Source organism: Xyrauchen texanus, chromosome 36, assembly GCF_025860055.1.
Source record: "Xyrauchen texanus isolate HMW12.3.18 chromosome 36, RBS_HiC_50CHRs, whole genome shotgun sequence".
Lineage (NCBI taxonomy): Eukaryota > Metazoa > Chordata > Actinopteri > Cypriniformes > Catostomidae > Xyrauchen > Xyrauchen texanus.
This window is the reverse complement of record NC_068311.1, coordinates 21,949,514-22,237,871: the sequence shown is the minus strand read 5'-3', so window position 1 is coordinate 22,237,871 and position 288,358 is coordinate 21,949,514. Positions and strand designations below refer to the sequence as shown.

The window sequence follows — 288,358 nt, the reverse complement described above, 5'->3', positions numbered from 1 at the left end:
GTTTTGTTTATATATAGGCTTTAATCTCATCAGAATTAATTAAACAAGTATTGTGGTAAGTGATCATGCAATGTAATGTATAACCTATTTTTAACTTTGCTGAGTGTAGTCTCTCTCAGCTGCTTCTGATCATATGGGACCACCCAGCAGTAAATCATTAAAGGGATAGTTTACCCTAAAATTAAAATTCGGTCATTATTTACTCACCCTGATGCTATCCCAGATGTGTATTACTTTCTTTCTTCTGCAGAACACAAACAAAGATATTTAGAAAAACATCTCTGCTCTGTAGGTCCATACAATAGAAGCTCTAAAAAGCACATAAATCAGCATAAATTCATCCATGTGACTCCAATGGTTTAATCCATGTCTTCAGAAGAGACATTATAGTTGTGTGTTGAGAAACAGATCAATATTTAAGTCTTTTTTATTATAAATCTCCACTTTCACTTTCAGTCTTCTTCATGAGGTCTTCTTTTGTTTTTAGTGATTTGCATTATTCATGCATATTGCCACCTACTGTGCAGGGAGGAGATTTTATAATAAAAAAGGACTTAAATTTATCTGTTTCTCACCCACAACTATCACATTGCTTCAGAAGGCATGGATTTAACCACTGTTGTGTGGAATACTTTTACACTGCCTTTATGTACTTTTTTTGCTTCAAAGGTCTGGTCACCATTCACATGCATTGAATATTACTACAGAGCTGAGATATTCTTCTAAAAATCTTTGTTTGTGTTCAGCAGAAGAAAGAAGTCATAAACATCTGGGATGGTATGATGGTGTGTAAATGATGAAATAATTTTCCATTTGGGGTGAATAATTCCTTTAAACAAAACAAAAGGGGAAACTGGAGTTATTTGCTGCATGAGCATGATATGTGAGACCCTGAGTCTACAGTTAGGTGAATGTATCAGTGCTGAGACTATATTTCCTGAGGGCACCTTTCTGTGTGTTCCGAGTTGTAAAATTAGGATGAAATCTATTTTAGAAATTATACCTCAGTAAATTTAGCACTCGAGTCGAGCCTCTTCCTCGAGCCCCTCCTTTGCAGACAGCAAGCCACATATGTTTACCCTCTATCACTCAGATTATATGGGCCGACGATCTCGTGAATTGTGATATGGCAAAAATTTTAAACTTAGGTAAATATTTTTGAGACAGCAAAATGCTTTTTTAAAAACGGGTTAAAGGCCTCCTCGAGTAAAAGGCACTTTTTATTTTATTTTCTCCCCTCATGTGGTTTTTGGGTAGTTTTGACATAATTTGATTTTGTTTCTTTAAAAGAAATGGTATCCTTTATCTGATTGGTACAACACTTGGTGACTTTTCCTCCATTTGCTATCTAAACACACACATGAAAAATCTGGACCTGATTCTATAAGTCTAAGTGGTCATTTATATAAAAAAAAACACTTGTGGTGTTTCGGGTCAAAATAGACCCATCATTGGGAATGAATGGGGGGAACTAAAATACAGCGATTTGTTTTTTTTATTTGTCAAATAAAAATACAAATATCAGACACAATGCAGAACGCAACCACACATAAATTAAGGGGTGAGACTATAAAACATCCACAATGCAGAAAACACCAGCATGCACCACATACACCCACCTAATCCAGCCTGATCTCACAGTGAAATCGAAAAGAGTAGACCGACTTTTCTTCCATCAAAATAGGCATACATTGACCGAAGTTTCGAAACACTGCCGCCAATGGCCAAAGAGGTAAGTGTTGTAGGGCATATGGGCACGCGTGAGCTCCAATTATGTCCAGGAGAGGTCGTCAAAAGCTAGAAGTGAAGCAAGATGTTTTCAGGTTTACAGGACATACATAATACAATGAAGAGAAAAGCATATGTTAATAGATTGTATCCCCCAACCCAAACCCAAACCTTACCTTAACCATTAATGGAGTAAAATAAATTTTAGAGGGAAAAGTGAAACCTCCAAATCATGCTCGTCATCAGTGTTGGGTGTAACGCATTACAAATTTTGACTGTAATCTGATTACATTTTGTGGTAACGTGGTAATGTAACGCATTACTTTAAAACATAAGTAATATAATTACAGTTTTCAGACATGAATAATATTACATTACTTGGATTACACATTTATTGCTAAAGCAATATAATTAATTAAGTAGAATGCATTTTAAAATGTATTACGTTCCTATGTTGGTAGTTTTATGTGTGTTACTGTGGCAGATAATGAGCATGCGCTCAAACAAACCACCATGGCATATAGGACACGTATCAAGGCGATGAGTGAGTGGCGTTATTATGGATGCAGTGGAATGTAGTTTTTATTCAAATTGAAAAATTTAGTGAAGCGTTTCAAGTTTTCATGCGCTCACAAACAATCTCAGCGAGCCCTGGCTGAGGCACGCAAGGCTGGCCTGCCAACAATTCCTCCTCAAATCTCCACACGCCTCCTACGTGTGTCCTTTTGCAGCTGCAGTAAGAGGAGGGGAGGGGATCGGTTTTGGGTGTATATGGAAAACAGCACTCGTTCCTGTCTAACAGAGGTATATATCACTCACAAAGTTGGAACATTTGCAGAACGGGGTCTTGAAAAAGACGTTGCTAAGCAAACAGGTCTTTTATGTTCATTATGTACTGTACACAATAAAACACAAACACAATGCTATAGTGATACAGATGCGCAAGTGATAAATAATACTCAATTAGTGTGAGCACAAGTAGGGAGGTAGAAATAATTCACTCTCTGTAAAGTTGTGTAAACACACACATGCTGCAGATGTACACACACAAACAGACATACTGTACATGCACACATACACGTGTGATGCAACACACAAGCAAACCTGTATATGCACAACGAAAAGAATTAAAATGCACAATGGTTTTACTATCAAAGCTGTCTGCAAATGGGTTTTAAGAAATGTTTTCAGATCATTAGTATATTTTCTGTCTTTCACACCAACAAAACAAATGTAAACAAGCTTACTGTACATACATGCCACACACAGCTAAGAAGATTGTAGACAGCGGACACACACACGCACACACACACCAGAAGACACTGCTAAAGCATATTTGAGATAAGAAAGTTATCTCAAATAGCCAAGTTGCTGTTTTTGTCGTGTTGCTCAATATTAAAGTACTTAAAGAGTTATTAGTGTCACATTTGTTTTTATCACAGATTTGATTGGTTTTAGAAAGTAACGTCAATGGAAAGTAATTAGAAATCTGATTACTTTCCATGTCAAGTAATTTGTAAAATAATATAATTACAATATACGTAATATTAAGTAATTACTAATCAGTAGTGGATTACTTTTTTGAAAGTAACACCCAATACTGCTCATTATTGATTATTCAGACATGGTTACTGTCTGGCTTTGAATCCTTGTCTCCCAGGCAGGTGATGCAACACGTTGCCAATCACGCCAATCAATGGCAATCAGAATGCTGCATGTCAGTACGTCGGCATACAGTCGCTGATCCTATAGGTATCGAAACAAGGACAGGACATTTGGCCCTCACAACTGTAGACTTTATTGAGTGTATTCTAAACATACCACACAGGTCAAAGTCTGAGTCTGACCTCTGTGTGACAAGGTTTATGCTGTAATTTTGATGTTTGAAGTTTGAAATAAATGACAGGTAATAAAATAGTTACTTTTCTTTGTAATATAATTAGATTTGATTATGGCAGCATTACCATGTTTGACAGCATATTGGAGCATCATTGCAAAATCTGACGCTTTAACAAGTGGTTTAGAAAAACATGCTACAGTTTGGGAAATAATATATTTTTTAATAATGCCTAAATATATATCCAATGCATAACATGTGATAATATCTAGTAAATGTGTTTCTAGATAGGCTTATAGAAATCAGCCAATGCATAGAGCCAATGGCATAGATGTGGGAAGCATATACATGTTCCCATCATGGTATAAATATGTATGTGTGTGTGGGGTGGGGTACTTTCTTGTTTTTTTTATTGGGGAATCCTTGGATCTATGCCCTGCATAGAGCACTGAAGCCATCTAATGAATATAGTTGTTATTTCATGTAATTGTATTTTTTTTCCAGCAGATGTCCCCACAGACCCCCAATGTATGACAAATTGTGATGTTTTGACACTTTCAATTTAGTGATATGAAGGTATTTATTGAAGTGAAGATAACATAAATGTGCTCTTTTTATATGAAATGTAATGGTGTATTTTAGTAATTTAGAGCTAAATCATTTGTAAATATTGCAAATGAATGTAATGAGAATCCCTGACACTATCTTTTTTTTTTTTTTTTTTTTGAGAAAAAATACTTGCCATTTTCAAGGTGATTAAATAAAATGTTTTTTTTTATATATCTATCACCAGATAGGGGCTAAAGGCCTTAAGTAGGGGCAATATATTTGTTATGAAAAATATTCAAAGTTAGCTCACAATGACTGATCCAATCACAATGGAGATTTTTTGTTTATAGAATGATGTTATGAAATGGCAGATGAAATTAACAGAAAATGTATAACCTCCTTTTTGGAAGTGATCATTTTGAATAAACATTTTCTTAATTAGTTACTCAAAAAAGCATCTTGCAGTCTCAAATGTATTTGTGTAAGTGGACAAATTTGACCATATAACTGTTGTATCTATATATACAAGATATCTCTTTAATCCCCTTGGGGCCCAAGTGTGGGGTAAAAGGGTACCTTGTCACCTTTAAAAAAATGTTTGAATCAAAACAGCCTTCAGTTGTTCTTTTAACACAAATTATGCTGCTCTATCAATATTTAAAGACATTTATTTTTTTTCAATCTTGATACACCTTGTAACCTTTAAGATGTGTCCCGTTGTGCCCGTGTGAGAAATGATGCATTCAGCTATAAAATGAAATATGGCCAATTCTAGCTGTAATACTGAGATGGTTAAAAGGTAACAAGATACATTGTCTTGTCCGTCTAGCGTCGGTAGATATCAGTGTATGATCTAAGTTTAATAAGTGCATACAGAGTGGCATTTGCTTCGTCGTCTTTCTGGGAGTTTTACTTGAAATGAGAATTAATTCAGCTACATTTCTGAATAAATGTTTGTCAGATCTGATTGAGGTTTTTCTAAGGACCTGTTATTGAATTTTCGCCCATTAGCCAAAAAGAGTTCATTTTCGATTGAACTGCTTTCCTCCACATGGGTTCACTGTTCAACCGTGTTGAAAAACAGGTTAGTTATGGAATTCAAAATGTGCCATCTGTCCCGCCTTCTCAAGTCAGATAATGCAAAATATAGGCTACATCACACCTTATCTTTAACACACCTGATTGAGGACTAGCAGTTCCATTTCTAACTATTCGTTGGGCTAGTTTGTGTTTGTGATCATAACAGTCTGATACAGGGTTAAGATCAGACAACAGCATGGTAAGCAGTCAGGTATGGGCCACAGGACGCGAAATGCTACCCGTATCACGCAAAACAAAACATACCGAATGTTCCAATTATTCGTTTGACGGTTCACCGCTGCCGGGACGGCCTGCCTCGAATGTAAGTGGACCGAATCTACTGATATCGACGCAGAACCCGTCAGACGTGAAAGCAGAAGTTAGAGATGTGAAGAACATCTGCGTCACGGAGTCACCAATCCAAACTGGTGGGCACTAAAATATCTTCTGAACGGTGTTTATGTCTATTATTGATTATAGACATATAATATTGCTTTATAAAAAAGGATACTTATGTTTGTAGAAGCTGAATGGTTAATAGACGTGCTTATTTTCAAAATAAAGCACAGTTGTGACTTCTTTTTTTGTGAAAATTCTGTTTCTGTTTTCTGTCAGGGTGAAAGGGTCCTGCACAACAGCCGTAACTAGTGTCGTATGACAGTGTTTCCCAAAGTTTTTTCTGCCGCGGCACACTTTTTACGACTAAAAAAGTTTACTACACACCACTATCCCACATAGGCTTAACCATCGTCAATATTGTTCCTTTTCAAGAACTTGTCCATGTTTTCTATTCGTCTTATTAGTGTGTTTACTTGTAATGTTTAAAATTCGGCTATGCAAATATTTCTCAAAAATTGGACCTTCTCATCATCCGTCATTTAGACGACAGGGTTGTAAAAATTCCTTCATAATCTATTAGGCCTATTACGTCATTTTAATTGTCATATTTTAATGATAATAAGACATTTAATATCTTTTATTTGTGTTCACGTTTTCATTTTTAATCATGAACTTACAGCACGAGCAAATAGCAGATTATAGGCTACATTTATTTATTTATGAATAAAACAGATGAACAATAGAGACATGAAGCAGATCAAATTTTTTCAATATTTTGCAGTGACACGGGGACCACTAAAACACGACAATTGAACAACGCAATATTACAAAAAACAAATACGATTAAAATATGAACAAAACACGTAAAATTTTAACTGAACAGAACTCAATCGGCAACTCAAATCTTCCTCCTGGTCCGCGTTGACTTACACTCGCCTGTACGCAAACACATCAAGGGAGACTGATGCTGTGCAATTGTCTTTAGATTTTGCGTCTTTGTCTCGGACAGACAGACTTCTCGTGACTGTTTTAATTTGGTTCTGGATGCTGAACTCAGAGTCAAGCGCCGCATCGCCCTCCACGAGACATGAGTTTCAGAAAGCACCCCAGAGGGCCGATTTTACGAGTTTGCCGTAAAAAAGCGGGAGGTGTGCACAATAAACATTGAAAACATGTATTTGGAAGAGAGAAACAAGCTTGCGGTTGCTTTGATAGCAGAAAGGGTCTCTCATATTCGTCAAGGATAAGGTAATATTTAATTAAAATATATATTTTTTTGACATTTAATGTCTCCACAAATGTGGACAGTTTTGAAATATTTCTTGTTGCTTTAGTAGGCCTACTCTCAAAGACATTAATGGTGAAGCAAAAACGTGTGTGTGAAAAACACTGGTGAAAAGTCACAACGCGTGTAAATATCACTCACCTTTGCACATGAATTGTTGCTCTTCACTACCACAAATGTGACCGATTATGGTTTAAAAACGGCGAATTTCTCCGAAAGGTGAGGAGTTTGGGTCCCTGAAATAATTATAATAATTTTTTTCATGCGTTTATTTATTAATTTTGTGGAATTTGACCATTTTCCACAGCACTCCTGACAATCTTTCTGCACTGAGGCACAGTGGTTGGGAAACACTGTTGTATGAAACAAATTTTAACATTTACAAATTTTAATTTCACAACAAAATTCAACTAAATTGAATTGAACAAAATGTAAATATTTTTTTATTTGATAGAATTAGTTCAAGTTTTATTCTTGAAATGCGTTAATCTTTTTAAATGCGTACACATTTTTTGAGTGTACATTTACAAAGTAATTAGTGACTGTAATCGAATAATTTTTTTGTCAAACTAGTGCAACACATTACATTTTAAATTCTTGTAAGCAGATTAGAGTTACTGACTTTAACTAAAACTGATTGTGTTTTCCCTCAAGAGTTTCTCGCTGTAAGCTCGTGAAAGTCATAATTTCCTGTCAACATTTGTTGTTTTATTGAGGCATCATTTAGACACATGGAGGAAAACAGATTAACATACTTTAATCTTTTAACATGTCACAAGTCCTGCAAAACATCACTGGTGTGATGATGCCAGTAGTTCTCTCACTGGCATCAAATGTGCTGGGAGGTTAATTCCATAACAGGATCTCAAACCTCGCAACAGATGTGTTCTACATACTCTTGTCTTTCTGGGTTTATTCTTCCAAGGTAGCTTGGCAAGACTGGTCTTCGTAAGAATGCAAGTCCATTCATTGCATTCTTAGCAATGAGAAACACCCATTATTTGGAATTTGTAGAGTGGAAAGTGTTTTAGAAAGTAACTTTAAAGAAAGTAATTAGTAATGTGATTACTTTTCCCACGAAGGAATCAATAAAGTAATCAGATTACATTTTAAGATAATTGGATAGTAATTTGTAGTGGAATACTTTTTTGAGTAACTTACTCAAAACTGGCCATGACAACATTAACAACATACCACGGCTTCTCATAATTTATTGCTTAAATAATAGTAATACCAATAACAATGCAATTTCAACTAGTTCCACAGAATAATTGCATAAGTACATGTAGTTCCCTTTTCAAAAAGCTACACTTCTGAGGCTGCGCTGAAAAGCGCTTTGGGAACAGCTTTAGGTGTGACCTCTGTGAAAATGTGTGCAACACGTCAATGAACATTTGCCGGAATTTATAGCCTCTGCCGGTGTAATCATTGGATGCACCTGCGGCAGGGCTATAAATATATGCATCACAGGCGCGTTGTCAGATTTTTTTGTCTTCAGATCACTCTGTGTTTGTGTGCTTCACGAGCCTGTCAACTTTCTTTCCTCTGTTAGGAGTTAGAATTTGTTAGGCAGTGTGCAGAAAACCTTTTCTCTTCTTTAAAAAAAAAAAAAAAGAGAGAGAGTGACTGAAAGTCAGAACAAACGATATGTGTTCCCTTGTACATGCTCTATGGCTGAGAGGGACACGCATCAGTTTTGCTTAGTTTGTTAGGGGGAAGAGCATGCTGCTCTCGCGTTGGGGCAGGGCGGGTGCGTGCATTGCGATCAAATGGTCAAAATGCTTTGCACTCGCCTTGCTTCCTAGAGTCGGCACCCACACTTCATTCGTGGGGCTCTTGTATGGATCTTGTATGGAGAGACGTGTCCGTCCCTTTCGTTCGCTCTCTCTCCAGACCCAGCTGGTCCTTCCTGTGATCTTGAGTGATCTTCAGTTCATGAGGGGGACCTTGAATCTCTTGAGTCTGTGGACCACGAGTTACCCACCTCCGAGCATTCTTTGTATGATAGTAAATCATCAGAGGAATTACTCGATGTGATTACTCATGTGGTGGCCAGGCTTCAATTAGTCTGGCCACGCAAAAAAGAGACCCCCAAACACTCCAAGTTGGAGGACAGATTTCTGTCTGGTGGCCAAGGGGAGGGAACGCCTCATCAGTCCCTTCCTTTCTTTGATGACCTCCATTCCTCGTTCATGGAGGAAACCTTATACTTCCCGTGTCCACGTGCCCTCGACGTCGATATATTAACTATCGTGGGTGCTGAGACACGGGGGTATTTGATGATGCCGCCGGTTGAAGAGACACTTAAGGGTTATCTCTCGCCGGGCTTGGCATCATCCCTAAAAAGTCCTTCTCTCCCAACTAAGCCATGCAGGACTACCTCAACGCTAATGGGGAAGGCTTCTCAAGCAGCAGGTCAGGCTGGTGCTGCTCTGAACACTATGACAGTGTTACAGGCATACCAGGCTGATCTGCTGAAGGGCCTGAGGGCGGATACCACGCTCGACGATTAAGCTTTCTCTGAGCTTCGTCGAGCCATGGATCTAGCTCTCCGTGCAACCAAGCAGACAGCCCGTGCCATTTGCCGGTCTATGTCTGCTTTAGTTAGCACAGAGAGACACCTGTGGCTTAACCTTTCGGGCATCAGAGATAAGGACAAAGTTTTCCTCCTTGATGCCCCGGTTTTGCCTTCTAGCCTGTTTGGAGACGCTATGAATACAGTTATCTCCAGGTTCCAGGAGGCAAAAAGCCATGAGGAAGCATTTGGGCAGTTTTTTCCTCGCCGCACTCAGGGGCCACCCAGACCCACCCGGTCCTGCTAGAAGTGAGGCTCAGAAACAAAGCGTGGCGAGTGCTCTCCCTCGTAAAGACTGGGGACAGGCTCGTCGCCCTCAGCAGCCCCCAAAGCAAGACCTAAGAGGAGTAATTTCTAAGAGGAAGAAACCCTGATGGTCTTGGGCCCAGCCTTGTGGGGGTAGCCCCCCTCGGGATGGGGCGCATGTATCATCCACTTCGGCCCTCCCGGTACCTCCACGAAACCTCTCCATTCCCGCCGCCTCTGGTGTTTCGGGAGTTAGAGGCTTCCAACGAAAAGTTGTGTGTACCGTTGCTTCCTGCCTTAGTAAAGGACGCGGAACACTTGACATCCCCTCAACAGGAAGTGTCAAAATTAATACCCATCTCAGAGAACCTGGCAGCGTGGAAACTTCTGCCAGGTATTTCTATGTGGGTCCTAAGAAAAGTTGAAAAAGGCTACAGAATTAAATTTGATCCTTTTGGGCCTTCTGCACATGAGACTGTTTCAGCTGTCGCTAAAAGCCAGGAGAATTCATCCAAGGGCCAGTCCCCTAAGGCAAATAGGGGTTGTACAGGGCAGAAGTGGACAATTCTTTGCCATGGGGGCCGCAACAGGGGGGCGGCCTCCACCAAGCAGACTATGTCGCATTGGGTGAGGGACACTACTGCCCTGGCCTACAAGGCGTGCGGTTAAGCTTCGCCAGTAGGTATCAGGGCTCACTCTACCAGAGGGCTAGCCTCCTCTAAAGCCTTGGCTAGAGGTCTCCCTCTGCAGCATGTTTGTGATGCGGTAGGTTGGTCCTCTCCGCACACATTCATCAGTTTTATAATTTGGATGTTCCTGCTACTCCGGGCTCTTATGTCCTTGAGTCGACATCTCAAGCTCATGTCTGAGACCTCTCATGCTCTTGTGAGCACACTACACAACCGTAGGGGGTCCAGACAGCCACAGCGTGTCGGCGTGGGTATTCTTGTTCCCAAAGCGCATTTCAGCGCAGTATCAGAAGTGTAGTTTTTTGAAAAGGGACTTAAGTGTAAGCCTAGTTCCCTGAAAAAAGCGAAACGAGATGCTGCGCTTCATTGCCGCACTGGGATGCCCCAGGACTGCTTTTCAGACAAAATACCTGACGACGCACCTGTGATGCATCTATTTATAGCTCTGCAGCAGGTGCATCCAATGATTACACCGGCAGAGGCTATAAATTCCGGTCAATGTTAATTTACGTGTTGCACACATATTCACAGCTGGTCACACCTAAAGCTGTTCCCAAAGTGCTTTTCAGTGCAGCATCACGTTCTGCTTTTTTCAGGAAACAAGGGTTACACTTAAGTAACCCGAGATGTTCATTATTATTACACAGGGATCGAATGACTGTCAATTTGATGTTTACCCTATTGCAAGGTGTTTTTGTAAAGTACAGGACAAGTTTGTCACCTAACATTATTTTATAGAATGAATATTTTTGGTCCTGGGTGCTGATCAGTAGAGATTTTCAGCAGTGCTACAATACCAAATGTAAGGCATTTTTCCACTGTTACCACTTTTACTAGTTCCTAGAACTAATTTAGGTTGTGTTATTTTTACACCACTTGATCTAGTTCCACATGGAACTAAAACCTGAACCAAACCAGGGCACTTTTAGTACCTGCTCCAGAGGTATTGATTTCCTTTACTTATTTATGGAGAGAAAAAAATCAGCATGAGTTTAAGACGTCAACTAAAAATGAGAATGTGTACAAATAATATCTGATCGTCAAGTTACACTTTAATGACTACGACGTTAAACAATGTAATTTAAAAAAATAACGAAAATGAAACAAGACTACAAGAAAATACAGCATCAAAATAAAACCATTGACATTTCTTGCTTATTGTGTTTATAGTTCGCTAGTTTATATTTAATAGTTACAAGTGACATTGTTTATTGGAAGCATAAGTATAATAATGAAAATAAATTTTAAAAAATGCAGGTGACTACAAATTTAGGTAGTGGAAAAGTAGTCTGCTCTTCTATATTCAAAGACATCATTTTCAAATTGACCCACTTTTTTTTGAAAAGTTCAGTTTTTGCTGTCAAAAACGCCGTCTCAGTTTGGGCGGAAGGCCAAAACTGAGAGAAAAAGATGTGTTTGAATACAAAAAGGAATTAGTGTGGCCATGGCCTAATTCTCCAGAAAAACCTAAACACTAGCATTATCAAAATATTTATCTGTTTGTTTGAGGATCCAGACTAGCCTGACTGAGCACCATTGTCTCAACCATTAGAGTTTGGGGTGGGAATTTCAGTTAGTTTGTCCAATGGCAGATAGAGGTAGTCTTCAGGATACCTGTTGCAAAAAAAATCTTTATTTTTGCAAATTCCATTTAGTGCTGCTAGAGACGCAGAAATTAACCACTTCACCTTTCAATATAAAAGTAAGTAATAAGACCTACTTTCTCGTACAGTATAGAAAGGATACATAGAGCATATATATGATATAACTATTTTATGAGACAATATGATAGAAAATTATTTTAAATACATTTTTGCCTGAAACTCAATCAGTGTTTGTGTGCTATTTAATCACAGTTGATTACTATTGCAGTGCAATATTGAAAACATTAAAAACAAAGTTTTATTCACATTTTGAAATTTTAAAGGGTATGTTATAAAGGGCATATATAGCCTTCAGGTGATTCACTAACAGGCCTATGTTCCCTTAGGTCAAAAGAAACAGAAGTCCATATCTGAAAGGAAATACCTTGGTGTCAGAGTGAAAATGCCTGTGCGGGATATGCTAAAAAATATACGAATAGCCAAGGGTATCGATCCCAAAGATCTGGAGGTAGGAATTTTAATTGTGTACACTTTCACAGCTGTACAGATGCATACTTTCATTGTCTGACATCATTGTCCGGCTGTCTTTTTCTTTAGGGAAAATCCAAGGCTTCCATAGGTAAGGGTGAGCACTGTAAAAATGGTAGTAATCTTTTGAAGTTCATTCTGTTTTTAATTAGCAATGTCTTATTGGTTCACAGGGGACAAAAAAAGGGTTAACACTGGTACTAACTTGAAAAAATGCCCGGTGAGTGGTATATTCAGACTATTGCATAACTAGCTTGCTTGAAATTGTTTCAAATGCAAATAGATAGGTTGTGACATATTTTCATGTCTTTTATAGAAGAAACGACAAACAAAGAGTCTGGAGGACCTTGCAATTATAGTCAAAGTGCTGGAAGAGGATCTTAAGACCTGTCAATCTTTCAGATCTCCAAATAAAAGTCTTTCAGCTTCATACTGTTCAGAATATAGAGAAAAGTGTTGGGGTGAAGATGCAACACAACACAGTTGCATGGCCATATACGGTCAGGAGAAGGAGTTCCCTCTGTCTCCAGGTTATTTGGTACCATCAGAGAACTCCCCTGTCCATTCTGTTTGCAGCTTCTACCCCTCCCCAGCTTATCACCAGGGTACTGATATCTTCTTGGGGAATCAGGACAAATATAGCAGTTTTGAGTCAGATGACTACAAGTGTGAAGATCAATATGGAATGACTTACTCTCCCTCCAAATCATCTGAATACCAGGTGCCCTCTCCACAAGAATCATTCCATTTCAGTCCCAACTCAGAAGCCTGGGAGGTTTCCCCAAATGAGATGAACCATCAACCATGGCGCAGTTCTCAACAAGACGAGTGGAGCAGTATGGCCTTCTTCTGCGCACAAATGCAAAGAGAAGAAAATCTGCTTAAGGAAATATCTGATCAAGAGCTTCTTGCCGTAGACAACAATGGAAGAATGTGAGTTGTCACACATTGTTTTACTTTTCCAGAACTATTTCAAGTGATCAAGCCATTGCAGATGGTTTCTTCATGCAGATAATGATGGGTAATCCTTCAAAAGATGGCCCTAATTTATAGAAATGAACAAAATGCACACAGTTTCTGTAACACAATCTTGAAAGTACAAAGAATTGCAAGGGTGTGCGTTTGCATTGCCATCTTTATTATTTGAAACTTTTTATGAAATACAGAAAGAACTAAATAGGGCCTGTCATCACCGTTGTCACACTGAATAAGCAGCTCCATTATTTTTTCTCTCTCAACTTTATGACAACCCACATTATTAAGTCTTCAACCACAGAACCAAAGAGAATAGATTAATGTCTCATAATGCAACCCAGTTGAAATTTGAGGCATTTCAGCACCAACAATCGTTGACGACACAGTGGATCTACCATTTAGACTGTGGCAAGTTCTCTCACCAGTAGAAATGACTGAAACAATGGTTATTGATATGCCTATAACCTCAAACCTGACGACATCCTGAAAGAATACACCAGTTCAGATGACAGTGTTGTCACACACATTAAAAGATGAAGAGTTTACCTTTCTGTGCAATGCACCAATAGTACTCCACCCATTGAACACAGCTGTTTACAATGCGTGATACCACGGCATTTAAAAAAGATCATGCCATGACCAATCAGTATGTTTACATGCACAATGAAAGTTACATTTCAGTTGGACTAAATCAATAATTCACCTTTTTAAAATGTCATGTATACGCTTTAGTCTGACTGAATTCATACCAGGACTAACAGACCAAGATAATGCCATAATGTACACACCTATGGCCTTGGCATTGTGCGAATGCTCCGAAAGAGAGAAGTGAAAAATGACGCTGATGTCCTATAGACATCATATTGAAGGTATACTTCCAAATATTCTATTACGCATTGTGTCATGTATTGTTCGACAGACAGATTAAGGCTGTAGCTTGACTTCACAAAAGCCCTGTGTAGCTCGATTAAAATGGCACATATAAACGTACACTCACTGAGTACTTGATTAGGAACACCTGTAACCCTTGTTATTCATGCTCATGCGATTATCTAATCAGCCAATAGAGTGGCAGCAGTGCAATCCCAATAATCACACAGATACAGGTCAGGAGCTTCAGTTAATGCTCACATCAACCATCAGAATGGGGAATTTTTTTTTGATCTCAGTGATTTAGACCGTGGCATGATAGTTGGTGCCAGACTGGCTGGTATGAGTATTTCTGTAACTGCTGATCTCCTGGGATTTTCACACACAACAGTCTCTAGTGTTTACTTAGAATGGTGCCAAAAACAAAAAACATCCAGTGAGCAGCAGTTCTGCAGACAGAAACGCCTTGTTGATGAGAGGTCAACAGAGAATTGCCAGACTGGTTCGAGCTGACAGAAAGGCTACTGTAACTCAGATAACCACTCTGAACAATCGTATGGAGCAGAATAGCATCTCAGTCAGAATGCACAACATGTCGAACCTTGAAGCGGATGGGCTACAACAGCAGAAGACTATGTCGGGCACTTTATTAGGACCATAGTGTTCCTAATAAAGTGTTAAGTGAGGACTATGTTTCGCAGGAATCCCAATGTTGTTATTTACCCTAAGCTTTCTCTCTCCACAGCCTTCTTCACAGAATGGTTGAGGATGGAAAGAGAGCTCTTGTATATGTTATTGCCAGAAGGATGGCAGCTTTGAAAAAACTGGATATGACAGATTCAGAAGGAAAGGTGACGAACACACCCACGCATTCACATGTATATTCTCATTCAACAAACATGCATATATGTTGCATGTGGCATTTTGTTTTCTAGACTCCGCTTCATCTTGCTGCACAGAGAAATCAAAACTTCATGGTGGCTGACTTGCTGTCACTTGGTGCAGATGTCAATGAGAAGGACCGATATGGGAAAACATGTCTCCATCTCAGTGCACAGAATGGATATATTAGAGTCTTGGAGGTAAAATTGTTATGTGGTGCTGTATTTTTAGCACACAGGAACTTCTTTTCTTCCTTAAAATAACATAAAGGATAGTTCTTACAAAAATATATATAGTCATCATTTACTTACTCTCATTTTGTTCCAAACCTTTCTTCTGTGAAACACAAAAATAGATGTAAGGCTGAATTGCTGACATTCACTTATATTGGATGGAAAAAAGATGCAATGAAAGTGAATGGTGACTGAGGCTAACATTCTGCCTAACAACTCCTTTTGTGTTCCATAGAGGAAAGAAAGTCATATTGGTTTGGAATGACACAAGGGTGACAAAATTATGTCAGAATGTTTTATTAATATTTTGGGGTGTGATTCAGGGCCTCCTTTTACAGTCTGCAAATTGACTCATAAGTCTCTTTTGACAGGTTCTGAAAGGTTTCATGAGAAATGGGATATTTATTAATTTGGAGGAAAGAGATGCTAACGGTATGTTCATTTTCTTGTCTTTAAGCTAATAATGTAAATGCACTCTGCATTATATAACCATCTATTGCTTTGTTCATTTCCACAGAAGTCAGTTTGATTGTTTTCATATAATAGTCATAGATGAAATTGGCAAGGGCAAAATGGCACTTTATGAGTCATTTCCACTGTAAGGCTGTGGCTGCACATCTGCTGTAGACATTCTAGAAGAATCTCACATTATCAGTCATTAACTTGTCTTGTTTTAGACCGTAACCAGTTTTAGACTGTAACCCTCATGGAAAAGAGACTTCTTATTTTTACTATTTTAAATCTAAATGTGCATTATAAAAGATTTCCCTCTCTTTAAAAAGTAAAAGGATGACTTGGGCTGTCAAGCTTAAAAAAACAACAACTTAAATGTATCATTAAAGTGTTCCTTATGACCTGTGAGATATAATCCAAGTCTTCTGGAGAAATGTTATAGCTTTGTGCAAGGAACAGATCAATATTTATGTTGTTATTCACTAAAAATCTTCATATCTGCCCTAACTTTCCATGGTGCTTTCATGATAGAAGTAGTGGTGTCTGATACGTTAACAAATCATTTTTTTAAGGGACTGAAGCGGTTGTCATAATGAACCAACTGCTCAAAGTTTTTTCAAGATCAACATATCTTTATTTTTTATGTTACAAACATTCTAACAATCACTAAATAAAAGTTTTAAGCTGTTACCATCTGTTAGCACTGTTTTGATGCAGCGAGGTGGTCTTGTATTTTGACATCAAACAAAGAATGCAAAAACTAATCAGTCTACTCGAGGTTTCTCCCATTCCGTCCATCACTCATTCTAACCACTTCCAGTGCTGGGAAAGTAGAAGGGTTAGGTTTTTAGAAACTTCTATGCCTGAGGAACTTGGAATCCCATGCTGCATTGCAATGTAAACAATATGGTGGTGAGCATAGCTGGCAATCATGTTTGCGATCTTAGCTATTGTAAGTGTTTGGTAAGATTATTTTTAATCACAACGCACACAGAACTCACGCTGGAGGATCTGTCAGTGCAGGAGAAACTGACGTGCAAAATGGTTAATGATTTGTTTACACATCTGACGGATCCCGTTCTTGATTTAACTCATTGTCTCGGTCGCATATTTTAACAGCCCACTAGATGAACGATTATCAGTGAATAACAACTTAAATTTCAGTCTGTTCCTTACATGGCTTGAATGGCTTCAGACGATTTGGAATATAGCACACCAGATCGTCAATTCACCATTTACGTTTCACGGAAGAAAGAGTCAGAATACAGGTTTAGAACGACAAGAGGGTGAGTAAATAATGACAGAATTAAAATTTTGGGTGAACAATACTTTTAATGTAATATTTGTACCATATTGTTTGTATTTTCTATGCAGGTCTCAGTGCGCTGCAGTGTGCAGCAGTAGCGCTTAACCACACGGTGCGAGAACTGGAGATATGCAAGTCTGCAGGCCAGGTCCGGCTGCATACGCTTCGCAAGGAACAGATGATGGAAACACTGGAGTGCCTTCTTCAAATGGAGAGCCATTTACACGCTTTGGTGAGATTGATAGATTAACATGCCACTGCGGTGTGTCTGACCTAACATGAATCACTTTAATAAGAGTCACTATTATCTCTTTTTTTCCAATGTACGATCAGGGGCACCTCAATGCAAATAAAAGAGGTGTGGATTCCAAGCCATGTGAACAAGCGGCCTCCTTTCAGTCAGATTAAATTGAGGTATGAGGTGCGAGGTGTGTGTTTTTGTCTTAAATCTTAGATGATGACTGATGTGCCATAAGGTATAGAGAGTGTTTGAAGTAGTGTTAAAACTGATGCTCAGCCATAGCTCTCCAACTGGTTTTTATTGAATTGTTTGTCCTGTTTTTCAGGCTATCAACAACATGACTTACAAGTGGTTTGATTACCTAAGATGCTGCAAGTCTAGCAAGTCATTTGTCTGCCAAGAAAAGCAGAGTTGTTTTAACTGACGGTAAATGTTTTTGAGTTAATACAAGCTTTAACCTACCATTGAAAGCAAGATTTTACTAATCAGTTTTTATCTAAAAATATGAGAGATATTTTATGGCATGGTAAAGCTATGTATTATGCAACCTTAGGTTTTGTTCAGTGTTCAGGGGTAAAGCATGGTGTATCACTGCACAAAAACACTATGGTTGCCTATTAGCTGGTTTCTGTGAAACTTCCACTGTTTGCTACGTTTGAGTAGCAGATCCTTTTGAAATGGAATAAAGAATGTGGTATGACCTCCAAGAGCAAATAGTTTTGATATTGAGGACACTGGTATGGTTATGTATACCTAGATGTTTCTTTGTAAATGGATAGTTCACCCAAAAATTTACATTTTGTCATCATTTACTCACCATCATGTAATTCCAAACTCACAAAAGGAGACATTTTAATGAATATCCTGGTCAAACTTTTTGTAGTACAATTGCTGTTCATAGTTATTAAAAAAAATAATAATAATAATAATAAAAAGCTTAAGGGTAACTAAACCCTAAACCAACTTTTTTTAGTTAATGATCTGTAAGCATGGGGCTTTATTAGTACTGGTCATTGATTCAATAATTTAGACATTTGTGTATAAAGTGTTTTAATTCTACAATATATGGTGTAAAAATGTCTGAGTGCTGCCCTCTTCAGGTTGAACGGTGGCTACTGCAGTTGAATTTTCCTAATGGCTGTTTGCGGTAGTTCGTGACGTAAGCGGTGAGAGCTGACGTAAGCAGGTTCCAGCTCACCACGACCTTGGTACGAGCTAGACACTGGCCCCATTCTCCCTTGCGCGGCTGCTTCGCTAGCATCGTCGGATGCCGATCGCGATGCGGGAGTTAAAACCGCAGTTTGAGCCAGCGGCTCGAATTGATATGGCTCCGGCCCTGTGCCCACAGACAATTCACCCTCCTCCACTTCAGGTGAAGGTGGGGGAGAAAAGTCCTCGACTTCAAAAGACCGCTCCGTGGCAAAGCTACTTGCGTCACTCCAGTCACTCTCCATTTTAGAGTCTGACAGCAGCTGTCAATTAATCCGTCACTACGGGTCTCAGGTGCACGCCCCCATTCAGCCCCGCCCTCGGTTCATCCCCTCTATCCCCGCTGGGGTCTGCCCACTTCCAGCATTTTTCAAATATTGCTAGTGGGTGGAGTCAGACTCTGAGCAGGGGTTTAGTTACCCTTTAAAAGGACCAAAATTGTCAGAAAAAGTAATCATACAACTCATGCGTCATATTCCAAGTCTTCAGAAGACATATGACACATAAAGGGAAAACAACCCTTTTTTTCATAGATGCATTCAGGATTTTTTGTTTATGTTGTGCTTGTCACATTACAGTATATTACAGTCGCCTTGGTCTTACAATGACACCTAGAGGCCTGTATGCTGCATCATTCAAATGCAAATGTTTTCAGTAACCGATACATTTGTAAACAATAACAACTCACAGTTAGCTAGGATTCGTTTAATCCATGAGTGAAAGTTTTCAATAACAGGGCAGTTACTGAGATTAAGCGAGTAGTATTCGGCTGGTCGTGATCCTAACATGGCTGCCCCCATGAGGCGCCCTTGCACCATGTAGAATAAACAGCTTTTATAAGGTCACTGATATGACTGGAGTCTTCATCTAATGTGAGTGGTTGTGATATTATACATGTGTTTCAGAATAACTATTCATTTATTTTAGAGTAAAACCTTTTTAATGAGGAAAAAAGTACTGAGTTCACTTTTCATTTTACTGTGAAAATCTTGACGTCTGTTGCATGCTCTGTTGCATGCTGTTGAGCGCTAAGGGAAGCTTGTTCACACATGTGCATGCAAGAACTTCTGTTGTTTAGCACTAAAACCAATGCAAGTTCTCTGATGAACACACAACAGACATTTTTTACTGAACAATGACCAAAACTTCATAAGGCTTCAGTAGCCTTGGAATATTATGCACAAGTTGCATGGACTACTTTTAATGATACTTTTGGGTACTTTTTTAAGCTTTAAAGTGAGGCACTGTCAATGGCGGCTCATCAGACAAGGCAAGGGAAGCTGAGCCTCCTCAAAAATGTATTCAGAATTAACATAACAATAAAAGGGATCCAATTTTCAGTTGTTTTAATCAGTTTGCTTACTAGTTTGCCTACTAAACATACTAACTCATAAACATGCTTTTGATGAAAAAAATTAAAAACTTACGTTTCCATAAAAATGCGTCCAAAAATGACAAAATTGAGGCTAAATGAAATTTTGATAATAATAAATAAATAATTATAATAAAATAATAATAATAATAACAAATTAGTCAAATAATAATATATAACATGCAATTCTGGTTCTGTTTACGTCTCTCTCCAAAAAGTCTTATTTTATTCCACTAGATGGCAGCAAGTACTAGAATAAATAATTTTTCCTCCATCACTTTCCAAGAATATCTCGGCCTCTGAGTGGACTAGAAGCTCAGTCTGGATGTCATTAGAAAGCTTTTTAAAAAATGTTTTATAATCAGTAGTCGATAACATATATTTCTGATTATTTGTTTATCATGCTTTTCATGCTGGACTGAATGTTTTGTTCTGGACATCAAAGATATAACATTGGATTATTCACACAAGCAAGCTCACAGACAAGTAAATTAATGGCTCTTTGGAGCTTACAGCAGTAGTGATCTGCGCATAAAAGAGACATTTGTGTCTGATGTCTTACAGAAATCATATTTCACTTTGTGATTCTTTTAAAAATCGTTCAAAATGTGGTATTAGGGCAGCAAAATAAGTTGCATGCATGAGAATGAGAGCTTTTATTTAATATATGATGTTTTAATATATAATATATGAAAGACTTTTATATTCATATTCATATTTCTACCAAGTGACGCTGATTTTCAACGTGAATGTTTTCAGGCCTTATTTTGCAGAATTAGTGGTCATCTATGAAAAGTTACTCCATATGCCTGACTTTTGGCACCCCTTTTTGGACCCGCAGGAAGGTCTGCAGAGTTTGAGAGGTTTTTAATGCATCATCAAGCCTGCTTGTAGTTGCTTGTATAGAAAATTTGAAATTTGCCAAAATATTAATCAAATAAATATTAAACGACAGGATTCGACTTAATGAATAACTGTATTAGGCGAGTAGATGTTACTTAGGAATGGGGCCCTCCATTAATTTATAAATGTTTGCATTAATCGTTAGATCAATGTATGGGAGAATAACTACCAGCAGGAACATAAAGGCTAATAAAACCTGATATATAAATCCACTGCAAATTTTTTATTGGTTTGATCTTTCAATACTGATCTACATATTTGCCTCCACTGAACATTCCCTCACGGGCTGCCTCTGGGCACTGTCAGTGCCATTGTATTGAGGAGAGAGACCAGGATATTCATTAAATGTTCTCCTTTTGTGGTCCACATAAAAAAGAATGTCATACAGGTTTAGAAAGCATGCATGAGGGTGAGTAAATTATGACAAATTTCATTTTTGAGTGAACTATTCCTTTTAATAGTATTAGCATTTACAACAATACATATACAGTAAATGTGTACTAGTGGTATCCTCCTTTTTTTTTTAAGTTACAAGTTGTGTTGAAATGTTGCACTTTTGTTTACTCGTTTTTATTACATAAAAAAGAAGCATTTATTCATAATGTTTGTAGTGCTTGGGAAGAAGAACTTAAAAAAACCTTCTAATGACCTTTTACGATTACTGTTAACATGTAGTAGCATGTGTATTTCTTAATGTTGCTTGTATTTTGTAATAATGATGAGCCATGAGTCATGACTTTGACCCTGATTTAATCTCCTCTTAATAGTGCCTTCCTTTCAGACACAATGAAACATATTTGTTTTGTGCATTGGGGATATAAGCTGCTTTACAGAATTATTTTTGTAATAGTTAACAATAATATTCTTTAGAATGTCCCAAATATGATTTTTTTGTGATTTTTCTCATTTCTGTTCCCTATTTTTACATAATTAAGGCAACGGGCATGTAACAAAGTTAATGTTACACGGGCATAGAGAGGGTAAACATATATCATGCACAGTAAATGGGAATAGGTGTATGTATAGGACACATTTAGACCTTAATTTACATTTTATTCTAAGACAGCTTGAGCACACTGATTATTTGTTGTGTATTTTTCTAAAATGGTGTGTATATGCTGTATACCTGTGCATGTTAAGAGGATCAGATTTAACCTATAGATTTATTTTTCTACAATGAATAAAGTTAATTCATTTGTGGTCATCTTCCTGAATTTCTTTAAACAAGAAATATAGATGTGTACTAATATTTGTTAATACAGTATATGAGCACAAGCACACTGACTGTGATTTTTAAAACAAGGTGTTTGCAAACTATGGTTTGGTTATGGCTATGGTGGTTATCTTTCATCATGGTATATAAAACAGATTTTTTTACCATTGGCATCGGGTGCTATTTTTCCATTACTCTGGGAAAGTGTAGTTTTCATAAAAGTTCAATTATGCGGTTTAGGACTCCATCAGTCATTTTACACAGTTCTGTGCCAGAGGCATTGTAAGGGGCAGATTGTACAGATGAGATAACGGCATAATTATCTTGTTCCTCTGTTGTGCTAAACCCTGTTCGAGAGAGATACTGTAAAAAATACATTTAGCTATTGTTGTGGACATATCCATTTCCTGTTACATATACATCAACATGGCTGTGGGACAAATAATAAAGCTTTTCTGTTCAACTCATGCTGTCTGTATTATTTTGCATGTTACTTTATAATAGTGATTTCATATATTTGAATGGCAAATCACTACTACTGATGACACTGACGGTAGATAAGAATCAGTTCTAATGTAACGCAGCCTGCTATTGAAAGAAGTATGGTGTGTATAGGGTGTGTCTACCCCCTTGCATACACACGAAAAGGCACTCTGAAGTGAAGCCATCTCTCTGTCAAGCTGAGTAACTAATTTAGCTCTAAGCTTGAACAGCTTGAAGGTAAACAGACTGAAATTGGGATTGGACAGCAGTCCTGCTCAACGACTGATGTCACGCAGACTTAGGTCGGGGCTTCCCATGACAAACAATTCACTCTTCCAAGACACTGGCCTCTCCGCCACCGTCCCGAGCGGTCTCCAGGCAGTGGTTTCATTCTGATGTGTTCACCGACATTAAGCTCTGGCAGGTCTTTGGCTCTCGCGTTGTAATGGAATTTTGCCATGCGCCGTTTCCGCCTCAGTTTCTCCGAAACTCCGTGTTCATTGCATAGGAAAAACAATTACTGCTGAGTGAAATGTGTGCAGCACCTTTGCCTCAAGGGCCACAAGTTAACGTCTCTAAGCTTCTCACGCACATCCTTGTTTACTCTGCATTCCCCAGCAGTGTGTCTTTAAAGCCTTGCAGTCACATCACACTGCCTATTTAAAGGCTGAATGAATGAGTGTTCATGAGTGGAAATGGAGAAAGCAGGTGTGATCTGACTGTTGCACATACTGTATGACAAGACATTCCAGAAAGAAAGAAAAAAAAAATCACACGATTGCTTGTGTAATCAAATATTAACAAATTATAGGGAGTCCATGTTCTTCCACTATTTGTGGGAAACAAGCTATTAACAAATGTGAACAAATTTATTCTTGTTTAGCTAATTTTGTAAATGTTAAAAGTTGCACAAATGCGAGACTGGGGCTGTGAAAACTGGTAACCTGCAATTGTTACCTTAAAGGAATATTCCGGGTTCAATACAAGTTAAGCTCAATCAACAGCATTTGTGGCATAATGTTGATTGCAACAAAAATAGGCTACATTTTTACCTGTCCCACCTTTTCTTTAAAAAAATAAAACATCTGGGTTACCCTGAGGCATTTATAATGGAAGTGAATGGGGCCAATCCTTAAACGTTAAAATACTCACTTTTTCAAAAGTATTTACCTGTTTCAGTGATGTCACTTTTTCCCGCAGCCGCCATATTTGTGACCATCAGCGGGAGAACGTATTTGGTAGTCAATGGAAAAACACCCGTAAAGTGATATCAAGAAAAACGTTAAAAAATATATATATATCTTTTGATCCATGCCAAGTCACCGGAAAGGTGTATTCAGGTCTCAAGTCAGTTCAGATACTGCCAATTTTTACTTTCGCGGACATTATAGTATATTATTTCCATGACTGACCTCCGCACGCCAGCGAGTATTATTGAGTGACGGGAGAAGTTACAAATGTCTTTGTGTTGTTTTCTGCTCTGATTTGGTCAAAATATTACAAAACGTCTGTGATGATCCGGTCCATATGAATGCAAGAGCTGCTTTTAACCCATGAATACACATTAAGCAACCGAAGCATAGTGAAAAACTAACTTTAGAAGGCTATACACACATAGGACTGTATTGACATTTATTGAGCTTTTTTATTTAGTACGTGTTACAATTATGATGTGCCTGTATACAGTTATGAAAAACATTCTCCTATAGCCTATGTGCATTTCAAGTTTAACTGTATCCGAATCGATGATGTTATAAATATAATTGACATGCACAGATAACTGACATGTCTGAATAAATGAGCAAAGACCTACAAGTGTATTATGCTAACAAACATGGCGGCGCGGTCAAACAGTGAGGTCACATATGAAACAGGTCAATAAATGACGATGTAATGTCAACCTTAAAACAACACAAGAATTATGATTTTAACAACGTTGCAGCTCAAATAACACAGGAGATTTAACAGAAGAATTCATACAAGTGCTTTTATAAAATTATAAGCTTCAAATTTCTGCCTTTAAACCCTCCAAAATTGGGCCCATTCACATCCATTGTAAATGCCTCAATTTAACCTCGATTTTTGCTTCTTTTTTTAGCAAGTGTAATGATTGAGTCAAAATTCAATTTTGTGGTAATCGATATTATTCCATAAATATTGTCGATTGAGCTTAATTTATATCAAACCCCCCAAATATTCTTTTAACTTTTTTTTACCTGATCTAACCCTTAAAACATACCATTTGTTCTGTGTAACCTAATGTATTTCATGTTGAGCCAGTGATGTTAAATAATATTTTTGGCTTGAATATAACCAGATAAATTACCGCACAAAGTGCATTTTTTTACATCAGTTTTTTTTTTTTTTCAGTGTGTAGTTGTCAAATAGGGAATTTGGACAAGCACTATCTCTAGCTATAAGGTTTTGAGTCAAAAGTCCAATTACATAATGTCAGGTGGGGACAAGTTGTCAAGATTTAATAATGTTATACATGTATAAACAATGTTTTTATATTTTTGTATTTGACCTTTTATATTTTTTATTTTTGTTGAAAATTATTATATAGACTTTTTAATGGCAGGTTACATTGTGACAACTCCAAAAAGTGTAACAAAATGCCCTGCTGTTGAGGCATGTTATCACAAAAGGTAAATTTGTGTTCAGTGAACAACAACAGGGCTAAAGGCCCTGTGGGGTAAAAGGCGCATTTGATTTGATTTTCTCCCAGTATACTTTCCTAACCATCTGTTTGTCACTATACAAAACAAATTTTTCCGGATCTATGAGATCTTTGCATGCAAGTCTAAAGTTTGATTATGAGGTTTTTAAAATGTGGCAAATTTATGTAGCTAATGAGAATCACTGAAATTTTCCAATTTATTCTGAGACAAAATACTTATTTGTCATTTTCAGTTTTGTTCAAGGTAATTAAATCAAAAGTTTGTAATATCTGTCTAATAAGTGAAAGAATAGTATTTTGGGTAAAAAAGAAAGAAAGAAAGAAAGAAAGAAAAAAGTTCCCCCTTGCAGGGTTTAAAGGCCCCCATAAAACACATTGTTTTTCTTATGTGGGGCGAATAGATTTGTTATAAAAAAAATATTCAAAGTGGGCTCACATTGATTGATCCAATCACAATGGAGATTCATTTGTATATAGAATACTTGAAATATTAAGAAATGCCAAATGTGATTGAAATTAACAGAGAATTGTTAACACTTTTCTGAAGTTTTTTCAATAACCATTATCTTTATCATTAAAAAATGTCTCAGAAGTATTTGCCTAAATTGATACATTTTGCATATAACTAAATTGTCCCTATATTTACACATTATATGTCACTATAGCCCCCCTGAGGGCCTTTCACCTCGAGTGTGTGGGGTAAAACATAATAATTTTTTTTTTTTTAAATAAAATAAATTTGAATCAAAACAACCGTCCATTATTTTTTCACACAGATTATGTTGCTCCATCAATATTTAATAAAACGTTGTTGTTTTTATTCAATCTTGATACACTTTGTGACCCGTTTTACCCTATTTTTTCATTTGCAATTATGGTTAAAAAAAAAAAAAAAAAAAAAAAGAAAGAAAAGGTCCATAAAATTTAATGGCAAAAAAAATTATTAGAATTTGCTGCATTAAAAAGTGCGACAACTAGCCCCAGTCTCCACTGTGTTTAATCATCAATTGTATCTTAATAAAATGTAAACCATAAATAAACGTACACTGTAAATTCTTGAATGAAATAAACTGCCAAAGTTACATCAGGTTTCTCTCTTAAAAAAGGGAAGATTATTGCCTCCCGTGATCGTCTTATCTGTTCCTCTGCTGCCACCGTGAGGACACATCACTCATTACAGTTATGCACAGGTATAGTGCTAATATATGTTTATGATTGTGAAACCATAATTATAACGGCCAATAAAGACTTGTTTAAAAACAAGCATTTCTGATTATTGTTTATTTTCTGCTTTAAATTCTTCAAAAACAATAGATCAAAATGGTTAGGTCACAGTAGTGCATTAGAAGAGTAATTTAAAACATAATGAAAAGGAAAGCCAACTAACAGATGCATGTTGAATTTACCAGGTCGCAGGCAAATATAATTTCACGAAGCATCTTATAAAAAAACTTTTAATTTAAAATAGATGCTAAAATGTAATACATATGTGTGTGCGTGTGTGTGTGTTTTCAACAGCTGTGATGATTTATCAGGACAATTTCCGATAACTTGCATTTTATATTGATATTTTTTTATAGTCTACTGGAATTTCATAATGAACAATGAAAATATTTATTTTTAAATGGCTTTGAATAAAATCCAATATTTGTTTTAATTTTGAAGTAATATCATGAATGAAATATCACAATATTTGTAAAATATTTAAGAATCATTTATTGACATATTAATCAACCAAAAATAAGAATTACTCCACAATATAATTTGTATTTATTAATCAAGTGTTGGTAGATTATGAAATTAGAACCTGCAGAAATATATGCATTTTGATTTGCTACGTTGTTCTGTTTTCAGAAGTATACACTTCACAGTATACTACTGTCGTAATGTGCACCTGTTTAAATATGTTGAAATCACTCAAATTATTTAGAATTTTAAAGTCCTTCAGCAAATGACAGTGATTGTTTTCCGCAGACCTGCATAAAAAAAACAATCTACATCCCATACTGATAACATACAATAATTCTAAATGGGAAAAAAACACATATTTTTAAAGCACTATGCTGATGACAGTAAAACAAATGGCCCAAAGGCAAAATAAAAACGTTTACATACTGTCATAATGCACAAAAGCATTCATTTCATATTTTGGGTCATGCAGTAAATTGTAACCCAACATGCTTTTCAATGTATTAGACATGCATTCCATACCTGAGGCAAATTAAAGTGTTATTAATATGCTATAAACCGTAGTTTATAATATATTTTAATGCAATTTAAATATCATTGCAAAGCACTATGTCTTCTGTATTCTAAATATAATTACATGAGCTATTTCACAAATAAAGAATTGTAAGAAAATTCCTGAAAATTATATTAAAAGGGAGAGACAAATACATTATGGCATTTTACAAAGCAGTGCTTTGTATCATCATAAGAATTAGTAGTAAGAATTCTGACCACGTCGTTACATTGTTACAGTTTCTCATTAAGTTATGTTACTGACTTCAATCTTCAGTAGCATAATATTTTATGATAAAGATTGAAACAATCCTGTACAGGGTATCTCTCATATTGTTTTCACTAAAACAAGCCAGTATGGTTGAAGTAATATACCATGTGAAATTCAGTAAAATCTTGATGGACAGCTTTCCATATACAATACTGAAATTTTAAATACCAAGCTATCATCACAGTGCTTTAAGAAAGACATCTTGTTCCCAGTTTCATAAAATCATGCAGCTTTCGCTTTAGAATGAACAAAACCATTTTAATACATGAGCTCTTTTTGTGAGGTTCACTAATTATTTGGAGCATTAAAAATACGCTGTCAGAGCCTGTATAAGTTGCAGTTACTGCTGCAATGCTGGTAAGAGACAGTTTAGGCACTGGAATCATCTTTTAAGCGCTGACTTCGAGCCTTGTAGACTTCAATCAGGAGATCTTTCACATACTGAATCTCTCTCTCTACAGATTCTGCTTTGTCCCGAAGTTCTCTGTTCTGCCCTTCCAAACCATGAAGCTCCTCCTCCAAAGAGTCCTGCTCCACCCTCTTACGCTGACGATACCTGTTGTGTTTTCAACCATAGTGGAACAAAATAACATTGTTCAGCCTTTCCTGCTTATACAGTATGAACCCAAATGTAAACATGCTTTCTGTTTGTAATGAAAAGATAACTCACTGACAAACTGTGCTCATTGAACAGCAATGACAAAATGAGAAAAATGGCTACAATACCTGTGCGCAGCAGACTTGTTTTGGTCTCTTTTCTTCTGCTTGCGTTCTCCGTGGTTTCTCTCAAAGGAACCTACTTTAATATCAGGTTTAAACACACATGAACTTTCTCTTGACCTCTGTATTGCTTTCTGAACAGGCAACTCAAAAGAGGACCCGACACTGTCTCCAGACAGACATTCAAAGCTTTGATCTCCAAGGCATTCATGGTGCAAGTAGTCATTATTCTGAATATCAACAGCCCCAGTTCTGATTGGCTGATCCATTTCATTCATAAAGCCATGATATGGCTCAAGATTGGCAGTAATCTGATGAAAGTAACACTCTGCTAGTTCAGATTGTTTAAATGGCGGACCGCTTTCATTGTCAGTGAACTGCAAACCTTCATGGCTAAGCATCTTCATTCCATGGGTCTGGCCCTCTCTCCTGTGGTGGGTGTCTGGTGACCCACCAACATCATAACTTCTCATCATTTCTGCTCGGTAAAACAAATCTTCTGTGAAACTTTTTTCTTCTTCCTTCAACAATATGGCACATTCTCGAACCTTCTTTGCGCTTGCATGGTTCTTTCCAAAGGATTTATCAACAGAGCACTGGTCAAAAGCCAACTCTGCATAACCTGAATGAGTCCCTTTGAAAGTCCACGTTTCTTTCTCAAAGACCTCAACATCTTTACATCCATTCGCCATTATTCTTTGGCTATTGCAGTGCGTCCGGATGTAGCTATAAGGACCAGGTCTAGACATTTTCGGTCTACCTATTGAGCCGCCACAGAAGCCTCGCAGGTCGAGCTCTCCAGTTGCCAGGGTAACCAGCCTGGGATTTGTTTCAGATTGGTTTCCATTGTACGAAGGACAGGGCAATTGATAATATGACTGTGTGGCCATAGTTTGTAGGCTTTTGTCACATTTTTGCCATTTTTCCAATTTCATGGGTGTCGATTCATATAGGTAATAATCCTCCAGCTGTGCCAGTTCTTCTTTGAGAAGAGTGGTCATTACCTCCAAGTCGGAGGGCATCTGGACGTCATGCTCCAGGGGTGAGAGTGGGATAGAGGCACCGGGAGAAGATTCCGTGGAAGTTGAGTGTGGGTAAGCGTCAAAAGTTTTTGTCATCCAATCTGTTGAAAAAAAAAGAGATTAAATAAAGGCTTTAAATCAACACAGAGATGCACAATTTTTTACACTGCAAGCCTGTCCACAAGGTATGGGCAAATCGTACACTGATCGATAAAATTAAATAATACACACAGGTAACAATTAAAAAACGAATGAGATGTAACAATGTGGATTACCAAAATATTTGCTTTACTTACTGTACGCCATTAACACACACGCTGCAGTGCGTTCCGACCAACAATCGGACAAAATAAAAGTGTCGTACTGCTTACCAATTTAGTCCAACGTCTGTGCAGACTCCTCCCTTCGCCTATGATTGGCCTTCGTTAGCCAGTAGGAAAGAGGGAGCTTTTAATCCGGCTGTGCAAATGAGGAGAGTCTTCCTGTGAATAATCTATACTGCCATGGTTTTCTCTATTTTGGCTGAAATGGTGAATTGCGCACAATGCACGAGAATCGAAGAAACGCCTCACACCGGAAAGAGATGAGAAAAACTGAAACCTGTATGAAAACATAAAAACAATGTTAAATGCATGTGTTAATTCAATACATTACCTTACAAAGTGTCAATAAAAATGTGCATATCAATATAAAACCACTACGTGGATTTCCCATAACATTATTAAAGTTGTCAACATGGTCAGCTGCCTACTGAAAAAGAAGCATACAGATTCATAGACAATATTTAAAATTATTAAATAAAATAGTTCTTCAAAACATCTTCTTGAATATAAGTAAATATGCTTAACATATGCTTAAAAAATGTATACCTAAAAGTCTAATGAATGTGCCCTTTTGCTGTAGTTCATTTAATATTAATATGTAATATGATGCCTCTAGTCAAGTTCAGTGCCAAATGTGAAAGTGAGGCAAAAAGCATGAATTCAGTTTAAATTCAAAATGCAGGTGTATACTGTAGACAATTTAATACAAAGTTAATAAAAACAAGTTTCTTTACTTATTATATGTTCACTCAGAACAATTTTATAAGGGTCAAAGTGCCTAGATGTAATGCCAGACACTTTACAATTTAAACAGAGCTTCAAAACGCACTGACTTTACATTTTTAAAGCTCTTCAATCTAGTAACATCCTGCAAATCCAGATAAGATGATACATAAAAGAAACTCAGTTAATAAGTTAATTTCTCCATTTTAAAATTCCACTTCATAATAACGCTATAGGAACTGACATGATCGATTCAGGCTCGTCCCAAAATGTTACTTTTACTTTTCTACTGGATCTAAGAAATACTTGAACACGAAAAGTTACGGCTCATTTAAAAGTCTGAACGAAAGTTGGCACACTTACTCCATAGTGCTGAGTTGATGGCTGGTCTGAGGAGCTGTTGTAAGGGCTGTAAACCGCAGTGGAGGAGCTCACGTTTTCAATTTAGCAGAGCATTGTCTCACTCTTCTTCATTTGATGTCGACGCTGATCGGTTACGCGATAAATCGTTCAAAAGTTTTGGAGAACAGAGGAATATCACGTCAAGGCAAACATCAGCCTTTTAACATCTGCGTGTATTCATCCGCCGCCTCGCCCATCAGCACAGGTCCTAACAGCACAAGTTCAGTCAGAACTTCACCTCGAAACACGTCACTAAATGGAGGGAGCACTGTGATTTTACGCCTTATTTAATTAATTACATTTGGCTGCATATAAGCGATATATAGTTATTATTGTTTTGCCATTTAGAAATTAAGTACATTCTGTTGTTTAAATCCTGCTTGGACCGATTGTCCATAACGGTGTAGCCCAGAACACGAGACTCTCTGAAAGAACTATTTAACCGCATGAGACGAGGAGGAACACTATATTACACTATGGAGATGTAACTTTTATTGCAGCCCTGTTGCATCAGACCTGCTGGAATCTTGCCCGAGTTGAAACTTTGTTGCCGCATTTGTCCTGATCCGTTTATGCTTTGGACATGTATAATGAGGTTCCATCTTTAAGGCTGGCTACGACCATTGTTTTAAAAGAAAATATTAAAATCTGCCACATACTCTATAAAAATACCAATTTGCTTGTTTTTGAAGAGGAAATCCTTTTCACGCTGACACAGTTTGCGAAAAGTGTAAGAAACATAATAATAATAAAAAATACAATGTAATAGTGGAGACCGGGGCTTGTAGTCACACTTTTTAGTCCAGTGAATATTTTATTTGAAAGTGAAATTTCTGTATATATCTAAAAGTCAATTTCTGTATGCACATGTCTTAAAGCCTCCGCTCTACTTTTCAAAATGTCAATGATTGCAGATCATTGACATTTTGTGGCATGTTGTCACACTATATGGGGTACATTGTCAAATTAGCCACTTGCCATTTAACTGCATATTATTGGCATTTCAGCAAAATAATTATGAAACACAAAACAATTCATGACACAGTAAAAGTGCAAAGGTAACGTATAAAATATTTATAAAATGTAAAACCATTATTTTAGCCAACAAATGTTGTATGTAATTATAGGATTTAAAGGGACAGTTCACCCAAAAATGTAAATTCTTTCATTATGTCCTCACCCTCATGCAATCCCAGATGAGTATGACTTTTCAGGAATGACTTTTTTGAACACAAATATTTTTAAAATAATTTATCTCATTGCTGGAGGACATCACAATGTAAGTGAATGGGTACCAACATTTTGAAGCTCCCATAAAGGCAGCATTAAAGTAATCTATAAGACTCCTGTTGTTTTCTGAAGCCATGTGATAGGTGTGGATGACAAACAGGTAAATATTTAATCCCTTTTTTACTATAAATTCTCAGGTGGCAATATGCATGAAGAATGTGAATTGCCAAAAGCAAAAGAAGAAGAATGTGAAAGTGGAGATTTATAGTAAAAAAGGACATAAACCGTTTTCTGTTCCTTACCCATATTGCTTTTGAAGATATGGATTTAATCACTTGAGTCTTATCGATTACTTTTATGCTGCCTTTATATGCTTTTTGGACCTTCAGATTTCTGGTCATCATTCACTTGCATTGAAAGAACCCACAGAGATGAGATATTCTTCTAAAACTCTTTGTGTTCTGTTGAAGAAAGTAAGTAATACACATCTGGGATGGCATGAGGGTGAGTAAATGATGAAAGAGTTTTAATTTTTGGGTGATCTATCCCTTTAAAACACATGTGAGAGCTTGCCGCACAAGAGTGTGTTGCCAATGCCCGACCTGACATAAAAATACCCTCGTTCTGAGAACATACAGGCCAGTGAAAAACTACCTTTATAATACACTTGACCCTTGCCTGAATGTATACTGATGTGGTTTTATTGTGTTTGCTTGTTTAACTTGCATATAACTAATGATATTGACATTTTTGTTTGGAGGATAGAACTGAGCAAAAAAAGTTTATTATAACAGGGTCTTAAGAACTTGTGACAACAAGCCCCAGACTACCCTATTTTTATATTTACGATATATAGCCTACTGTAGATGTGTTTTTTTTTTTTTTCTAACATCAATTTAATTCAGAGGAACGTTAAATGGATAGTGAGGAATGCTGTAGGATTCATTACTTTTTGAAGCATTACTTTTTGACTGTTAGGTCACATTTCTTACATTTATGACTCAATTTATTACCTTAAAACTGTGACATGTGTCTGATTGAACCAATGTGTTTTTCTCTTCCTGTTTCCAGGGTCTTCGGATTCTTGATCCTCAACAACATCTGTGTTTATTGCACTGGAGTATCAATAAGTATGCTTCATTGTAAAACATATAATTGTCCTATTATAATCCCATATAAAAGAGTACATTGTGTTTCAACTCATTTGGGCCTTTCTAGATAAATCTATAACTGTGTCTCAAATACTCATGCTCAAGATGCATGTATATTGTAAAATGCATAGACTTTATAAGACATCCTTGCATTTACAGAGCAAGAACGAGGTCATTCTTTGAATTCTGAGTGCCCTCTATCTATCAAATGCACACCGGTACAAATTAGTGCCTTTCAGAGTTGTCAGAAGAAAACAATTTTATGTTTTATCTTTTACCGACTTTCCCTGTTTTTTTTTCTTTTTTCATTTCATTCTTTGTGATTTGTCATCATTACAACATTTGCAGTAAGAATCACTGTTTTGTGATATCCATCCTTTCTTCGCTGCCATGAAGAGTGTGGTACATTGATAAAGGTTACACCATTATTTCATCACCAGCTTGCAAAGAATCCTGCACCCATTAATGTTTTATTTTCTATCTAGGGTAACATTAGAAATGCGCACGTGGGTTGTAAGGAATTCTGTTGCTAAGGTGCCAGTCTTACAACTGTAATTAGTGGCCAATTATGATAATTTTTCTCGTTTTAAAATAGTGTTTAAATGAGAGAATACATCAAGGCTGAGTAATCAGTTTGTGATATTTTGAGAACTGAAAGCTAAACTACAGTATAAAATAGCTTTGGGAGGGTGGTCCATTTTTCAAAGGAATTATTTTGAAGGGTCCTATAAAAAAATCTGGTGTTTATAAACCGAAACACTTCACTCATCAATGTAATTCCTACAGACACACCCAAAACAATGATATTCTGCATACAGTGTGTAAATTATTTTTATTTGATCAGATAATTGATTTAGTGTGGACAGAATATTATAGTTTTGCTCTGTACAAACACAATATAATATATAAAATACCAAGCCATAAGAACAATAATGCCGTCCATGGACTGTTACCACCAGAGAGTTCACATAATGTACATGTTTCCATGTTTTGACCTTTAAATTGGTGTACTTGTTTATTTACAACTGGAAGAAGCCATTTTACAAATACTGTTTGAAAACTTTGGTTCCTCCTACTTTGCCTATTATGGCTGTGTAGAAAGAGTAAAAAATATGGACTTTGGAGGCAAATATCCCAATACACAGGACACAGTGTGTGGACACTTAAGTGTGCTAATGTGAGAATGCATTTCAAATTTCAATTAGCTTTAACCTGATGTTTTGACCTAGTGTTTTTACAGTCAGAAATTATAAGTCAAATATGCCACATTAAGAGGGGGAACTGATGCTCAGATATTTAAAATGTGGGAGCAAATTTTTATCATAGGCGTTTTAAGTTTTGCATTGCTTTAATTTTTTAACATAAATAAATGGAATGCTGTGTTTTTATATAGTTAGAAAAGAAATTAAGTAAAAAAAAAACACTTTACAAAAAGGTTCCATTTGTTAACATTTATCTAACAGCATTAGTTAACATCAACTAAAAATTAGCCATACATATTAAGCATTAACTAATCTTAGTTAATGTTAATTTCAACATATAGTAATACATTTTTAAAATCAAAAGTTGTATATGTTAACATTAGTTAATGCACTATAAACTAACATGGACGAACAATGAACAATTGTATTTTTACTAACCAAGATTAATAAATGTAAAAATAGATTGTTAATTGTTTGTTCATGATGCCTAATGCATTAACTAATGTTAATGAGTGGAAACTTATTGCCCCAGACTGTCACGGAATGGGGTTTTAAAGGAAGAACCCAATCACACATGGCAACAATTAGCTTTTATTTAAAATAAAAACAAACATAACAGAAACTCTTACGATGGAGAAAACTATAAAAACAAAACTAACTGAAATAAAAATATGAAGGACAGAACTGACAGGGAAGATAACCAATCAACGAATGAAGTAAATACATTCCAGCACAGAACAACAAACACGAGAAGCTAATAAAGGGAGAGAAATCAAACAGGTAAAACAGGGAACAGGTGAAACCAATAAACTAATAATGAGGAGACAAGGAGGCAGGGCATAACGCAAGTCTGAAAGACACGTGGCAATACGGAAACTAAACAAAGCCACGTGTTCTCACAGACACAACTCCTGAATGACACGTGCGCATATCAACAGAGACAATGGCAACATTCGCTCATTCTAAACGACAGACAAGATGGGACATTTGGGCGCGGCTCGGCCACAGATAGACATTCAACCAAGACCGAAGCAGTCAAACCCCAGCACAACATGACAACGGATCGCAACCTGGACGCGCAACCCAAAGTGCACCTGAGGTCACAAGACCAGGATCTGGACCGAGGCCAGAGTCCGGTGGCCAAGGTGGAAGTTATAAGGTCAGGTCTGGACGAAGTGCCCAGGGAAGATGCTTCAGGAGTGGGTCAGTTGGCCAAGGGAGAAGTCTTTGAAGAGGGTCAGAGTCCGGCAGCCAGGGATGAGGCCTCAATAGGTATGGCAGGACAGAAACACAGAGCAGGGCAGGCAAGGTAATGACTGCTGGGGAGAGTTGAGGAGCGGACAAAGGGAACTGGACGAGCTTGTCAGCAACAGCGGGGAACAGAACAGACTCGTCTTCAGCCTCAGGGAACTGGACAGGTTTGTCGACGGTCACAGTGCACTAGACAAGTTCGTCGATGGTCACAGGGAATTGGACAGGCTCAATGACCATAGTGAACTGGACAGGCTCTTCGATGACTGCAGGGAACCGGACAGGCTGTGCGGCAACCATCGTGGTTGGGAAAGCTTGCTGCGACTGGGGAACAGCCTCTGTGGCCAGCAAAGCTGGCAGCGAATGAGTAACGGCTTCCATGGCCGGGTATGCTGGCAGCAACTGGGAACAGTGACTGTGCAATGGCCTCAGTGTGTCCAGGAATAATGGCAGTGACAGGGAATGGCCTCCATGGCTAGGAAGGCTGGCAGTAATTGGAGAATGGCCTCTGTGGCCAGGAACATTGGCAGCGACAGGGAAACGGACTCTGTGGTCCAGGAATGCTGGCAGTGACTGGAGAACGGCCTCAGTGTGTCACGGAATGCTGGCAGGGTAAGGAGCATTGGACACTGTGTAGGGATTCAGCAAATCAGAACACAGCTGTAGTGAGAATCATTCCTGACATGTCAACATGGCGACCAGCTCCATGTACAATAAAACAGTTTTTATAAGGTTACGGAAATGTCTGGAGTCTTCATCTCAAGAGTATACAGAATTTTAAACAGAATTTACAAAAGTACTATTTATTACATTAGAGGTAAAAATTGCTGAGGTCACTTTTAGAATTAATCTATTAGACGTGATGAGTTTTGAGAAGTGTGGTCTAACACAAGTATGTTGGGAAAAATTATGAATATTCATGTGTGCTTCACCCACCCTGGTGACATTTTTAAAAAACAATTTAAGCTGATTGGCTTGTCTTAGATGGTTTAAGCTGTTCTCCCAGTCTGACCAGCTAAAAAGTGCCCAAAAACCTCTTCAAAATCTGTTAAAATACTTTCCCCATTATGTCCTTTACATGCAGAGACAGCCATAAGTAAGCCATTCATAGATACATTTTCTTGAAAACTTTAAACACTGTGTCTCTGTGAAAATTCCTGTGTTTGTTTTGAGTGACCCATCTCAGGAGAGACAATAACATTGACTTGGAGTTGGAGGTGGGACTATCTGTTAGTTCGATCAACGGAAGAAGGGGAGCATATTCAAAAAGATGTTTTAAAAACATTTATTTTTTCAATTCTGTTTAGTGGCTCTAGTGGTACAAAATTCCATACTTCAACTTTAAGGGTGGTGAAACCAAAACAAGAAACTGAAAATCTCTTGGAGGGCAAGTTCACCCAAAAATGAAAATGTTCTCATTATTAATCATTTTCATGCCATTCCAGATGTGTATGACGTCTTTCTACTAAACACAAACAAATATTTTTAGAAGAATATCTCATCTCTGTAGGTCCATAAATTACAAGTCCACAGGTTCCAAAATGCTGAAGCTCAAAAAACACATAAAGGCAGCATAAAAGTAATCCATGCAACTCCAGTGGTTTAATTAATGTCTTCCGAAGTGATATGATGATATGATATGTCATGATCTGATGGGTGAGAAACAGATCAATATTAAAGTCCTTTTATTTAATACAAAAAAACCCCTCCTAAATTCTCTTCTCTCTAAAGAGTTCTTCTTTTGTTTTTGGCAATTCACATTCGTCTTGCATATCGCAATCTAAGTAAAAAAGGACTTAATTATTGATCTTTTTCTCACCCAAACCTATCACATCACTTCAGAAGATATGGACTTAACCAATGGAGTCGTATGGATTACTTTTATGCTGCATTTATGTGTTTTTTAACATCAAAGTTTTTAACCCTGTAAGGACCTACAGAGATGAAATATACATTTCTGCATATCATGCCGCCATTTTGCAGCACTCTTTAGCCAGTCGTGGCACATTCGGCATAATGCGGCAGCCCGTTTCAACTTATCGGCACCCATTGCAGCCGGCCAACCAGAAAAAATTGTCCCTATGGCCAGTCCGCCCCTGGCTAGAAGCCCCTCCTCCCTTCGCAGTTGGCGGACGTTCCTCTGCACTCAGGCAGGCAGGCTCCTCCGTCTCCCGGTGGATGGTTGTGGCTGCTCCATTGGTGTGGATGGTAGTGGCGAGGACTCTACTATGGCACCTCCTTCTACTCCTCCTTCCTGGATTTCAGCACCAGTCTAACAAAGTTTAATGGAAAGGAGGAGGTGAGAACTGGCTTGAAAATATAAAAAATATTTTAATAAAACAAAAAGACAAAGCCTGCAGGGCAGCTGCCTGTAACTCTCTCTCTCTTACTGCTGCCTCCGGTCACCTTTATTCCTCTCAAGGGCTTGATTAGCCCGATTAGGGGCAGGGTAGGGTTGCACCAGCTGTGCATTTGTTCTCCCGTACATTGGGATGAAAAGTTCACACTAAGGGCTTAGTAACTAGTTAGTTTGTACCTAAGTCAGTGCTTAATTTGGTTGCACCACCTGTTCTTTAGGCAAGACTTAACTAGTAGGTTGTAAGCTCTCCGTAAAGTAAAGCATAGTTGCATAATATGATGTTTACTTGTATTTATCCAATAAACAGCCTTGACATTTGTACACAGAACTGTTAAAAAGCTGTGAACTTCAATTTGATCTGGCTGATGTTCAAAACTTGCTTTCTCAAGTAACTGTCAGCTGTAATAAATTGTATCCCCATTAAAATATGATATGTAAAAAATTTGATTTGATAAATAGTATATTTCCCCTATGTAGATAAGAATATTATAAGAACTGTATCTAAAATAATAAGAGTGATAAATAAATATTAATACAAAAGGCTGTAAAAATAGAAATGTATTAATTTTAATATCCTATACATATTTTGAATGTGTTGAAACTTACACTGGGTGACACCCTGAAAACTGCAAAGATCGGTTTCATGCTGAAGTACATGTTTTTTTTTCTCTTTCTCTCTCTCTCTCTCGTAAATGTCAACATCATAATATATGTCGAAAGGATTGATGTCTGTCACGCAAAACATGATCTCAGTGATATCATAAAATATCAGTCTGCTTTTTTATTCCATTCGTCCTGGTCGGAGGCCTCCGTAAATATTTACTTTTATACGTTGGGTTACGTCCTACCTAAGGTTAATGGTGCAACGCTCAAATATTTAGTAGTGCGTAAATTGTGACGTATTGCCAATTACGCAACAACTAGGCTAAGTTTGAACTAAGCACAGCTGGGGCAACCGGCTCCTGGTGTGCAGCATCACGACCCGGGCCCGCCCTCCTCCCTCCCATACACCACTAGAACAACTCACTTACAAGGCTTTTAATACTTAGCATGCTATGCGGGATTACAAAAGGAAATAACCGTAACATACTGTATCACAAAACTTCATGACTTCTTGCCTGATATAAACATCTAAAGCTCAGGTAAGTAGCTACTCCACAAAATAATTGGGAATATCACGCTTGTGCTCTGGGTCAAATATCTAGTGTATTCTGGGAGAAATTTATGGAATAAAATCACTGTCAAAAAACACTTTTTAAAACGATCGTGCCTAACTGTGAAACATTGTAAGTAACTTTTAGTTTTTGTGAGTGTCAGATTCCAAAACGTATGATCAATGTAGTTTGCAGGTACAACATTTGCATTGTTTGTGAGAGTACGGATCAAATAATTACGAACTGGTTAGTCTGCAGACACGAAATATATGTTTACAAATGTTCATATGAGCAAGAACTGTTCCATATGAGTACAGATCACCACATTTATGGTTTATTCTACAGACATGACATCTATTTTTACAGCTGCGCAGTTACGAGCACTAATTCTTGCTTACAAGTACGAATCAAAAAGTGCAAAACAGCTGTCAAAATGATGTCATTGCTGTCACAGCCATAACTAAAAATCGGAAATTAAATCGATCTGTCAAAGTGCGCATGCACGCCCCTGAATCTCACATAGTGGGGGATGGGCAGCCATTTGAACCTCATCGCGGCAAAATGGCAGACAAGAAAGTGTGCTCTCACACACCCACTCAGGTACGTTTTTTATTGTTATTATTATTATGCAATGTTTAATCGATCTTTAATCATGTTAATTTGTGTTAATAAAGGGCACTGTCGCATTACTTGGCAGATTAATGGAAACTTTTGTCAGAGATTCTGTTACAGAGTACATTACAATTGGTGTAGTTGATAAAAAATTAATCAATGTATAATTACACTTCTTCACATCAAGGAAAATTGTAGCATGTTCAAGAAGGGCTGGTATTATACTGATTCTGGTCACGATTAAGATTATATTGTCAAGCACTTTGCTACATAGCTTCACAGCTCTCTTATTTTGATATAGTAGTGTACTATACATTATAATGTAATACACTTTATTGTAGCCGCTTTCATGCCAAACGCCTGCTCACCAAATCACTGCACAGCAGCAGCACTTATGGTGGAACATTATTTTTGTTTCAACATTTTATGTCAGGGGTTATGACTTGGTAAACGATGTATTTGGTAAGTTTACTTTTACAATGTTTTGGTTTAAAAAAATTTTTTTTTGCTGAAAGTGTTTGTCTTTGACCATTAGTGCTGTCACTCCATCTCCACTCCTTACAACGACTATTAAAAGGGATAGTTCCCCCAAAATACAAATTCTCTCATAATTTACTCACCCCCATTCCATCACAGATGTGTATGACTTTCATTGTTCAGCTGAACACAAATTAATATTTTTTAGAAGTTTTTGGGTCTTTTGGTAAACAGAATAGAAGTAAACGACAACCAACACTTTCAAGGTCCAAAAGTCACATTTTGGCAGTATAATAGTAATCTTTGTGGCTCCAGTCACTTGTGTGAAATCACAAATGATTGGTGTCATCACATCAGATTTAACGCATCTATTCCATAATGTAGCTTCCTTCAGCAAAAAAGTCCTTCTCCTTTTCCACTCTCACATCAAAATCCACCAGGGGAATATAGACACCACCAATAATTTGCATTTTGATCAGAAGGGATGGCTTATAGATAAAAACAGTTTAATTATTGGATTTGTTTCTTACAAACACAGCATTTCACTTCAGAAGACACTCATTAAGCGAGTGGATTGATATAGATTACTATTATCCTGCCTAAATGTGACTTTTGGACCTTGAAAGTTTACTTCCATTCTGTTTACCAAAAGAGCCAAAAACTTTAAGAAAATATTAATTTGTGTTCAGCTGAACAATGAAAGTCATACACATCTGTGATGGAATGGGGGTGAGTAAATTATGAGAGAATTTGCATTTTTGGGGGAACTATCCCTTTTAATAGTCGTTGTAAGGAGTGGAGATGGAGTGACAACACTAATGGTCAAAGACAAACACTTTCAGCAAAACATTGAAAATATTTTTTTAAAACTAAAACATTGTAAAAGTAAACTTACCAAATACATCGTTTAACCCCTGACATAAATGTTGAAACAAAAATAATGTTCCACCATAAGTGCTGCTGCTGTGCAGTGATTTGGTGAGCAGGCGTTTGGCATGAAAGCGGCTACAATAAAGTGTATTACATTATAATGTATAGTACACTACTATATCAAAATATGAGAGCTGTGACGCTATGTAGCAAAGTGCTTGACAATATAATCTTAATCGTGACCAGAATCAGTATAATACCAGCCCTTCTTGAACATGCTACAATTTTCCTTGATGTGAAGAAGTGTAATTATACATTGATTAATTTTTTATCAACTACACCAATTGTAATGTACTCTGTAACAGAATCTCTGACAAAAGTTTCCATTAATCTGCCAAGTAATGCGACAGTGCCCTTTATTAACACAAATTAACATGATTAAAGATCGATTAAACATTGCATAATAATAATAACAATAAAAAACGTACCTGAGTGGGTGTGTGAGAGCACACTTTCTTGTCTGCCATTTTGCCGCGATGAGGTTCAAATGGCTGCCCATCCCCCACTATGTGAGATTCAGGGTCGCGCATGCGCACTTTAACATATCGTTTTAATTTCCAATCTTTATTTATGGCTGTGACAGCAATGACATCATTTTAACAGCTTATTGCACTTTTTGATTCTTACTTGTAAGCAAGAATTAGTGCTCGTAACTGCGCAGCTGTAAAAATAGATGTCATGTCTGTAGAATAAACCATAAATGTGGTGATCTGTACTCATATGGAACAGTTCTTGCTCATATGAACATTTGTAAACATATATTTCGTGTCTGCAGACTAACCAGTTCGTAATTATTTGATCCGTACTCTCACAAACAATGCAAATGTTGTACCTGCAAACTACATTGATCATACGTTTTGGAATCTGACACTCACAAAAACTAAAAGTTACTTACAATGTTTCACAGTTAGGCACGATCGTTTTAAAAAATGCACAAGTGTTTTTTGACAGTCATTTTATTCCATAGAAATTGTGAGGTGCTTTTTTCCTCCGCCTTTTTGAGCTATATCATCACGAGTAGCCTAATACTTTGACGTACTGCAGTGAGTTAACATATGCATTAAAATATATCTACTTAAAGCTACAGATTCAAATTTTTAATGAAGAACTTGACCTGTTAGTATTTTGTAAAAATATAGATATTTTAGGACATCTGAAATGGGTTAATGTGAGGACAGTGTTGGATTATGATGACATACGACTGTTTCAGTCTCATCTCATCCTATCAATTTGGGTAATGGAGTTGAAGCATAATGTTTGTGACAGAAAATATTTGCACAATGATCTAAAATAATAATAATAAACCGTATAAAAACCACAAGAGCTTGTGTGGCCTTACTGAACTCCAGTGGTGATTTCTCAAGCCAGCAAAGCATTCTCTGCTAGCCTAACATGACAAATAAATACATATTTTTCATCCTTTCATTCTCAATCACCTTTTTGATCACTTCACACTCTTTAATTGATCTACAAACAAATAGAGAAAAATAAAAAAATGATACAGTCAATCAATTTATTTCTGTGACAGCTGTTTCACAAATCACATGCCCGAAGCAACATGTGAGTTTGAGCTCCACCCCCTCAGGCCTTCAGAATGTCCACAGAATTCCTCAACTGGGCAAATGAATGAGCAGGTAAAGTCAGATTGTCAGATTCATCAGCCAATCAGACTGACTTATTTGTTCTTGATGGGTGTGATCTTTAGGATATGTCCCAGTCTTTCTTTTTTCTTTTTCTTGAAGAAAATATCAAAACAAAAAGTACAATACAAATACAATACAAAATTTCAAATGCTAGGGGGAAGTATAGGCAAGGCAAGGCAAGGCAAGTTTATTTATATAGCACATTTCATACACAATGGTAATTCAAAGTGCTTTACATAAAAGAGATTAAAATAAGAATTAAAAAAAAAATACGAATAATTGAAACAGTTTAGAATATAAAATAAAATACAGTACAAACAGTCGGACACACAGTGGCACAGTGCTCATTCAGTAAATGCACAGCTAAACAGATGTGTTTTGAGTCTGGATTTGAATGTGACTACTGTAGGAGCACATCTGATCTCTTCTGGAAGCTGGTTCCAGCTTTGGCTGGCATAATAGCTAAAAGCAGACTCTCCTTGCTTAGAGTGAACCCTTGGTATTTCTAGCTGATGTGATCCTAATGATCTGAGTGATCTGTTGGGTTTATATTCAGTGAGCATATCTGCAATATATTGAGGTCCTAGCCCATTGAGTGATTTATATACCAGTAATAATACTTTAAAATCAATCCTAAATGTAACTGGGAGCCAGTGTAAAGACCTGAGGACTGGTGTGATATGTTCATATTTTCTGGTTCTGCTCAGAATCCTGGCAGCAGCGTTCTGTATGAGCTGCAACTGTCTTATGGTCTTTTTGGGAAGGCCAGTGAGGAGTCCATTACAATAATCCACCCTGCTGGTGATGAAAGCATGCACAAGTTTCTCTAGGTCTTGACTGGAAACAAAGCATCTAATTCTTGCAATATTTTTCAGATGATAGTATGCTGATTTAGTTATTGCTTTGACATGACTACTGAAACTAAGGTCTGACTCTAGAGACACACCAAGATTCCTGACTTGATTTTTAGTTGTTTGACCCCTAGCGTCAAGGTATGCATTCATCTTGAGAACTTCATCTTTCTTTCCAAACGCAATGACTTCAGTTTTGTCTTTGTTTAACTGAAGAAAGTTTTGGCACATCCAACTGTTTACTTCATCAATGCATTGGCACAGGGAGTCAATAGGGCTGTAATCGTTAGGTGATAGGGCTAAGTACGTCTGTGTGTCGTCTGCATAGTTGTGGTAACCAGTTTGGTTCTTTCTCATTATTTGGCTCATTGGGAGCATATACAGGTTGAACAGGAGTGGCGCAAGAATTGAGCCTTGAGGGACTCCGCATGTCATGGACGTCCACTCTAAGTATGACCTGAACCATTTTAGGACCATCCCAGAAAGCCCCACCCAGTTTTCCAGCCTGTCAAGAAGTATGTTGTGATCGACAGTGTCTAATGCAGCACTGAGGTCGAGTAGTACCAGTACTGATAATTTGCCTGTATCAGTATTTAAGCGAATATCGTTTATTATCTTTATGAGCGCTGTCTCTGTGCTGTGATGCGATCGGAAACCAGATTGAAAATTGTCAAAGTATCCATTCGAGTTCAAGAATTTGTTCAGCTGATTGAAGACAACTTTTTCAATGATCTTGCCTATGAAAGGAAGATTTGAGATCGGTCTATAGTTGCTTAATATGGTCTTATCCAGATTGCTCTTTTTCAAGAGGGGCTTGACAACTGCAGTTTTCAGAGAGTTTGAAAACTCCCAGAGAGAAGTGAGGAGTTTATCACTTCTAGGAGATCTTCTTCTAAACAGTTGAACACACTTCTGAAAAAAGATGTGGGAAGTGCATCAAGGGCGCAGGTTGATGTTTTAAGGTGCTGTACTGTTTCTTCCAAAATGTTGCCATCAATTTCAGGTTGTGGTTTGATTTGTCTGACCCCAGCACATCTCAAGGATGTGCTAATCATCTTTCTGATATTATTGATTTTTTCAGAGAAAACATTTCAGAGAAAAAAATATTTTTCAGAGAAGAAAGAAGCAAACTCACTGCACTTGCTGTCTGAGAGCATTTCACTGGGAATCTGGCTTGGGGGGTTTGGCAGGGCGGAGGGCGGGGCCGGGTCGTGATCCTACACACCCGGTCCCGTATTAGGCTAATTATGCCTCTGTGAGGATTAAAGGCTGACCTCAGGGGATCATGTGGGAGAGAGAGATTGTTTACAGACATGTCCGTCATGTGTGTGTGTTTATGTTGTCTTTTAAGTTTATCATTAAAACTATTATTTATATTGAAAAGCCGGTTCTCGCCTCCTCCTTTCCATTGAATACCTTTACACTAGTGCCGAAGCCTGGGAAGGAGGAGGGATATGTCACTACCGTCCACCCCAACGGAGCAGCTGCGGCCATCTGCCGGGGGACGAGGAGCCCAGCCGCCTGACCGAGGACGATGGCCGCCGAGGTTCTCGCCTCCTCCTTTCCATTGAATACCTTTACAGGGGGTTTGTCAGTCTCTCTACAGTCGCAAAAAGAGTGCGTGTTTTGTTTAAGTTGCTGTTTATAATATTGAAGAAGAAAGTCTGTCTAGCTTTGCCTAGATCCATATTAAGAGCATGGATGCTGTCTTTGTAGATGTTATAATGGACTACAAGTTTTGTCTTCCGCCACATGCGCTCTGCATTTCTGCATTGTCTTTTCATATTTTGCACTGCTGTTGAGTTTCTCCAAGGTGCTATTTGTCTGCCACTCTTCTTCCTGACTTTCACAGGAGCAATATCATCAATTACACTTTTAACTTTTGAGTTAAAAGAATCAAGGAGAAAATCAACAGAGTCAGCAGATATACTTGGTGTTAAAGATATAGCCTTCATAAATAGTACACTAGTGTTCTCATTTAAGCATCTCTTCTTGACAGACATAGATCTAGCTTCAATGGCAGGAGAGATCAATATATCAAAGAAAATACAGAAATGATCAGACAGTGGTACAAAAAGTAGCTTTTTGTTTCTTCGAGGGCAATATTGACTCAATATAATGCTATAAAATATGTTTATTTTACCTGAAAATGTACATTTATGAATGTGAAATTTAGCCATTAAAATTAAAAAATGTATAGAATTATACATTTAGAACATACTAGAATTATCGCAGGTTTTTTATCTTTGGAGTTTACAATAATGTCTAAAAGAAAATTTTTCAACTGTAATGTAATATTTTCATCAATATTTCCTACAATAAATTCAAGTAAATTTTGCCCAAAAAAAAAACAAAAAACAGTGTGATGTGGCAGTGCCAAAATAAATGAACAGCTGTCTTCTGCTTGCAAAAGCTACAATTTACATCTATATCTTGTTTAAACTTGGTTAAATAATGTTTACCAGGGTATATTCTGTGAAGGAGTTTAAAAGATACTTCTTTAACCTTGTTTGTTAAAAGATAGCATTTGGGCGGAAGCCAGACTTTTTTCCAGTCAACATCACTCACAAACTGACTCCAATATGCAATTACATTAGGTCTTGAAACAACATCCTTCTGGAAAAGGGCTCTTATTGATCTATTATTACAACAACAGGAGAAACATATTTTACCTTCAAGGGAGTGATTTGGTGAGAGGGGTGGGAGATGCTTGTAATCCAATCTTTTTAGCTGTTTAAACAACATACAGGTCCTTCTCAAAAAATTAGCATATTGTGATAAAGTTCATTATTTTCCATAATGTAATGATAAAAATTAAACTTTCATATATTTTAGATTCATGGCACACCAACTGAAATATTTCAGGTCTTTTATTGTTTTAATACTGATGATTTTGGCATACAGCTCATGAAAACCCAAAATTCCTATCTCAAAAAATTAGCATATCATGAAAAGGGTCTCTAAACGAGCTATTATCCTAATCATCTGAATCAACTAATTAACTCTAAACACCTGCAAAAGATTCCTGAGGCTTTTAAAAACTCCCAGCCTTTTTCATTACTCAAAACCGCAATCATGGGTAAGACTGCCGACCTGACTGCTGTCCAGAAGGCCATCATTGACACCCTCAAGCAAGAGGGTAAGACACAGAAAGAAATTTCTGAACAAATAGGCTGTTCCCAGAGTGCTGTATCAAGGCACCTCAGTGGGAAGTCTGTGGGAAGGAAAAAGTGTGGCAAAAAACGCTGCACAACGAGAAGAGGTGACCGGACCATGAGGAAGATTGTGGAGAAGGACCGATTCCAGACCTTGGGGGACCTGCGGAAAATATCCAGAGTCACCGTGCACAGGCGTGTGCAGGAAATGGGCTACAGGTGCCGCATTCACCAGGTCAAGCCACTTTTGAACCAGTGGCTACAGAGAAGCAGCACTGGACTGTTGCTCAGTGGTCCAAAGTACTTTTTTCGGATGAAAGCAAATTTTGCATGTCATTCGGAAATCAAGGTGCCAGAGTCTGGAGGAAGACTGGGGAGAAGGAAATGCCAAAATGCCTGAAGTCCAGTGTCAAGTACCCACAGTCAGTGATGGTCTGGGGTGCCTTGTCAGCTGCTGGTGTTGGTCCACTGTGTTTTATCAAGGGCAGGGTCAATGCAGTTAGCTATCAGGAGATTTTGGAGCACTTCATGCTTCCATCTGCTGAAAAGCTTTATGGAGATGAAGATTTCATTTTTCAGCACGACCTGGCACCTGCTCACAGTGCCAAAACCACTGGTAAATGGTTTACTGACCATGGTATTACTGTGCTCAATTGGCCTGCCAACTCTCCTGACCTGAACCCCATAGAGAATCTGTGGGATATTGTGAAGAGAAAGTTGAGAGACGCAAGACCCAACACTCTGGATGAGCTTAAGGCCGCTATCGAAGCATCCTGGGCCTCCATAACACCTCAGCAGTGCCACAGGCTGATTGCCTCCATGCCACGCCGCATTGAAGCAGTCATTTCTGCAAAAGGATTCCCGACCAAGTATTGAGTGCATAACTGAACATAATTATTTGAAGGTTGATTTTTTTTTTTGTATTAAAAACACTTCTTTTATTGGTCGGATGAAATATGCTAATTTTTTGAGATAGGAATTTTGGGTTTTCATGAGCTGTATGCCAAAATCATCAGTAATAAAACAATAAAAGACCTGAAATATTTCAGTTGGTGTGCAATGAATCTAAAATATATGAAAGTTTAATTTTTATCATTACATTATGGAAAATAATGACCTTTATCACAATATGCTAATTTTTTGAGAAGGACCTGTATATATTTTAGAAGAAATTGCACCAAAGACAGGTGTGAATTCCCCTTGGAGCTGACTTTCCTTATAAGTAAAAAGAAGGCCATCTGAGTTAAATAATTAGTCCACAAAACAATATTATTTCTAAACCAATTTTCAAAGAAAGTAGTATTTTGTTTAAATAGAATGTCCTTATTATTCCAGATAAAGTATTGGTGAGGTGAAAATTTGTGTTTGTAAATTAAATCCATGCTAGAAAAGCTCGATGATGAAATGCAGAAAGTTTCACAGGTTAATATCAAAATTGCAAACAAGGAAGAAATGTATGCCATCCAGACTAGATAAATTGAGGGGAAAAATATTCCAAATAGATACTGGATACTTAACAATTTGTCTAATCCAGTTGATTTTAAATGTATTGTTTAATGTAGCGAAGTTCAGGAAATTGAGACCACCATTTTCATATGAGTTCATTAAGGTAATTTTTCTTATATAAAGTATCCTATTTTTCCAAACAAAATCAAAGAGCATCTTATCAATCTCCTTCAGTATTTTATCATCGACATGAAGAGCCATAGCCTTATACTGTAAATTAACCGGGATATACCTTCTGCTTTGCAAAACTCTCCCTCTTAATGACAAGTCTCTTATAAGCCATTGATTAAACTTCAGAGTTTTTTGGATAACAGGATTCAAATTTAATGAACTTCTATATGTTGATTCTTATTTATTGTAATCCCTTGGTATGTTTTGACTGGAATGTTACAATAAGATGCCACTGAACATTCTTTGACCGCCATAAGTTCACATTTCTTTACATTCAAATAAACACCAGATGTGTTAGAAAACTCTTCTATTACTTTATTTGCCATGGGTATTAGGTTATCATTTTGGAGAAAGAGGTGTGGTGTCATCTACTAATTGTGTTATAACTAGTTCTCTATCAATACTAGAATAGAATTTAAAAACACGAGATCTGCATGACTTTGTGATTGCTTAATTTATTAAACAGGAAAGGAGGTTTCTAAGTGTAAATTAGGCTGCTTGAGCATTCAGTGTCGGATCAAGTTTTGAAAAGTAGTGCTGCATTCCATTCAACTCAGAAAGTCAGATTTTACAACTTCCTACTAGGAAAAGTCTAATGGAATTCATCTTGAAGTCAGAATTACAACGTGTAGGCTCGTGCAGAAAATCTCAACTCCTATTTTGCCGAGATGCAGGTGCATGATGTCACACAAACGTCAACACTCGTTCACTTTATTATGTAATATCGATGAATGAGTTTGTTTCCACATTACATGATATTAAAGCTTGTTTAATAAACGCCTGCTGCAGAAACAGGTGTATACAACATTATAATCTCTTTTGATAATCGTACACCTGAAACACAAATGCTAGCACTGCAGCATTGATTATCAATTGGGTTGCTAGGAAACATTTCTAATGAGTCAAATCCCTGCTAAGATAACAGTATATAGCTATAGCGTAGCAGTTTTGTTTTCTTAAACGTCATCTTCCGAATATCGGGGTTATTGAATGCATTTATGGTCGGAGATATCTAGTAGGAATATCCCACATTCAACTTGAACGGAACGCAGCATAGGCCTAACCGTGTACCCTGAAGAAACTAAATTTATTGCAAGCAATATTTATATCTCAAATATTATTAGATAGATTTTCCAGATATTATAGACCTCCTTGGTAGATTCAAATGAAAAATTATAATTTTTGAATATCTGTTGAGGAGACGTTAATTTCACAAAAGTCATGCTGCAGTTAAAATTAGGCTTGATTGAGCATTACGTGCCGTTTCAAGTTCTGCCTTTCGTGCGTGGACATGTTTTTAAAATGTAAATTGTTTTTACTAGTTAGCTGCGACATAATGTATGATGCCCAAAGGCATTGGGTGTCTTATTCATTGTGAAACTGTGTTTTCTTAATGGCATGAATCACACTGAAGTACTAGACTTTTAATGCACGGCCTGCAACTGTTGAACACATAGCAAGTGAAAAATGAAAATAGGATTGAATTTCACATTGCCTGGTTATCGTTTTTTCCCCATTAAAATATGATGGTGTTGACAAAAAGATACAGCTGTGAAACATATTCTTAACAAATTACACATTTTAGTGATCATCTTTAATTCATATCAAAGTGGATATGTTGATATTACACAGGAATTAAAACAGTCCTGAGAAAGGTGTAAGAATAGATTTACTGATGCTTTATATTTATGATTTATATTTGTTTATAAAGAAAAAATGAGGTACTGTACAAATAATTTTATGAACAATTTACTATTGAAAAGAGGAGAATATTCTCTCCATTTTGCCTAAACCAATATGACATGCAAAATGAAAAAAAAGGTAAATCAGGATTTAGGCATGTTCTCAGCTACATAACAAAGGTAATGTAGGAGTGTGTTTGACAATTCAGTTTTCAACAGTTTGACAGGCTGAGAGATTCATATGAAGAACTGTTCTTCAGTGCCTTACTGAACTTGTGTTTCAGCATGCATTATTTGCCAAACCTTAAAGAATCTATTGAGGATGACTAAATACCACACCCATTCAATTTGCTATTAAGCTTGAATAAATGGCCTGTATTTGTATGGCCTCAAATTAATCCTAGAAAATGGATGTTCAACAAAAATGATTTACATTTAATATATTATCATATCACAAACCACAGAGAGTGCTCAAACAGTAATATAATATAACTTTGTTTAAGAGTTAACTCTTGTGCAAGCTTCAGACAAATATGATGATTCAGGGATAAAGCCCATGTTTCTGATGGTAAATAGACATATTCCCAGAGTCTTACGAAATAATAGATCAACGTATAGTATATTAGGATTACATAAATTACCTGAATTAATCGGTGTAAAGTTTATTGTGGTTTGGTCTGTTTAACCTTACAGGTCATTGAACTTTGATATAAATGTGACATCAGAGGAAGACTCCGGGAATATGTCTGTGAACAAATTTGGTTACTCTTTTCATATTTATTAATGTAATACAATTGACTGATGTATTTCAGTAACTTGTAATAGCATCCCTCCAAACCCGATGTTTCTCTTTCTTCCGTGGTACAAAAACATTTTTTTCCTACTAAAATCATAGTTAGCTTTAGGGTTTGGGTAAGGGTTATACTTTTTGGTTAGTATTAGCTTTGGAATAGGGGTTAAACTTAAGAAAAATCATTGTTGGGGGCCTGGGTAGCTCAGCGAGTAATGGTGCTGACTACCACACCTGGAGTCGTGAGTTCGAATCCAGGGTATGCTGAGTGACTCCAGCCAGGTCTCCTAAGCAACCAAATTGGCCTGATTGCTAGGGAGGGTGGAGTCACATCTCCTCGTGGTCGCTATAATGTGGTTCTCGGTGGGGCGCATGGTGAGTTGTGTGTGGATGCTACAGAGAATAGCGTGAAGCCTCCATACGTGCTATGTCTCCACGATAAAGCGCTCAACAAGCCACGTGATAAGATGTGCGTGTTGACGGTCTCAGACGCGGAGGCAACTGAGATTCATCCTCTGCCATCCAGATTGAGGTGAGTCACTACGCCACCACTTGGACTTAAAGCGCATTGGTAATTGGGCATTCCAAATAGGGAAAAGGGGAGAAAAGAAAATAGTTGTTAGTTGGTTTGCTTTTTCCTCTCCCTATGGGAGTAAAAGTTGTGTGTTTTTGCATGAGCCATTGAGCCAACTAGATTTTTTACGATTTTGCTACCTCACACTTTCAAATCTCTCCTACACATCTCTCTAGTTTTTGTCTTTACATATTTTATATTAAAGAAAAATACAGGCTGCTTAATTAACAGATGAATAACCCGAAATTTGCATTATATATCTTGAATTCTACCTTGTATCTGATGGTCAATTTCAAAATCCTTAATAATGGAGGCATGTCAGGAGGTGAAGTGGTCTCACAGTATGATACAAGGAGCGGTTGTTTGTCAGATCCTTCTGATGCTGTAATGAGGAGTTCACCACTGAGAACGGCGCGCACTGGCCTGATGACCCAGGAAGTGAGGAAATTGCTCTTTTATTGATAATTTGGGTACTGCAGCCTCCACTGGGGGACGGAGTGGTCTTGCTACCAACTCTGGAGCAAACGTCTGGCTTCCTGGGTGTGCCGTCTCAGGAGCGTTTAGGGGTCTTACGGGCTCTAGAAGAGGTCCTGGAGACAGGGGTTCGCTCCGCCGTCCAGGGCGTCTTCCGGGAATAAAGGTACCGGGAGGGTTGCGTGGCTGGGAGCGGCGCCCGGAGCCGATGTACCAATTGTCATGCTGCGAGGGTTGGGGGGAGGACAGAGGGTTCCAGGAATGAGGCAAACTGCCTGTGAAGCCAGCCGCCATCATCCCGAGCGCAGACAGAAGCAAACGAGCATGCCGGGGTGGTTCGTGGGGCTGTGCCTGGCAAAACAGAGCTCGCTGCCATCTCCAAATCCGCTCCATCGCCAGCCGGGTTGTCCTCAATCCCGTGGGAAGAAGGAGCGATGCGGGGGACAGCTGGAGAGGCGTTTGTTTTGAGGAACGAAAGCTGTGACCACAACGTTGCCATGGTCATGTCCTCGCAGTAAGAACATGAGCCATTCACACCATTCGGTGTGATCGCTACCCAGGCATACGAGGCAGCGTCTATGACCTTCGGATCTGGAGAGATACTGGCCGCATCCAGGAACTACACAGCGGCGGAAGGGCATCAACGCTCGCTTGTGTATGTTGCTCTTTTACCAGAAAAAAAACTATTTTAGAGGAAAATAAACTCTTTTCAGAGAAATTAACTCTTTTAGGAGAGAAGCACTGTCGAAGGGCCCAGGGGCAGGGACTGCACAGCGTGCAGAGAGGAGAAAGCTGCTGGAATGCGCCATCAGATCTGACAGAAAGCTCTCTTGTAGAGGTGTGTGAAGCAGTCGTGACACACAGCTCGCTGATCACTCAACCGTTCGAGTCCGAAGAAAAAATCTGTCTGACAGACGCTCGCCCGCTCCCCTTTATACCCGTATGTGGGCGGGGCATGCAAATTCTGTCTGCCAATTTGACATTGGGCTTTTTTCAAGCTCAGAGATACGCAAGGCTCTCAGAAGAGACCCCTTGTGTCACTACAATTGACACGTCGAGTGAGTGACAGAAGGGGAACCATTTACATCCCGTTTATATTCTGTTGAAGGGACACACCTCACCAAGTTCAGAAATGTCAAGGTACAGTGTTTTAAATCTCTGAAACAAAAGCATGCTGAGCACCAGCCAAGATTTGTCCAAAAACACCTATGAGAATCCACACCCTTTGTGATCTGAAACACACTAGGTGTTCTTGGAACTATTTCAACTATCCTATTAAATGCCATATTTATCAAGACATACATTATGTGTCCCAATATCTTTCAAGGCATGGTTTTTAAACTCTTGGCATTGTCTGTAGAAGAAAACGTCTAGGTTACGTATATAACCTCCGTTCCCCGATGGAGGTTACATAGGGGTCTCTCTTGAGCGCCGATATCCACCTCTGATCTATGAAAAAAGGCCAATGAGAAGTTGGCAGCCGGTATTTGCATGTCCCGCCCCCGGACATACGGGTATTTAAGCGGTGCAAATACGGGAGTTCATTCAGGATTTTTCTGAGGAGCCAGAAATGGTCCGGCCACAACAGTGGCTCGGCTCAGCGACGTGGTGGGGAAGACACAACGTCTCGTTCCATCCATCGGGGAATGGAGGTTACATACGTAACCTAGACGTTCCCCTTCTGTCGCTCTCTTCACGTTGTGTCAGAGAAGCGACACTAGGGGTCCACTTATAAAAGTGCCATGCGCCGAGCCGTGTACGTGAACTGCTGATACAGGAGCGAGCAGGTATTCTTACGTGCAGTACGACCAACTTTATCAGACTGCACGTACCCTTCCCCAATGCCCCATTCAAGCCATCAGAATCCTTTTCGTTACCCTGGAGGGGGGAACAAGGTGATGGCTGCCAACCTGGGAATGGGCCAGCCTGGCTGGGCCTCTTTTCTATCTATGTTTCTCGCATAGAGCAACTACGGCCAGGGCCCTTACATGCATTGAGGGAAGGGGGTCTTAGCCCTTCTTTCAGGGGGAGAAGACCCTGCGGAGGCCACACTTACCCGGCAGGGGAGGCAAAGAGTGGCAAATACATCACATGGCCTGTTAGGACCTATGTGGAAAAGTTGGTGCGTTGGTAGATCCAGCCTCGTAGAGGGGGGAAGCATACAGCATGGCGACCGAGGCAGCTGTAACTGCCTAAGGGAGACACGGGGGTCCGCTCGTGAGGGGACAGTACCGCAGAATCACACACAGGGGGACTCCGAGCAGGAGGCCTTACCTGTGGAGCACCTATTCCAGTACAGGGTAGATTTTGGGTACCCGTAGTGGCTTGGGTCGGCGAGTTCCTCCGCTGAACTGCGGACCCAAAAGGGCTAGGAAGGAGTCAACCAGCGACCCGAAGATGGGGTCTCCTGGGAACGGAGGCGAACTATTTTACCTCGGCTGAGGGAAAGGGCGCTAGGCGCAAGCGATTCACCCGGCCAGAACGTCAGCGTGTTACCGAGTTCTACGGGCTCGGACCTGAGAAAACACGGGACGATACTGACTCAACACGGAGATTGTAAAACCTCGAGAAAGTGTTAGGTGTTGCCCACCCTGCTGCTCTGCAGATGTCTGCTAGGGAGGTGCCCCTGGCCAGTGCCCATGAGGATGCAACACCCCTAGTGGAGTGAGCTCGGACCCACAAGGGGGGGGCACGGCCTGGGTGTGATAAGCCAATGAAATGGCGTCGACAACCCAGTGGGCAAGCCTCTGTTTGGAGACAGCGTTCCCTTTCCGCTGTCCCCCGAAGCAGACAAAGAGCTGCTCAGAGCGTCTAGTGCTCTGCGTGCGGTCCAGATAGATACGCAAAGCATGTACTGGACACAGCAATGAAAGGGTTGGGTCTGCCTCCTCCCAGGGCAGCGGTTGCAGGTTCACTACCTGATCTCTGAAGGGTGTGGTAGGAACCTTGGGCACATAGCCTGGTCGCGGTCTTAGGATCACGTATGTGTCTGCCGGACCGAACTCCAGGCAAGTGTCGCTAACAGAGAATGCTTGCAGGTCCCCGACCCTCTTGATGGAGGCGAGCGCGATCAGCAGGGCGGTCTTGAGAGAGAGGGCCCTGAGTCCAGCTGAATCTAGCGGCTCGAAGGGGGGTCTCTGGAGGCCCGTGAGGACGATCGAGAGATCCCAGGAGGGGAATAGGTTAGGCCGGGAGGGAGTTAGCCTCCGGGCACCTTTGAGGAACCTGACAATTAAGTTGTGATTACCAAGAGACTTGCCGTCTATCGTGTCGTGGTGAGCCGCGATGGCGGCGGCATACACCTTGAGGATGGAGGGGGACAGCCTCCTCTCCAGCCTCTCCTGTAGAAACACGAGCACTGACCTAACTGCGCACTTCTGTGGGTCTTCGGCTCGGGAAGAACACCAGTTCGCGAACAGACGCCACTTTAGGGCGTAAAGATGCCTGGTCGAGGGGGCTCTGGCTTGGTTGAAGTATCTATGACGGTCGGTGGTAGGCCGGCTAGATCTTCCGCATCCCGTCCAGGGGCCAGACGTGGAGGTTCCAGAGGTCTGGGTGCGGGTGCCAGAGCGTGCCCCATCCCTGAGAAAGAAGGTCCTTCCTCAGGGGAATTCACCAGGGAGGGGCTGTCGTGAGGAGTGTGAGGTCTGAGAACCAAGTCCGGGTGGGCCAGTAGGGGGCCACCAGAATGACTTGCTCTTCGTCCTCCCTGACCTTGCATAGCACCTGTGCAAGGAGGCTCACTGGGGGAAATATGTACTTGTGCAGCCCCGTGGGCCAGCTGTGTGCCAAAGCATCTGCCCTGAGGGGAGCCTCTGTCCGGGCATACCAGAGCGGGCAGTGGGAGGTTTCTTGGGAGGCAAACAGGTCTACCTGGGCCTTGCCGAACCGGTCCCAGATCAGCTGGACCGACTGGGGGTGGAGCCTCAACTCTCCGCCGGGCAAGCTTTGTCTTGACAGTGCGACCGCTATCACATTGAGGTTGCCGGGGATGTGAGTGGCACGCAGTGACTTGAGTCTCTGCTGACTCCAAAGGAGGAGACGACGGGCAAGCTGTGACATGTGGAGGGAGCGTACTCCGTCTTGGCGATTTATGTAGGCAACCACTGTGGTGCTGTCTGTCCTGACTAGGATGTGTTTGTCTCAAATTAATGGGAGAAACTTCCTCAGGGCAAAGAAAACAGCCAGCAGCTCTAGGCAGTTGATGTGCCAGCGCAGCGGGGCCCGGTTTCAACCGCCTGCGGCCGCGTGTCCGTTGCACATGGTGCCCCAACCCAATTTGGAGGCGTCGGTTGTGATCAGAACGCGTCGGGACACCTGCTGCAAGGGTACCCCTGCCTGTAGAAAGCAGAGGTCTGTCCAGGGTTTGAGGGTTTGGCGGCAGGTGGTGATGACTTTCACACTGTGCGTGCTGTGACGCCATACTCGTCTCGGTACTCGAGTCTGGAGCCAGTGCTGAAGTGGTCTCATATGCATCAACCCCAGCGGTGCGGCCACCGCGGAGGATGCCATATGCCCCAGGAGCTGTTGGAATCGTTTTAGAGGGACCATGGTACCTGGCTTGAGGGAAGCGAGGCATTTCAGCACCGACTGAGCACGCTTGTTGGAGAGATGTGCTGTCATAGACTCTAACTCCAAACCGAGAAAAGAGATGCTCTGGACTGGGTTGAGCTTGCTCTTTTCCCAGTTGACCTGAAGCCCCAAACGGCTGAGGTTGCCCGAGCACCTGGTCTCTGTGCGCATAGTAACTCTCGCGATGGGGCCAGGATGAGCCAGTCATCGAGGTAATTGAGTATGCGTATGCCGGCTTCTCGGAGCGGGGCAAGAGCTGCCTCTGCGACTTTCGTGAAGACGCGAGGGGACAGAGACAGGCCGAAGGGGAGGACTTTGTACTGATACTCCTGGCTGTCGAACGCGAACCGTAGAAAGGGTCGATGTCGAGGGCGAATCGAGACGTGGAAGTACGCATCCTTTAGGTCTACCGCTGCGAACCAATCTAGATGCCGGACGCCAGATATAATTTGTTTCTGGGTGAGCATTTTGAACGGGAGTTTGGACTAGGTCCGATTGAAAACTCACAAGTCCAAGATCGGTCGTAAGCCGCCGCCTTTCTTGGGTACAACGAAGTAAGGGCTGTAGGGCATTTCGGTTGGAGGGACAGGCTCTATCGCATCCTTGATTAGAAGGGAGGCTATTTCTTCGCGCAGAGACTGGGCATGTTCGCCGTGTACTGCGGAAAAATGAATGCCCACGAAGGGGGGCGAGCCTGGCAAACTGAATTGCGTAACCGAGTCGAATGGTCCGGTGCAGCCAGCTTGACGGGCTGGGCAGTGAAAGCCACGCCTCTAAACTCCGTGCTAGGGGCACCAAGGGGACGAGTATTTTGGACGTACCCGGCGGGGCTTCGCAGCGGTGCAGAACAGGTAATGCGGCGTCGGGAGGCAGTGAAGCAGCCCGAGGCTCCGGTGCTGAGAATAGACTCAAAGCACTTACCTTGCTCCACGCACCCGGCAGGGGGCGGGTTCGTGACTGAGGAGGAGGTCTGATGTTGGCATCCTGTGGACTCGTCTGAACCGGCCGGCCGGGGAACAGTCGTGGGGCTGAAGGCGGAGACGCCGCATCCAGGAAGCCGGGACTGTTGAGGCCTGAAAGCAGAGTGCCGTGAGAACGGCATTTGCGGGCCATGTGACCCAGAGACAAAGGAAATAGCTCTTTTATTGAGAATTTGGGTACCGCAGCCCCTGTTGAAAAAACACAAAATTCTCCTCCCGGCCCTCCACCGGGGGACGGACCGGTCTTACCACCTCCGGAGCTAACGTCTTGGCGGGCTGTCTCAGGAGCACCTGGGAGCCTTCCGGGTCCTCGAGGGGGTCTGTGAGACAGGGGGCGTGCACTTCCTGCGGTTGGCTCGACGCTTGGGCTGAGAGCTGGGCCCGGGTTGAGGCGGAGCTGAAGGTTTCCTGGCTGCGGGAGGACGCCCTCGGCGAGCAGATGGGGCATGAGCCGTAGTGGCAGGTTTGCGGCGAGGCATGATGTGAGAGATGGCCTCCGTCTGTTTCTTCACCATGGAGAACTGCTGGGCAAAGTCCTCGACGGTGTCGCCAAAGAGGCCAAACTGGGAGACAGGAGTGTTGAGGAAGCGAGTCTTGTCTGCTTCACGCAACGACCATGTTCAGCCATTGTTGACGCTCCTGGACCACAAGCGTGGCCATCGCCTGCCCGAGCGCCTGCGCTGTGACCTTCGTCGCTCTCAGGGCGAGGTCGGTTGCTGAGCGCAATTCCTGCGCGTGTCGGGATCAGGACCACCCCCGTGCATGTTTCTTAGTGCCTTGGCTTGATGGACCTGCAGGAGAGCCATGGCATGCAGGGCGGACGCGGCGCATCCGGTGGCGCTGTAGGCCTTTGCGGTCAGCAAGGATGTTGCTCTACAGGTCCGGGAAGGGAGTACAGGGTGGCCCCACCAGGTGGTAGGGCTTCCGGGGCATAAGTGGAGCGCAACTGCCCTATCCACCTGTTGAATCGTCGTGTACCCGTGGCGCGCTCCGCCGTTGAGGGTGGCGAGGGCGGATGAGCAGGTGGCGGTGTGACGAGTGGAGAGGGGTGCTCTCCACGAAGACGTCAGCTCATCATGCACTTCTGGGAAGAACGGGACTGGGGTGGGACGAGGCTGTGAGTGGCGTCCAGACCCCAGGAACCAGTCGTCCAGCCGTGATGGCTGTGGGGAGGATGGAGGGTTCCAGTCCAAGCCCACGCTAGTGGCTGCTCGGGAAAGCATGTCGGTCATCTGTGCGTCGGCCTCAGCCTGGGCGTGCAGGCCCAAAAGCAGCAGCCCAGGGGAGTCCTCAGCATCAGATACCGCACCCTCCGATGCCGCGGCGAGCTCATCTGCTTCGGTGTCAGGAGGATAGGCGGACTGGCTGTAAGGCGAGTCGCTGTCGCCTCGAGCACGGACGGGAGTCAACGAGCGTGCCGAGGTGCGGGTGGTCCAAGGGGACGTACACGGCGGAGCTGCACCCGCTGCCATCCCCAAATCGCCTCCATCACCAACCGCATCGTCCTCAATCCCGTGGGAAGAAGGAGCAATGCGGGGGGGCGGCTGGAGTGGCTTGCTTACGATTGTAAGCGAGCCGCGACCGCAACGTTGTCATGGTCATGTTCTCGCAGTGAGAACATGAACCATCCACAAACGCAGCCTCGGTGTGATCGCTACCCAGACACACTAGACAACGCCTGTGGCCGTCTGAAGCGGAGAGCACTGTACCGCATCCAGGAACAACACGGGGGCGGAAAGGCATCTTTATAAAGACGCATCCTTAAAAGGACGTTCAGCGCCACTGTGTTTTGCTCTTTTAGAGGAAATTACTCTTTTAAATCAAATCACTCTTTTATGAAAAAAGGACTTGTGAGAGTTCTTTTTAATCTGCAACTGTCGAAGCGCCCAGGGGCAGGAATGCACAGCCGTGCAAACAGGAGAAAGCCGCTGTTGTGCACCGTAGAATCCAACAGCATGCAGCAGAGGAATGACAGGAACTCGGTGTGTAACACGCAGCAACTGCAGACACGACCATCGGCTCCAAAGAAATTTTCTGAATGATCTCCCGTATTTGCGCCGCTTAAATACCTGTATGTCCGGGGGCGGGACATGCAAATACCGGCTGCCAACTTCTCATTTGCCTTTTTTCATAGATCAGAGGTGGATATCGGCGCTCAAGAGAGACCCCTAGTGTCGCTTCTCTGACACAACGTGGAGAGAGCGACAGAAGGGGAACTAAACAAATCAATTGTACATGTAACGGCAAATTTCATGCACGTTTTTTTACTGCAGTGCAAGTCATGTAAAGCCACACCTTACAGTAATTAATTGTGACTGAGAGCAGCTCTATGATAATTATTTATGTAATTGGATGCAAAACTTATACAGTAATATTCGCATAATCCACAATCTACATATCAATTTATGTTAAAATCAGTTAGTCTTGACTTGATACAAAACATCTAATTCTCACAATATTTTTTAGATGATAGTAGGCTGATTTAGTAATTGATTTGATGTGACTACTGAAACTAAGATCTGACTCCAAAATCACACCAAGATTCTTTACTTGTTTTTTTGTTTTATGACCACTGGAGTCAAGGTATTTTCACCTTGGGAATTTCGCCTTTGTTGCCAAATACAATGTCATCTATCTTGTCATTGTTTAACTGAAGGAAGTTTCAGCACATCCAACTGTTTTTTTTTTATTATCCCCTTTTCTCCCAATTTGGAATGCCCAATTCCCACTACTTATGAGGTCCTCGTGGTGGCGCGGATACTCACCTCAATCCAGGTGGTGGAGGACAAGTTTCCGTTGCCTCTGAGACCACCAATCCACGCATCTTATCATGTGGCTTGTTGTGCATGACACCGCGTAGACCCCGCATTTTAAGGCTCATGCTACTCCCCGCAATCCACATGCAACTTACCACATGCCCCATTGAGAGCGAGAACCACTAATCAGGACCACAAGGAGGTTACCCCATGTGACTCTACCTTCCCTAGCCTAGCCAATTTGGTTGCTTAGGAGACCTGGCTAGAGTCATTCAGCACTCCCTTGATTCGAACTTGCAACTCCAGGGGTGGTAGTCAGCGTCAATACTCTGTGAGCTACCCAGGCCACATCCAACTGTTAATTTCATCAATACACAGGGTCCATGAGGCTAGAGGGCTATAATATAATATAATCTGGGTGTCGACTACATAGCTATGGTACACAATTTGGTTCTTTTTCATAATTTGGCCTAATGGGAGCATATACAGATTGAACAGGAGCGGTGCAAGAATTGAGCCATGTGGGACTCCTCACGTCATGGATGTCTACTCAGATTCATTGTTCCCTATGAATGTAACCCCTCCCATCTACATTCACATTTACATTTATTCATTTGGCAGACACTTTTATCCAAAGCGACTTACAAAAGAGGAAAACATAAGCGAATCATCTTAAGGAGACAGTGGTACGAAAAGTGCCATACTACAAAGTTTCACTATCATCAGAATAGTATACAAAACAGATTTAAGTGCAACAAGAAATGTAAATCTTTTTTTTTTTTTTTTTAGTGACCGGTTAAGTGCTTTTGGAAAAGATGTGTTTTTAGCCATTTTTTGAAGATAGAGTGTGAGTTAGCTTCCCCGATTGAGTTGGGAAGGTCATTCCACCACCGTGGGAAGATGAAACTGAAAGTCCGGGAAAGTGTTTTGGTGCCTCTTTGTTTGGTATGACAAGGCTACATTCCTTAGCCGACCGCAGGCTTCTGGTGTGAACGTAGCTCTGCATAAATGTTTTTAGGTATGCTGGAGCAGACCCAGTGACTGTTTTGTGTGCCAGCATCAGGGCCTTGAATTTAGTACGTGCATGAACCGGCAGCCAGTGGAGAGAGACAAAGAGTGGTGTAACATGTGCTCTCTTAGGTTCATTAAAGACCAGACGTGCTGCTGCATTCTGGATCATTTGGAGAGGTCTGATAGCACATGCAGGAAGGCGTGCAATGAGAGCGTTACAGTAGTCCAGTCTAGTTATGACAAGTGACTGAACAAGCAGTTGTGTGGCATGTACAGAGAGAAAGGGTCTTATCTTCCTGATATTCCTGATAAATCTACATGATCTTGCAGTCTTTGAGATGTAGTCTGTGAAATTTATCTCATCATCAATGGTTACCCCTAGATTTCTGACCGTTTTGGAAGGCGGAACTGTAGTTGGACCCAGCTGCACGGTGATGTTATGTTCAACAGCAGAGTTGGCTGGAAAGACAAGGAGTTCGGTCTTGGCTGGGATGAGTTGCAGGTGGTGTTCCTTCATCCAGGCTGAGATGTCTGCCAGACAGGCAGCGATTCGAGTGGTCACTGTGGTGTCGTTGGGCTGGAAAGACAAGTAGAGTTGCGTGTCATTAGCGTAGCAGTGGTAAGAGAAACCATGTGACTGAATGATGGGTCAAAGTGATGTTGTGTATATGGAGAAGAGAAGTGGCCCAAGCACTGATCCCTGAGGTACCCCAGTAAGTAACTGATGTGGCTTGGATACCTCCCCTCTCCAGGCTACCTCAAAGGACCTTTCTGAGAGATAGGAGTTGAACCAGCCAAGCACAGTTCCAGTGATGCCCAGTTTAGAGAGGGTGGAGAGTAGGATCTGATGGTTGACTGTGTCAAAGGCAGCAGGAAGGTCCAGCAGAATCTAAACGGATGATCTGGATTCAGCTTTCGCCTGTCTCAGCGACTCAGTGACAGACAGCAGGGCAGTCTCAGTGGAGTGTCCACTTTTGAAGCCTGACTGATTGTCATCCAGCAGCTTGTTCTGTGAGAGATAGGCAGAGATCTGATTGAAAACTGCCCTTTCAAGTGTTTTTGCCATGAATGGGATGAGAGAGACTGGTCTGTAGTGTTCTATCTGTGTGGGGTTAAGTGCAGGTTTTTTCAGCAGTGGGGTTACTCGAGCCTGCTTAAATGTAGTGGGAAAAGTGCCTGCAAGAAGGGATGTGTTAATTATGTGTGTAAGTGTGTAGGATGGACGGAGAGATGGCCTGGAAAAGGTGTGATGGAATGGGGTCAAGGGAACAGGTTGTGGGGTGGTTGAAGAGGAGGAGTTTAGAGACCTCAGTGTCAGTTAAAGGAGAGAACATAGAGAAAGAAGAGTTGCATACAGGAGGTGGGTGTTTGACAGGGTGTGGTGCAGTGAATGTATTGCTGATGGCTGTAACCTTATTAGTAAAAAATGTGGCGAAGGTATCTGCTGTCAGTGATGTGTCAGGTGGTGGAGAGGGAAGGCAGATAAATGTGTTGAATGTTCTAAACAAGCTACGAGTGTCTGTGGTGCTGTTGATCTTGGTCTGGTAATATGAAGTTTTTGAAGCTTTAACGTTATCTGAAAAAGTTTCAAGCAGAAGCTGATATTTACCTAGATCGGCTGGATCTTTAGATTTCCGCCATCTCCTCTCAGCTGCCCTGAGATCAGTCCGATGTTCACGAAGGATGTCAGACAGCCAGAGGCTGGGTGGTGTAGTACGTGCTGGTACGTGACTATCTAGATAAGATATGAACCAGCTGAGAACCGTATGAGAGAGCCCTACCAAGTTTTTCAGTCTGTCTAGGTCAACAGTGTCAAATTCAGCTAGATAGCCACATGGTATTCAGCTAGTAATACCATGTGGCAGGGCGGAGGGCGGGGCCGGGTCGTGATCCTACACACCTGGTCCCGTATTAGGCTAATTATGCTTCCGTGAGAGTTAAAGGTCGACTGCAGGGGATCGTGCGGGAGAGAGAGATCGTTACGGAGGCATAATTAGCCTAATACGGGACCGGGTTTATAGGATCACGACCCGGCCCTGCCCTCTGCCCTGCCACATACCAACACTGATATTTTTCCTGAATCATTATTTAGCCGAATATCATTAAGTATATTTATGAGCGCCGTTTCTGTGCTGTGATGCGTTTGGAAACCAGACTGGAAATTGTCCAAGTAGCCGTTCGAGTTTAAGAATTTTTTCAGCTGATTGAAAACAACCTTTTCAATTATCTTGCCTATGAAAGGAAGATTTGAGATTGGTCTGTTGTTTTTTAGTATAGAGTTTTTTTAGAGTATATCTTTTTTTTAGAAGGGGCTTGACAACTGCAGTTTTCAGGGAACTGTGCCTGAAAGGAGTGAGGTATTGACTATTTCCAAAAGATCTTTTTCTAAACAGTTAAACACATTTTTGAAAAATTAAGTTGGGAGTGTGTCAAAACAGCAGGTTGATGTTTTATAATGCTGTACTATTTCTTCCAGGATTTTTGTGGTGGGTGCTGTCTGACCACAGCGCAGCATGAGGACAAGCTGATTGCCATTCTAATATCATTGATCTTCTTCATGAAAAAAGATTTCTACAGTAGCAAAAAGAGTGTGTGTGTTTGTTTTTTTTAAATTGCTGTTTATAATATTTGAGAAGAAAGTCTGCCTAGCTGTGCCTATTTCCATATTGAAAGCATGAATGCTGTCTTTATAGATGTTATATATGGGATCTTTTTTCCAGTATTTTCTTTTCATGTTTTGTACTGCTGTTGTGTTTCTCCATGGTGCTTTACGCCTTCCAATAACCTTCCTGACCTTTACAGAAGCAATGCCATCAATAGCATTTTTAACTTTTGAGTCAAAGTTAACGAGAACATCAACACAGTATGCAGATACACTTGGTGTCATAGATACAGCCTTCATTAATTGCACACTAGTATTCTCATTTATGTACCTTTTTTGAAAGAGACAGATCTAACTTCAGCGCAGGAGAAATCAATATTTCAAAGAAAATACAGAAATGGTGCTGCGTGGATGAAATGTTTAGACCCTTACTAATGAGCAGATCCAGAGTGTGTCCACGATTGTGTGTGGGTCCATCTACATGCTGAGTCAGATCAAAAGTTTAAAACTGTTTTGAGTTTGTTTGCAGTGTTGTGTTCAGGATTATTTATACGAATGTTGAAATCCCCAGCAATAACAGTCAAACGCAGAGGAAGTTGCTGATAGCATTTCTGTATCAAAAAAGCCTGGAGAGTATTTTGGAGGGCTATAAATAATTATAAATAGAATGCGTGAAGCATCTTTTAGTACAATACTTAATTATTCAAAGGTCAAGTAATCACCAAGTGACGCTTGCTTGCGTTTATGGATATCACAGCTAATCCTCCACTTTTCCTGAAAGCTCTACACGCACTCATAAAAGTAAAGTTTGGAGCGGCTGATTCATTGAGGACTGTTACAATGCAGCTTTTTTTGTTATCTAACCAAATTTCATTTAGAAACATCAAATCCAGGTTGTTTGTGGTGATGAGGTCATTGACTAAAAATTATTTGTTCTTAAGTGAGCAGATGTTTAAATGTGCAAACTTCACATATCTGTTTTTGGCTTGGATTGACGCATAATAAGCAACAGTTTAGATAGGTTTGCCATACATCTTGAGAATACCTTAGTCTTTCTATCACTTAGTCGAGCAGATATAGAAAAAGCTACAGGCACATGGGGTTAACTCTTTTCTCTGTGGACATTTTTTAATGTGACTGCTACCATAGCAGGGACCCGATACATATCACTGAGAGCTGTTATTAGTTGTTTGTTGTTTGACAGCAGAAGGACGATTTGTGCCCTTGTGTTGTGGCAGTGGCCAAAGAGCTCTCTCAGAGGGTGGGGTGGGGCAAGCTGTGCCTGCAGGCTTTGGTGATAGTAAATTTAATTTTAAATTTAAGTAAAAAGAAATAGTAATGAGGTCACATGATGCCATGCAAGAAGCAGACGTGTGAGCTACAGCTCTGTGCACTTTGCTAACTTTTTTTTATTATTTTCATATCATAATCCGGTGAAATTCGATACACCCAGTGACACATTTGCTCTTTGAACTAAACATGGCAAAGAAATCAAAATCTGCAGGCTCTGGAGACATTAAAAGACACTTACAGTACGTGTTCAAGATGATAGCTCTGACAGGCCTGTGGACCCGGGACTCGATTTGGATGGCGTGGCCGGAGAAATTCAGGGTAAACTGTCCAACATGTTTGTGATGCTGACGAAGGTTGTTGCAGCCTTGGAGGATCTCTCTGTAATACATCGATTGATTATGGCGATGGAAACTAAATTCTCTGAGTTGGTTACAGGAGTGGAAGATGTTGAGAAACGAGTCGATTATCTGGAGTCATCGGAGAGGGAATTATCTGTTAATCCACCCATGACCAAAATGGACGTGGAAGGCATTTTGGAAAAAGATTTGGAAAATAGAAATTGCTGGAATAACATCCAAATTGTTGGAATTCCTGAGCATGAGGAGTGCAGAGATATGGTGAAATTCCTAGACGTGCTTTTCCCAAATCTGCTTGACATAACATGCAATAAGCTGTATATTGAGCGAGCTCACAGATCTGCTGAGGGAGATCAATTCTGGCCAAATTTTTTAGATCATCTGATAAAGATGTCACGTTGCGCCAGGTGAGGAGCAAAGGAAAGCTTTCTTGGAAGAATCACAATATTTTCTTGTTCCCAGACTTAGCGAATTCAACAAGAGAGAAACGAGATTGGTTCAAGGAATGTAAGAAACTCTTACATCAATGGAAGATCACTTTTGCACTGATGTGTCTGGCCAGACTTAGAACAGGCACTGTCGTTCATAAAAACAATGGGTGAGAAACCTTTGGGTGTTTCCCATGTGAGTGGATCGACTTGCTGAACATACACTCGATTGTCGGATGAAGATGGCCACCATTTTTGTTTCTTTTTGTGTTGGTTCCGCCTGGCGGCTGGAGTTTGTTTTGTGGAATGACACTCCAAGGGACTTTTGCCTTGACGGAGGATCGCTTTTACACTGAAGTTTTCGGCTAGATTGAGAATGGATATTATGGGTGACCTCAAAATATCTCCATGCCTACACGAAGGATTTCTTTTATAAAGTTGACAGACTGAGTAAGTCATGGTGTATATTTTTATCTGGCCTCCAAGTGAATTTGACTCTTGACTATCGTAGAAACCAGGATGCATGTTTTGTTTCTTTTTGTGCTGGTTCCACCTAGCGGCTGGAGTTTGTTTTGTGGAATAAAACTGCTTTTGGTCAGTTGGGGAGGAATCTATTAATTCCTCATGCCTCCTGTTGGCTGGAGTTTGTTTTGTGGAGTATTTTTGCAGGATATTGGAATTATTACGTCATCTGCAGCACTGGCTCAATGAACATTAATTTGTCTGTCCGAGGAAACTGAATGGCTTTATATCAGCTGGAATTTGTTTTGTGGAGGAACACACCTTCGTGGCAGTTCTGTGAATGAATCTACACATTCTTTGTGTTTATTCTGCCTATTGGCTGGGGTTTGTTTTACAAAGTATTTTCAGTTATGTAATTTTGCCTCACACAATTTGTGCAAAAGCACTGGACTTGTGCAATCCGATGGCAAATTTGTCGCCATACATGGACCTTTTGAGTTTAGAGGGATCGACTGCGGTTGGTGCTGTCGTGCGCGGGGTTGATGTGAACGTTTTTCTTTTTTTCTGTTTGTTTTGTTCGGGGGGAAGTTCAGATGGTTTGATTGTTACATTCGTTGCTAAAATCGGTCTTTATATTTTTTTTTGGACACACAATAATTTTTCTATTATTTCAAAATGTCAAATGTTAATATGAGTAGGTTATCTCTCTCCACGTGGAATGTGAATGGTTGGGGCTCCCCCATATAAAGAAGGAAGGTTATTTATTTTCTTAAACGTAAGAAATATGATATAGTGTTTCTTCAAGAAACATATCTTTCCCTGCAGGAAGCTGAACAATTTGGGAAGATATGGGTTGGACATGTTTTTTTAGTGCAGGCTCAAGTAAGAGTAGGGGGGTCATTATGCTTATAAATAAACATCTACAATTCAAATTTCTCAAACAGATTAAAGATAAATTAGGAAGAGTCTTTATTGTTTTAGCTGAAATTCAGGGGCAAAGGCTGATTTTGGCAAATATTTACTCACTTAACACTGATGATCAGGTCTTTTTTATTGATCTTGAAGGGATGTTGCAAACTGCTGGCACCCCGCATGATATAATATTGGGAGGAATCATCTTTTGATGGATTCAATCCTTCACATAGTGAATCTAAAGTGTGTAAGCCCCCTAGAGCAACATTGGCAGTTCACAGGATGTGAATCTTTGGTCTTACAGATATTTGGAGACTTTTGAACTCCTCTGGTAGGGACTATACATTTTTTTCATTAGTCCATAAGATTTATTCTAGAACAGATAAAGTTCCTAATTTCATCTGTTGTTGATTGCTCAATTGGAAACATTTTAGTCTCTGGTGAGTTTAAAGGTGTTGCCACATACAGAGAAAAATAAATCATATAGTTGGCGCCTTAATGTATCCCTTTTGCAAAATACTGATTTCCAACAAATATTAAAGACTGAAATCAATGTTTATATGGAGACCAACTGGTCCTCAGTATCTCCTGTGGGTGTGGCTTGGGAGGCACTTAAGGCAGTTCTTAGGGGTCAGACCATACAGTATGCCTCATTCATCAAAAAATACAAAGCACATGAACTCGTGAATCTGGAAGGAAATATTAAAATTGCAGAGGCAGAGCTGAAGAGCCAAATATCATCTGATGGCCTCAGAGAATTGACCTGAATGAAATACAGATATAATACTATTTTGTCATGGAAAGTGGAGTTTTGGCTATTCAGGGTAAGACAGTCATATTTTGAGTCGGGGACAAAGAAGGAAAACTTTTGGCTAGATATATAAAGCAGAGAGAATCGTTTTCTACCATTCCCTCAGTGAAATCTGCTGGTGGTGAAATCTTTACCTTGGCCTTAATCTTATAAAATGAGAATCTTTATCTTTTCCTAATTTCAGATTATTTTACTCTGGATAGGGGCACCCGGCAGGGTTGCCCTCTTTCCCCATTATTGTTCTGTCTTACCCTGGAACCATTAGCAGCCATGATAAGAAAGGAGGATGATTTTCCAGAGGTAATTGCGGGAGGTGTAGCGCATAAGCTTTACACAGATGACATTTTATTATTTGTCTCTGACCCTGCTAGAGGCTACAAAGTCAGTTGGTCTAAATCCGAAGCTTTGGCTCTGACAGCATATTGTCCAGTAACGACCTTCCAGCCGGGTGCCTTCCAGTGGCCCAAACAGGGCATTAAGTATTTGGGAATTTTATTCCCAGCAAATTTGTCTGATTTAGTTAGAGTTAATTTTGATCCCTTAATAAAAAGGTTTTTGACTGATGTGGGCAGATGGGCTTCATTACATTTATCTATGATTGGGAAGGTTGATGTTATGAAAATTTAACTGTGCTAAAATCTCTCCCTATAGACGTCCCTCTCTCTAATTTCAAGCAATTAGATTGTTAGGAATGCAGACGAGGGCAGACGAGGAGTGGGGATCTAACTGCGGGTTCTTTATTATTAATTAGAGTGAACATAAAACAAACAGGAACAAATTAAACATCCACAGTGGGAGACTGAAACTAAAACAGGAAAACATCGAAGGTACACAGAACTGGATGAACACAACAGGATGAAAAACGGCAAGACAGGCAACGGAGCAAACATCAGAACATCTGAAACATCAAAACAGTTGAAACAACGAACGACAAGGGAATGGAGAAACAGCAGGGTTTAAATACACAGACACATGATGAAAACAAACGACAATCAGGTGCGAACAATGACAAAATGATGAGGACCGGGAAACATGGGAAGTGTAGTTTGTGACGGTGACACGAAACACAGGGCAGACAACAGGGAATCGTGACATAGATAGCATAGCAAAGTCCTTCATTTGGAATGGTAAACGTCCCAGACTACATTTCAACAAATTACATAGACCCATTGACAAAGGTGGTCTAGGCCTACCCAAGATTTTGTTTTATTATTATGCGATCGGTCTCAGGCGTTTGGCTCATTGGTCGCTTCCACCTGATAGAGCCCCTCCTGGTTTCGTATTGAACAAGAAGTCCTTGCTCCTATTTCACCATTGCAAATCATTTCTATCAAACTAACCGGAGAAGCTAAGTTGAACCCTGTTATTTTAAGTGTCCAGAGTGTTTAATTCAGACATTTATCTGAATGCTGCCTCAAGCATATGGCTTAACCCAAAATTATGTATTGATAAGTCCCCCTTCTCCTGGTCAGAGGGGATTGTGAGGAGTTAATTACACTCGGTGACCTATATGAGAGTGGAGTGTTGAGATCCTTTGGTAATTTTGCTCAACATTTTGGAATTCCCAGATCTCAGTTTTTTAGGTATTTACAGTTGAACCACCTGCTCTGCATTTTATTATTATTTTATTCTCCGTATATTTTTGTACTTACGTAAGACCACTGGGATGTTCATTTGGGGTCAGGTGGGGTTCTTGATTGGGCAGGGGTAGTAGAGGGAGTTAATGTTGATTTATTGTATATATGTTTTGTTTGGTTTGGTTGCTTTGAAAAATCTATAAAAATTTTAATTACTAAAAATAAATCAAATGTGCATTACCTTAATGGGCCTTTAGCCCTATTATACCCCACAACTTTTAATGTAAAAAAAAGAAAGTATTTGTATAAGTAAAATTAACATTAACCAAGATAAATAATTGCTCTGAAACTATTGTTCATTGTCAGTTCATTTTAGCTATTGCTTTGACTAATGCTTATTTAGCTATGAAGCTTTATTGTAAAGTGTTACCGAATAGGCTATTTAGTCTTGTAGTTCTTCACTTTTCTTTATATTTGAACCACACTGCTTCTCATTCATTGCCCACTTAATGTACATCCTAACAACTTGACCTCTCAAGTTCTAATTTGAATGGTCATTTTTAATGGTCCCTATTGTTTTACAATGGAAAAGATATACAAGTCTCAGATAAAGCATGCACTGTAAAACAAATCTTGTTGTTTAATCTTAAAATGGTAATTGTTCGTGCTGCCTTAACATTTTAAAGGGGAAAGTTGTTTATACAGAACACTTATATTCATATAATTTGTTATTATTTCAGTGGCTTGAGTCTCATGAGTCACTTTCCACTGCCTTTTTACATGTCATACAAGGAAGTAATGTGTAAACGTTAACCAATTTATCCATGTCCTTACACCAGTTGCTCAACTTTTCTTCCCTTTGTGGGTGGGACAGGGTGGAGGCACTTAATATAAAACTGCACTCTTCTGTCACCAGATCAGTTGGCAAGTTATCTGTGTGAGTGAGTGCCAGACTTAACCGCTCAGGATGCGAGTGCTTTGGGAGATGTTTATGCTGCTGGTGTTGCAAAGTGGTTTGACCAGTGGAACGACTGACCCGTAAGAATCATTATCATTATTCTCTTCAAAAATAGCAGATAACTGTAGATGATTAACTATATTTGATATATTTAACTTATATAAAAATGTAAGTTATATCAAATTATTCCATAAAAAATATGTTGATTACATTATTTAAATATGCTTGTTTATTGCGCAAAGAACCAATGGATTAATTAAAAACTAATCAAGATATTTGTTTATTTATGTATAGATTGTTTTAGTTATTTACTGTATATATTTAGTTATTTATACATTAGTTGTTAGTGCTTAAATTATGTGTTGCTTTTAACACATGAGCCAATCCCCCTTCCTCAATACAGCACACACAAGAAATTGATCACTGAGCACCCAAAACAATCCTGGGATGAAACAGCATTATACAGGAATATATCCAGATGTTTACTTAGTGCTTTGTCTTTTTCAGCATATACCTGGTGACAGTCACTTCCCAGGCTGTGGGCGGCAGTACGGAGACTCTGTGTGCACAGATCCATGACCCCAAAGTGCCACTTACTTTAGTGGTAACTTTGATTTCCAACAATGGGAACGTGACCATTTTACAACAGCAGTCCATAACAAATGATTTCTACAAGTGTATCCCATTTAAGGTCAGTATCCTAAATAAAGCTCAATAGACTCTTAAGTAAAATGTAATTTGATTCTACTTAGAAATATTTGGGTAACTGATAATACTGTGTGATGTAAGTATATATGTGATGTAATATATGGTCATTCTCCGACCAATACGCCATGTCAGCTGCACTCCACGGAACTCAATAAATATAAATACAATTATTTGCTAAATTAATAATACATTTATTTAGATAATTATTAAAACAATTTTACTATCAGTTCCCAAATGTGTCTTTTCACTATTTAATTGTTCAGTGCTCTTCCGAGACACCTCAACATTTATGAAGTACTACACATTTCCACACCTATAGTCCACTTATACACTAATGGGTTAGCTTGAGTTGATTTGCTTTTGATCTTCAAGGTTCCTGTAGTGACTACAGATTCTGTTGCAAAAGTTGAAGTTGCAATCCGAGGGGAAACAACATCCATACTTAAAACAACTCTGATCCTCATCAAACCTCCAACACAACTAATTATCATCCAAACCGACAAGCCTATCTACAAGCCAGGACAAACAAGTAATGCTTTGTTTTTCCAAGTTACTGTTCGAGAGCTTCATTTGTCAATATGCATTCATACAGTATTTACACAATCTGAGCCTGAGCTTAAGCATTTATTAATATTACCATACATACTCTTAAGTGATACACTCAACTAACCGTATGCTAATATTCTCTCTCGCATTTTGTTTTTCACAGTTAAATTTCGCATTGTGTCTTTGGATTCCAGTTTCTTGCCTCACAATCAAGTGGTAAATGAATGTATTTTTTAAATTAAGAAATGAAAAAACTAAACAAATATACATTATATATTGTTAAAAAAAAATTCATTCTCTGTATATTTTATTTGGCTACTAACAATTTCTAACATTGTTTGTACATTCATCTCAAATATATTTCAGAACTTTTTTCCTGAATGTCATGAAAATTCCAATCACAATGTCATTTTCACCTCATTTCAAATTCGCTGTTGTTTAATAGAATACCATAGGGGAAATGATGGGGTTGAAAATGACATTTTTTTTTTAAAGTTACATTTTTTTCCAAACATATTTTATCTCAAGCAAGCTAACACATTTCGACTTGGTTAAAAAGTACACTAACATTTGAAAAAAAATATTAGAGGCAAAATTGTTTGGTGTGGTGAAAATGTTTAGTTAAATGTCATAGTTTAATATTGAAAGTCTGGGACAAGGCTAACATTAAAACCTATACATAATAGGCATTGAAAAGTACCAAAAATCATCCTGTTACTTCCATAACCTCCATTCCCTAAAAGAGGGAATGAGAAGTTGTGTCGATGTAGTGACTCTAGGGGTCAACCTTGGGAGCCAGAGACACCTTCACGCCCCTCCTTTATACCTGTATGTTCAGGGGAGTGGCATGCAAATACCACTGGCCAATTCCCATTGGCCTTTTATATTTATTGGTCTTGGGATCCCAAGAGTGACCCCCTTGTGTCTATACATCGACTCAATGTCGAGTGAGTGACAGATAGGGAACAATGATTAAGGCATGATAAAAAGTTTAAAATTGAGTTTTTATAAGACCTTTGTGTACCAAAAAGAAAAAATCAACCCCTGGGACATGAATGTTCCCTGAGATGATTGAACCCCCTTGTAAAAAAAAAAAAACATGAACTGAAACGATGTACAGATTGAATGCATTTTTCAAGTAAGTCACTTTTGTAAGTAATGGTGAACTGTGATTGGAATTAGTTTTAAAATCGGAGTATTTTTTTATCCAGAGCATTCAAATAAACAGCCTTTGCAGTTAAACAAATTCATGTTACAAGCACTGAGAATATTTATTGTAAATAGAGTGCAAACAAAATACACCATTGTTCTTTTGGCTTAACTGAAAGAGTTTTCTTCTCTTTTTCTCTTGCAGTTCCAAACAGTAGAGCTTCAGGTACAGTATAAAATAATTCAAGCAGCTATGAGCTCTTTGTTTAGTGGTTTAGTTAATATACTGTGTATTTGTTATTGAAGTTGATTCCACTGTAGTTTTTTTTTTTTCATTATTATGTGCCACTGCTGTTAATAGGACCCTAACTTCAATCGCATTGGTCAGTGGTTGAACCAGTCCACAAACAGTGGAATTCTGGACCTCTCCCACCCCATGACCCCAGGAGCCACTCAGGGTTACTACACCATCACTGCTTGGGATGAGAAGAACCAACAAACATCACAGAGCTTTGAAATGAAAGAATATGGTCAGGACTAACAATCAATTTTGAACTTTGCATTTTTAATCATTTGTCAGTCCAATACAAATCAGCTTACAAGGTGTACGATTTTTCCAGATTTGTTTTGAATATTCGAATCAAGATTTTCTAGGTTTTATTTTTCATATCTCTTTTAGTTCTGCCAAAGTATGAAGTAAACATCCATCTTCCACCCGTTATAACTGTCCTGGATAAAGAGGTCACTCTGAAAATTTGTGCAAAGTAAGCATTTTTACAATTAGTGTACAGGGGTTTGCAGATAAACGAGGCAAGAAACTGTCTCAGTGATATAATCAGCCTGATAAATGACCTGCTTTTTCATTGTCTTTAGATACACTTATGGGAAGCCTGTGTTGGGATCTGTGGAAGCTGTAGTATGTGCACAAAACTATGATTTTTACTGGTATCAGCCTGAAACTCTTGAGAAAGGTGTGCCTGAAATGAATGGCATATGCAGGAAATATTCCATGACGGTTTGTTACTTCCTACACTCACTATTTATTATAATTTATTTTCATGTTTGTCTAAATGTATTTGTATATAAAGGCACAATTAAAATAAATACAGACACTTTCTGTTAATTTGACATTGACGTTGTTTTTCAAATACGATCGAAAAGGCTACATATATGTAATTTCATATTAGTTTATTTTATTGTAATAGTTTTATTAATAGAAGAGTATACGCATTTGCGTGATGATTAAGCTTACTGTAAGTGTCCCACTAAACATGCATTCATCATCTGGGTGGGTGGGTGTGTACTCGCTTGTTATGATTGTTGAGCAATTCCATTGTAAACAACATTTCTGATTCTGTACTTTAGTCAAACTTGCTAATGTGTTAAAATAAATGTGTTCTCTTGTTTAGACTGACAAGACTGGCTGTGGGTCTCAGGTGTTAAATGTGACAGAATTTGGCTTGACTTCAAGTGGATCTTTTCAAGTGAATGCCAAAGTGGAGGAGTATGGAACAGGTAGGATTATGAAATAAACCAGCTGATGTCCACAATGATAGTTTTAAAATAAACAACAGAACATGGTATTTTGGTCCTTCAGGGGTAATTCTGGATGAAACTGCCAGGGCTACATTCACCAATGAAGTTGTCAGAGTTTCCATTGTAGACACACCAGAGACATACAGGCCTGGCATTGACTTTAATGGAAAGGTACAGTAACTTCAAACTGAGGCCATCATTTTGTTGAGTGAACTGAGCAAAAGTTACACAGTGAATTTACAACCACCTTTATAAACAGTTCATTATGTTGATGTACAGCTGTTTTATCAAAGGGGTAGTTCACCTCAAAATGAAAATTCAGTCATCATTTACTCACCCTCATGCCATCCCAGATGTGTATACTTACTTTCTTCTGCTTAACACAAAAAAGATTTTTAGAAGAATATTTCAGCTCTGTTGGTCAATACAATGCAAGTCCACAGGATCCAAAACTTTGAAGCTCAAACAGCACATAAAAGCATTGTGTCAGTAATCCATATGACATCAGTGGTTAAATCCATGTCTTCAGAAGTGATATGATAGGTGTGGGGGAGAATCAGATGTGTTTGGCGATTCACATTCTTCGTTCATATCGCCACCTACTGGGCAGGGAGGATAATTTATAGTAAATTAAATTTGTTTCTCATCCACACCTATCATATCACTTCTGAAGATATGGATTTAACCACTGGAGTCATATGGATTACTTTTATGCTGCCTTTATGTGCTTCTTGAGCTTCAGAGATTTGTACCCTGTTGACATGCATTGTCTGGAACCAGAGAGCTGAAATATTCTTCTAAAAATCTTCATTAGTGTACAGCAGAAGAAAGTCATACGCATCTTGATGGCATGAGGGTGAGTAAATGATTAGAGAATGTTCATTTTTCGGAAAACTATTTCATTAATGACTTTTAGAATGGGACTGTAAGTTAATAAATAAAATATTTTAAAGGACATTGTTTACAAAGTGCTTTACAGATTACACATGTACATAACATTCATATACATATATATAGAAGAAGATAAAGAAAATGGACAACGTATGAATAATATAAAAGAGTATACAGAAATTAAACAATAAGTAAATAAAATGCCAAAAATATAATACATAGAAATAAAAAGAATAAAATGCAAAACTAAGCAAAACAAGTTTAGAAGATTAGATTAGAAGAAAAGGAAAAGCATAGGCATATTCTGTACAGAAAGTGTTTCATATTTGTTTGTTAGCTGATCCTTGTTGCCTTTCTTCAAATTTGCCTTTTTAAATAGGTTCTGGTCACTGATCATCAGTCCAGCCCAATGGCAAATCAGCAAGTGTATGTCTATGCAAATTATGGTTCTAAAAGTGTGAATGTGACAGTGACAACAGACAGCAATGGAATTGCCCAGTTCTCCTTCAGCAGTTCAGATTGGTCAGAATCAGTCTTTTTACAGGTTGGCAGTGTTTTTTCTTAGATCTTAGATATTGTTTATGTAAAGAATTCAGTGTGCTATGAAATCTGTAAGAAAATTGCTCAGCAATGTACACCTAAAACAAAGTTATACATATATGTAATTTTTTTTTAAGGCAGTGCATAAGGAGGGTGGAGGCCAGTCTGTCATATCTTATCAAGTGGGCTATCTCTTGCTAAGTCCAGTTACCTCCAAAAGCAACAATTTCCTGACATTGGCGAAGGCTCCGGGCAAGTTCAGCTGTGAGACTGATGCGCCTGTGCTGGCTAGATACATCATTCAAGGCAATGCACTAAAACCGGGTCAGACAACCTTGGATTTCTTCTACATGGTATGTTTAATATTCATAGTTTAATATTTATCTTTATCTTAATACAGCAGTTACCGTAATTGTTTTGGTTGTATTTTAATGCAGTGGTTCTCAACTAGTTTTGCTTCAGGACCCTTATTTTACATCAGACATCAAGTGGTGACCTAACACAGTACCAAAATTGTTTATCGTACTGAAATGATCAAAAAATGTCCTTTAAACCAAACATTGAAATGTACTCATATTATCAGGAACTCAACTGCATAGGCCCAACAATACAGTAAATGATTAACATGACATAGGCTGAGTTGGAAAATGTACAGTTTTATCAATGCATAAACAGTGTGATTTACCAGCCAAACATATGGGACAAACACTGGGCCAAATATAGTATACGTATAAGCAATATTACTGGGTGACAGATAAGTTTGCACCAAAATACTGTAGAGATTGAATGGATCCACAGACTTTGACCTTAACAACAAATGATGAGAAATATTTCCAATTAGTAATGATAAATGATGATTGAAAACGAAAACAAATGACTATATATGAAAATATACATAGTAATGCATTGAAGCTGTAGAGCTTTGAACTGTAGCCATTTATAAATAGTAGTAATTTAGAAATTTTTCACCCTGTGGTTTCAAGGTCTTATCCAAGGGCAGCTTAGCTCAACACGGTCGTCTATCTGTGATATTGAAGAACGGAACAGGTACAAAACTAATTTAAATCAAAGCACTCACAATTTGTTCTCTTCTGTTAAACAATGTACAAGTGTATTTTTGTGGTCTCTGTACATTTGTTCTCACAAATGTTCTTTCTCTCTTTCATTACAGAAAACAGTGGAAACCTGACACTCTCTTTAAAACAGACGGCAGCCCTGTCTCCGATCGCTCAGGTGGTGGTGTACACAGTTCTTCCCAGCGGAGAAGCTATAGCAGACAGTATGGACTTCCCCATTGAGCAATGTCTGCCAAACAAGGTCAGAAAATCCCACATGAAATCCCATTTCTCATTTTTAAATTGAGTGTGCCCTTCAATAAATGATCAAGTTTATGCAGTTGTTTTTCATTATTATAATGTTTGTTCTTTTTCAGGTGTACTTAAATTTCTCATCTCCCACGGCACTACCTGGAGAGAAGACATCTCTTAAACTGAAAGCTCAGCCTGGTTCCCTGTGCTCTGTGCGGGCTATTGATCAGAGTGTGCTGCTGTTGAAACCAGAGGCCGAGCTTAATGCAGATTTTGTAGGTTACAGGATACTGAACTGACAGATAACTAATAGATAATCTCAGAGAAGATTTTGAGAGGTGCAAAAATGTTGCTGAAAACATTTCATTTTGTACCGGGAGAATTTGGAGCAGCTAAAAGGAATAATTCACCCACAAATTAAAATTCTGTCAAAATGTAGCTCACCCTGATGTTGTTCCAAACCAGTATGATTTTCTCTCTTCTGTGGAACAATAAAGGAAGCATTTAAGAATGCTCACGCTGCTTTCTACCATACTATGAAAGTGGATGGGGACTAGGGGCTTTCAAGCTCCAAAAAGCACAAAAAACTACATGAAAGCACCAATTAAAAGAAGTCTGTATGAATTGCAGATAGGTGTGTAAAAATGCATCTGATCGTGATGCATCGATCTGACCAAGAAATTTAAATTCCTGAATTTATGAATCGATCATCATTACTATAATAATACCTAATGCGATACAAATACTGTCTCAGATTACACAAGATTTATTGCGACAGCGGAGCACGCTAGATTGAAGGGGGAAAAGCGCTCTTTAAAGGAATATTCCGGGTTCAATACAAGTTAAGCTAAATCAACAGCAATTGTAGCTGTCCTCAGTATTGATTACCACAAAAAATTACAGTGAGGAACACACAATGGCAGTGAATGGGGGCCAATTTGTAAACGTTAAAATACTCACTCTTTCAAAAGTAAAGCCACAAGACATAAACAATATGTGTGTTAACATGATTTTAGAGTGATAAAATCACTTACTAACCTTTTCTGTGTAAAGTCATAGCCAATTTTACTTCGTTCCCATGACGATATAATGTCAACAAACTCTTAAACCCAAAAATGACTGTAAAAATGACATTTTTTCATTGTGTCATTCCACCCGACACAAGACCTCATATTTCTTATTGCAGTATTTTTCCACAACTTTTTAAGCAAATTTGCAGCTCATGTTTTAACAAAAGTATGAATGTTAGTGCTTTTATAAAATTATAATCTTCACTTTTCTGCCTTTTAACTTTCCAAAAATTGGCCATTTTCACTTCTATTATACACTCACCTAAAGGATTATTAGGAACACATACTAATACTGTGTTTGACCCCCTTTCGCCTTCAGAACTGCCTTAATTCTACATGGCATTGATTCAACAAGGTGCTGAAAGCATTCTTTAGAAATGTTGGCCCATATTGGTAGGATAGCATCTTGCAGTTGATGGAGATTTGTGGGATGCACATCCAGGGCACGAAGCTCCCGTTCCACCACATCCCAAAGATGCTCTATTGGGTTGAGATCTGGTGACTGTGGGGGCCATTTTAGTACAGTGAACTCATTGTCATGTTCAAGAAACCAATTTGAAAGGATTCGAGCTTTGTGACATGATGCATTATCCTGCTGGAAGTAGCCATCAGAGGATGGGTACATGGTGGCCATAAAGGGATGGACATGGTCAGAAACAATGCTCAGGTAGGCCGTGGCATTTAAACGATGCCCAATTGTCACTAAGGGGCCTAAAGTGTGCCAAGAAAATATCACCCACACCATTACACCAACACCACCACCCTGCACAGTGGTAACAAGGCATGATGGATCCATGTTCTCATTCTGTTTACTCCAAATTCTGACTCTACCATCTGAATGTCTCAACAGAAATCGAGACTCATCAGACCAGGCAACATTTTTCCAGTCTTCAACTGTCCAATTTTGGTTAGCTCTTGCAAATTGTAGCCTCTTTTTCCTATTTGTAGTGGAGATGAGTGGTACCCGGTGGGGTCTTCTGCTGTTGTAGCCCATCCGCCTCAAGGTTGTGCGTGTTGTGGCTTCACAAATGCTTTGCTGCATACCTCGGTTGTAACGATTGGTTATTTCAGTCAAAGTTGCTCTTCTATCAGCTTGAATCAGTCGGCCCATTCTCCTCTGACCTCTAGCATCAACAAGGCATTTTCGCTCACAGGACTGCCGCGATACTGGATGTTTTTCCTTTTCACACCATTCTTTGTAAACCCTAGAAATGGTTGTGCGTGAAAATCCCAGTAACTGAGCAGATTGTGAAATACTCAGACCGCCCGTCTGGCACCAACAACCATGCCACGCTCAAAATTGCTTAAATCACCTTTCTTTCCTATTCTGACATTCAGTTTGGAGTTCAGGAGATTGTCTTGACCAGGACCACACCCCTAAATGCATTGAAGCAACTGCCATGTGATTGGTTGATTAGATAATTGCATTAATGAGAAATTGAACAGGTGTTCCTAATAATCCTTTAGGTGAGTGTAAGTGCCTCACTGTAACTTCGATATCTGCTTTTTTAAAGAAAAGGAGGTACAAGTCAAAATGATTTTTTTGTGGTAATCAACATTATGCCACAAATGCTGTCGATTGAGCTTAACTTGTATTGAACTCTGAATATTCCTTTAAATAAAGATTAAACATTCTCGTGAGCATGCTTGACAAGGGGAGTCGCCTCCCAATTTGCAGCCTTTCCCATTGAAAATGTATAGGCAGCTTGCAGGTACAACATACTGTGTAAATACGCCTTAAACGCTACTAATTGTGCAATAAATTTTAACGTTACATGATATGCAGACCTGTGACCCTTGTTCCACGTTTTACAAACACTCAAACTTCCTTGATCCTAAATGCACCTTTGACTCCAGTGCTCAAGTCTGGTGCATGTCTGTGCTGAACATTCAGTAAAAACTTGTTCTGAAAAAATGTTCTGCATATTTTTGGAAATAATAATAAATAGTTCTAAAAATAATAAAAAAAAATCTTGATCTAGATTTCTCGATGCATATAATCGTTAGGTAAAGAATCGTAATTACGTTGTTATTCACTGAAAATCTTGCTTGAAAGTTGTGGTCACAAATCACTTGAATTGTTTCGACATTCTGCTATTAATAACTCCTTTTGTGTTCCATTGAAGAAAGAAAGTTATACGGGTTTCAAAAGATATAAGGGTGAGTAAAGGATGAGAGAATTTTTGGGTGAACTATCCCTTTAATAATGTTTTGAGTGACTATTAGGAGACTGTAGTGTCAATCCTCGGGATAAATATATTCACATGTGTGTGTGTCATTAATCTCCAGGTCTTCAACAAGTTACCAGTCCAAACGTTGTCAGGTTACCCATTTGAAATTGAAGATATGGAGCGCGACACCTGCCCACCCTTCTTCCCTCAGGATGAACCGCCTTTTGAAAGACGCAAGCGCTCCCGTCCCTTCTACCCTTACTACACCAGCAGAATTGATGTCTACAGCATCTTTAAAGTAAGATATCATATTTCCACCCCACACAAGACCTCATATTTCTTATTGCACTATTTTTCCAGTGTAGGTTCGTGTGAGCCTCATTATGTACTAAGACAGTTATAAGACACATTTAAAGGGACAGTTTACGCAAAAGATGAAAATTCTGTCATCATATACTCACCTACACGTTGTTCCTTTCTCTGTTCTGTGGAACACAAAATATGATGTTAGGCAGAATGTTAGCCTCAGTCACCATTCACTTTCATTGTAGAATGTTAATCTCAGTCAAACATTCCCTTTAACATGATGTTTGCTTTTTCCTAGAGAGTTGGAATCAAAATTGCTACCAACTCTGATGTGAAAGAACCTGCTATTTGTGATGCCTTTATGATGATGGCGATGAGAGGTAAGTAACTTGATATTTTTTTCAGGATTTGGACATTTCCCGTTTATCTTTGTTTTATTTACAACCTATCAACTGCAGGAGGTGCAATGGAAAAAGGGGATCTCGTGGCCGCTGCTGCACCAGATTCAAACATGCTTAATAGTGGACATATGGAAAATCCTGTTGAGACCATTCGTACATACTTTCCAGAAACTTGGATATGGGATCTTGTCCCTGTGGGGTGTGTATTAATTAAAATAATATGGCATTTGCGTATATATACAGTCCTTTGTAATTATACAGAATGCTTATATACTTTTTTCTCATTCACCAGGAGCTCAGGATCTGTGGATATTGCAGAGACTGTCCCAGACACCATCACTAAATGGGCAGCAGGGGCTTTCTGTACATCACCTATTGGGTTCGGAGTTGCCCCAAGCATTAATCTCACTGCCTTCCAGCCCTTCTTTGTAAGCCTGACCCTTCCTTATTCTGTTATCCGTGGGGAAGTGTTCACTCTCAAAGCCTCTGTATTCAACTACCTCTCTAAATGCATTATGGTGAGCACCTTTAGGTTTCTATATACCCATGATGTGTATTTTGTCCCCTGTGATTATTTATTGTTTGCAAACATTTGTAGTGAAATTCTACTGTAGTTGTTGTTTCCTTTAGGCCGCCACTTTAAAGTTTCTTTATCTTTTAATAAAGGTGAAGGTAACCCTTGCAAACTCAAAGCAGTTCTCTGCCCAGCCTTGTGAAGGTTGCAAGTACACTCAGTGTGTATGCGCTGGGGAGAGCAAAACATTTCAATGGATTATTACACCCTCTGCCCTGGGTAAGCCAAATACTTTAAATATATTGACTTCTATTCAAGGGAAACAAATGGAAATTGCATTTTTTATCTGAATTCCAGTTTGATTCATGTATTATAGAAAATAATAATGTTTGAGCTAGGAAAAGTTCACTCATAAATGAAAATTCAAATCAATCTCATGCATTTTCTTACTTCCGTGGAGCAAAAAAGGAGAAATGTTGAAAAATGTACTGGCTGCTCTTTTCTAAATAATCAAAGATAATTGTGATGTGGGTTCTCGACCCCACAAATAACATAAAAACGCCATTAAAGTAGTCCATACATCTTGTGCACTACATTCCAAGTCTTCTGAAGGCATATGATAGATTTACTTGATGAAAAAAATACATTTAATTTGTGTTTCTCAGAAAATCTTGCTTTCCGCTGTCCGCATCCATTCAAATCATTGCGCATGAAAAAGTGCAGTGGAGGGAAATCAAAATGAATATTAATGGTTTTCGAATAATTTTCGTATTTGGGTGAACTATACCTTTAAGATAGGAATGATTTTAGTTTTTAACAGATTTGGTGATTATTACAAGTCCAGTGTTGCTTCTGTAAATTACATTTCCCCAATGGTAGGGGATTGTGTACTGGCTTGTGAGCGAATGGTTTGTATATGTGTTATAGGAGAAGTGAACTTCACAGTTCGCGCTGAGACCATGAAGACCAAGGAACTGTGTGGCAAAGAGTTAGTGACGGTGCCAGAAAGAGGACAAATTGACACTGTGGTGCAGAAACTTCTGGTGGAGGTGAGCGCTCTTAATGGAATAGTTCACCCAAAAAATTATTTCTCACCCTTCTGTCATTCCAAACCTGTATCTTTCTTTCTTCCGTGGAACACAAGAGGAGACGATAGGCAGTATGATTAGTCTCAGTCACTATTCACTTTTATTGCATCTGTTTTAAATGAATGTAAATAGTGACTGAGGCTCATTCTGCCTTAAATTTCCTTTCTCCCCAAAAAATGTGAATCTGATGGACACTAACAATGATTGCTTTTCCCCTTTTTTCAGGCAGAGGGAACTAAAAAGTCAGTCACTCGTAATGAACTCATCTGCCTAACAGGTTAGTGGCATGATGTTTTGTCCCTTTTTATCAATAATTGAAATAATATGCAATCATTGTTCTTGAATCAATACAAGTGAAGCTGTAACAACAGTATCTGTGATATGATGTCAATAACCACACAAAAAAATTTCAACTTGTCAAGATAAGCAAAGATTATGTTTACATTGGTTAAGAATAAACTTTGAATAGACTAATAAACATACTAGATAGAAACACTAATTTCATAACCATTTGAAGCTTGCAACCTTTTCACAAGGTGCACAAGAATACCATGAAGGGTTTGTTTTCATAGTGGAAAACACCACCCTGAGGATTTATGTTGGTAATGCATAACTATCCGCCAAGAACAGTAGTTCCACTGTTTGAGGCCGATATAGACCATGTTACACCTAATAAATAAATAAAAGTGCTTAAAAAAATACATGCTACAAATGTCAGCTTTTAAATCCTCTAGAAATCCTTGAATCATAGACGTCCATTTTAGTTGTAGCTGATCAAAGACAGCTAGACGGAGCGACAGCTAAACAGAGCACAGCAGAATGCAGGGGTCTTGAGATGCATTTTCTGAAGTTTAAATCTTTATTTTACAAAAAATGTGGTGTTTATGGCGCAAAACATTGAAAACAGGTCAAACATGATGCGACCACTGTGTGACGTTCCAAAAGCGTGACGTTTTCATCAGTCTGATGCATATGTTCTGTATATAGACCAAAAATGACACAGAAGGATGCAAGAACGCATTGAACTCTACTACAAAGTGGATCCTCGTAGACTGTAGGCCAGTGGTAGACTTATATGTAATGCAATGGAAATAAAACAAACACTATATTGACTTCTAAAGCCACTTTTTGTATGGTCTAATCAATTCTATCAATAATATTGTCATGTCTTTAAATGATCTGAATTGAAACTCTATTGTATTATAGAACATTCAAAACAATTCATATATATATATATATAAATTGTTTTGAAACTATATACTGAGTAATATATTAAATATATACTGTATATTATGAGTAAACTATATTTAGTGGCCCTTCTCTACAAATATTGATATATCTGATTAACCGATATAATACCGAGATATTGAAATTCTTCAAATCTGAGATATTAAGTCATCAGACCTACATGTGCAGCAGATCAACACAAGCGACTGATGTTGTATTACTATTTCATTAGACCGTCCAGTGGAGACAATGGTCCCTCTCACTCTACCTAATGTTTTCGTGAAGGATTCTGCTAAAAGCTTTGTTACTGTACTTGGTGAGTTTTTATGTACACTTTGCTAAATAATCTATATAATCCATGTACCAATAAATATACACCCTCTCAGATTGGTCACTTATGTTTGGTCCATAGGTGATCTGATGGGTCGTGCTTTGAAAAACCTTGCTAATCTACTGGCTATGCCTTATGGCTGCGGAGAGCAGAACATGCTGCTTTTTGCCCCTAACATTTACATCCTTCAGTACCTGGAGAGCAGTGGGCAGCTCACTCCTGAGATTAAGGACAAAGCCAAAACCTTCCAGGAGAGTGGTGAGGAGTGGACAGCTATACTGAGCTGTAATGATAGTGTTGTCATGAAACAGAAAATTGTTGTCCTGTGCTTAGTGTATTTTAATGCATCTTGCAGTTTCAGCTACATTGTGGCAGGCAGAAATGAGGTCAAAACCATTTAAATAAAACATTTTGATGTAATTCCTTTTCAGCCCCACTATGCTAGTTTTTCCCAGTAATAAATGCCTTTCTGAATAAACTGAACATTCAAATTGGCAAAACTGCACTTAAAGAACTAGCATTAATCATTATTATCATTCATTCATTCATATTTTGCATAGGGAAATTTGACTCACATTTGTAAAATGTAAATATAAAAATATGTATTTTTTAAATAATCCTTAAATGTTGAATTAGACATAGGTATGCTATCCAAATGTATGAAAGTACAAGATGACATCATTTAAAGACCACTGATTTTCATGCTTACAAAATACAGCCATTTCATCTGTTGTTTCAAGATCGAGCTGCTTTGAGACCACACAAAATTGTAAACATAATCAAACTTCACAAGCTTATTTTCCTTCTTAATTTGCAGGCTACCAGAGAGAGCTGCAATACAAGCATGATGATGGATCTTACAGCGCTTTTGGGATGAGTGATGCTTCTGGAAACACATGGTGAGCCTGAAAGAGTCATAATGACAGCATTCAGTTGCATACAGCAAATGTTTTTAATGCACTTCTGGTCAGAAGGTGTTTTTAGAATAGGCTGCTAGAGAAAACCTATTTCACATGGAATTTAGACAATTCCAGGTGTAGTAAAAACAGATAACACGATGCTTGAGTAGGGTACAATTTGGTGTCCCATTAGCTTTTTGAATGCATTAGAGGTACAAATCCCATGTTTTTTGTTTTGAGAACTATTAGATATTTTACATAATCTATTGTGTAAGATAAAATTAACCTAGCATAAAAAGTAGCTACCGGTAGTTCTAAGCACATCAACTGTTTGTACTATATACCCTCACTTAAAATAGAGAAAATTGTACAACAATGCCACAATTTTGACATAATCTGTTGAATTGGTGTCCAATTAATTTTAGTGAACTATTTTAAATTTGTTAAAAAAATTTTAACCAAAAATATGCTTTTTTTATTTTTAGGTGTTTGTTTATTTAATGTTAATAGCTAAAAAATAACAAAATCACACAGATCAGAATTGTAGCTATATCATCTTATTTTCAACTCTGATAGTCAATTTAAATTTTGTTTTAATTTTCATCACACAGATCAGAGTTCTAAACTGTATTTTGTCACATTCCAAATTTTGTTAAAAGAGTTAACCAAAATATAAAATGCAAATATAACGGCTCCTATAATATATAATATGATCTTCTGAGATTTCAGAAATGTTCTGAAGGTTAAGCACCTGGTTTCACTGCTCATTTGTTGCAAAAGAATACAACTATGACTAAAATTTGAATTTGACAGTAATGATCACAAGTAATGATTCAAGTTTCTGATAGCAATATCAGTTGTTTGTGTCCTCAGGTTGACTGCATTCGTGATGAAGTCTTTCGGAAGGGCAAAGAAATATATATTTATAGATGAGAAATACATCAGCCAGGCAAAACAATGGCTCGGTCAGCAGCAGCAGGAGAACGGCTGCTTCACCTCAGTGGGGCAACTCTTTCACAATGACATGAAGGTGAGTAAACGGAAGAGAAGAGGACAGCAGGGCTCATAGCTCCCTTCCTGCACAAAGATCAGAACACTACAGTAGAATCTGGCATATTCTGACCAGCCTCCCTCAAAGTTTCATTGGATAAATGTTGATAGCTCAGATGAACTGAACATTCGGTTCACTGAACATTTTGTATTGTGTAATCAGAAGGGGGGCAGTTGTAGTCCTGAGTCATTTATTTCCCTTGGCGAGTTAAGATGTGACCAAAGCCAAAAAAAAAAAAAAAAAAAGCAAAGAAAAGAAAAAGAAGAAGAAAACAATTGATGAAAGGTGTGACTCGATTGGACTGACCAAATTTCCATTTCCATTTATTCATTTGGCAGATGCTTTTATCCAAAGTGACTTACAAAAGAGGAAAACATAAGCGAATCAGCTTAAGGAGACAGAATAGAATACAAAACAGATTAAAGTGCAACACGGGGCAGTGGTGGCTAAAGTGCAACACGGGCCAGTGAAGAGAGACAAAACGTGGTGTAACGTGCTCTATTTGGTTCATTAAAGACCAGACGTGCTGCTGCATTCTGGATCATTTGCAGAGGTCTAATTGCACATGCAGGAAGGCCTGCAATGAGAGACTTACAGTAGTCCAGTCTAGTTATGACAAGTGACTGAACAAGAACTTGTGTGCGTGTTCAGAGAGGAAGGGTCTTATCTTCCTGATATTGTAGAGTGTAAATCTACATGATCTTGCGGCCTTTGAGATGTGGTCTCTCACTTTAACCTTGATTTTTGCTTTTTTTAAAGAAAAGGAGGGACGTGTCTAAATTAATTTTTGTGGTAATCAATATTATGCCACAAATTCTGTCAATTTAACTTGTATTGAACCCAGATTATTCCTTTAAAATTAACATTGCTCAAAAAACTGTGTCGGATATTAATGTATTATACTACAAGAATGTGTGTGTTCATGTGATGCAACTGAAGTATGCCCATAATTCTCACTGGCACAAGTCCGTTTAAATTTTTGAGGACTAGAGGTAGTTCATGTCAAAATCTCTCTCCCCTCTACTGCTCCACTTTCTGTGTCTCTTGTCTTTTTTTATCTAAACGTCTCTCATCCCTGCTCTGAATCTTTCTCTCACAGGGTGGTGTCAGTGATGATGTGACTCTCACTGCATACATCACAGCAGGACTGCTGGAATTAGGCATCGAGAAATCTGTAAGCCCTCCATATGTGTCCTAATTTATAAATCGAACTGATACATTTTTTAAATAAAAAGTGTAACTCAATACATTCATTGCGGCTTAAGAAGGAAACAGACCCATTTCACTCAATCCTTTATGTAAGGATCCCATGGTGAAGAAGAGCCTTGTATGTCTAAAGGAGGCTTCTGGTAACCTGAACAACACATACTTCACTGCCCTGCTCTCCTACACATTCACTCTTGCTGGGGATGTACAGATGAGGCAGAAGCTTCTCTCCAACTTGGATAAGCGAGCCAAGAAAGAAGGTTCCGTTCAACTTTTGTTTAAATAAGACTAATAATTCTAAAATAACAACTGCAATTGCTTTTATCCACCTTTTTCCTAAATGCGGAAGTGTTACACAATTCATAACAGAATTTCGCTTTGGAGACAGCTCACTGGCATCGAATCGGCGTATGTTTTTAGTGGATAATGTAATGTTTAGTGTATTAAATTTGTAAAAATTGCCTAATAAAAAAACACGGGGCTACATAGTGCTGATATATACAGAGTCAAGGTGACCATCCTTTAACAGCCTCTCACCCGAGTGGGTAGGTGGCATGAAGCGATGACAGCCAACTACTGCCAAGTTGAGCCTGAATTAAATTTTACTCCAACTAACACTTAAAATGGTTGTTGTTCTTCAAATGGATCACTCGTTTCGTTTTGTTTTTACAATGCTTAAGTAGATCAGAATCAGAAAACTGTACTGTGACAATCAGAATTATTATGGCGGAGCCCAGTGGTTGGTCAAGAAAATTGGGGATACAAAAATTGGCCAGTTAGTTTATGCAGTTCTGTGAAAATAGTTCAACAAACCGTTCTCTGTATCTTCCATTGTTTCAGTGGTGAATTAATCAGTCAACTATTGAATGGCTCACTCATAACATAAAAGACATTCATTTGTCGCCACCTACTGGAGTAAATATGCAATCTCCAAAAATGGTCACTGAACGAAGCTGTGAATGAAATCAAACTATTTGGAAAGCCACGGATACTGTGATGCGGAATTATACAACACATTAAAGTATCCCAGTGCTGTTGGACTAACAATAATTTAAACCACCGTAACTATCTCAATATTGTTAACATGCTTTCTAAAGTATTAATGCTTTAACAAAGAAAGATGAACTCTCTAGTTGATCTGTTGTTGAACTTTATCGACTAGCCATCTTAACTAGTTATCCCTATTATCTAGATAGGAATATATAATTTCTCCCTGCTTCTAATAAACAAAATCACCAATCACTGTTCCTCAGTCTAATGGCCTTCTTCTCGCCATGGTCATTTTTAGGGGTTGGGCGGTACTGGACTATGGCAAACAGTGCACAAGCTCCAGGCTCTTTGGAGGTTGAGATGAGTGCCTACGTGTTGCTGGCGCTGCTCTCTGGACCCACGCTGCCTAAGTTTGGGCTGGGCTACTCTGCTGGTATTGTGCACTGGCTGGCCCAGCAGCAAAATGCCTATGGCGGTTTCTCCTCTACACAGGTACAGTTATGTTATTTATATCATGATTCTTTCTCTATTGTTCCTCATTTTGTACATATTAGTGTTTTGCACTGTACCGGGGCTCCCAAAAAACGTTTTTGTCAGCTGAACCCCTATTACCTGAAAATTCTCTCATCATTTACTCACCCTCATGCCATCCCAGATGTGTATAACTTTCTTTCTTCTGCAGAAGACAAGCTAAGGTTTTTAGAAGAACCAGAACTTTGAATGTCCAAAAAGCAGATAAAGGCAGCATGAATGACTCCAGTGGTTAAATCCATATCGTCAGAAATTATATGATTGCTGTGGGTGAGAAGAAGATAAAAATTTAGTCATAGAGGTAGTCATATGGATGAGTTCATGCTGCCTTTTTGTGCTTTTTTGAGTTTCAAAGTTTTGGTCACCATTCACTTGCACTGTTTGGACCTTCAGAGTTGAAATATTCTTCTAAAAATCTTTGTTTGTGTTCCGTAGAAGAAAGAAAGTTACAGATCTGAGATAGCATGAGTTTGAGTAAAAGATGAGAGAATTTTCATTTTTGGGTAAACTATCACTTTAACGTTCCCACTGATATTTTAAGTAATGCTAACCTCTCAATAAATATAATGAATTTCACAACATCTTCACATTTTGTTATTTGGGTCATTGACAAATAAGGTTGTCTGAGACGATAAAAATGAGAGTACTTTGAAAAATATAGTGTGGAATGAATGTTTAAAGTTTATAGAAATGTAATTTTTATTGGTTCCATACATTTTTGAAGAACATTTGTCACATTTTCTACAAAAAAATAGATTGTGGTGTAACCATGAAGTAAATATTTTGTTTTTCAAATATCATGAATTGTTTTCTAAAACTTCACACACATTCATTAAGGTCTAAATGGATCCTCTCTGTTCCCTGTCAAAAAGCTACTCTTTGATTCTGCGCTGATTTAGCGCTTTGGGAACAACTTTAGGTGTGACCAGCAGTGAATATGTGTGCAACACGTCAATGAAATTGAACAGAATTTATAGCCTCTGCTAGTGACATCATTGGACGCACCTGTAGCAGGGCTATAAATAGATGCGTCACAGGTGTTTTGTCAGATCTTTTGTCTTCAGATCATTCTGTTTGTGTTGTACCTCTTGACTGTCAGAACTTTCTACTTTCCTCTGTTAGGAGTTAGAATTGTTAGGCAGTGCGCAGAAACCTTTATCTTTCTCTTTTCTTTAAAAAAAACAAAAAACAAAGCAAGCGGAGTGACTGATAAACAAAGCAAGCAGAGTGTGTTCCCATGTTTACACTCTATGGCTGAAATGGACACACACCAGTTTTGTTTTGTGTGTTTGGGGGAAGAGCATGCTATTGCTTTGGGGCGGGGCGGGTGTGAGCATTGCGATCTGTTTACAGTCAAAATGTTTCACACTCGTCTCGCTTACTTCCAAGAGCCAGCGCCCACTCTTTCATCGTGGGGCTCTAGCATAGATCTGGCTGAGGAGCGAGAGACGGGTCTGTCCCTATCGCTTGCTCTCTCCCCAGATCCAGCTGATCCTTCTCGTAAGCCTGAATCGTGCTTCGGCGCCTCTTCGGTCCACAAGGGGGACGCTGAACCTCTGAACATTCCACGCACAATAATAAAGTGGCTGAGGAATTACTCGAGGTGGTTACTTGGGCTGTGGCCAGGTTACAGTTAGACTGGCCACGTGAACAAGAGACCACCAAAACGCTCCAAACTAGAAGACAGATATCTAGTGGCCAAAAAAAAAGGGAAGAGAACACTCTATCAGTCCCTTCCTTTCTTTAATGACCTCCATGATGAGCTCTCTCGCTCATGTAGGAAACGTTATACTTTCTGTGTCTTCGTGCCCTCGACGTCGACATATTCGACAATCGTTGTTGCCGAGGCACGGGGGTATTCAGTGATGCCGCCGGTAGTATCTCTCCCCTGGCTCGGCATCATCACTAAAGACATCCACTCTACCCACAAAGCCGTGCAGGACCACCTCCACACTTGTGGTGAAGGCTTATCAGGCAGCAGGTCAGGCTGGTGCTGCCCTGCACACTATGGCAGTGTTACAGGCATACCAGGCTGATCTGTTGAAGGACCTAAGTGCGGGCACCACGGTCCGGGCATCAGAGATAAGGACAAAGTTTTCCTTCTCGATGCCCCAGTATCGCTTTCTGGCTTATTTGGTGACGCTATGAATGTAGTTATCACCATTTTCCAGAAGGCAAAAAGCTACGAGGAAGCCTTTGGGCAATTCCTTTCTGGCCACCCAGCCCCGCCCCGGTCCATCTAGACGGGAGGCTCAAACTCAAAGCGTGGGGGCCGGTTCGTCACCCTCAGCAGCCCCCAAAGCAAGACCTCAGGGCAGTTATTTCTAAAAAGAAAAAACCCTGACGGTTTTGCACCCAGCCTTGTGGGGGTAGCCTCCCCTTGGGACTGGTCGCATGAAACATCCACCTGTACCCTCCCGATACCCCCACGAAACCGCTCCATTCCCGCCGCCTCTGGTGTTTCGGGAGTTAACGGTTTCCAGCAAAATGTTGGGTGTTCCGTTGCTTCCTGCTGTAGTCCAGGACACGGGACACTCGACATCCCCTCAACAGGAAGTGTCAGAATCGATACCCATCTCAGAGAACCTGGCAGCGTGGAAACTACAGCCAGGTTTTTCTTTGTGGGTTCTAAGAACAGTTGAAAAAGGCTACAGAATTCAATTCGATCGCCATCCTCCGCGTTTCAACGGCGTGGTTCCCACTACCGTGAAACCGGGACAAGCATGTCTACTGTGGAAAGAACTGCAAAATCTCTTGGTCAAAGGGGCCATAGAACATGTTCCCCTTCAAGAGAAAGAGTCAGGTTACTACAGCAGATACTTCCTGGTTCCCAAGAAGGATGGGGGGTTGCATCCGATTTAGACCTTCGAGGCTTGAATCGCTCAGAGGGCGTTCAAGATCAAGATGCTATCTGTCAAGACGGTCGTGTCTCAAATCCAACATCGCGATTGGTTGGTTGGAAAAAAATAAAAAAATTATTGGATAAGTTGTTTTGATTTAATTAGTAGATGGGTCAATGAAGTTACTCTATTTTTTTATTCAAAAACTAGAATGATGATATTTTGATAAGATCATTTGTGTTCTATTTTTCTAAGAATTATAATTTTTCATAACATTTAATTCGGCATTAGAATTGTACATTTCTCACGATCTAAAAAAACCTTGCAGTTCCATCACGAACCAATATGGGTTCGCAAGCCCCCTGTTAGGAAACAGTTTTATTTACTGTGGTTGGTATTGCTTCCTCTCTCGCTGTGAATAGGATACAGTGGTGGCCCTCCAGGCTTTAGCTATGTACAGTGCTGCCACCTACAGTCCAGAAGGAGCCAATACTGTCACTGTGACCTCCCCCTCAGGGCAGAAATACGAGTTCACCGTGAACCAGCAAAACAGACTGCTTTACCAAGAGAAACAGCTGCAGCAACCTACAGGCAAATACAAGCTGAGGACAGAAGGCAAGGGCTGTGTGTTTGTGCAGGTTAGTGTGTTCTTTGTCTCATGAACAGTTTTTAAAGTGTATAAAAGTCCCTTCATTCGTGATATCATTCTGTGTTTTGTGTCTCAGTTTGCCTTGCACTACAATATCCCTCCTCCTGCTGACACTTCAGCCTTCAGCATCAAAGCAAAAGCGTTTGGGGTTTGCAACAACACAAAGAATGCAGCTCTCATGTTAAATATCACTGTCAGGTGAGACTCTCTGATGTTGGCGAAAACAAACTAACAGCTTCATTAATGGAAATAGTCCCCATGAGCGTAATGATATTAGCATGGTTATTTATTTATTTTTCAGTTTTCTTTTCTAACTTATTCTAAATAATTGTAAACAAATTATTATGCACTCTATAAAGTATATTTATGCAAAAATATCTTAAAATGTAATTGGTGACAACGTTTCCGTATACAACCGTACTGTGAAGTATTACCAAAAAATGTAATATAAAAAAGCCTTTTCTCACCAATTAGACAATTTGTTTTTTGTCAGACTACATACTAAACATACACTGATGAGCCAAAACATTATGACCACTCACAGGTGAAGGTAATAATGTTGATCATCTCCTAACAAGGCCACATGTCAATGTCTGGGTAGATTAGATGGTGAACGAACAATCAATTCTCATAGTCAACGTGTTGAATGCAGGAGTAAAGACCTGAGTGACTTTGACAAGGGCCAAATTGTTATGGCCAGAATACTGGTTCAGAACATCTCTGAAATGGCAAGGCTTGTGGGGTGCTCCCAGTCAGCAGTGGTGAGCACCTGCCAATAGTGGTCCGAGGAGGGACAAACCACAAACTGACTACAGGGTGTTGGGCACCCAAGGCTCATCGATGCGCGAGGGCCAGGAAGGCTATCCCGTCTGGTCTGAACTGACAGAAGGTCTACAGTGGCAGGTCACAGACATTTTTAATGATTGTTATGGGAGGAATGTGTCACAACACACAGTGCATCGCACCCTGCTGCGTATGAGGCTGTAGTCGCAGGCTGTTCAGAGTGCCCCTGTCGACTGTCAAAAGTGCCTACAATGGGCACACAAGCTTCGGAACTGGACCTTGTAGCAGTGAAAGAAGAGAGCCTGGTCCGATGAGTCACATTATCTTTTACATCACGTGTACGGCCATGTACACTACTACCCTTGGGGAAGTAATGGTACCAAGATGCACTGCGGGAAGATGGCAATGTTCTGCTGGGAAACCCTGGGTCCGGCCATTCATGTGGACGTCAATTTGACACGTGACACTTACCTAAACATCATTGCAGACCAGGTACACCCCTTCATGGCAGTGGTATTCCCTGTTGGCAGTGGCCTCTTTCAGCAGGATTATGCACCCTGCCAAAATGCACACGTTGTTCGGGAATGGTTTGAGGAACATGATGAAGAGTTAGTTAATGGTGTTGCTCTGGCCTCCACAGATTGAGCCTCTGTGAGATGTGCAGGACCAACAAGTCTGATCCACGGCGGCTTCATCTTGCAACGTACAGGACTTGAATGATCTGCTGCTAATTTCTTGTGACAGAACCCACAGGACACCTTCAGGGGTCTTGTAGAGTCCATGCATCAGTGGGTCGGTGCTGTTTTGGCAGCACGCAGAGGACCAACAGCATATTAGGCATGTTAGGTCATAATGTTTTGGCTCATCAGTGTATGTGAACCTTTTGTGTGATTGTTGTTGCTGTTGTGTGACAGATACAATGGAAGACGAGATGAGACTAACATGGTGATCATTAATGTCAAGCTGCTGTCTGGATTTAAGCTGGATGAGACGTCTCTGCAGACTGTGAGTGACACTTGAAGGGCTTCTGGTCTTTCCTTTGATCTCTAGCTGTTCACGCAGCATTGATTCATTATTATTCGTTCCTCTGTCTGCACAGCTGAAGCAAGACCCAACCATCAAACGTGTGGACTTGGACAAGGCCCATATCTTCATCTATTTGGATAAAGTATGCGTAAATGTTTTATTCACGTACCTTGAGGGGTTTGAGGCTTTGTTTTTAGATGGATGCTATAGTATTGTAGGGTCCAAAAGTCAAATTAAAGGAATATTCCCAGTTCAATACAATTTAAGCTCAATCAACAGCATTTGTGGCAGTTGATTATCAAAAAATTTATTTTGACTCAACCCTCCTTTTCTTAAAAAAAAAAAAGAATAAAAAGAAGCAAAAATTAATATTACAGTAAGGTACTTTCAATGAATGAGGCAAATGTTTGGAGGGTTTAAAGGCAGAAATGTGAAGCACATAATTGTATAAAAGCAGTGACATTACTACTTCTGTTAAAACGTATGTATTATTTGTAGTGCAGTCAGTCTTTTAAAATGTGTAATTGCGATTAATAGCGTTGTAGTTAATCGCAGATTTTGGAAGTGCTGAAATTTGACACTATATACACAGTATACTTTCCTGTCCAAATGCATTTATTTCTATCTTTGGAAAGAGAACAATAAAAAATATGTAACAATATAATGTTTTATTAACATTTTCCAAACAAAGCTGTCCAAGATAGAAATGCTCGAAAATAGCACCAATTCAATTAACATTAAACACTTCCAAATTAGGAGTTTGACTAATTGAAAGAACTAGTCCCCACATAGGTTGCATTTTCATTGCAAAGGGCATTAAATATCTTAAACTCTCATCCTCCACAATATTAATCTGCCGGTAGATTGTGGATCTGCTTTGCTACAGCAATCGTGAAGCTGCGTTCAGTGTCAAGCACCGCTTTCAACTCCACATGAAAAGCATTTACAGACAAAAACATCTCATTCTGCGTCTTCGAGATAGTTAAGACTTGGTGTGCTTCTGCGGTTATTAAAATGCAACTTACTTAGGCTGAAAAATACTTGATTTCTGTCACAAGTCTCATCTGGGCTTGTTTTGTACAACAAATAGCATTAAGAGTTCCTTTCTCCCTCACTTTATATCAGTGTTATGACTCTGGGCAGACACATTGCAAAAGTTTCCACCCTTCCAACCAGTTTATGCTGGTTTATGCTTTATTAACGGTAAATGTGTTAAACTTTTTATTTTATCCCCTTTTCTCCCCAAGTTGGAATGCCCATTTCCCACTACTTACTAGGTCCTTGTGGTGGCGCGGTTACTCACCTTAATCCAGGTGGCGGAGGACGAGTCTTAGTTGCATCCACTTCTGAGAGAGTCAGCCCACGCATCTTATCATGTGGCTTGCTGTGCATTACACCGGAGACTCACAGCATGTGGAGGCTCACACTATGCTCCGCAATCCACGCACAATTTGCCACGCTCCCCATTGAGAGCAAGAACCACTAATCGTTGACTCTACCCTCCCTAGCAACCGGGGCAATTTGGTTGCTTAGGAGACCTGGCTGGGGTCACTCAGCACACCCTGGATTCGAACTCGTGACTCCTGGGTTAGTAGTCAGCGTCAATACTCGCTGAGCTACCCAGGCCCCTAATGCATTAAACTTTTTTAATTAATCGCATGTGTTAACACGTTAATTCTGGTAGCTTATCTGAGCTGTAAAGTTGTTTAAATTGTCATTTTTTTCAGTCGTTTTAGGCTTTGTTAACATTACATCATCATGGCAACAAATTAGTAAAATTGACTATAACTTTACACAGAAAAGGTTAGATTTTATCATGCAACAATCATGTTAAGAAGCATATTGTTCATATCTTGTGGTCATACTTTTGAAATAGTGAGTATTTTAACGGATTGGCCCCATTAACTTCCATTGTAAGTGCCTCACTGGAACCCAGATTTTTGTTTTTTTAATGTCAAAATTAATTTTTGTGATAACCAATAGTATGCCACAAATGCTGTTGATTGAGTTGAACTTGTATTGAACCCGAAATGTCTGTTTGTGAAAATGTTTCTAATTTTGCATGTTTGCACTTTAAAAAGAAAACAATTAATCAGCATAACATTTTCAGAATTTTCATAGTTTGGGATGCCCCCCTTTTGCTTTAATGGCAGCGTGTGATTGAGGCATGAACTACACAATTTTTTGCAAAACCTGATGATTTTTAAATAATTTTATCCCAACATGATTTAAAAATGAGCCTCTTGTATGCTTCAGTGGAAGCAGACCTTTTATACAGAGTTAACATAATCAGTGTCACAAAGATTCTTATTCGATTACTGATTTAAATCGAGCAGAATCTTAAATAAGGTATACATTTTTATCATAACTTTTCTTAGTTTTAAATATTACAAAATCCTAATATTTGGTTAATTTCCAGATTTAACATTTATTTTGAACCCCAGTTTTTCAATGTGGGATTCATCTTTTAAACCCCACTGTATCTGTGTATGTGACTGGTATCTGGTGTAATGTTATGATTTTTTCTTTAAGATTAAAAAGACGGAGACAAAGTCCTTCAACCTGCAGCTCCTGCAGGATGTACCTGTGAAAAAACTGAAACCAGCTGTGGTGAAAGTCTATGACTACTACAAGACCAGTACGTGTTTATTTATTATAAAACTAATAGTTACGACTCTAAATGCTGATTAGATGAGCAACGTACAAAGCCATTGTAAAATGACAATAAACGCACACTTGTGACCGCACATTCTACGTTTATTAGTGCCAAATAGCCATGTTGTTTGGCAACTGTGAACAGACAGTTAGGATAATGAACCATATATCTTGGTGGAAGAAATTTTAATTCTGATTATAATTAATGATAAATTGAACTGTTTATTGAACATTTGTGTCTTTTATTATATTACTTTTCTCACCGTTTGCTGCTCCGTTTTTCTGTGCCTGTAAAGTACAGCCTTGCTTGACTTATTGCTTTATTATATTCATTTAACTGAATATATTTATCACTGTGTGCTCAGAAAAGTTTGAAAGGAAATATAATAGGTGTGAATTTATCAACCCAGCAAAATGGCGTTGCATCCCCTAATAAAAATGATCAAATTAATTCAAATAAAACATTTCCAGTTTTAATGTTAAAGATATACACTTTTTGTAAAACCTAGAGACAGCATGATAAAAATGTGTCAGAATTGTGCTTTGTGAACCTATATTTAATCTTACCATAATGCATTTTAGTTTTCAACAATGTAATGCAAAATAAACTTTTGTGTTTCTCTTCCTCTTAGGTGAAAATTCTGTGAGTGAATACACCTTTCCATGTGCATAAATAGTAAGTACAGTGATTTTTAACAGTTTTTAATTACATTTGTAATATATATATTTTAAGTGAAATGTATGCATCCTGAACCTCTAACAAGCTTTATTAATCACTAATTCTTTTTTAGGTGATGACCCGAAAATGCCTGTTGCTATTTAGATGACAGATGAATGTTTGTAGAAATGCACATTAGTCACTATTAAACAATTTGACAATTTCTTCATCTGAATTTTTTTGTCCTGTAGTTCTTATTTATGTATAATGAATTATAACATTTTAAAATGACTGGATTGTATTGTATGTGTTGAACTTTTTCTATCACTCCAAATAACAGTACATTTCAAAATACTTAAAGGAAAAATAAGTTGGTTTAGATCAATCCTACCGTTCTATTGAAGATTTAAACGAGATTTCATCAGCAAACACATTGAAGTTATTTTTAAATGTTTCTTGCTGTTGTATCACTCAATATTTGTTTACAGTTTTCTCCCTTGGGCGTTTAAATCAAAATCTCACAAAACCAAACTCTGTCAAACTGGTTAGATGTTTGATACTCCCTTATTAGCAGCAAGAATTCAACTCTTCAGATTCCTGTTGACTTCAGGGATATAATGTTAGAATGCTAATTGAGAAAACACTCCAACTGCTGCCCACTGCAGTGGTGTCGGTTTCATGGCGTTCCACGAATGACCAAATCATTTTGGTAAACTATCCCCAAAAAATTACATCAGTATAAAGTATACTTCAAACAGTTTAATATGTATTTATGACATATTGCTCAAAGAATGAACTGAAACACTCTTCTTTTAATTCTAAAGGGAACTGAATGATTTTTAGATTCTCCTTGCTGCCTGTCCAAGTCCATATTTAACTTTTATCAAGCATTTCAAATGCAAGTTTCAAGATTCACTGTGTTGAAATTGCTCATAAATGGCAAATGTAAATACAATTCTGAATCTAAAAAATAAAGTGTATTAATGTTAAATGTAGGGCACAATGGGCCCGTTTGGGCCAGCTGGGATGGCATGAGTGTGAGTTAAAATTTAAATAGCTTTCTTTTTTGGGTGAACTATGCCTTTAAATTTTAACTCACACTCATGCCATCCCAGAGGGGTATGACTTTATTTTTTCTGCTGAACACAAAGAATTTTAGGTACAATGCAAGTGAATGGTGACCAAAACTTTGAAGCTCCAAAAAGCATATAAAGGCAGCCAGGGCTGGACTGGGAAGAGAAATCGGCCCTGGATTTTACACCACAACTGGCCCAAACGTTGAGTGAGCGGGGGGTTCACATGCCTTTTCTGCATATTTCGGCAATGTTTTGTGGTCCGTTCTGTATAACGCGCGGCTTATTTCAGCTTATTGCAGCCCATTCGGCCCGTTTCGCGGCCAACCCACTTGATTCTTCCGATGGCCAGGCTGCCCCTGATCGGCCCCAAAGTGTGTCAGCCAACCGGGAAAATGCCGGTATGCCAGATTACCAGTCCAGCCCTGAAGGCAGCACAAAAGCAAACCGTAAGACTCCAGTGGTTAAGTCCATAGCTGTGTCCCAAATGAAACACTATACACTATGCTCTTACAAAATATACCATGCGCTCAGCCATGTAGTGTATGAATTTTTAAAGAGTAATATCATCCCTAATGGAACACATAAAAATGTTTTACTACATTGATGCATTCACCGTTTAACAGTTGATGGAAGTGACGTTTCAAGGGCATGTGATGTGTCGCTGCTAGCTTTAGCACGTTAACAGACCTCAGTTCAACACTTGTACAATATACATTTTCACACAGCTTTGGGTGACGGTGAAGTATTCAACTCACTGAAGTTTCGCTATCTGCTACATTCTTCATTATTTACAACTATCAGACCAGCAGTACAGCCAAGTAACTCCGCCCCTTCTGCTATGTATGGCACACCATGTCCATTGAGTGCATAAAGTGTCCAACATTCCACACTCTGTTTTGACAGTTGAAAAAGTGCATCATCCGGGTACTTAATGTACACTTAATTTTGCTGCATTTCTTTTCTCATCTTTTCTCCCCAATTTGGCATGCCCAATTCCCAATGCGATCTAAGTCCTCGTGGTGGCATAGTGACTTGCTTCAATCCGGGTGGCGGAGGATGAATCTCAGTTGCCTCAGCGTCTGAGACTGTCAGTCCACGCATCTTATCCACATGGCTTGTTGAGCGCGTTACCATGGAGACTTAGTGCATGTGGAGACTCAAGTTATTCTCCGCAGCATCCACGCACAACTCACCACGTGCCCCACCGGGAGCAAGAACCACAAGGAGGCTAACCTAATGTGACTCTACCCATTCTAGCAACCGGGCCAATTGATGGCTTAGGAAGCCAGACTGGAGTCACTCAGCATGCCCTGGATTCGAACCTGCTACTCCAGGTGTGGTAGTCAGCGTCTTTACTTGCTGAGCTACAAAATACCATAGAATAGTGCAGAAGTGTGCAGTTTGGGACACACCTCATATCTTCAGAAGCTATATGATAGGTGTGGGTGAGAAACATCAATATTTTACTATAAATTCTCCTCCCTGCCCAGTACATTTACATTTACATTGGCAGACGCTTTTATCCAAAGTGACTTACAGTGCACGTATTACAGGGACAATCCCCCCAGAGCAATCTGGAGTTAAGTGCCTTGCTCAAGGACACAATGGTGGTGGCTGTGGGGCTTGAACCAACATCCTTCTGATTACCAGATTACCAGTTATGTGCTTAGACCACTAAACCACCACCACTCCTAGGTGGCAATATGCACGAATAATGCATATCACTAAAAACAAAAGAAAAAGAATGAGAAAGTCAGGATTTATTATTAAAAAAAAAAAAGGACTTAAATATTGATCTGTTTCTCATCCACACTTATCATATAGTTTCTGAAGATATGAATTTAAACACTGGTGTCATTAACGTGAACCTTAAAACACTTTTTGGGACCTTTAAAGTTCTGGCCATTTACTTGAATTGTATGGAACTACAGAACAGAAATATTCTTCTAAAAATCTCCATTTGTGTTCAGCAGAAGGAATAAAGTCATACACATCTAGGATGGCATGAGGGTGAATACATTTTTCAGATAATTTTTATTTTTGGTAGAACTGTCCCTTTAAGTACAATTTGTTTGTTTTTTCCTCTGGTTGCAAATGTCTTTTTATTGAATATTGATAGAGCAACATTATTTGTGTGAAAATAAACATTAATGGAAGGATAAAATGTATATAGTTATATTGGATATATATATATATATATATATATATATATATATATATATATATATATATATATAGGGGCAATTGTTATAAAATGCAAATAACAACACTGGTTATAAAAATGATATCAAACAGGAATATGCAGAGGTAGTTTTTTTTTTTTAACTACATGTCATCCGAACGGTTCAAACGTGAGATTACAAGCTTGAAAAGACGCAAACATTATTTTAACAAGCAGGAACTCGTAATGTTTCAACTCAATACATACACATTTCATATTCTGCGCACCACAGTCTCTTAAAAGTGACATTTTATCATTCACAATCCAACATTGTTTCTGTTCACTTCCTCCTCATTAAATATTGTCGATTAAATTTTTTTTTTAACTGATTTTGCTACGGTTACTTTATTAAACGTTTCAATCAGGGCGTTGTGAAGCCAAAATAAACTTGATCTACAAACTTTCTTTCATTGTACTTAATGGTCTGTAGCAGTAGCTATTTAATTTAGCATGCTGCTCCGTTGTCTGGTGTCATTACAACAACACAGAAGTTATGATGCAAGATGTCTGCTGCTGTTGCAGTCGTAATTACAACAGTGAGGGTTACTTGCCCTTTTACATCTTCAGTCCGAGTTTGGTTATGACCTCTGCTCTGATCTATGCACTCACACCTGTTTGTGTGTGTCAATAGACTGCTTAGGTTTTATTTCGAAATTTGGAGACAAGGGCGTAGATATGTTTTGATCATTGAGGGCCCCCCCTCTCCCCAATCCCCCTGGAATCTACACCCCTGTGTGGACACAAAGACACATTTGAAATAAGGAAAACTCTGACTGTATCTATGTCCAATGTTTTTCAACAGTTTTCACCAATTTTTGTGAATGTACCCCAGAAACAACATACAGTTTGGTTTTGGAAAAAAGCATATCATGCTGGTCTTTTAACAATGTCATAGCTGCTCAGTAACATAACTAACCATAAATAAAAAAAAATTATTTTTCCAACCTAACACGAGACAAGGCAGACTGGCAACTATAACATGACTCCCTGTAAAACATTAATAGTTGAAGAGCTACTAAAACATTTGAATATCTCTTTAAATTATGCACTAAAGCCGTTTCATCTCAATATGACAGATCTGAATAATTCAGGTCACCGTTTTTTTTTAAATTACAGTACATGTCTGTTTAGAATTTTCACAATAATCTCTTTAACTGATTAAAAACCCACAATATATAACATGGAATAAGACTGATTCCAGCCATATTTTCCACTAGTGTAACACTTAAAATATGGGTCAATATGAAGGCACTGTATGACTTGATTATGTCATGATTATGACGTTTCCTTTATATCCTGTTTCTGGCAATAATTCAAGCTCTTGTAGGCTGGCAGTGACTGGAGTTGGCTGCCTCCCTTGGGAGTCGAATCATAAGATCAAGTTATCAGGACTTGGCAAATAGATGGTGTTGTGAACGTGTGCATGCGTGTGTGTGGTTTTGTATCTCATAGAATTTGCTGGCAACACTTAGATATACACAGTGGGATACAATTAAGAAGGAAGTCTGTGATGTCAATAAACAACAAATAGATAATGACTCCTGAGCTGTTAGGTGAGCTTTGGTGAATTAAGTCTGTTTCAGTTATACCAGAAGTTTTTCTAGAACTAGTGGTTCTCAACTGGTTGGTCGGGACCTCAAAATGTGTCACAGGTCAGTTCTGATAGTGTGAAAGACATAAAAGTGCTTCATATATATATATATACATATATAGTACTGTGCAAAAGTTTTATGCACATAAGAATTTTAAGATGATTATTGATATCTTCAGCTTTAGTGTGTCAATATACATTTATACTCTCAAACATCCCTTTTGCAAAAAGAATAGAAGAACAGGGAGCACTGCTACAGATGGCATGACTCCCACAGAGCCCCCACTGGGATTATATAAAGAGACAGAAGCAACTGAGACAGCCAAATCAGATGATTGAATGATGAATTCTTTGAATTCTCAAAGAAGCTTGGAACATCTTATCTGCCAACAACCAAGGAAAACTGTGTCCAGGTGTACCTAGGAGAATTGGTGCTGTTTTGAAGGCAAAGGAGGTCACTCCAAATATTGATTTAGCTTTTTTTTTATATACACAGGACTTTGATATCCCCACTATGCAACATTTTTCACAAGTTCTAAAAACATTTGCACAGTACTGTGTATGTATATATATATATATATACATATATAAACACACTGATCGGCCACAACATTAAAACCACCCACCTAATATTGTGTAGGTCCCCCTCGTGCTACCAAAACAGCACCAACCCGCATCTCAGAATAGCATTTTGAGATGATATTCTTCTCACCACAATTGTACAGAGTGATTATCTGAGTTACCGTAGACTTTGTCAGTTTGAACCAGTCTGGCCATTCTCCGTTGACCTCTCATCAACAAGGCATTTCCGTCTGCAGAACTGCTGCTCACTGGATGTTTTTTGCTTTTGGCACCAATCAGAGTAAATTATAGAGTTGTGCATGAAAATCTCAGGAGATCAGCAGTTACAGAAATACTCAAACCAGCCCATCTGGCACCAACAATCATCCATGTGTTTCTCTAATCAGCCAATAGTGTGGCAGCAGTGCATAAAATCTGCAGATACGGGTCAGGAGCTTCAGTTTATGTTCACATCAACCATCAGAATGGGGAAAAATGTGATCTAGGTGATTTGGAAACTGGCATGATAGTTGGTGTCAGACGGGCTGGTTTGAGTATTTCTGTAACTGCTGATCTCCTGAGATTTTCACACGCAACAGTCTCTAGAGTTTACTTAGAATGGTGCCAAAAACAAAAAACATCCAATGAGCGCGGCAGTTCTGCGGACGGAAATGACTTGTTGATGAGAGGTCAACAGAGAATGGCCAGACTGGTTCAAACTGACAAATTCTACAGTAACTCTGATAACCACTCTGTACAATTGCGGTGAGAAGAATTTTGGCGGCACGAGGGGGACCTACACAATATTAGGCAGGTGGTTTTAATGTTGTGGCTGATCGGTGTGTGTGTGTGTATATATATATACACACTACTGTATGTATTGTTAACATCCATGTGTCCATTCAAACTCTACATTATCCACAATGTGCATGTTGTGCAAATTTAATGGAAAGTTTTATCTATTTGTGTAAGTATAAGTGTCATTTGCAAATAAGGTTGTCTGAGGTAATAAAAATTAGAAATCTTTTGAATATCTAAATCTAAAACTTGTGTGAAGTTCATAGAAACACAATATTAGTGCCCATGTTGGTTAGTTGGTTTCCCAAATGTTTAAAAAAAAAAAGAAAATTATTAATTAAAAAAATATCATGTAGTGTAACCATCAAGTAAAGAGAATTAAAATACTTTCCTAGCACCATAGATGAGATGAACTTAATCAATTATTTAAAAAAAAAAAATTCAAATATATTTTTCAAGGTAAAAATATAAATTGTTTTATAAATATCAGGAAACAATAAGAACAAGTTTTCTCAGGGACCTGAACAAAATGTTTCTTTTCATAAAAATGCCAAAATATTATTATTTAATGATATGACAAAATAATACTAAAAATAAAATATAGATGCAAGCAGTAATTGCAGGGCCAAACACTCCAATGTATGTCATGTACTGAATTATTTTATTTTTTTTAAATCATAAAATATTATTCTTCAGTACTCATACCAATATATATATTTTTTTCAAGAATTTCAGCTTTTAAATGGGAATTTTCTTTTTTTTTTTTTTTTTTTACCATTTCTGGACAGTTACACCACATGGCATTTTTTCCATTAAGCCCCAGAAAAAACATCAAAATGAACTCAGTAATTGAAAACATGTTCATCAAGGAGGAGGTGTATTCAAGTAATTGTTTTGTAAGAATTGTATTTTTAATGTATTTTTGAATAATTTAATAGATATGGACAAAAAATTAGCATCATGTCATCGACCCATAAACAATTTTGGAAATGTGTTGGGTCGCCACTTTATGTCCAATGTAAAATCTGGGTCCTGATGCAAAACCAGTTGAGAACCACTGGTCTAAAGCTCTTAAAATGGTCTTATATTAATATAATACTCTTATAAATGTAATTTAAAAACATCACCTCTTGCCATTTTATATCAGTCAATACCATCAAATAAGTTGAACAAAATACTATTCAGAATGGCTTGATGTCATTTGGCATTTTCCCTATTATGAGTTAAAAGAGAAATCGTCAGGACAAACATTAAAAAAAAAGTCTAATACACATATTTCTGTCCACACAAGATAAACTGCAACTGAAAAAGATCTCTGATGGCAAAAAAGGCATTTTCATAGATGGCAAGTGAGCCACCACCTGCAGGTTTGGTTCACAAGGTCTTTTTATCTTCTAGAGCTCCCTTTGTCAATCCAGGCATAGAAGGCCTCTGGAGGATGTGTGTCTGTGCAGCTGAGTGAATATACAACATCTTCAGGAAACAGAAAAAGAAGAAAAAGGAAGTAACAAAATAGAGTCTTTCATCAGGAATAACAGGTCTGGGTCATTTGAAGTCTCCCTGCCAGACAGTTTTCCTTTTGACGTCTAGGTCAGTGAGCAGCTATATTATTAATATTTTTTGTATCTCAGTTCATAAATTGCGTGTAGCCCTCCGCTCCTGTCACAATCACATCCATCCATATTCTCATGGCCTCTGCAGAGGGCGCAACCATGTAGTAAAGTCTGTCGTGGGTCTTCACACAGAATGTCAGGGAGGGGTTGGGACTCTAGATTAGAAAAGAAAGAATCAGATCAGCAGCGATTCCCCTGTAGAGTATTGGAGTCGGGCATTAAGGATATTACTGAAGGAATTCAGTTCACCCAAAAATGAAAATTCAGTCATGATTTACTCACCCTCATGCCATTCCAAACCTATATGATTTTAACCTGTTGCAATGGGCCTTAAGATTTTCACTGAAAAATGGCTGAATTTTTTGTTATTTCTCACCAAAACCAACTTGGAATATGACGTTCGAGCAGCATGGACTAATTTTATGTTACTTTTTTGAGCTTTAAAGTTAGTCACCATCAACTACCATTGTGTTGCATATATGAAAAAATATTTACCCTTTTGTGTTCAGCATAAGACAGAGAGTCATACAGGTTGGGAACAACATGAGTGTGTAAATTACAGTATGACAGAATTTTCATTTTTGGGTGAACTATCCCTTTAAAAGCTCTGGCTTCAATACAGTCAACAGCACTTAATTAAAAACATTTTTTTTTAATGTATCATTTATTTGAAAAAAGACAAATACACATGGTTTAAAAAATAAAGCCACATTATACATGCTACCATGATTTGTTATAAAACCACTTACTAAACTTAAGTTATATCTAACAATATTACAACTTTGTTGTCATGACATTGAATGCTGATAAACTCTGTAATGCCGGTAAATCTCTGATTTTATCTTACTAAAATCTGATTAAAACGTATAATGTTTAAGTCGAGTTAGTTTTGTAACAGTGTGTAATTTAGTGTTTATGTTCTGGCTCCATTCACTTCTATTGTAACTTCCTCACTGTAACCACATTTTGTATTTGTTGTGGAAAATCAACATTATGCCACAAATGCTGTCGATTGATCTTATTAAACCTGGAACATTCTTTTAAGGGCTTTGAAAGCCTGTTTACACACTGCTCAGATGATTACCTGACCGTGTTTGTGTTTCAACTGATTAATCGAAAGTCAATAATCTAAGTCAATTTAATTGTTAAAGGGATAGTTCTCCCAAAAATGAAAATGTTCTCACCATTAATCACCCTCATGCTAACCCAGATGTGTATGACTTTCTTAATTCTGCTGAACACAAACAAAGATTTTTAGATGAATATCTTAGCTCAGTAGGTCCACACAATGCAAGTGAATGGTGACCAGACCTTTGAAGCTCCAAAAATCACATAAAGGCAGCATAAAAGTAATCCATAAGACTGAAGAGGTTAAATCCATGTCTTCAGAAGGGATATGATAAGTGTGGGTGAGAAACAGATCAATATTTCCACTTTCACATCCTGAAAAAAGGATTGAAATATTGATCTGTTTCTCACCCAAAGTGATTGCATCACTTCAGAAGACATATAACAAACCACTGGAGTCATATGGATTACTATAGGTCCTTTCCCTACAGTCCTGGTGCTTTTCCTTTAATAACTTTCTAGATGTGAACTCCCGAGGCGACTTTTCCTGTTGCATTCACATTCACATTGTAGAAACTTCATCTAGTATCGACCATTTTTCTTCTGACATTGTTGGAACCCACGACTCAATAGCAACAACATCAAAATCAACAAAACCGATGGAAGACGCCGGGATCGGAGTTACACTGTAGTTAGGGATGTTTTACTCAAGCTTTGGCTGCATCTGAAAATGTAGGCAGCTGCCTAATCAGTTAATGGTTTAAACGAAAGCATTTATGGTTGAATGAAACTTAAAAGTAAACTTGTCTATGAACAGATTAAAAAGGGCTTATTTCATCCTCCCTTCTTTTACGCAGTGTGTGTCTTTAGGTTACAGTTTAAACTGGGCGCGAGAGCTTACTAAAGCCATCATTATTTCTGTAATTAAATTCTGTAATAGTTAATAAATTTCCTTGCCTCAACAAGGTTACAAACAACTTCCGTGTTTATTAATATGCCCACATTATTTTCATTATTAGAAGACAAAGTTTCAGCACCTTTGGACCGGACAGCTCCCGTAACAAAGCACTTACGTTCTACTTTATAACTAGCGATCTACGTGCTAGTTTGGGAAAAGTTAAAATGAACGTAAACAATCATAATCCAAGTCGAAATACTGCGACTTTAATCTCATAATGCTATGACTTTATTCTCGTAATTTTATTCTCGAAATATTACAAATTGAATCTCGTACTTTTAATTTTATTCTCAAAATAACTTTAATCTCATAATTTTTACTTTATTCTCAAATAAATTTGACTTTAATCTCATAATGACTTTATTCCCAAACTTTTGACTATTTTCTAAATATTATGACTTTATTCTCAAACTCTTAGAATTAAAATGTTTTCCCCCATGACACTAAAACACTGTCGTAGTACTGAAATACTCACTTATTGACTTAAACAATACGTCTTGATGCAAGTTACCACATTGTAAAAGGCACACACTACTTCCCTCATGTAAACAAGATTTCCTGACAGTTTAATGTATAATATAGTTCAGTTACCCACTCTAGATAAACATCTGATTATTTATATCCGTCATCCCTGGAAAAATCTGATGCATTAATCCAAATGTCACTTTATCTTCTGTATAGTCAAACAGTATAAACAGTGCAGATGTGATGAAAAATCAAAGTGTGTCTATCAATGAAATCACACACACACACACACACACACACACACACACACACACACACACACACACACACACACACACACAGTAGTGTTTCCATGTTTTATGGGGTTTCCATGTTTTATGGGGACTTTCCATAGACATAATGGTTTTTATACTGTACAAACTTTATATTCTATCCCCTAAACCTAACCCTACCCCTAAACCTAACCCTCACAGAAAACTTTCTGCATTTTTACATTTTCAAAAAACATAATGTAGTATGATTTATAAGCTGTTTTCCTCATGGGGACCGACAAAATGTCCCCACAAGGTCAAACATTTCGGGTTTTACTATACTTATGGGGACATTTGGTCCCCACAAAGTGATAAATACACACTCACACACACTGTATGTGAAAAGTACTGGTCCCGGGAAAAAAGTATCTAAAATGGGCTTTAGTACCTGAAGTGGGAAAGGGCTTTATTATGGTGCCTTTATGTGATTTTTGGAGTTTCAAAGTTCTGTCCACAATTTACTTGCATTTTATGGACCTACAGAGCTGAAATATTCTTCTAAAATCTTTGTTTGTGTTCAGCAGAAGAATGAAAGTCATACACATCGGGGTTGGCATGAGGGTGAGTAAATGATGAGAGAATTTTCATTTTTGGGTGAACTCTATTTTTAATGATAATAGATCACTAATGTTAATACACTGTTGCATATGCAGAGCAGTTGCTAAGAAAAGCTTGTTCAAATGTGATAATTAGCTATCCTCATTAAAACACTCATTATTTAAAACAAACAATTACAAACAATATGACATTCAGGCTAAAACATGCACTGAGAAAACAAATGCATTCAAATGCAAAGGGGATTCTGACACTCTCAAATGTTGAACTTTGTTATATCCAGATTATCCACACAACTTTCTGTTAATGTTGGTTATCATTTAGCATTGTATGAAAAGAAACTGACAGCCAATAAAATACCTGGAAAAACGTATTTGATGACGCCATTAGGTTATATAGACATTAAGTATTCTCAACGTACACTCCCAAGCATACACACCCACAAACACAAAGGTGGGAGTAATTAAGAAAAACATTGTAGGGAAATGGATGTAGGTTGCAAATGTCTTTATACATTCATCACTGGCAATTGTGCAAAAGAAAACCAATAAAGAAACGAAACAATATCCCCTTTTATAATTGGCCTCAGCAAAAGTGCAAATAGTACAGTTATTCAAGTAAAGGGTAAGGTACCAGTATAAACCCAGACAGGGTAATTAGGATCAGGGGGACCTTGTATAATCTTTAAGGGGTTCATTTTGCGATAATGACCGTACATTATTCCACTTATTACACAGCTATTTACTTACCAAATAAATAAGGAAATGGACATGAAATATTAATTTGAGTTGAAACTATTTAATTCTGAAATTAAATGATTATTTGATCATGGTAGTGGACAAATCTACAGTTAGTAAAAGGTCATTATACAAAACATATATTACCTCAGAATGGAACAGTTGACCAATCACAATTGAGTTTTACACAAAGCCGTGTAATAACAAAATACGAACTTGGGTTAGCTAATTATTCTCAAGGGAATACAAGAGTAAGTGTGTGACCACTGCAGGTATTAGACCAATTTCCTTTGATCAAACCAAAGAGGACAAAGCGCATGCAGGATGGAGAAGTGATACATACGTTTGTCAAATTCAGATTGAAAAATCCTTTCTGTGAACACAGTCGGCAAAGCAAACGAGTGGGGGAGAATTGACAGCAGAGTAACAATATAAGATAAGAGAGACAAAAGAAGAAAGAAGCAAACACAAAAAGATCAAATGAAATGGTACAGCAGGAGAACAGAACAGAAGAACAGTGTGAAATGTGAGTTGTGCTTGGCTTTCTGTATACGTGGGCCTTTCAGCTGACAGAGGGTCATACCTTTGTGGCACTGCGTAGATGATCATAGTAAACCTCTTCGATGGCCTGGAAGTAGATGACGCCTTTCAGTTTGCTCTCGTGTTTATCTGGAACGGGAATAGAGACAGTCAAGCTGACACAGAGTTTAAAAACAAATAAGCACTGACTCCCCTCGAGAATAATAATCTTGTTAGCACCGATTTGACCTTGTTACTGCGGTGCAAACCCTTCGTTTGCGGTCTGTGTTGGAATAAAGAGTGGGAGCTCATGCTTTGCCGAGCTCTACGGCTGGGTGCTGAGCACGATTTCCTTAGCATTGCAGCAGATTTCATCACCATCAGATAGCATGCGGACGGGCTTTTGGTTATTTGTATGCCCCTGGCTAACCCGAGGCTATCGGAAATCATGGCAGCCACTGTGAGCTTAAGAATTACTAATTATCCGTATCCCCCCCACTGCTGGATTCACCCACAATCCACCCTTTGTTCTGCTCGCATTCCTTTCCCGGACCTCAGGGGGGACAAAAGCGTAACAACGCATTTGCAAAGCTACATTTGCATAGTGAACAGTTAGGAGGATCAGTTAGAAGAGCGACATACCGCCGTAGTAGGAAAACGTCCTTTTAAGGCGATCAAAGACGAACCAGCGCTTCCTCCAGGATTTGATCTTGCCTCCCATCTTGATGAGATAGCCCTTGCACATCTTCTCGGTGAGAATGACCTGGTAGCATGTGTCCACATTGTGACCTGAGGACTCGATATGGGAACGGAGGTCAAACTCCTCTTTGCGAATGGGCAGGTAGCGTGTCATTGGACGGGCCTGAGAAACAAAACAATATCGACACATTGATGAAACCCTGTGTGATTAACTTCTCATGAAACATGTTATGAAAGGGTTCTGGTCTAACCCCAAATCAAAATTTGCATTAAAAACAATGAAGCCTACATTTAAGACCATCATGGGTTTTTGCCAGAAGGTGGGTAGAATAGCCAAAAATTGTACTCAGTAAAAGTACAATTACTTAAAAAATAATAATTACTCCGGTAGAATTAAAAGTACTAACATAAATAATTACTTGAGTAAGAAATTATCCAATTAAAAGAGTACTCAAGTAGTGAATAACTCGTTACTTTCACAAATGACATAATAGACATTAACTCCACTATATTCCATTATATAATAGACATTAAACATGTATTACAGAATTATTATTATTATTAGTTGAAATTCTGTCATCATTCACCATCATGTTGTTCCAAACCCGTATGAATTTCTTTCTTCCATGCAACACAATAAGGAGATATTAGACAGACTGTTTAACTGAGTCAATATTTACTTCCAGCATATGTGTTTTTTTCTCCATATTTTGAAAGTGAATGGTGACCGAGACTGTCAGTCCCTAACATTCTGTCTAAAATATTTTGTGTTCCACATAATACAAAGGGTCACACGGATTTGGAACAACATGAGCGTAGGGAAACAATGACAGAATATTAAATTATGTCTGAGCTATCACTTTAAAGGTATAATTCACCCAAAAATGAAGATTCTCTCATCATTTACTCACCCTCATGCCATCCCAGATATGTATGACTTCCTTTCTTCTGCAGAACACAAGCTAACATTTTTAGAAGAATATTTCAGTTCTGTAGGCTAAAATGTTGATGCTCCAGAAAGCACATAAAGGCAGCATAAAAGTAATCCATAACTTTGAATATATATACAGCTGCACTGATTTCAGCATCAAATATGTAGTTACAGATAAAGTTTTTTTTTTCCATATTAAAATACATGAAAGTAATCATAAGACTACAGTGGTTTAATCTATGACCTCAGAAGTGATATGATAGGTGTGGGTGAGAAGAAGATCAATATTTTAGTCCTTCATTTACTATAAATCTCCACTTTAACTTTCTTTCAAATTCTGAAAGTGAAAGGGGGATTGACATATTGACCTGTTTATCAGCCACACCTATCATATCACTTCTGAAGACATGGATTAAAACACTGGAGTCATATGGATTACTTTCATTCTGCATTTATGTGATTTTTGAAACTTGAAAGGTCTGGTCACCATTCACTTGCATTGTAAGGACATACAGAGCAGAGATATTATTCTAAAAATCTGTGTTTGTGTTCAGCAGAAGAAAAAAAGTCATACACATTATTATTTTTTCCAATTCCATTTGATGATACTATCGATGCAGAAATTATACACTGCAGCTTTGACAGAAGCAGGAAAATGATGTGAAAATAGCTTATCTTATCTACAAGGGCAATAAAAACAGAATGGAGTTCCAGTACAACAGAGAGCTCTGACTCCTCACCTGAGAGAAGTTTCTGGCCCTCATCTTCACCTCCTTCTCTATGAGCTGCTGCCTATGTACTGTCTCCTCTTGTAGCCTCTTCTCCGCCTCCTCTCTTCTCCTTCTCTCTTCGTCCAGCATCAGTTTACGGGTATGAGTTTCTCGCTCCTGACAAACAGGGGCAGCAAGGGGAGTGGTGATTGGACACAGCTGAGATTCATGATAGATGAAGACACTTTGCATTTACAAGTTATATTGATTTTATTCCGGTACTGGTGTATTGGTATTCTGATCATGTGAGAACGTTGACTTACTCTGGACTCTATGAGTCGAGCCTTCTCCAAGTGGGCCTCCTTCAGCATTTTCTCCATCTCCTCAATCTTCAGAGCATCCATACCACTAGCACTGTCAAACACATTAACACAAGTCAAATCAAGTCTCAGTTATCTATACAGAGTCATCTGTTTTGTCAAAGACAAACTGAAGACCAATATCACGAACACTTGTGGATTACGAAATATCTTGTCATGTGAGAAAATACAGCTGGACAGCATATATAAGCATGAAAATTTGCAGTGAGACATGCACATAAGGACAATAAATATTGTAAATGCAAAAGCATAATACATTCCTTTATGCCATTTAAACCTAGAATCAACATTTGTTTTAGGAATGTCAAATGGTTCTACTGTGAGCACCTGCGACTGGATTTAGTCAAAAGGAGCTTCTCTAATTATGTGACTAAATACATCACGTGCTATGTCAGTGTGTTACTGCAGGTTTATAATATACACAAACAAACCTAGAAAAGTTAGCTTCCAAATATTTATACTATACTGAATTTAATCTCACCACAATGTGACACATCGAGAGGTATGCCTATTGTTATTTTAGTTCTGATCAGTGCTATTTTATGTTCTTATCAAACAGTGTGATTAGGATTTACACTATATTTTTGATAGATTAAATCACAAAATATTTTGGACCACATTTAGATCTGTATTCAGAATTTAAATGTACTGGAGACCAATTGTGCTGAGACTAGTTGTTTGCAAAATATTTCATCATGTGTGAAAATACAAGCATGTAACTTTGCAGTGAGACGTAGAAATGAAGCATGTCGAATATAAACATAGTAAAAGCAAAACGCTTAATGCATTCTTTCAGAGAAGAACCACACACATTGCTGTAGTTATTGCTTAATGAAAAAAGAAAAGAAAGCATAAACAAACTGTTCGAGAAACTACATTTTCTCCTGAGAGAGAAACAGCTGAAGGCTGTCTTACAAAGTTGTTGTGCCCGTGTCCAGATACACTAGCGTAACCAATTATTCTCATACTGCACTTCATAGACTTTTGTATAAAACATTTTCACACACTACTCCCATGATAAACCAAAGTTTGTAACTTGAGACAACATTACAGTATGAAGTTGCAGTGTTTACACCTAATTAATTTCTGGCTTTGCCATCTTTACACCGTTAAAATCATACAAATATTTTCCTTTTGACTCATCAGTATTTTGTAAAGGTCAGAGTCTGATGAAATCGTAGATGTGGAGAACAATACTTCATTAGTATTTGTTCATACAGTGGGGTCTGAGACCACATGAAAAAAAATTATTCTATTTAGCATTTATTTTATTTAATATAATTTTTTATTACAAATTATATTATATATATGGAAACACTTTACAATAAGTTTCCATTCGTTAAAATTAATGCATTAGGCATCATGAACTAAAAATGAACAATATATTTTTAACAGCATTTAATAATCTTTGTTAATGCTAGTAAATAAAAATACAATTGTTCATTGTTAGTTCATAGTGCATTAACCAATGTTAACATATACAACTTTGAATTTTTAAAATATATTACACACACACACACACACACACACACACACACACACACACACACACACACACATATATATATATATATATATATATATATATATATATATATATATATATATACACACACACACACACACACACACATACATACATACATACACACACACACACACACACACAACGATCAGCCACAACATTAAAACCACCTGCCTAATATTGTGTAGGTCTCCCTCGTGCTGTCAAAACAGCACCAACCCGCATCTCAGAATAGCATTTTGAGATGATATTCTTCTCACCACAATTGTACAGAGTGATTATCTGAGTTACCGTAGACTTTGTCAGTTTGAACCAGTCTGGCCATTCTCCTACAAGTCAATTCAGTCCACAGAACTGCCGCTCACTGGTTGTTTTATGTTTTTGGCCCCATTTTGAGTAAATTCTGGAGACTGTTATGTGTGAAAATCCCAGGGGATCAACAGTTACAGAAATACTCAATCCATCCCGTCTGACACCAACAATCATGCCACAGTCCAAATAATTAAGATCACTGTAAAATAGCTCAAGGATGGGCAAGGAGGAGGCGAGAACCGGCTTGTCAATATAAATGATAATTTAATGAAAACTTAAACCAAAACACATAAACAAACACACACGACGGACATGCCCATAATTCTCTCTCTCTCGAACCATCGTCACCGGCCGCCTTTATCCCTCGTGCGCCTCATCAGGCCGATTGGGGACCGGGCGCGCGATATTCTGATCGGCCGCGCCCCCCCTCCGCTCCACACTCCTCCCGGCGTTATCTCAGGCCGGGGTGCCACCGGCATGACGTACACCCCCCATCCCTGGGGCGGGGTGTATCTTGCGTCCCGCGTGGTCATCCCCGCCTTCCTCACCCTGGGAGGAGAGGAGGGAGAAAAAAACAAACAAACAACAAAATAGGCGAGGGAAAAGGCCAACACGGTGCGAAAGGGAGAGAGAGAGGAGAGAGAGAAAAAACTCACTCACCGGTTCTCCGATGTACCGTCGCGTGGTCCTCGAACACTCCTCCACACTCAGGCGGACGACAGCCGCTCCAACCCCGGGCAAACCGGTGACACCTTCGACCCCCAGCGGGCAGAACGCGCCTCCGCTTTTCTGGCGGCAAATGGGGACACTCCTCCGCCCCTGGCAGCGGCTCTACCGCTCCGGGCGGTCGGAGAGATTATTCCCTCCTCCCCTCGCGGACGGCGGTCTCCCTCGACCCCTCCGCGTCTCGGGGGACGGCAGGGCACTCCTCCGGCCCCGGCAGCGGCTCCCTCGCTCCAGGCAGTCGGGTTATCCAGTCCCCATTTGCCCCGCGGACGACGGCCGTTCCCCGCATCGGGCGGTCGTGCTACTCCGTCACCCGGAAGATGGCAGCGGGGCTCCCCAGGGTGGACGGCAGTGTCGAGGACTCTGCGACGGGCATCCCTCCCGAGGAGGAGGAGGCGAGAACCGGCTTGTCAATATAAATTATAATTTAATGAAAACTTAAACCAAAACACATAAACAAACACACACGACGGACATGCCCATAATTCTCTCTCTCTCGAACCATCGTCACCGGCCGCCTTTATCCCTCGCGCGCCTCATCAGGCCGATTGGGGACCGGGCGCGCGATATTCTGATCGGCCGCGCCCCCCCTCCGCTCCACAATCACATTTTTTCCCCCATTCTGATGGTTGATGTGAACATTAACTGAAGCTCCTGACCCGTATCTGCATTATTTTATGCTGCCACATGATTGGCTGATTAGATAATTGCATGGATGATTGTTGAATTGTTGATGTGCATGAATTGTTGGTGCCAGACGGACTGGTTTGAGTATTTCTTTAACTGCTGATCTCCTGGGATTTTCGCACACAACAGTCTCTAGAATTTACTCAGAATGGTGCCAAAAACAAAAAAACATCCATTGAGTGGCATTCTGCAGATGGAAACGCCTTGTTTTTTCTTCCCTTTTTTTTCTCCCAATTTGGAATGTCCAATTTCCAATGTACACACTAAGTCCTCATGATGGAGTAGTGACTCACCTCAGTCCGGGTGGCAGAGGACGGATCCCAGCTGCCTCCGCATCTGAGACATCTACTTGCACACCTTATCACACCGGACGTACCACCACGGAGTTACAGTGTGTGTGGAGGCTTCGTGCCCATGCAACCATGCCCAACTCACCACGTGCCCCACTGAGAGCAAACCACCTTATAGTGATCACGAGGGGGTTATCCCATGTGACACTAACCTCCCTAGCAAACGGGCCAATTTGGTTGCTTAGGAGACCCGGTTGGAATCACTCAGCATACCCTGGGATTTGAACCAGCTAACTCTAGGGGTGGTAGACAGCGTCTTTACCACTGAGCAACCCGGATCCCCCGGAAACTCCTTATTAATGAGAGAGGTCAACAGCGAATATCCAGACTGGTTAGGACTGACAAAGTCTACGGTAACTCCGATAACTACTTTGTACAATTGTGCTGAGAAGAATATCCTCTCAAAATACTATTCTGAGATGCGGGTTGGCACTGTTTTGGAGGCACGAGGGGGACGTACACAATATTAGGCAGGTGGTTTTAATGTTGTGGCTGCAAATAATTTGAGTGAAAAGCAAAACAATTTGAGTGAAAACATTTCAAACATTTCTTAGAATTTGGAACATCTCTCTTCTGCTTTATTGATAGCAGGAATGCACTTCTAAAGTTTTATGCAAAACCTGCTGATCCTATTATTCAGCATGATTTGAGTGTGCTTCAATGGAAGAAAGAAAAACAAACCTTTCATTAAAATATTAACATTGTTAATGTCACAAATTTGCTTATTTAATTAGTGACCTAGAAAGTGCAGAATCTAAAATATTGCTCAGTTATTTTAAGTAGTAATGATTCTTTGCTTTATATTTTATTAAATCCCTTGATTATTTCCAGGTTTAATTTAGATTCCCACATTTTTGATGTGGACCCCTCAGTAAGTATAATGAAATGCAGTGAAGAAATATAAATAATCTAGAAGTAAATTTAGTAAAGCAAGGGCGGATAAGCAAACAGTTAAACCTCAGGCATGTGTTTATGAAAGACACCTTTTCAAATGTTGACATTTTTGCAAGCCTAATTAGTCACATTTGTGCACTGCCTGTCACTGTTCAGTGGAAGCGTCAAAGACAACCCATTTAATCCAGAAACAACCAAAGCTATAGCCTCAAGCCTGCATGTCGTTTATGCGTTCTTTTTATTTTCACAGGAAGGTGGGTGTGATAAAGCAATAAATGGGACAGTAAGTGTGAATAAACAGATGGTTGATCATTTAGCTTGAAACGGGCATGTGGAGAAGAGTTGTTGAGCAGCCACTGATTTCTGTCACAGAGTCATCAGCTAAACGATCAGAGTAAAGTGATTCACATAAGCACATGGAAATGTCGAACCTGGACATGTTGTCAGGGGAGCAGGCAGAGTTGTTTCCCGTTGAGATGCTAGTGTCCATACTGTCCGAGCTCTCCAGACTGAGGGTGTCATATGCTTGTTCTTCAGCAGAGGGTGCTGTGTGATGGAGAATGGAGTGGTGCACTGCCGGGGCTGCATTGGAGGAGAATGGATGGTTGAGCTGCGTCTGGGAGCCGTGGAGCGCCTCCCACTGGCACTGAGCCTCCACTGCAGCTTTCTGCTTCAGCTCGGCCAAACGCCTCCGCTGCTCCTCGATAACTTGCTGGCCTGATGTAAACAAAACACATGGCAGACAAATACACAAATGAGACATACGGAGAATAAAAAAAAGTGTCCCAAAAGCTAACTATCAATTTCAACTATATCCCTCTATGACACTGTATTTGCATTCTCACAATACAGACAAAAATACTTTCTGGATTAGGAACTACCCACTATCAATCAATTACATGCCACCCTCATAGAGCTCCAGTACATGAAACCAAAATGACTGCACATCCATTTAGAATGGCGCAATATGCTCACAATTTGCTCATTCATACCTCACACATAAACATAAAAATATGCATATGTGCGCTGAATATAGCCCAAGCAATACCCTTTATTCAAGATCCCCATTAATGTACAAAACCAGTCAAAAGTTTATGCACAACTACTACTATTTTACTCAACTTATGATAATAGACATGAGAACTATGAAATAACAAATGGAAGAATGGGAATTATGTTTTAGGTTCTTCAAAGTAGCTACGCTTAGATTGCACCTTTTTAAACAGTATTGAATGAGTTTCCATATATGTTGGGCACTTGTTGGCTGCTTTTCCTTAATTTTACAGTCCAGTAGATCCTTTTCCAAATGTATTTTTATTTTTATTTTTTTTTGCAAGATATTCTTACATAGGCAGAATATCTGTTTACAAAATTAAATGACGTCAAATGTGTCCAAACCTTTTACTGGTAGTGTAGCTAAAGTGTATTAACCATATGAAACTAAAAGATCACTGATATAACTATTTCAGGGTTCCCACCCTTTTTGACCATTTCATTTCCATGACTAGAAAAATGTATATTCATACAGTATATCAATGACTTATTAATTTCCATGACCTAGAAATATCCAGGCCAGGAAAACACCATTTTAAAATTCCCTGATATTTCCAGGTTTTCAATGAATGTGGGAACCCTGTTATTGTAATCATGATCCACGTTTCTCCCATACAACAAATGTTTTAAGAATGTCTCTCAGTGAAAATAGAAAAGCTTGAACATGGCATGTCAGCTTCAGTGTTGCATTTGAACTGAGAGGGGTGAGGATGATGAAGTTATACCTGTGGGACGGTCCGTGCTGGAGGAGAACTCAAACATAGAGGGCAAGAATTCTGTTTGAGGATATGGGACAATAGAGGAAGATGTACAGAGGGACACAAAACTCAACACAAGAAGATGATGAAAGGACCACAGGAGGAAGACTTATAATGTCACCAGTGTCATTGAAGTTTGATGGTGTAGTCACATCAGCTTTTTATGTTGACTAGTAGCACTAAAAGACAACTAAATGAACAGAGCTCAGTCGCCTTTTCCAAACTGTCAGTCTGCTGCGTTTCACATTACCTTTCTGTTGAAGGGCCAGCTGCCTTTTGGTCTCGATGTCCTGCAGGGTGGCTGTCAGGTTGCGTGGGAGACTCCCTGTGCTGTTGGCTACCATCAGAGGGCTCTGGGTAAACAAACCAACCAATTATTTTCACTAGCATAATTAACAGTAGGGAGGGGACCAAATTACTCAATTAAATTATGCAAAAGATCCTGATAACTGTGGAATGAATGCACTAGTTACCCTGGCAGGGGTGTAACTGAGAGTATTTACCCTGGCAGGAACATAAAAGACAGTGAATGCAGTGTTTACCCTGGCAGAAGTGTTGCGTCCGAGTGTAGCCGTGGTGTATGTGGGGGACAGGCCAGCGGTGACTTTAGGTCTCGATGAAGATTGGCTTGTATCACTGTCTAGACGGGAGCGGTACACCTGCAGGTCAGACATGTGAACATTAACACACCAAACCGTGAATAAAATTAAGTTGCTCTTTAAAGAACCTGGATAAATATGTGGATATCTTGTTTTGTTCAAAGTATATTAACATTTTTCCTTTTTAGATAACACAAACATACAGAGAAAAAACCCCATCTTCGACAAACCCCAGTACTGCACGCATGATATATACATACAATACACAAGTACACTTAACACATAAAAATGATAAGCTACACAAAAAACAAAAGAAGAAAAACACCACAAACAAAACAAAAACAGGAGGGCAACACTAAGATTCACAGATTCAAAGCATCAGAGTCCATCCTTTCCATAAATTAAAGTACAGGTTCCCAGATAGTGTGAAATGTAAGAGTACTCTTATCTTGTGTAGAGCAGCGAATTTGTTCCAATGCCAGGTGATGCATATGACCACTGATCCAGTGTTTAAAGTTAGGTGGGTATTTATCCTTCCATTTAATTAGAACAAGCCATCTAGCCAGCAGTTGCAACAGTTATAATTATTCTTACCTGGCTACTTATGTTTACTTCTAGAGGAACAAACCCCGAACACCACTACAAAGGGAAAAGGCTCAACACACAATTCCAAAACCTCTGTGAAAAAGGAAAAAACATATTGCCAGAAAACAGATAATTTTGAACACGACCAGAACATATGCGAGAGAGTGCCTGGTTGTATTCTACATCTGGTTTAATTCTAGACAAATTTACTTAAGACCAGTAAAGACGATGAACAATTTTGAACTGAATAATTGTATGTCTCAGACACATTGAAGATGAGTGTATTCTGTTGAGTATGTCCTGCCACAGCTCGTGTGATAGTTAAATGTTAAGTTCCTCCTCCCACTGTTTTCTTAATGAGGTCAGAGGTTTCAGGTTATCTGAACTAACAAGAGAGTACACTATAACAATAGTCTCCTTAAAACAGGGTCAAATTTTTAGTAAATTATCTAAGAGAGAGTCAGGTGGTAATGATGGCAAGCAGGCAAAATAAGATTAAATAAAACCCAGATGTAGATATCTAAAAAAATAAAAAATAAAAAATGTGATCGAAGGATATTAAAATGTGTTATTTGATATTCAAAAGATGCAAAATTACCATCCACATAAAGGTCTTCATATGTACTAAGCCCATTTTCAAACCAAATTTTAAAAGCACCATCCGCAACAGAAGGTATAAACATGTTGTTTTTGACTTTAGGGGCATATTTTGATAAATCATTAAATGGAGAAAGCTTGTGAGACACTCTTTAAAAATTTGAATACTTGAAATGAGCTCAGAGAGAGGAATTTTAGAGCAAACTAGCACATGTAAAGAGGTTTGACTACAGGATGCATTTACAAGTTTCAGCCACTTTTAAACAGTATGTTCATCATTGGAGCAATGCACACAATACAACACATTCCTTATATTAGTGGCCCAATAATAATATCGAAATTGGGTAAAGCTAACCCATCATGGAGATGGTGCCGCTGTAGTATTTATTTCCGTATCCTAGAATTTTATATTCAAAATAAAGCTGGATACAAATTTGTCAATCTGTAAAAGGAATGATTAAGTTAAGGAAATTGGGATGCGTTGAAATAAAACAAAAACCTAGGCAATACATTCATTTTAATAACATTGATTCTCCCCCCAATGATAAAGGTAATAGATCCCAGTGTTCCATATCTTCCTTTAAACGTTTTATGAGTGGCAGAAAATTGGCATTGTAGAGGTCTTTAAATTTATTGGTAATCCAAATTCCAATAAATCCAAAATCCAAGATTGGAGTACTGCTAATTAGGTTGTTAAATTTACAAATGATTAAAAATTAACAAAATCATCTGAAAACTCATCTGCAAGCAAGAGAGTGTTTAAACCCCATTGTCAGCTTGCAAGACTGGTATTTGTAATGACATTGATAAGGGAGCATGATCTAAGATCACTATCACATGATATTCACATTGGCTCACTTGTGGAATAAAGTTTTTGCCAATAAAGAAGTAATCTATACAAGAATAAGTCTTATGAACATTAAAAAAAAATTTAAAAAAAGTAATAACATCTGGATGTAGGGTTTCGGAAAATCCAGTATACCATATGTAGTAATAAATAAATAAATAAATAAATACGAGCCGCATTTGGTTGAGCTGCGATCTAAGTGTGAAACAAGGTAATGCGAGTTCAGATCTGGTATATGAGAGAAACAATTTGTAAAAAAAAAATGCATGGTCCTCCCAGTTAGGTGCATACAGGTTAGCAAGAATGACTGGTGATTCATATAGCGTACCAACTACTATAATAAACCTGCCTCATGAATCTGATTCAACTTTTGACATTATGAATGGGATGTTCTTATTAATAAAGATTACAGTCCCTCTGGATTTGCTCTGAAAACTGGAATGGTATAATTGGCATACCCACCCTCCTCTTAATCTAAAATGATCCAATGTACATAGCTGGGTTTCCTGAAGGAAAGCAATACCTACATTAAATTAGTTCAAATGTGAGAGAATCTTTTTGCATCTAACAGGATGATTTAGAGATTTTACATTCCAGCTGACAAAATTGACCCGGCAACTAGCAGAACTATTCAACATACATTCAATAGACTCATACCTCTATACACATGGAAATGACTCCCCAATAGTTCAACATAAACCAAAAAAAGACAACTTAAAGAAAACTGTTGTGCAGAATCATCCCACCCCTTGTCACCTATCAGAACACGATGACCCCCAAACCCTTTACATGAGCATCCACACATATGTGCTTGTAGTGGAGGACAATAGCCTAACAGGCTGCTCTACTGTAACCATAAAACCCCCAAAAAATCAACTGCACTCTTTTATAACACTGAGCTAATGATTCAACAGGTATACATATGAAAAACTAAAGTATTACATATACTGTGCAAAACTAAAACTATAATAAGAGAATCTGCATTAGGTTTCCAACCTATAACTGGGTATTATTGTTATTCACTCACCTAAGAATGTAATAGACCCATAATAAAAAAGTCCATTTGTTACCTGGCTAGCATCAGTTCAACCAACCATCATTACAGCGGGGTACCGTTGTTTCGTATAATGTTCGACTTTACATAGTTTATTGTTTCCACTGGGTCCTGAAAGTCTTTTTCAGTGCCATTACAGGTAATTTGGAACTTGGTAGGATGGAAAACACCATAGCGGATGCCTTGGTGATCTTTCAACAGTCTCCTCACCTCGTTGAATGCAGATAATGCGTGGGCTACACTTGAGGGTTAGTCAGGAAAAACAGAGATTGTAGTTTGCCCATATTTCAAGGTGCCACCCGTCTGCCCTTGTGGAGAATTTCAACACAGTACTGATAATAAATGTAACTTCACGACAATAACACAGGTTTTGCCATTGGGTTTCTTTGGTGTAAGACCATGATGCGTTCTGTCAGCAATCACGTCATTGTCCATGCTGATCGCTTTGCTGAGCAACTTCGAGACAGAGGATGGAGAGCTTGAACCAGCCCACTCTGGCACGTGACGATATTTGACCTCCATCTCAAGGCATATATCCTGAAGTTCAGCCACCTCCAGCCTGCGTAGAGTACTCTGTATGTTGATTACCTCGTCAGATTCTATGTTCAGTCTGTATTCCACATCTGTCACTGTCCGTTTCATCGTGTTCAACAACCTACCTCTTATTGGATTTTAGCTCATTTTTAACCCAAATTCATCAGCAAGGACAGTCTTTAACTCTAACATGAGTAGAGCAGAGAGATCCAGGCTTGCCAGGCGACTTGTTGCACTCAGTAACGTTTCCATCCAAGGATATTTTTTTGGTCAAAAGGTGTAGCGCATCAAAAAGTTTATACAGCCGATAGAAAAAAAAATGTCACAAGTGTCAACATAATATTTTTCCATTTAACTGTAGCGCATGTACCCAATGTCGATACTTCAAATGTCATGAAAAACTGGTTTGGAAACACATTTTGTCGAGAAAATTGGCATTAACGCAACAATGTAGTGTCACATGATGCAATTTACCCCAATAGTTAGCCTGTGTTAATCATGACGACAAGGTATATACATCCTTGAAAGCCAATTTACTGAATGTGAAGCATTACTCGCACTATTATAGATTGGTCTTAACGGCATACCTGCACATATCCAATACTACAAACACATGTGTCATGACACTTTCAGGAGTGCCAACATCAATAGCTCATATCATGCACCTGCCATCGACAAGTGCACGGAGAACAAATAAATGGCCACTCATTGCAATTAATTTAATTGCGGTAGCCATCCATTTATTTATTAAAGTTCCTTTTCCACACCATTTAAAATAATAGACGGCAATCGTGAAATTAGCCCACAATACAAAAAATATATAATTTCTATGCACAGATGTTTTATTATAAAAATGACAAATAAATACAAAATACTTGGAGAAAAGCATCTGTGTTCTTTTTTGGAACACTCAGTTCTATACAATTATTGTTTGGCTTATTTTTGAAAAAATGCAGGCAAAATTCCCCATATTTACGTGTATTTATATAAAAAAAATTCTTCCCAATTTGGAATGCCCATTTCCCAATACTTAGTAGGTCCTCGGGGTGGCATGGTTACTCACCTCAATACGGGTGGCGTAGGACCACATCGTCAGCCATCAGTTCCCTTAGCTTCTGAGAAAGTCAATACGCTCATTTTTTCACGTGGCTCGCTGTGCAGAGGCTCATGCTACTCTCCACGATCCACACACAACTTACCACATGCCCAATTGAGAGGGAGAACCACAAATCGCGACCACGAGGAGGTTACCCCATGTGACTCTACCCTCCCTAGCAACCGGGCCAATTTGGTTGCTTAGGAGACCTGGCTGGTCACTCAGCATGCCCAAAATTAACTGTATTAAATAAAATAAATTACCAAACAAATAGAGCATTAAATAAAAATAAATAATTACCAAATGAAAAAATAATATTGTTAGGCCTATATAATTGCCTTTTCTTTACACAAACTTAAATTAGCCTTACCCTGTTCTGTAGATGAAAAAAGTCGGCTAAATGGCTCAGAATATTCTGCACTTTTTTCAAGATTTAAACAATCAGAACTATTTGTCCAATGCTGAGTTCACTTTCATAAAGCTAGCTTTTGAAAATTTTAAAACTTTTAAATATTTTAAATCTAACCCTCTTTACCTCGGATCACATTTGCTGAGCTTCTTCAGAAAATGTAAATTGCATTATGATGCTAAAATTAATTTTAGATCAAGTTCAGTTGGTCATTAAAAGTTGCTGGACAAATATGCAGGACATAATGCAGTTGTGATGGCAATGCTTTAGATTAGATTAATGTTCAAAATAGCCTATTGAATATCAGGAATGTACATTACACCATTTTTTTACATGCCATTTACTATTATATTAAATTGTAAAATATATCTGTATTATATCGGTCTATTGGCCACCCAGCTCTCTGGATATCGAAATCGGCCATAAAAAAAGAAAAAAAAAAAGAAAAAAGATCGGTCGACCACTACTTTTTTGTCCTGTTGGAAGCTTGAAAGACCATGGTCACAAAATCCTTGAATTTAAATTTCTTTCCATTTCATTTAAATGGAAAAGAGCAGCTCAGAAATTCTATAAAATATATATTTTGTGTTCCATGAAAGAAAATAAATCATATGGGTTTGCACTGATATGAGGTGAATAAATTATGACAGAAAATCTGTCCTTCTTGCAAAAATTAAACTATTCAACTATTCCTTTAAACTGTGTTCGCATAGTTTAAAGTCCAAGGTTAAACAGCATTCATAGATTTATTTGTGAAAATGAAAGCACCGTTTGTCTTCATTATTAACAGTTTAACACCTTGTATATTCATTAACAAGAAACACTTATTTAATTTAACAAAAGGCCCTTTACAGCTGTTTCTCCAGAGAAATAGTTCAGTGACAGACTGTTGGAAGGAAACATTGAAACCAGTCAAAACAAACACATTAATATAGCACTGGCATCAAAACACCCACAAAAACAACCTTGTTTAGACACAACAAGATAAAAGTGGCCTATGAAGATGAAAATGTGAAAGTGTGGAGGGCACAAGAAGGTGAGAGAGAAAGCCGGGTCTCTGGCTGTTACCTGCATAGGCTTGCGTGCTGAGAAAGCTTTAGCCGGGAGGGGAGGAGGGCAGAGCTGGTTTGCATCTCCAGCTGACATGACCTCCTGATACCAGCGCTCTAAATCTAGAGCGGCCGTCTGAGGCCTGCCCCACTCCCACTGATGCTTCGAACACACAGCACAGAGAGCACGAGCAGGAAAGAGACGGAGGAGCAGTGGAATGCCAGAGAGGATGAGAGATGAAGGAGAGAGAAAGAAAAGAGAGAGTTAATGAGCAATAGAAAGATTTGTTTAATTCCCAAAAATGCTTTTAGGGAATCAATCTTTCAGGGGAGATATTAATGGCATGGAAACCCCTGAACCTAAACAAGCTTTTCCTCTATCATTAATGTTTTAAATTAGATTAAATAGATTATATAAGTCATTATTTGCAGAAAATCTTGAAGTGCCAAGTTTGAATGTTCAGACATGTGAATGAGATATGAGTGCTCTGTTAGAGAGGAACATGTTGAGTGAATATATTGTGACATTTTATGTGCATTTTTTTCAATTCACTCTCTTTGTATTTAAAGTAGCATCATTCCACTTAACTTTTCCATTTGTGCTCCTTTGGAACAACACAAGGGTGAGTAAATTATAAGAATGATGAGAAAGTAAATTTTTAGGTAAATTGTCCATTTAAGGTTCTAGATAAAAGCTTATTGTTACAACACATTTGTTGGTGTTTCTTTGACCATCTGAAATTTCCTATGTTTGACAATCATCAACAACCAGATGCACAGTACTTCTATCCCATACCATCATTTCCATCTAAATAAATTTGCCATTTTCTGACTAAAGATTATTAAATGTCTAGATATACGCAAACTACGTTCAAACTGAATGGAAAGCTGGTGTCGACACAACCGAGTGCAAACAGGATTAAAATGAGATTTGCCATATAAAAGCTGCATTTCCACTATCGGGCCAAATGAGAGCATGCTATTGAGTTCCATGAACAGTTGTATTTCCACCGTCACATCTGGGGCTTCCTCTTGCCTCCTCAGCATCGTTGGCCTGACCATTACCCTTGGGCCAAAGAAGGCCAACTAGCGATTGAGGCAGGGTCAATGTCAAAGGTAGAGTTTTGGTGAGTCAGATCTCACTTACCACCAAGCAAAGACCCAAATAAGCAAACAAACGGCAGCTTCTGTCTTCACAATGTTCATTTTGTGGTCTAGCTACTCACCAGAGTCTGATACCTCAGCTTGAGATTCCAACTTGCTTGTGAAATGGGTGGGGTGTGAGTCTTTCTTTTAGCCCCAGTGGCCCGATAGTGTAAATGCGGCTAATGATAGAGAATGAGAATGGCATACAAGGGGCCATAATTATGGAAGAATATGTGGAAAAAAACATGGAGAAGAGACACACCTCAAAGGAAAGAGAGAGGGAGGAGCCATGAGGGGTTGAGAGGCAGGAGAAGGCAGAGTCTGCAAGAGAAGACTGTAGTAATTGGGCAGGAGAGGTAGGGGAAGACTCCACCTTCGGCATCCCATAGATCTGGTTTAACTGACCCACAGTCACATACTCCTTTACAGCCAGAGTTACACGCAAACACAGACAGGAAGGAAAGAATGGGAAATAGCAGAGCAGGAAAGAGAAGACAAACTGTTATGGAGGGTTGAGCATCTGTAAAGAAAGGCATCTTCTTTACATTTACAATACAAAGAGGTTTCAAATTTAGTACAGGGCTCAACAATAAGTATGGCCAATGTGAGTGAGATTTGGATGTTTTAAAACATTACTGATTATGTTTACATGGACACCAGAAAGCGGCTTATTGCGAGAAAGAGGTTGATTGCGAGAAAGTAGTGTTCCTGTTTAAATGCACTATATAAGTGGTGCACTCTTTACTTTACGCAGCACGGTCTGTAAGCAGCTTTCTCCACAGCAACGTAATTTTCATGCAACGCTTGTGTAAATAACAAACATGGTATCTGAGAAAGACTTCACTACTTTTATTCCCCGTTGCTTCGCTTTATTTCCAGATATTCCCGAGTTATTGCTGTGTTTGTTTCCTAAACTTTCTATCGCGACCTGCAGCAGAACCCTAATTCACAAGCATATATTCGCGATGGTGAGGGACCATCAATATTTTACATTAGTAAATGGGTATAGTTTATAGTGTATGTCCTTCTCCTACTGTACTCCCAGAAATGTTGTATTCTTTCCACTTAATTGACTTGTTGTTGGGCTCCATCCTATGACGTTTGTTATTCGGTCTGTTCACGCACATACGCACTTTTAAAAAACCTGTAAGAATGGCACATATGTGATTACATGACCACATAAGCCACGTTTTCCAAGTATAGTTCTCTGAGGAACAATAATGGGTATGTTAAACCACTTTCTCTTAATCCCTTAAATGGCATAAGGAATTCAGCATTCTTATTTACATGATGTTTCAGAATGCTGATTACTACAAAAGCCCTGGAATAAACACTTTTCTTAAGTGCATGTAAACGTGGTCAGTGTTTGTGAATTCTGCTTATGTAAATATGTCACTATGATAATTTTATTTAGCTAACACAGATGAGGTTTAATAAAATGTTTAATGTGTGACTTTCAATAGTTTTACAATAGTTACATTATAGCTTTAATATTTCCAGCTAATATTACATTTATTAATATTATTACAGCAATTTTTATATTTAGTTATAGACTTTTTATTTTTTAAAGGAAAGAAAACAATGTTTAATTAAAAATACAAATATATATATATATATATATTTTTTTTACATTTTTGTTGCTAAAAATACAGTTTATAAATGTTGTGGTGCAAACAGTGAAAATCTTAGTGGGGCAAGTAGAAACTGGGCCAGCAGAAATAAAGATATAGTTGAGCCCTGTATTAACTTCAACGTATCTTCATACAACAAAGCTAATCGGATGCTAATTTAGTAATTTCTCTATACATTAACATTAGCCCGTAATGCTATCTACTGTATATATTGACTGGTATGACTATAATGCATAGTGATTGTAATATATATAAGATATACAGCAGAAAGTTTTATAACTACATCTACAGCACAAAAGCAAGCAGCAATAAAGGAATAAGGAAAGGAAAAGAGCTTGAAAGAAATAAGCAGCTATGATACCTCACGAGGGGCTGTTACACCCGGGTCAAGGGCAAGCGAGAGGCAGAGTGAGGAAGCGCTGGCGAGCTGGATGTCATGGCAATCACTCCCATACATCTTATAAACATCCGACAGTTTCAAGTACTCCTGAGTCCACCCATTCACGCAAGACAAAAGTTCAGCTGTCAGTTCACTCATGTGCAAGCCTAATAGATCTTTCATTCTAATTCGTACACACTTACAGGGATGGTTTGCATAGCTCAACTGACAACAAATGCCTCCATCTAATTCTTTATTTTTTTTTTTTTTTACAAGAATTAGAACACAGTTAAAACTTATTTTTAAATGCACTGGTCACAAAAGACACAGCTTAACAAGTATGTAGTCATTTAGTAGACCGTTTTTTCCAACGCAACATATTAAAGGGAGATTCACAATGGAATCTGGGGTTAAAGGAATAATTCAGCCAAAAATTTGAATTCTGTCATAATTTACTACCTTTCGTTTTGTTCCAAACCTGTTTGACTGATTTTATTCCATACACAATGGGAGGTGTTAGACAGAATGATCCAGTCACCTTTCACTTTCATTGTATGGCAAAAAAGACAGCAAAGGTCAATGATAGCATTTACATTTCTGGGTGAACTATCCCTTTAAGTGGCTTGCACCATGATGATGGTACACTGATTGTTCCTTGTGGGGATCGAACCAGCAACCTTTTGGTTGCAAACTCTGATCTTTAATCACTATGACTCACCACACTAACCCTAACTCTAAATTCACAGGAAGTATGACACATTCATATAATGTGACACAAATCTGATTTTTGAGGCAAAGTCTGAGGTATTATTGGCAGTTTTAGAGGCAAAGTCTGAGGTATTTTTGGCAGTTTTAGAGGCAAAGTCTGAGGTATTTTTGGCAGTTTTAGATGCGTCAGGCTGCATGCATCAATGGTTAGTACAGTTACCTCCTGAGGCATGGTGGGATGTAAGTGGAATGAGGAAGCATGATAAGTGGAGGACTGGGAGTGGTCATCATTGAATAGGTCAGACTCACTGATGTGAAGCACATCCTATAAGTCAAACAATATCCTGAGACTAAAAAATTTATTTTATTGTTGTGCTAACCCAATTATTATGGGATGGCACTTGATAAGCATATGCTGCCAGGAACGTCTTGCTAAAAAGCTAGCTTTTAGGATTAACTTTCCTAGTCCGAGAAAACCCCACTCCAGATTTGGAGTTGGATTGAACAAATCAAGTGACAAAATGTCTTAGGGAGCAAAAACAAACATAACGTAGGTCCAGGCATATCAATCATTTAAATGAGTAAATGAATTCATTTTAATGTTAAGGCTAAATGGAAATACCCCAAGAACATATTGAAGCCACACGGTGTGCTATGTTAGCAAACACAGCATTTATCCTTATTCTAAGCTGAGGAACAGATATTTAGCAATTATTTATCATAAAATAACGTAAAGCGTATTCAATTAAGGACGTGATTACAATTTATCTTACCTCCTTTATATTGATGGAGCTCTTTGGAAAAGTCTTTCCACCTGTTAAGCTCTGGTATCTCCTCTCCAGATTGGACAACCTCTCCTTTTCCTGAAACAGAGATACAAAATCAGTCAGGTACCATAAAGATGAACCTATGCCAAAGCAATAACAAAGAAAGTGAGATAGGCCAGTTTATACTTCTCTGTTGAACCTAAGCCATAGGCTCTATGTAGCTATAGCAGTTACTGCATAGCCTATGCTGTAGCCCAGGGGTGGGAAACTATTTTGGTAAAGGGGCCACATGGGCTTTAAGTAGTGCATGGAGGGCCACATTGTATTCCTTTTGAGGTACAATGTTCTGTATTGATTTGGTTTTTGTAACTTTTAAGCCCAGAAATAGTTGTGTACTCAATTTTCTGAAGTATATCTGTGACTAATGGGACTATTCTGCAATTGCCTAAAGTATTGTATTGCTCTACAAAAGGTAGATACTTTTCTACCAGGCATTAAAAAACAAAATAAAGGCTGAGCTTATAAATTCATATTACCATCTCTACTTCCCTCTTCATTTATTATTCAATTTAACAATCTCTACATTAGGAGTCTGTTTTAATAATAATAATAATAAAAAAAAAATTATATAACTTTTAATGTTTGGGCAAAGCGGGCGAGTTTACTTATTCTTTCTAAAACATGACCCGTTTACATGCTAAAAGGGTCATGATGCAGGTCTCCTCGATGGTTTGACTTTCAGCAGACAACTGAATAACACCGGCTGCATGACTATGATAAATGATTACTGCAAGAGTTAGATTAACAAAGGTGTGAAGAGACTTCAACATTTCTAAATTGCACAAATAAAAAATACATATACATATTCGTCTCTGGCTTGCTTTTGCTCGTATGTCAATGATGCAGAGATCTACTTTTATATTTAATTTAATCACTGAGAAGGGATACCTGCAAAGTAGCACCAAACATCACAAGCAGCCTCAAGAATGGACACAGAGCAGCTGAATTACACTTTTCCTTGAGCAGAATATTGCACTACAGATCACTAAGTTTGTTCAAAGTGGAAAGCGAGAGACAGAAAAAGTGCACTCGCGTGTATGGTTACCAGATTGCACAAAAGAAGTATAACATTAGGCAGAATATTTCCAATATGGGCAAGTATAAATCTCAAACTTATCTGACAACCCTGAGCATGTTAAACACTTATGGAGACGCGTTAGGTCCCAATGCAAGTTAACTGAAATATCCATTGAAAAATAAAAACGCTTTTACAATAAATGAGCCGCGAGCCACATTAGACCATGTGGAGGGCCTGATATGGCCCGCGGGCTGTATGTTGCCCATGTCTGCCTTAGCCTGACGTACACCTCTCTTAACTATGTGTGATTGTAACTAATAAATTCAACAGCTGTGACTGTTCCACTTTGTAACAAGAGACCCTGCTCCAGAATGATTCAAAAAATATCTGAGGTGGAGTCGTATTTTCTCCAATATTATTTTTCAGATCTATCATATCACATTGTTTTTGGGCTGGTTTTAATCGAGAGCATTTATTATTATTGCTCATCTTGTGTTTCATGAAGTTATAAGCAATGTCGTGACAAAAAGCCTCTGTTTACAACTTCTAAACTCTGTGATTTCACAGCTTTTACTCTCTACATATTTGGTCTGTGAGTGAAACAATATGCTTATATTCTACTCAAGACCTTTCCGATTTATTTGATGTTTTGACTGTATGTTTGATGCGTTCAGGAACATTTAAATAAGCCACTCATTCCTAACATTGGGATCCTTCAGAGGGCTATGCAGAGACGCAGTTTTTCCACAACCAGGACATCTGGGGACCTTGATAGACATCTTAATCTTTTCGTTGGTTAAACGCTTACTACAGTAACAATAGTACAACATTCAGAGTTGAAGTACCTCAGCTCAGTTCACCGCAAAGATTACATATGTTGTGGAGGTGGGGCTATTCAAATGACACTGCACTGTGATGTCACAATGTAGCCAATTTCAAAACTGGTTGTTTTTGCAGATTAGAAACAATAAATCATCTTTTTGGATGGGAGATTAAGTTTTGAGTTCTGAAAATTACAGAATGTTTTTAAAGTACAATGACCAATTATATGTCAAAATATCAAGGGAAATTGTATTCCTTATGACATGGGCCCTTTAAAAGCAGCCCAAGCCTCCATTCTCAAGTGATGCTTTTGAAATACCAACGAAGACTTGGGCTATATCAAAGCAAGATGCTAAAGCCTTTCAATGTAACTCCATTCAATGTAGTCTGAAATAATTGCTTTGGGAGACCACAAGGGAGCAATATTAACTGAAGCCAGTCACGGCATTAACCAGGCACAGGTATCACACACACATTATGATTTAATCACATTATGATTATGACAGTTTATAAGTTTGCAGGTTAGTGTATGAACCTGGTGTACCTGTGCAAACTGAATTAAGAAATTAGAAATGGAATCAATTATTATGCAATTTTCCTGTATGTAGCATTGAATAGGTCTTACATTCAAACTGTCAAACCACAAAATAAACATACTTGTAACTGAAAATTTACAAGAGTACATAATCTGTGTCCTTTGATAATGATGTGGGTCGAATTTAATGGAAAACTAGGCGATTTGCACTTCGTGGCACTGCAGAATTTTTAACAGCCTCCGTAGACGATGAGCATTCGGTGGGTGTGCATTCGTACCTTCATAGATTTTTTTTTTTTTTTTTTTATTTTAGAACGTGCTATTTCATCCGCCAGATGCGTCCGGTGCGCAACCCATTTTAATTAACCCAGCAGCTCACACTTTACCAGAGTTGTGTTGAGAAATATGTTTGAAAAGACAACGACTAATGTGCAACGCACAGTCCGATTTTATCTGGAAAAACCTCATTGATCTCAGTGAAAAAGGCATTGATCCCAAGCCTACATGTTAAAGAATGTTTTAGGGATGAAAACTAAGCTCAAGACATTTTCAGGTTAACCATCATATAAGCGGAATAGTTTACTCCAGCTCGTTGAATTATTCAAAAATAAAGTACACCCGAGGTGTAACAGCATTACCACCTTGATGAGTGCATTATATCTCAATAATTCAACAGTCCATCTTCAATTATTCCAGTCCAGCTTCTAACCGTTAAAATGACACAGATTGTGTGTCAAGTGAGTACTTGATCATTAATTTGATTATTTTCATTTAGCTCGCTGCGTATGCAAAATATACACTGCACTGTGTATATAATACAGTATATGCCTAATTTAATTTCTCTCTTCATGGCAGAAAACATGTACCGTAACTAATATTTTATAATCTCCATACTATTCTTAGATGAACTTGTTTTACTGTACTGGCAGAAAGCCACCATGTAGAGGCTACAGGTGTAGGTTCGATGAAGTATAAATCAGCCTTTACTACGAGGAGTTTGTAAAAAGGAGTGATATGAGTTAATAGAGGAAGTTCTTGGATTGTACCTTCTGTAGCAACTGAAAGGTGATACTTCTGTCTTTGGTTAGCCTCTCATACTCCTGAGCAGCTTGCATACCATACTGACTGGCCTGGCTTTCCAGGGCTGCAACCTTTTCCTGGAAAGGAACAGTTCAGACATTGAATCAACACCTTATAAATCTGTAACAAAACAAAAATAAAGCTACTGGTCGTTTCATGCTTTGTTACATCACTTTCAGCCATCTATTGTGTTCATTTACCTTTCTTTTGGCCACACTGCTGTGGTACTGTGCTCTGTCCTGTAGCAGCTGCTGGCTGATTGTCTCTCGTTCCTCTTCTAGACTGCTTTCCTTCTCTAACTGCTGGAACTCCAGGTCCTCAAACTGCTTAGTTGCAGCCTCAAGAGTCTCTGCTTCCTATACATATATACACACACACACACACACACACACACACGCACACACACACACACACCAAGCCTTGGGTCAACAAGCAGTCAAAACATCACTTAAACAGCAGCACTGAGCCTGCTCTGCAGCAGCCAAGCGGAGACAGCTTAAAGGGAAGGATCACCCAAAAATGAAAATTCGGTCATTATTTTCTCAACATTATGTCTTTTCAAACCCATATGACTTTCTTGTGCAGAACAGAAAGTGTGCTACTAATAGCAGAATGTCCAAGCTGCCTCTTTGAATACAATGAAAGTGAATGCTGACGATTGTCAAGCAAGGTTTTCAGTGAATAACGACTTAAATTTCCATCTGTTAGTCACACAACCCTATCAAATGGCTTCAGAGGATTTTAAATATGGCTAACAAGTCATATAGACTACTATTATGATACTCTGATGGTGCTTTTTGATGTATTTTTAGAGCTTGACAACCCTATGTGGAAGAGAGCAGCTTAGACAATCAACTAAACATCTTCTTTACAGATTTGGACGACATGAGGGTGAATAAATGATGAAATGTTATTCATTTTGGGGTGAACTATGTCTTTAAGGAGGGCAAAGAGAAGGACAAAAAGGAACCCAAAACACTGCACAATGATCTGAATGGAAATCGTACAATCTTTAAAGGGTTAATTCAACCAAAAATGAAAATCTTCTCATGATTTACTAACCTTGAAGCCATCCCAGATGTATATGACTTTCCTTCTTCAGCAGTACTGAAGTGAAGATTTTAATAAGCACATTTCAGCGCTTTTTGTCCATACAATGCAAGTATACAGCTGCCAACAGTCTACTGATATTTGATGGTCCAAAAGGCATATTTAGGCAGCATAAAAGTAATCCATACAACTCCAGTCGATCAATTAATGTCTTCTGAAGCAAATCGATAGGTTGGTGTAAGAAACAAATTGACAATTATTATTATTATTATTTTTTTTAAATCATTGCTTCCTGTTGCTGTTTGAACTGACCCTGTTTGAACTGACTCTTGCGTGGCGTTCGTTCCTCTGTTGTACACAGAGCACGAGCTTCTGACTTCTTGTGTAAACACTCCCAATGTGCTTATGTCACTGATGCGTTGACTGCTGAAAGGAAGCTATTTTGTTAAAGTTAATAAAGTTTACATTATCAAATATTTTTTTACACAAACATCTGCTTCAGAAGACTTTAATTGATCGATTAGAGTCATGTGAATTACTTTTATGCTGCCTAAATATGCCTGATGGCAGCTGTATACTTGCATTGTATGGTCAAAAAGAATTGAAACATGCTTACAAAAATCTTCACTTCGGTTCTGCTGAAGAAGGAAAGTCATACACATCTGGGATGGCTTAAAGGTAAGTAAATCATGAGAGGATTTTCATTTTTGGGTAAACTAAGCCGTTAAGACTTTTCCTAGGTCTATCATATTATATCCAACTGCGACCAGAGCAATGCATATAAATATGATTAAAACAGCCAGATGGAATAGTAAAACTGGAAAGGACTGATTAAGACTTTTAAATCATACATTGTTTTCATGGAAACCAGCAATTAAATGATATTTGTTTATAATGCAGCGATGCCTTGTCATCCTTCCTATACAGATCTCAAGGATACTAGCTAACCATTGCTCAGTTAATTCATGCGTTTGTGACACTGAGGAACTTGAAGGCTCAGAGCACACATCATCACTTCCCTCTCTGTCCGGCCCTCGGGATATTTCTGTCTGAAAAGAGACCACTCTTTCAAGACTTTCCATTATCTATGCATATCAAAATGAAGAAATTAAGTTCTATGCATTTTAATTCCTTTTTACTGTTTATTTTATTCTACGTATGTGACATTTGTATGTATTCATATGTTTTCTGTAAAGTACTTTGTAAACACTGCTTTAAAGTTGCTGTACATAGGTAAGCTTTGCTTATATCTTGGTATGGTTTGTATTGCATTAAAGCCTTTTTGCACCACATACAGGGTTTATGATTGCTGGGTAAGAATACAAAAAAAAATTCTTACAGAGACTACACTTAAAAATACAAATACAACTATTATAGAAATACAACTTTTTGGAAAGAGAAATCTGTGATAAATTGAGAGAGAAGTGATGAATATAGAAACAATACATGATAGACTAGTACTGAGTACTAACCTATTAAGATAGTGTCTGCATTAATAGATTAGTATTAGTAGTTATATGTTATTGTCATCTTGCCACTAGATAGTAGCACATCAGAGATCTCAACAATGTATAAGAAATATGAAAAATATATAAATAAATAAATGCAAACATTTAACCACAGACCAACACCATACCCCTACAATAGCCCTTTGCCATATTCTGCTGTGCTCTAAACTAAGACAGACAAGTGTTGGAGAACAAGAAACATGGAGTTCCCAGCAGAAGTAAACCCTTGCACACTTGTGAGGTGTATATAAAGAAGGTAACTGTCATTTTTCTGATTGTACAGACAAGAAATAAACTTCCATGGGGAAATTTTGTTTCATAATAAACAGAGAATACAATTTCTGCTGGGATCATCATGGTGTCTTGTGGGTTTGGTGCATAGAGAACCCAAAAGAGCTTAGTTGGGAACATGACTCTGGATCAGGCATGTATGAGGCCAGTGCTGTATTCCTGATGGTGACTGACCCTCTTGAGTTGTTCCTGTAAATGCTCCCTCAGAGACTCAGGGCAGTTATGAAGCTGGCTCGTCAACTCATTGTACCGATCCTGAAGCCTCTCCAGGGCTTCCCGCTCGTTGTCAACATTAGCCCTCTCCTAGAAAGAAAACAAACCATCCGGGGAGAGAAAGAGAACACACAGCTCAAAACCATGCCATGCAGAAGCATCCAAGGTTAGAGGTCCCCACAGAGTGGGTGGAGCCAAAAAGGATGAAGACTTTCCTTATAAAACACTAAAAATTAAACAGAACTGGACTGTAGGCCTTTGACAGGCACTGACGTGCGGTCTGGGTAGACAAACTAGGCACTGCCTACCCTGCCAAAATTAAAAAATAAAATGTTTATTAAATAATAAACTTGTATTTGTATTTTTACTTTTTATTCTTGTGATTTATATATGCAATATGTGTGTGTTATTCCAATTGTTTAGACGTTATGATGACAAATGTAGCAGTTACGCATAATCAACTAAAAACATATGGTAGAATAAGCAGTGCTTTTACGGTCCATTCATTGCAGACGACAAGCGGAAAACCCATGTTGCGCATGCGCACTTCGATCCTGTATTCTTTAACATGTACGGCAAAAAGCACAAATCTGCTGTGCCTTTTGACGTAAATATGTTATGCCCGTAATCATCTCCGTTACGTATCAGACATGGACCAATTAAAATCGAGATATTCCTGGACATTTACGTAGCTAACGTCATTACACCACAGCTAGCGTACATGCCTAATCCCCGCCAAATTCAAAATCAAAATGACAGCACCGGCTGTAATCACGGAATTAAGAAATTTTATAACCAAATACAAGTTAATTGCAAGAGGGAGGTCTACGCCAGCCTTAGATGGACTAGTACAGCAAAAGGGCCCAAAAATTATCCGATCATTTCAAACTGATGGTATGTAAGAAAAGATTGGCTATGTGGCTGTTCTAACAATCAGCGGCTGTACTGCTATCCCTGCCTGCTTTTTTCAACCAGTCAGACTGTTTGGACTTCAGCAGGATATTGTGATTTGAACAAACTGCCAGCATGAAAAGTCGTCAGCTCACATCCAGTGTCAAATTACACTGAAAACCTTTGGAAAATCTCGGATCAACCTTGCACTTGACGACCAAAGGAAGCTGAATATAACCTACCACAATGAAAAGGTAAAGGAAAACCGAGAGGTTTTGAAGGATCTGATAAATGCGTAACGTTCACTGTTTACGCGCTTGTGTGTGTGTGTGTGTGTGTGTGCGTGTGAAAGTGAGAGAGAGAGAGAGAGAGCACACGATATACATCCTGATTTGTACATTTCTTGATATGCTGCGCTTGTGCGTAACGTTCACTGTTTACGCGCTTGTGTGCGTGTGTGTGTGTGTGTGTGTGTGCGTGTGAGAGAGTGAGTGAGTGTACACGATATACATCCTGATTTGTACATTTCTTGATATGCCGCACTTGTGCGTAACGTTCACTGTTATTACGTATTATTAGCTTAAACAATAAATCAGGTAATCTGGCTTTCATAACTCAGTGCCTATCCTCTTTAAGACATCACCGCACGTCACTGTTGACAGGGCCAAACAGACCTCTGTTCTCAGGCATTTCTTGGTCAAAGACTTCAGCTGTAATTATTTACTGCCAATATGTGCTGGTTTTATGTTAGATTATGCCACATCGAATGGAGGAATTTGTTTGTTTTGGCATAGCTGGCTGGTTTAAAGCTGGCAGTTTTCATTCTTAATGCATCAAAAATCAAAAGTTAGTCTTCAGATGATTCTAAGACTTTGTATGCATAACGCATAAACGTACTCTCCAGTCATGCATTGTGTTCTTTTCAAGTCATCTATGGGCACTTTCAGAGCATCTACAAATAAGGTGCTTTCAACAACAACAAAAAAGCTACAATACTAAATATGAAAGCACAGCAGAGAGAACTAGATTATGTAAAAAAGAAAACATTTATAGGGGAATTCTCTTATTTGCACAGACTGTTTGTGGTCAAAATCGATCTAGTTTAAATTCCTGCAGTCGTTGACTGGTAACATGAGCATGGCGGTAACCAGCCCCATGGGGCAAATGGGTTGGATGCATGCAAATTTATCAATAAAGATCAAATCCATATGGACAATCCAGCTACATACAAACACTACTTGCAAACCGGTCTAGAAAGAGAAATCACTTTAATCTTTACCGATCTGAAATAAACCTTTGTTGTTATGCTTTTAATCATTTTAAGGAATTTTAAATGAACCCAAAAATGAACATCTTGTCATTATTTACTTACCAGTGTTGCTTTAAACCTGTATGACTTTCTTCTGCGAAACAGAAACAGACTTTCTTTCTTCCACAATGAATATGGACTGGAGCTTTTAAGCTCCCAAAAGCATGCAAACGTACCATAAATAACAAAAAAGTACTCCATAAGACTTCTGCGCAATATTCCAGTCTTCTGAAGTGATGAGAAATTCATTCAACATTCAGTAATGTGAGAAACAGACAGAAATAAGCATTTATTTACAGAAAATCTTGACATCTGCCTGGTCAAGTTACTGAGTCTTGTACCACTGGAGACATTGTTCCACAAAGTCAGTAAACTAATCCCCAAACCTGAGTTTGTGCTAAGCTAAACAGTTTTGAACCTGAAAGGGCGAGCAGGAGAAACTGAGAGATTGTGAGTGCAGAGTGAAGCAGTGAGGATATTAGAGGTTAATGAAGGCTTGTTAGTGTTGCCAAGCTTTTTAGAGGACCTGACGAGAACCACCACAAAATGTGAAGAAAGAAAACCATCTCTTTTGAATGAATACTTGATTACAGACAGAACCTTGTTTTCTTACCAAAACTAAACCAGTGAATTGCCTTTAAATTGGACCATCATCTTCAGATCCTCTAGAATGTAGAATGATCAGATGTGATGGGAAGCGATTTGGCTAGTTTGGATGAGCATTGTTGCTCTTTTTTTTTGTATGTTTGTTCTTTTACCTGGGGATGGCAATAGAGACCAGAATGGGTCTTGAGTGGCCATCGTGCAGAATGGCATGCCTTTAAGGAATGTCAGAGACCAGAAAAGGCTGTTCAGTCCAGAGGGGCTCAACATTATTAAACACACAACACTCCGGAAGGGATTGGAAACTATTTAGAGCACAATTATGGAAACCTGTTTACATCTTAATACAAAATGAATGTATGAATGTGCTGTTTTGGGAATAAGTGTATGAATATGGGCCAATTGCATTCCGTGTGATCAATGATCTGTGCTTATCATTCCAAAAATTACACTTATTCACAATAGTGCAATATTTGATGTGAATGAAAACGAGGATGTGAGGGATAGAACTGCAGTCTCAATAATCATAATAATTCAGGATTTTTTTCTGGAATTTCTTAAAAATATGTTTCATCAGTGGAAGGATCCAAAATACTTAAAACAACGGTGCAACCCATTGAAGAAACTGTAAGTCTATCCCTCACAGCCTCGTTGTCATTCCCATCAAAATTTAAAGATGGTGCTACTGTGAATAAGGTCAATATGTTAGCTAGACTGATTAGTGATCAACCGATTAAGTTTTTTCAAAGGCCAATGTCAATACTGATATTATGATATCAGGGAGGCCCGATAGTTGATCAAAAATATACTAAATATATATACAGTAAATATAATACACATTTAACTGTATAATCAAAAAAATGATATACTGTATATCATTAATATAATCTAAATATAGTTGTGAAATTTTTTGCAATAGCAAAAACACAAAATGGTAGAATTTAAAATGTAAAGTGTAAATGAACGCCACTAAAATATTTCAGAGCTGAGCATAACAAGAAAAATGTATGTTCACTATAGAATCTTTTTTATGACTTTTTATATTTTTAATTTTAATATTGTATATATTCTGATATTTCTAGGTTTTCCATGGCCATGGGAACCCTGTCTATTACTACTGATTAGTCTACATATATTCTGCCATTGGCAAATTTCCTTAAATTAATATAATTAAGTTTTAAGTATTAAATTATGCACACATACAGTATATGTGTGCATATACCGTATATCTGGCAGTCCTGCTCTCTAGATAACGCATAAGTACCAGTTACAGAAGAACCAATATTGGTCAGCCAATATGTACAATATTACTTGTAACTATAACTTTACCATGCCATGCATAATATAAGATCAGTTTTCATGTATAATGGATCATCTGAATAAATCTGTCAGTATACACTTGAATGAATATTTAAATGTGTGTGTGTCCTACCTTGTCTTTCTCTCTCTGGAAAGTGCTCTCCAGTTCACTGAGTTTGCGCTGCAGCTGATTGATAATCTCCGTCTCTGCCTCGATTTGCTCCAGCTCAGCCTCTCTCTCTCCTTGCAGCAGAGCTCTCTCCATCTCCACCTGCCAAGATCAACACGTCAGATAGAACAGTTCTCACACAGATCAAGCAAACACACCCAAGAGCTCCATTTGATATTCTCTATTCCTATACGCATCACTTCCTGTCTCTTCCAACTCTTATCCACCAATGTAATTAGGAGACGACTTCCTGAATATCCTTCAGAGAAATGACTTTTCAATTCCAGAATATTATACATGCTCATATGTGTCTGTGTGCAGTTGTGTGTTTATGAGAGAAGCTCACCTCCTGTTTGGACTCCTGAAGTTGCTGCTCCAGTTCTGTGATTCGAGCTTTAAGCTCATCTAACTTTGCCAGCACTTGAACCCGCTCCTCTTCCAGGTAGCCCAGTTCCAGACGGCTGATGCTGCCAGATCCTGGAGAGTATTCAGACTAAACACACACCACATACAGTTAATTTAAGGCCCTTTGAAACTTATGAAACAAGCACTGATTTGGTACTGATTAATGTTGCTATGGTGTTCTGAGTGCATTGCACATTGATATGTCATCGGCATAGTTGGTTGTTTTGGGGGGTTGCTTACTGGCCCAGGTCAAAAGGTCAGTCTTTACCCTCACCCTCAAATTTCGATGATAATCTGGTCACTAAATATGTCTCAGGTTCTAGGGGTTGCATAGAAAAACTAGTTGACCGCTGCATGATTTATACACATCTGTAGGAAAAACAGCAGGTATGAAGCATGGTGGCTCTGCACTGAAAAGGTACAGTGGCTCAAATATAATCTGTTGTGTTCGGTCAGACTCATATTTAAGAATTCACTTAACTTTATTTTTTATTTAATTTCTCCCCAATTTGGAATGCTCAATTTCCTATACGCTCTAAGTCCTCATGGTGGCGTAGTGACTCGCCTCAATCCGGGTGGCGGAGGACGAATCTTAGTTGCCTCCACGTCTGAGATTATCAATCCATGCATCTTATCACGTGGGGATTTAGCGTGTGTCTGTGACATCCATGCATAACTCACCATGTGCCCTACTGAGAGCGAGAACCACATTATAGTGACCACGAAGAGATTACCCCATGTGACTCTAACCTCCCTTGCAACTGGGCCAATTTGGTTGCTTAGGAGAACAGGCTGGATTCAGTCAGCATGCCCTGGATTCAAACTCACGACTCCAGGGGTGGTAGTCAGTGTCTATATTCGCTGAGCTACCCAGGTCCCCTGAACTGGTGTTTGTTTACTGTGCTGCTGTGCTCAACAGGCAATGAATCAATGTATTTGTATTACACATGTGCATAGCATAGTATCAACACTGATAATGTTCAGAACATTCCATAACCTACTCTGATAAAGATGGCACAGATGCTATGGTAACCTGCAATATATACAATTTGGCCTTCAAATTTAACCAAATACTAGTGTTATGTTGACCTGGATGCTATTGGCTCCTTTAAGAACACGATTCAACAACCGTTTAGAAAAGAACTCCAACTTGGAGTCGATGACCAAACGGAATACATTACTATTGTCAACTTTGTATTGGGACATTTGACTTGAATGCTGTTCGCCCTTCAAGAGTGTGATTCCGCGACGGTTAGGAAAGTGCTTCAAGTTGAAGTCCGATGACCTGACAGAATACATCCCGATTGTCAACTTTGTATATTGGGACATATGACTTGGTTGCTGTTCGCCCCTTCAAGAATGCTATTCGGCGACAGTTTAGAAAAGTCCACTGACATGACGGAAGTCATTCCCATTGTCATCTGAACACTACATACATACTATTAAACATGCAAATATGTGATAGGAAATCATATTAATGTTGTTGAACAAGTTGAGAATGGTTTGCATTTGAAAACACAGATACAGACACCATAAAACTACACTTTTGATAAACACTATTTTGCTCAAGCGAGAAGGAGTAGTCGCACCTGTCCATTCTGTCCATTCAGCAGAACTGTTGGGGCCCGTCTATCCTGCTGTGCACTCTCAGTGCTATTGCAGTCCTGCTTCAGGTTCTCCTCTTGGCTCTCAAGATGTCTCTGCGCCACCCTCAAGGAAGCGCTGCTCACACTGTCCATGGAGGGTTGTCTGACATTAAGCCCCTCCCTTGAATCAAGTCCAGAGATGCCCATCCTGGCCAGATCACCCGCCGGACCATCAACCTTGTTATACTCCGCACAGAGGTTCAAGATTGTCTCCAGCCGCTGTCGTTCCTAAAATGCAACAGAGATGCACTATTAGATGAGTCAGGGGTGGTAAAAACTGCCCTCATGTTATCTAATTTCCTCTGCGCCAGCCTCTGGCGCAAACCACACTGCTGATGCCAATCTGATGAGAAAGGAGAGGATATAAACAGAAGCACCACTGTCTGGAGCGACTCTTTATCAGGTCACTTTCCTCAAGTAAGAGATTGTGATCCTTGCATTCAGCACACTCAAGTAACACAACCCCTCCACAGAGCACCTGTCAGAACAGGCCCTACCTGACAGCCGACATGCAGGCTACTCATTAACCACTGAAACAATTGGATGAATGTCATGAAAATATAAAATTTTAATCCAAACTCTGTCCCACTTTATATTAGGTGTCTTTAACTACTATGTACTAACATTAAAATACATGCAATACAAAGTACCTATTTTGTAATTTCATGTTGTTCTGCAAAATTCTTACAAAATTCAAATTTGCTGCTAATGAGGTTGAGGTATGGGTAGGTTTAGGGATTAGATTAGGGTTTAGATTAAGGGTCGGGGTAAGATTAGGTTTAAAAATTAGGGGTAAATTTAACAGTGTAACTACAAATTTAATTAAATGCAGGTATTTTAAATTTGAGTACAATGCAACAACAACATGTACATATTAAGTACCTTGTATCTAATAGGGCTGAAACGTTCAGTCGAAATTATAGACAACGCAGACAATAAAAATTGTTGACAGAAATTTTCGTTGTCGAATAGTCGTTTGATCTCATTTAACGTAACATGGGATCACATTGAACTCTAATGATGATGCACAAGAGCGGCACTGCAGTTCACACCTGACTGAGGAGGGGAAGAAAACACAGCTAACAGTCCAGATGCACTCTAAACTTTCCAAACAGATTCAGGTGATGTAGACTGCAAAGTATGAAGGAATTATACAAAAACACAAAATAAGTAAATGCAGAAGCACTCTCATTGTGGAATAAGCAGAGCCGGAGCTCTTTAAAGAAACACCCTGGCATTACATCTTAAATACAGTTGAATTTATTGTGTTATGGCTTTATTAAAGATCAAATAATACAGAAGCAGATCATGTAAATAACTACAAACTCCAAAACTGGTATTTCTCTGCGTGGTCTGCCTTCAATGAGTTGCAAGAATGTCCCGATCTGAGGGGGAGAGATTGAAACTGCAATCAGCTGATGCACACTCTGCCGAGCGGACGCTCGTCCCTCGAGTGTGCACACTTAATGCAGCTAGATTATAACGTGATGGCTCTCGACTTATTGAATCATTATATATGTCATTGTGCATTTATTATCATGAAGAAAATTGGCAATATGCAGCTTTATTAATAAGAGACAGTTTGTTATTTTGAGAGTTAAAGATGGATTGAAGTGAACAGAAAGGTGAGAGAAGGAAGTCTTCGCCCCATTATACACTGCAACATAACACGTTTTTGATTTGATTTGGCTTGTTTTCCAAAATAAATATAAAAACTAGGAGAATGTTTAAAATAAGACTAAAAATACAAATATTTTTAAATATCTAAAAATCCTTTAAAAAAAGATGCATTCACCTGAGAAGAAGCATGTAAGATATTTAGACTGGTTTTTAGAGAAAGATCTTGAATATAAGTATATTTTGTGTTTACTGCACTCGCAAAAGTATAACCAAGTGAAAAAATAAACTTAATACAAAATACACTTACTATATATTTAAGATACATTCTCTTAAAACAAGTCTAAATATCTAGTCTAAATATCTTATATGTTGCTTCTCAAGTAAATGTATCTTGTTTTAAGGATTTTTAGACAATTATAAATGGAAAACAAGACAAAAACACGATAACAATAGGATTTTTTGCAGTGAAATTCTTTGCTGAATTAAACTTAATAAAAAGTATATTTTTTCCCTTTAATTGAGACACCCCTCGCTGCAGCCTGTAGCACGATGACGTAGCTGGATGGTCCAATACGTACTGGATAGTTAATTTTACAACATTTTAAATCACATGATTTTAAACCTAACTTTAAACCAGAAGTATATTTTTTATTTCAGTGTCTGCAGGACATGTACGTACATTAAAAACAAAACAAAAAAACAACAACTGATTTTAAGTGTAATATACAAACTGATCACAGCAGTCAGATCAAGCGCCTGTCACTAAAGTGACCATTTATATTTATAAATAGTTGTCCTTTGGGCTATAGTGATTGCCGTCACAGATGAAGCAGTCTGCTGAGCAGTAACCTTCAAAGTCTTTGGTCGAGTAAAAGGCACGAAGGATTCCTTTCCTTCCATCTCCAACATAGCCTGGCGGGAAGTCTTTAAATAAGTCCCCACAACAAAGCGTAACAGCGTTTTTTTTTATTTATTAAGATTCAAACAAACTAAGTCAATGTACAGTCAAAACTACAACAATATATATATATATATATATATATATATATATATATATATATATATATATATATATATATATATATATATAAGAGAGAAAAAACAGCCAGGGGGAAGGCTAAACATCATGAAAATATATTGAAGGACTCACATATAGAAACAGTTTTAATTTAACAAAGCGTAACAGCGTACAGTACGTATTGGACCATCCAGCTACGTCATTGTGCTACAGGCTGCAGCGAGGACCTCTTGCTTTAATTGAGTAAATGTAATTTAGAGGTATTTTTAAAAGATGATTTTATCCTCTTTATTGTTAGTAAGCATGTTTAATAAAACTTTTTAAGTCGGGGCACAAGCTAATCGGTTAAGCACAAATGATTAATCATTGCAATAAACGCCGCTGAATAGTCGTATAATCGTTCTATAATCGTTAGCTTAGTCAATTATCAAAATAATCAATAGTTGCAGCCCTAGTATCAAATGCTTAAGTACAGAGTAGATAAAGACATCTAATATAGTGTGGTCCTCAAAATCAAAAGAAATGTTATGCCTAAAGAAAATGAGGCCTTCAGGACAATTAAGATAGTTTGCATTCTGACAATATTTTCATTACATTAAAGCAACTTTTCCTACCAAATTTTCATTACTGTAATGTGTCCAGACGTTTTACTCATTTCCCTTGATTCTCATTAGATTCTCATTACTGTTATACAATTTTGCTTTCCTATATTACAATAAAAAAGTAATAGTAACAAAGTGGTAAAGTGGTAACACTTTATTTTACAATGTCCTTGTTGCTGTATTATTACACAAGTAAGTCCGGAGTAATATTAATTAAAAATGTGTACTATAGGTTTAGGGTTAGTTACTTGTAATTCTGCTTAATTTACTGTTTTTAATATAGTCAATACATGTAATATGTATAATATGGACACTGTAAAATAAAGTATTACCAAATGTTACTGTTATACAAACATTTTTTGCATTTGGGATATGTGTTTAATTGTAATAAAAAATAATGTCACATTGCAAAAATGCTAAATCTTTATGGTCCTAATAGGCTTCATATTCTTTATGCAAAAAATATAACTTCATTTTCTTGCTTTTGATTTTGGGATTATTTAAGACCTGGATATGTTCTTGACAGGTTTTTGAACGATTTATCTAACTACACACGACTCATGTTGCCTGGTTGCCAGGTCTGCATGGGGGGTATGATTGGGTTAACAGCTGGCCCCACAGACCAGTCAACCCACCTCGAAGACACATTCTCAGTGTGACCTCTGGTCATTTCATGGCATTCGCTCCAGACTGAGGCACCGACTTTGCTGATTGGCAGGATCTTTTATGATAAGTAATAAAGTGTGTATGCAACTCAAAATGGAAATAAACTGCTTTCATCATTTTAAATCATATGTTAATATTTAAAAATGCGTGACAAATGGATTGTATTGTCTTTTGCAGTTGCAATGCATGTAAAAGTCATGCCTGGGTTGCTGGTGTGCTATCAATGAGCTCTTATTTATTCATTCAAATGCAGTCTCTTAGCAAATTTTCCAGCTATTCCACAAATCATTACAGGCATTACCAGAAAAACATGTTATATCGGTAGTCTATTAAAATAGCTAATATGTCTGTCTGTCTGTCTATCTATCTTTCTACAGTGCATTCAGAAAGTATTCAGACCCCTTCATTTATTCACATTTTGTTACATTGCAGCCTTTTGCTATATTGCTTTAAACAGTTTTTTTCACATCAATCTACACTCCACACCCCATAACGACAAAGCAAACACCAGATTTTTAATAACTTTGCAAATGTATTAAAAAGGGTCATTGTCCTGTTGGAATGTAAACCTTCGGCCCATCCATGATGCTACCACCACCATGCTTCACCGTTGGGATGACATTACGCAGGTGATGAGAAAACGGTGCCTTGTTTTCTCCAGACATGACACTTAGAATTGAGGCCAGACAGTTCAATCTTCATTTCATTAGACCAGAGAATCTTGTTTCTCACAGTCTGAGAGACCTTTAGGTGGTTTTTCATGCCTTGTACGGAGGAGAGGATTCTGTTGGTCACCTCTCTTACCAAGGCCCTTCTTCCTCGATTGCTCAGTTTGGCCAGGCGGCCACCTGTAGGAAGAGTCCTGGTTGTTCCCAACGTCTTCCATTTAAGAATAATGGAGGTCAATGTGCTTTTGGGAACCTTCAATGCAGCCGAAATTATTTGAAGCCTTCCCCAGATCTGTGCCTCAACACAATCCTGTCTCTGAGCTCTGCAGGCGGTTCCTTTGACCTCATGCCTTGGTTTTTGCTCTGATATGCATTTTCAGCTGTGAGACCTTATTTAGACAGGTGTGTGCTTTTCCAAATCATTTCCAATCAATAGAATTTGCCACCGGTAGACTTTAATCAAAGTGTAGAAACATCTCAAAGATGATCCAGAGAAATGGGATGCACCTGAGCAAAATTTAAAGTGTCATAGCAAAGGCTCTGAATACATATGCCATTGTGACATTTCAGTTTTTTCTTTTTAATAAATTTGGAAAGTTATCAAAACTCTGGTTTTTGCTTTGTCATTTTGGGTTATGGAGCGTAGATTGATGTTGCATTTTTTTTTTTTTTTTTAAGCATTTTAGCATAAGGCTGCAACATAACAAAATGTGAAAAAAATGAAATGAATCTATCTATCTATCTATCTATCTATCTATCTATCTATCTATCTATACAATTAAAACAACTAATTGAATAATTTGCGAGTGTTAAATTTTGGTAGAATTAATTTCACAGATACATATAATTTTTTATTGATTATTAATTTAATATGGTATTACAAATCCCCATATAGTTCCACCACAAACCCCCAGTTGTTCTGCTCTAGGATGTAAAGAATTACACAGGATTCAGTTTCAACATGGGATATAAAATCCACACCAGAAGAGCAAGATAAACAAAAAGTGCCACACTGGTATCTGAGCGTGTTTAATTTGCTCTCTTTGACGCTCAGGAGACTCAATGAGTTTGAACTTTAGAGTGATCTATGGAGTGCTGTGATGAGTTCTCCAAACCCTCAATTAACTGAACTTGTAATCACCAGCCTACTTGATTCAGCATCATAGCCTTCCCACTGACAGGAGAAACACGACGAAGGAGACTCAGTTCTAACTGTTCCCATGGCCCTTTCAAACAAGTCAAACAAAATCATCAAACAAAAAAATGACTTCAGCCAGAGAGGTGCTTCTGAATAAAAAATAATAATAAAGTACATGGATATAGCATGTTGATTTGTTGTTTTTGACATGGTATCATGGTAATACTGTGTTTTGTGGATATACATGGTAATACCATGGTAAGAACCTAGGAGTATCATATAAATACCATGGTATATCAATATGGTAATCATTCAGCACCAAATACCACAGTATCACCATCTGACAGGGCTGTGCGATTAATCAAATTTTATTTTAAATTACGATTTTGGCTTCCAATGATTATAAAAACAAGATAATAGAGATAAAACTATTATTGTGCCGCATTCCGTTTCGCAATGAAACATCCTTTATTAAAGTTCAAATAATAAGGAAGTGGGTTATGAAAATAAACTTTATAAAAAAAGGCATTTCCAGACGTCTATGTGTTTATGACCGTTTTGACTGACTCCAAAGTCAGTAAGTAATTGTGTTAAATAATCTCAATATTAACCAAAATGTGATTGTCATTTTTGCCATAATCCGACATACCTACCATCTGATACCATAATTTTACTATTTGTTTTAAGTAAAATATAAAATATGAATAAAATATAAAATCTGCAAATTTTAAATAAGCATTTAAATAAACACTTAAATTTAAAGTGATGGCTCACAGTGAATATTCAAATGGATTCATTGGAGCATAAATCACATCTAAATATTCTGCTCCTCACACTGGACAACTTTCAATCACAGCAACATGTCTTCACCTGACAGGGATGTCTCATTGAGAAAATTACAAGTCTGAATTGCGAAACGCCTCCATGATTTCATTCCTCAGGCTTTCAGGCTCTGTGAAGAAGTTGCTCTTTTTCTTCTCGATAGGTGGGTAACATAAATGTTGCTATGTTTCACATAACCCATACATGCTGTTGTGATGTTAGATTTAGTAGCAGGAGAGTTTTGAGTGTCTTGAGCTGGATGAATTTGGGGGGCAGAGCTTCCAATGGAGCACTGAAGGGAGGGGTGTGTTTGTTTTGGCAGCTGAGTTTGAATATCAACAGTGTTTCTCTGAGTTGCATGGCGCCATAAGAGTTTCGAATGTGTGAACAGCGAGCTCTGCACACTATGCTAGTACTTTAATACCTTGTTACTTTTTGTGTCATAAACCAGAGTTATTCAATACACCCTTATTCTTAACTGTTCTAGGAAGACAATAAGTCAAAGAATACAAAATCCTCAGGCTCTATAGACATCAAAAGGCACTAACGTGCTCAAGCTGACACCCCCGATCGATTTGGCCAGTGAGGCGAAGGAAATTCGTGACAGTTGATGAATGTGTCGACAACGCTGACGAAGGTCGTTGCTGACTTGGAGGAGCTTGCTGTAAACTGTCGATCGATCACTGCCATGGAGACGAAATTCACAAAGATGGTTACAAGAGTGGCGGATGTTGAGAAACTGATCAATTATCTGGAGTCATCGGAGTGGCAATTAGCTGCTAATGTGCTAGCAACCAAGCCGGACTTGTAGCGCATCTGGGAAAAGTTGGAAGATATGGAGAATTGTAACCAGCGGAATAACTTCAAAATTGTTGGAATTCCTGAGAGAGCAGAGGGTCAGTATATAGTGGAATTCCTGGACGGGCTCTTTCAGAGTCTGCTCGACATAACAGGCCATAAGCTGGAAATCGAGCGAGCTCACAGAGTTCCGGCTCGCGAGGCGAGGAGTAAAGGAACACTTTCTTGGAAGAACCAAAACATTTTCTTGTTCCCAGAATTCGACAAGAGAGAAACGTGATCAAGGAATGCAAGAAACTCAGTCAGTCATACCTTGAGTAGGGGACAAATCAGGGAAGCTTTTGGCTAGATATATAAAGCAGAGATACCATTCTACCATTCTCTCAGTGAAATTTCTACCTCCTGCAGCTCTTCTGATAACATGAATCTTTCATCAATATCATGTGGTCAGTGGTGAATGATCAGACTCCGGTCGCTGCCATCTCACTTGATGCCGAAAAGGCGTTTGATATGGAAGAATGGGATTATCTTATTAAGATTTTGTAAATATACGGGTTCGGGAATAGTTTTATTGGATGGATTAAGTTACTTTATAGACACCCCGTAGCAGCGGTACAAACAAATGGATTAATTTCTGATTATTTTACTCTGGGTAAAATTATTGTTCCCTGGAACCATTAGCAGCTGCGATGGGAGTTGACGGGACGTATGGCACATAAGCTTTTGCTTCACGCAGATGATATTTTATTATTTGTCTCCAACCCTACTAGATCTATGCCTTGCCTCCACAGAATTATTCATTCCTTTTCTAAATTCTCAGTATTCAGAGTCAATTGGTCTAAATCCGAAGCTTTGGTTCTGACAGCGTACTGCCAAGTAATGGCTTTTCAGCCGGGTGCCTTCCAGTGGCCCAACCAGAGTTCATTTTGACCCCTTAATAAAAAGGTTTTTGAGCAATGTGGGCAGGTGGGCTTCATTACATTTATCTATGATTGGGAAGGTAAATGTTAATAAAATTAATTATTTGTATTATTTACCTGCTACAATCTCACCCTGTAGATGTCCCCCTCTTATTTTAAGCCATTTGATAGCATAGTGAAGTCCTTCATTTGGAATGTAATCATCCTAGATTACATTTTAATAAGTTACATAGGCCGATTGACAATTTTGACAATTGATTTTGTTTCATTACTATGCATTCAGTCTCAGACACTTGGCTCATTGGTCACTTCCACCTGAGAGAGACCCTCCCTGGTTTTGTATTGAACAGGAAGTCCTTGTCCCTATTTCGCCATTGCAAAGCCTCTCTATAAAACTAATCTGAGAAGTTAAGTTACACCCCATTATCTCACATTTGCACTCATTAGGGACAAAAGTGTCCAGAGTCTTTAATTCGGACATTTATTTAAATGTTGCCTCAAGCATATGGCTGAACCCTAAATTATGTATTAATAAGTCCCCTTTCTGCTGGTCAGAGTGGATTATGAGGGGGGTTACTACACTCTGTGACCTATATGCGAGTGGAGTGTTGAGATCGTTTGAAAATTTGGTTCAACATTTTGGAATTCCTTATGCAATTCAAGATTTTACATCGATTCTACTGGGCCCCCTCTAGATTGTATAGGCTTGGTCTTAAAGACACACCCACCTGCTGGCGTTGCCAATCAGAAGATGGAGACACAACCCATGTTTTTGGGAAGTGTGTTAAGATCCAAGAATTTTGGTTGATGGTTCAGAGATATGTGACATTTTGGGCACTCAAATTTCATTTTGTCCCAGACTCTGTATTTTGGGCGATGAGGCAGTCATCAATTTCTGGGACAAACACATAAAAAAATTTGGTCCTGGCCAGTATTATGATTGGCAGGCAGATTATTTCAAGGGGATGGAAGTTGGATGGATCGCCCTCATTTCTGGAGTGGTGTTCGGAGATGGGGAGGGTGGCAGCTTTCGAGGAGTTGTCAAGCAGAAGGCTGGGGTTTTGGGATTTGTTTGATAGGAAATGGGGCAGTTATTTTGTGTTTTGGGTTCTGATTGGCTGAGTGGCTGTGGAGAGATAAGTTTAATTTAATTATATATGATTATTATATTTTCTATTTTTGTGTGTGTGTATTCTTATTTGTGACCACGGGGGGGTTGGTGATTGGGGAGGTGTAATAGTGGGGGTTAAATGTTGATTCAATTTATATATGCTGTGTTTTATTTGTTATATGTCTATGAATCAATTCAAAAACTTTATTGAAAAACAAAACTGTTTTTCAGGAATGGCAGGAATTCTCAGGAGACATTTTTGTCATCAAAAGCTGTCAAGCAGCAATACTGTACTAAGTTTTATACTTAAGCATAATTTAAAGGGTTCCAATTTTTCATACAATGAAAGTGAATGGTAACGGTGGCTGTCATCCTACCACACATCTCCGTACAGATTTAGAACAAAATGAGGGTGAAGAAATAATGACAGAATTTTCATTTTTGAAATCCCTTTCAGAAATAAACTAGGAAAATGGGGGAAGTGCTCAGTTCTAAAGGAGAATTTTCTCAGTAAGACTGGGACTAGAGCAGACCCAATGTGCAAAACACTCATTTATAAGTTTAAAGGGTCTTCTGCAGTTGTCATTAGTCAGTCCCCCCAAGGGAAGGAAGCAGTTGAAAAACATGCTGGCACACCCTGAGTTTTAACAGCATTCTGAAACACATGGAGGATGCAGGGAACCACAAGACAGAGTAGTAATTATTTGATCTGGCTCCATCTGGGCCCTACTGAGCCTCTGATCCTGTAGTTTATAGCTGAGAGTTGATGAGTGTTTCCAATCAAAATTGGGGCTACCTGAACACTTCTAAAGCAATACGTTGCTTAATTGTGCAGTAAACAGGCAACTTGAAGGAATATTACAGGTTCAAAACAAGTTAAGAACAATCAACAGCATTTGTGCCATAATGTTGTTTACCACAAAAATGTATTTTGACTCGTTAATAATTTTCTTTAAAAAATAAATAAAAAAAAAAGATCTGGGTTCCATTGAGACACTTACAATGGAAGTGAATGGGGCCAATCCGTAAACATTAAAATACTCACTATTTCAAAAGTATAAAAAAATAAAAATAATGAACAATATGTGTGTTAACATGATTTTAGTGTGATACAATCGCTTGCTAACCTTTTCTGTGTAAAGTTATATCAATTTGACAACTTTGTTGCCATGACAACTTAATGCCGTAAACACTAAAACCCTAAAATGACCTTTCCTGTCTTCAAAAAACTTTACAGCTAAAACAACACATGAGATTTAACAGAATTATTAATGCTAGTGCTTTTATAAAATTATAAGCTTCACATTTCCATTGTACAGTAATTCCCTCATTTTTCCTTTTTTAATGAAAAGGAGAAACAAGTAAAAATTCATTTTGGTGGTAATCAACATTATGCCACAAATGCTGTCAACTGAACTTAAAGGTGTTTTAAGTGATTTCACGAGACTGAGCTGTTGGATTAGCCGCACCCCCACTTTTCTAACTCCCTAACTCCAAAAATACCAAAATGAGTTTTATTGAGAGCAGAAATGGTGGTTAAAAACAACAGCTGCAAAATAGTCCCCTCAACTGGCAAATGTTATGAACACCATTGCATAAAAATGCATTTTGCCTCAATAATTCGCTGCAACTACAATACAATGAAAACACACAAAATAATTGACAGGCAGAAAGCGTCATTGACCTCGGACACATTTTTGTTTGCTGTTCAAAGAGTCTTGTGTTGTCACAGAGACAAGAGAGATATCTCAGCACACTTTGTTTATTCATATCTTTCAGAGTAGGAAAAGTTTTTGCATACCTTTCCATGAAAAAACTGATTACAGCACCTTTAACTTGTATTGAACCCGTAATAATCCCTGAAGCTCAGTTTCCATAAGAAAAAAACATACACAGTACTTGCGACCCCACATTTGACTTAGAGACAGTTCAACCAAAAAGTCATCATTTAATATCCCCCAAGTTGTTTCAAACATTTGTGACTTCCTTTCTTTCGCAGAACACAAAAGAAGATATTTTGAAGAATGTTCACACTGCTCTCTTCACTACAATGAAAGTTGATGGGGACCAAGGGCATTTAAGCTACAAAAAGGACAAAAAAGCATCAAACAAGTAGTCAAGTATAAGTATATGACTCATGCACTATATTCAAAGTCTTCTGATGTTATATGATATATTTGTGTGAGGAACAGACTGAAATAAAATCAGTATTCATTGAAAAACTTGATTGACATCTGTGGTCACCATGTACTTTGCATGGAAAAAAGCAACTTGGACATTCTGCTTTAAATACAGTATAAAGACTTATGCAGGTTTTGAAACATATGATGACCGAATTATAATAGCTACATTTGTTACATATAACAACATATTGTAGTTGATATATGGAAAACTGTAACATAAACACAGCCTGTGACCAAATTCTTTAGGAATGATGGGCTTTTATATGCACAAAATGTTTTAATTCAGATGAAAACCAACCAATATCACTCACCCTCATCGTGACGTGTTAAAAAAGCTCTATTTTTCAAACCAGTGTCCTGTGATTCTCTCAAGATGTTTCCTCATTGAGCAGCTCTCCAGAACTCACAGACACACACAAACACACACACATGCACATGCTGAGACAGATGAACAAATAGAGCCCCAGTCCTTCCGCCTCCAAACACACACACACACACACAAACGCACGCGCACACACGCATGCGCACGCGCACACACACACACACCTTTTCTCTCTCTTTCATTGTGTGTGTGCCGGTGAGCAAACAGATGTAGGTACATAAAACGATCACATTACATTTTTGTCACTGCTAATTTCTCTGCTGGTTTCTGCTAATGAGATACAAATACATTTTCAAAGCAATTTGTTGATGTGGGCGGCTGGTTGCTGGTTGTTTTGTCTCTTAAGTCTTTGAACCACACAGGGGAGGCCCAGTCACAAGATTAAACAGTATACATTGCAACCCACTCAAACAAGGGTCACTGCTCACTAAACAACATAGCTCGGGTGGGTGTGTGTTAACATACTCAACTTTGTGAACCGATTGTGAGAAAACTTCAATCTCACATGGAGAAACACTGTTAATGTGAAAAATACAATTAAGCCAAAAACTATATTCATGCTGAAACCCAGATGGAAAAATATAGACGATTTCCACTGAATCAATAGGAATGCAGAATAACCGTTAAGCACTTCATACTTTCCAGATGACAGCGATGAACAGAAGTAGCGCTCTGTTTACAAATCTCCCTGCTGTGCTACTAGTGTATTTTGCTGAGTATGTGTCTTGAAAGTGTGTCCATTAGGGGAAAAAGACCAAATTGAATATTAGATTAGCAGCAGCACTGGAAGCTCTCTAGACTGTGAAACGGTACAACAACTGAGAGACGGCACTCAGATACCCCTTTTCCACCGACACAGTTTTTCCTCACTAATGTGAAAATGACTTAATTTATAAAAATGTAAATGTACATATACTTAGTAGTGTCAGCATTCTTTGGATTGTGCATTAGAGATTTTACAAAGTGTGTGGTTTCCCAAAAACTCATGTACAACTCATGTGTCATTGTAACATTCATAAAGCAAGTTCATTTCCCGATGTAAACTGTAAAGAAAATTATAATAATTAAAAAAGCTTGCCTAGGGATTTATATTAGGGATGCGCTACGGTGGTCAACTAATCAACTAGGGTCGACTACTAACATTAATATTTTTAGTGGTGGTGGGTTTAATGAGAGATGCAATTCTCAAATCAATCGAGAGACACAACTTCTTGGAGAATGTTTTTGGCATGATAATAACTTATTGTGCTTAAAAGTGATTAATAGTCAGCACAAAAAATAAAAACCCTCTGCAAGACATTTCGTCTCTTTAATGCTTAGAGTTTTGTCCATTTATGCACTGCTACTGTTACAGCCATCGAAGCGATGCATCAACAATACATTTCTAGATGGATCAATTATGGACGATAAATCCTCTTCTGAGAGTAATGTTCCTGTATTTGTGAGGCGATAAGGAGATATTTAAGTCTTTTATTAAGTCTTATATTTAAGTAGTGATTCTGTTTGACACTACTAAAATAAATCCAGGCACTTGTGAAAAATGTAATGCATAGTGAGGATGTCTTCAAAAATAATAATATAAATAGTTTTCATTTATCAATTAATGTCATACAAAGTCCATTAAACATACAAAAAGCTAAATCAATATTTGGTGTGACCACCTTTTCCTTTAAAACTTCATCGCCTAGGTACACCTGAACACAGGTTTTCTTGGTTGTTGGCAGATAGGATGTTCCAAGCTTCTTGGAGAATTTGCCACAGTTCTTCTATCTATTTAGGCTGTCTCAATAACTGCTGTCTCTTCATGTAATCTTAGACTGACATGATGTTCAGTGAACTGCTCGATGTCATGAACTAGATGTGTACCTGCATTATTATCTTGTAATTCTGTGCTTTAAATGCGCAGCGAGGATCATCCCGAGACTCCCAAGCTCTCTGTTTACATTGAAGCGTGTTATTCTGCGTTAAGGATGCGTATCAGCGGTTTTGTGCCGTTCTTTATTGTAGCCTTTCTTATTTCGCACTTTTCTTACTGTGATAGTTTTGTTCAATAAAATGTTACGGTTATTTAGCCTTTTATTTGTTGAATATCTGTTTGTTATCAAGTTGAAGTGCTGCACTAGGCTAGGATATATCCTTCTGAAACGCATCTGATCGGGGGTCACGTTACTATAACGAAGCCTATATATACTATTATTATCATCCCCAACATCGACTAGTCAACAAGTCGTTCAAACAACCGACCAACACACCGATTATGAAAACTGGTAGTTTTGCACACCACCACTTTATTTGAGAAGTTACATGTGATGTTTTCACTGCAAATGTCACATCTGTAATGCTGGAATTCCCCATCATGGTTAGGTTTTCGAATTAGTGGAAATGTGGACCGGTTCTGAGAGAGGTTTGCAGATCTCCTGTACATTTACTAGCTTTAGCAGCACAAGGTTTGTAGGAACAGGTCTCAGACTTGAGTGGTGAAACTTTAGCAACTCTAAGCAACAACACAGTTGCAGTGGAATAGGGGAAAGAGATGCAATCCAGTTCAAGAGAACTCAATGAGTAAGAACTCATTTTCATTCATTCCCAATACACTTCAACAAATCATAGTTCAGGAGACATGAGATTTGCCTTTTGAACCCAGCTCCTGCATTCCACTGTCTTTCCTTAGTCTGAAAAGACTCACATACCCACACAAACATACAGCTCCTCTCATCCTCTCTCTGAGCCTCTTGAACCTCCTGCCGTGTTGGAGGCTCTCTTCTGCTCTTCTTGACCTTTTTGTCTCTAAATGTGTTACGGGGTCACTGTGCCACACTTAATACGGTCACATGCCCAGATTGTTTAAATGCCTGAAACCAGACTGTCTTCAATAAGTTCTGCTCTGTCTCTTCAACATTTTAAACAGAAACCCAACTAAAGTGGTGTAATAATTAAAAAAAAATTAAATATTAAAAGACTATTATAGACATATAGACATTTAAATGTGCCATGTATTTACATGGTATTCACAGTCACAGAAAACATTTTTAGCCAAGACCAGATCCACAATCCGCTTTCATTTGAAATCTTTTTCAAACATCCTTTTCGGTTTTCTAAAGTCTAAAGTATGAGGTTACGTAGAGCGTTTTCAAATTCAATTCTATTTGTGGACATGGCCTAAATATGACCTCCTATAAAAGTCATTTAAACTCTGTGTATATATGCTTTTCTCAAGAAAATTGTATTAAATGTATCTCTGATTTGTTATATCTGCTCTCTTGAAATCTGAAAAAATCTCATCATTGGCAACAGACTGCTGAGGCAGTAAATGCAATAAAAATAGCATTTTTTTTTTCAAATATTTCTTCCTCAAAAGTAAGAATCATAAATGGAACCATTAAAAAATCTGAATCAGACTTGTAAAATTCCTTACGATTGCCATCCCTATTCCCAACCCTAGTAAAAATGTGTAATAAGCTAATTCACACATGCATGACAAAATAAAAGCGTTCTATAAAATATTACAGTTATCTTTCACCATATTCTGAATAACAAATAAAAAAAAGGACTTCCCAGTTCCATATTTCAAAGCATGTTTGCAAAAATCCCACAGGGTGAAAAGTAGCAACATCCCAGCATTTTCAAACACGGTATACAGACCAACCAAGAACAGTAGCGTTAAGCTCTCCAGTAAACATCCTGGGCTGACACTTCTGTTGTTGAAGTGACATTTAAAACTGCATAAACATCTGCTTGCATATTGGAATTGGATGAAATCCAGCAAACCACCACAAACCCAGTCAACGGTACCAGATACATCTGTTCATGCTGAGCTCAGCATGATGGGAACCTAGAATTTCACATTAAGTTTGAGGAGAAACAGCTTACATTTTTGGAACAAAAAAATAAATAAAATAAAAAATAATAATATAATATATATGTCTAGACTGACTTGCAGCTGTGAAACATATCAACTTCGCTGCATAATCACACATACAGAGTGCAAAAATGCATTTAAATTATACCTTGGTTCATCATTAACTCCCTAAAGAAATGCACAGTATTTGCGAATCCAAATAAGGTTGTGAGGAAATGTCAATTAGCCCCAAAGAACGTAAACACAACAGTGGACTTGGTTCTCAGGTATGACACAAGAAGCTGTTAATAAACCATAAGCAGCATTCTGTTCCTAGACTAAACACTTGGTTGTGTACCACACTGTGTCCTGTCTTCCTCCCTCAGGTCCCAGATGAACCAAAAACCTCAACCCATGGCTTCCACTGGGATAATCTGTTTCAAATTCACTATAAAGATTTATTACCTTTATTCAGATTGTTGCACTAAAAACAGTCACATTTAGTTTAAACAATCAATACTTACCTTTATAATTAAACAAGCTGAACACTGAAGAGAGAGATGAGGGGTCTCTGCTCTAGGGTAAGGGGTTAAAGAAGTGGACATTATTATTTGTGCTGCTACTGAATTTTTTACAAATTAAAGAAGATCCAGAGTATAGAGTTACATTGCATGAAGTAAGATTCTCTGACTAAACAAACTTAATCGTAAAGAGTTCACCCAAAAATATAAATTATATCATAATTTACTCACTTTCATGCCATCCCTCCCTGTTGTGTATGACAAAGATTTTTAGAAAACCATCTCAGCTCCGTAGGTCCATACAATTCTAGTGAATGGTGGCCATAACTTTGAAGCTCCAAAAATCATTTAAAGGCAACATAATAGTAACCCATATGACTCCAGTGGTTTAATATATGTCTTCTGAAGCGATGCAATCCATTTGCGTGAGAAACAGATCAAAATTTCACTCCTTTTTACTATAAATCTCCACTTTCACTTTTAGGATATGAAAGTAAAAGTGGAGATTTATAGTAAAAAAGGAATTAAATATTGATCTGTTTAAACCCACACCTATCATATTGTTTCTGAAGACATGGATTAAACCACTGGAGTCATACAGATTACTTTTTTGCTGCCTTACTGTGCATTTTAGAGCTTGAAATGTCTGGTCACCTTTCACTGCATTGTTTGGACATATTCATCAAAGAATCTTTGTTTGTGTTCAGCAGAAGAAAGGAAGACATCTTGATGGCATGAGGGTGAGTAAATTATGAGAGAAATTACATTTTTGTGAACAATTCCTTTGATCTAAAACTTTAAGCAAGGACAATGCTTGTTTATTATTGGTAGCAATAAAATTAGTACATTTAATTAAACGTATACATTTTTGTAGAAAACAATTGTGACCCTTGCCTGTGCAACATTCACCACCTCGATACTAGGTTGTTGTGGGTAGTTGCAAAGGCACTGCTATGCAGTTGCTAGGATGTTCTGGGTGGTTAGTAGGGTTTTGCCAGGGTGGTCTGCGTGGTTAATAGGTGGTTGCTTACTAACTCATGTCAAAAGATCCCAAACCCAAGTTTCTAATATATTCTGGTCCTTAGATATGGCTCAGGTCCCTTCTTCAATGTAAGTCTAAGGGTTTTTTTAATCTGTTGAATTGTCCACTAGGTGAAAATTCTAAATCTGATCACTTAGAAAAGTAACAGCACAAATCTCCAAAAAAACACATGATCTGAGGTCTCATTCATATCTGTACCACAAAGCATGCAGGATTACATTTACATTTACATTTATGCATTTGGCTGATGCTTTTATCCAAAGTGACTTACAGTGCACTTATTACAGGGACAATCCCCCCAGAGCAACCTGGAGTTAAGTGCCTTGCTCAACAATGGTGGTGGCCATGGGGATTGAACCAGCGACCTTCTGATTAACAGTTATGTGCTTTAGCCCACTACGCCACTACAATTCCAGGATGAGTTATGCACTAATTTTTAGTACTTCGGTTAGGGTTTGTTCCATAAGTGCAATAGTAATAGTAATGCTTGACACTTGGGGGATGGGGTCGGTGTTAGGACCTCTGTATTTACTCTGAAAAATAGGAACGCAAGCAGTCGTGATATATAGCAAAGGATAAGGTCTCATTTAAAACATCTAACCATAACAAAACATGGTCAAAACTACCAGCTATTAAGACACTCCATCTAGTGGTAAACTACCTTTGCAGATGTTTATTCACTTAAAATCTACATATCAAACTCTAGTATTAACATGTCAGTGTGTTTTAACAACGTCACCTGTGCTGATGTCAGACATAGTAACTTAAGAATCTTCGCTGTATATCAAAGGTGGATGTGTTGTTGCAAAGAGCCTACAGGAAACACAACACTCAGTGTTGTTCTTCACAATGCCTTGATTACAAGAGTTGGGTCAGAATGAGTAAAGTCGGCACTGACCCAGAAAATCAAAGCTACAGAAAGTCTGTTAACTGTCTCCATTGCCCAAAAACTCTCTCTCTTTCTCTTCATTACTCTGTCTGCAAGCAGCTAACTCACTGCACTGAACTGCAAGTGCACAGGAAGTAAACACTTTAAACCATCAATAGAATGTTACAGAGGGAGCTCATAACCGCCATGATCATCAAGCTTTTATCTTCTTCAAAAATATTTTAATTGCACTCCACTGGGTCAAACTGTTCCATGAGGGGTTAACTGGGTTACAGTGGAGACTGCTTGTCAAAAAAAAAAGATATTTTGTCAAGCGAACATATATTTGGTGTGCTATTCCATCACACTCTCACCGCAAAATCATCAGGATTCATAAGACTTTTCTAAATGTGCTAATTTGCTAATTCGTATGATATCGTGCAACTGCACTTGTTTGAATTCCTACAACTTTCATCGCTGGACATCGTTTCCATCTAATACGTGACAATTACTTGCTTCTGTCACACACAACAGCTTCCTATCATGTTAACACACTACTGATTGGTTAAGTTTAGATAAGGGTTTTGGGTATGGGCATACTATTAATAAGTATCTTAATGGCTACTGTGTGGTACTTATGCTTCCACATTAGACATCTGGGAATTTGCACATGATGATGTCATACGATTTTATGCAAACAACATCGTGCAAGACCATACGAAATAGCCAACTTGTAAATTTATGTACGACTTTTCATGAGATCGGTTTGGCTAATCCACGTGAACAGTGGAACACATGCTTGTCATGCAGACCTATTTTCTCCCCTGTGAGGATGACCTGTCTGTCTACCTTAGTGATGCCTTCATAGCCAAAATCTGCACATTTTGTGAAATGCAGAATAGCATACCATCCCTCATCATTACAGCATCAAATGATGCAAGCAATGCATGCAACTCCATGCAAACAATCTACACTTACAACCATTCCAGATATTTTAAAGGGGTCATGTCTTAAATGGTTTTATCATTTTATTCGAGCTGTTAATTTAACACATCAATTCGATGTGATTAATTATACTGAATAAATTTTTACGCAATGAATCACGTCCCCGGTGTGTACTAACGAATATGCCTACCATCAGAGCAATTCATGCTTGAAGTATCATCTGTTTTCAGCAGTGAGCAGTTAGCAAAACTGAAAATGCGATCTTGCCTTCACACACAGCTAGACAGAGCGCAATTCCGAATGCAGGGATATTGAGGCATGTTAAGTTTCAAACAGCATTTCACTTGACACAACGAAACACTATGCTTATGACACAACCAAAGTGAGATGCCCCAAAAGCATCCGTCTGACTAATGTGTACATCGACACGCCCTTAGAAAAGCCCATATAATAAGTCTATTTTGAACAGATTGACAAATTCAATTTCAAAATGAATTGCTGTGGAATGTAGGCCAATGATCTGCTTATGTTCAATAATATGGAAATAAACAATATGTTGTTGAGTACATTGTCTTATCAATGCTTTACACTTCTGCCACAACAATGTAATGCATGTTAATTATTTTAATTATATTTATATATTATTATTTTATCATTAAATGTTTAATTATCAATGGGGGCTTTCTCTGCAAAATATGTATGCGATTAATTGTAATTATTTTGAATAATTAATCAGCATGTCGTGTAATCATTTAGAATTCAAATGTTAATTGATTGACAGCCCTGCATTGTTTTTTTTTTTTTTCAGAGGTTCATTGATAATATTAGTCAAGGTTTCTGGCAGCAAAAACGTTTATGTGTCCAATTTGCACCCTCTCTCTGACCTTTACAATTAAATAGGATGCTTTATTTCTTTAATTATTTTTGCTTGTGTGCTTTGCAGGCTTCTATATATTTGTCCTTTTAAAATGACAAATGAGAAACAACACTTATTCGCAGGTTGTAGGTTTGCTATCAGGTCCAATATATTCTGCGATGCAAAGAGACCGGGCAAAGTCTGCATTTCATTGTAGCAAATTCACTAAACAATGCCTGAAGAATTATGCTACAATTATGCCACAAAATCTGTTAAGGTTGGACAGAAATAATCAGAAAAAAGCTTGAAAAAGCACAAGATATTCCCCATTTCTTTTTTATTTTATTATTATAATTATTATTAGATATGCCTATTGGAATAATAACATTTTTATTTAAATTTGTTTCTCAGTAAATACACTTCTCACTACAACAGAACATATTCACCCATTTCTGTTTTCACTATGTAGCAAATGTCGGTTTTATAGAGTAATGGAAACGTGATGTCATCACGGGAGCTCTAACTCAAAAACCAAAAAAAATGAGGACATCTTTAGCTGAGCTGGCATCAGTATGGCACTTGAGCTGACTGACAGAGCAATTTTCTAGTGACTGATGCCATATGCCACGTGCGTGTGCCAAGGCTGTATCTAAGGAAACTATGTGTGCCTCTGGAGCCTTGTGGCAGTTTAGAGATGATAAATTATGCACCAAAGGGCCAGACTGGTTTTTCCTCACTGGCCTTAAAAGCGAGGTAAAGTCCTCCCAAATAAAGACGAGGTTTCTAAGTTTAATGCTCTATCAGGTTTTAATTCAACAAAACCTCCCTCCCTAGCCTAAACATTAAACCTAACCAATAGTGTCATAAAAGCAAACATGATATGAAAAAAAACAATTGCTGAAGAAATTGTTAAAATGTATCACCTTGCATGTCATAGGCAATGCTGGGTAATCTACTCAAATCTACTACAAAAAAGTAATCCACTACAAATTAATTCTCTAAAATTGTATCAAATTACTTTACTGATTACATAAATTAATCAAATTGCTAATAATTTAACTTTCTAAATCACTTTTTCTAGATAATATTTCAGATCAAATTCAAAATATCTATATTTTTTCCTCATCGATAATTGTCGGACACCCTTTAGCTGTCACAGAAACTATAACAGACAAACAAATTAATTTATATTTTAAATGTATACAGTACATCTTACTTCAGTGCATATAATGTGCTTAAAAGTAATTACTTTAATTGAAAGTCAGTAACTGTAATCTGAATACAACAATTTAATAATAAGTTACATATCTTTGTTGACTAAAAATGTATTAGATTACAGTAACTAATTACTTTGTAATCGGATACACCCGACATAGGATAGTATTGTGTGAGGAACAGGGCAAAAAGAAAGTGTTTATGAACTGATTATCTGCACTTTTACTCATGATTTGTGGGAGTAAAGGAATAAAAGTCATAGTTTAAAGGCCTTTAGTGCTCATATCACCAGGAAACTGCCAGGATACCTACGAGACACGTAAAAAAATTATTTTGCAAAATGTATAGTATAGATTATACTAAAGGTATAGTAATATGATTCTAAATCGCACGTAGAAAATGATCTTCACCACTAAGATCAATAGTAATTGGGAAACGAGACCCAGAACTCGTTCAATGCACTCGTGAAGAGCAGAGCTCACTGCGCACACGTATTAAATCAGACGCGCATCTGCAGCCTTTCTTTCGTCTGTTCTTAATTATTTTGTGCATAAGAAATCCTGATTTGAAACACTTGATATGTGAATAAACTTTCTAATCTCGCTAAAAATGTTATGCACTAGGAGGAGGTGGAATTTCTAGATTTTTACATTAGTAAATATTTGCATTAAGGTGATGGAAAGGTTTATTCGCAAAACGATGACGTGTTTCGAACATTCATGCATGTGTTATGAGTGTGCAATAGCTTGATGTGACTAGCCCACCAAAAGGTCCAACCTTTGCACACAATTCTTTGAACAGAGCGCTTGTCATTTGGGAGTGTTTAACCCACAGCTGGTCGATAAAGTGGGTCCTCACAATCCACCAGGAAAGTTTTGAGAGCGGGCACTCCCAGGTATGCGGAGACTGGCTGTGTGTGGGCATCGCAGCTATTTCAGCCTACATTATATCAGATATTCCACTTATTCTGCGGTGTCAAGTATATGCATTTAATAAAATGAGATACTTACTCCAATTTTGCAAATAAAACTGTCCCCAAAGCAGTGAGAGGTCATTCAGCTGCTCCATCATGATAATGCGCATTACGTAGTGGATGGAAACGCGCAACAATTTGTATTTTCTTAAGTCTAATTTTTATAAATGCACTTAAAACATTTGAAACATTTTGGATTGAAACCCAGCTAATTTCAAACCTTGTTCACCAGGAGTAGGCTGTAAGAATTCAGAAGGAAATCAAAACAGTGTCATTGACTTCAAGCTTTGCGATTGCACGCACACTTTCTGCAAGAAAATTATCTCCAGAAAGTTTTAAACAATCTTGTGTTGGTGAATGGTGAAACACCTGGCGAGCCACTTGATTTTTAGCAAAGAGCCACACTTTCCCGACCCCTGCTTTAGATGGACATTTTGCCCCAAGACTGCAGTCAGCCCCAACATCACTCCCCAATTATGACAGCTGCCATGTGTTCAATACTGTGCCATGTTACATGCCATAGTCCTGACCTACTGTCCTGACCTCTCCTGCATGTGACAGTCAACTGCCAAGGAAAAATTAAAACCTGCCACTCAGATACTGGAGCACATTTCTGCTTGTCATGCTAGACAGCTTCAAGCTCCCACTCCGCAGGAACCACAGGGCAGTCAAATGAGCCAAACGTGGCTGTGGCGCACATCAGATGCATCAAAACCTGATGTTTTAAAATGCATACTGGCTTGAAGAATGCTGCAGAACTGCATGAAGACATGAGGGTTTTTTGTTGAAGGACCACAGAACCCACCAGAAAAAATAACAGCATAAAAGCAAATTCACAAGGCATAATGTTCTGATAAAAATGTATGTAGCGGCTGACAGTCATAGAGTTACAAAACAAAATTCAACAGAACAGACCCATTTTAACTTTCTCCACTGAAATCTCTTATCACACTTGTAACTAAGTTAATGGAATAGTTCACTCAAAAATGAAAATTCTGTCACCATTTACCCTCATGTTTTAACAAACTAGAATGACTTTCTTCAATGAAACATGTTAGGCAGAATGTTAGCCTTAGTCACCATTCACTTTGATTGCATCTTTTTTCAAAACAATGAGAGTTAACGGTTACAAAGGCTGTCACCTAACATCTTATTTTGTGTTCCACGGAAGAAAGTAAGTCATACAGGTTTTAAAAACATGGGAGTGAGTAAGTGATGACATAATTGTTTTGGGTAACATTCTCTTTAACATTTTGCAAATATTTCCATCTTTCAGAACAAGGTATGAATCAAAGGTCCTTTCTTGTTTGTCTTATTTTGTACAGAACAAGCCATTTGGAAAAAGAACATTTGCCAAGATGAGGTCATTGGCATGTTGAGCTCAAATATTTGGTCTTTATTTTAGCTCATTCTTTTGGCTTTTATTTCAGATCATATCTTTGACAAAAAGCCAATCAAAACAAAAATATCAGACGTTATGTGTATACTATGGAGTCATAGAGTTCAATTATAAACCTCTCGAACTGCACATGGCTACACAAATAACCAACCTTGCACATAATCTCTGTTGGGAGTATTAAAGCATAATGTTCACGTTGTATATGTTCAATTATATCACCTCTTTTTCTAAGACCAATAAACAGCCACAATGTGTAATTAAAAGGGAAGCAGACAAACAAATATAAAACTTCAGAGAGTCCTTTGTCTCAGTGGCTTCTTTCTGGGCAGCAATTGGGACCAAGATGTCTACTGTTCCCTCCCACCTCTCAGTAAAAGAGACAACAAACAATAGGGTTGCCATGGTAAAATCAAAGCCCTCTGCCTCAGCACGACAGCGGATTAGTCAGAGCTATGCCCTCTGCCTCAAATGTTCTGCATTCTCACCAAAACCATAAATGCTTATGCTAAAGAGCTTTGCACACCAAATGCGAATGTACAGCATGATTTCTCGCCGTTATCAACATTTTGAACTGAAACCTGGAGCGAACACTCGTGCCGAATCGCGCGGGCGACAAAGTGAACCTTTTTTTACGGTGAGTGTGTTGATTTTTTTTCTTCGCCAGGCGAACAATTGCCCTGGCCAATAATATACAAGCTTTATATCATGTGTCAGAAGCCTTTGCAGTTACCAGAACCAGAGCAACAGGTGCCACTGAAGCACAGAAAATTGTTTTGACCATCAATATTAAACTGTGAAGTTACTTGAGAAAGAAATCCTGAACCAGCATTGAGGATGTTTATTTAATTTGCATCAAATGCATTAAAAATTGAAAATAATTAAAAAATAATTCTCATAATAATTATTTTTACATGTAAATGATATTGCTGCATGGAGGGGCTGAGAGGAGGAAGTTCCCTCATGCAGCTCCCTTCAAGGTTCCTGTGGGCCAGCCGCGGGCTTTCTGGAGGTTGTAAAAAAAAACGAAGGAGCATGCAGACAGTCTACGTGCACTGTGGTGATGCTGAAACGCACTGTGCATGAGATGTACCAGCAGGCGGAAAACCGAAGTACACTTTGACCTTAAGAAAGAAAGTCATATGGTTTTGGAGCAAATGGTGAGTAAATGATGACAGAAATTTTGGTTGAACTACCTGTGAGCTTATGATTATATTCAGCTTTCACCTGACCACTGAAGAATGTCAAATTATTAAGAGCAAAAACTTTCAATTTACATATCATCAGAAGGCATGTATAGACGGGACCTTACATGACATGTATAAACAGAGATCGGGAGTATCCTATGGAATGATTCTTTGTACTATGATGTGGCACCCAAAATATGGAAAAGAGATGTATTACTCACCAGTCTCTCCATTTCCTGTTCTCTAAGTCGCTCTTCTCTCTGGCGCCGATGGTACTCCAGCAGGTCATCCTCATTGTCGCTAATCTCTGTGATGCTGTTTTTGCGGTCCCTCATGCCAGGGTGAGGAATTCGAACGTCTTTGTTACCCGCTGACATCTTCCTGTGGCTCCTGGGACTGGATCGGGGTGATGATCCAGGCAGAGAGCCTAGACTGAAGGCCGAAGATAGCGAGTTCCCAAAACTTCCCTTACGCCCATCCAAGGTGGGCGATGGGCTGCGAGCACGCATTACACGAGGACTGAACTGTTCTTCCGTAGGAGAGCCCGCTTTCCGTCTGAGTCTGGGGCTCTCTGGGACCAGTCTTGGTGATGGGCTCTCTGGGGTACGTAGGGTTCCCGGTAGAGCTCCAGGGAGTACAGGAACACCCCTACGAGCTATGGAGGGGCTGAGAGGAGGAAGTTCCCTCATGCAGCTCCCTTCAAGGTTCCTGCGGGCCAGCCGTGGGCTTTCTGGAGGTTGTAAAGCGTGCGGGAGTGGAGGTCCGCCCTGAATGATGTGTACAATGGGGTCCAAGGGGGGCTGAAAAGATCGCGAGGGTGGTGAGAGCGGGCTAGACATCAAGGAATGGTCTTGCTGAGGCTGCTCCCGGAAAGGACTTGAGGGCCGTTTCTGGAGGACAATGGGAGCTTTAGTTCTGGTACTAGAGGGTGAGGAAGTTGGGGATGCAGTGGAGAATTTGGGGGTCAATCTGGGGCTACCTGGAACTTGCACCCGACTGACAGATAGACCATCAGTCGGAGTGGTAGAGATGGAGACAGAGGGCAGAATGTGAATCTGTATGGGGCTGTCTGGGGTTCTAGCCACTGAGTTGTCATGGTTCAACCCCCTACGGGCTGGCTTTGGGCTTGGTGGTGCTTCCAAAAGAGCCTTTCTCTGGAGTCTGGGACTCTCAGGCACCTTTGACCCACTGCTGCTACTGGAATAATTGGGCAGTATGGTCCGTGGCTGAGGTATGGGAGGCTGGCTGGTGTAATTGTAGCTGGAGGACCTCACTGGAACAGGAGGAAGCATGTGAATCTGGTCCTGACAACCACTCGGCGAGAGACTTGTGTAACTGCCACTGCTGGCAGCCGATGGGGATGAAAGAGGTGAGAAAGGAGGGGAGGTGTTCTCATAACTGGAGCCCACAGACATAGCACCAGGGCTCGTTGGAGGAGAGAGAAGGAAGCGCCCACCTCCATTTAACATGGGGGATAGAGGGGACTTGGAGATGGGCTGACCAGAGGGCTTCTTTGATTCAGAGGAAGCTGGTTGAGGATCATCCATGACTAGCGAGTCCATAATGTCCTGAAGGTCCTGCTCAATGGAACTGACAATGGCACGGTGCTCTGGACGCACTCTCTCGTTGGAAACTGGGTGGGGTTCTGGCGCTCCAGATGAGTGATTCTCATTGACCAGGTTCTCAGAATCTGAAGGAACAAATAACAACCATAAGCCTGTGCCATAAGAGTAGATGACATTAAATACTTTTGGGAAGTTCATATGTCCTACAGTGTGGCATGCTATATTCTAAAACTATTTCTAAACAACATTTTGCCAATTCCTTAATAATTATTATTCATGCAGCTTTTATGGCAATATTATCTGAAAGCCTACATGTAATATTGATTACCTTTATAATACGTTTGTTACGCTGCAAAACCATTTAATATTAACAAATGAAAGCAGCATTAAATGGTGAAAACCTTAAGAGAAACTGTAACCAGTCACAACACGTAAAATACACACTTTTCCATATATATTCATCTATACCTAAAATCTTGACGTTGATTATAAAAAAGTTTATTGATATTTTAGGGGCAGTTCAGACCTATTGTGTTCTTGTGTTAAAAAAAAAAAAGCTAGATGCAGCACAATGAATGAAACAGAATGCAGGTGTCTCGAGACAAATGTTTAAGCTCTTTTAAACTTGACACAACATCTTAAAAATGTGCAACATTCAAAGATATCGGATTAGCGATTACAACTTGAATGGATATAACAAGAAAGGAACTTAAGGGTAGGTTGATGCATTTGGCTTCCTCACCTCATCTAACCCTAATGATTATCTTCAGTGTAACACATGTACCATCATCTCTTTTGGCACTGCAGTGATGAATTTAATCAATTAGACCCATTCAACAACCTCACTTTCAGCACTGCTGCCAAACACATATAAGATGAATGCTCAATTAGAAATAGTGGTTTAAGAAATGGAAACTCAGTGTGTCGGCCAGTTTTACAGGATAAATGTCAAATGAAAATATACCCATGCAGCTAAATCACAGGCAACTAACCATATCCAATGTAGGCCTAACTGGTTCATCAGCTGAAAATGAGAAGGCAAAGACGTACATTATCTAAACCACCAATATCTTATTTAATATAGTACCCACCTTGTGATTTTTCCTTGTCAATCGGGCAAAAAATTTATCCATTAACATTAAACTCCAGATGTGAAAAACTGGTGCTCTACTGAATACATTGTAGATTGAATATTGTTATGTGTAGATTGTGTTGTGTAGACTACATATCGTTTACTACAGTGTGCATTTACACAATACTCACAATTCACTATACATATTGCAATACAATGTTTTATTGTGATTTAGTGAACTGTGAGTATTGTAATGAGAACAGGTCTAATTGTATTTACTGTAACTACATCTATTGTTGCATGCTGAGCAGACTTCCAATCTGACCAAAGTAAATTTCAGTACCTCACACGTGATATAAAATGAGATTATAATTCTGGTGAATCATAGTGGAACAACACCAAAGTAATGGGACTGATTCTCAGGGAATACACTAACTGATAATATGCACTGTACACTGGAAATAATTAATCTAAAAATGTGCTTCATGTGGTAAAATCTCAATGAACTGGTTCGATTAAAATGGAGTAATACTGAAGAGGTTAATCTTCCAAATGCATTAAATGAAAATCATTATATGTATAAACAATTTATCGGATTTTAATGTTCGCATGTAAAGTTATGTGTTTAAGGCTCATTGAATCGCTTTCAGTCCCTGAATTGATTCCCAACATTCAAATTTGATCATTCTTCCTTTTGTCAACCCACACCTCTCTGTCCTGATTACGACATGCTCTCTGCTCAAACTCCTCACAAATAATGCATTACATTTCCTCGCGTTTTATTTATTATTATTTTATAGGCATCGTGGTTTAGAAATATGTCAGAGCAGCTGTCGATGCATCTGACACAATTACCCCTTTAAAAACTGTTGATGACGGAAAAAATAAACTGTTTTTGAAGATAAATTGATGACTAAGACAGTACATTAAAGCTTAAATGTGACAAGAAAATGCATGTCAACATAACAAGCCACGTACAAAAGCACTATAAAAACGATGCATGTGCTTAATTCGTCAATAAACCGATCTGACATATGTAATGAGAACTTACATTTGAGGACACGTTTGTGAAAACGTTAAGCCGTTTTGTTTGTCTTACAACCCATAACAAAGCTCAGATTAAAATGTAAGGCTCCTGCATTCCGGTTCTTGAGCTAGGCCAGCAGTACCGGCCACACGGTACCCAGGCAAGAGTGAAAAACGCCGTTGAGAAATTCCAGCCGGGTTAGTGCGCCTGAGCGCCGCTACAGCACCGCTGAGTCCCCCGCCCTCCTCTGTCCACGGTGCTGATGTGACTACTGGCTGCACGAGGCGGGGTCTGCTTTCTTAAAGCGATAGTGCACATTTTCATCTCTTATTTTGAGGTAGCTGTGGGTTTGACCTTAGCAATGTTGCTTTTGTTCTCAAAATATTTCTGCTAATTAAAAAATAGGGTGACTAATTATTAGATGTTATTTTTCACTAGGTAATTCTAAATGATAAGTAATAAAAAAATAATTAGGAGAATATAATATAACGTAGGATGAATTCAGATAAATTGGGCCACTTTTTGACAGTCATATCAAAAGGCTAAAAAGTGGCTAAAAAAATACAACATAATATAGCAGTGAAAACATAAAAATTTGTGAATGCATTACATCACAATGACTCCACAATAAAAGACTACCTGTTTATATACTGTATGAAACTCTTCTATGAGCAATATTGTAATGTTATCAAGAATATCCAGCAGACTGTCAGTCGGGTGTGGAAACTTCGCTGCCTGATATTTTGCGAATATTAGGGTAAGAGTGAGAGGGATAGGAGACCAGGGTGGATGGTGAGTAGGGCTGAAATGATTAGTCGACATTATCGACAACGTCGACAATACAAAATTTGTCTACAAAAATTTTCATTGTCGAATAGTCGTTTCATCTCATTTAACGAAACATGAGATCACATTGAACTCTAATGATGATGCACAAGAGCGGCACTGCAGTTCACACCTGACTGAGGAGTGGAAGAAAATACAGCTCACAGTCCAGATGCACTCTAAACTTTCCAAACAGATTCAGGTGATGTAGATCGCAAAGTATTGGCGAATTATAATGCAAAAATACCAAACAAGTAAATACAGAAGCACTCTCATTGTGGAATAAGCCAGAGCCCTTTAAATTATATCTTAAATACAGTTGAATTTATTGTGTTATGGCTTTATTAAAGTTCAAATAATACGGAAGCAGATCATATAAATAACTACAAACTCCAAAACTGGTATTTCTCTGTGTGGTCAGTGCCTCTTCAATGAGTTGCAAGAATGTCCCGATCTGAGGGGGAGAGACTGAAACTGCACTCAGCTGATGCACACTCTGCCGAGCGGACGCTCGTCCCTCGAGTGTGCACACTTAATGCAGCTAGATTATAACGTGATGGCTCTCGACTTATTGAATCATTATATATGTCATTGTGCATTTATTATCATGAAGAAAATTGGCAAAATACAGCTTTATTAATGAGAGAGAGTTTTTTTTTTGTGAGTAAAAGATGGATTGATGTGAACAGAAAGGTGAGGAAGTCTTCGCCCCATTATACACTGCAACAAAATAAATGTTTTATTTGTTTTTGTTTTGTCTCGTTTTCCAATAAAAATCTAAAACTCCTTTAAAACAATGTACATTTTCTTTAGCAGCTATACTGCAGAAGAAAAAAAATTATCTGAGAATTTTCAATATAATATTAATAATACAAATATTATAAAATATCTAAAAATCCTTAAAAAGATGCATTCACATGAGAAGCAGCATATGATATATTTAGACTGGTTTTTAGAGAATGATCTTAAATATAAGTATATTTTGTCTTTACTGCACATATATATAACCACATTTTGTATATACAATATTTATAATACACTTATATTTAAGATACATTCTCTTAAAGCAAGTCTAAATATTTCTATGTTGCTTCTCAAGTAAATTTATCTTGTTTTAATGATTTTTAGACAATTGTAAATGGAAAACAAGACAAAAACACAATAACAATAGGATTTTTTGCAGTGATTGTCTTTACTGAATTAAACTTAATAAAAATTTTTTTATTTAATTCAGTGAATGTAATTTAGAAGTATTTATAAAAGATGATTTTGTCCTCTTTATTGTTAGTAAGCAAGTCAACCTTTTAAGTCGGGGCACAAGCTGAAAAATTGGTTAAGAGCGATTAATCTTTGAATAAATGCCAAATAGTCGAATAATCGCTCCAATAATCGTTAGATTAATCGATTATCAAAATAATCGTTAGTTACAGCCCTAGTGGTGAGATAAATATATTTGGTTAGAGATATCACTCAATGTTAAATAAGCAAAGTGTGGTCAACAAAGCTGTCTGGACTGGAAATAAGATGGATGAGGAAATATCTCAGGTGCAGACAAAGTCTGTGTGTGTGTGTGTGTGTGTGTGTGTGTGTGTGTGTGTGTGTGTGTGTGTGTGTGTGTGTGTGTGTGTGTGTGTGTGTGTGTGTGTGCGTGTATTTATCACTTTGTGGGGTCCAAATGTCCCCATAAGGATAGTAAAACCCGAAATGTTTGACCTTGTGGGGACATTTTCTCGGTCCCCATGAGGAAAACAGCTTATAAATCATACTAAATTATGTTTTTTGAAAATGTAAAAATTAAGAAAGTTTTCTGTGAGGGTTAGGTTTAGGGGTTGTGTTAGGTTTCGGGGTAGGGGAAAGAATATATAGTTTGTACAGTATAAAAACCATTATGTCTATGGAAAGTCCCCATAAAACATGGAAACCCAACATGTGTGTGTGTGTGTGTGTGTGTGTGTGTGTCTTTTCCTCTTTACATCCACAGTCTGTAACCAAATATCAGATGTCATAAGCACATAGAAAGCCTAATCAGACCTAAATGCTTATATATATTAAGAAACAAAGGGAGGTAAACTAATCCTACATGCATAATATATATTCATTTAATTCCTAAATTTTAACTAAATAATTTTATACACAAATGCACAGAAATGTACACACAATTTACACACAGGGAGAAAAATACAAATATATGCAGTGAGGGAAAGCATGCTTGTTGGCAAAAAGAACCTCATTTAGGCAGAGAGAATTAATTACAAACTCTGCAAATGCATTCCACCAGCTGTGTTTATGTACTATACTTGTCCTTTTCTGCCACATTGCAGGAAAAGTAAGGAAAACAGCCCGATACATATTGTAAATGCTCTGTTTAAACATTTGCTGCTGTTTAGTGCTGAGAGTGGGAGTGGAAGATGTAGAGCACTCTGTCAAGAGACCCACAGGAATAAGCTGCTCATAAAAGTTGCATGGCACGACAAAGGATCCAGGCAAGCTTGTGTTGCCAACAGTTAGAAACGGAAGCACAGTTAGGCCCAGCTGAAAGCCGGCACCTGTGCAAATGAAACAGACCGCACCATTCAGCCATGTGGCAACAACATCTAGGACCAGCTCTGACACAATAACTTATTTGAAAAGAGACACAGAGCTCATTTCACGAAGTGCTTGCAGAACATACATTGCTTTTTGTTTTTCAAAAAATGATACATAGGTGATGTTTTAAATGAAGTGTTTACCTAAAAATTCTGTCATTAGTTACCTTTATGCTGTTTAAACTCGACAGATCTCGATAGTGACCACAAGCGGTGAAGCTCCAAAATGGACAGAAAAAGCACTATGAATCACCAGAAGATGTCCATATGACACATGCACCATATTCATACACAACAGACCGAGATTCGTATGTATCATGGCAGTTTCATGTTGAAAAAGACACTATCATTATCAGTTCATATAAACGCTTATATTTTGCACTGTTACTCACACAATGCTATATTATGACATCAAAACACTTTTACTATAGGCAATACATTTTATTGTTTGCATTACATAAACAACAACATTTACAAACGTATTCAAGCACGATCGAGCTGCACGGTAGCTCTACTGATTAACTAAGCATTGCACTTGTAACACAAGGGATCGGGCTATGAGTCCAGAAGAGCATGTGAGTCGACACGTCAGCTGAAAGCTTCATAAAAGCCCCCAAAAATTACGTGGTTGCTTCAGCAATCTCACATTTGTTTTTTATGACACTATCGGTTAGGTTTTGCTTTAAGGTTTAGGGTAGGAAGGTCAGTTTTGTGATTTAAAACTTAGAGTTTGGAAGAACATTTCATTCACTTTTAGCACCACACAGAAGACATTTCGACTCTGAACCCATACATGTAATGAACCACTCATTCTGTGAAAATGTTGCCACAGTCACATCATTTTCATGATCAGGCTGGGTTACAAGACACATGAAAACAAATGATGTTATTGATATCCAGCCCACTCGCTTTAATCTGGTTGCTTTAATCTGCCATTGTATGGAGTAAGATCTATGTGAAGGTTCTTTTGATTTTTTTTTTATTGTGTAAATAAGAGTAAATAATTTAAGAACTTTCACATTTTGGGAAAATTGTTCCTTTAATAACTATAAATAATCCACAAAACACTTTTTCATTCAATAGAGTGAGCAACAGTTCAGAGGTGTCAAGTACTCTATTTGTGTGCTGGCTCTCAAATCACAATACAAATAGGTATTGAGGCTTTACATTTATGCATTCTCCACATGGGAGACTATTTCAATACAACAGAGCCTTTGAGTACGCTGCCACTTTGGTGCACTGAGGTAAGCGTTAGATAATTCATGCAACAATCGCTGTGTGTTCTCCAGTGGGATTGCATTACCTGTGTGGGTCCAGTTTTTCAAACTGGCTGTTTGTCCTCCCTCAGGCAACATACTTTTGATTCGGAAAGCTTCCTCAGGGTGGTTGAAGCGGAAAAAGGCGGACTGGCCGAAACACAGCATACAGCCTGCACACAAACCAAAACTGTTAATGAGGCTGAGAATGCTTGAATAAACGTATAAGCATTAAAGGGACAGTTCACCCAAAAATGAAAATTCTCGCATCAATTACTCACCCTTATGTCATCCTAGATGTGATTGACTTCTTTCTTTTGCTGAACACAAATAAAGATTTTTAAATGAATATTTCAGCTCTGTAGCTCTATATGATGCAAGTGAATGGTGGCCAGAACTTTGAAGGCCAAAAAGCATTTAAAGGCAGCATAAAAGTAATCCATATGACTCCAGTGGTTTAATCCATGTCCTCAGAAGTAATATGATGGGTGTGGGTGAGAAACAGATCAATATTTAAGTCTTTTTTTTACTATAAATCTCCACTTTCACTGTCTTCTTTTGTTTTTGGCAATTCACATGCTTCTGGGCAGGAAGAAGAATTTAAAGTAAAAAAAGACTTCAATATTGATCTATTTCTCACCCACACATATCATATAACTTCTGAAGACATGGATTAAACCAGTGGAGTTGTATGGATTACTTTTGTGCTGCCTTGATATGCTTTTTTCACATTTAAAGTTCCAGACACCATTCACTTCCATTGTACGGACCTAGAGATCTGAAATATTCTTCTAAAAATCTTTGTTTGTGTTCAGCTTTAGAAAGAAAGACATACAAATCTGTGATGGCATGAAGGTGAGTAAATGATGAGAGAATTTGTATTTTTGGATCAACTATCCTTTTAAAGAAAGCAGTTTAAATTTTCATGACCAGGATTCTGGCTGTTTCAGAATGTTTTCGCGCTGCAGTGTGAGAGGTACAGAGAGGGGAAAGGAATGTTTGCCTGGGTTTTACATGAATAAGCAGGAACATCTCACACTGTGGTGTCGGTTCAGACTCCTGGCCTGCTGAGTGAGGGGAAAAATAGACAACAAGCCAAACACTGGTTGTGTAAAGGGCCTGTTGTGTGCCTGATATAGTCAACATGGAATCCAAATTCACCCTATTTGAATTCACCCTATCACTGACATTGAGTTACTTGCTCATAATTATAACCCTGAAAATGAAAAGACAAAAAGCTCCTGCTTAAATAAATGAAAATGGTAACTAAAATAATATACAGGGCACACTTATTGATCTATTTTGTGACATTTAATTAATAATTTAATAAATTATTATACTGTATTTGACATTGTGTGTACATGCCTCTCCCCTCCAATCACCTGACATTAAGATACCTCTTTTCACCATCCAATCATTTCTCAATGGACAAAATCAAGTCCTGCCAAACATTTCTTTCCCATTGAACATCCTGTTTTAATCGGAAACATGTCATGATATGTAGGTAAAATGGATTTCAAATGCTGTTTCACGTTGACGTAAAGGAAATTGCACTTGTGTGCAGTGTGTAATGTCATTGCTGGTAATTCCTATCAATTTAACACTAAATATATACTGAAAAAAAAATATTCCCACTATATACAGAGGCCTGAGCTAATCTACCATATCACACAGTATTTATTCAAGGTTGGTAAAGGTCTCACGGAAACCTTTCCAGCCCGAGCAGATGTGTGATGAATGCAGAGTGCCAGATGCCCTTTTGTTCCTGGCAGGAGGAGGTAGAACATTTGATTACCTCTCAGGTTCTGACAGGACAAAGTACGATTAGGGCACATAATGCCAGCACAGAGAACTCTCTGAACAACTGTGTAAACTAAATTGTATATTAAACCATTATTAACACAAACATGTTTTCTTTAATTTTGTCACTGAATAAAAGGATTGGGATTGTAAAGTAATGGTTGTTATTCTTAAAAAGACTCTTCTAAAGATTTGCTCAAGTCTTGACATGTGTTGCTTGCACATTCAGCTAGACAAAGACACAAAGACATCAAAACAATTAGTAGATACACAATGAACATACGTAATAGCATTCAGATTAAAAGTAATTCAAAACTGAGCCTTGTTTACATGCTTGCTCATAAAAACTGCTTTAATTTTATATAACCTATATTTAGGTTTGTGGTGTACTTTACACCATAGCAGCCAGACTTTGTTTCCTATACATGATGTATTTTGTGCCTTGAGAAATCATATTTTAGTTCCAGATTTTACAGAGAATAATTTAATTATCTGCATTAGCATGAGCTGCTGACCAGCTCGATCATGACTGACAACAGGCAACTAATAACAAACCCTAATACAGTTGCAGTCAGAAGTTTACATACACCTTAGTCAGTTTTTCACAATTCCTGACATTTAATCGTAGAAAACATTCCCTGTCTTAGGTCAGTTAGGATCACTACTTTATATTAACAATGTGATATGTCAGAATAATAGTACAGAGAATTATTTATTTCAGCTTTTATGTCATCACATTCCCAGTGTCAGAAGTTTACATATGCTTTGTTAGTATTTGGTAGCATTGCCATTAAATTGTTTAACTTGGGTTAAATGTTTTGGGTAGCCTTCCACAAGCTTCTCACAATAAGCTGCTGGAATATTGGCCCATTCCTCCAGACAGAACTGGGGTAACCGAGTCAGGTTTGTAGGCCTCCTTGCTCACACATTTTTTTTCAGCTCTGCCCACATATCAGATTGAGGTCAGGGCTTTGTGATGGCCACTCCAATACCTTGACTTTGTTGTCCTTAAGCCATTTTGCCACAACTTTGGAGGTACGCTTTGGGTCATTGTCCATTTGGAAGACCCATTTGCAACTAAGCTTTAACTTCCTGGCTGATGTCTTGAGATGTTGCTTCAATATATCTACATACATTTCCTTCCTCATGATGCCATCTATTTTGTGAAGTACAACAGTCACTCCAGCAGCAAAGCACCCCACAACACGATGCTGCCACCCCCATGCTTCACGGTTGGGATGGTGTTCTTTGGCTTGCAAGCTTCACCCTTTTTCCCCCCAAAATAACAATGGTCATTTTGGCCAAAAAGTAAAAAACTAAAAATGTAATCATAGAGGACATTTCTCCAAAAAGTAAGATCTTTGTCCCCATGTGCACTTGCAAACTGTAGTCTGGCTTTTTTATGTCTGGTATGGAGCAGTGGCTTCTTCCTTGCTGAGCAGGCTTTAAGGTTATGTTGATATAGGACTCGTTTTACTGTGGATATAGATACTTGTCTACCTGCTTCCTCCAGCATCTTCACAAAGTCCTTTGCTGTTGTTCTGGGATTGATTTGCACTTTTCACACCAAACTACGTTCATCTCTATGAGACAGAATGCATCTCCTTCCTGAGTGATATGATGGTTGTATGGTCCCATGCTGTTTATACTTGTGAACTATTGTTTTTACAAATGAATGTGGTACCTTCATGCATTTGGAAATTGCTCCCAAGGATGAACCAGACTTGTGGAGGTGCACCATTTTTCTTGGTCTTGGATGATTTCTTTTGAATTTCCCATGATGTCAAGCAAAGAGGCACATAGTTTGAAGGTAGGCCTAAAAATACATCTACAGGTACACCTCCAATTCAGTACAACTATCAGAAGCTAATTAATTGTCTAAAGGCTTGACATCATTTTCTGCTTAAAGGTAGTTAACTTGGTGTATGTAATCTTCTGACCCACTAGAATTGTGATATAGTTAATTAAATGTGAAACAATCTGTAAACAATTTTTGGAAAAATGACCATGCAAAGTAGATTGTAGGTGCCAAAACTATAGATTGCTAATATTCAATCTGTGGAGTGGATAAAAATGTGTTTTAATGACTTCAACCTAAGTGCACACACTTCTGACTTCAACTGTATTTTGACTTTAATCAATTGATAGAGTAAACACCTTTCCTCATTTGAATTGAATAACAACTTGTGTAATTAAGTTAACTTAACTTGGTGATCATATAGAACAAACTTAACTATTTAGGTTAAGGCAACTAGATGCAAATAGATTTAACTCATATTTGTTTTTTATATGTGGTTGTTTCTACTTTGAACTCAAATATAGGTCATACAATAACACAGTTTAAATAAATAATACTAGGTCATTCATTAAATAAACATATTTCTCCACAGAATTGCATGGACACCTGCACTTCAGATACACATGCACAAAGAGAACTGAGAGAGTTAACAGGGTTTACAACTTGAGCAAAGTGGACACAGATCATCCTAATGGTGACATCACACGAAACAACTATTTGCAACAAAACAAAATAAATAATACTACAAAAGAGCTAAAACATAATAACAACTATTTAAATGCCCCCATATGTTCCCTTTGACCAAGGAAACATAATTAAATAGTTCAAGATCAAGGAATTATTGGTATTCACCATAGCCTCAATTTTGTACTCAATAGATTGAGTTATTAACACTTAAAATCTTGAAGGTGCATTAAGTAATTTTTTCCTCAAAAAAAAAAAAGGTTTAACTCCTAAAATTCATGATTTGTACATTTTCAATATATGTAGGAAATCATGACCACTCACATTAAAATGAAGACTCCAGTCATATCAGTAACCTTATAAAAGCTGTTTTATTCTACATGGAGAGGGTCCGCACATGGGGACTGCCATGTTAGAATCACATGACCAGCCGAATACTACTTGCTTAATCTCAGTAACCATCTGAAACTGAAAATGATTGGTTTTAAATGATTCTGCCTCCAAGCTGCTAGGTGTCACTGGAAGTCTAAGATCACACAAATACAAAAGTTACTGAATGCACCTTTAACTCCATGGATTTTTAAGCAGAAATAAGTTCCAGGAAAACAGAAATTTCAGTTATGAGCCTAAAACTTGATATATAAAGTAATGTTTAATTAAGACATCTCAATTTTTCAAGTAATGACAGCATTAGTGTTTACAATGCAAAGTATTGGCTTTGAAATGACACTAACTCTATTGCATTCCTGCTTTACACAACAAGCATTGTGCAAAAATTGTGATGTAATGACATGGAAGAAAATAATCTAATTCTGCTATATGCTAAATACACACACACACACACACACACACACACACACACACACACACACACACACACACACACACACACACACACACACACACACACACACACACACACGCGCACACACACTGCAACCAACAGTTTGGAATAATGTACAGATTTTGCTGTTTTAGAAGGAAATTGGTACTTTAATTCACCAAAGTGGAATTCAATTGAATTTTTTTTTAGAACTTCCTGTCACACTTGCCATAGATGTAGCTGTCTTGTTGAGCACTTCTTACGCACCTTACAGTCTAGCTGATCCCACAAAAGCTCAATGGGGTTAAGATCCGTAACACTCTTTTCCAATTATCTGTTGTTCAATGTCTGTGTTTATTTGCCCGCTCTAACCTTTTCTTTTTGTCTTTTGGTTTCAAAAGTTGCATTTTCTTTGCAATTCTTCACATAAGGCTGCACTCCTGAGTCTTCTCTTTACTGTTGTACATGAAACTTGTGTTGAGTGGGTAGAATTCAATGAAGCTGTCAGCTGAGGACGTGATGCGTCTATTTCTCAAACTAGAGACTCTGATGTACTTATCCTCTTGTTTAGTTGTACATCTAGCCTTCCACATCTCTTTATGTCCTTGTTAGAGCTAGTTTTTTGGCAATTTCAAACATTCTATAGCCTTCATTCATCAATGCAACGATTGACTGATGAGTTTCAAGAGAAAACTGTTTCTTTTTTGCCATTTCTGACCTAATATTGACCTTAAGACATGCCAGTCTGTTGCATACTGTGGCAAACAAACACAAAGAAGATGTTAAGCTTAATTTAAAGAACCAAATATCTTTCTATTGTGTTTCATATAATGGCAAGTGATTGTCTAGAACCAAATTAGTAATTTAGCATGATAACTCTAGGATAAGGTGTTAAGGCTGCTGGAAATGGGGCCTGTCTATATTTGACCAAAAATGACTTTTTTCAAATTGTGATGGTGCTGTTTTCACATCAGTTATGTCCGGACTATACTTTGTGATCAGTTGAATGACACTTTGGTGAATTAAAGTACCATTTTCTTTTAAAAACAGCTAAATCTGTACATTATTCCAAACTTTTGGCCGCCAGAGTATATATAAACTCAGCAAAAAAAAAAGAAAAATTAATTAATTTTTCCAAAATTTTTTAAAGAATTCAAATCCAAATAACTTTACAGATATTTATTGTAAAGGGTTTAAACAATGTTTTCCATGCTTGTTCAGTGAAGCATAAACAATTCATGAACATACACCAGTGGAACGATCCTTTCTACTGGCTCTGAAAAAAATCAAAAGAGAGATGCCCAGGTTCCCCAATCATCTGCATGCATATGCCTTAGGCATGCAGCATGGAGGCATGAGGACTACAGATTTGGCCAGGGCAATACATTTCAATGTCCATACAGTTAGATGCCTAAGACAGTGCTACAGAGAGACAGGAATGACAGCCAATTGTCCTCGCTGTGGCAGACCTCATGTAATAACACCTGCACAGGATCGGTACATCCGAATATCACACCGGCGGGACAGGTTGGGCAACAACAACTGCCCGAATTACACAGGAACACCACAATTCCTCCATCAGTGATCAGACTGTCCGCAATAGGCTGACCCACTGGGAATGTGAAGAAAGGAATAAAAGCTGAAATAAACATTTCTCTCTACTATTATTCTGACATATCACATTCTTAATATAAAGTAGTGATCCTAACTGACCTAAGACAGGGAATGTTTTCTACGATTAAATGTCAGGAATTGTGAAAAACTGAGTTTAAATGTATTTGGCTAAGGTGAATGTAAACTTCTGACTTCTGAGCAAAACTCTGAAAGTGGTTGGGTTATATAGTGAGCAGTCTTCAGTGGATCATTTAACAGAAACACATACTTCTTATTATGCTGGGAATGGTGTGAGATTAAATGTAATATTGTCGTTTATGCATGGCATGAAGTGGAAAGGCCAGCAGTCCTGGCATGTAGGAAAGATTGATAGACTAATACCAACTGTGCCACAAGAAGTTAAACATTCCAATGAAGTGATGATGTGCTGCTAAGGACATTATTATTAGAGTAGTTCATGTGATATATGCATACACATTGAGATGTAGATTGCAGGAAATGACATATCTGCACTATATCATATAAAATCAGTCTAAACCCATTAGAATTCCTCACTTTGGCCAGTACGGTTCCACAAAGGTTGATAGATTTAGCCACAATGTTCAGTAAAGATTCTGGAAGTAGATTAATGGGGTGAATGGACAGTAATGCAGTACCAGACACAACACGATGGGACATGAAGAAAAATATATGAGCCATGATTCACACCTACTGAGATGGTTTTCTATCTACACTCCTGCAGTCATGCATTTTAGATGTGCCGTCTGCTTTTTATGAATGCCACCACTTTACAATATTCCATGAAACCTGTACTTAACTTTAAAGGTGTTTTAGGCTGAAAGAAGGTTTGATGTCTGTATATTCATTTGAATAATTTACACAATTTTTCAAAGATGTTCCACTTGGAAATAAAAAGATTTGACCTATTTTGGAGTTGTTTTGAGGGATACGGATTAATTCTGTTCTAAAGGGGGGACTGAGTTTAAACCATCTTGTGATAAGGGTAAAATCTAAAGTTAAACATGGACTGTGTTTCCCCTGGCATCTGTTTATAGACATAGCCACTCACTACCAGTCATTATGGATTCGTCTAACACAGATATTTTTGGTGGGAGTCAAGGAGATGTTATAATATATATATATATATATATATATTTCAGCCCCATGTGACACTGCCCAGCGCAGCAAGTATGGATGTGTGATCATGTTGCTTTCACTGAGGTTCTCTTACCCCATAAGAGCACACTAAGTGTCTAAAACTACCTCATGAAGATATATATTTCACAAACCACCTTATAGGTTAATTTTAATGGAGTCTCCTGCAATAACAAATCTTTTGAAGTAGCAGAGCCCTAAGAATTTCATTGATTTGTTTTCATTTTATTCAATTATAATTTCATTATTATAAAATATTTAGTGTACAGAATTGTTTTTCATACCTGTATGACTTTATTTCTTAAGTTAGGCAGAGTGTTAAGGCCCAGGTATGCGTTGCGGCTCAGATCGTGCCTGGCCGACCACGTTGCCTTAAAAAGCATACTTTTCTGACCTACGATGCGCACAGACAAAGACAGTGTCCATGCTTTGAGAAAATATGGCCAGTGCGCTGTCAGGTAGCGCAAACTGTGCTGGTGACGAAATTTGCATCACACACACTGTGCGCGGAGAGATCAGCTATGCGAACAACCGAAGTATACTTTGGCCTTTAGTCTCAGTCAACATTCACTTTCATTGCATCTTTTTTCCATACAATAAAAAAGTGAATGGTGACTGAGGCTGTCAGTTACTAACATTCTGCCTACATCTCCGTTTGTGTTCTAGGGAAGAGAGAAAGTTAAACAGGTTTGAAACAACAAGAGGGTGAGTAAATTATGACAAAATTTCCATTTCTGGGTGAACTATCCCTTTAATGGATGGTGACCAGATCATGTTCCTTTTTGTTTACTTAAATTTTAGCAATAACCGTCAATTTCGCTTTTTCAACTAGGGCTGCAACTAATGTTTATTTTTATCATATAACTGATTTTTCAGCTTGTGTCCCGACTTAAAAAGTTGTATTAAACATGCTTAATAACAATAAAGAGGACAAAATCATCTTTTAAAAATACCTCTAAATGACATTCACTGAATTAAAGGGGAGAACATTTTTTTTTATTAAGTTTAATTCAGTAAAGAAATTCACTGTCTCTTATTAATAAAGCAGTTTTGCCAATTTTCTTCACGGTAAGAAATGCACAATGACATATATAATGATTCAATAAGTCGCGAGCCATCACGTTATAATCTAGCTGCATTAAGTGTGCACACTCGAGGGACGAGCGTCCCCTCGGCAGAGTGTGCATCAGCTGAGTGCAGTTTCAATCTCTCCCCCTCAGATCGGGACATTCTTGCAACTCATTGAAGGCAGACCACGCAGAGAAATACCAGTTTTGGAGTTTGTAGTTATTTACATGATCTGCTTCTGTATTATTTGAACTTTAATAAAGCCATAACACAATAAATTAAACTGCATTTAAGATATAATGCCAGGGTGTTTCCTTGTATTGCACAATGACACTGCTTCTATATTTACTTATTTTTTATTTTTGTATAATTCCTTCATACTTTGCGATCTACATCATCTGAATCTGTTTGGAAAGTTTAGAGTGCATATGGACTGTGAGCTGTGTTTTCTTCCACTCCTCAGTCAGGTGTGAACTGCAGTGCCGCTCTTGTGCATCATCATTAGAGTTCAATGTGATCTCGAGTTTCGTTAAATGAGATCGAACGGCAATTCGACAACGAAAAAGGTTGTTGACAATTTTTTATTGTCCACATTGTCGATAACGTCGACTGAACGTTTCAGCCTTAATTTCGACACCACTGCTGTACATCTGGAGCACCTTTACAATGTCTTATAAATATTATAAAAGGTATACAAAATAATGATGACTAATTTTTTTATTTCTTTTGAAATTAGTCAAACACATTTACACAACTGTGTTGCATTCAAGCTCTGACAAGCAACAACCCTAAATAACCTCTCCATGTCATAGACAACATCCCCAGCAAACCATGACTAAGAGCCATTTTGTAATCACATTCATGAGATAATTTGCAAGAAGATAGAACTCACTGGTAAATGACAAAGTGTGGAGAAAGAGGCGTGTGAATCTGGAGAGCACAGCAGGAAAGTGTCTGTTCCACATGCACAGTCGGTCTTCCTGACATTAATCAGAAAGATTGATTCCCTCACCGCTCTCAGATGAACCGTTTCTCTAAAACAGCCATAGCAGCACTTGAGAAAGCAAACTCATTAAAGAAAGTTAATGTGTACCCGTGCCAATATACTTCAGTTCAAAATCACCAGGCAACTAACAAATTAAGGACATAACATAATGCAATTCAAAATTGAGCCTATAATTGTTTTGTTTTTGCATGTTCCTGGTCTTATTGTGCATGTTGTTCCAAATAATTTGTTAGTCTTTGTCTTCGTAATATTTTATATAAAATGTAATAACTTGCTCTTCCTCTGAAACGTCACTTAGGCTGTGCTGGCTACTGAATAAAGTCAACCAATAGTTAAAGAGCAATTTTGGCATTGTTTTAGCAAATTTGCTTTCAGGTCTTGTGTATACTGGTATGGAAGCCTACTTTTCTTAAAGGAATATTCCGGGTTCAATACAAGTTAAGATCATTTGACAGCAGTTGTGTTTTTATGTTGATTACCACAAAAAATGATTTTGACTTGTCCCTCCTTTTCTATAAAAAACTAAATTTAAGTTACAATGGGGCACTTACAATAGAAGTGAATGGGGCCAATTTTTAGAGGGTTTAAAGGCAGAAATGTAAAGCTTACAAAAGAACTTACATTAATTCTTCTGTTAAAACGATTTACAGATTTGAGCTGCAATTTGTTTAAATCGTAATTTTAATAAATCAAAATATCCTGTTTCACTCTGTCATATGTAACATTACAGAAGCAAAATTGGTGGTGAATAGGGTGTCACTCTGACTTTCAAAGATATACAGTATATGCTGATACATATACACACACACATACACACAAATAGTCCAAATGTGTTCAATATTAGATGTTCAAAGGCAGGTGTTAACATTTCTTCTAAGAATACAGCAGTGTACACTCAATTCTGTATTGTGACAAGTGTTATATAAAATGGATGAAAATGGCTGGAAATTAGGGTTATAAAGCTTGGCCATTTTCAAGAGAATTATTAACTTCAGTTATCAATCATCCAAAACACAGAAAATAAAGCCGTACAGATCTGCCTCATATAATATTAGTAAAAAGAAGAATGCCGGACCAGAGTCAAACCCATTGCAATAAATTATTACATTACTTATTTAGATCTCAATAAAGATGGCAAACATGGAGTAAGGAGTCATAAGTCCCAAACCATTCCAACTGAAAACATAGTGACGTGGAGAGGAGACAAAGGGATGCCAAAAAGAACACACAGCGGTTGCCATGGTATCAAGTTTTACTACTCCTGGAAAGGTTAAAGACTAAAGCAAATTAGTAATTCTTTTTAACCTTTACCCAATTCCACACATACGTGAGCATGCCACTCTCAGTCACAAGTGATGCAGCGTAGTTTGACAATATTTCAGCTAAAGTTTTGTTTAGATTTCTAAAAAAAAATAAAAAAATATGAAATCTGGCAAAATAGTCTGTCACTCTTAAAGCTCACAATATCTTATGAGCGTAGTAGAAAATCAAGTACAAGTGCATGCAAATAATGTTTCTGCATGCAGAACATGCATGATATAAACCAAGTAAGAATGTAACTTCCATCCAAAGAAACAAAAAAGTACTCCAAGAGCACCAACTTGTGGGTATCACTGGAGCAGATGGTTCTAAATTCAGTTTGGATATTACTCCACCCTACACAAACGGTGTTCACCAGGTTAAGTATGTAGTCCTACATGGTTACAGGGATACTTTAAGTAGAATATGGAAAAATCCCCTTATCTCTACTTTGCCTACCAGCAATGGCTGTCAGTATATGTTCTGGTCAAATAAAAGCACTGTGCGGATAGACTGAGCAAACACTGTGTGGAGAATGAGGAAGGGCTGCATAGAAACAGGATTAGAAGCACTATTGGGTCACATTGACCAGGAATAGAAGTGTAACACTATACACACACTCATGCCCCTGCCAACATGAACGTGGAATCACTCTGAGATTTTGACTGAGATTTATGAGTTATGCTCCCTCTGTAAACATTTTGTGATACAATTATATTTTATCTGTATCTAATGAAGCTTATCTTGTCTCAACAATAGTGTCTTCTTCCCGCCAATTTGTGTTTTGACTACTGTTCTGGTCGTTAGAATTGCAGTCCAACACACAAACAAAATATAATTGTATAACCATGGCATAAACGTTAGCTTTAATAATAAGTGGTATGAGAGCGTTTGAAACAGCCTTTCATTTAAAGATCTCTCTTGAATATTCGCGCCAAGAAACTATTTCAAACAAATTTAGAATTTTAACTTTTGAAATTGGAATTTGAATATCGCATGACGTTTTAAAGTTACTGTCCATTTGAAAGACATTAGGGGCCGTTCACACCGAAAACGTTTTTGATTACGTTTGCGCTGTTTTTAAATGGTCATAAACATGCATTAGACGGATATATTTCACCGTTGACCTCGTTTTTAGACATTGTATCACGTTAAAAGAACGCTTCTCGGGTCACTTTCATTATCTTTCATTAATTCAGTACCATGACACTGTGACTGAAATTGAATTGTACGTCTCAAGTTTTAAAAATGTTACATCATTTTTTTCAAAAAACAACAAAAAGGTTGCAAATACGATTTTGATACAATCCTCTCACACTTACGTCTAAATCCAAATGGTCAACTTCCCCGTCCCATCCGTAGGCAACATTGTAACTGTCCCTTTAAATGGGAAAGCACGTGTTTTTACATTGGTATAGTATAACAGCTGAGGCGAACGGACACCGGCTTGCTTTGTCCCTATAAATCCTTTGTCCGTTTAGTATCCGTCAATTATTCCACATGCTTTCTAGAATTTCTTTATCAGAAACTATAAAAGTGCTATAGGTGTCTACTAGTGTACCTCTGCACGCTTTCTTATTGAAGGGTGGCAAAGTTCTACAGCTGTCTACCCCGTCAGCGGTGCAACTAATTTCCCTCTCAGATAAGGGATGGTGAGGAGGAGGTGTAATTGCTCACCCCCGAGTCAGAGCTTCCAATCTCTGCATGTCATGGTGCCAAGTGGGTTTTTTGTTTTAACTATTACATTTAAGATTCCTTCCACAGGTTATTGCTATGTTGTGATTGTTTACATAAATATAAGCAATTATTTCGATCATTATACTGAATACGTTTGAGAAAATGCATTTGACAATAGTGAAACACTAGCACCTCCTACAATGAAGATTACTCCAAACACACCCATCCCCCCAACCTGTTTAGTCAAATTGTTCCCTCAGACAAAATACAGAGGAGGGGCTCATTTGTTTGCATGGGGGCAGTGATACTTTTTCATAAAAATGGCAAATTACATTTAAAAAGCATGCTTGAATTTATTTGAATTTTGGATACTGATTATGAATGCTGAAATGCTAAAAGGACTAAAATTCTTGGCACTATTTGATTCAAATCGTTCCACTGTGAATCATAAAAAGAATTGAGTTAGATAGAAGATGAGAAGACCTACATTATTTTACCATCAATTAGGGGGTCAAATTGACCCGAAGGGATCTGATGTATGGAAGATTTTTTTTTAGCCTCAAAAATCTTGTTTGTGACACTCACCAAGGTCATTTTCATATATCTTAATATTAATGTTTTGAATCAGCTAGCTAGCAAACTAGCTAACTAGCTAGCACATTTTAGCAAGTTGGTAAGCTTTGTCATATACTTTTCATGGAAGAAATACATTTAAAACCAAAAGGGGTCATTTTGACCTTCTTTATGCAATCGTGAATATTTTTTGGATCATGCATTCTAAAATTGTAAATGAATAAAAACTACAGTAAAAATAACTCTTAGAATGTTGCTCAGTTGATACATTTGGTATGAGGTTCTGTACCTTGAGACAATCGAACAGGCTTGGTGATTGGAAGTCCATCCATGCTACACTGGTTTCCACAGGGGTGCAGAGTGATGACTCCAGCCTTGTTCTCGATAAAGCAATGTTGAGCTGCAATCCCTGGGCCCTGAATGTTGATGTCCATGGCTCCATGACCCAGAGTGGTCTTGCCTAGACAAACAACCCCCACAGGTTGCAGATCTCAAAGATTATTCTAACACAACACATCGCTTTTTGTTTGAAAAAGTACTCATTTTTTTTAAGAGAAGCCATAAACACCAATAATTGTGTTCTCACAAGGCATATTGCAAACTTGTAGAAGGGAGAGATTATATAGTTTTTTTTTTCACATATTCAGTAGTTTTAGATAACTTTCCAAGAACATAAGCAGGTATAATCTTCCATTTTCCACTGAAGTGGGATACCTATTAATGTTAAAATATATATACTACACTGAAACTAAATCACTGATGTTTGTCTGCTCTTTGTCTAGACAGAACCACATTCCTGAGCCACCATCCATTTTGCCCCAATCCACCCTCATCTTTTATCAGACATGAGATATGAGAAAAGCCTTTTTATGAGGCTTGAGTCTCATGAGCAAGTATATAAGTAAGTGTAAGTACACGTATAACACCAATACAGCACATAGTCACTAATATAAATTGATAAATAAGTACTGGAAAATAATTTTCTCATCACTCTGTAAAATAATTTTCCAGTGCCCCAGTTGTCATAAGGAAACTTCTCAAAGCCTGGAAGAGAATTCCGTATGTCTATAAAGAATACCAGGCAGATGGTATGAATGGCTGGTGAGTATCAGGGAAAGTAGGTTGGTGGAGATAGGTAGTGGGAGGTTTATGGAGGAGGGGGCTTTTCTAATTAAGACAGGGTGTTTTTAAAGACCCCATGCTGACTCAGGGTTTAATGATTAGCTTTTCAATCAAAAGACAGGGATGATGCAGAGGGTCTGAGCATGTGTGTATACAGTATTTGTATTATAAAGGGTTGTTTCTTCTCACACAATAGAGCGCAACAGTGTGTGCCCACTTTTTCAGCCATCAGACAAAGGTAGAAGACTATGCCCTTCTGTAATGATGAAATGAACTTTAATGAACTAAAGTTGTTCATTAATATAGAAACTATCTATTTTGATTTAACTGCAAAATTTGCGTCATGGAAGTGCTGCTGGGCTCTTTTGGTGCGCTTTGTTTGCTGCAATTCACTGATTAGGTGGATTTTTGCCTTTCATGATTACGGGTAGTGTAGTTCACCAGAAATTTCTCCATTAAACATTTATTAATGAAGATGAATTAACACAAACTGATGACTTCAACAGAAGCATATACCACCGATTAACAACCTGTGAGCTCACCACAGGTCTGTCTTTCAAAAGTTAAAAAAAAAAAAGGTTAAAAATGTATTGTTAAAAATCTACCTCCCTATGAATAATATGTATGGGATTTTTTCTTCTGGATCCAGACTGCTGTGCTCTATAGCATCATTAGCTTATTATTTCCACAGTTTTTAAAGATAGCACTGGATATTTATCTGAGATTGCACAATCTATTGATGGTAAATCCTCAAAGGCCATTGCATACATTGTGGGATTGCTGACTGTACAGAGTATCAGTATCTTACCTTCAGACAGGGGCAAGAAGGTGATGGCCGTGCTGAGGCGGCCACTTCCTAGACTGACCAAATGGGGGCGCTCTGCTTGGACCTTCAGCCCTTTCCCAGTCTCAATCAAGTCCAATGGAGTGCTCTAAGAAAGCAAAGTGTAAATTTCATTGTCTGTTCTGAGAACCATGGCTTTTTTTATACAAAACAATTACTTTTTAAATGCATTATGAATCAATTGTGATACTTCAGATAAAATTGGCTACAAATATTTAGCATTGCATTCTAATAAGAGGTTCTAAATTATTGAACTTTCTGAACACCAGGCAATTGGTTGTGTGTTTATCTTACTCTACCCTAGTAAGAGTAGTGCCTTCCCTCAGTTACATCTTTAGAGTAGACCTCAGTGGAAACTTGAAAGCTCAGCATGGGGGAGGTTGTCATGGTAACAGTGTGAACTGGTAATGACTAGGAGGGGAAGAATGTACCCTCTATTTCTGCTATCATGCAATGACATCATCTTCTCAAATTGAAATGAGCTGAATCGATCAACTTATTTTGAAGGCAAATTCTGCTCAAGGCATGATCATTCTGATATTGTAAATTTGCACAGGATATCATTTTGAATAGGTCTTAATTTATTTAAAAATTTATTTACAATTACAGCTGCTTTCCTGATAATAGCTGAGCACTTCTCCTTTCTGAACATCATATTATCTCCTCAGGGCTGTGGTATATGGTTGGGTTTAGGATACTCCTGAGAGCTTAAACAAGATTAGCAGGATGTAATTAGTCTAATCGGTTGAGGCAGATCTGAGTGAGAGATGATCATTGTCTTGTATAAAAACATCAACATGTCTCCCATAGATTACACCATTACAACAGGGAGAAATCCACATAGATGTTGCAGCCCTTTTGGAGCAGGAGGTGATGATGGAAATTATGCCCCATGGGTTTGTTTCACACTTTGCATGTCACCTCCTTTCATGAAGAAAATCTGCCAGACAAAAGCTAAATTGATGAATATAAGGTGTCGCTATTATACAGGATTTTAATTGTTACTTGGTAAGATTTCAAAACCCAATCTCATCAAAGAAAAAAACTCTATATAAAGTTTGTTTGATCTCACCTGCAGCACTTGATGAGACTGATGCCCAACAGGAAGATTTCGGTTCAAACTATCCATGACCAGCTCGTTGTCACTTACTCGATCTGACACACAAGGGTCCTTAGAAGACAAAATAGATTTGAGAAAATCTTATAAAATGTCAAAGCTTCGAAAATATACAATCGTCCAAAGATTTATGGATAGGATAATATGATATTTGACAAAATATTAGACTTAGAGGCATTTGCAACAAATTATGCTAGAGATACGTTTCTCAGAACATATAGATTTTTTTAACCATTTTTGCCATTTCTTTTATGCAACTGTTCCAATGGGAACATGGAATAGACATGTTGCTTGCTACCAAATGTTCCGATACCTTGGCATCGACTTTTTGCCAGGATTTTGCCAGGTTACTGACAAGAGCCATATCCCATCAGACAATTTTGTGTATCAATTCCAGTGTGTTCACCTTTTCCTGTGGCACTACTGATAGCGTGTTGCACGAGCAGCCTCAGAGACACTGATTGGTCTCATGGAAAACAGGAAGTAATTGCGTTTCTGAGGTTGCATTTTCAATGTAGCATTACATTTATACTCCACTGATGGTTAGGTTTTGGGCCTTGGTTTGGGTTAGGATGTATGGTTAATAAAATATGCATTCTTATTGACTGTATTACATAATTTACAACTTAAAACAACTCACTTTTGGTGCCACTATGTGGGACATTTCAACCTGAAACTGGAGCTCACACATTTCCATGAGTTCAACAATACTTCTGACTTCTGCCACTGGGCAGTGGTTCAAATTTATCTAAAGACTGACCAATTTCACACAAAGAACTGAAATCTACATACTGTTGCCGAATTCAGAGAAACCGTGGATGTATTCCGTCACGTTCTATGACCATGCTCCACGTTTGACAACCAGAAAGTGTAAAAATAGCAAATTATAATTTTTTTGTAATAGTTTCTTGTCTATATTTTAAAAAGTATTTTGCTTGAAGTGTGTTTATGCTATCTTTCTTTAGTACAAATGACACTTGTTTCAACACTGTTATCTAATGCAATGACATACATTTTTTAAGTGTGACTTAAAAGTGTACATTTCTATGACTACTGTCCCGTTTAGTGCAGATAACAACTAAGCTAGTCAAATATCTACAGCGCTAGTGGGAGACATTCGGCCTCCAGCATTCCTCGTCTGCATCCTCAGCTGACTCATTGCCCTGATGAATAGAGTCTGTACTCACTGAAATGGCATTTGCAAACAGATAACATGGATTTACCCTTCTGGCCCGACGCCCTAACTCAAGCTGACTCTGACCGACCGTAAACTGCTCTCTCCTCTGAGACCTGACACATACACGCACACAGACCGTCCTGTGCTGACATTCCCCATTTCTTGCTCACATGTCCAATCTTTGACTTTTACCAGAGTGTATATATTCACTCCAAATGGCTATATATGTACAATTACCTGTAGGCTGTATAGTCAGAAGCAGAATTTTGTGATGTAACTTTACACATTTGACTATAAAAACTGGCTTGTGATGAAATGAATTCAATGAAATCAAAACTCATAACGGCATAATCAGATGTAATTACTGTAATTACACTTTGAGATTCGATGATAGCACCTTTGTTGTGAGATGCAAAAACACTTTGATTCCATTTTTGGAGTTTGGGGAATTTAAATTGCTTTGCGGTAATCAGGCAATCAAAGGCAAACAAATCTCACTGGTAATTTTCTTGCTATACTTTACATCTCTTCAGCTGAACAAAAATGCCCTCGCATAATAAATAATTTAAGCAAAAAGACTGATCTCAGTAAACTGCCTGTACAAGAAAACCTAATGAGGTTTTACTTAATATTAATATATTTGTATTTTTTTAACAATTAGCAGAGAGAGCATGTATCAACCAAGAAAACTTAAAATAGAAATAACTCTAATGCGATGTTTAAGATTTGAAAGATAGCTTGAATGTACCTTTTGCCAGTTGTCCAAAAAACATAATGCCTCCATTTCTGAGCACTGAATAGTTGTGGTATCTAGGTTCTACTGCATCAAAGTCCCTGATGTCTGAGGAAATGTGTTATTTTCTGCCTCAATAGCCCCTCTACATCTTTAGAGCATAGATGTTACTTGTTCCTATTCAGTAAAGCATAGACCTGTCTGTACATGCTGCTTTGAGCTAAACCCTGCATTCCTGCTTGTTAGCTACAGACCTGATAACAGATGTTGGTGCGCTTGTCAATAAAGGATAGAGCTCTATAAATGAAAATAGAAAGACATGGAATTACAGTGAAATATTTTAACAAGATGAAGTAAAGACAACTCCAACACTATTGAGTAATTATGGAACTGTATTTGGGTCATCTGGATGCCTACAAAGAAAAGACTATGAGATGCAGACAGACAGAAGATCTGACAGAGTGAATTTTGGTTTGATCAGACTCCAAAACTCTGTTATTGCCACATGCTTTTTAACTCATCAAAGCCCAGTTTGCATGATATACTGTATGAGGCAATGACATACATCTTTATACAGTACTGAGTTTAATTTCGCAGTTGGAATCATCTCAATATTGCACGCAAACAAACACAAACTTGCATTTTGTCAGACCCAAAAACATGTAAAACAGCATATTTTTTTATTAGAAGCACAATGGCTTGTATTGTTTGCTCTTCAGCATTCATGGACTTCCCCTCACACATGTGGGAGACTCTCATGTGGATGCAGAGCCCTGCACCATCCTTGAAAAGCCCAATGGAAAAAGACGGAGAAATGTGGTTGGTTGAAGGTATGTAGGTCTGGGAAGGAGAGCTGCTCACTCTTTCCAAACTGTAGCCCACATCAAACTTAGTAAACAATCAAATCATATGTTCAGATCCATGGTGATCTTACATGTTTATGGCAAAGTGAGATCTCTTTCAACAACATTGCTAGGTCAGCTGATGCCTGTTCTTTTTGCATTCTTCTATTCTTTTGGACTTGTTTGACGTCATCACCCACCTCCAAAAAAAGAAAATAGTTCTTCAAAGTTGTTGAATCTACATATCGCAGCACATCTAAAAACTTGCATAGATGTGTTTTACATCTTCATGTCTTCCGATTTCGCTCTTTCAAGGTTGTTAGGCAAGACTGATTTTCACAAGAACACAAGAATGACAATGCATTGATAAACCCCCATAGTTCACCCAAAAACTGTCCCCAGTGGCCGAAGTTGTTGTTGAACATATGGGCACATGTGAGCCACAGTTTCCAGGTAAAGTGGCCACAGAGTGGCACCAAAAGCAAGTCTTATTTTTAGTTCTAAATAATGTAATTAAGTCATTAGGAATCCATATTTGATTAACTCTATGCCCTAACCCAAATCCCAGCCATTATCCTAGCTGCCAGTGGTGTAACAGTGTAATCTTGGAGGGAAAATGCAACCTCAAAATCACGCTCACTATTGTTTCTATGAACACAACTACTTCTTTGTGTCCATGGGATCAGAACCCAAGTCTCAGAGGTTGCTGAGATGATAAGTAGTGCCACAGGAAAAGTTAAATACATTTGAATTGAATTGAAAAATTGTCTGATAGGAGATGTGCTTAATTCGGAAGAATGGGGCTGATTTCAGGATACATGAACATTCAGAAGCAACTTGTGGAAAATTTTCAAAACAAGATTCTTAGTGAATAACAGGTTCAGTCTGTTACCCAACCAAAGATTGCATATGACCTTGGTCCATTTTTATGGGGCTTTTGTTTTCCTTTTTGGAGCCTGACAGCCTCTGGTCCCCATACATTTGCATTAAATGGAAAAGCTTTAACATACTGCTAAAATTCTTCTTTTTATGTAATACAGGTTTGGAATGACATGAAGGAGAGTAAATAATGACTTTTTTGGGTTCTGTCCCATTAAGTATAGAGCTTAGAGAGGAGATATTGGATCAGATTGAAAGGTGGATGACACAAGAGTCAGCTCTTCAACACAAGTACTGTAAGCTGAAAAAAGGACACGGCAGATACTGTAAATCTCTGAATGGTAAGACATGATAGTACTGTTTGAAATGTAAATGTTTCACCACACAGAATTCCTCATGTGATCTAGTCATGCATATTTCGCTAGAGCTTATTGAAATAATTTCCTCGTGAGATTATCTTCTGTATACTCAAGAAATGCTAAAGGAGAAGAAAATTTTAATTAGTTGATAACAGAGTAAAGAAATGCGGCAGAGACACTCTGAGCGAGTTCCTGCTTTTGTAGGCTAATAACAGCTTTCATTTTCCTGCCTTGAGGAACAGCAGATTATTCAGTTTCAGCTTGGATGTACAGGGAGAGAGGGAGAAAGGGGAGAGGATTACCTTTTTTCCACTATAGCTAGTCTTCTTCTGCCAGCTGCCTGTTCAGAGACTTCCACCTGGTGGTGAGCGCCCTACTTTGATCCTCTTTCCAAAACTCACATACACACAAACCTGCTCATTAGAGTTTCCTTTGTGTTCTATTCTTTACTCACTGTTATCAATGACTGTTTTGAAAGGACAGTAATGTGTCTGATGCTGGGAGCAAACTACAGGATGAAGTTCAACTACTGTATATTCTTTCAACATGATAACACCAAAAAATCGACATGCTGCTTCCGAATAACTACGTTCACGTTAACAATGATAAGCATGATTCTGAGGTCTTTTTTGCTCTAAGATTAAATTTTTACTCTACTGATGGTTAGGTTGAGGGTCAGGGTTTGGTCAGGGCAGGGGGTAGGGTTAATAAAATGTGCATTCCTGTTGACTGAATTATGTCATGTACAACTAAAAATACAATGCGCTTTCGGTGCTTTGGGGCAGTGGTTCTAATAAGCATGGTCCGATTTCAGCAATGGAATTTTCGACCTCCTTTTGCCGAATTCACAATGTGATCAGTCTGATTCTTTAAAAATGTCAAAATGCACTCTGACTTATGAAGTTATACAGTCATAATGACTAACTATGACTAGCAATGCAATCAGAATATTTAAGCCATTATCACTTAGATTGTAACATTAAACACAAAACATTATGACATAACCATAATGGTTATGTGGCTATATGGACTTTTGTTTGACAGCTCAAGCATGCTTCATCGATTTACATTGCCTAATAAAGTAGATACAGTATATATATATGTACAGTATTTGGCCTCACATTTAAATGTTTTTAAATTTACTTTTACATTTTTATACATTTATTTTCTACAATAATATTTCACCCGGAAATGTTTTATAAAAGTGGCTATATAACCAGCTGCCAGTTTCATATAAAATAATGTAGACCATTGAGCAATAACCACAGGCTTCACTCTATTCTTATCAGCTGTTCACTGTCGCTGAACACAAACAGTTTGCATGACATCTGGGATCACAATCCCTAAGGCCTTTATTTAATTTCCAGAGATTCCCAACTTCAGAGAATGATACTGAAGAAAACAACACACATGTGCAAGATGAGTCCCTGCAGCAGGCAGCATGTGCGCTGCAGCATACGGACACATATCTAGACAGGAAATTGAGGGGCAGATGAGAAATCCTGCCATTTCCGTGAGTATGATTATGGCCATGGTCAAACACAGTGATGGATGTGGCCGACTAAATAGCATCTTCCATTTTTAGAACTCGCCACAAAAATGTTACAACAGAGGTATTTGAAAATTGGCGAGGCTCAAGAATTTGACTTAAAATATAATCATGTGGGCACTGAGTAGCCATTCTCCCACTCATTGTAATTAAGACTTTAAAATTATGTAACTATGTATGAGGTTTAAACATACTAATTTAATTTTCAATATGCAGAAATGTTTCAAGGGGATCAGAATAAACTCTTAATGACACATATTGACACATACAATATATGCCCATATTTCTCTAGGCTATTGACTGTCTATGGTATTTTTTTTTTATCAGAAATCAGAGCAAACAGGCCTTTTCTTTCTTTCAAGCCCCAGTGTTTTATCCATAACTGAATCTAGAGAAATGTGCCTTTGCTATGCATATTTAGCATTGTGTGATGTTTTATAGTGCTGAATAGAATCTCTGGTATGCTGCTCTCTCCATTGTGTTGAGAAAGGCAGAGGCTTGTTTCCAAGCTAATAACTGACAGACCACCTGCACAGTGAAGACGGGCAAAGGTCACCAGAACATTATCAAAGGCTTCTATGTACATGCTCATGTCAACGTCAGTGAAATATATAACCCGCTGCTACAAAAATCAGAGAAAGCGAGACAAAATAGAGTTGACAACTGTTTAGAGGAGATGGGGCCTGAATTTTTTAAAGGGTTCTGGAGGCCTAAATATTTCAGAACCCTAGACTAAAATGCAGAAAGGCTTTTTAAAAAGAAGATTTTTATAAAGCCATAAGTGTCGAGGCTTGATCAGCTATACTAAAGCAACATGATCATACAGGAAATCAACATGCTGCTTCTCAATGTACCCTGTAATTAATCCCATTCTGCCAAATAATTGACAAGTGCAATCCCCCATTAGACATTTTTCATCAATTCAATAGTGATCACCTTTTTCTGTTGTGCTACTGATAATCTCTGAGACATAGCTTCACATTAATAATGATGAAGATGAACCAGAGGTTGCATTTTCCTTATAACATCATATTTTTACTGCACTGATGGTTAGGTTTGGGGTTTTGGTTATGGCATATGGTTAATAAAATATGCATTCCTGTTGACTGTATTCGATAATTTACTACCAAAAAACTTGTTTCTGTCAATACTCTAAAGTCTAAACAAAGCATCTGGAGTTCACATGTGCGCATAGGTTCTAAAAGAGGACTTTTGGGAACTTAGCGCTGCAACAGCTGGCTGATCATATCTCAGACACAGAACAACAATACCTGGACTCAGTCATTATTATTCTTGGGGACTTTAACAAAACAAATCTCACACGCGAACTGCCCAAATACAGACAGCACATTACATGCCCCACCAGAGACAGGAATATATTGGATCACTGCTATACAACATTAAAGGATGCATATCGCTCTGTCCCACGTGCAGCTTTGGGTCTCTCTGATCACTGTCTGGTTCATCTTCTCCCGACCTACAGGCAGAAATTAAAATCAACAAAGCCAGTTGTAAGGACTATAAGGAGATGGACTATTGAAGCAGAGCTGGAACTACAAGCCTGCTTTGACTGCACTGATTGGAGCGTTTTTGAAGCTGCAGCTACAGACCTGGACGAGCTCACAGATACTGTTACATCATGCATCAGTTTCTGTGAGGATATGTGCATCCCTACTAGGACATTTTTGTCATTCAACAATGATAAACCATGGTTCACATGGAAACTCAGACAGCTTCGTCATGCCAAAGAGGAGGCTTACAGGGGTGGGGATAACGTCTTGTATAATCAGGCCAGGAACACACTGAATAAGGAAATCAGAGTGGCTAAAAGAAGCTACTCTGAGAAGCTGAAAAGCAAGTTTTCAGCTAACGACCCTGCATCAGTGTGGAGTGGCCTGAAACAACTTACTAATTACAGGACTCCTACCCCCAACCCTGTGGCGGACCAACGACTGGCTGACGACCTGAATGTGTTTTACTGCAGATTTGAAAGGCCCGATTTCACACCCCACATGCACTCGGACCTTCATTTCACACAACCATTAACACCTCCTGCAACCCCCTCCTCCCCTCCTGCTACACTACCTGCACTCAAGATCTGTGAGGACGATGTGTGCCGTGTCTTTCGGAAGCAAAGGACAAGGAAGGCTCCAGGACCAGATGGCATCTCACCAGCTTGCCTTCGTTCCTGTGCTAACCAACTGGCCCCCATCTTCACTCAGATCTTCAATAGATCACTGGAGCAGTGTGAATTCCCATGCTGCTTCAAACGCTCAGTTATTATCCCCGTCCCTAAGAAACCTAAAATCACAGGACTTAATGACTACAAACATCTGTGGTCATGAAGTCATTTGAGAGACTGGTGTTGGCCCACCTGAAGGACATCACTGGACCCTTTCTGGACCCCCTTCAATTTGCTTATCGAGCAAACAGGTCTGTGGATGATGCAGTCAACATGGGTTTGCATCATATCCTGCAACATCTGGACAGACCTGGGACATACGTAAGGATCCTTTTTGTGGACTTCAGCTCGGCTTTCAACACAATCATACCAGATATACTCCGGACTAAGTTAAACCAACTCCCTGTTCCCACCTCTACCTGTCAGTGGATTACCAGCTTTCTGACGGACAGGCAGCAGCTTGTGAGGCAGGGAAAATTCACTTCCACCACCTGTACCATCAGCACTGGTGCCCCCAGGGATGTGTGCTCTCCCACTTCTCTTCTCCCTGTACACCAATGACTGCACCACCAAGGACCCCTCTGTCAGGCTCCTGAAGTTTGCAGACGACACCACTGTCATCGGTCTCATCCGAGATGATGATGAGTTTGCATATAGAAAGGAGGTTGAACGGCTGGCTTTCTGGTGCATTCAAAACAACCTGGAGCTGAACACGCTCAAAAGAGTGGAGATGATTGTGGACATTAGGAGGAACACCCCAACATTGTCCCCCCTCACTATTCTAAACAGCACTGTGGCAGCAGTGGAGTCATTCAGGTTCCTGGGCACTACCATCTCACAGGACCTGAAGTGGGAGATACACATCGACTCCATTGTGAAAAAGGCCCAGCAGAGGTTGTACTTCCTTCGCCAGCAGAGGAAGTTCAACCTGCCACCAGTGCTGCTGAAACAGTTCTATTCAGCAGTCATTGAGTCTGTCCTCTGCACTTCAATAACTGTCTGGTTTGGTGCAGCTACGAAATCAGACATCAGAAGACTACAGAGGACAGTTCGGTCTGCTGAGAGGATTATTGGTTGCCCCCTGCCCCCCCTTCAAGAACTATACACTTCCAGAGTGAGGAAAAAGGCTGGTAAAATCACTCTGGACCCCACTCACCCTGCCCACTACCTTTTTGAAATGTTGCCTTCTGGCCGGCGCTTCAGAGCTCTGAACACCAGAACCGTCAGACACAGGAACAGTTTTTTCCCCTCAGGCCATCCATCTAATGAACAATTAAATTGCCCCATTGAGCAATAATTATGTGCAATACACAGTTTAATTTTAATTTTAATTTATATTATCCAACATATCCACTTCTGCCATTACTTACATTGCTCTGTACATAATATACTGTTTTTTGTTCTTTATATACAGATTGTATTAGATTTGCACTACGTGTGTGAATGTGGGTATGTATGAAGGTGAGTGTATGTACGTATATGTATAATTATTTATTTTGTGTTCTTTTTTGTTTTTAATTACCTATGTCTTGCTGCTGTTTTTGGTATTGTTTGTATTGTTGTTGACTGGAAGCTCCTGTCACCTAGACAAATTCCTTGTATGTGTAAGCATACTTGGCAATAAAGCTGATTCTGATTCTGATTCTGATTCTAAAACACTTCCAGTTTCGGCCACTGCGGGCAGTGGTTCAAATGTATTTTTTTGTTTTGTTTTGTTTGTTTGTTTGTTTCAGTACAAATTAGCTCTGATTCCAATCAATTTCTGTAAAAACTGTACAATTTATCTAATAAAGCGTTTGTATTTATAACACAAGTCTTTTTGATCAACATTAATGATAATTCACCTTTATCAACAATATGAGTGGGCATTGGGGAGATCAATTCACCCTAAACACTAGAGAGGAAACATGATAAACAAACAGGACGCCAGGAGAGGATGCCTCTGATGATTGTTGAGTCTATATGCAGACTTCCTATCGGATAGCCTGTTTCCTGAGGGATGAGGCCCAGCGTGTGGCAACCAGAGAATGCCATGTCATTCTCCATTTCTTCTCTCAAACAGAGGCAGAAACATGCCTTCATGCCACCAAAGGACAATTTCAAAGGTCTTACTACAAGGGAATTGAATGCTGAAGTGTGCAATTTCTGCACCATTAGTGCCACCAAATGGAATTGCAAAAATAATGGTGTGTTCAAGTCTTGACGCAATTATTGTATTTAGGATTTGAATGCATCTGAAGGTCGCACCACAAAGTTGTAATTACGAGTGGGAAACTCTGGATTTTCGTTGAGCCCTGACTTTCCGAGTTGGGAATGGCAATTTAAGAATCATGGCAGAAGCAAATTGCTATTGGTAATAATTCCGTTTTATTTGAGGTTTTTGACTGTGCAGTTCTGTTTATATGGATTTTTGTAATGTTAATGACGAATAACGTTAAAACGTGCCATAAAAAAATACTAATTTAGCTGTTTAATGCAGCGACAAGCTTTTGCAACAAAACTCCATTTCTCATCATTATATGGGGCTGCACAAGAATGATAAAATATGTAGATAAAGTAGGGTGACTATACGTCCTCTTTTCCCCAGACATGTCCTCTTTAAAAAAACGCCCTTAAAAAAGCGTTCGGCTGGGATTTCAAAATTTGCAAAAATGTCTGGGATTCGGCTTTAGTTGCATTAAGATGTGCATCTGGTCTAATATTTATTTGTGTGCACGCGCATATTTGGATTGCTTTAACTCCTCTTTATAAATCCTGCCTTCTCGCACACCAATTGGTCGATTATAAGAGACTTGCAGCAACTATTGGCCAAATTCATGCCTGTCAATCTCTCCGAGAATGCACGAAGCGCTGTTGTGTTCGGCATCAAACATTTGCTTGACAGTAGCAGCAAATGACAGCTGAGTGGAAACAATGCCCAAATGAAAGTGCAAATTTACAGAAGATTTGCACAAAATAATCCCATGCTTTCGTCCAGGTCGAGATCTGTGGGAAGCAGAATGTATGACATGTAAAGCTGGCACTTATGTGTCAGTTGCTAATTAAGGTGCAAGTGATTTAGAAGCACACATTAGCTCTGCCAAGCATAAAGGCTCAGCAAAAGGTGAAAGTTCATCAGGTTAATTAATGGGCTACTTTTTGCAACCAGGTAAAATTGTTATCATATTGCTTCATTTTCCATGGCCATCAAAATAATAGTAATAGTAAAAAAATGAAGGTGCAATCATGGCATAACTGTCACTCATGGATATTCAAAAGAATTTTGGACATTTTTATTTATTTAAATATATTTATGTTATGCTATAGTTGTCTTTTTCACTGTATTAGTGTTTGCATTCATAGTAACACTGTTTTGAATCCTATTATTCCAGCCCTAACCACAGAAGAAAAAGGTGTCCTCTTTTTGGAAAACCAGAATATGGTCTCCCTTGATAAAGCATTAATTACACTCCTAATGCGTGGCTTTGCTCTTCGTTTTGTTGCATTGTTGCTAAAAAAGCTTCCTGCCTTTGCTAGTAAGTGAAAAAGAGAGAAATATGAAACTGCAAAATGGGTCTGTTCTTTCCAGGTGAAATCACTTGGACACACTTCACACAGTATTACAATTTCTGATCTCGTTAGTCCGAACTTCCCAGGAAGACTTGAACGCACCATACACTTTCGGAATACACCCTTCCTCTGACATTGGAACAGATAGTTCCACCTCAAACTCACACCACTGGTTGAGCCAAAATTGCTGTTGGTCATTTCTAGATTGTATTGTTCTTTAGATTATGGGTAGGGATAAGCCCTAATGGAAATAAACCATTGTTTTACAATACTATTGTTGTAGTAACCATGACAGTAGTAAGCATGTTTTGTTTTTGTGTAAACCATGATTTTGATACAATAAACCAATGTTTTAAGTAGTATTTAGTAATAATGTAGTGTCCATATAGTACAAAAAGTTGTATTGTTGTAATATTGTAATAACCATGACTGTAGTAACAGTCTAAAGTAGTAACAGGCTAAACACACATCTTTTCCAAAAGCACTTAACCGGTCACAAAAAAAAAAAAAAAAAAAAAATTATTTACATTTCTTGTTTCAATTAAATCTGTTTTGTATACTATTCTGATGATAGTGAAACTTTGTAATATGGCACTTTTTGTACCACTGTCTCCCTAAGATGATTCGCTGATGTTCTTCCTCTTTTGTAAGTCGCTTTGGATAAAAGCGTCTGCCAAATGAATAAATGTAAATGTAAATGTAGTGGTAAACTTGGTGGTTACTATGGTTTTACTACATATCATGGCTAATTTTCATAGGTTAGGTTACATAAACACACACACACACAGACACGCACGCACGCACACACACACACACACACACACAAACACACAGGGTGCAAATATCATCTGCCTTACTATTTTCAGGGAAATCAACCTATGAATGGTACTTATAGTTGAGACATTTGGGAAGTCATTTGGTATGACAAAAATTATTTCAAAGAATTTACATGAGGATCAGTTGAACTCACTGATGTGCAAGGACTTGCTACACACAGAAGGCACACGATCTTCAAAGTCATTTATTATTAGCTTGTAGTGATTTTTTGGGAGCAAAAACTGCATCATTGGAGCAGAGCGAGCCTGACTAATAATTTCCTGGCTTGAAGGATACTATTGAGAGTGAGTCACTTTTTCTCCAGCCCTCCATGTTGAGGGGTCTAAGCGGGGCAGGAGCTCACATTGAATACAATATTCCAACAGGCACTTGCTCAAACGTTCCATTGACTTTGGCTGTTTGTTTCCTAAAGACACTGAGCTCAACAGGCATTCCAACGCAGCCAGCACAAAGAGCTCTTTTCAGTGCGTTTAATCCCTGCAGAGGAGTGGCGAAGGGGCCTGCATGCCTCTCCTCTACTGAGGACCACAGGAGATAAACTTCAAATTCATAAACACACAAGCACCCATGCAGACCATGCCTACCGTTACCCTGAGACTTGTTCAGTGTATAGTGTTAGGATTTGAGCCTAACTGTTCAAATAGTTAAATAGTTCTTCTGATGGATCTCAGAGAATGCATTGTGAGTGTTTTGAAATTACGAGACCAGAGTATCTCTGTGAGGCTCATGTTATCATAGTAGCTCCTGGTGATTTTGGCCTTATATGATGCTGTAGAAATAGGCAAGTGGATCACCTGGTAATGTGAGCCGAACAATAAAAAAAGGATGATCATATGTGTAATTTTTGAACGTTACATTAATTTCTCTATCCTAGCTTAATTTGTAATATAATATGTTGATGCAATATAGTCCAGTACAAAGCTTGGTTTTCACCTCTTATCTTATATGCATGCGAAATCGTATGTACCTCTTGAGACAGAGATTATAGAAAGAGATTCACATGACTAAAATATGATGCCAGTCAAGTCAGTGTCATGCCATCCCGCTCAGGTGTGTGAGGCCTTGCCAATATCCTCAGTGTGTGACCCTCAACGCTTTGCCAAAATTCCTTGAATCACCTCTTTAATCTCTATCCAAAAATGACAGACAAAAGAGAAGCTTAAAGCCAGGAATTTCACCTCTGCTGGAAAGTGGCAGAAAGCGGCGTGCAGACATGGCCTCAAAGCCCCCAAAGGCAGAAAACTACAAAACATCAACACACACTCTTTCACTATGCTATTGAAAGCTGTTGTGATTCAATGAGTCGCTGCTACAGAAACAAGTGTCCCAGACTCACCCCTCTCCTCCTCCTAACTCTGTTTCTTGTCCCGTCACACTTCATCAACAGGCATCATATGAGCTGCACCATAAAATAAATAAATAATTAAAACTTGTGTCTGGATAGAAGTCTTGATATCTAGCAAAGCCAGTATAAGGTGATTACTGGAGGAAGAAAGGTACAGATATTCTCAATTGTGAAGGAGAGTTGTGAGCTAGTAAATGGGAGGAGGTGGACATGGAGTAAAGGAAACAGCTTTGGAAATATCTATGTCTCATGGAAATATCCTCAGTTACCCCCTTCCTCCACCCCTATTGGCGGATAATTCTTTTTTTTTTTTGTCTCAGACTGGGTGGTCAGATTTATGATGTACAATACCTTAACATACGTTATAATTCCCTAAAAGTATCTGCCCACAAGAGATATTTACCTTATTTCTTTCTTTGTTTTCTTCAAAAATCTCTTGTCTCATATTTCATCTCAAGCATGCTCTTCCCTGACACTTTTGTCAACTTGGTTATCAAGTACACTAACTTTTGAAGAAAAGATAAACAATTCTTAGGGGCAAAATTGTTTGGTGTGCTGGAAATGACACCTCAAAAAATGTATATTCATAAACCCCCCGCCCACACAAGTATATCCTTGAGTCCTTGAGATGGAGTGAAGTTTGCGAGGGAAGGGGGTACAAATTTGAAATGGAAAGCAGCCTAAGTAGCTCTGACCAGAACCCTTCTATATAGCGGAGCTTTCAAGCTTATCCTAAAATAGCATAACGCTGCAGTCCCATAGACATTGGCGAGGAGACAAGAGGCCGTTCTTTTTGAATGGATGTCTATGGTGGAGATGCTTTATTACGCTGAATAAACTGCTTTTGTGAGGAAACAATTCCTCATTTAATTAATAGTCTGCTAATCTTCAACACATACTGCAATAAACAATTATTCTGGAATGAACTATGTGTGGAGTTGACTGATAAAATTGCTGTTTTGTAAGAGAAGACACGGACGATTTTGCAACAGCTAGGTGTTAGTTTACGGCTCTCCCCATTCATTTGTATGGTATCCACAAACTGTTGTAACAAGCCATTAGATTCTCTTCTATGGCAAGAATGTGGAATTTTATGTAGGTATAGAAGATATCTGCTTTGAAGTTATGACTAGCTTCCAACATTCAGTAATAATTAACAACAGTGATTGGTCCATCCTGGCCAGCGCTGAGAAAAGGTACCACGTGACATCACCTTCGGCACTCGAGGGGAATTGTGCAACACAAATTGGGCGATATTAGCTCGTACAGCGGAGGGGGGGACTTCAGTTTTTTTTTTTCAGACTCACAGTCACGCAATTGCAAGGTATCTCATACTAAATTATTTTCAGCGTTGGGGGGTCAGAGTCACCCCCCCAAAACTCTAACATAACACCACCTACAAAATCAAACACCTTTGGCTGTTTTAAGCTGTATTTCAGCAGAGTTAAAATTAATGAATAATAATTTACACTTTTCTTAGTATGTCCTCTAAATTCCCTTAAAGATGAGTCACCTTTTTGCTTTTGTTTGTGTAAAAGCATGAGGTAGATTTTGTGTAGGAGATACCAAAATGGAAGACATCATTGCTTACCCACACTACACAACTTCTCCAGCCTACACTTCTGACCATAGCTGGAGCCATCCTGACTATGTCTGACCTGACATCATGCAGATCTGATAACAAATGCATTTGTCCAGCAACAATTTGCAAGATGACCCCTGTTTGATAACCAAGAAAGCTCTTTCAGATCCCAAAGCACTGGACCCAAATTTAATTCCAGACAGGGCTGAACAGCGCTGGAGTGTTAACAATGAGTAATGATGCTCAATAAAATGTTTAAAAGTGTCTGGAGGATATCTCAGACAGACAGAGAGAGAGAGAGAGAGAGAGAGAGAGAGGGAAGAGAAAGCAGGAGGTGGAGAGATCCACTTGGAAAACAGAGCCAGTTAGAAGAGTGAAGTGCATGTTGCAGCTGCTGTGAGGCCAGACACACACACTCGTGAATGCGATTGTTGACCAAAAACAGTTACAGACAAAACATGATTTTCACATTTTCTTATGGTGCTTGTCTGTGCAAATTTCGCTGCAATAATGCTAGTGCGTTGCTAGGTGGTTGTTAGAGTGCTGCTAGGATGTTCTGGGTATGTTCTGTGTTTGCTTGGCCAAAATCAAAAGAGCCCAACCTGAAGTCACATTATTCTGTTCCTAGATGTTTCTCTGGTCTTTTCTTCAATGTAAATGTGTGTGATTTTTATGTCCATTGTGAAAATCATAAATCTGATAACTGATGCACATTCATTATGTATTTTTCATGTCATAAACTGTAATGGGCGAGTTACATGCCAAAGTTTATTACATAGGGATAGAGATTTTTTAAACAAACCTCAAACCTTAAGTATGTATGAGCAGTAGTAATAGTGATGCTTGCATTAGCATACATATTACAAAGAAGAATGTGTATATTTAACTTCCTAACAATGAATTCCAGACCGTATTATTTTATTTTAGCCCGTTCTAATTTCTTTGGGAACACAAATGACCTGGAAAACAGTGGCTTGATTATCATAACCAAAACCAGTGGAGCATTTTTTACTCACCACTGACCTTCCAAAGTTCCCAAAAGTGATCATGGAAAGGCCTCCCTCCTCTCCCTTTACCCTCCCTCTGTTTCTCTGCTTGGTCAATGAGCTGCTCTGTTTTGGGTGGGGGAAACGGGAGAGAGAAAGAGCTACAAACGTGGCATTTTCAGTGTGGTGCCTCTGACAGGCTGTTTCTGCCAAAAAACTAACCAGCACATGTTATGTTATGGGTGCTGGTCTTCTAAATTGTCTAAAGACTTCAGTAAGACTTCCTTGGTCAACCAGCTTTACCAACCTTTTGGTAAATTTACTGATTTACCGGTACATGGCAAAGCTATCAGAGGAAACATTACCTGCTTAACACTTTTTGGGCTGCCACCTGCAATCTTTCACACTAAAATTTAAAACCATTTACACATATTGTGGACTAATTACCAAGAATTGGTCTCATTTTTCAGAGACCAAATATTCATGAATAATATATTTGTACAATCTTATGATGAATATAAATAATAAGAAAAAAAAAACGTTGTCCTAAATTTGTAAGCATGTAATTCTGGCTCTGTTTACTCCATCTCCCTCAAAAATGTCTAATTTTATTCCACTACATGGCAGCAAGTACTAGAAAAAAGAAAATTTCCTTGTGCTTGTCCATAGACATTCAGTCTAATATTCAGTTCATGCTTTGTTCATGCATGTCCCTCATTGTTACATCTAATATCTCGGCCTCTTAGCGGACTAGAAGCTCAATCTGGATGTCATTGGAAAGTGAGAAGGAAGGGGAGATCCTCCCCTTTGCAATGATGTATAACATTTTATCAATAGCCGATAACATTCAGTATATTGCCGATGATTTGTTTAGCATGCTTTTCCTGCTGGACTGCATATTTTGTATATCTATGATATAACAAATTCACAGACAAGTAAAAAAAATAAAATAAATAAATAAATTGGTCCTAACAAAGGGCCTCATGTGGTCTTCTGCTGTTGCAGTCACTCCACTTCAAGGTTTGATGTGTTGTGCCTTCTGAAATGCTATTCTGCTCACTAAAATGGTACAGAGTGGTTTTCTGAGATACTGTAGCCTCTCTGTCAGCTCAGTATTTTGTTTTTGGATTTTTCTTTCCTATCGACATGCTAGTCCACCAGCTAGACCAGCATCAAACCAGCATAAAGCTGCCTGGACCAGTATTGAAATTCACACCACTCTTTTTAACAGGCCTATAGGGCTTTAGTCTGAGATCCTCACTTGTTGTGTCTTCAGCTCTGATAAAAACAAGGACATGGCTCATTTCACTTGCTTGCATTTGGCCAAAACAACTGGAAGGCAAAGAAGTCTGAGACTTTTAGGAACTCTCTCCAGCTTCATTCCACATGGATTAATCATCTCATGTTTGAAATACACAAGGCAATGTTCCTTAAATACATTTGTTTTGATAGCAGATTTCACTAGACCAGATATTTGGACCAGAATCTCAAGAAACCTGACAAGAACACAGGAAATGTTGCCACCCCAAAATAATAAAGAATATAAATGAATGTAATTAATATATATATATATATATATATATATATATATATATATATATATATATATATATATATATATATACAGTATATTTATTTTGTTATTATCGTTAAAATGTAGCCATATGGCAACAATTTATTTTCATTCACTTTCCCATCTTTCAGAAAAAGCTTAAGCATAATACATTGTTGGAAATAAAAGGGCAGTCTTTAAAATAATACAATAATATGCTTTTTTTTAAGCCACATTACATTAGATTTGTTTTCTCCAAGACTGTTTTCCTATGGTCACCCTTATGGAGAACACCTGCTGAATTGCTCCACAAATTGCTCTATTAATCCCCTGTCTGTATGTTTCTTCTACATCATTTTGCTGCATCTTTGATTAGTTAATTAGATGTTGTTAACTGATCAACTTTATCCAACATAGTTTTACAGAAATTTTTGTAAATGGTTTTACCACAATGGAAAAATTGCTCTGTTGTCTTATGGCAGCTCTGTACCTCAATGGAATTGCACTTGCACTGTAATTTTAATTCAGTAAAAATGCTTTATTACAGTAATGAGGATATATATAATGGGAAAAACAAAAAATACAAATTAAAATGTTCAGACACAGCTAATGAAAATTTAGGTTGGGGTGAAATGTTACCAGGACGTGTTCTTGACAAAAGTCAGAAACCCACTAAATTGATGTAATTGGAATATTACATTCCCTGCATTAAAATAGTTTGTACATTAGGGCTTCACAATAAATTGAAAAAAGAATCAAGATTACAGCTATGGCTGCCACAATTAGCTAATCAATTACAGATTTCACTTTAGGATAAACTCCAGCTATCTCAAAATATTTAAAGTTAAAATGTTTGTTTACTTTTTGCTACATTGAGCATTGTAACCAATTAGAGACGTCCGTTGTGCACATGAATGCAAAGATGAATCAGAGAGTTAGCCTTTTATAGTCATGTCAACCTTCTCCAAAATATTCTAAACCAATTAACAGGAGACCTTACCTGTTAGAGCGTTCTGGCAGCCTAAAGAAGACTCTCTGTAGGCAAACACATGGCTCCTGTCCTTACAGAGAAGACATTACAAAGTTGGATGTAGTCCTATGCGAGGATGGTACAGAGATGCTATGAGTGGTGCAGACAGTCCAGTACTTATGATGTTCTCCCTCGCACACGTTCACACACCCAACCATCACAGTCTCAGAGCACATTCTCCTATACCCAGCACAGGGACAGAAATCGCCTCCTTGTCTCTTCCCCTCTCTCACTATTTCTGCTTTCCTGTGCAGTCAACCACTCCTAGCCTGACACAAGGCACTCATTCTTTCAGTCAGAGAATTCCTTACTTGTTCAGTAACCTTGCAGAGACCCCTGCTGCAGAAGTAAGTCTATTTCAAGGCTGTTCAAAGGATGAGGAAAAGCAAAATCTCACTTTTCTGCAGATGGGCAGAAGGCAGTTGCCACCTCAGAGAGGTTCCTCTTGTTGAGGGTTTCTTGGGAAGCTTCCAGAGCAGTGGAGACCTCAGGTCAGCCCAGCTATTGTCACTGTTTGTATAGTCCTGTGTCAGTCCTGACTCTTGCTGGCACTACACCAGAGAAAAGCTGTCTTGTTGGATCAGGTGCTTCTGTTCAACAGAAATATCCACACTTTCTCATCCAGCTGAAGTCTTTATTCTAAACAGACTGTAAAAGTCACAACTCTATTTGTATCTGATATTTTCTTTCTTCTTCCTTCACTCTTTGGTTTTCTGATTTGAGTCTCAGCATAATTCATGCCCTCTCTAATAGGAGGGGCAGGCTGAGTGTTATAGAGTGGTCTTCTGGCTCTTGAAGCCTCAGGATTAATGGGAATGCTTGATACAAATATATTTTAGTCTTATTTGTTTGTTACTTTAAGTGAAAATTCAAGGTGCTGTAAGCAATTTTTATTGAAAGGTATGCAAAAAAAACTCCTTGAACGATATTAATGAAATAAGTGTTGTGAGATATCTCACCGGTCTCTGTGACATCTCTAGACTCTGTGAACTGCAAACAAATATGTGTCTGCAGGCCATGGACTCTGATGCTTTCTGCTTGTCAACATTTTATCATTCTCATTATAGCCTACTGTAGTTGCAGTGAATTATTGAGGCTTAATATAATTTTTCTGCCATGTTGTTCATAACAGTTGTCAGTTGAGGGCGCTATTTTGCTGATGTTGTTTTTGACATCTGTTTCTGCACATTGTTGGTCTCAATAAAGCTCATTTGGTATCTTTGGGTTGAGGGGTTTAAGAAAGAGGTGGCAGTTCTAATCCAATGGCTTAGCTTGTGAAATTCAAGAATGGATAAAATCACATACAACATTCAGTAGAGGTGCATTAAAAAAATGTTGTGTTTATGTCATATTGGACACCTAGAGTGAATGCATCATTCAAAAGCAATAGTTTTTGTTTATCAATACCATTGTAGAAATTCACTATTCACAGTCAGCCATGATAAATGTAATCAATGAGTAGAACTGTCGAGCAGTATTCGGCTGGTCTTGTGATCCTAACATGGCAGCCCCCATGAGGGGACCCTCTCCATGTAGAATAAAACAGCTTTTATAAGGTCACTGATATGAGCCTTCATCTCATATGTGTTCATGATTTTATACATGTGTATCAAAATTACTAGTAAAACTTTTTTACTAAAAGAAATCTCCCCCTCCTCCAGCATGCGGCAATACTCAGGGATCTGAATATTCAAGGACAGATGGAGACGCATTATTTATTTAGAATACATCAGCATTAAGTTTGGAAAGCTACAACAGACTGTAAAATTAAAAAGTAATGTAAAGTTTACTATGCAGAAAAAAGCAAATGTGGTGAGAAAAATAATTGAAGATATTCTCTGAAAGAAACTTTTTACATCTGCAATTTTACTTACTCAGATCATCTTAATAATAACTACAACATAGTAATAATGACATACAATTTTCACAGGTGAAAAATGAGAAAGAGAGGCCAAAAGCAGATCTCTTAGTCTGCCCAGAGTCTGTGTGTCCATGGGGAAACACTGTTGTTGTTAGGAAATATGTAGCCTATTCCCTAGAGCTCAATAACACCCTTGATAAACACAAGAAAGACTGATGTACATTAAATGACCAATTAAAGCCTGTTTACACATGCCAATTATTTAATTTGACAGCCTGTCAGGACTCAGGTAACCCAGAAACATGACCATAATGTAGACAAGTAAAAGAAAATCTTACAATATAAGAACACATTTACAATTCAAAAAGCAAGTTCTCTTTGATAAACAAAACTGCACTATTTCATAACTGCAATGTTATGAAATAGCTCACAGCATGTGGAACGGAATAGGAATAAGCAAAGCAAATTTCTGTTACTCAGGCACTTGCCATTAAAGACTGTAGTTATTTTTTTATTTAACAAGACTAACCGAAATCATATGATACACGTTGCCTCGGGGAAGTGAAATATTTAACACATTTCGACAAAAGCGATGCAAATGGTGTCAACAACCACAATCGCGTGATTGATATTACAACAGTGCCCTCTAGTGGCCGATTTCCACTTATTAAAAACAGAGAGAAATGAATACTCGTTACATGAATCTTGTAAGCGCCTCTTATTTTCTTTGACAGACATTGTGTATTAATTATGCAATCCTCTGAAAATAAACATAATATCGAATTTGGGCCAAAATGACCTGCGACCTTGCCAGCCAATTTCTCTTTTCTGTTCCTAATATTACATATGAGTGTCAAATAGAGCTGTTAAGACCCTTTGCTTCGACAACACTAGTGTGCTGTTTGTTCTGTTAGAATGGTCCTCCTAAGGAAATTCCTCATGAGCACTCAGAATGCATCTAATTTCCTCTTGTGTCTCTCTCAGGCGATGCTAGAGGCCTGTCGGCCTTTATGCCCTACAATGCAGGGCAGCTGGGGGGATATAACAGGTGTGGAAGAATTTAACTCTCAATCTCACTTTTACTGCAAGAAAACTTCCCTCAGATGGCCTCTCAGGGAATGTGGCTATTTAGTTATTAAGGACCTGAAAACCTGCCAACCAGTTTCCATCTATCTGGTATATGTTGTGCTGTGATAAAACATACAGATAGACAGACAGACAGATGACAGACAGACAGACAGACAGACAGACAGACAGACGGACAATGTTAGATGATAGATAGACAGACAGACAGACAGACAATGATAGATAGATAGATAGACAGACAGACAGACAGACGGACGATGATAGATAGACAGACAGACAGACGAAGATAGATAGATAGATAGACAGACAGACAGACAGACGATGATAGATAGACAGACAGACGATGATAGATAGATAGATAGATAGACAGACAGACAGAGAGACGGATGATGACAAACAGACAGACAGACGATGATAGATAGATAGACAGACAGACGGACGATGATAGATAGACAGACAGACAGACGATGATAGATAGATAGATAGATAGATAGATAGATACATAGATAGGTAGACAGACAGACAGACAGATAGATAGATAAACAGACAGATAGATAGATAGATAAATAGACAGACAGACAGACAGACAGACAAACAGACATATAGTAGACAGATAGCTAGATAGACAGACAGACAGAAAGACAGACAGATAGATAGACAGACAGACAGACAGAGAGACAGACAGATAGATAGATAGATAGATAGATAGATAGATAGATAGATAGATAGATAGATAAATAGACAGACAGACAGACAGACAGACAAACAGACATATAGTAGACAGATAGCTAGATAGACAGACAGACAGACAGATCGACAGACAGACAGACAGACAGACAGAAAGACAGACAGACAGACAGACAGATAGACAGATAGATAGATAGATAGATAGATAGATAGATAGATACATACATAGATAGGTAGACAGACAGACAGATAGATAGATAAACAGACAGATAGATAGATAGATAAATAGACAGACAGACAGACAGACAGACAAACAGACATATAGTAGACAGATAGCTAGATAGACAGACAGACAGAAAGACAGACAGATAGATAGACAGACAGAGAGACAGACAGATAGATAGATAGATATATAGATAGATAGATAGATAGATAGATAAACAGACAGACAGACAGACAGACAGACAAACAGACATATAGTAGACAGATAGCTAGATAGACAGACAGACAGACAGATCGACAGACAGACAGACAGACAGACAGACAGACAGACAGACAGATAGATAGATAGATAGATAGATAGATAGATAGATAGATAGATAGATAGATAGATAGATAGATAGATAGATAGATAGATAGATAGATCGATCGATCGATCGATCGATCGATCGATCCTCCAGTACTGAAATATGGCAATTAATAAAAACAAATATATTAGAAGGCTACTGGATCGAGAATCAACCATGAATTCAGAATTTAGAAGCAAGCATATGTACAAAACAAATCTGAAATACACACCATAGGTCACATAAATCACATCATACATAAATAATAAAGTATATGTTCAGTTATTATCACTCCTGTTGTAGTCTAGATTTCAGCTTTGTGATGGAACCTACCTGAAATCGGACCTTCTTAAGCATCATATCAGAGTCTAGACTGGTGGACACTTTCTGTTTACAGTGATCCAGAATGTTCAGCACATGTTGTATTCCTCATTAGCCAACCTGGATGAATGGCTTACTTCATACACTGACTTCCAGCAAACTCGCAAATCATTGACTCCAAAAACTCTTAATCCTTTGTAAATAATTAAAATTGACGTTTTAGAAGAACCACAGACAGTCACAGACACCACATTCCCTTGTGACCATGTAAGTTCGTAGCCTATGCTACACTCCCTCCCCTTTCTCACTCTTTCATGTGACCCTTTTACAAAGCCCGGCTCAGAACTTATCTGTTTGTTCATTCATCCGTATGAAAGACCCACCCTCTTTTATGACGAGGAGAGTGGTCATTAACACCCCCTCCTCTTTTCCCTTCACTCCAAATAAGGATACATCCCTTTTCTCGAGAGAGCCAACTGGTTACCTACTGCAGTGACAGTGTGAAAACTACTGTCCATTCAAATCATGGTGTGTGTATAAGCAACCTAACTTCCTCCCTCCACCACAGTCGCTGGCCACGTATCACTCCTCCAAAAACTCCCCCCAGACTTCACCTCATTATTTCTCAATTGCTAATGATCATAGAGGAAAATGGGTCGGCAGAGATACGGTCCCCATTTGTACGGCCTACACCCTTCAGTCCCTTCAGGTTCACAAATCAGCTGTTAAATCTGCTTTCTCAGCCCCGCTCTAAAACTTTCCTGGTGGATTAGAGAAAACATAAAACAGAGCTGTCTGATTCAACCAGATAGACTGTGTTTCACAAACAGATCTTCCCTCATAGATGTAGGTCACATATTATATTGCCCTTAGCAGTGGTCATTGGCATGGAGTTTGATGTCACATTCAGTAAAACAGTGTCTCCCAACATTTCTTTTTTTTATATGTACCCATATCTATTATTTATAAGATATATGTTGTATATGTCACATTAAACTTGCACTCTGCAATTTTTACTTTGTCCTAAAAGAAATTAATAGTAATTTTGAGAAATATGTATAACATCATGAGCACTCACATGAGATAAAGACTCTTGTCAGATCAGTAACTTTATAAAAGCTGTTTTATTCTACATGGTGCAGGGGCGCCTCATGGGGCGTCCATGTTAGGATCACATGACCAGCCAAATACTACTTGCTTAATCTAAGTAACAGCCCTGTTATTGAAAGATTTCACTCATAGAATAAATTAATCATGGATGACCACGACTGATTGTGAATTTCTATAGTGGCATATGTTGCGTTTGAATGATGCAGCATCCAGACCCCTAGATGTCACTGTAAATTCAAGATGGCATTAACCAAAAATTACTGAGTGCACATTTAAATCCATAGAGTGTGGGGAAAGATAAATTTAATAATTGCAGATTTGCTCTGAGCATTTACCAAGCATTTTGATGCAATTTGAAATAAAGCCTGCACAACTACATTTACTTTGTGCTTTGAGACATGATAGAAGAATAGGACAGAGCAAGAAAGACAGACAGACAGACAGAGACAGAAAAGAGGGTCTCTTCATAAGGTGACCATGATTTCCTATGGGGAGTGATTCCGTAATAGGAATGTCCTCTATTCCAGCATTCCTAATGCATGTTCAATTCTGAATGCATTGCCTAGCTGGGATTCCTCACATGCTTGTATCAACTCAAAACAAACTTCCAGATCATCGATCAAGTGCAGGCCTTGAATTTATAATTAAAAATAATACATTTTTTTGCAACAACATGAGATATTAACATTACTTTTGTCCTGTATTTAAATGGGTCATGACAGACATTTTTTTTATTATTTTAATATGCTCCTTGAGGTTCAATTATAATAATAGGAAAGTTTTTTGCACAAGTAATATATTTTAAAACACAATAATTTTCCACTCTTCTTTTGTGTGACCCTCTGTCAGAAATGGTCAGGTTTGGTGCTGCTTCTCCTTTTACTGGCAAGAGTTGACAGTAAACACTCACTGTTATGATTGGCTCTCTGACCTGATTTCTTCTTGCCATCTTACTGCTCACCACTACAGCGTGGGCTACAGAAGTGATTAAAGGTGAAGTAGTCATTGATATGTTGTTGTGGAGGCTGAACAGATGCAAATGTCTCACAGTGTGACATCACAAAGTAGAGGAAGTAGAGAATGAGTCGTTTTGGCAGCTTGACAAATGCTCTTTTTGCTGTGAGAAGTTTTGAGTTCTGAAACGTACAGTACGTTTTTATTGAACAATGTCCTCTTAAATGTCAAAAGATCAATGAATATTTGATTCCTCATGTCATGACCATTTTAAGCAGCGACATGCTAGATAGGACATCTCGGTTGATCGCCGAAGCGTCCCATATTAAAGCAGCTATATGAGCAAGCGCCCTGTATTCGCGTGCAATGTTGGTTACTCCAAAAGTAATCCACCAAAAATTTCTAACTACTTCTCTAAAAACTGTAATCAGATTGCTTTACTGATTTTTGTTTTTATACTTAATTAAAATAACATCAATGTTTCATTGTGACGACTGGCAGGCAAATCATAAACATCACCACACTCAGTTTCTCCTTATATGACTCATTAGGGGGTGCACATCTTTTGGCTGTCAAAAGTAATGCGCTTAATTAAACATCAGTAACTGTAATCTGATAACAAGAATTGTAAATATGATGCATTGCATTAATTAGTTACTCTAATTAGATTAGAGTAACTAATTACTTCACAATCAGATATAACCAACACTGTTCATAGTTGGCAAACATACTCCTTCAACTAAGTGTATGCTATATTTTTCTAACCATTCCATCATTTGTATGCCTCTTCACTTGGAAAAGTAATGGCACATCCCTCATCATAAAGGTTGATTAACAAGCACCACTAACTGTATAAAAAAAGACCTGGCCAAATACTAACCATGCAGCAACCCAAAGTTGGATGCAGAAAACCTCCATATTAACAAGACAAGAAATGATCAGAAAATGCAATTTTATTTAAATCTATTATTTATTTGATTAAAAGTGTATTGTATTTATAAGTATCTTACAGCAGAATGGAATGTTGTAAACCTCACCTTGGCATTCCATCTTTATTAATATAATAATCTTTTAGTGTGCGTTGACATTGATAAATGTATTTTACTTTATGGAAATACAAAAAAATAAATCAGTTCTTAACAACATCCTGAAAGCCAGAGAGAATATCATATCCATTATATCCAAACAAGGCATGTGAGGAAAGGAACAGATTGCAATGAAATGTTTAAACATATTTGTAACATTACATACAAAACTGAAAAATTATCCATTTATATATCTTCAAACAAATGATTACATAAAGATAACTGAAGAGAAAACAAAGGGGAAAAAATACTAAAAGGCAAAAAGCTGTTGCGGAGGTCTGTGCTCAAAGATGACATTGATACTTAAGATGAAATAAAAGCTGAAGAGCAGAGCACTTATTAATGGAAATTTCGGTATCTGAATTTGGACTGCATATGTAATGCAGTATCAGTTTTTAGGTAGTACAGCACAAGATCATTGCACGGGCACAACTGATTTAATCATCAAAGACACACACATTCATTTGGTACTACAATGTTAGGTCTGTTTAAGTTTCCATGAAGAACCAGCATTTTCTTTTTGATCCTTAGGTGTGTGCAAATCTCTATTAGGTCACAAATAAAAAGGTTTATCCATGCAGCAAAGTGTGCAATCATCTAATGCTTTTATTTTTTTTTCAAGGGTTATGAGGGTTCTTATTGGTTCGATCTTATTATACGTCTGCTGTATGCTGGATACTGATCTTCCCTTGATGTCTTCAATTGCAGGGCTGTACTTCACTCTCTTGTGTCTGTACTGGCAGCTGAGAGCCCAGTATAAATAAAGGCAGACTATTTTCCTTTTCCAGACAAACAGAAATACAGCAGCCTACTTTAGATGTTTTTGAAAGTTCTGTTAAATGTACAGCACAGTCTTTGAACCATTAAACTTGCTGGCAGGTCTTCCTCCTGGAAACATTTACAGGATCTCATACTTGTCCACAACAAATGAAGTCTCAGTGGAGAATTTGACTGGACTGCCTCCTTCTACATGTGTCACCTGTCCTACCTGCAGAAACAGAACAACAGATATAAAGCCATGTTCTTTCTCACTTTGACTAGTTTCTATTTAGGGTTCCCATCCTTTTTGAACAATTCATTTCCAATTATTGCATCACTGAATAGAGATCTTTTTAAAATCTTTTTTTTTAACCAGACTGATTTGATATTGAATATGTTATACCGATGTGAATTTGTTTTTATACCGAATGAAAATTCTCTCATCATTTACTCTCCCTCATGCAAAGCGATATGATAGGTGTGGGTGAGAAACAGCCCAATATAAGACCTATTTTACAATATATTCTCCTCTCTGCCCAGTAGGTGGCGATATGCACAAAGATTGCGAATCGGCAAAAACTAAAGAAGAAAGTGAAATTTAAAGTGGAGACTGATTATAAAAGGTCTTAAATACTGATCCGTTTCTCACCCACAACTATCATATCTCTACTGAATATATGGATTTAACCACTGGAGTCATTTGGATAACTTTTATGCTGCCTTTATGTGCTTTTGGACCTTAACATTTTGGTCACCATTCACTTGCATTGTGAGGACCTACAAAGCTGAAATATTCTTCTAAAATCTTAATTACAGAAGAAAGAAGTCATACACATCAGGGGTGGAATGAGAATGAGTAAATGATAGGTAAACTATTCCTTTAAAAGCATGATCGGACATCACCTCGGCTTGCAAGCCAATATGTATAATCACTATAGAAATTTCCATGACTTTTCCATGACTTGTGATAATACATTTATTGCTGGTTTGTATTAAGAAACATTGACAATATTGCCCAGCTTACCCGAATGTCACAAAAGTTGCGTTTGGAGACAAAAGAAACATTGATTGGGAAGAAATCATTGGGTTTGCCAGCTATACTGAATTCCAGACTGCCACTCCTGTTCTTCACATCAATAACAGGCAGCGACCATTCAAGGATGTTTTTCCTGCTATCATGGTTATACTGCCCATCCAGATCACCAATCACAGGAGCACCTACACCTGACCTACATAATCCAAAGTATATATAACAATTTTACAAATTAAATAGTAAAAAACAACTTGTTTACACAGTGATTGCACTGAATATGAATATGCACTTACGGCACAGGAATAGTAATGACAACATCATTGAGCTCAAGTGCCTCATCCTGAAGCTCATACTCAATATTGACATCACAGCCACTTCCACTTTCTGATGGCCAGCAGTTAACTGAGGAAACAACAGTAAACACTTCTATTAATGGAACTGAAATCCAGAGTGGAATCTCTGATATATAAGACTAATCTTTTGTGAAAGTGTTTCTACTCGGGATGCACTAATATGAACATTTATGAACACAGATAGCAATATTTTGTCATCAGATCACTGTTGTGATGTACAAAGAGATATAAAAGCGTTTTCGCTGTTCTAACAATAAATTATTTCCATTGAAAACTGGATCTGTTGAACACATGACAGACAGTCTTTCATGACAGGTAAATACAAGATAAAAAGATAACATTGTTACATATTTTTGTATTTTTCTTACCTATGAAGGAAATACATGCATTTTAACAGAATAAGAAGTATATTGATTCAAATTTCAACATTTTCAAAATCAGTGATTAATAGCAATTTAACTACACAAAATGCGATTAATCGCAATAATAAAAAAATAATCTACTGACAGTACTAAATATTTCATGTTCTTAGGAGTGCCAAGGAGTTTTTACAAAGTGTTACAAATTAAAAATAAACTATTGGTTTTTCATATTGGTGTTTTCATTCATATAACCGATATGCTGATGGTTTTAATTTGGTCAATAATTGGCCGATAAATATCTGCAGCCGATACATCTGTGCATCCCTAGTTGCTACACATAAACCTTGTGTTTAATATCTTATTTTGTTTTATATAAAGTGTTGATGTAAAGAGAAGACTCACTGGTTAAAGGAATAAGGGACTCGTCTGTGCTCTGCAATCTCCACTTGAGAACTCCCAGATCAGTGTTGAGTGGGAAGAACTTCTCCTGATTTTTCAGACCGATCAGTGACTCTGTGGTGAACAGCTTCTTATCGACATGAGGGTGAGTCTGAAGGACAGAAAAAACAACATGATATCAGCATTTTCTGATCTTCTAAAATAAAACACATGGTCAAGACAAATGATTCAAGATTACTGTTCTTCTAAAAAAAATACAAAATAATTATAATGTGAAAACAATGCTTTTTATTTTTTATTTCAGGTACTGTAGACCTTAGTTGGTGTAAATGCAATGTTCAATTTGACAAATGAAAATAAGGTTTTGAGGGATAGAATTGTGGTCAATGCACTATGACATACTGTTGTGTTGTTGATCGCTCAGCTGACAAAACATTGACAATACATCTTTCCACAAATTTCTAGTGGATTAAAACCCAGCAAACATGGGTTGTGAAAACTACCAGTCACCTGAAACCTTATTGTTTCATGTTGAAACTAGGCATGTCAGAAAATATTGGTATATCGATTATTGAACAGCATATTATTTTTGAGGCACTGTCCTTTGATAATGATTTTGGAAAGCCTGCTACAGATCCTAAGTGTGTCACACACCTGTAATTGGGCTTCTTTCTTGTCATTGTTGTTGATGAGTATGAAAATGCGGCCACATTTTTCATCTGTAACCGTCAGAGTGATCATACCCAGAACCTCAATGTTCTGCAGCCCACCATCCCGACCACAGGTAAGAGAGATCTTCTCCTCCACCCTCAGATGTACACTGATGAAGACAGCGAATAAAGGTCACAATTACCATTAATAATAGGGATGAGCTGAAAATACACAAAACTGTTTATACATGACAAGTGATAAGTTAGATGATAAATTGCAATAAAGTTCTTTATATTTCAAATTTTTCCTTTAGGAAGGGATTTGGATACATATGCCAATTTTCAAATAAAGTGATCACAGTCCAACAAAGCATGTAAAATAGATGTTTGTAACAAAACATTTTTATTTTAATACTATACTGTCTATAATACAACTACAGTGGGAAGACAAACTAAGTTTTGCACATAGTTATCTTATACATTTTATTAGAAATATTACACTTCATAATGATTTATGGAGTATCTAAAAAAACTATTACAGTTGATTACATGTTAAGTGCCTCCCAGGATGTGCAATCCAACATGTAACATAAAATAAAGGGGGCAAGATGTGAAAGATGCTTAAAAAAACCAGCATGTGATACCTCTCCATATTCACTGGAGGCTGAAGGACTTTAGATGCCTCTGCTGCTTTCCTTCCTACACTGGATGTGACAATGTGTTCTCCCTCAGACTTCAGTTTGTCCACAAAGTTATCCACCTCTTTTCCTTTAACACCCAGCTTAAGTGCTTTACTTGGACCACTGGCCCTACAGGAAACACAAGAGTGATTAACTTCTGCTAATATGTTTTCAGATGATTTGATACAGTTAAAGCTCATACCTGACTGGAGCAGGCACCATTTTAGGCTTCTCTTGTTCAATTGTATCTGTGATGAAGGAAGTAGATGTGACACTGCTCATTCCTGAGTTTCCAAAACCTCCAAAGCCTGGTGCTTTCTTTCCTGAACGTTCAGCATCTTGTCTTGCTCGCTGCAACTCTTTGGCCTTCCGTTTCATTTCAGCATTTGCCTCTCTTTCTTGGGTCTGAAGAAGTGGAAGATTTAGAGAAAATCTGTGCTTGCTTGATTCAAACTTTAAAAATGAAAACTCTGCCCTTATTTACTCACCCTCATGTCATTCCAAACCTGCATATTGTTTTTTTTCCCTCAGAGGTACCCAAAAGGAGATATTTAAAGATGACTTCATAATTACTTAAATTTCAGTCAGTTCTTCACACAAAGCTATCGAACAGCTTCAGATGACTTGGAATATAGTTCACGAGTCATTTGGACAAGGGGTTTTCAAACTTGTGTCCGGGAATCCCCAGGGGTCCACAAAGATGTGTTAGGGGGAGAGAAAAAATGTCTACATTATTTGAAATAATGACCGTTTCATTCCGAGAGTATGAGATTAACAGCAATTATTTTATTCTACTGACAGTAATTTTTTTAAACAGTAAGAGATAAAAACAATCCTGCATAGAATTTCATATACAATTAAACAAAATGTCTTAATTGGAAGAAATGCACTTCACTATTCTCTATAAAGCTGCCTTGAAACAATATTTATTTTGAAAAGAACTACACAAATAAATTTGAATTAAATTAAAAAATGTTCTCTTCAGGTTAAAACATCTTACATTACTATGATAGACACACTGTCAACTTAATAAAAAGTAAATGTTTTGCAAATACAATTTTAATGATTAATTTTGCTGTAGTACAATGGCACTAAAAAAAGCCAGTTAAATAATTTTGCAAAATAACATGTCTTTATAATATCATATTTACTATTTTCTCAAACAGGGGGTCCTTTGCAAGGGTATAATCACATCTGTGGGTCCTTGGTAAGGCTGGGTATCAATAAAGATTTCCTGATTCGATTCACACGCTCTCAATTGGATTCCGATTCACACGCTCTCAATTGGATTCCGATTCACACGCTCTCAATTGGATTCCGATTCACACGCTCTCAATTGGATTCCGATTCACACGCTCTCAATTGGATTCTGATTCACACGCTCTCAATTGGATTCCGATTCACACGCTCTCAATTGGATTCCGATTCGATATCGATTCATATGGGTATCTTTCAGTTATAATGGCCCTCTCTCAGCTAAATCTGTTAATTATAAAGGGGAAGTTTTAACTAGGTGCATTATGAAAATATTAATTTTACTAATTATATTTTAATAGTTTTTCATCATTTGACACATTTTAGCTTTTAAAAATGAACATTTCAATGTATTTAATCAATAAATGTGATATTATATTGCATACTATATATTTTGTTAAATTTTTATTATTTAATTGCATAATTTGTACTGCATAATTTAATTAAGCATTTACATTGATTTGTAGAACAAGTGCTAAAAAACTGTATTCTCCCTTTATGGAAATTAGGCATTTCTATACACAGCATCTTTAAATTAAAACATGTTAATGAGAGACTCAAAGGGCCTAATCTTATCTGTGCTATGCCTGATTATAGGGCTGGGTGATAAAATTATCTCTATATTTATCTTGATAAAAAAAAAATTCAAGATATCGATGATAAACTTTTGAGTAATTTTCGCCTGTGTTCTACATCTAGACGATTAGGTAAAAATTTGAATATGAATATGATATTCTGTCATTGTGCTTAGAAGATCCCTCAGACACCACTGCTTTGGCTATCTCTGGGCCCCAATGCAGTTTTGTATAGACTATTTTGACTGTTCTGCCAAAAATGTGCAAATCTGAATGTATATCGTGATAAATATCGATATAGAACAATATGAAAAAAATATTGTGATAATATTTTTGGCCATATCACCCAGCCCTACCTGATTACAATGAAATGTTTCTCCCTTTTTTCTCCCAATTTGGCATGCCCAATTCACAATGTGCTTTAAAATCCTTGTGGTTGCGTAGTGATTTGTCTCAACCCGGGTGGCAGAGAACGTATCCCACCTGCGCATCTTATCACGTGACTTGTTGAGCGCGTTGCCACAGAGTCACAGCGAGTGTGGAGGCTTCACGCCATCCACGCTCAACTCACCACGTGCCCCACCGAGAACGAATCACGTTATAAGCGACCACGAGGAGGTTACCCCATGTGACTCTACCATCCCTAGCAACTGGGCCAATTTGTTTGATTAGGAGGCCTGACTGGAGTCACTCAGCACACCTTGGGATTCAAACTAGCGAACTCCAGGGGTGGTAGCCAACGTCTTTTACCACAGAGCTACTCAGGTCCTGCCAATGTTTCTCTTTTATCTTTTATGATAAAGAACAGCAAGAGTATTAAAACAGACATTATTAAATGATAAATGGGTTGTGTGGATCTCATCTTTGGACAAACATTAAAGGGAACAACTTTTACTTTCAACACACAGTAAAAGGATCTCGCTGCTGAACACTCCACCACTATACAACACAATCTCTAGTGAGTGACATATAAAAATGTACCAGTCACTTTCCAAACATATACATTTTCAGTTGCATAGCACAAAATTTGGTTTCAAATGCAAGAGATTTCCTCTCATTGTCGTGGAGGCTTGTGCATGTATTAAAAGTTCGATCCATGGCTTTTGAGAATCTATATCGAGTCGACCAAATAATATATATTTTTTTAAATGATCGAAAAATATATATTTTTTTATATATTTTTTGCCCAAAAAGTTTGAAAACCCCTGATATGGACTACTTTTATAGTTTAGACCTTTTTGAGGCTTGACAGATGTGGTCACTATGAACTGTCATTGTATGTAAAAGAGCTGCTAATTTTTATATCAGTAATTTTGTTTTGTGTCCAGCAGAACAGCATACAGTTTTGGAGTGACATGAGGGGGAGTAAATAATGACAGAATAATTTTTTTTTGGGGTGAATGATTCCTTTAAAGTGTAGAACAATATTGCATCAAATGTTGCATCAAACGTTTCATCAAACTAAAGGGAATATCTCACCTCTCTGACTGCCCTGAAGACTTTCTCTTCATGAGAGTCCATCTCAGTAAAAGTGCGAATCTGTGCCAGGTTAACATTCTCCCTATATCCCAGTGCTACGATCTCATCAAATGCAAATATGAGATCAAAACAGTGCTCTGAGATCTCCCCTTCCTCCAACACGCGGCAATACTCAGGGATCTGAATATTCAAGGACAGATGGAGACGCATCATTTATTTAAAATACATCAGCATTAAGAGAGCTACAACAGACTGTAGAATTAAAAAGTAATGTAAAGTTTACTATGCAGAAAAAAAGAAGCTTTACCACTCGGGAGAAAAGCCGTAATGTCTCCAAGTCTTCCAGAATGTTGCTGTTTTTTGTAGTGATGAGAACCATATAGAGTTTTTCCAGGGGCTGGTAGACATAGCGTACACTGTCTGTTTCCACAAAAGTGTGTTCTTTCCCTGTGCTCATCAGTTTGGGAAAAGCAGCCAGCAGGCCCTCAACGCGGGTTCGCGTCATCTCTATGAACTGTCGTGACACTAGAGCTTTGCCTGCCTTAGTGCACACCGCTGCTGCCAAGAGCACCTGCAAAAGTTAGATTGACATGTGTATTACTGATACTAAAACTATACAAACAATGCACATTTAAAATATGTAATCTTACAAAATTTGCTTCAGAATTGCTGTATAGTTGAAAACAACCCAAAAATGACATGGCAACAGAAATGACAATCAATTCAAGTTCAGTGAGTGAAGGAGACATCACAAATGTTTTGTTTACATTAGTAAGGGTCTGCCACACAGCTGTTTGTTCATCTACAGCTGAATAAAAAATGCATTTAAATGTGAGAAAAACAATCCAAAATAGTAAAGCATTATTTCATTTACTGTTTCAATAAAACAATTATATCTAAAAATGTATATTAAAGTGCTTTCCAGACTTTGCATTAAAAAGGACAATCTCCCTGTGTAAAAGAAAGCAATCTTAATAAAATATGTAATAAAAAAAAAACCCTATCCAGTAATTGGGAATGACTGGAAAATAATTAAAAGTAATTCTTCAAAGAATCTTGGTAACCTGAAAAAATGACCCCAAATCACGTTATAGTGTATACTGTTAATAATAAATCAAAATATTCATAAGAATATTCCTAAGACAGTCATAATTAGTGCAAGTCCTCTAAAATAACACAAATGTCACTTACAATACATTATACAAAACATTTAATATGTATACATTCAAATCCTACTAGCGGAATATACAGTCAATATTTACACTATCTACATTTAAAAAGGAGAATAATATATTAATTTGTTCGATTTGCAAACACTGACAGTACATTATGTAATTTAATTGTAATTATTCCTGATGATAATTTGCTGGCTAGCTGTATCAGATATCAAAAACTATCTAGCTACAATGTTATTATACTTCGATGACACCTTAAAACCAAAGGCAGACGAAAGAGACACTTTTCTGAAAGTGACACTAGAAAGAGAAAGAGTTTTAATAGTTTAAGACTATATGACTGGTGAGCTGCAATGCTAGCTGCTAGCTGCTAGCTCCGTCATGCTAAATACAGTAAACAAACAGTCATACCATTTCTATTCCTTTTCACGAGACGATCTGTCCGTGGACTCAGTAACGGACACTGTCTGCTGTTTCAACAACAAAAAAAATTCTGAATGGGGACTTGTGTTCTGTTCAAACGGTGGCATGTAGCTTGACTCGTAATATTGAAGAAACAGAGCCACGTCTCCAGAGTCCAACCGGAAAAAGTTGCGGTGTGTCAGGGGCAGATGAGAGGTGATGCGGGGAAAAATGGCGACATCTAGCGGTGGAGACCAACCTGTAATCCGCACAACCTTAAAGGGATAGTTCAAACAAAATGAAAATTCTCTCATAATTTACTCACCCTCAAGCCTCCCCGATGTGTATGACATTTCTTTCTTCTGCTAAATACAAACAAAGATTTTTAGAAGAATATTTCAGCTCTGTTGGTCCATACAATGCAATTGAATGGTGACCAGAACTTTGAAGGTCCAAAAAGCAAAAAAAGGCAGTATAAAAGTAATATATAAAACTCCAGTTGTTTAATCCATGCCTTATGAAGCGATATGATAGGTGTGGGTGAGAAACATGGTTCAGTTTGTCAATATTTTAGTCTGCACACATTTACTACACACTCCTACCTGTCTAGGTGGCGATGCACAAAGAATGCAAATTGCCAAAAACAAAAGAAGAAGAATGTGAAATTAAAAGTAGAGATTTATAGTAAAATGACTTAATATTGATCTGTTTCACAGCCACACATATCAAATAGCTTCAGAAGATATGGATTTAACCACTGGAGTAATTTGGATTACTTTTATGCTAACTTCATGTGCTTTTTGGACCTTTAAATTTCTGATCACTATTCACTTGCATTGTATGGACCAAAAGAGCTGAAATATTCTTCTAAAATTCTTAAATTGTGTTCTGCTGAAGAATAAAGTCATACACATCCAGGATGGCATGATGGTGAGTAAATAATGAGAGAATTTAAATTTTTGTGTGAATTATATACATAATGCACCAAGTGACCCTGCTTTTTTAGTGGGTTTTCATAATTTTCTTTTTGCATTCCTTGCATTGTTTTGAACATGTTTTATGTGCAACAATAAATCTGTCGGCATTAAGGGACATTTAAACATTACACATAAACTGATTTTAATGTAATTGTTTCATACATTATGATATAAAATGGGAATCATTGTATTGAAAATAACTTTTTCATCTTTTCATTTCTGTAATCATGTCGCCCTTTTATATAAAAAAAAAAAATACAAATCTGATCAATGTAGTGCTTACAGTAACATAGATAAGTGATGAATTTCAAAAGTTGTCAATCACAAAGACCTATAAAATGCCTTTATTTTTTATTCTTTAAAGCTACTCTTTTACTCTTACTTGAGTAGATATTAGGACAGGTACTTTTACTCTCCTCATATTACATTTTCAAGACGTAACAGTACTTTTATTTGAGTATTATTTTTCAGTACTCTTTCCTCCCCTGCTAATTAATCACCCTTCACTCTCTCTGAGATCATACAACACTGGTATTTGAATAGTGTTAATGCCCCTCTGCTCACACGCCTGTAAAAGATTTGCCTGGCTAAGTTTGAAAGGTTTTGAATGAACCCTTTATGTCAGCTGGCCACATCCCCTTGTGCCAGGACAGAGACACAGCTAGATACACTCTGCTCCCTCCTGGCTGGCATAAGAGGAGAACTCAGGCAGAAAAAGAATATTATGCCTAAAATGGATGGGACTGCAGTAATCAGCAGGATTGGTAATCCGCTTTCACTCAGCTCTCAAGAAATCCACTGGTCATTGGCGTAGACCCCCCCCCCCAATAATCAAAACAAGCAACCCCAATCAAAATATAAAATTCTAAATAAAAATGTTGTTGCCGTGACTGCAGTCTAAGGATACCCTTTCAAAATAAGTGGGTAAGTAGTCTGGCATTGTGATTTCAGTAATTACTAAAACAGAAGGCCCCTTATAAACATGCACAGAATGGAAATTAATTCCGCATAATGAAACAATGCGCCAATGTTCATCAATGTTATCACATTCCCCCCCATTTTGATGATTTATGTGAACATTAACTGAAGCTCCTGACCCGTATCTACATGATTTTATGCATTGCACTGCTGCCACATGATTGGCTGATTAGATAATTGCATTTATAAGTAGGTGTACATGTCTTCCTAATAAAGTGCTTAGTGAGTGTTTCTCTTGTATACATACAATATGTACATACATTTTCCACTTAAATTGAAAGCTGATGTGGTAATAGTCAACCATCTCCTCTCTCTCTCTCTCTTTCTCTCACTCTCTCTCTCTCCCCCGTGTCTTCTCTCTCTTTCTTTTCAATATAATATGACAGTATGAAATGGGATTCGCATTCAAATGTGAATCCAAAAATCAAAACCTGCATTATGACAGTTGAATAGTGTCATTTTCACACATACACAGCCCGGAGACACCTACTTTTTTAGTCTGCCCACACCCATCCCCCCCATCCAGGAGCCCACCACTCTGTGTGAAAGGGAGGGGTGAAGATGGAGGAGGGGAGGGTAAACACAGGCAATGCTGAACCACGTCTGACTCCTGAAAACGAAACAAGGGAGGAGGAAGACAAGGATCGATAGAGTAAACCCAGAAAGACAGGGGGAAGAAACTCAAAAGCAACCTTCAAAAATCAGAGAGAATGAAAAACAGGAGTTATACAAGTTGCAGAAGGCGTGCTGCAAGAGACTGTCAAGATTCAAGAAAGGGGACAGCAGACCATTCCAAAGCTCTTTTCTGCCTTGTTATGGCTCAGAACTGAAAACAGGATTACCTCATGCTTCTTATCATAGAAACACATGCTGCCTCTGATCAGGATTTTCAGCGTTGGATCTGTTGGAACACCCAAAAGGACATTTAATCAGGGTTTACAACATCAAGGGTAAATCTGTCCAAGTAAAGACCTGCCAAACAAGCAGGCTGGACTCATACAAACAGGGAGACATTCAAATGGTCAGGGAGCTGCTCTCCATCATCAACAGACTAGACTGGGTGCTACGTGGACGCAGGGTTTTGTTTGGTGGTCGCTGATGTGCACACCCTTTGGACCGGGGCTGTGCCTTCTGCTGTGTTGATGACACACTGCTTCCTCAAACCGTTGGGCTGAATCAGCATGGGAGGTTAGAAGTGCAAATAGCACCATGGGAGCCAAACAAATGAAATGGTATGAATGAAATTCCACACTTCCAATCCTTTTCCTGTGTCCTCGTCATCTACCATTCCATTCCACATATCCCAGAAAATGGACATAGCCATAGTGTCCATTGTCTTTGTCATATTTAACATTTGACTGTAATATTGGGAGATTTTGTAGCTGTACGCTAATATTATAACAGTGTTATAACAGGTTTAATAAAGCGTGAGACAGGCTGAACTGAAGACATCACTGTTCTCTCACACAGAATTAAATCTGTGACCATAGCGCTTGATGTGTGGGTGTTGCTTGCCATTGTGAAATCTCCTGGCAACCAGGTTTCCCATCTGCCATCAGTTGACTTCACAGATGTCAAGCTGCAGATGTAAATTCAAATTCCAATCTGGATTTGAGTATGGACTATTTAGGTTATCTACTGTGTCGACAACTATATAGGTTTTTGTTACAGGTTTGGATTGATTAACTTGTAAAGAGGTCAAGTAAATGATTGGTGAGTGTTTGTTCTCACATATAAATTCATCATAAAATAGGCCACTAAAGCTGCTAATTTTTATATCAGTAATTTTGTTTTGAGTTATGTCAATGTTAATTTCAAATGTTATTAGAAAGCCTTTTAAGATATCTTTAATTTTCACTAGCTGTAATTGTATTGTTTTCATCAGGAATGGCTATTTTGTATTAATTACAATGTAATTATTGATATATATATATATATATATATATATAAAAACAAAGAAGTATATAACTGATATGTGAAACTGGAATTTCAAACAGTAAGAAATTAATTGTAGATATCTGTAATTGCGTTTTGAACTGGAGTGAATTACAGATCAATTCTATTAGTGAAAATGCCAGTCTGGTCTGGTGAAACTTACATTACCGTGGCAACATTTCTGCAAAAACTGAAATTACTTGCCTTGTTTCACATTTCGTTGCAGTTTCCCAGTGAAATGTCCAGCAGGGGGTGCCAAAAGCCAGTGAAAAGTTGTCATAATATTAATGGATGTTAGATGGTGATTTTAATGAGAAAAATCGTACCTCTCTAACCTAAAACTTTGACCTAAACCTAACCAACAGTGATCTAAAATAAAATTAGGTAAACAAAACAGATATCCTTACCCCTAAACCAACACCTAAACCTAACCGATAGTGTCCAAAAACAAGATGAGACATAAAAAGTATATTTTCTGAAGCAACCATGTAATTTTGTGTCAAGCTGTAAGGTAATCACATTGGATTAAGTGTGTAAATGAAGTTGAGTCTATGGAATGATATTCCGGACATTATTCAAAAGGAATTGCAAATTGTATTTGCAATTGCGTTTTCAATTTGTGGACGCATAAAATGTGACATAATCCAAACGCAATTGAAAATCGCGCATTACGGTTTGCATTTTCGCTTAAGCTTAACGCACAGTGACTGCCAGATTTCAAATGGAAAAGCAAAGTCCGTTTGCAACTGTGTTTCCTATATCTTACGAGTTTTGGCCCTGTCATATTTAAATAGCAATTTCAATTACCACGCCTGCTTTTTCACTTTCTCAGCGTCGCGTATGTAGCCAGCCAAAACTCAAATGGAATACTATTTGTTTTTATTTTTATTTTTTATTGCAATATTAACAAACAGAACAAGACGATACATACAAGAAATATAAACAATCTTTCAAAACAAAAGAGAAATTATGGTTCAGAATACATTAAGAGAGGAAATGTGAAAGAAATTTAAATATATTCAACAATAGTCTAAAAAGAAAAGAGAGTAAGAGAAGAAAGAGAAAAAAAGAAGAAGAGGGCACAAAAGAAAAAAACATTAAGAGAGAATATTAAACATGGCACTAATTCTGGATGTTTTCATTGCTTTCTTGTTAACATAAGTTGAAATTGTATTTAAATACATCTTCAATTCTTCTTTGAAAAAGCTAAAGTGGGGTTTACTTTTTATATATTTACATTTATGGATATGAAACTTTCCAATATATAAAAGAAGGTTTATACAAAAACATGCATTAATTAGATTCTTGTCTTTAACATAAAATCCAAAAAGAATGTGTCTATATGATAAAGAAAAGTTACATAAAACCTTTTGGACAATCAGAGCATCAATATTGTTCCAGAAAGACCGAGTAAAAAGACATTCCCAAAACAAATGATCAACAGTTTCAGAGGAGGCTTCACAAAAAGAGCAGGAAGTATCAATATCATTTCTAAATTTCTTTTAAAAAGTATTTAACTGGATAAAATCTATGAATAATTTTATAGGATATTTCTTTAACTTTATTAGTTAGAAAGAATTTCTGAGGAAGTGACCAAACATATGACCATTTAATATCATCAAAAAGGTTATTCCAATAAGAAATGGAGGAAGGAATTGAAGTAACAGGGTCCAAAAATAATGACCTAATTTTATAATTGGATTTATGTATTGAAAAACAAATAGAACCAACCACAGTAGATTCAGGGCTAGGGGAGAAACAGAAGTCACTGTAGCACTATTATTGTTTCTAAACAGCATACAGATTTCCAAAGAGATGGCCTTGAAAACTATATTAAATTCTTTACTAGATACTGGGAATTGGTATCCTGAAACAAAATCGAATAATTAAATAAATTACCTTCACTATCAAATAGCTGGTTTACTAATATCACCCCATTATTGAACCAGTTTTCAAGAAATAAAGATTTCCTCTTATGAAGAATATTACAGTTGTTCCAAATTAAAAAATTGTGTGGCTAGAAATTATGCTTGTAAATAAGTTTCCAAGCCATAAGCATCTGCTGATGATAATTGGAAAGTTTGACAGGAAGTTTACTAATTGAATAATTGCACATTAAAAGAAAATGTATACCTCCTAATTGAGAAAAAATATATCTTGGGATTATACTCCAAATAGAAGATTGATTGTGAAGGAAACGCTTAAGCCAATTAATTTTTAAGGTATTGTTAAGAGAATCAAAATCAATGAAATTTAAGCCACCTTTATTATAAGAATTCAAAATAACTGATTTTCTAATACTCAAATGGAATACTAATTCCCTTAGTATTTCCATTTCCGATGCCTTACACAGAAACCTGTCAATCAGGGTCAAGGGTGGGATTATGCTATGGGGCGTGTTTGTCTTGGGAAGTGACGTCACTCACAGTCGACGGTCAAGAGGTGATGCCCTGAACAGACGCCGGTTTATCAAATCAAATCAAATCAAATCACTTTATTGTCACACTACCATGTACACAAGTGCAACAGTAGGTGAAAGTCTTGTGTGCAGTTCCGAGCAACATAGCAGTCATGACAGTGACGAGACATATACCAATTACAATAAACAACATATTTACACAACACAATTTACATATCAAATGTACACATACTTACACAACACAATAATTATATACAATGTACAGTAAACAATACACACAATATACAATACAATAAGTAGGAGTATATGAAATATATATATATATCTATGAAGTAGTATATTGAGGAGAATATGTTGACAGTCCAGTGTGAGATTATAGATGAATAAAGTGCAGTGCTAATTATTGATCCTGATAGACTGTGAGTGATGTCACTTCCCAAGACAAACACGCTCCATACCATAATCCCACCCTTGACCCTGATTGACAGGTTTCTGTGTAAGGCATCGGAAATGGAAATACTAAGGGAATTAGTATTCCATTTGAGTTTTGGCTGGCTACATACGCGACGCTGAGAAAGTGAAAAAGCAGACGTGGTAATTGAAATTGCTATTTAAATATGACAGGGCCAAAACTCGTAAGATATGGGAAACACAGTTGCAAACGGACTTTGCTTTTCCATTTGAAATCTGGCAGTCACTGTGCGTTCGCTTAAACGAAAATGCAAACCGTAATGCGCAATTTGCAATTGCGTTTGGATTATGTCACATTTTATGCGTCCACAAATTGAAAACGCAATTGCAAATACAATTTGCAATTCCTTTTGAATAATGTCCGGAATATCATTCCATAGTAAATGAAGTTGAGTCTAATAATAGTGTTAAATGTATAGTGTTCAAATGATGCATTTTGGATAAGTCTTTCATATCATAACATAGCAGTGTGTGAGGAATAGTGAGGAAAATAAGTGTTTATAAATTCATAATCAGTCGTTGTAGTAAATAAAACGCACAATTGTTGTAGCGCCTGAACTGTGGCTAAACGTGGAATGCAGCATGTAAAAGTCACTTTGTAAAAATGCAGTTATAACAACGTTCATTCTATGAGACTGGGTTGGAAAATCCATTTACAGGTATCAAAAATTATGTTTTTTTTTTAGAATGGGTATTCCCACAATAATGAACTTGTTTTTGATATCTGTAAGTAAGGTTTTTACAAGCGCAAACCAAATTATGCCTACTGATATTAAAAATTGCATTTTCACTTGTAGTAATTCCATAGCTGATATCATGAATTAGCATTTTAACTAGTGAAAATGTTATTATAGATATCTATATTTCGGATCCTGTACATGATTAATAAAGGTCAAAAGAGCTTACCAACCTGCTTTTGACGTCAAAACGTAAACAGGCATGTGCACAACACTATGTGCAACTGTGCATAAACTTTTATGGTTATGATAAGGGTGGGGTAGGTGAAGGGGTGGGATTTAATGATAGGGATGAATTAATTTCTACTGTGATTAGGGTTCGGGGTGGGCTTTAGTGCTAGCGACCAATCAGGTAGCGGATAGTAAGAATCTGGTGGGGAGTCTGATTTCGGCAAAACACCAGTAAAGATTACATGCAATGCAAAATTGGATAAAGGATAAAGGAAACCCGTTCAAGGCATTTACATGACTTTGCACATTGTCTGCATATTAAAGGAATAGTTCACCCAAAAATTATAATTCTCTCATCATTTACTCGCCCTTATGTCTTCTCAAACTCATATGAGTTTCTTTCTTCTCCGCAACACAAACAAAGATATTTTAATGGCGGTATTATGTCTGTTTTTCACACAAAGCAGTAAATGGGGACCAAACTTTCATGCTCCAAAAAAGAACAAAGTCAGCATAAAGGTAATCCAAAAGACTTCAGTGGTTTAATCAATTTCTTCTGAAGCATTCCAAAAGTTTTTGAGTGAGAACAGACCAAAATGTAAAATTCATCTTGTCATTGTAGTCTCTAGGCACAATCATGACTTCAAGGTTGATTAAACTTCCTAGTGCTTGACGCATGTGCAGAGCTAGATAGCACTAAATAGCTTGAAATAATGAAACAAGGAGACTGCTAATGTCAAGATTTATACTGAAAATGGAGTAAAATTTTGGTCTGTTCTCACCCAAAATGGAATGTTTTAATTCGCTTCAGAAGACATGAATTAAGCCACTGGAGTCTTATGGATTATCTGTATACTGCCATTGTCATTTTAGAGCTTGAAAATTTGGTCATCTTTCACTTGCATTGTATGGATATATTCTCATTATATACCCATTTAAATATCTTCATTTGTGTTCAGCGGAAGAAAGAAAGTCATACGAGTTTAATACAACATAAGGGAGAGCATCATTTTTAGGTGGACTATTCCTTTAAGCCTAATCAGTTTAAAAAAAGGTGCACATAAAATGCTCTGTAAATTGACACTATAGCTTTTCGCTTGGGTTTTTATGACACAAATCCAGTTACTGCAGCTGTGTAAATCAACAAACCTATTGTCCACAATGCATTTGAATGACTGTATGGTGCAAAATGATCTTACATGAGCTGTTCAAATGAAGAGAATAAGATGTTTTATCTGGAGTGGATTGACATTGATACACATGTTCATCTGTACATAAATATTCAACACATGCAGCAATATGACACCTCTTAGAGGGCCATTCTGCTGTAATTTCAGGCTTGTGTATGCATTCTTAAAAGCTTAATCAAGTAGATGTAAACCTGCTTAATTGTCCTTATCAAAATGCCATTATCATTTATGCAAACGAGACTGGATTGATGATGCTAATCAACTGTGAGAGCTGCTGCGCCTTTCTGTTATTGTGTCACTGTCTTTATTTCTTTGTCTATGGCATTTCGTTTCTCAAAATATCATATTCCTGTGCCAGAAGAACAACCTGGGGTGTTGGAGTCTGAAGGAGTCTCTCTTTTCACCTCTACTGTTAACAGATTGGCTTAAGAATGATCTTGAAACTTGTATAAGTGTAGTTTGAAACTGAATATGATGGGAATGGTGCCAGTGACTTGTATCAGGAGTTTCCCTACATTTTAGTAACATGTAATTAAAGCAAACTTTGTAAACACAAAAGGCAGTCTTAGTCATCCAAGTGGTTACAGGCGTGACAATGGTAAACACAAGATGCTTGCTTTAAAGGCATCCAATTTGACATTTGTTATGAGTAATGGTTGATTATTTGTCCTCTGTAGTCTCAGTTCATCCAGTCCAACGCACTCACCCAAGGAGGAGCACATTATTGCCAAATCTGAAGAGCTGGGGGAATTAGTGGGGAATCATACGGATCAGCCAAAAAGCCTAACAGGTGAGGCATATGCCTTGCTTGGTCCTACACAATACATATGTGCCTTTCCTTGTTATAACTCCTTGAGTGTTTCTTTCACAGAGGATGCAGTGAAATCCTCAGCCACCGAGCCGTCTCCTGGTCCAGATCATGCTGTGAAAGAGGAGAGCAGCACATGGGAAGAGCAGCTATGTGCTCAGCAGGAACAGCTGGAGAAGGAGATGCAGGAGACAAGAAAAATGGTGTCAAGGCTTCAGGTGAGTGGTTCCTGCAAATGTATATATAATACTATGTAGGTTACCTATTCCGGGTTCTTCCCTGCCTTCAACCCAAGGTAGACCTCCAGCAGTCCCGTGACCCTACATACAGTAAGATAAGTGGGGATAGCAAATGGATGGTGTGATAGATGGATATATTGGCCTACAAGTTATTAATAAATTATATATACAGTATATGTAACTTGTACCTTAAACTCAAGACAACTTGCTACAATATAAATGTGAAAACACAGCTCAACCATCCTAACTTAATTACATAGTTGACCCTTGGTGGTTTAATTGTGTTTACATGTTTACTCAACAGATATACCGAAATGTGATGATATTGGAAATTTTTGTTTGGAGGATAAAATTACTTTTAAAAATTTTTAATTTTAAAACCCTGCATTTTAGAGGTTGTTTATATTTGCCATGTATTATTATCATGGAATTATTATCATTTTTAAATCTGATGAAAAACAGAAGGAATGGGAGACAGACCGATAGTATAAACAGTATTAGAACGGTTGGGAGAATATGGGCAAAGTGGGACAGTTAAGCTTGATACCCATTATGTCTGAGATCTGTCCCTCTTTACTAGAGGCATATTGGCAAAGTGGGACAGGGTGATACTGGTAAAATGGGACAATATATCAAGACATTTAAAGAGTATTTATGAGTTTATTATTAACTTACATAGCAATAATAATGATTAAAAGACAGTGTAGTGCAGCTCAATAGTGTATTTGTGAGTAGTGCCATGCAGTGCACAATGCAGCGTATTTACATGCTATTATCCCTTGGTTACTGTTCTTTACAGGTCAACACCTTTATTGTTCCAATAAATGAATTTAGATAAATTCATGACATTAAAGTTCCTATATGTAAGATTGACAACAAGCGTTTGAAATGGGTACTGCAGTCCAAATTCAAAATATTGGAGAGTTGTCTGCCGCGCCCCAGACTCGAAGCTCATGCGGGTTGCCAGTATGAGGACATGCAAATTAGCCAACTCAGCGTCAGTTTTTAGGATTTCTGGGCTTTAAGCTGGGCTCTCCTTCTTCTAAAGGTATCTCCAGTATTTATCCTTGTTTTACTATGCCTCTGGTCATGGTGGTGTTTAGATGAATGGCAGGGTTTTTTTTTCAGTCGGGTGGAATCTGTTATCTCTGATGAAGTTCGTTTGCATAGCTTCCATAGTTTGCCTGCAAACTTGTTTAAATCTGGCAACCCAGCGGTGTCGAAATACTATTGGTGAGTGGGCAGTAGGCGGGATTACACAGGCCAAAACATATTTGGTACTAGAAAGTCACTTGCAATTATATCAAACACAGTTGAAAGCTATTTGGTTCATTAAATGAAGCTTAACATCATCTTTGTGTTTGTTTTTTAGTTGCCACAGTATGCAGCTTTCTCTAGAAATTCATCAGTCAATCATTGTTTTGAGGAGTGAAGGCTATACAATACTTGAAATTGCAAAAAAAAAAAAAAAAAAACATTTCATACAAAGGTGTACACTACAGTCTTAAAGACAAAGGACAACTGGCTCTAACAAGGACAGAAAGAGATGTGGAGGGCCAGATGTACAATTAATTAAGAGGATCAGTACATTTAGTATCTAGTTTGAGAAATTGATGCCTCACATGTCCTCAGATGACAGCTTCACAGAATTTTTCCCGCTCAACATAAGTTTCATGTATAACAGTAAAGAGAAGACTCAGGAGTGCAGGCCTTATGGGAAGAATTGCAAAGAAAAAGCCACTTTTGAAACAGAAAAACAAAAAGAAAAGGTTAGAATGAGCAAAGAAACGCAGACATTGGACAACAGATAATGGAAAAGAGTGTTATAGATCTTAACCCCATTAAGATTTTGTGGGATCAGCTAGACTGTAAGAAATGAGAAGTGCCCGACAAGACAGACACATCTATGGCAAGTGCTACAGGAAGTGTGGGGTGAAATGTCACCTGAGTATTTGGACAAACTGACAGCTAGATTGCCAAGGATCTGCAAAGTTGTCACTGCTGCACGTGGAGGATTTTTTGATGAGAATTCTTTGAAATAGTTTCAGACGTTCCGATTTTTTTTTTCAAATAGTAATAGTAATTTTTTTTTACGTTATTAATGTCCTGACTATACATTGTGATCAGCTGAATGCCGCTTTGTTGAATAAAAGTACCAATTTCTCTCCATAAGAGCAAAATCTGTACATTATTCCAAACTTTTGGCCACCAGTTTACTTCAAAGTACATCAAAGACAATTATTTGTCAAAGTTTAGCTTTTTAAAAATGTTATTATTATTATTATTTTTTAAACCAAAGTGTCAGTTCTTGCAATAATGCTACATTATGCTTACAGTAAAACCAGAGGAAGACAAAGCATTTTGTTATCTATTATTTATCTCAGACATCAAACATCAAAATTCTATTTCTCTGTAAGGTATGGCGGAGGATCAGTGGCTTTAACAGATTCCCGAACAAACAAGAACTTACTGTTAAAAACCCCCCCTAATTACTGAAATAGCGCCAACCAGCTTCACAAGCACAATAAATGTATTGACAAAGAGACAATGAACTATTGACAGAGAACCGCATGTGACATCCGCATGCTCACCACGTGCTTATCGTGTGGACAGGAAGGGGAAACTTTGAACGTAACAATGTGTGTGTGTGTGTTTTTCAGTTAAACACAGAACTGCATATTGCTAATGAAATACGTGTAATCCCTGTATGTTGTGTATTTCTGAGGTATATCAAACTCAGTTAGAACTGTTTCAGTTGTGTGTTTTAAACTCTGAGGCCTCATATTTAATAGCCTCAGTGTATATTCCCTTATTAAGTGTACCAAATATACTTTTCTTGGTATCAAATTAAACCTTACAATTTGGCCTAGCTAAATTCGAATATAAGATCTTCAGTAGAATGATATTACGTTATGTTTTGCCATCTTTTGAGTCATTCAGCCCAAAATCTCTTACCGTCATAAACCCAGCCAGAAACATGCAAATGAGCCGTGATCGGAACAAAGGAATCATTCTCCTGCCCAGAGTAATGGAGGCCTTTACGACCTCCAAAGGAATGTTCAGAGAAGTGCTGACCCTCCCTTCATTCTCTTACTGAGAAAGAGAAATGAACCCTGTTAATCCTATATATATATTCTATATATCCATGTGATAAATATTGACATGTATCTAATGTGCCATCTCACATTTTCCCTTAAATGTGCTTGATCTATGTTTTCTTGCAAACTAATGGGTTAATGTTTCAGACTTTGCATACTATGGTTAACCAAAATCATATGTGTGGCATATTTGGTCTCTATAACTTGGTATTTTGAAGATTGAAATGACTGTGTACATGATATGTCGATAACAACAGCATATTAGTATTACCAGTATGTTTCCTATTTTCTTTCTTGCACATGCAATGGGCAATTTTACAACAAAGAGCAATAAACCAAATTCTCGCCTAGAACTCAAACCCTTCTTATTGGTCGAGCCAATGAGAGGTGGGACCTGTTTCCCGAGGGTATAAAATTGCTGCGCCCACTTCCTCTCTCTCTTATCTTACCAACTCTTATCCTCTCTCTTAGCTCGCTCTTAGCCCTGTCGCATCTCTTGCCCTCTGAGCCTTGTGCTCTCTCACTCTCTCGCTGAATCATGCCACACTAGAAGGCCCCAAGGACTCCCAAGCATGTGCCAGGCTACGGCCTCGACTGCCCATTCACCAAGATCCTCTGACTCTCACTGGTTCTCTCTCATCAAGACAACATCATCAAAGATCAACTGGAGCCTCAACAAATTGCATCAGGACAGTTTAATTCAAATGGGACATGCAAGTATCAAACTTAGTCTCATTATTTGATACATTAAGTATCCTTAACCCCTTTCTAAAAAGGGCGTGTCAGAACTAATATGATGGTTTGCTCAGGCTGTTGATCTGCTGAACTTCAAACAATGCTATAACTTCTTGCCTTCCTGTATTCTGCTTCAGCCCTCTTTCCCTTGGTAAACTGTATGAATGTATGTATATGTATGTTAGAGTAGTTTAAATGTTTAGTCTAGTTAATAAAGTCTTGTTCATGTCACATGTAAAGTTGTCTGTGTCTCAAGCTCATATCTAAAGTCACTAATCATAGATTTTGACTACTTGCTCTTAATACTTAGTAAGAAAGACATTTCCCTTGCCCCGAAATGTACATTTCTATTAATTAATTAATTAATAACCAAAATTGAGTGTTCACGGGATGAACCGAGTATTTGGTTGTAATGTTAATGTAGCTACATCAAGTTAACCCGATTAACTGATCCAAATATTCATAATTGATTATAACAAGTTATGATTGATTATTAATATTTCATAGAGCTGATTCGCTACCTAATGGTGGAAGAATATAGAGCTGATTCGCTACATAATGGTGGAGAATGATGCGGGCATGATTAAACAAAGGTTATGAGCTTTAACCACTGTCAATTTAAAAGTGTGCATTGAATAATTCCGGTCAGAATAGGACATGACATGTGAAACGGCATTTGCTTCACTAGTTGCTGGCTTGTTTGGATGCGGCTAAAGTGATGGCTTGAATTGACATCTCTACTGTAATTGAAAGAGTCTTAACACATTTAAGCATATTTTCAAAAGGTATCAGTGTACTGAGTAATATGATTTTAGCTGAAGAAACCCTAATTTCAGTATTAAAGTGTAAGTCTGTTTTGATCGAAGGAATCTCAGCTCAGCGGCATGTAAACTGTACCAGAATTGATTGCTTAACCTGTTTCTGATGAAGAAATCTCAGTACAGTGTTATATAAATGTAGATTTGGGTGATGCTCCCTTTTCACAGTATAAAGGCCTTACAAATTATAGTTAGATTGATGTCCTTCATCTAAACTTTATCTGTGCATCTAAAAGGCTTAGCTTCCTGGTGATCAAACCTGTGTTTCACTCACTGAAACTCTGAAGTGCATTGGTTCCCATGACAACGACTTGTCACAGGAAGTGCTCACTCCAGATAGCACGTGTTTCCTTCCGACGCCATTTTGTAAACAAACCAGCCTAGATGGCTAAGCTAACCCAACTTAGCAGCCCCTTAGCTTAGGCTAAGCTAACTAATAGCTTCAACAGTTAGCTGCTAGCATAATTTACATGAAGCCTTTATCTACAGCTTGTGTGCATGCAGAGTGAAGTGATCTAAACCATTTTCCTTTAACCCCATCTCTGGTTTCTGAATTTTCACTTTCTCTTTCCTTAACTTTAATTCTTCTCATCTAACTTCACCTGCACCTTTCAGGTGCATCCCTTACTGAACGCTGTTCAGCTAAATTTGCAGTTACTTTGTTAATTAAATCTAAAAACTTAATTACATGTAAACTGTTTAGATAGAGAATAATTTTTATAGTTATTGGGAACTTTCAATGGCACGTTGACTAAACTTTATAGAGGGACAAACACATTGTGTGGTCTTGAACACGCAACAGCTGTGACCAACTATAGAATGATGCCCAAAGCAAATCTAATTGTTAATCATCAGTGCTATTGATTATTCCCAATACAAGGTTATTCTGCTATTTTAATCACTTCAAGTCTTTTTATTATTTTTACTAATAATAGAAGTCAGCTATTAATTTTCCCATTTAACCCTCTTGGTTTAGTGTGGTTTTATTTCCCCATAAAACTGCAAAAGTAACTAGCCATACTTTTCTTCTTGATTTTGTGTTTATTTGCAACAAGTTGCTTAAATTTTATGAGCCAGCTACACTAGTAATCTAGACGATTTCTACCGCATAATTTTGAGCACCACTAATAGACACAATCTAATAGGAAAGCTCTTTTCTTCCTCTTTCTTTCTCTTCTTCATGTGTTCAAAGATCAAGCCTGTTGTATGCTATCAGTAAGTGCTGATAAATAATTTGACCCAAAGAAACATCTTAAGTCATTTATTAAATCTAGGCTTACGCTCTTTTAGCAAAGCCACTCAGATCCACACAAACCTGAGCACCCTGCTATTTGCAGCTAAGATAGTAATAATCAGGAACACATTTCAATTGTTAACCACACCTAGCAAAACCTAGCTGTACATTATACACCTTGCTGTCTCACTTTGCCTTTAGCTCCAAATTCTGTTTGATCTTGCATTAGTCTCTTGCCCTTACTCTCACCAGAAGTGTGCCAAAATGTTGCAGATGCTTAGCCTAACTGCCCAGATGGCAGGCCAAAAGGACTGGCTAGGTGTTTTGAGGAACACCCTTTTATCCATGGCTGCTGACGACCTTCAGCAACAGAACAAAAAGCAACTGGAAAACAAGGAAAAGAACTAATGACAGACGACTCAAACCAGAGGTATGAGCACAAATATCTGACTGAGGTTATCGTCCTGGCCCACAACCTCACAGGTTTGAAACAGGAGGTAAACAACCTCAAACGCCAGATCACTGAGTCCCAAACGGAGCTGACACATGCTAAAAACCGCATAGACCAGCTAGAGATGGAGGCTCAGGACAGACACAAGGACCCTGGCAGAAGGGAGTCACAGGAGGTAATCCACAGACTTCAAACGGCTCTGACAGCTGCTAAACAACAAGAGCAGTTGGAAAAGACAGGCAGAGAGCACCTGGAAAAGGTACTTTTTCACAAAGATTCACTGTTAAAAACAGCAAATTCTGAATTCTTGGACAAAGATGCCAGAATCATGGCCTGTGAAGGTCAGCTGAATGTGTCCAGAGCTGAAGTTAAAGTGCTGACTCAGCAGCTGGACAACACCAAAGATGAACTTGACATGGTCCAACGAGAACTGAGACACTCTTACCTGCTGCAAAAGGAACCACAGCAGGAGAGACATCTCACTCCCCCACTTGCAATCAGCAGAGAAACCTCCCCAGCCAAGCACAGATTTACAAAGGGGGAGACAAACCCCTCTGCTTAACACGCCATCGGACAGTTTCCTTAAAGCTTCTGCAGCCGCTGAAGGAAAAGGATTGATTCAGACGAATCTTGAAACGACACGTGTAGCGACACTCAAAGACCTCAACCGAATGGCCAGACATATCCCTGCATTTACACCAGAGCTTGCAGGAGACCACGACGTCCACGCTTACCTGCGAGACATTGACTTTCACCTGCAGTCTTTGATGAGTGTGAACCATCAAGATAGACTCCATCTGATCTGGATCACGCCCAGCCCAGAGTTGCGACGCTTTCTGGCTCGACAGCCAGAAAACATCCAGTCTAACTACCAGCAGCTGAAACAAGCCATCATAAGGGAATTCTCAGAGTCTAAAAACGGACTGATCGCTGCCCTAGACACCAAACAGGGTCGGCATGAAACTCCCTATGTTTACTACCACAGACTCAGACGAGCTTACTTGAGCTCGCGAACAAACCTGGGATGGAGGAGGACACCAGCTTCGAGAGCCTTTTCCTCCGAAACCTCCATCCTATGGTAAGTCACCATTTAGGCATTATGGCCTGCCCCCACACAATGCCTATCCAACAACTGCGTGACCTGACACAGAAGGCCTTTAACAAACACAAGGCCTCACCCAGCAAACGCCACAGGACGTCCCACAGCAGTCTACAACAACATCCTCCTGTACACCTTTCAAACAGGTGCCAAACAGAGGCTGCACAAAGACAGCTAGAAACGCCTGTTACTGAGTTACAAGAGCTGCTAGCACTAGCAAAAGAGCTCCTGGAACAGAACTCCCCTGAGGAGTACTGGGAAGAACAAACCTCTGACTCTTGCCCAACACCACTCAGGCAAGCTCAAGTCAGCACTGCTGCCAGAGCAGAGTAACACTGCAGACTTCAGACACCTGGTGACTGGGTGCCGAACCAAGGGCTTAACGGCCACCTGCTGCCCTTTGCTACCAGTACTAGGTCAGTCTGAAACTCTCTCCACACTACACAATGCCCATAACCACTCCCTGCAGCCACAAACAAGCACCTGCCTCAAACGAACTGACTTCATAATGACAGGTGACACACTGTCAAGGCACCTGCTGCCTCTGCACCTGCTACAAAACCCTCATGATTCACCTGCCATCCGCCATTGTGATGATTGTCGTCCGATGATGTCTCCAACAGGGACACCACCTGGCGAAAAAGGGGGACTGTAAGGTATGGCGGAGGATCAGTGGCTTTAACAGATTCCCGAACAAACAAGAACTTACTGTTAAAAACCCCCCCTAATTACTGAAATAGCGCCAACCAGCTTCACAAGCACAATAAATGTATTGACAAAGAGACAATGAACTATTGACAGAGAACCGCATGTGACATCCGCATGCTCACCACGTGCTTATCGTGTGGACAGGAAGGGGGAAACTTTGAACGTAACAATGTGTGTGTGTGTGTTTTTCAGTTAAACACAGAACTGCATATTGCTAATGAAATACGTGTAATCCCTGTATGTTGTGTATTTCTGAGGTATATCAAACTCAGTTAGAACTGTTTCGTTGTGTGTTTTAAACTCTGAGGCCTCATATTTAATAGCCTCAGTGTATATTCCCTTATTAAGTGTACCAAATATACTTTTCTTGGTATCAAATTAAACCTTACAATTTGGCCTAGCTAAATTCGAATATAAGATCTTCGTAGAATGATATTACGTTATGTTTTGCCATCTTTTGAGTCATTCAGCCCAAAATCTCTTACCGTCATAAACCCAGCCAGAAACATGCAAATGAGCCGTGACGAACAAAGGAATCATTCTCCTGCCCAGAGTAATGGAGGCCTTTACGACCTCCAAAGGAATGTTCAGAGAAGTGCTGACCCTCCCTTCATTCTCTTACTGAGAAAGAGAAATGAACCCTGTTAATCCTATATATATATTCTATATATCCATGTGATAAATATTGACATGTATCTAATGTGCCATCTCACATTTTCCCTTAAATGTGCTTGATCTATGTTTTCTTGCAAACTAATGGGTTAATGTTTCAGACTTTGCATACTATGGTTAACCAAAATCATATGTGTGGCATATTTGGTCTCTATAACTTGGTATTTTGAAGATTGAAATGACTGTGTACATGATATGTCGATAACAACAGCATATTAGTATTACCAGTATGTTTCCTATTTTCTTTCTTGCACATGCAATGGGCAATTTTACAACAAAGAGCAATAAACCAAATTCCCGCCTAGAACTCAAACCCTTCTTATTGGTCGAGCCAATGAGAGGTGGGACCTGTTTCCCGAGGGTATAAAATTGCTGCGCCCACTTCCTCTCTCTCTTATCTTACCAACTCTTATCCTCTCTCTTAGCTCGCTCTTAGCCCTGTCGCTTATCTCTTGCCCTCTGAGCCTTGTGCTCTCTCACTCTCTCGCTGAATCATGCCACACTAGAAGGCCCCAAGGACTCCCAAGCGTGTGCCAGGCTACGGCCTCGACTGCCCATTCACCAAGATCCTCTGACTCTCACTGGTTCTCTCTCATCAAGACAACATCATCAAAGATCAACTGGAGCCTCAACAAATTGCATCAGGACAGTTTAATTCAAATGGGACATGCAAGTATCAAACTTAGTCTCATTATTTGATACATTAAGTATCCTTAACCCCTTTCTAAAAAGGGCGTGTCAGAACTAATATGATGGTTTGCTCAGGCTGTTGATCTGCTGAACTTCAAACAATGCTATAACTTCTTGCCTTCCTGTATTCTGCTTCAGCCCTCTTTCCCTTGGTAAACTGTATGAATGTATGTATATGTATGTTAGAGTAGTTTAAATGTTTAGTCTAGTTAATAAAGTCTTGTTCATGTCACATGTAAAGTTGTCTGTGTCTCAAGCTCATATCTAAAGTCACTAATCATAGATTTTGACTACTTGCTCTTAATACTAAGTAAGAAAGACATTTCCCTTGCCCCGAAATGTACATTTCTATTAATTAATTAATTAATAACCAAAATTGAGTGTTCACGGGATGAACCGAGTATTTGGTTGTAATGTTAATGTAGCTACATCAAGTTAACCCGATTAACTGATCCAAATATTCATAATTGATTATAACAAGTTATGATTGATTATTAATATTTCATAGAGCTGATTCGCTACCTAATGGTGGAAGAATATAGAGCTGATTCGCTACATCTCAGTAGAGTAAATTATTAAAAATGTCAGTAAAAATATATGAACAGCAATGAACAGGGATAATACATTTTGTTTGCAAACAGAAGACTTTGCAATGGCAAACTTTTTTGCATACATTGCAACAGTGAATAGACCTTTTACCACAGACTGTGATGATGCGTTTCCGCCTTATTCATCAGCGTAAATCTCACAATTATTTGATATGATACTTTTTAAATATTGAAAGTAATTTTATAACATCATGCTTATTGTTATATGACCCTGGAATTAGTTTAAAAAATGTATTACCACAGCTGCGAGGGGGTTTCTATTACACCTGCTGAGAGAGTGACATTAAATTTGGTATCTTCTCCCATTTTACTGTCTTAATCCACCGCTTACATTTTTTTTTTCCTCTTCTGGAAAGTCATTAAAAACATAATAGTGGGTGTTTTCATTTGGTCATTGACCAAATGGATAAGTGAAAATAATATTTGCTGTGATCTTCCATTCAATGCTGTCGAAGTGTGAAAAAGGTCTAATACAGCAGGGCTAGTCAACTGTCTGGCTAAATCTACAGTTTCAAAAAATTATCACCACAGTTGTGACAGAAATGTTGTCAGAACATTATGCCTCCTACACACTACATGACTTTCAAAGACGTCAGATTGTGATATCGTTCATATTACACAACTGTCTGTCTTGTCATTGCAGTCGTGAGCATTTTCAAATTACACAAGGAATTGGCGACAGGGGTGAACACATTACAAAACATTTCACTATTGATGTATCCCCGAAGAGTCTGCCTGGACTCCAATTACGTTTCACAACAGAGAACACACGAGAAGTGATTCGAGATACGAAAACAAATGCATGATCATATGTTATGCATTTCAGAATATGATGTGTATGTTTTTAATCACCTGAACAAAAGGCATCATATATTTTATTGGTTACAATATGAATAAGTACCTCCTACTAAAATATCTATTGCCAATTTTTCTCCAACTCTTCTCTTTCTTCGCCCGGTTGTGGTAAAGTTCAGAGCAAACATCAAATAGGTGCTGGTGCTCCTACCGATGTTCCACAAATTTTTCCTCCATTTCTTCGATCCAGTGAGACTCTCTTGATACTGCAGCCATGCTAATTGATGTTCTGTTGCAGGTACATCAGGACTCCTCCCACAGAAACTTCCCGTGCCCTGTTTCTTGCTCTCTCATTGGCTGCAGGTCAACACTGCAGACAGGTCCAGATATTTAACATGCTAGATATCTTGCTGACATCGGCGATGCGTCGGCGCTTCTCTCAGATTGCATCTTTGATAATTAATAAATTGCGTTCGTCGCTCAAGGGAGCGAGCTTTGATTTGCCTATGATTTCGAGCTTTTGTGGGCAATCTCCACAAAACTGTCGACGAGTGAAAATCGTGCCTAAAATCGCGTAGTGTAAACTCGGCTTCAGGCAACAAAAGCAATTGATTATGAAAACTGAATGTTCAACGAAAATTTGCTGAAAAGTTTGCTTTTATTCACTATTTGTTAAGTGTCAAACGGACGTGTCTCATCTGTTCAGGGTCTGTAGGGCTCATAAAAAATGGAAAATGTGAAACCGAGCCTAGTTGAAGAGTCATGTACAGAGAGTCTCTCTAAACACGCAGGGAGCTGCGGAAGGTGGTGCGCAAATGATGGCACAGGCAAAACAGACAGTCTGACTCCGCTGATCCACCAATCAGAATGTTCATTTCATACGCGATTGGATATTTACTGACCAGTCATGTTTCCATTTCAGTAAGGGGTGGGACATTTCCAGCATCTAATGCTGATGCACAAGCATCCCTGGAGTAAATAAATAATATTCTGGCAGCGGGGGCGTGGTCAAGCGCCCGTCCGGGAGAGAAAAGCGGTAAGGGCGCTTACGGCCATACCACCCTGTGCATGCACGAACCCCTGCAGTCAGCCTTTAACTCCGCCCTCCGCCCTGCCACAAATATATATCTATATCTCTCTCTCTCTCTCCCTCTCTCTCTCTCTCTCTCTCTCTCTCTCTCTAACTCTCAATTCAATTCAAAGTGGCTTTATTGGCATGAATTTAAACAATACAATATTGCCAAAGCATGGGCTGTATAAAGACAGAACTACATCTTAATCTATAATTAAATTTTGTTGTACAATTTAACAAATATGAAAATAAATAATAAAAATAAATACAAAAACAAGATCAGAACTGCTGAAGAAATAACTGAAAAGCACTTGCACATAAATGAATATACACACATAAATTGAGGGTCAGTGTGGTGAACATTAGGATGACACACTGGGGTAAAACTCATAAAACATATTCACCCACTGTCTCTCAGGCAGTGACACGTTAAAACGTATCCTAACATGCAATTAAAAGTAGTAAAAATACATACTGCATGTTATTGCACCCGTGTTAGTTTTTGATGCTCATCTTCACAGATGCTGGACAACTGTGTCCTGTAATTATATCAAATGTCTTAATTATTTATTTGACCTTTTACTGCTGTCGGTGGTGCCCATTTCTTGTGATCTCAAATCATTTTGATTTATATTTCTAAGTAGGAAACATGACCACCTCTTTAGACACTACTACACCACCGTGTGTGTGTGTGTGTGTGTGTGTGTGTGTTCTGCATTGTGGCTGATTGATTTTTGTTTGACAAAATAAAATAAAACAATGGCTATGAGGTGTAGTATCGCAAATGTATTTCTGTGATTGTGTGTGTGTGTGTGTTCTGCATTGTGGATGTGCCCCATAATTTCTGAGTGGCTGTGTTCCGATAAAAAAAAAAATCCATATTGGAAGTGGAGGAAAAGTCACCAAGCCTTGTAATGCTCTGATGAATTAAGCTATTTTTAATTTTAAAAAGAAAAGTCAAAAGGGTCAAAATGACCCGAACAGTAACAGAAAAGTATAATAATAATAATAATAATAATTCAGTTTGTTCTCATAATAATATTTAATCTTTATGTAGCATAAATATGAAATCCAAATGAATGTAGCCTATTTTTCAATTTTTTATTATTTATTTCAGTCTTTAGCGCCTGCTTGTTTGCACTGCGGATTTGTATGTTTTCTGAGGTTTTAAATCAATCTCCAAGCCTATACAATGTAGCAAGCAAAATTGAAATCTAAAAACTGAACTGTGTTTATTCCTAATACAGGAATGTTACAAACGGTTAATCTTAATGAATATTTTAAGGAGAAGTTAAATTTGTTCATTTAAATTGAATTAATAATTGGATATTGTAATCTTTATGTAAGTCTATGTTGCAAACAGAATTAAATACATAGTGTAACCTATATTCAAGTACCGGCCCCTGTCTAATTTGTTTAAGAGGGGAAAAAAATTATGAAGTGTCCCACTTTGACAATACAAGTGTCCCACTTTACCAGTATTGGCTGAAAAAATCTGGAATTTGGTCAAAAGAGGGTCTTCAAAAGTTCTCAGTATTTAGTATCTCTTAGGTAGGATACATCCAGAGCTTTCCATAAAGGTATAACATCAGAATATATGGCATTAGGATCATAATAAAATAAATTGGCAGTAAACATTTTCAAAAGGGTCCCACTTTTCCCATATTTACCCTACTAAAAAAGGGAAATGCAGCTTTGAGGTAAGTCTAATCATCCAACAACATTCAAGTATTATCACATGTTAACTGCTGTATGGATGACTCTGTTAGTACAGCAGCATATGTTCACAGCGAGGAGCCTCACTCACAGACAGTACCTTAGAGCAGAGACTTCATGCTCACTGTACACATCTCTTCTTTCAGGCCTTGTTGCTGCACGGTTCACTACCTGAGGATGAGCAGACATCTACTATGAGTTTTGGAGACAGTGCCATCAACTCCGAGCAGCAGCTGGTAATCCATAATTCTGCTTAATTTTTGTGTCCTTTCATATGATGTATGAAATTGTACATCAGTTACCCACAATGGATGAGTATTTTCTTTTTCTTTTGAAGATCTTAATTCGCAGTCGTCTGGACCAGAGTATGGAGGAGACTTTAGATCTAAAGGTAACTTCACCTCAAGTTGGTGATAACTTAAGTATTACTAATATAAGTTTAAAATATTATCTATGTGATTTAAGAGTGGAATTTTCTGCATATATGGTTTGTTTACTGAATGAGGGTTGTAATGTGTTTTTCAGAGAGAACTTTTAAGGTACAAGCAAGAGGCACGCAATCTTCAGGCTGTTAAGGTGAGAACAGGTGAAATTTAATGTAGGAGCTTTTTGCAACTGATGTTAAAATAATGAATCACATAATTGTTCAAATCTTTGGTTTGATTCCTACATTAGTTATTGAAGTGTACACCAGATTTGTTGCAATTTGGTTCAGTTATGTCCTTAGTCTGTTCCTGTGTCCATCCGTCTACCCAGGATGCATTACAGCAGAGGATGTCTGTGCAGGAGGATTCAGTGCTGCAGATCAAACAGGAGCTGCTCAGATCCACCATGGCCAGAGAGGAGTTAGAGGGACAGAATGTGAGTCTGACACTAGTACAAAAAATGATTTAATTCAAAGTAAAACATTGCAATTTCACTCAGTTAATCTTTATAAACATGTCAAAAGTGTAAAGGTTTAATCACCAAACTTGTGTTGTATTTTGTTCTTTAGGAGGAACTAGAAAGGAAGCTGAATGATCGAAATAGAATGCTGAATGAATATAAAGTAGGGAAACAGGATTTGCTGTTTAGATATCTTTCTCCTGTTTAGCGCTTTCATTAGTCAAATAATCTTAAAGGGGTCATGAAATACTCTTTTACTTAAAATAATTTTATTATCATCCCTAAGGTCCACTGACAATTGTCACGATCCCCTGTTGTCTGCCCCGTGTTTCACTTGTTAATTTGTCATGCACTACAATTCCCACAATTCCCGGCCTCCCTCACTGCAGCACCTCGAAAACAGCCATATTTGGAACTCATCATTGTTCTCACCTGTGTCTCGTTTAGTCATTATTGTGTTTGTGTACTTAAGCCCATGTGTTTGTTCAGTCTCTGTTGATCGTTGTTTGCTCATGTTGTGTAGTTGAGCCAGTGCCTGTAGCCTCGAACGTCAGTGAGCCAATGCCTGTAGCCTCGAACGTCAGTGAGCCAGTGCCTGCAGCCTCGAACGTCAGTGAGCCAGTGCCTACAACCTCGAACGTCAGTGAGCTAGCGGCTGCAGCCTCGAACGTCAGTGAGCCAGTGCCTGCAGCCTCGAACGTCAGTGAGCCAGTGCCTGCAGCCTCGAACGTCAGTGAGCCAGTGGCTGCAGCCTCGAACGTCAGTGAGCCAGCGCCTGTAGCCTCGACCGTCCCAGAGCCAGCGCCTGTAGCCATGACCGTCCAAGAGCCAGCGCATCTCGAGCCTTCCAGGGCTCCGCCTCCCGAGCCATCCTGGGCTTTTCCTCTCGAGCCATCCAGGGCTCCGCTTCCCGAGCCACCCAGGGCTCCGCCTCCCGAGCCTTCCAGGGCTCCGCCTCCCGAGCCTCCCAGGGCTCCGACTCCCGAGCCTTCCAGGGCTCCTCCTCTCGAGCCTTCCAGGGCTCCGCCTCTCGAACCTTCCAGGGCCCCGCCTCTCAAGCCTCCCGAGCCTTTCAGGGCTTTTCCTCTCGAGCCATCCAGGGCTCCGCCTCTCGAGCCTCCCAGGGCTCCGCCCCTCGAAAGTCAAACACGGGGCAGACAACAGGGGATCGTGACAATAATGTTAGTAAATAGTTTTTGCAATATACGATAATTTCCACCCTGTCTCTGGCCCTCTGTTTGAAACGTTCTGTTTTGGCCTCGGTGCCTCCTTTAAACTTGAATGTAAATGCCCACTGTTATGATTGGCTAACATCATGCAGCACCTCGAAAACAGCCATATTTGGAACTCAATTGTTCACTCAAGCACCACTGTTAACACTCAGCACCATAATATCAATACATTTTAATATTCATGAATTAAACTGTTTTCTTATATTTTTGATCGGGTCCAAGTGTTTTTAACTGCTCAATCCTTCAATAACAGTTTCTTTGCAAAGCTGGAATTGTATTATGAATGGTTCACAAGCAATACAGCTGAAAAAACATGCAATCTATGCTGATATGAGCTGAAAAAACATACAATACACACTGATATGATAAAAAAACAACAACATACAATCCACACTGATATGAGTGAATGGACACACAGACATAGTATCACATTGCTGGAAATGCATCAAAACGGTGAAAGACGCTCATCTAGTCCATTTTTACGTACACCAACACTTAAGAATAGCACAGATGGGAAAGAATGCATCTGTAACAGATTCACACAATGAGCAAATAGGAGGCGGGAACCGGCTGAGCAGTCAACGTAAACTTTTAACAAACAAATGAACACAACACAAAATAAAACTGCTTTCCAGCATAACACAAAACACACACACACACAAGACTGCTGCGTGCACCTCTCTCTCTCTTGAACTGGCATCCCCGGCTCCTCTTTATCCCTCTCCTGGCTGAATGGCTCTCCGGGTCCTTTCTGTGCTGGGTGTCCATCGTTATGGCCAGGCCACGCCCTCCTCCTCGTCACAGCATCCATGATGTATTTGTGCTCAAATAAGCAAGCAGCAGCAGCTGAATGACAGAGAATAGCTTCTCCTCTTCAGAGTTGTAACTTGACACCTCATCTTGTGAAAGCAGCACCAGATACATGACTATAGTCAAAGACATCTATCTAGTGCATGTTAATCTACAAAAATAATTCAAAATAGTCCAGATGGGTCCCCTTTGGTGTTCAGGAATAGTTACTAGGCCACACTAGGCCTGTTTGTCCTACTCTCTCTCAGTTTACGAACTGAAGCAACAGTGGGCGGGACCAAGGATGCGATGGCGTAAAGTAGGCTTTGATGTTGTTGATGTAGAGGCGGTCATGAATTAATGAGCCCCCAAATGATGTAGGGAAGTCACAGAAGTAGAGAACGAGGTGTTTTTGCAGCTTGGTTTCAATAAATGCTTTTATTTAATTTGGGATTAAGTTTCGATGTTTTTATGGTAGAATGACCTCTTATATGTCAAAATATCAAGGAAAATTGGATTCCTCATGACATGACCCCTTTAAAATGTTAATGTCTATAGCACATTAATAAAAAATTATTTATGCCACATGAACTTATCCTTGCAGAAAGAACTTGGGCAGAAAGACAGACTTCTGCAGCAGCAGCAAGTGAAGCTAGATGATACACTGCGCAGGATGAATGAAAGCAACTATCATAGGGTAATTACTGACTTATTCTGGAATGGATGCTTATTCTGCCATGTGACTGTAGGGAATCATCTGTTTGATGCAAGCTGAAATTTCAGTATTGTGGTATAAAGTTTGTGTAGGTATCCCATGTATTTCACTAGAGGGAGCCAAAGTGCTTTTTTATGTTTATTTATTGTAGTTTGTTATGGGTTTTTAGCATGGCAATTTTGCATTTATGAGTAAAACATAATCTGCAGTAAAAATTACTTTCACATTTTTTTCTCGTATATATATATATATAAAGTATGTGGCTAACAAGTTGCTAATTAAGGACTGCAACAGTTGTGTTTTTTAGTAAGTCATGTTTACTATAGTCATGTTATGTGATGGTCAGATATGTGGTCTCTTAATAACTATGGGGTAATAAAAAAAATCATGATAAATAATCAGCAAAATGTTATTTAAAACTGACATTAAAATTGTTAGCATAGCATGTTACACCACAGAACATGTTAACTTTCGAAAAGAATTTCATGTTAACACGCAAATAAAACTTGACTTATTGGAATATTCCGGGTTCAATACAAGTTAAACTCAATCAACATCATTTGTGGCATAATGCTGATGACCACAAAAATCATTTTGACTTGTCTCTCCTTTTCTTAAAAAAACAAAAATCAAGGTTACAGTTTGGCACTTACAATGGAAGTGAACAGGGCCACATTTTGGTGAGTTTAAAGGCAGAAATGTGAAAATAATAATTTATTTTAATCAATTCTTCTGTTAACCCTCATGTATTATTTGTGCTGTAAAGTTGTTTAAATCTTTACAGTCGTTTTAGGGTTTGTTGACGTTACATCGTCATGGTAACAAAGTTGTAAAATTGGCTATAGCTTTACACAGAAAAGCTTAGTAAGGGATTTTATCACACTAAAATCAAGTTAACATGCATATTGATTGTCTTGTGGCAATAATTTTGAAACAGTGTGTATTTTAACATTTACGGATTTCCCCCATTCACTTCCATTAGTGCCTCACTGTAACCCTGATTTTGAGCTTTTTTCAAGAAAAGGAGGGGCAAGTCAAAATACATTTTTGTGTAATCAACATTATGCCACAAATGCTGCCGATTGAGCTTAACTTGTATTGAACCCAAAATATTCCTTTTATGTAACTACAAGCAAATGACATGCAAGTTTTAAACGCTTTGATTTTATAATACTCTGTTTATTCTAGTTATCGAGCTATGAGAATAATGGCTACAGCCACATGATGGACACTTCTTCCTCAATTTTCCAACACAGAATGGTGAGTCATGTCATTCTCCATTTAAACAAGTATTTGGTTTGTCATGTTGGCTTGATGAAGCCACCATACTGTTATTCTATGAACTTTGTTTCGAGTTTTTAAAAAATTCCAAAAACAAGACCATAATAACTTACACTAACACTTCTCCCAAAGCTTTCAAGGTACATCCACCAAACTTGCCACCGAATTTTAGACTGTTGTGGATTAGTGTTCTATTTCTTTTCTAACTGATCAGAAAAATCCCATAGATTTACACTGATGGAATATTCAAATGTGCCAACAGAATCTCGTTAATTCAAATTCCAACATTCAAAAATTCCAATATATACAGTACAAAACACACAAGCCTTTAATCTGCTTTAAGTTGCCCTCGTGTTCCTCTCTCTCTCTCTCTCTCTCTCTCTCTCTCTCTCTCTCTTTCTTTCTCTCACCCTCTCTCTCCATCCATCCATCCATCCATCCATCCAGCTATCTAACTGGCTGTTTGTCTTACATTATTGTCACACATGTGAGTGTGATATTGCTTTTATTCAAAAGTTCTATAAACATAAAGTAAGTGATAACCTACAGTCAGCCAGTCATTATCACAAAATAAAAAAAAAGTCTTTGGTTTTGGCTGATGTTGCTTAAATTGTATTTGTCAGGGGGATGAGCTACAGCTGGTGCGGGATGCTCTGCGCAGTCTGAGGGACAGTTTCAGCGGTCATGACCCACAGCACCACACACTGGACACACTGGAGCAGGGCGTGGCCAGTCTAGTGGACCGCCTGCACACCACAGAGTCCAAGAAAAGGCAGGAGAGAAAGGCAAGACTGCATTGCTCTACAGACAAATCAGATCTGGCCATATCTAGGTTGGTCATAATGCTGGAATGTAGGGAAAATGCATTAAAACATTGTTGTCTCACAACAGGGTTCAACCAAGTCTCCTGGACGAAAAGCCAATCACACAGACCGAGAATCATGGCCAAGCTCAAGTGGGTCCCTTCTTCATTACTGAAAGCTATTCTGCTTCTAATTCATGATGAAGTTTGCTGGCATTTACTTAAATAATGATTAATGTGGTTAAACTATTCTTTTTGGCATGTTCTTTCTTCCAGAGATGGCCCATTCCCACAGTAGCCCGGTTCTTAGTGCCGTAGCCTCAACCAAAGTACTCTACTATACAGATCGTTCTCTCACACCCTTTCTAGTCAACATCCCTAAGAGGTGATAGCTAGAATTAAGTCATATTCTCATCTCATAAAATCATACAAGGTCAACGGCTGAATTAAAAGCATGGAGTGATTATTTTAAATTTGAAATTCTCTATTGGTAGGTTGGGAGAAGTCACACTACAGGACTTCAAGGCAGCTGTGGACAGACATGGTAGTTTCAGATATCACTTCAAATCTTTGGATCCAGAGTTTGGAACAGTGAAGGAAGAGGTGAAAATGATTATAAACCAGTCATTAACAATTTAGTATGTAATCATATACAAGTTGTCAATAATATCGTAAAATTAGCCCAAGCAGTGTGGTAAAGGTATTTTAATGTCTGACGTTTCTTTTAAATTCAGTATATTAACCATTAAACTGAAATTATTATGTGAGACTGCAAAGGGATAGAAGAGACATGAAACTAGCAAAGCTATATAGGGAAAATGGTCAGTTAAACAGCTCAGCGGTCAATATTAGGGTCCGATACATGTACTCATGCTTGTAAAAAAGCTCCAATAACAAAAAACTATACCATCTGACATACAAATGTCATTTTGTAAACATTCAGCATACTAATTAAAATCACGTTATGTCATAGTGCAATTATTTAACCGCAAAAGCTGCGATTTAATGAGATAAATATATAGTTGCATGTGCGGTGTGCATCAAACGTGAGCTCTTGTGAATGTGTGGAGCTGTTGTTGTGCAGACATAAAGACACAAAGTGTTCATATCTTTTAGAGATCCTTGACTCATACATAGAAAACACCACCATGAGCTTCGAGCACTCTGTTTGAAGCAGATGACAGCGAGCAGAGTGCTAATTCTTTTTGTAGTGCAAGGCACAAACAGACTACATAATTATTGAATTAAATAGCAGCCTTTTGCTGTTTTAAAATCACTTTGAGTAATGTAGCGACCGGCTTTTCCGGAATCCAGATTGAGAAGCTGCAACAAAATTTCATAGCAACACAGAAACACTTCAAAATAAAAGCTCAATTTAAATGGACAAAAATATAAAAAATATTTTTAAAGGCACTTTATTTGATAAAAATTATACAATATTATTTTTAAAATTAATTGTTATGTTTTCATTTGATTAAAGTTTTAATTAATTAATTAATTTAAACTGAATTTTGATGATACAATTGAAATAAACTATTTAATGGAATTTCAATAAAAAATAAAACAAAAAATAGGTATCGGGGACTCTGTATGAAAAAAGGAAGTATCGGTACTCAGTACTCGGTACAAAAAAATGGTATTGGGACATATTTGACTGTATAATGCTGTGATTGTCCAAACAGAGTCAAGTATTCCAAAGAGCTATGTAATTACCTGTGATTGCTCAATGTCTTAATCTGAATGTGTGGTGTCTTTCAGGTGTTTCAGGATGATGCTCTTATACCAGGATGGGAGGGAAAGATCGTTGCATGGGTGGAAGAGGATCATGGAGAGAGCAGGTAGAGCTAAGAAGTCACAGCCAGATTGCAGTAACAATTTTGATTAATTCAGAATGTATGTTTTGCCCCACATATACCTCATCCCTGCAATAGTGAATGTGAATCTCACCATACCAATTTCCTAAGCCATTACAGCAGGCAAGTGTTTTTCAAATTGAATGTGTATGCATTTTGAAGAATGAAAGAAAATTGTTATATTATTTAAAAAACTGTTTATAAAAAATACTGATTAAAATGTTTTTGGTTGTATTACGGTAAAGTTATTATATTATTTGTTTTTTAAAAAAAGCCTTTTAATCTTTTGAAAATGCCATTGTGATAAGTGACAAAGAAAAATAATATTTCAAAGAAAGCATGTGTGCATTGTCAAATATGAAACAGGTTAATTACAGTACACAGCCAAACTGTGTCAAACATATCACCAATTGTGAGCATCCTGATAATCAGTGCCAAAAAAAGCCATTTTAAGAGAACACATCATCAAAATGTTGCACGTATATACTGTCATTTTTCACTAAAACTTTTGTCAACCTCTCCTGACTATCCTTTGAAAATTACTTGTTGTAAAAGCAGAGACCACTTTATTTGTAAAAATTTGTAATTTAACAAAATTTTGAAAATAATTGTACTTTCTTATCAAGTCTGCATGTCTGTTCATAGTGTTTGGTATCTGTGTGGTAAATGCAAATGCAGCTGACACTTGTCCACCTTTCAATAAATATGTATTGGTGTACAGGTGGAGTCTTTACTTTAGTTTAAATCTCTTTAAGGTTCCAATGAATTCATAAATTGATTTGTCTGTATATTTATGCAGAAGCTCCGCAATTTCGTTGTATCTTGTTTACAATGACAATAAAGAAGAACAATAATAATAATATGCAAATATGCATGTTGCGATAGGTCTAAAATGTCAGGTATGAGTATTTCATTTATTGGTATAAAAAAATAAATGTGAATTTGCACATGGATCAAACTTATGGACAAATCTTTACTTTACAGTACTTTTTTACATTTACATACAACAGATATAGTAATTACTAGGTACTAAAACTAAACCTTACTCTAACCCATAATAAGTACATGTAGTTCCCTACTACTCAGTACTTTCTTGGGTAAGTATGCTGTAAGCATACTGAAAGTACATGCACTGTAAAATAAAGTGCAACCTAAACTTATTCATACTATGACTTTGTGAATGGGAATGCATAAGTCTTTCAGCTGATTGTTGATCTTTGTGACAACACTTGGTGATATCACAATGGAGCTGAACACACATGGTTTTCAGAAGATGTTCTGGCAGGCATTATGCTCTACTACCTCTTGTTTCTGGAAGAATAAGAGTAATGTGTACTTACAACACATTTACTGTAACAGTCAGAGTCTGTTTCTTCTTATGGGACATTGCAGTGCATGTCTCCTCAGGAAACCGAAGGTGAAGATAATAAATGTCCTCCACTTGCAGCAGAGTGTCATCCTAAATATTAACAACCCCCATTTAATCCACCTCATGGATAAAAACTCAAAATGTATGTAATATAAGGACTGGAATGTTTAAACCAGAGCAGTGGAAAAAACAAATACACAAAAACAGAAAATATAAATCCCCATTTTCATATAAGAATACAATTTATAACTGGATATATTGCAAAAATTCTGATGGACCTTCATGATTAAATGAATATTCCAGGTTCAATACAAGTTAAACTCAACCGAAAGTATTTGTGGCATAATGCTTATTACCCCAAAAAAGTATTTTGAGTCGTCCCTCCTTTTCTTAAAAAAAAAAAGCAAAAATCTGGGCAGAAATGTGAAATGTGAGGCAGAAATGTGAAACTTAGAATTATATAAAAGGACTTACATAAATTCTTCTGTTAAATCTTGTGTATTTTTTGAGCTGTAATGTTGTTTAAATTGTAATTTGTACAGTCATTTTAGGGTTTGTTAACATAACATCGTTATTGCATCAAAGTTGTAAAATTGGCCATAACTTTACACAGAAAAGATTAGTAAGCGATTTTATTACGCTAAAATCATGTTAACATGCATATTGTTTATGTCTTGTGGCTATACTTTGAAACATTGAGTGTTTTAACATTTAAGCATTGGCCCCATTCACTTCCATTGTAAGTGTTTACTGTAACCCAAATGTTTGCTTTTTTTAATTTCCTACAAATGTCTGTGAACTTCGTATAACTGCAGCAGGTGCATCTCACCTGGTTCAGATTGTGGCTTGTTGGCAGTAGATTTGGACTGCTGTGGTGACTTCAGATGGTACTTCATATCCTGGATGGTGCCCTTGATATTATTTTTGGTGAGTTTGTAGTGCTGGAACAGATTCAGGCTGTGCTGTTGCTGAACGAATTTCAGTGCCAGTATATGGATCTTTTCTCTCTCTGGTTTGTCTTTCACTGTTGTCTGCAGAATATCTGGGTTAAAGGCCACATCCACTACACTGTACTGTTCTGTAAAAGAAACAAGAGACTAGATAGTATCAAGATACTCTAACATTGCACAAGAATAAAGTGTTTAGAGGGTTAGATAGGTTAAGAGGTTGTTGAATTACTTGATTGTGAATCAAAATACAAGACTAACCAACACTAATAACTAATAGTAATACAAGTTTTTTAATCATGCCTCTTCTTTCTTTTTAAACTAAATGTTTTGGTAATTAAGGAAGTGATCGAGAGAGTTTTTACCTTTCTCCTTAATCACTGACTCCAATTTTCCTCCACACACAGGAACGGGATCACTGTGAGATGTCGATGCAGGCACTCGTTTCCAACAACACACATTTAAATACAATATTTCTTCCTTTGGTCCCTGAAAGAGAAAATCGTTCTCATTACTATACAACAGAACACAATGTTTATAAAAAAAAACAATTTTTACATTCCATTACCATTAATACTTACCAAAAAGTACTTTCATGTAACACTGATGGTATCAGATGGTATTATGGAATACCATGGTATTAAATGATTACCATATTCATGGAATTTTCATTGTACACAAATTCCCTTCAAGAATACCATGAGATTACCATTATACCATGTCAAAAAGCAAAGATACACTGCAAAAAATATTTTCTTACCTAACATTTTTGTGTTATTTTCCAGTAAAATTATCTTAACATGCTTAAAACAAGAAACAATTTCTTGAGAAGCAGAATGACAAGATCTTGAAGGAATATTCCAGATTCAATACAAATTCAGCTCAGTCGACAGCATTTGAGGCATAATATTGTTTACCACAAAAATAATTTTCTGTTCAGGTGCCCTAGGCCTGTTGCAAATGGCACCCCAGCCTGACTTGGAAGCATCTGCCATGACAACGATACACCTGGACACTTGTTCTAGGGGAACCCCTTCTCGCAGAAATGCAAGGTCCGTCCAAGGGCTGAACGTGCGGCAACAGATCAGCGTGCTAGCCATGCGATGCGTACCGTGGCGCCATAATCATCTCGAGACTCGAGTCTGAAGCCAGTGCTGAAGCGGTCTCATATGCTTCAACCCGAGTGGCATAACTGCCGCCGAGGATGCCATATGCCAGGAGCCTCTGAAATTGTTTCAGTGGGACCGTTGTTCTTCCCATGAATGACTTCAGGCAATTCAGCACCGACTGAGCATGCTTGGTTCTCGGATGCCCACTTCCCTTAGCAGTACAAGCATAAAGATGCTAGGCAACAAGGGCAGACCGAAAGAGAGGACCTTGTACTGATTTGCCCGGCCCTCGAAGGCAAACCGATGGAACGGTCTATGTCGAGGCAAAATCGAGACATGAAAGTACGCGTCCTTCAGATCTACCACCGTGAATCTATCTTGATGCTGGAGGCCTGACAGAATACGCTCTTGAATGAGAGCCTGTGCAGGGCCTGATTCAACACTCACAGGTCCAAGATTGGCTGCAACCCACTGCCTTTCTTAGGTACGATGAAGTAGGGGCAGTACAACCACTTTTTCATCTCGGCTGGAGGGCAGGCTCTATCATGTCCTTCTGTAGAAGGAATGCGATTTCTTCATGCAGGACAGTGGTGTCATCACCTCCTATCGAGGTGAAACGGACGTCATTGAACCTGAACAGGTGCCTGGCGAACTGTCGGATCGTCCTGGCAAGCAAGCATGACGGGTTGGAGAGCACTAACCATACTTCCAAACTCTGAGCAAGGGGCACCAAGGGGACAATTGCCTTTAACGTACCAGCGGATGGGGCCTCGCGAAGGGCTAAGACAAGGAACTACCACGTCGAGAAGCCTCACGTCCCGAACTCATGGCTGTACTGAGAGAAATTTTAGAGCATTTACCTTGCTCCACATACCTACCATAGGACTGGTCAGCAACGGGGGAGGAGGATGAGCATCCTTGTGGCTCATCTTAACCGCCTAAGCATGGGTGTGTGTGTGCCGTAGCTGGGTGCGTAAAGACGGAGAAACCACGTCCGCAGTGCCCCAGCCACGAATGTCCGATGTATGGCTTCTTGACCATTGAGAACTGCTGGGCAATCCAGCCTGGGAGATGGGGGTTTCAAGAAAAGGAACCTTGTCAGCATCCATCATCTCCACCAGGTTAAGCCACAGGAGGACATCGCCTGGCCAAGAGCCCGCGCCATTACCTTCGACACTCTGAGCCAAGGAACCAGTCATCGAGCCACGAGGGCTCAGGGCAGGGTGGAGGGTTCCACTCGAGCCTGACACTCGCAGCAGCCTGGGCAAGCATGGCCGCCAGCTCCGGGTCAGCCTCACACTGGGCGACCACACCCGAAGGTGGGAGAGCCACAGATTCCTCCGCGTCCAACTGTAACAGCCCGCTCTCCGATGCTGCGATCGAGAGCTCATCCTCCTCCTGAGCCCTGAATGGGACATTAAAGTCACCCCTCACTTATTCCAGATCTCGACCAGGGCAAACGAGTGTACTGGGGAATGGGAGGTCCATGGGGGTTCACCCGGCGGAACCGGTCCCATTGGGGTCCTGAAATCGCCCCCAACGCTAACCGTCGTGGCATTGTGCCCATAGGCAGAAGGACTGCGGTGGGGAGCGGCTGGAGTGGCTTTCCCTCTGAAGAAGGTAAGCCTTCTTCATGACATTGCCATGGCCATGCTCTCGCAGTGAGGGGCATTCTCTGCACTTATCTGTGCGAGAGGGGGATAACCCATTGTAATGCGCCGTATATCCAACAGCCACCTTTAACACTTTTGCTTCGTCAGAGGTGAATGGAATGACAGTGGATTTCATCAACACCGCTTCTGAAGAACAAATCTGAATGAGTGGTTTCAAGCCGGCTCAATTTATACCTGTATGTCCATGGGAATGGAATGCAAATTCCACTCGCCAATTCTCATTGGCCTTTTCTCAAATATCAGAGGTGTTTGGGGCTCCGAAGCGCGACCCTATTGTCACTACATCGACACAACTTCAAGTGAGTGACAGATAGGGAACTATTTGCCAATGTGGTAAGGAAAATATATAGTATTTTTGTTAAATTACGTTTTTTTTTTCCTTACCCCATTGGCAAATAGTTTTTTCTTGTTATAAGAGTTACTTCATTTTGCTTCTTAAAGGAAAAGTTCACCCAAAAAGTTTTATTCTCCCATCATTTACTCATACCATCCCAGATGTGTATTATATTCTTTCTTCTACTGAACACAAAAAGGATTTTTAGAAGTATATCTCAGCTCTGTAGCTCCATACAACTGAAAGTCCAAAAAGCAGATTAAAGCAGCATTAAAGTAATTCATACGACTCCAGTGGTTAAATCAATGTCTTCAGAAGCGATATGATAGGTGTGGGTAAAAAGAGATAAATATTTTAGTACTTTTTTACTATCAATCTCCACTTTCAGATGTGAAAGTTAAAGAGAAAGTGGAGATTGATGGATTAAAAAGGACTTTAATATTGATATTCTTCTAAAAATCTTCATTTGTGTTCAGCAGAAGAAAGAAAGTCATACACATTTGGGATGGCATGAGGGTGAGTAAATGATGAGAGAATTTTTATTTTGGGTGAACTTTCCCTTTAAGTAAATATATCTTGTTTTAGGAACATTTAAATATATTTACTGAAAAAAGTGCTCAGTAAGAAAATCACATTTTTATGCAATCAAATCAAACAATAATGTCTCTAAACTCAAAATGCAGCTGAAGTATAGTTATATTTTTGTTTGAGGCTTTAAAATCTGTCAGAATTGAGTTTTGTGTACCATACCATTGTAAATGTGTGGATGTAGGTTTGTGGTTGCGGCGGTCAATGCAGCTCCTCTCCCTCTCGTAATTGGCACTCAATAAAGTTCCTTCTGTACTCTTCCGGGTTGTTCTGAGACATGTCATCTAACATCAACCAAAACTGATTCACTTGCTGTAGAGCGGCATTGTCACAGCCGGGGAGGATGTCCATGCTTAAAATGAGTTCAAAGCTATTGCAACACCCAAGAGATTAGATTGCTGAATATCTAAAACTAATTCGAAAACTATTTTGAACAAGACACCTTTTACCAGATGGTAGCTAAAGTACTGAGGCAACTAGATGTGGTATATGTATAAAATTCTTACAATCTTACATGACAAGACGTCAATAAGAGCTACATAAACTAGCTTTGCACTTTGCTAAATTCAAACGTTACCATAGAAACTAGTCCAACACATGTAATGTGTAACTAGTCGTCCGATAGATGATGATGTTTAGTAAAAAAAAATGTCTCGATTACATATGTAACCTTAGTTCCCTGAGACATGGAGCGCATCGCTTGCACATCAGAAGAACGCAGAGTCTTGTAGAGTGGCCAGAGTTTGCAATGTCTCATTCCCTTTGTCTCAGGAAACGAGGTTATGTATGTAACCAAGAAGTTCCCTTTCGACTCAGTACACTTGACATTGTGTTAGTTAATGCATATGGGGAACAGAATCCCATCATGCCACATTACAAGACATAACCTTCCAGAGAGGAAACATAACGCTGCAGCCCTGCGGGGCGGCGACCGACATGAGTATGCCGCAAGTGAGTGACCCTCATGTTGGGCCAGGAGGGGAGGAAGTTTATTTATAATGAAAGTGCTTGTGATTTTAATGGGGAGCCCGTATATAAAGGGAAGGGCATACGTATATGTTTGGCAAATGAAATAGCAAGCGCTCTTAACAGAGAGGACTTGTGAAGAGAGAGACATTATGTCTAGGTTGTAAAACCTTGCAAATGTTTTTTGAGAATATCATCCTGCTGCAAAACATATGTCTTTTAAAGTCACACCATGTGTCTATGCCCAGGAGGAGATCATGCCTCTAGTTGAGTGTGATTTAACACTAATTGGGTAAATCTTACCCTGTGACTTGTAAGCCAGGGCAATTGCATCAATGATCCAGTGAGAAAGTCTTTGCTTGGAGAAGGACATTCCTTTTGTGCGTCCTCCATAGTACACAAAGAGCTGATCAGACAGTCTGAACTGGTGGGTGCGTTTAGCGTAAGTGTTTAATGCCCTCACAGGGCATAACAAATGCAAGGAATGTTCCTCATCTAAATTAAATGGAGGAGAGAAGAAGGCTTGAAGGTGAACCACCTGCACTCTGATGGGTGTTGTTAGAACACAGTCTTTTCTGGGTTTGACAGTGGCTTTGAAAGACCGGGGCCAAATTCCAGACATGAATTGTCAATTGATAGTGCAGGTAAGTCACCGACCCGTTTTACTAAGGCTAAAGCCAGCAGTAGTGCATCTTAATGGAGAGAATGCGCAAATCAAAGATTTCAAGGGGGGTCCTGCGAGCACTTTTAGCACCAAGGTTAGGTCCCAAGTCGAGACTGAAGACCGAGGTGGATTTAAACGTCTTGCTCCTCTAAGGAGCTTTATGATTAAATCATGATTGCCTATAGTGGCACCAGCTTCAGGTGTGTGATACGCAGATATAGTTGAGCATTGATGGAGTGAGTCACGTCGCCTTTCTTGAAGAAATATGAGAATTTCATGTATGGGGCAGTTTACTGGGCCTTTGCCATGTGAAAGACACCAATCAGTGAACACATTCCATTTTAACACGTAGAGGTGACTCGTGGATGGCGCTCTTGCCTGTAAAATGGTGTTCATGACGTTTTAGCGCAATCCGTTCAAAGGCCAAACATGTAGGCTTCACAGTTCTGGCTGGGGAAGCCAAACCGTGCTTTGTGTTTGAGAGAGAAGATCGTTCTTCAGCTGTATATCCCATTTAGGCCTGTCCAGTATTTCTACCATCTCTAGAAACCAGGACTGATTGGGGCATTTTGGCACAATTAACAGAACTGTTTCCATGTCCACTCGGACTTAGCTGATGACAGAATGAAGGAGGCACATACTTGTGTTTTGCCGGCCATACATGGGCCAGCGTGACATATATGCACCACCACTGTTGTGTTGTCTGAATGAATCAGAATGTGGTGATTCACAATATTGGAATGAAAAGCTCTCAAAGCTAGAAAGACAGCCAGTTGCTCTAGGCGGTAGACATAGGCTGTTTCCAGGTGTCGAAAATCGGGTGTACATTTGTGGTCAGCACTTAATTTCTGAAACTTGACCCAGCATAACCCCATGTTGGTAGAAGACTTGTGTAGCTCTTAGTGTTTAAAAGATACATATAAAGATTGCCCCCAGATACAAATTTAAAGTGGGGCTAAAGTCTGGAAACAAGTTGTCTATATTACTGTATTGCAAGGTATTATTAAATGAGTGAAGTTTTTCCTCGCTAAACTCAGTTTCGTCAGTAGGGGGTACCCTAAGCTTTACACTAGACTGGGCATCAGTAGCTGATGCTGATATAGTTGAAATAGTATTCAGTAAGTGATTAGAGAGTTCAAGTGTACATGCTATGGAGTGCGCTACTGATCTCACTTTTATTTCTCATATTTCTTACAGGTAAGCTGATGGTAATTAATACTGTAGTAATGCACAATAATATTATGTTTCTGTAGAGCTTTAGTTGGTTAAAAGTGTGGTTAAAAGTGTGGGATGACCGCCATGCGCTCGCATATGAAATGGTGGACGGCAATGTGAATAACTCCAGTAAAAGCTAGTCACTTTCCGGGTGAGCTAAAGTAAGAGAAATAAGTGCTTAGAAGCACATGTGTTAACAGGCCTATTCACCTTGCTAACATGTTAATACGTCAGCTAGTGTCATTCCTTCAACCATTAATTTTAAAAAGAGCATTTCATGGTGTATTGTTAGTTAGAGATTGTTTCAGACTAAGTGTTAAAATGATTTTTTTATAATTTTTCTGTTAAGATAATATGGAAGAAACACAGTAACGGATGTTGGGTTAAACATGTTAGTCAAATTAAGTCAGTTCATAAGCATAATTCATAAAAAGAGCTAAAACTGATTAAAACAAGGAACAAAGCAGTGATTAAAAAGAGTAATAAGATAAGTTCATATAATAATTAATGCTGGGATAATGTGGATGTACTGAATTGTTCATTTCACGGATATGCATATAGAGTTTATGCATTATTCATCTGTATTCATGTCAAAGAAATATAATGTGATACTTTAATGTTGTTTGCCTGTATCAAGATTAATGTGCCCCGTGTCATGTATATGGGAAGACATGTACTATAAGACATATAACTGTTTATAGGAAAAAGTGACGCTGATATAGTTGAAATAGTATTCAGTAAGTGATTAGAGAGTTCAAGTGTACATGCTACAGAGAGCGCTCCTGATCTCACCTGTATTTCTAGAGTGGACGCCGCATCATTCTTAAAAGTGTAACACTTGCGCTGTCCATGTTGCTAGAGCAGCCAGACAGTGGCGAGTTACCGCAATGCACATTAAAATGAAATGAATTCAGTGGTAATGTTTTTTTCTGTTTGATCTGAAACAGACACAGAATAATGGTCTGTATGCACAAGGAGATGGTGCCCTACGCAGATGTATAGGCAGCGGTGGTACTGGGGCCGAAGCCCGCAATTCTTCTCCAGAATGAGGAAATAACACCTGTAAATCCCGCTGTGGGTGTCGCAATCTGTGCACGCAACACCTGCATAATGTGTGGTCAGACCACAGAGTGTGCTTGATCTTTGTTAACACCAATTCTGATTCCCCTGTGAGGACTTGTCATGCATTCACATAGCGGGACAGCATGCTTATTAATTCAAACAACCTCTATTGTGTTCTTTGCGAGAAAATTGTGTATTTTGGCTCGTAACACTGGCGTGTCTTTGTACAGAACCGTGGAAGACAGAACACCATTTAAACAGGGCAGCTGACGTGCAAATTGGATCATATAATCATGTTCGATAATTTTTTAGCAACCAGTTGGAATGCCAGTAAGAGCTCACCATGCGTCTGTGTAACAGGACAGAGGGCAATTTGATATGTTTATAACATGATATAATGCTCCACTCACCATTGGGAAGCGGTTGCACATGATGTGAGGCTTTAAAGAGGGACAGCTATTTATTAAAAACGTATGAGTGTCTCGTGCATGTGCAACTAGCGCTGTAATCATTGTAATTATTTACCATTGGGAAGCAGTTGTGCATAATGTGTGGGCTTTGTAGTGTGAAAGCCATGACTGAAAAAGTGTGAGCTTCTTGTGTCTTACGGTTTTGCATTTGTATGTTCGTACATGATATAATGCGCATAATGTGCAAACTTTATTGCATGTGATAAATGTGAGACACAGAAAACAACATATTGAACAACATTTTGAACAACAATATTCCTATACACATACACAGTAAAAGAATATACAATTGCTTGCTTACAAGGATACACAGCACCCACTGAAGCGCTGCAGGTTATCAAGTGGCCTGTTCAGCAGCGAAGCGTCAAGCGACAAGGCGGAGTGATTTATGTAGTCAGTGGCGAAGCAGCAGAGGGCTTCTAGATGAGAGATGAATCGCTGTCTTGAAGGAAGAAAATTCTGAGGTATGGTGTTTGCACGCCTACTTTTATAGGGAACAGCATCGTGCCTAAAAGTGTGGGACTCAAACACCATAGCCAATATTAGAATAGCATTATTGCAGAAAGGCTTCAACTAGGTTGTGTGGAAGGACACTCCCATATGCGTTAGCAAAGGCAGTGTCAAGTTTACTGAGTCATAAGGGAACAAGTGTTTCCAATGAGACACAAAATGGTTTTCCTCAAGGGGGCTCATGGGAGCCGCATTGTAATCTCAGGAATGTTTTGTTATATTAGAGACATTTGTACACTAAAAACAATTTTACATCTGTTAATTCCAAAGAATGGTACTGTCGTACCAATAAAAATCCACAACAGCAATCTCTACTACATATTTATGTATATTCACATCCAGTAGCTTAATCTTATATGTGATTGTGTCACAAATAATGCCAAGTTGACCTGAACTGAAAAAGTAACATCATCAGTGAGTCATTTAACATTCCTGTGGACTTAAATGAAACACTGAATTAAACCAAAGAAATAAAAAAACTAAAACAAAGTTTTCTTTCTTCTACAATGTACCATAGTACCTGCAGGATATTAGTTAATTCAGTTTAATTGATTAAAAAACACAGATTATCACATGCTATAAATGTTCAATATTTATTATTGATAAGGTAAAATAAAAAAACAACAACTTAATTAAAAGTAACACAACATAAACATTTACTGTAATATACAAACATCTAAATGTTAAATTTACCTTTACTGATGAGGCAAATATAGTAAAATAAACTAAAATAAAATACCACAGCTTAAAAATAGTCAGGATATTCCAGCAACAAGAGATTTCATCTTTCTTTGTTGTACTCAAACACCAGTCTTTAGTAGCTCTAGAACAGGAAGCCCAAAATAAAGTCAATTATAGAATAATTATAAGATGTGTTTACCTTTCAAGCATCATTAATAAAGTCGATGAAGATATCTTTATTCACCTACCTCTAAAATCTCATAAATCCACTCTAAAAACTCAGCCACTTTGGTGTAAACACCTGGATGGTTTGGCTCAGCACAGCCTGTTCCCCAGCTAACAACACCCACCAGCCTCCAGACATTCTCATCCTGGCAAACCAGAGGACCTCCACTGTCCCCCTAAGAAAATTAAGATTGAATACTTCTTCCTCTAACACATTTATTAGAAATAAATATTTTAGTAAGAACATTCTCGACATAAAATACATTTTGAGTAGTATGGGGGCTCACCTGACACGCATCTACTTTTCCTTCTGTATAACCTGCACAGAGCATTCGAGAGGTGATCTCTCCATTGTACATGCAAGAACTATTGCATTTCTTTGTACTTATCAATGGTACAGGTGCCTCTTTAAGAACCTCTGGTATATGAACTGCAAAAAATAATGTAAGAATTTACATCTACTGTACTTACAATATGGTTATTTATCCCATGATCACTTTTAACACCACTAAATCAAACATATTACATTTGTAAAAAAAACAACAACAAACAAACAAACAGTACCATCCTCAGGCTGTGTATATCCCCAACCAGAGATCCAGCACTGCGTTCCTCCTGGGAGATCATAGTCATACTGCGGTAAACACAATGGTCTGATGGTGTCTATATATAATGTGAAGAAAGGTGGAAGGTAAACTTTATAAAAAAACAAAAGATTCTAGACAATATTTTATGTCTCAAATCAGGTATTTTGAAACCTGGTAATTAGGGCTGTGAGTCAATTAAAAGATGTAGGATAATATGCTGAATAATTAATCAAATTATTTACAATTATCAAACCCCCCAAATAAAGATAATTCAATATATAATGGTACAAATTATCATAAATTAGTGATTCAAATTTTTAATTGCGATTAATCGCATAATTTTCCATAGTTAATCACGATTAATCACAGATTTTGAGTGCTTAAATTTGACTCTATATAACTTATTTTCTTATCAAAATGCATTTACTTGATTTTAGGAAACTATATGTAACAATATAATGCTTTATTTATATTTTCCAAACAAAGCCTTCCACAGTATAAAGATAGAAATGCACTAAAACAGCACCGATTCAAGGATTAAATATTAAACGTTTCTCTAGTCTAAGTGGGAGTTTGACTAATTGAAAGAACTAGACTGAGTTTGTCAATTTGTCCGAGGTAGACTTACTGTACGAGTTCTTGCGGCAGTCCTCGCAGATGCTTTTAGAGCATCTCAATTTTGTTGCAGTGCATTTCACTTATTATTGCATTTTGTGCAATGAACATCATGGGGGCAGGGGCTGTTAATTTACTCAGCGCTGGCCAGTATGGGTCAATCACAGTCATTTATTATTACTGGATGACAACGTGTGCAATTTCGGTCTGTAAAACTGTTACACACACAAAACTTTCATATGGATTTAGAAAACATGAGGAGTCAATATATATGGAGTCAGTGAGCCACAGTGTTTGAAACTTTGAAAAATGTGTTTCGAGACCCAAGAATTAATTTTTACTCAATCACGCTGTGCTGACTGCCCCCTGCTGACTGTGACTCGCAAAAACATGAAAGTGTTACTTCAAGCTTGAATTGCTCCTTTGGTTGGAACATTTCTTATATTCTCATTCTCAGTTTATCACATTAAATTAACACTACTTTTTATTCGATTACCTAAGGCACTTAAAGAATAATATATACCGAATATTCAATCAACAGAGAGTGTTGGTCACCTGAGAAATTCAATGGAGTTATTAACTTCACCAAAGCGATATCATTGTCATGTGTCCTGTGATTGTAATTCTTGTTGTAGATGATCCTCTCCACAGCAAAGCCTTGATACTGAGTCAGTTTAGCTGAATTGCGGGTTACAATACCAGCATAAACCACCCAGCTGGACACCTGAGGTAGCCTGTAGCTTCAGAAAGAAAGCAAATCAGATGAAATACGTGCTTAATGTGTTAATAATTAATTTCTCTGCAGAGCCCAATGCATAACTGTAGGAAACTATGGTTCTAGTGCTAGTGGTATTGGTATTGTGAATTATGTTGCATTGCCTGTAATCTATTTAGGCCTGTATCTTTTGTTTTCATTGTACTGTATATTGCCCCACGTTCCAACACTATTTTTGCAGTCTTTCCCCTACTTTCCCACATGCGCATTGACTGAGAATCAGTACTAATAAACACTGTATTGTTCTAGTGTAACTGTCACTAACGGTAAATATGAATTGAAAGTCTTGGTTATTCTAAATGTAGAACCTTACTTGTGAACACAGTGAGCAGCTGTAACTATCCACTGGTTGGTGATGATTGATCCTCCACAGGTGTGGCGGTTGCTGTAGTAGAGACTCACTTGCCAGGGCCATCTGCCCAAAGTGGCTTCAACTCCTCCAATAATCCTAGGCAACTTTGCCCTTGTCCCGCACTCTACAATGAAGCAGACCCCAATGCTCATCCTCAGACAGAGGGTACTTTATACGTGAATAGTATGTATTATTTCATTAATTTTTACTTACCAAAACATTTCAAAGCTATAACTTTTCCTGTGCTACAGCTTCCCCTGGAGAATAAATAAACAACAGACTAAAGTTGTGTCAGTCACTGTTCTGGCAACAGTTTAAACGATTTGTATTTCAGTCTTTATACCAAAAAATAAAAAAATAAAAATACCTGAAACGCCATAAACTCTCCAAGTTGCTTTGGTATTCTGAGGTAATTTGGACAAAACCATCTGTGTGGTTTGGCCCTATATCAGTCAGATTAACCCCTTTGTGCTTTGATAATCTAAAGAAGAAGAGGAGATCATGGTCCACAATGATCACACAGGAAATCAATATGCTGCTTTCAAATGTTCATGTACCCTGAAAATATGCATTCCTATAACGTCAATAGAGTGAAAAATATCGAGATATCAATTTTTCAGCCACATCGGCCAGCCCTAGACTGTATTACATTATAAACAACAGTTAGTTCCGGTCTTCAAATCTGATTGGACGAGAGACGTTCCATGAGCACTGATGGTCTGACAGGATCAGCACTCGGATGCTTCACTGTGTGTATCACTCCGCTTGTGTTCGTGCTATTCTAAACTAAGGCGTAAGAGCAGTGCATATCTGTTAGGAGTTACTGTCCTTTATTTTTGAAATTACATACAGTATGTTAGCCAGCAGGTGGTGGCAAAAGATCATTTTTGTGTGTAATATGAGCCAGTTGGTGTTATAAAGTGAATCCGTTAGTCACTGTTTACATAGAACAGCGCTCTGTGATCGCTGGTATTACCACTACATTACTTAAGCTAGGACATTGTTTTAAACGGCTTTAAATGAACAATTCCAGGATTAAGGCTCATTGCAGCTGAGAGACACGAAGGACTGTTTGATTACAGAACTCGAGGCACTTACCGAGTTTCCACATTGGATACAGACTGTTTAAAAATGGCGGAGGACATAGCTGTTTCTGTAGTGATCGACTCTAAATAGGGAGAAATACCCACAACTGGATGCTATTTTTCCACTTAGAAAGATGACCTTCAGAACACTGACAGCATATCTGCTTGGGAGTGGCAACAGGTGATCGCACTCTTTCCGTCTCTCTCTCTCTGTCTCTCTCTCTAACACACACACATATACACACACAAAGACACATAGACACACACACACACCCATCAATCCATCCTTGTTTATCAAATAACTTGTTAGAAACAGCACAAGCCATGACACTATTTCTGAAGTGAACTTTTTAAATTACTAACCGAGGTTTTGGCATCATTTGGTTTGAACCAGCAACAGCAGATTCTGATCCGTAGCGTAATAAAGTAGTTCCATGCACAAATGCCCAAATTTATGACCTTACTCGGTTTTTCCTAATTATTTTAAATCTAACTCATGCTATATGGCCCTACATCAGCACTGCTGTAATTACCTATGGCACTCAGCCTGTGGCGTCGTGCCTGCGGCCGAATCACAGCAGTGCTGATGTAGGGCCATATCGCACTCTTGCTCGTGTGATATTACTTAAATATACAACTAAAAGTACAATATGCTTTTGGAACCACAATGTGGAAATGTAACTTAAACAACACTTCCAACTTCGGCCACTGGCAACAAATGCCATATGAAACATATATAACCTGAGGTTCGTTTAATTGTGGGATTTCACGTATAAGAAGACCGTCTAACGTTATATGTTTTTTTCTTGATTAAGATTTGCTTAACATTCTTATTATTGTATTATAGTATACCTATAAATCTATACACATTTTTCCCACTACGACCCACTTTTTTTAAATGCCAGTCATTCATGACCCACCAAAGTGGAATAAATGTATAGGTTCTTAATTAATCTAGTTATGTGTATATGCTTGTAATGTAGAGGCCAAATATCTATAGCCCAATATCTATAGCTCAAGTCATTTCATAAATACACAAACATTTTCAGTCATTAAGTACACTATTAAGAAAACCTGCCAGGACTGCCGCTCTGAAATTATGATGTCCATAGCTTGGATTGCATTCAGACAAGCATGGTGATGCATGGAGCTAGCGCATGTAATGCTATACAAAGATATCTTGTCCAAAAAGAACGATTCGTAGGTGTTTTGCAGAATAAATGAATATGTACTTAATTAATCTAGTTATGTGTATATGCTTATAATATAGCAGCCTAATGCCTATAGCCCGAGTAATTTCATAAATACACAAACAATTTCAGACATTAAACATACTATTATGGGACTGCCGCTGTGAAATGATGATGTCCAGATATTGGATTGCATTCAGTGTAGCACAGTAATGCATGAAGCTAGCGCATGCAACGCTATGCAAAGAGACCTTGTCCAAAAAGAATGATTCGTAGCATTGATGGATTAATGAGATTGGACAGCTAATAATCAGGGTCAATAGAAAGGTCAGATAAATGGTGTCTCTTACTTACTGTCGTTTACATAAACCTGGAGATATTAACACGATTCGACAATAGAGGTCACTGTTGCCCCAAACATTGCAAATGTACAGTTCTATCTTTCTAATAGGTCATTTGTTCATATGACAGAATATATCTCACGACCCAGCAGACAATGGTCTGTGGGTTGTGACCCAGTGGTTTAGAACCCCTGAGATAATGTACCACAGACATTCTGTCACCTTAAGATAAGATAAAGCTAAGCATAAGATTTCATTCTTACTGATAGTGGCACCTAGTGGCCGAGGATGGTACCACATGCTAATTGTCAGCTAGCAAGAAAAAAACATGTTGCCATTTAAGGAGAAAAACTATTTCAGAGAATCAGACAGGAAATCAGAGAGAGAAAAAAATCAGAGAGGGAAAATTATAATTCTGGAGAGAATTATGATGTAAATTTTTTAAATTCAGAGGAAAAAAAATTGCCAGAGAAAAAATACAAATTAAAAATTGTAGGACATAGGTTCAGAAAGACATCTAAAAAAAATTCACCTAGTCATTTTTTTTTTCTCACCAGTTCATGGCTTCCATACATTCAAATTTCTGTAAGCACATACCGATTTATGCAGCAGAGGTTTTGACCCCCATAATTAGTCCATATGACTTGTAAGCTATATTCTTTTACAATGATATGTTAGATTTGTGTGAAGAACAGACCAAAACTTATATTATTTACTGAAAATCTTTCCCTCCACCACAGCTCTGTTATGCACATTAAAAAGTGCCACCTTCAAAACACATTGGTTCCTAATTTGTATGACCAATAATGATACAACACATTTGAATGCCTTCAATTGAATGTAAACACGAATATGATTTTAAAGCTACGATGGAGAGCATGATTTCCAACAAACAATGAGTCAGATTTCTGTCTGTTCCTCACACAAAGCTATTATATTTTGCTTCAGGAGATTTGGAATATAGTGCACAAATATAGTGCATAAGTCATACTGAACACTTTTATGGTACGTAAAACCTTTGTGGTATGGTTCATAGTGTTTTGTCCTTTTTGGAGCTTGACAACTCCATCCACTTTCATTGTATAGAAAAGAACAGTTTCTTATTAGATTTTGTAAACTATCTCCTGTTGTGTTCCATGGAAAAAAGAAAATCACACATGTTTTTGGGTGATATGAGTGTGCTGACATGATGATAGAATTTTCATTTTTTTTTTCCTTTAATTCCTCCAAATGCCTGTATGCTGCACACGTCAAGCTTTGTATTAGAAATGAATGCGACTTCAAAGTGCATTTCAACACTGTTGTCACGCTATGAATAGTTGACCTTCAGAAAACAGCCACAGCTGGTACTCAAGTAAAAGGTGCTGAGAGCAGCAAGTGTGTATGTGTGATTCGGCTGTCAGCATGCTCACCTCAGATAGCCCAGCTGTCGACATACAAGCGTTCCCAGAGACGAGTTCCACCTCTCGTAACACACGGGCAACCACGTCTGTAGCTTCTCCAGCTGGATCTCCAAGAGAGAATTCTCCGCACTGATTCTGTAAAACACTGAGCCCCATTCAGTCAAAATATCTTCTCATCAACATAGCACAGTGGACAGAAATGTTGGATATGGTTTATAGGATTGGTATTGTAATTTAATTTATGTATAGGATTGTTTTTAAGTTGATATCCTCAAAGTAAAAAACAGAGTCCAAAAGTCTGAGACCTCTATTGAAAATGCTTTATTTTTATTTTTTTTATTTTGTGTGTCCCCAATTTACTTCAATGACAGTATGCACTATATTGAGCAATGTTATACAAACATAATTTGAGTATGTTTATTTTTTGTAATTTTCCAAAATCATTAAACTAAGTTTATTTCCAAATTTAAACTCAATTTTGAATTCCAGATTTTCAATGTGGTTTTAGACTTTTGGACCCCACTGCGTACAGCGCCACTTGTGAAAAAGCTGTACATTTTTTCGAATTATAAACAGTACATACAGTGTATATATATATATATATATATATATATATATATATATATATATATATATATGATATATATTTGTAGCCAGAGTAATTTCATAAATACACAAACATTTTCAATCATTAAGCACACTATTAAGAAAACCTGCCAGGACTGCTGCTCTGAAATGATGATGTCCAGAGCTTGGATTGCATTCAGACAAGCATGGTAATGCATGGAGCTAGCGCATACAATGCTATGTAAAGATATCTTGTCGAAAAGAGCGATTCATAGGTGTTTTTGAATGTCAGTCATCCATGACCCACCAAAGTGGAATAAATTAATAGGTTCTTAATCAATCTACTTATGTGTATATGCTTATAATATAGCAGCCTAATGTCTATAGCCCAATATTTGTAGCCCGAGTAATTTCATAAATACACAAACATTTTCAGTCATTTAACATACTATTACGGGACTGCCGCTCGAAATGATGATGTCCAGATACTGGATTGCATTCAGTGTAGCACGGTAATGCATGAAGCATTGTATATATACATGAATTATATACATTACTTAGTATATATACTAATGAATGTGATTATCTTCTCAGCCAATCATGTGGCAGCAATGCAATGCATAAAATCTTGCAGCTATAGGTCAGGAGCTTCAGTTCTCATCAACCATCAGACTGGGGAAAAAGTTTGATCTCATTTATTTAGACAATGGCATGATTGTTGGTGCCAGACGGGCTGGTTTGAGTATTTCTGTAACTACTGATCTCCTAAGCTACAGTAACTCAGATAACCACTCTGTACAATTGTAGAGAGCAGAATAGCATCTCAGAAAACACAACACGTCGAACATTGAGGTGGATAAGCTACAACAGCAGAAGACCACGTCGGGCACTTTATTAGGACCATAGTGTTCCTTATAAAGTGCTACGTAATTGAATATATTAATAAAAAATAATATTATCAGCATAAGAATTTGAATGAAAAGTTGAATTGAATAATTGGATAAGATTTTAAATGTCTTATGTTTCAGCATCATGTGTGCATCAATAGAAGCAAATAGACTTTTCGTACAAGTTCTTGTCATTTCAAGACTGGACTACTGTAATGCTTTGTTGGCTGGCCTCCAGCTAACACAATTAAGCCACTGCAGATGGTCCAGAATGCAGCTGTATGGCTGGTCTTCAATCAGCCAAAAAGGGCTCATGTCACTCCACTCTTGATTTCACTCCACTGGCTACCTGTAGCTGCCTGCATCAAATTCAAGGCTTTAATTGTGGCATTCAGGACAGCCAATGGAACCGCACCCACTTACTTCAGTTCAATTCTACAGGTCTATGCTCCAACTCACTCGCTGTGATCTATAAACGAGCAGCACCTTGTGGTCCCATCACAAAGAGGCTTAAAATCTATTTCACGATCATTCACTTTCTCTGTACCTCTGTGCTGGAATGAGCTTCCAACCTTCACACGATCTCCTGATACCATCTCAACATACAAGAACCAGCTGAAAACACATCTGTTCCACTAGCACTTAACCAATTCACACTAATTGCACTTACTATTGAACTTGCACTTACTGTACCAAAAAGAAAATATATATATTTCTCTGTCTTTTGCGTCTGTGCTAGCACCTGTATTACTCCAGCCACCTTGAAAGCTTGGCTGCACTACACTGAACATCGTATGACAAATTGCTTGCTATGTTCCTCATTTGTAAGACACTTTGGATAAAAATGTCTGCTAAATGTAAATGTAAGTTAGCATGGTCAATGTCACACAAACATCTGAAATCAGCTTAAGATGGTTTGCTGGTCTTCACTGGTTTAAGTTGGTCTCCCAGCTAACAGACCATCTGACCAGACCAAATCTTAGGCTGGTTAAAGATGTTTTTGTTTTGTTTTTCAGTACAGAATGCAAAATCTTTTTTTCTTTTATCATTTTGTGTATTTCCAGGTATAAATTAGATATTGAAACCCATATTTTTTTGTTGTTGCATAGCCTACTTACTAACTATGCTTCTCTTGTTTATGTGTTCGTTACAGCTCTCTGGTGAGCGTGTTAGATTAGCCATTGTTTATGTCACTTTGTTTGTAGTGCTGGTCGGCACTGTGTTAGGATGAATGTCCACTGTGCTGTGTTTACCGGCTGGATCTCTATTGCTTTAAATAAGCACTCACACAACAAGGCACCAGGGCAAATACCTTTCCTGGGGTCTGTCACAGAATTATCCTCAGTTATGTTGCAGAAGGACGTGTCTTTTGTGTCTCCAAGGCTTGCAGGGCTCTGAGCTGAGTTAGGTCTTAAGAGAAGTTTCACTGGACAAAGACATTCAAATTCAGTTGATTGTTCTAATATCTGCACCATATGTGTACAACATTTCAAAAACTTTTGAATTATTCAGTGGATTACCTATAAACCAAACTCCAACAACAACACCTCCCAGAAGACAGAGTACACACAGAGCAGCTAACATTCTCACCAGTTTGTGGGTCGACACTTTGCCAAACACTAAATGACAGTAGTGCAAACAAATATTAGTTAAGCACATCACTGAAATCTGAATTACATTTAAAGCACAACAAAACTGCTCATTGAATGTCCATAAAGCTAACTGAAATCTATGCAGCCAGGTATAATATTATTTTCAGGTCAAGTTCATAAACAAGAATAATGGAAACAGTGATTTTTGTTTTTTGTTTCTTGTTTTAATAAAATCATTTAAAATTGTGATTTTTAAATCTTTCATTAACCCTTGGCAATTACATGGACCTTTTAAGGGAGCAGATGTCTGCTCAAATTATTGTTTGTAATAGACTGGCCTGGGTGGAGAAACTGAAGCTCTCTGATCGAGGTGAGATTATTCTGCCCAGCTTCAACCCTGTCCACCCGCAGCTGTTCTGCATGAGGAGAGTGTCTGACCACCACAGGATTCTCAATCACTGCCACAGCACCTCTACTGAGACTCTGTAATACAAGCACTGACATGATCAACCCCACTATCACATCCATCACAAGAAACCATATTTAGTTTAATCCTCTGATGTAATGCAGTTAATGAATTAACAGGATACTTGTACTAATGCTTCATACTACCTGCATGAGAAACATACTCTGTATGTTGTATCCTTCTTAGGTATTCCAGAAATGTTTTTAGAATACCTCATTTCAAATGGATTTATGTTTGCATACTGTGTACTGTATCATACTGTACATTATTGCAAAAACAATTAGCAGACTCCGAACATATGGCAAGGTTTGTCAAGTGTTATGTTGTGAATTCCTTTTGCAGATCATGTGATCTTCCAACCCACTTAGTCAGTTATAAATTAATAGAATAAATATATATTGATATATTTAGTTGTTTTATTTTTCATATGTCAAAGAGAAAATGCAACAAATCAGGACAAATCTAGAACAGGATTCATTACTTTTACGCTAAAATTTCACGAGATGCAACTGGCTGTCAAACACATACAGTTTTGAGCAACACATAAGATTTTTTGTTTCTTCATTAAATAGCATTCCATCCATCCATCCATCGTCAACCGCTTATCCTGTGTACAGGGTCGCGGGGATTAAATAGCATTGTCAAATGTAAATCAAGTCAATCACTGAAACAACAGTGCCACCTTTAATAATAAATAACATGTATAATATGTATGTGTACATGCATATGGAATACTGATAAATCACCATTGTTACAGAAAATCAATGTGATGTAGTACTTATTTGTATGAATATAATACTAATTTCCCTTGTATAAACAGAGAAATAGATATCATGTGATAGTAAACATATATAGATATGAAATAATCATAAAAATATAATTTATGAAAGTCCAAAAAACAAAAACAACACTATTACATACCTAAGGTCTTTTATGACCCCTTACATTTTCGATAATAGTCATTATAAAAGTTATTTATTTATTTTATTTTTAGCAATTATCGATTTTTTTGTGTGTAGCACTACTTATAAGAGAAAGAGTGAGGAATATTAAAGAGGTGTGGGCACATAACATGTTTTTTTTCTTTTTTTAATATGATGAGTTACAGGGGGAGGAATGAGGTCCCGGGTCACTAAAGACAGTTTGCGATTAAAGGTTAAACTAAAAATGAATGCAAATGAACAAGAAAACAAATAAACACATAACAAAGCATTGGAAACATATGAAAAGTAAAAAAATAAATAAATAAATAATAAAAAAGTTAATTTCCTTGCTTTGTTTTCTTATTTGTGTAAAGCTGGAAATTAGTGAGACATATAAGATCTCTGTAAAGTGCACAATTATAGGCAACAAAACATAAAAATTGTAAACGCTGTTTATCACAGTAGTGTTGGGTCAAATAGCTTTGTAAAATTAAATTAATTTAATTTACAATAAAATTGTGTAATATGTTGCCTGAAATATTCCAGTAAACAATAGGCATACCCATTTCAATGTAAATGGTGCAGTTATCATGAAACACAAACAGTTTCTCATCAGTTTGTTGACAAACACAAAAGACGTTTTCTGACATTACTGCCTAATATGTTAATAGTGATGGGATTTAGTGAACCTTAACTAGTATTTTATGAAGACTTCTAGATTTAATAGTGTTCTCAACCTAACATACATTACACATTCTCAATTTGACTGAAAATATAATGCAGATGTGGTCTCAATCTTGCCAAAAAAATAAACATCTTGCAAAAAATAAGAACTTACTCTCAGATGTGCCTCTGAATTTGAGCACCCTGGGACTCACCATGTTTTCCTTGCTCAAATCCAGGAGTCTCCTGGCCGCAGCTGGACTCTCTCATCAACTCACCTCCATCACAGCAGAGATGCTTCACACTAGCAGCTGTCCAACACGAGACCATTGAGCAGAATGCAACTCTGGATTTTCACTTCACAAAGAGACAATGAAGTCAGCAAAGAATGAACCTGTTGTTTTTCCAGTGGTCCATGGGGCCTGTCCTGACAGCGTAAACCAGCCCTTTGTAGGGCCAAACATCTCCAAAGATATTCCCCTGTCACTGTTAGGATACAGGCTGCTTAGCACCTCCCTTACCTGTTCCAGCAGAGTGTCCAACTTGGTGTTTATTACCTGACAGTTTGCAACTTCTGAGAATAAGTTTGTGATTATAATATGTTGAAAAGTCTCATATCAGAATAAGAATTTCAAAACAACAGATACATGGGGAGCATGTGTGCTATGGCACTGTACAATATCAGTGCTCACCTGGTACAGAGTAACATTTGCTGTCTCTTTGTTTGAGGTTTCACTGTGAATTTTTAACAGCTATGATTTTTAGATGTTCCACAGGAATTGTCTGTATGTAAAGGAAGTTTTTACAATAAGTTTACAATTGAATCCAGGCCTAAATATTTTTTTTAAATTATCTGGTTACAAATGATGAACTTTAACATGAACAGTGTGGAGAAATTCTAAAACCTTACAGAACCAACATAATCTGATGTCTGACAATATCCTGATTATTCTTAATTACTTTCAACTAACAGGATTTGTATGTATGTGTTTACATTATGAGTGTAAAATCTTTTTTAAAATCTAAAAACATTATTCAGATCATTTATTCTAATGTGAACCAGTAAAACAAAAAACTTTACATGTAATTTAACTTTCACAGTTAAAGAGTGGATATAACAATATCTTGATCAAACAAAAATCTGAAAAACATTCAGGGAACTTTTTTATGTTGAGTACAATTTATAAAGCAGATTTTCACATCTGGACAAGAAATGCTAAAGATATTCAATATTGTCAACAATAATAAATACATATTTCCAATTTTCCCATTTTCAGATTGACAGTACTGAAACTAGCTTTATTGTAATTTTGTATCATTATATCAGACAAGAAAGATGATCACTGGTACTACTTTTTTTTCCATCATTATCAGGGCTGAAAAATGGATAAAGTTTCTCAGTGAATGACTGACTGGTAAAAGAGCAGTTCCCCTTCTGTCGCTCTCTCCACGTTGTGTCGGAGAAGCGACACTAGGGGTCTCTCTTGAGCGCCGATATCCACCTCTGATCTATGAAAAAAGGCCAATGAGAGTTGGCAGCCGGTATTTGCATGTCCTGCCCCCGGACATACGGGTATTTAAGCGGCGCAAATACGGGAGTTCATTCAGAAAATTTCTTCGGAGCCAATGGTCTGTCTGCAGTTTGCTGCGAGTTTACACACCACTATAAACGTTCCTGTTTCCTCTGACGATCTGCATGCTGTTGGATCTTGACAGTGCACAACAGCGGCTTTCTCCTTCACATTGCACGGCGTGCATTGTTGCCCCTGAGCGCTTCGACAGCACAGACACACACACGCATTGTGTATTTAAAAGAACAAATTTCTATTAAAAGAGTAATTTCTCTAAAAGAGCAAAACACAGTGGCGTTGAACGTCCTTTTCAGGACGCGTCTTTTTCAAGATGCCCTTCCGCCCCTGTGTTGTTCCTGGATGCGGTAGAAGCCTCTCCGCTTCAGACGGCCACAGGCGCTGTCTCGTGTGTTTGGGCCGTGATCACACCGAGGCGGCGTTGTGGATGGTTCATGTTCTCACTGCAAGAACATGACCATGACCACGTTAGCGATCGCGGCTTGCTTTCAACAGAAAGCAACGAAGCCACCCCAGCTGCACCCCGCATTGCTCCTTCTTCCCTCGGGATTGAGAACGATGCGGTTGGCGCTGGGGGCGATTTGGGGGCGGCAGCGGGTGCAGTTTCGCCGGGTAGCCCCCCGCGAACCTCCCGTTCCCCGACATGCTCGCTGGTCCCCGTCCATGCTCGCGGCGATAGCGGCTCGCCTCACGGCCTGGCTGTCTATCCTCCCGAGCCTGAAGCAGATGAGCTCGCCGCTGCATCGGAGAGTGTGATGTCTGATGATGAGGACTCCCCTGGACTGCCGCCTTCGGGCCAGCAGGCCCAGGCTGAGGCCGACACTCGGATGTCTGACATGCTTTCCCGGGCCGCCGTGAGCGTGCCGTTCGCGGCCTCGCATCCCCAGGTCCTGTTTTTCCGGGAGGTGCATGACGAGCTGACGTCAACGTGGAGAGCCCCGCTCTCTGCCCGTCTAGGTGCCACCCGCTCCACTCTCACCACCCTCGACGGCGGAGAGCACCACGGATACGGGACGATTCCCCAGGTCGATAGGGCAGTTGCGAACCATCTATGCCCCGGTAGCCCTACCTCCTGGCGTGGCCACCCCGTACTCCCATCCAAGCCCTGTAGGACAACATCCTCGCTCAACGCGAAGGCCTACAGTGCGGCTGGACGCGCTGCCTCCGCCCTGCATGCGATGGCCCTCCTGCAAGTCCACCAGGCCAAAGCACTCAGAAACATGCACGGGGGTGGACCTGATCTTGATGTGCTGCAGGAACTGCGCTCAGCGACCGACCTCGCCCTGAGAGCGACGAAGGCCACAGCGCAGGCACTCGGACAGGCGATGGCCACCCTAGTGGTCCAGGAACGCCATCTCTGGCTCAATCTGGTCGAGATGCGTGAGGCTGACAAGAACTGCTTCCTGTACGCACCTGTCTCTCAGATTGGCATTTTCGGCGACACCGTCGAGGACTTCGCCCAACAGTTCTCCGTGGTGAAAAAGCAGACGGAGGCCATCTCTCACATCATGCCCCGCCGCACACCTGCCGCTATGGGCCCTGCCCCGTCTGCTTGCCGAGGGCGTCCCCTTGCGGCGAAGAAACCAGCTCCTGCTCCGCCTCAACCCGGGCCCAGCTCTCAGCCCCAGCGTCGAGCACCCCGCAGGCGGCGCACGCCCCCTGTCTCACGAACCCCCTCTAGGACCAGGAAGGCTCCCAAGCGTTCCTGAGACAGCCGACCCAGAGCCGAAGACGTTAGCTCCAGAGGTGGTAAGACCGCTCCGTCCCCCGGTGGAGGGCCGGGAGGAGAATACTTTGTTTTTCATTTGCCACACCCCCTGACGGGGGCTGTGGTACCCACATTCTCAATAAAAGAGCTATTTCCTTTGCCTCTGGGTCACCTGGCCCGCAAATGCCGTTCTCACGGCAATCTGCTTTCAGATTACGACAGTCCCGGTACACCGGACGCGGCGATCCCGCCTTCCGCCTGCCCACGACTGTCCCCTGGCCGGCCGGTTCAGACGAGTCCAGAGGACGGCAGCATCAGACCTCCGCCTCAGTCATGAACCCGCCCCCTGCCGGGTGCGCGGAGCAAGGTAAGTGCTTTGAGTATATTCTCAGCACCTCAGCCTCAGGCCGCAACGAAGCTGCCCGACGCTGCACTACCTGTTCCCCCGCTGCGAGGCCCCGCCGGGTACGTCCAAAATACTCGTCCCTTTGGTGCCCCTAGCGCAGAGCTGGGAAGCGTGGCTTTCGCTTCCCAACGCATCACGCTGGCTGCACCGGACCATTACGCAATTCAGTTTGCCCGGCTCCCGCCCACCTTCAGGGGTGTCCGCTTTTCCGCAGTACACGGCGAGCATGCCAGTTCCCTGCGCACGGAAATCGTGACCCTCTTAGCCAAGGGCGCGGTGGAGCCCGTCGCTCCAACCGAAATGAGGAAGGGTTTCTACAGCCCTTACGTCATTGTACCCAAGAAAGGCGGCGGCTTACGACCAATCCTGGACCTGCGAGTTTTCAATCGGGCCTTGTTAAAACTCCCGTTCAAAATGCTCACGCAGAGAAATATTCTGGCTGGTGTTCAGCATCTAGATTGGTTCGCAGCGGTAGACCTGAAGGACGCGTACTTCCACGTCTCAATTCTGCCACGACACCGACCCTTCTTACGGTTCGCGTTCGACGGCCAGGCGTTTCAGTACAAGGTCCTCCCCTTCGGCCTGTCTCTGTCCCCTCCCGTCTTCACGAAGGTCGCAGAGGCGGCCCTTGCCCCGCTACGAGTAGCCGGCATCCGCATTCTCAACTACCTCGACGACTGGCTCATCCTAGCAAACTCTCGAGAGTTACTATGCACACACAGAGACCAGGTGCTCCGACACCTCAGCCGCTTGGGGCTTCAGGTCAACTGGGAAAAGAGCAAGCTTACTCCGGTTCAGAGCATCTCTTTTCTCGGGTTGGAGTTAGACTCAGTCTCAATGACAGCACGTCTCACGAGCGAGCGTGCTCAGTCGGTGCTGGACTGCCTCGCTTCCTTCAAGCCAGGCACAGTGGTCCCTCTAAAACTTTTCCAGAGGCTCCTGGGGCATATGGCGTCCTCCACGGCGGTCGCGCCGCTGGGGTTGATGCATATGAGACCACTCCAGCACTGGCTCCAGACTCGAGTCCCGAGACAAGCATGGCACCACGGCACGCATCGGGTAAGGATCACCCCGCCTGCCTCAAAACACTCCGACCCTGGACAGACCTCTGCTTTTTACGGGCAGGAGTGCCCCTGCAGCAGGTGTCCCGACGCGTTCTGGTCACAACCGACGCCTCCCGGTCCGGGTGGGGTGCCGTGTGCAGCGGGCACGCAGCAGCGGGCCGTTGGAAAAGGGCCCCGCTGCGTTGGCACATCAATTGCCTGGAGTTGCTGACCGTCCTTCTTGCTCTCAGGAAGTTCCTCCCGTTAGTTCGGGACAAACATGTCCTCGTGAGATCGGACAGCACCACGGTGGTGGCGTA

General features: G+C 38.5%; 7 protein-coding genes and 1 pseudogene across 11 annotated transcripts; 3 read left to right on the top strand and 5 right to left on the bottom strand.

Moving 5' to 3' along the window:
* The first annotated feature begins 5,329 nt into the window (after positions 1-5,329).
* LOC127629433 (NF-kappa-B inhibitor zeta-like) lies at positions 5,330-18,929 on the top strand. Of its 3 annotated transcripts, none has more exons than XM_052106524.1 (11): positions 5,330-5,622; positions 12,319-12,440; positions 12,530-12,551; positions 12,634-12,680; positions 12,780-13,393; positions 15,051-15,156; positions 15,241-15,387; positions 15,792-15,852; positions 17,248-17,411; positions 17,513-17,593; positions 17,746-18,929. In XM_052106524.1, exons 1-10 carry the CDS (start codon positions 5,391-5,393, stop codon positions 17,585-17,587), a joined length of 1,590 nt encoding a protein of 529 aa, XP_051962484.1. In that variant the 5' UTR covers positions 5,330-5,390; the 3' UTR covers positions 17,588-17,593; positions 17,746-18,929. The 3 variants fall into 3 exon arrangements, with proteins under 3 accessions (XP_051962484.1, XP_051962482.1, XP_051962483.1); XM_052106522.1 differs by having other exon boundaries at positions 12,777-13,393; XM_052106523.1 differs by having other exon boundaries at positions 12,777-13,393; positions 17,513-17,607.
* Positions 18,930-26,576: 7,647 nt separating this feature from the next.
* On the bottom strand, positions 26,577-31,386 carry LOC127629799 (uncharacterized). The gene is made up of 4 exons (XM_052107048.1): positions 30,944-31,386; positions 29,906-30,134; positions 28,519-29,635; positions 26,577-28,348 (listed from the first exon to the last, which is right to left on the bottom strand). The coding sequence occupies exons 3-4, from the start codon at positions 29,628-29,630 to the stop codon at positions 28,162-28,164; spliced, it is 1,299 nt and encodes a 432-aa protein (XP_051963008.1). The 5' UTR covers positions 29,631-29,635; positions 29,906-30,134; positions 30,944-31,386; the 3' UTR covers positions 26,577-28,161.
* A 7,772-nt stretch (positions 31,387-39,158) lies between these two features.
* Positions 39,159-98,208, top strand: LOC127629656 (alpha-2-macroglobulin-like). Its single transcript, XM_052106806.1, has 37 exons — positions 39,159-39,317; positions 70,871-70,992; positions 71,420-71,603; positions 71,993-72,149; positions 72,330-72,382; positions 73,521-73,541; positions 73,677-73,845; positions 73,995-74,079; positions 74,189-74,330; positions 74,725-74,830; positions 74,913-75,022; positions 76,122-76,286; positions 76,420-76,635; positions 77,266-77,329; positions 77,454-77,599; positions 77,715-77,864; positions 80,949-81,128; positions 81,435-81,516; positions 81,595-81,736; positions 81,830-82,055; positions 82,204-82,330; positions 82,979-83,100; positions 83,365-83,416; positions 84,599-84,682; positions 84,779-84,955; positions 85,515-85,596; positions 86,470-86,626; positions 87,747-87,821; positions 87,951-88,113; positions 89,142-89,335; positions 92,637-92,852; positions 92,940-93,061; positions 94,561-94,651; positions 94,746-94,814; positions 97,205-97,310; positions 97,960-98,003; positions 98,119-98,208. The coding sequence occupies exons 2-36, from the start codon at positions 70,922-70,924 to the stop codon at positions 97,998-98,000; spliced, it is 4,347 nt and encodes a 1,448-aa protein (XP_051962766.1). The 5' UTR covers positions 39,159-39,317; positions 70,871-70,921; the 3' UTR covers positions 98,001-98,003; positions 98,119-98,208.
* Positions 98,209-104,981: 6,773 nt separating this feature from the next.
* LOC127629685 (pleckstrin homology-like domain family B member 1) lies at positions 104,982-216,803 on the bottom strand. 2 transcript variants are annotated; one of them, XM_052106889.1, is made up of 24 exons: positions 216,598-216,803; positions 193,418-193,516; positions 192,310-192,433; positions 190,669-190,839; positions 176,930-177,055; positions 168,774-170,242; positions 143,727-144,011; positions 142,079-142,225; positions 141,697-141,834; positions 137,423-137,551; positions 134,600-134,755; positions 134,366-134,476; positions 130,891-130,980; positions 130,338-130,442; positions 120,026-120,142; positions 119,734-119,836; positions 118,104-118,389; positions 113,122-113,212; positions 112,829-112,975; positions 111,745-111,774; positions 111,101-111,320; positions 110,523-110,608; positions 110,283-110,312; positions 104,982-106,000 (listed from the first exon to the last, which is right to left on the bottom strand). In XM_052106889.1, the coding sequence occupies exons 1-24, from the start codon at positions 216,622-216,624 to the stop codon at positions 105,860-105,862; spliced, it is 4,428 nt and encodes a 1,475-aa protein (XP_051962849.1). In that variant the 5' UTR covers positions 216,625-216,803; the 3' UTR covers positions 104,982-105,859. The 2 variants fall into 2 exon arrangements, with proteins under 2 accessions (XP_051962849.1, XP_051962850.1); XM_052106890.1 differs by lacking the exons at positions 130,338-130,442; positions 216,598-216,803 and adding an exon at positions 206,906-207,010.
* Positions 216,804-219,611: 2,808 nt separating this feature from the next.
* LOC127629966 (coatomer subunit delta-like) lies at positions 219,612-229,043 on the bottom strand. The gene is made up of 10 exons (XM_052107304.1): positions 228,865-229,043; positions 227,586-227,849; positions 227,279-227,458; positions 224,173-224,375; positions 223,935-224,099; positions 223,295-223,460; positions 222,644-222,791; positions 221,820-221,928; positions 221,518-221,722; positions 219,612-220,722 (listed from the first exon to the last, which is right to left on the bottom strand). The coding sequence occupies exons 1-10, from the start codon at positions 228,865-228,867 to the stop codon at positions 220,633-220,635; spliced, it is 1,533 nt and encodes a 510-aa protein (XP_051963264.1). The 5' UTR covers positions 228,868-229,043; the 3' UTR covers positions 219,612-220,632.
* A 2,366-nt stretch (positions 229,044-231,409) lies between these two features.
* dixdc1a (DIX domain containing 1a) lies at positions 231,410-260,749 on the top strand. 2 transcript variants are annotated; one of them, XM_052107776.1, is made up of 15 exons: positions 231,410-232,042; positions 238,411-238,523; positions 238,605-238,759; positions 252,623-252,712; positions 252,814-252,867; positions 253,002-253,052; positions 253,233-253,337; positions 253,471-253,524; positions 255,987-256,079; positions 257,286-257,357; positions 258,002-258,163; positions 258,270-258,333; positions 258,457-258,565; positions 258,675-258,783; positions 259,939-260,749. In XM_052107776.1, exons 1-15 carry the CDS (start codon positions 232,020-232,022, stop codon positions 260,020-260,022), a joined length of 1,338 nt encoding a protein of 445 aa, XP_051963736.1. In that variant the 5' UTR covers positions 231,410-232,019; the 3' UTR covers positions 260,023-260,749. The 2 variants fall into 2 exon arrangements, with proteins under 2 accessions (XP_051963736.1, XP_051963737.1); XM_052107777.1 differs by lacking the exons at positions 231,410-232,042; positions 238,411-238,523; positions 238,605-238,759 and adding an exon at positions 242,429-242,591.
* A 620-nt stretch (positions 260,750-261,369) lies between these two features.
* Positions 261,370-266,404, bottom strand: LOC127629517 (PIH1 domain-containing protein 2-like; annotated as a pseudogene).
* Positions 266,405-271,632: 5,228 nt separating this feature from the next.
* LOC127630143 (transmembrane protease serine 5-like) lies at positions 271,633-283,756 on the bottom strand. Its single transcript, XM_052107599.1, is given in 15 exon segments — positions 271,633-271,763; positions 271,870-272,022; positions 272,134-272,276; positions 272,411-272,509; positions 273,604-273,788; positions 274,137-274,299; positions 274,389-274,432; positions 274,543-274,656; positions 278,204-278,339; positions 280,961-281,074; positions 281,169-281,267; positions 281,579-281,725; positions 283,511-283,613; positions 283,615-283,734; positions 283,736-283,756. Coding segments are annotated over 15 exon segments (1,650 nt in total). The 3' UTR covers positions 271,633-271,754.
* Positions 283,757-288,358: the final 4,602 nt, after the last annotated feature.

What these genes read in the sequence shown, in the direction of transcription:
- LOC127629433 (XM_052106522.1), top strand. Translation starts at nt 5,391, where the DNA reads ATGGTAAGCAGTCAGGTATGGGCCACAGGACGCGAAATGCTACCCGTA. An exon ending in TGACAGATTCAGAAGGAAAG is followed by an intron (nt 15,157 to 15,240) that starts GTGACGAACACA and finishes TTTGTTTTCTAG; the next exon opens with ACTCCGCTTCATCTTGCTGC. An exon ending in GGAGGAAAGAGATGCTAACG is followed by an intron (nt 15,853 to 17,247) that starts GTATGTTCATTT and finishes TTTTCTATGCAG; the next exon opens with GTCTCAGTGCGCTGCAGTGT.
- LOC127629799 (XM_052107048.1), bottom strand. Translation starts at nt 29,630, where the DNA reads ATGACAAAAACTTTTGACGCTTACCCACACTCAACTTCCACGGAATCT. An exon ending in AACAAGTCTGCTGCGCACAG is followed by an intron (nt 28,349 to 28,518) that starts GTATTGTAGCCA and finishes AAAACACAACAG; the next exon opens with GTATCGTCAGCGTAAGAGGG.
- LOC127629656 (XM_052106806.1), top strand. Translation starts at nt 70,922, where the DNA reads ATGCGAGTGCTTTGGGAGATGTTTATGCTGCTGGTGTTGCAAAGTGGT. An exon ending in TATGATGATGGCGATGAGAG is followed by an intron (nt 81,517 to 81,594) that starts GTAAGTAACTTG and finishes TATCAACTGCAG; the next exon opens with GAGGTGCAATGGAAAAAGGG. An exon ending in TCTTCATCTATTTGGATAAA is followed by an intron (nt 94,815 to 97,204) that starts GTATGCGTAAAT and finishes TTTTTCTTTAAG; the next exon opens with ATTAAAAAGACGGAGACAAA.
- LOC127629685 (XM_052106889.1), bottom strand. Translation starts at nt 216,624, where the DNA reads ATGATGCTTAAGAAGGTCCGATTTCAG. An exon ending in TCCCCTGACAACATGTCCAG is followed by an intron (nt 113,213 to 118,103) that starts GTTCGACATTTC and finishes TGTGTTTGACAG; the next exon opens with TGCTAGTGGTATGGATGCTC. An exon ending in ATCTACGCAGTGCCACAAAG is followed by an intron (nt 110,313 to 110,522) that starts GTATGACCCTCT and finishes CTGTGTTCACAG; the next exon opens with AAAGGATTTTTCAATCTGAA.
- LOC127629966 (XM_052107304.1), bottom strand. An exon ending in TACGGCTTTTCTCCCGAGTG is followed by an intron (nt 227,459 to 227,585) that starts GTAAAGCTTCTT and finishes TTGAATATTCAG; the next exon opens with ATCCCTGAGTATTGCCGCGT. An exon ending in GTCATTACTATTCCTGTGCC is followed by an intron (nt 221,723 to 221,819) that starts GTAAGTGCATAT and finishes TGGATTATGTAG; the next exon opens with GTCAGGTGTAGGTGCTCCTG.
- dixdc1a (XM_052107776.1), top strand. Translation starts at nt 232,020, where the DNA reads ATGGGAGCCAAACAAATGAAATG. An exon ending in AGGAGTTAGAGGGACAGAAT is followed by an intron (nt 253,338 to 253,470) that starts GTGAGTCTGACA and finishes TTTGTTCTTTAG; the next exon opens with GAGGAACTAGAAAGGAAGCT. An exon ending in ATGAAAGCAACTATCATAGG is followed by an intron (nt 256,080 to 257,285) that starts GTAATTACTGAC and finishes TGTTTATTCTAG; the next exon opens with TTATCGAGCTATGAGAATAA.